Source organism: Microcaecilia unicolor, chromosome 5, assembly GCF_901765095.1.
Source record: "Microcaecilia unicolor chromosome 5, aMicUni1.1, whole genome shotgun sequence".
Lineage (NCBI taxonomy): Eukaryota > Metazoa > Chordata > Amphibia > Gymnophiona > Siphonopidae > Microcaecilia > Microcaecilia unicolor.
In genome coordinates this window covers 301606150-301893641 of record NC_044035.1, presented here as the reverse complement: position 1 = coordinate 301893641, position 287492 = coordinate 301606150, and the positions used below count along the sequence as shown (strand labels likewise).

Sequence of the window (287492 nt, the reverse complement as noted above, 5' to 3'; positions counted from 1 at the left end):
CCGCCGATGGGCTTCGGTAAATGAGATGGAGCCATTCCACAAACCTCCCTTTAATTCCCATCTTTTCCAGTACTGCGAATAAAAAAGGCCAACCACTCTATCGAAAGCCTTTTCTGCGTCTAAAGATAATATACAGAGTGGTGATTTAAGTATATGGGCCCCTTGTACTACCTGTAATATTCTCCTAATGTTGTCAAATGTCTGCCGTGAGTGGACAAAGCCCGACTGGTCTTCATGTATAAGTTGTGGAAGGTATTTCTGAAGCCGTGTAGCCATAATCTTCGTAAATATCTTATAGTCCACCCCCAACAGTGAGATCGGTCTATATGAGCTGCATAATTGGGGATCTTTGCCTGGTTTATGTATAACCGTTATTGTGGCCATGTTCCAGGTGTGTGGCAAGCTTGTGGTCTCCTCTAACGAGTTAAATACTCGCAATAGCATTGGGGCTAGCAATTTCACATATATTTTATAAAATTGAGGGGTGAACCCGTCTGGTCCTGGAGCTTTATTCGGGGACAACGCACAATCGTTTGTTCCACTTCTTCTAATGTGATAGGTTTTCCCAAAATCTGCATAGTGTGTTCTGGAAGCCTCGGGAGGTCTATATCTGTTAGTATGCCTTTATCTCCCTTCTCCCTCTTCCCCTTCTGCCCTATATAATTGCTGATAATCTTCTAATGCCATTTCTAAAAATTCAGGCTCCGAATGTACCTCTCCTCCACCTTCTCTAATTCCCCCTATCGTGTTCCTATTAGTTTGTTGTGCTAATTTATGAGCCAATAGCCGGCTGGCTTTATTACCAAATTCAAAATGCGCTTGACGCACACGTTGTAATTTTTCTGATATATCAGCTAGCTCAAGCTCATGTAATTGTGTGCGCAGCTCGTATGCCTGTCCCCTTAAGCGTAGCGGATTCTGAGCTGTCCCCTCCTGCAGCTGTTTTTCTACTTGCATTAATTGCTGGCGCAAATCATTATCTTCGCACATCTCTCTTTCCATCTCCTAGAGCGTAAGGCTATCAAATGGCCCCTAAGAACTGCCTTAATCCTTCCCATATCACTGTTGGGGACACTTCTTCATTTTCATTAAACTGTATATATTCTAGGATGTATTGTTCTATCTGGGTTATGTTCTCCGTATCTAACAGCATGCATTATCCAGGCGCCACTGCTTCCGTCCACCCTGTGGCCCCACGCCCCGAAGCCGCAAAAGCACCGGGGAATGGTCCGACCAGGTCCTCGGCAAGATTATATGTTCTCCAATTGCTCCCATTAATGAGGTGTCTCCCAGCCACATATCTATTCTAGATGCCGATTGATGGACCATAGAGAAATATGTGTAGGCCCTCTGAGTGGGGTTATCTCTACGCCAGTAATCTTGTAGCTGCCAACGAGTAATAAACTCATGAAGTTGTCTTCTGTCACTTTTTGCATAATTTATTCTACGTATGGTATTATCTATATGTGGATTCAATGTTAGATTAAATCACCCCCCAATAGTAGTGAACCTTCTATATGTCTGGTCAATAGTTGGTCTATTTCTTTAATGAAGTCCCCTTGCCTTGTATTTGGGCTGTATATATTTACTAATGTGTATGTTCTACCCATCAGCGTGAAAATGATCAATAGGTATCGCCCACCTTGTCTTTTACAATTTTCTTTATATCCCATGGTTTCCCCTTTACTGAAAGCTATAAGGACCCCTTACTTTTTGTGTCATCTAAACTAGAGGCAAAGTAATTTGGGGATATGCTTTATGTTTGCATAGACGTTCATACCTGGGTTTTAAATGAGTCTCCTGAATCAGCCCTATATCCACCCCTTGTCTTTGCAATTCCCGAAACATCAGTTGTCGTTTCCTAGGTACATTCAATCCCTGACATTTAACAACAAACATTTAATGTCTCCCATTTATCTCAACATTTAGTAACCATGCCATTAGTCCTTCAATCATATAACTTATTCTTCTATGTCCCATCTGTGTCCCCCACCACGCCACTCTTATTCTCCTTCCCCTTCCGTTTTTCTTAATCCTCCCTCCCTCCCCCCCCTCCCCCTCTGAATTTTAGGCATCACTTGGTATCTCGGTGAATGCCTAGTCTAGAAGGAAGGTACCCCTATCCCGTCTCAGTCACCCCGCAGCATCAACATTTCTCAACTTATCTCTTCCTGTCTAGAGCCCCAGAGGCTTATCATAACCAATCTTTTAACAACTTTTACTTAACATTCAAAGCTTTTACCAATTATATTGTCCAGGCTACTTCAGGTAATTCGTGTTGCCGATTGTTGGCGCTGTAATCTTCTCACCCTTTCCCACCCTCTGCCACTTCGGCGGGGGAAGGCGGGAAGCGGTCTCACTCCAGTGCTCGTTTCTGCTGTCTCTCCTGGGATTGCTGTCTCCGGAAACAGTTCTTGGCTTCCCCAATGATTTATTTGGTGTTGCTTCCCATCTTTATAGAGCACGAGGCGAAGGGATGTCTCCATCTATATTGAATCTTTAACTCACGAAGATGTCTTGTGAATGGTTTCAGCTCCCCTCTCCTCTCAGTGTTGCTGCCGCCAAATCCTGATATATTTCAATGGTATACGAATCCCATTTAAAGTCCTGCGTCTGGCGCGCCAGTTTCAGCACTTGTTCTTTTTGCTTATATCTAGTGAAGCAGGCAATGATGTCCTTTGGCCTATTATTACGCACAGCACCTAATGCCCGGTGTGCTCTTTCAATCTGTATTGTTTCAAGTTCTATCCTTTCGCCATTTACTTTGAACAAGTCTTGTACAATTTGCTGTATTATTTGCTCACAGTTCTGGTAGTTGGGGTTTCAGGGAGGCCCCGAAATCTAAGGTTGCTGCGACGGCCCCGATTTTCCAGGTCTTCTACTTTGTCTAATAATTGTTGGTGCTCGTTCTGCAGCCCTGTAAACTGTTGCTCTAATGTCCCAAGGCCTCCCCCTGTGTCTCCACCTGCACCTCAGTGTCTTCCAAGCGTGCTCCCAGTTCGCGGATTTCACCTTGTAAGTTTGCTCCCAGCGTAGCCACTTCCGTTCGCAGGGCTTTAAGATCGGAGCTAATATTTTGTAGCCACTGGTGCAGACTAAGTTGCTCCCCTTCCGTTAATTCCACGGAAATGTGCTGTTCCAGCAAAGTATCTTGTGTTAGAGCCTTTTCTGCCTCCGTTGTGTTTTTCGTTCTGCGCGCGTCCGCCATCTTGGATTTGGGCTTCGACTCAGCGCTCACGAAGGCAAATCGAGAAAGATCCGTTGCTGTGAAATTTAAATGCATAGGCAGGTGCCGTGCTACTTCCTGAACTCAGTAAAGCTTTTATCTTGTTTTTGAACCGCGTATTAGGTTGCGATTTTTGCTGCTTTTGCCGCGGGGCGACCGGAGCTCGTCTCTCAGACGTTCATCTAGGTCGGTGACGTCACTTCCTCCCCCCCAGCTTTTCATTTCTTTTGACCCCAGCAGGTTGGGGGTGGCCATCGGTGAATGCACACTTTCAAATTGGATAGTAGATTGCATCTCCTTTGCTTATACCCAGGCTAGGCTGACTCTTGAGGGTCATATCACTGCTCACAATGTCAGAGCTATGGCTGTGTCGGTTAGCCTACTTGAGATCAGCCTCCATAGAGGAGGATTTGCAAGGCTGCAACGTGGTCTTCAGTCCACACATTCACTTCCTACTACTGTCTAAATCAGGATACCCTTTGCAACAGTCTGTTCTGACAGGCAGTTCTGCAGTATTCAACTCCACCTCCTAGGCCCTGTTTTATTCTGTTCCAGGCTGCACCTACACAGCTAGTGTATATATATATATATGTATATAGTTTAATGTTGATTGAAGTTATAGTCTTAACGTTTTGAGACTCAGTTATCCTAGCTTTCTTGTTTTCAGTGAGCCTGGTAGCTAGGGATTCCCAAATTTGAGAATATGAAATCCTGCTTGTCCTTGGAGAAAGCAAAGATACTTACCTGTAGCCGGTGTTCTCCAAGGACAGTAGACCAATTATTGTTACCTACCCTCCCACCTCCCCTAGGAGTTGAAATTAGTTGTAGGCTTTTTGCTTTTTCACCTGACTGAAGGACCCATGTTCACGTGTCGGGCGGGAAGATACCAGCATGTGCAGTGGAATGCTGCTAAACTTTTCTAGTCAGTGTCCGCATCGGGCTCCATCGGATGACATCACCCAGATGTGAGAATAATCAGCCTGCTGTCTTTGGAGAACACCAGCTACAGATACGTATCTTTGCTTTATCCATAGTGGAAGACGTTGAAGAGCCTGCAGGTATCATCAGGGCAGATGTTGAGGATGTTGGGCCACCTGGCATTCATATTTTGTGGCAAAGTTGCTATGGCTTAACAGCTGGGAAACAATTTTCAGATAGTATAGTTCTAATATAGTATGGCATAGAATAGTATGTATAATTTATTTCTAATTGCCTTTTTGAGTTTCAGAATTTTACAACAGAACAAATATATCCTCAAATGTGTACAAAGACTCTTGAACAAATAAGGAATTACATTAAATAGAATTCCAAAGAATAGTCATGCACATGTAAAAATGTTTTTCCTTCATTCCTATAAAAGAATTAATACAAGGAAAAGAGAAAACAAAGCATCTGTTTGAAGAGGCAGTGCAAATTGCTGCAGAGCTAGTAGAAGTATAAGCAAGATCAGAATAAAAGATTAATGTAATCACAGTCTGGGGGGTTTAAAACAGGAGAGTAACTAGTTTTCAGAAATGATTTATGTACTTTAGTTGATTTATTTATAATATTTGGAAATTGTTCAATAAATGTTAAGGATATTTCTTTTCATAATCACCTGTAATCTTCATAACGTGTCAAATGATATGTACAAATCAATTCATATGCTACATTTTTCAACTGAAGGATTGAAATTGTAATAGAGATGTACATCCCAACTCCTCTTCTCTCTTCTTCCATGATCACTAGAGAATGCAGCTCCATGATGGGAGACCCAAACAAAAAAGACATCGTTGCAGAAATCCTAATAAACTGAATGTCGGTAGTCTTACTGGAGAAGAACGAGTTCAGTTGATAAATCGAAGAAATGCCAGAAAGGTAGTATTAGTGTTCAGTAGATTTCATTGTTTCGTTTGTCTGAGGTACAGAACATAGAACAGTCATACACTGCCTCTAAGCATTTGGGGACTAATTTTATAAGGCATTTTCCTTGTGTAAAGCACATTTTTACACTTGGAAAATTATTCATAATATTGTACAGGGATGTATTACATAAAAAGTAGGCACATAGAACAATAGAACCTATTTTTCTTTGATATACACATGGATGCCCTCTGGAGTATAGTTTTGGGCACAGCAGGAGTGGAGCTATGATGTATATGCATACTTTGACGTGTGTATGCACACAGGAGCAGACTGACCATACGGTGAACTGGACAGTGCTCAAGGGCCCAGAGGCTCTGGGGGGACCCAGTGCCACCCCCCCCCCCTTTGCACTCTACAGCCCCCTCCCCAGGCCTACCTTGAAAGGCCCTTGTGGTCTAGTGGCCTCTTTGGGGTAAGGAAAGAACCCTGCTCTTTCCTGCCTGCTGCCACTGCTGTTCCTGGTGCTACCCCATATTCAAAATGACTGCTGAGACCCGCAAGACTACCGCAGGAAATCTCAGCACCATTAAGAAGACGCCTCGGTGCCAGATAAGAGGCCACTAACAAAAGGGAGGGCTGTGGTGTGCAGGAAGGGTGGCTTGGAAAAGGTGGGAGTTGTAGTTGGAGGAGGGGGGCCTGGAAACAAAAGGTGGGGGCTTGTAGTGTATAGGAAGGGGGCCCTGGAAACAAAAGGTGGGGGCTGAACTGTGGAGGGAGAGGGGTCATGGAAACAGAAGGTAGGGCTGTAGTGTGAAGGAGGGAGGCTTGAAACAAAGGTGGGAGCTGTAGTGTGCAGGAGGGGGCTTGAAACAAAGATGGGAAATGTATTGTGCAGGAGGGGTGTGCTGGAAACAGAGGCAGGGGGCTCAATGACCTTTACTGCCTGGGGGCTCAGATCACTGTCTATCCACCCTTGTGTGCACGTATTTGCATCTTTCTTGGAGCAGGTGTAAATTTGTTCAAGACCACAGAAAGGCAATATATCAAATGCATTGTGGAACAAATGTATAAGGTGAAATTTTATTAACTTAATTTCCTTTCATTGAATCCTGCTAGACCAGTCCAGATAAATGGTCCCCCTACCAGAGATGGAAGTAGAGATTCTGAACTATTCCAGTGACATCACCTAGAATTCTCCTGTATGCTTCTGCCAAAGCAGAAATAGATTTAGTGTAGCACACACCATTGCTAGTCCCATCAGCACTGCTGCAACATATGCAAACTCTTAAATTCAAAATCTTGAATTATATATAAATTTTGAAAAAGGGCACATAAAGCCCAAAAGATATCACAAAAGCCGTGGTCTTCATGGCGAGTCCTGGACTGGTCAGTTAGGCATCCCAACTCTTTGACGCCTAAATATTTGCACAACCAGAAAGTCGTCCTCGAGCTCTGAGAGTGTTCAGTCAGTGGAAGTTCCTTGGACCCATCTTCAAAACCACAGGGATCCAGTGTTGGGAAGGAGACCAGAGGGAGCTCAAATTCTCCACCTGCATCTCATGGGAGGGGGTGCTATTGAAGGTAAAGCACTAGCCCCCTCCAGCACCTGCCAAACCTTTTCCACAATGGTATATAGTCATTCTTCCATTGGGTCCCACCCCCCTACATCAGGATGCTGTGCCCTCATTGGTGAAGAGGTCCTCTCCCACACCTATTCCAGGGCACTGGATGGCCACCATTTCCACCAAATTTGACAAGGCCATGGATGGCGAAGATAGTAGGGGGAGGAAAGATATCAGGGGGAAGGGGACAATGCATGAGATCCCCCTCCAGGAACTCCCCTGATGGCAGTAGTAAAGATGATTCAAGCCCATCACAAGCAGGACAAAGGAAGCCATTGGCAGTGCTAACCCACTGAATCCTGCAGGCCGCCAGCATATTACCACACGCAGCCCATCCCCGATCATCCTCTCAACACCCAGGACCTAGCTCTATTCTTTCCAGGATCCTCCCACCACCCCCCACCCCCAAGGCTCAGTGGCACTCTTGCCTGACTCCACTCCCTGTTTTGTGTGTGGCTTGCTGGTATTTTTCTTTCTTTTTCCTTTCAATAAACTTTACTCGCCTGACGGAACAGGGGAATAAAGAACCCAATTGCAAATTCCAGCCAATAGCAATAATTTGATAGGGTGTTGGGGAGATTTCAAAGTGGGGAGAACCACTTCTGGAACCTCACCAAGCTTAACACAATTGAGCCAAAGCTTGGGGCTGCGAAGTATCAAATATGTCTATGTTCCACTGGAGTGAGGACCATAGCCCAAACCCCAGGAGCTTGCAACTGACTCAACTGCAGGGTCCACAGACCGTGGACTGCATCCTGGAGAGGCAGAACAGACCTTCACCAGGTCTGTTCTGGTGAAGGTCTATACCCAGGACCTTCACCAGAACAGACCTACACTATTTGCTGGATGTAGAGAGAAACTGGAGAATTCCAGGTTGTACCAGACTTTATACTTATGAGGTCACTGGAATAGCTATCTAGGGGGACTCAATTCACTTATCTAGACTGGTCTAACAGGACGAAAAGGAAATCAGAATTGCAGTGCATACATGTATTATTAGCAGCTGTAAAGTTCTGAAATTGCCTACAACTCAGTCTCAGTGATGTGATAAGGCATGACTTACCAGAAATAGTTTGTTCATGGTCTTAGGTTTACAATTTTGAACTAATTACTTTTTTGACATGTTTTAGGTGGGTGGTGCTTTTGCTCCACCTTTGAAGGATTTGTGTAGATTCTTAAAAGAAAATCCTGAATATGGAGTAGCTCCTGAATGGGGAGATGTTGTGAAACAATCTGTAAGTATTTAATTAAACATGCATTATTTTACCTAGAGTGTTAATGCATCTTAATAGGCTTCTCCCTTCAATTGTTAAGTAATGCCAGTAACGGGTGGCCTAAATACTACTTTGAAAACGTTCACGGATACCCACTCCACCCCCAAGGAAAAAGTGTCCTCAGAAATGGACTACACGGAGAAGTCCTCACAGTATGTTACTCTAAGGAGGCATAGAATATAGCATGTGTTCATTTTATACAGTAATGAAGTGATGCAGATCCTTTGAGTGCTATACAGGTGTAACAAGTTATTACTTTACAGTTTCTGAATGCCAAAAAGTTGATATGAGAGAGATGGTTTTGGTATAATTCGGCTAATGACAGTTCATCTAATGGTCAGTTGGTCTAAGGATACAATTCGTCTAAAGACCAATTCATCCAAAGAGACAATTCATCTAAAAGTTAATTCTTCTAATGAACAATTGGTCTAAAATTTAAATAAGATAAAAACGTGAAGTCATACATTTGTCATGTGTCAGATCATTTTTTAAGTCACTAATGAGAATATTCACTTTAATATAATCAAAGCATTAACCCCACAATCAGTGCTTTTAGAACAACACTGACAAACTTTTGTGCTTTTTAATTTTCTCATTAACTTACTTCACTCCATGTATATGTTTATGAAATTAACTTTTTCCACAGTTTGTGTGCTAATCTTTAATTTGTGAAAGTCAAAAAGACAGACCTGTATCTTGCTGTAGATTTTCTTACAGAATTACATAGATTTTTGCATCAGTGCTTATCAATATTTTGATGGCCATGACCCCATGATCATGGTAAACAAAAGTGTGACCCCCAGGGAGATACAGAATAATGATGCACCTATGGAGAGCCCACCCAGGTCATGACCCCAAATGCAGATTTTGTGAGCCCATTTGGGGTACTGACCACTGTTTGAGAATCTCTGATATTGTGTGTGTGTATATATGTATGTGTATGTCTATATATATATATATATATATATATATTATATAATATATATATAATGTGTGTGTATTTATTGGGCGCACACAGAAGTATGACTGTACCGTATGTTGCCAGTCATTGGTTAAATACATCCAAGTATATTTCAGCTGATTTTTTTTGTTTGTTTTCATAGTTTTTCTGCCTTACCAACTCCATTTTGTGTTAGTTTCCCAAATACTCAGTGTTGTTATATTTATTATAGGGATTCCTCCCTGAAAGCATGTTTGACCGCATTCTCACTGGACCGGTTGTAAGAGAAGAAGTAAGCAGGAGAGGAAGGCGACCAAAGAGTGAGATTGCCAAAGCAACAGCTGCAGCAGCAGCTGTATCCACAGGCTCCATGACTATGAACCCCTTGCTAGCCAATGGATTGCTTCCAGGTATAGATCTTTCAACTCTTCAGACCTTACAGCAGAACTTGCAAAGCCTACAATCCCTCCAGTTGACTGCAGGATTAATGGGAATGCCAGCTGGCCTAAGTACCGGAGGAGAAGCTAAAAACATGGCTACTATGTTCCCTATGTTGCTCTCTGGAATGGCTGGATTACCCAGTCTAATGGGGATGGGAGGCCTTTTAACTAAGCCTTCGGAAACTAGTTCTGAGGACAAATTGGGAAACGGCACTAATGACTCCAAGGAGACAGACAGGAAAAAAGAAAGGATAGAAACCTCAAGTATAGATAGCACTGGAGAGAATTCAGTGTCAAGTTCTCCTTCCACATCCTCTGCTACTGCACTTAATGCTGCTGTTGCCAGCCCTTTAGCCCTTAACCCATTACTCCTGTCAAATATACTTTATCCAGGGATGCTCCTCACTCCAGGCCTTAATCTCCATCTCCCAACTTTGTCCCAATCCAACAATAAACAACAATAAACAAAAGTGGTGACATAAGCTCCTCCAAGCTCGCAGAGGAAAAAGGGCGAGATTCCTGGGTTACAAATCAGGAAGAGAACAAGAAAGGGGGAGCAGAACCAAACTTGTTCAATGAAAACAGCACAGATGAGGGTACAGAGAAAGCTGATGTTTCATCTGGATCCGATAGTACGTCATCGTCGTCGTCATCGTCTGAGGATTCTGATTCTTCTGATGAAGAGTGACTTGGCAGAGGCCCTGCACTTAAATTATAGAGAAACTAATTTTTGGATTCCTTTAATTATTTTTTTGTAAATATCCCCTTTTTCCTCAAAGTGTTGAGCGCATCAATGATTTTACTGACAGCATTTCAGTATTTGTTTAGAAGTGCAAACTGCTTTCAAAGACGTCTTGCATGTAAATTTTCTTCAAAGTTCATGAGTTACAGAACTTGTATGTACTACCAAATACACCATGGTGTAAAATTACAACAAAAGGCATTATAATTTTGTTGGGGATGGGAAAGGGGGTAATTTTATGAAAAAGAAAAAAACAATTCAAAAGGCAAATTTTGTTCCGTAAGAGCTGTATATAATAATATTTGCAGTGAACACAGAATACTTTATGCATAATATAGTGATTTAATTTTGAGTATATAGTTTTACAGCCTCCTTGACACTTATAATTTACAGATGAAAAATTCAGCAATAATTTGGGCAGCTAATGAATGTCATGAAAGCTGTAGATTTCCATCACCATCATTTTGTTTCAGTTACCTAAAAAAGCTCTTGTGGTGCACTGCTGATTTTTCAAATTAGCCGTGTGTGTGTTTAAAAAAAGAAATTAAAAATGGCACAAAAATAATCCCAATAAGCCAGTTAAACGTGGCTTACCTGTTACCTCAACAGAGTTGATCTAGAAAGTTTACAGTGGTTTCTAAATTATTTTCTTTGTTAAACACACATACATTCCCACATATCCTATATGAAATGATGCTTACCTATCCAAGATAGGAGAGCTTTTGTTCATTGTAAGCTCCACATGGGATCCCAGAAAGCAGCAGGTATCGACATTATAACATCAAAAATAGTAGGTTGTATCTGATCTGGACACCATCTTGAAGTCATTTTAATATAAAGCAAAGCCAACATACTGTTCATGGGACATCATTTTTTAATTCACTAGGGGAATGATGCAGACATCTTATTTGGCCAATATTGAGTTATATGTTCTGAAATTATTTCCCTAGTCAAGTTTCTGCAGTGAAAAGAAATCCCAGTGCAAGTGGCTGCATATGGGCTGTTTGAAATGTTTCGATCATGTTTTGCTATTCATGCCCCTATGCTATCTGAATTTTAAATTTCCTTTTCAAATTAGTTTTGAAATTCTTTAATACTTTACCAGTAGATGGGGGGGGGTGGGGGGAGGAATCAAATTATTTTTGGATGATAACTGTTTAAAACAAATCCCCATAAGTCAGTGCATCTTTAGAAAGCTGGGAGGAGCAGGGTTCCTTCAGCTTTTCACTGGTATGGTATATAATATTTATATGCTGACTAAGTTGTCCCTTTATCACTGTGTAAAAAATGTTACTTAAAAACTGTGTCCAAAGTAACCCGTTAACAGCTTATGCTGAGTTATGTACCAGTTGCTTCTTCCAGTATACATAATTATCACATCATAGCAATTTTTAGGCCCAAGGAAACAGCAGAAAAAGCTGCTTAAAAGTTACAAAAGTAGCACTGGAGTTACTAAGCCCCTAGCACGGCTAGCTTTGTGCTAGTGCTGACGCAGCCCATTCACTTTGAATGGGCTGTGTCGGCAATGCCGCGCGGAAGCCACTAGTGTGGCTTAGTAAACAGACCCCTAATAGTTTAATACAGTGAAAATTGTCATTTACTATTATTCCCTTTTGATTCCATTATTGCACAATAGGGTGAGTGAACTATTTTAAAACTGACTGCTAACCTATGATATTTTTTTTCTATATTGTGACAGATTGTGAAAGAAGTTTTTTTTTTTTAACCATTTTTGAACTTTTAATAGTCACTATGGATTGTGATGATACTAAGGGCCCTGTTTTCTAAGGTGTGCTAGGTTTCTTTTTTTTTTTTTTAGCACATTCTAAAAATTAGCACGTGCTAAAGCTAGATACACCAATATATATTCCTATGGGTGTCTTTAGTGTTAGCATGCGCTAAAAACGCTAGCGTTCATATAGCATGGCTTAGTAAACAGGGCCCTAATATACACAAAAAGACTCAATGCAAGTTTAATCTGCTCCCATTTAAACAATGGTTTTTTGTTAGGCATTAATGCCACCATTCTAAATGAAATCCATAGCCAGCAAATATAAAAAATTACATTTAAAAAGATATTACAGATTGAAGGTAATTGTTCATATATGAGATACTAGCTTCATAAGCAGTCATGAGATGAAAACAAATTGTCATAATGATTACCTTAAAAAGAAAAATGTTTGAATCACTTTCTGGAAATGAATTAAAGTACAAGTTAATAGTTATGTTCTCTGTGCCCAAAATAAGGCAGGCTTACCATAGGTTAAGAATCTAGAGAAACGTTGTCTTAGGATTCTTGTGTGTATTTTGTCATAAGACTTCCCTTGAAGTTAATGGACACCAGTAGTAAAAAGAGTCTACTAATGATCAAATTCAAGATTAGGTTGCAGTGTATGTACAAAGTTGTTACGTAACCTGTTCGCCCAACCAAAAAAAAAAAAAGTCAATGGTGGGCTATCAGTTCATATCATATATAATATACTGAGATGTCCATTTAAAAATTCACTTTGAATAATAACAAACACACAGTGTCCCCACTGAATAAGTCTGAGGTGTAAAGCAAAATCCTTTAGGTCTCTAAATATTTGGTGTGTGATATGATTTCTCCAGCTGAAGCTGCTATTATTGTGACATAGTAGAGGCCCAGATTTATTCTGCTTTATTAAAACTGATTATGATTGAGCTGAGATAGATCACTTATGTCCAAAAATTAGTCAAGTATTGGTGTAAGGATGTGGAAAAGCACTGGGCACGTTATCGAAGAAAAGATTTTCAGAGATGAATTTGAAAGTGTATATTTTAATTATTGCTCTGTTTGCTTGTACAGTAAGTTACTTTTTTAACCAAGAAACTTACTGATAAAATCTGTTTCTCTATGCAGAGTAATTGACTTCCTAATTAGATGCAGTATTACACATAATTTACAGAATCATTCAGATACGATTGAGATCATGTTGGTTACTGGCGTTTTCCATGTTGGTAAAATTTTCACCCTTTGTTCAGTGTCTTAGCAATAGTAGCCATAATAGTAGCCTCCCAGTAAGAGGAGCTAGAAGTTCATCATGAAAAGAAATATTGCATATGTAAAATTCTGTTCTTTGTAAGATAGTAATTTTTATTTGACTAGATTGCATCTTTGAAGCTGCCAAAGTTTTTCAAACGATCTATTAACTTGTCGATAGTATTTCAACCTCATTTCCAGTTATACACCCAAAAATGAAAAGCTCATAAGGATTTGAGCTTTAAAAAATTAATTTATATCAATTTCTGATAAAAGAAAAGTATTTTCCTAATTATGTTCTAGAGGGTTTGGTTGGCATAGTGATTCTCTTTCTATTAAAAAAAGGCAAATACAGTTTCACACCATACAGCTGATAAGAGTTTTGCTAACCATTTTGGTTTCACAACTTTTTCATATCAATAAAACACAAAACTCTTACAATGAAGTAACATGAGCACATTTTACATATCCCTCCAATAATAAGTCATTGTTTAAAAATTGGTCCCCCCCTAGAGCCTACATTCAGTTCTTGATTGATTTCCTGTTTAAATCATATTTGTTCCATATACAGGTGAAAACTTGGATTGCTTCTTTTCACACATTGAGCCACTGCATATTGAGAATGTAATTTGAATCTCAGGATGTGTTCTCTCTACAGCTGATTCTGTAGAGCAGTAGATAAGGCGTCATATATATGTCAGCTAATTGTGTTTGATAGTGTAAAATGAAAAAAAAAAAAGAAGAAACAAAAAACTTTTCTAGTAAAGTGAGCAGAAGCTATAAAGCTGCCAGATATGGGCATACTTGAAATTCTCATTTTCATCAAGTGACTTATCACTGGAGGATCCTTTTTAGGGTTATAAGAGAAATTAAATAGAATTACACTACACTGAAGTTGCAATTCCAGCTTGATAGAAAGTATGTGTGTTGGTAGTTACTAAAAGGACTTTAGCTGTTTTTGCCTTGTATTTATATCCCTTGTTTCAGGCTTCATGATACAAGTCTTAGTCCAGTTTCCTTTGGACATTTGCAATATTTGCCAGTTGTGTTCTGTGTAGTCTGAATTTGCTTTCTGTAGGTGAACAAGTGTCTTAAAGTCATTTGTAATTTATTGAATTACTTTCTATGATGTTCTATAGAGCAAATGGAAGTTTAATTATTTTTTATTAAACATATTCTTTGACTACCCATGATGTCAGCATTTATACATAGATACACTGAAGTGTTTCTTAATTTTAGACACTATGGAGGAGATTCTATATAATGGCACCTAAAAAATTGGCGCTGAATCAGTGCTGACTAAGCGTATTCTGTAATCGGGACCTAGATTTAGATGACGATTATAGAGTACGCTTAGTTGATATGTCAATTTCTATAGCGTAAAGTTCAGAACTCCCACGTAACGCCCATTTCCCAGCCTATAACCATGCCTCTTTTGCCTGCACGTCTTAGAAGTTTGCTACACTAAGTTACAGAATATGCTTAGCAAGTTTTGCGCATAAATTCTAATCAGTGCCAATAAGTGTTCATTATTGCTTGTTTAGAGCTGTTATCAATGCTGATTAACTTGTTAAGCCAATTAAGTTACGCTCATTGTTATAGAATCTCTAGGTGCACTATATAGAATCTGAAGGTATATATTAAGTAATATTTAAGTCTTCACTTCATTTCTAAGAAGTCACTACTTCTAATGGAATTATAATAGAATAGGCTGCCTCATAGACCAACTCAAAACTCCCCCATAGACGTTGCACCTACTCAAAACTCCCCCACCTGCTCAGCCTCTTAGACACAGACTTGATTACCCATTTGCTGACCACCCAGTCACATTTACTCCACTCGCAGAGATATAATCAGTTCATGCTCACCTTGCACACCACCTACCTGAGCCCCAGTGGAGCTTTATGAGAAGCTGGGAGGATTCATCATCGGGGGGGAGGAGTTACAGGAAAGGGAGAATTGTGAAATGGGAGACTGAATTCATTCACTACCACCATTAAAGTGGTTTCCTATCATTAGAATAGAAATCAACTTTTTTTTTAATTATTTTGAAATACGGTGGACTAGGAAAGCAATAAGACTTGAACTTGGCACATACCATAAGGGCTAGTCTCTAACTTGGATTGAAAACACTAATATATAATTTTTAGTAGGTGAGTTTAAAAGAAATAAAATCCATCCAACAGTTCACATAACTTAATGGTAGATGCTTTATTGAAAACTATGCTCTGTGAACTAGTAATACAATGTTCTCCGAGGACAAGCAGGCTGCTTGTTCTCACAACTGGGTGACGTCCGCGGCAGCCCCCACCAAACCGGAAAAGGCGTCGCGGACGGTCCGGCACGCAGGCCACGCCACCGCGCATGCGCGGCCGTCTTCCCGCCCCGTGCGCGACCGCTCCCGCCAGTTCCTTTTTTTTTCCGCGTCTGGAGAGAGTCGTGCTTTGCCGCTCTCTCTGTTTCAGCCGCCGGAAAGTCGATCGCGTTTACGCGGATCGTTGCTTTTTTATTTAGTTTTTTGTTACCGCCCGGTTTCTTTTTTCAAAAAAAAAAAAACCCTGAGCGTTTGGAGCACGTGCTCCCTTTTTCCCTCGTTTCCAGCGGGGACGCCGCGTTGCGGCCTAGTGGCCGCACGATCGTTGTCTTTTTTTCGAGGTGTGATTGCCGCCACCATTGACGACTTTGATTTCGCCGACGCGATTTTTCCGTCGATGTCCTCGAAAGGTCCCGAGTGGATTTAAAAAGTGTGGTCGCTGCGGCCGGCCGATCTCGCAGACCGACACCCACGCTTGGTGCCTCCAGTGCCTCGGGCCGGAGCACAATATCAAGTCGTGTTCCCTGTGTCTCGGTCCTCCGGAAACTGACTCAGGTTGCGAGGCAAGTTCTGCGGGACCGTCTTTTTGGAACTTGCGCCGGCCCCTCGACGTCGACCTCGACGGCATCGGTATCGACGCCCGGTCCTTCTGGTACCGGTATCGATGCCTTGAGACATCGGCACTGATGGCATCGACCCCAGGAGAACAGGTCCCGTCGGCCCGCCGGTCCGCCGGCGAGGGTAGAGGTGAGCGGCCGAGTGGGCGCAGTCGGCCCCGGTCACTCCCTCAGCCCGTGGTCCACGGGACCGAACCCTGTCTTGACCCGGCTCCTCGAGACCGAGGGGATCGTCCTCCTCCTCCTCCATACCTCCTGGCACCGGTGACGAGCATCGAAAGAAGAACAAGAAGCGTCGTCACCGGTCGCCCTCGGTGCATCCGGACATCGGAGAGGAGGCGACGCCGAAGCGTCATCGTCGTTGAGGAGAGGTCACCGTCAGTTGTGGAGGTACCGACGCGTCAGAGTTCCGGCGCCTCGGTGCCGTCTCCTGGCCCCCATCAGCTTCTGGCACCGACACCCCTACCGGCCCCACCGCCTTTCCCGGCCAGCGGGCCTGGACGAGTGCCTCAGAGCCATCCTTCCGGGGATCCTGGAAGGGCTGATGCGCCAGGCTGTGCCGGCGCCGGGGGTGCTTGCGCCCTCGGCGCGATGTCTGTGGCGCCGGCGAGCTCTAGGCCCGGCGCCGGGGCCGTCGACACCGCCGCCGCTTGCGGCGCCGGTCTCGACCGCCACGCAGGTGGAGTCCCCGTCGATGGAGGGAGCTCCGTCCCCGCCGGCGCGGGAGTCCACCGCTTGACGACACCGAGACCTCGGTGCCTCGACGTCGAGCCCGGGCCCGGTTTCAGGACTCAGCTACATGAGCTTATGTCCGATACCCGAGGATGAGGCCTCGTGGGGGGGAAGAGGAAGACCCTAGATATTTCTCCTCAGAGGAGTCTACGGGCCTTCCCTCGGACCCCACGCCTTCACCGGAGAGGAAGCTCTCGCCTCCTGAGAGTCTCTCCTTTGCCTCCTTTGTGCGGGATATGTCTATTAGCATCCCTTTCCCGTGGTCTCTGTGGAAGAGCCGAGGGCCGAGATGCTCGAGGTCCTCGACTATCCATCACCACCTAGAGAGTCCTCCACGGTACCGCTGCACAATGTCCTCAAGGAGACACTGCTTCGGAACTGGGTGCGACCGTTAACTAACCCCACCATTCCCAATAAAGCAGAGTCCCAGTACAGGATCCACTCTGACCCAGAGTTAATGCGGCCCCAACTGCCCCATGACTCGGCGGTCGTGGATTCTGCTCTCAAGAGGGCACGGAGTTCGAGGGATACCGCCTCGGCGCCCCCGGGGCGGGAGTCTCGCACTCTGGACTCGTTTGGGAGGAAGGCCTACCAATCCTCCATGCTCGTGACCCGCATCCAGTCATACCTGCTCTATATGAGCATCCACATGCGGACTAATGTGCAACAACTGGCGGACCTGGTCGATAAGATCCCGCCGGAGCAGTCCAGGCCTTATCAGGAGGTGGTCAGGCAGCTGAAGGCGTGCAGAAAGTTCCTGTCCAGGGGTATCTATGACACCTGCGACGTGGCATCTCGTGCTGCGGCCCAAGGTATAGTGATGCGCAGGCTCTCATGGCTGCGTGCCTCTGACCTGGACAACCGCACCCAGCAGAGACTGGCCGACGTCCCTTGCCGGGGGGATAACATTTTTGGTGAGAAGGTCGAGCAGTGGTGGACCAACTGCATCAGCGGGAAACCGCTCTCGACAAGCTCTCCCACCGGGCGCCTTCAGCATCCACCTCAGCAGGTGGACGTTTTTCCCGAGCCCGGCAGGCTGCACCCTATTCTTTTGCAAAGCGTAGGACAACCAGCCAGCCCGAAGGCCTCGTCAGGCACAGGGACAGCCCCAGCGCGCTCGTTCCCGTCAACAGCGTGCGCCTAAGCAGCCCCCTGCGCCTCCACAGCAAAAGCCGGGGACGGGCTTTTGACTGGATCCATGGGAACATAGCCGCCCTCAAAGTGTCCGTACCGGACGATCTGCCGGTCGGGGGAGGTTAAGTTTTTTTCACCAAAGGTGGCCTCTCATAACCTCCGACCAGTGGGTTCTCCAAATAGTGCGGTGCGGATACGCCCTGAATTTGGCCTCCCTGCCACCAAATTGTCCTCCGGGAGCTCATCCTTCAGCTCCCACCACAAGCAGGTACTTGCAGAGGAACTCTCCGCCCTTCTCAGCGCCAATGCGGTCGAGCCCCGTACCACCGGGCAGGAAGGGCAGGGATTCTATTCCAGGTACTTCCTTGTGGAAAAGAAAACTGGGGGGATGCGTCCCATCCTAGACCTGAGAGGCCTGAACAAATTCCTGGTCAAAGAAAAGTTCAGGATGCTTTCCTTGGGCACCCTTCTGCCAATGATTCATAAAAACGATTGGCTATGTTCCCTGGATTTAAAGGACGCATATACTCACATACCGATACTGCCAGCTCACAGACAGTATCTCAGATTCCGCCTGGGCGCACGGCACTTTCAGTATTGTGTGCTGCCCTTTGGGCTCGCCTCTGCCCCACGAGTGTTTACCAAGTGCCTCGTGGTGGTGGCGGCCTACCTACGCAAGCTGGGAGTGCACGTGTTCCCATATCTCGACGATTGGCTGGTCAAGAACACCTCGGAGGCGGGAGCCCTCCGGTCTATGCAGTGCACTACTCGACTTCTGGAGCTGCTGGGGTTTGTGATAAATTACCCAAAGTCCCATCTCCAGCCAACGTAGTCTCTGGAATTCATAGGAGCTCTGCTGAATACCCAGACGGCTCAGGCCTACCTTCCCGGAGCGAGGGCCACCAATCTCTTGGCCCTGGCCTCGCAGACCAGAGCGTCTCAGCAGGTCACAGCTCGGCAGATGTTGAGACTTCTGGGTCATATGGCCTCCACAGTTCATGTGACTCCCATGGCTCGTCTTCACATGAGATCTGCTCAGTGGACCCTAGCTTCCCAGTGGTTCCAAGCCACCGGGAATCTAGAAGATGTCATCCGCCTCTCCACCAGTTGCCGCACTTCACTGCTCTGGTGGACCATCCGGACCAATTTGACCCTGGGACGTCCATTCCAAATTCCACAGCCCTCGAAAGTGCTGACGACGGATGCATCTCGCCTGGGGTGGGGAGCTCATGTCGATGGGCTTCACACCCAGGGTCTGTGGTCCCTCCAGGAAAAGGATCTGCAGATCAACCTCCTGGAGCTCCGAGCGATCTGGAACGCACTGAAGGCTTTCAGAGATCGGCTGTCCTGCCAAATTATCCAAATTCGGACAGACAATCAGGTTGCAATGTATTACGTCAACAAGCAGGGGGGCACCGGATCTCGCCCCCTGTGTCAGGAAGCCGTCGGGATGTGGCGTTGGGCGTGCCGGTTCGGCATGCTCCTCCAGGCCACGTACCTGGCAGGCGTAAACAACAGTCTGGCCGACAGACTGAGCAGAGTCATGCAACCGCACGAGTGGTCGCTCCATGCCAGAGTGGTACGGAAGATCTTCCGAGAGTGGGGCACCCCCTCAGTGGACCTTTTCGCCTCTCAGACCAACCACAAGCTGCCTCTGTTCTGTTCCAGACTTCAGGCACACGGCAGGCTAGCGTCGGATGCCTTTCTCCTCCATTGGGGGACCGGCCTCCTGTATGCTTATCCTCCCATACCTTTGGTGGGGAAGACCTTACTGAAGCTCAAGCAAGACCGCGGCACCATGATTCTGGTAGCGCCCTTTTGGCCCCGTCAGATCTGGTTCCCTCTTCTTCTGGAGTTGTCCTCCGAAGAACCGTGGAGATTGGAGTGTTTTCCGACTCTCATCTCGCAGAACGACGGAGCGTTGCTGCACCCCAACCTTCAATCCCTGGCTCTCACGGCCTGGATGTTGAGGGCGTAGACTTCGCTGCGTTGGGTCTGTCTGAGGGTGTCTCCCGGGTCTTGCTTGCCTCTAGGAAGGATTCCACTAAAAAGAGTTACTTTTTCAAGTGGAGGAGGTTTGTCGTGTGGTGTGAGAGCAAGGCCTTAGAACCTCGTTCTTGCCCTGCACAGAACCTGCTTGAATACCTTCTGCACTTATCAGAGTCTGGCCTCAAGACCAACTCAGTAAGGAATCACCTTAGTGCGATTAGTGCTTACCATTATCGTGTGGAAGGTAAAGCCATCTCTGGAGAGCCTTTAGTCGTTCGATTCATGAGAGGCTTGCTTTTGTCAAAGCCCCCTATCAAGCCTCCTACAGTGTCATGGGATCTCAACGTCATCCTCACCCAGCTGATGAGACCTCCTTTTGAGCCACTGAATACCTGCCATCTGAAGTACTTGACCTGGAAGGTCATTTTCTTGGTGGCAGTTACTTCAGCTCGTAGGGTCAGTGAGCTTCAGGCCCTGGTAGCTCACGCCCCATATACCAAATTTCATCACAACAGAGTAGTGCTCCGCACCCACCCAAAGTTCCTGCCGAAGGTGGTGTCGGAGTTCCATCTTAACCAGTCAATTGTCTTGCCAACATTCTTTCCCAGGCCGCATACCCGCCCTGCTGAACGTCAGTTGCACACATTGGACTGCAAGAGAGCATTGGCCTTCTACTTGGAGCGGACACAGCCCCACAAACAGTCCGCCCAATTGTTTATTTCTTTCGACCCTAACAGGCTAGGGGTCGCTGTCGGGAAACGCACCATCTCCAATTGGCTAGCAGATTGCATTTCCTTCACTTATGCCCAGGCTGGGCTGGCTCTTGAGGGTCATGTCACGGCTCATAGTGTCAGAGCCATGGCAGCGTCGGTGGCCCACTTGAAGTCAGCCACTATTGAAGAGATCTGCAAGGCTGCGACGTGGTCATCTGTCCACACATTCACATCACATTACTGCCTCCAGCAGGATACCCGACGCGACAGTCGGTTCGGGCAGTCGGTGCTGCAGAATCTGTTTGGGGTGTAAATCAACTCCACCCTCCAGGACCCGAATTTATTCTGGTCAGGCTGCACTCTCAGTTAGTTGTTCTTCGTAGGTCAATTTTCTGTTGTACCCTCGCCGTTGCGAGGTTCAATTGACCTGGGTTCTTGTTTTGAGTGAGCCTGAGAGCTATGGATACCCCAGTTGTGAGAACAAGCAGCCTGCTTGTCCTCGGAGAAAGTGAATGATACATACCTGTAGCAGGTGTTCTCCGAGGACAGCAGGCTGATTGTTCTCACCTACCCTCCCTCCTCCCCTTTGGAGTTGTGTTTCATATTTTATTGCTTGTCATTCAACTGGCGGGAGCGGTCGCGCACGGGCGGGAAGACGGCCGCGCATGCGCGGTGGGCGTGCCCTGCGTGCCGACCATCCCGCGAAGCCTTTTCCGGTTGGTGGGGGCTGCCGCGGACGTTACCCAGTTGTGAGAACAATCAGCCTGCTGTCCTCGGAGAACACCTGCTACAGGTATGTATCATTCACTATATGTTATTCCCAGCAGTTTTCTTGCACTATGGGCTCCTTTTATTAAGATCACTAATGGATTTAGCATACACAAAATGCTAAGAAGCCCAAAGAAATAAAATGGGTTCCTGAGCATTTAGCATGTGCTAAATTTATTTTATTTATTTTAGTGCATTTCTACCCCACATTTACCCACAGGAGCAGGCGCAATGTGGCTTACAATAAATCAGGTGGTTACAATACATGACAAAGATGGCATAGTAACAGAAAGTGACGGGGTAGGGACAGGGGAAATCACAGAGGAAATGACAGGGGCGAGGCGACGTCAAGTGGGATATGCTAAATAGTGGAGCTGCCTGTGGAATAAGCCTTGCTAAATAAAAACGTCTTTAAGGACTTCTTGAACAGTTGGTGGTCAGCAAGCTCCTTAAGCTGTTTGGGCAGGACATTCCAATATTTCGGACTGACGTAAGGGAAGGATGATGCAAGAAGAGTCTTATATTTAACATTCCTGCAGGTTGGAAAATGGAAGACGAGGTAGGATCTTGCAGATATAGCATTTCTAGCTGGTAGATCAATGAGATCGAGCATGTATTCTGGTGCCTCGCCATACATAATCTTATGAGTAAGTGAGCAGATTTTGAATGTGATGCGGTCAGCTACGGGGAGCCAGTGTAGCTGAAACCGAAGAGGTTGAGCAGGTTCAAAGTGCGACTTCTCCAGAATGAGCCGAGCAGCCGTGTTTTGGACTGTCTGAAGCCTTTTCAGTATGTAATCCCGACATCCAGCATAGATCCCACTGCAGTAGTCCTTAGCACACCTTAGTAAAAGGAGCCTATGACTTTTTTTCAGTTTAATAAAACAAAAAAAACATAAGTTGATGATATCCCTTTTTTAATTGGAATAACAATACATTTTTGAGTAGTTTTTGAAGGCTAGAACCACCTTCCTCAGTTTAGAAAAGTGAAAAGTTTCTGGGCTTTGAAAGCTAGTAATACACACACACATATATACATATATATATATATATGTATGTATATATATATATATATGTATATGTGTGTGTGTATATATATATATATAAACTTATTTTATTTTTCACATTTATAGCACACTTTCAACCAAAATGGGTAACAAATCAAACAAACATAATAAAATGACATTATACAACATTATACTATCCTAGAAAACTTATCTCTTGGCATTACTCAGAGCTAAATCACTGAGGTACATATGCTCTCTTAGAAAACTACTTACCATTCTTCTAAACAAGCTTTGACAAAGAAATTAGTTTTCAGCAAATGCTTAAACTTCTGCACATTACAAACTAGGGCCAGCAGCGGAAAAAGCACGCAATCTGGTTTTCAGCATAGTGATGTGCTGTTGCAAAGGCAAACACAACTGTTTAGATTTTTTGGATCTCAAGGACTGAGTAGGCTGATACATTTTTTAAGCATCACAAATATACATTGGCACATTTACATAGACCTTTTGATGGATCAGAACCAGAACCTTAAACAAGATTCTGAATGTATCCAGCAGCCAGTGAAGGTGTTTTAACACTGGAGTAATATGCACTGACCTAGGCACTCCAGTGATTACACATGCTGTTCCATTCTGTAACACATGCAGAGCCTGGAATCTAACTGATGATAAACCTAAAGAGAGGTACAAAAGTTAAGTTTTTTGATAAAACCAGGCGTTGTACGGTCATGGAAGCAGGCACCATATTCTTCAGCTATGAAGAGTGGAGGAGTGGCCTAGTGGTTAGGGTAGTGGACTTTGGTCCTGGGGAACTGAGGAACTGAGTTTGATTCCCACTTCAGGCACAGGCAGCTCCTTGTGACTCTGGGCAAGTCACTTAACCCTCCATTGCCCCATGTAAGCCGCATTGAGCCTGCCATGAGTGGGAAAGCGCGGGGTACAAATGTAAAAAAAAAAAAAAAAGACTTGCATAGGGCCCTGTTTACTAAGCAGCGTTATAGGCACATTAACGTTTTTAACATGCATTAACCATGTACGTGCTTACAATATCATAAGAACATAAGCACCTCCATACTGGGAAAAGACCAATGGTCCATCAAGCCCAGCATCCTGTCTCCGACAGCAGCCAATCCAGGCTTCAAGAACCCGGCACCCCCCCCCCCCCCCCAAAAAAAAAATGTTTTAATTTTTAATAATCCCTATAGGTGCTTACATGGTTAGTGCATGCTAAAAACACTAATGCACCGTAGTAAACAGGGCCATAATAACATGGTCCACATGATTTTGCATAGTTAAACAAGCATCTAGCATCACTCCCAAATTTCGAATACAAGATTTAACATGAAATTTTACTCCGATAATCTATCACTGTTGGTAACAATGAGTCAATAGCCCTCCCTACATAAAAAAAAATTCTGAATTTTATCAAAGCAAACTGTTAACTTAGAACCAGGATCACATACAGTTTTATCAAGAGAAAAGAGCTGTATGTCATCTGCATACATTCTATAGGAGACATTTAACTCCTGAAAGACCAAATAGAAGACATAAACAAATACATATGTTAGTCCAGTAACTTTTTCTTTTTTCTTCTTTTTTTTTTTGTCAGTTTAGGTGTTTGATCTTTATTAATGACCAGCACTTATTAAGCTGAAATTTCTTCATGGTTATTAATCAGCAAGTTAAATTAAATATGGAAGAGGTTGAACTTATATAAGCTACTAGTAAAAAAAAAGCCCGTTTCTCATTGAAATGAAACGGACGCTAGCAAGGTAATGACCTTCTGCCATTAATGTTTTTAAGGGAAGTGTTAGGAGAAATGTGCTCTGATGGTAATCAATAATTTTCAGTGGTGTATTGTGCTGAACGGAGAGGGGACTGCTGAACTGGGTGGGGGTGGCAGGGGGCTTGGAGGGGGGGTCAGCGTTGCTAGGGGTGTTGTGGTATGTGCTGTGTGAGAGTGAGTATGTGTCAGAGAGTGAGTATGTGACAAGGAGTGTATGTCAGAGAGAGAGAGTGTGTGTGATTGAGAGGGAGACAGAATGTGTGCGTGTGTCTGTGTGAGTGAGAGAGTGTAGTGTGTGTTCCAGTAACAATTTGTGTGCTCATTAAAAAATGAAGAAAAAGCCCTCAGAAACCGTGGGTAAAATACCCAGGGTTTAGTGTGCGGTTATATAACCGCACACTAAACCCTGGGTATTTTACCCACGGTTTCTGAGGGCTTTTTCTTCATTTTTTAATGAGCACACAAATTGTTACTGGAACTCTAATTTTGTATTAGGTTACTTTTTTGCTCCAGTGTTACTGCTTATGTTCTACAGTGTAGTGTGTGTCCCGTGTGCACCAATTGTGCTTTGTCCCCTGCATGCATCCATATGAAGCAAACATCCTCTGTGCCCTGCCCCCTCCATCCATCCATGTGCAGCATCTCTCCCCTGCCCCCTCCATCGTGGTGCAGGAAAGTTTGGAGTGTGTGGCTTGGATGGGGTCAGCATTGCTGGGGGGGTGTGGTGAAAGTGTGAGAAGGTGGGGCAAACTCGGAGTGCGGGTGTGTGTGTTTGTGTGAATGTTAGAGGGGGTGCGGGACTGCCGAACTGGGAGGGCGTGGCGGGGGCTTGGAGGGGGCCAGCGTTGCTGGGGGTGGTGTGGCAGGCGCTGTGTGAGAGTGAGTATGTGTCAGAGAGAGAGTGAGTGAGTATGTGTCAGAGAGTATGTGTGAGAGAGAAAGTGTGTGTGTCTGAGTGAGAGAGTGTAGTGTGTGTCCCGTGTGCACCAATTATGCTCTCTCCCCTGCATTCATCCATATGCAGCAAACGTCCTCTGTGCCCTGCCCCCTCCATCCATCCATGTGCAGCATCTCTCCACTGCCCCCTCCATCCGTTGTGGTGCAGGAAAGTTCGGTGTGTGGCTTGGAGGGGGTTCAGCGTTGCTGGGGGTGTGTGTTGAAGTGTGAAAGGGTGGGGCAAAGTCGGAGCGTGGGTGTGTGGCGGTGCATGCGCGTTGGGGGCAGACCGTGGGCTACTGAACTGGGAGGGGGTGGTGGGGGGCTTAGAGGGGGTCAGCATTGCTGGGCTGCTGAACTGGGAGGGGGGTGGCGGGGGGCTTGGAGGGGGGGGTCAGTGTTGCTGGGGGTGTTGTGGTAGGCGCTGTGTGAGAGAGTGAATGAATATGTGTCAGAGAGTGAGTATGTGTGAGAGAGAAACAGTGTATGTCAGACAGAGAGAGAGAGTGTGTGATTGAGAGTACGTTGGTGCCTCGTTTTCCGTTGTCTGCACTTGCCTCCTCCTTTGATCTCCATACCTCGCAGTTCAAGTGTCTTGAAAATTGAGAGTCCTGTCAGGCAGTTTGTGTGGTTCGCACCGCCGTGGTCCTCTGTTCTCTGGTCGTCGCGTTACTATGCAGCCTTCCCTTCCCTCCGAGGGCGGGGCAGTGAGAGCGAGTGCGATTGCCTGTAGTTGGTCCCTTCTCCTTCTGATGTCGCATTTCTTTCCCTGGCAACTATACAGAGTTCCCTCGAGGGCGGGGCAGTGATCCAGAGTGCGATTACGAACCCCAGGAACACTACATGGCTTCACTGCCACGCTGCCACAGAGTCAGCTTCAGAACGTTGGAGGTGCGAATTATTAGATTTGTGCTGCCATTACCATTGGGTCACCTGCCCATTAAGATAGTGTGTTAGAAAATGGGTCATTTATTTAAAAAGTTTTAGCTTATCCAGAATACTACACAAGACTAATTTCAGAGAAGTCAGGAAGGGACAAGGCTTCCCTTTTTCTACAGGGAATGTACTGGATAAAGCTAGGATAAAGCTGAAACTGTTAACTTCTTCCCTCAGTGCCTTAAAATTAGTATTTATCAAGCTACATTAGGGCAGTAACCTGCATTATTTGCCCCTTAACGTGTGTAGCTACATGAATAAGTTCCACATTAGGAGTCACCACCGAGAAAAAGAATTTAGGGATCATCATGGACTATAAGTTAAAATTTGCTGAGTAAGAGGCGGTGGCCTAAAAAGCAACCAGAATGTTAGGAATTATTAGGAAAGGGATAGAAAATACATCAAAGAATATCATAATGCCTCTGTGTCAATCTATTTTTTTTTTTATTTTATTGCATTTGTGTCCCACATTTTCCCACCTATTTGCAGGCTCAATGTGGCTTACAATAAACATGAATAGTGGAAATATATTAGAAAATAGACATTTAGTGTTACAGAAGGATCTTGGGCAACATGATAATGATAAAACATGATAGTCGTATACAAGCAGAAATTATGGTGAGGCCCTTACCTTTTTTCTACTACTACTACTAATCATTTCTATAGTGCTACTAGATGTACGCAGGTGCTTACTCTGTCCATAGAGGGGTTACAATCTAAGTTTTATACCTGGGGCAATGGACGGTTAAGTGACTTGCTTAAGATAACAAGGAGCAGCAGTGGGAATCGAACACAGGTTACCAGAATCAAAGCCCATTGCACTAGCCATTAGGCCACTCCTCCAATTTTTAGTATTGTGTGCAATTCTGGTCGCAGTTCCTCAAAAAAGATACAGTGGAACTGGAGAAAGTACAGAGAAGGGCAACCAAAATGATTAAGAAGATGGAAGGACTCTCATATGGGGAAGACTAAAGAGGCTAGGGCTCTTCTGCTTTGAGAAGAAATGGCAGAGGGGAGATATGATAGAGGTCTATAAAATCCTGAATAGAGTGGAACAGTAAATGTGATTTGATCATTCTTTCAAAAACTACAAAGCCTAGGGGACACTCCATAAAGTTGCATAGTAACTCACTTAATACAAATAGGATAATTTTATTTTCACTCGGCATATAATTAAGCACTGAAACTCATTGCCAGAGCAAGATGTAAAAGCAGGTAATGTAGCTGGGTTTAAAAAAGGTTTGGACAAATTCCTAGAGAAAAGTCCATAAACCATTAAGGTAGACCTGGGGAAAACCACTGCTTATCCATGAGATTTTAAGTAGCTTGGAATCTCGCTACTTTGTGGGACTCTGCCAGGTACTTGTAACTTGGACTGGCCACTGTTGGAAACAGGATACCTGGTTAGATGGACCCTTGGTCTGACCCAGTACGGCAAGATCCTAACGAGTAAAACAGATTTAATGCTGATTATCCTAGAAATAAGCAGTGGTTCAAATAAAAAAAAAAAACATAAATTAACAAAGCAATATTATAAATAAAATATATATAAAACCAAATAAGCAGAAAATATATTTTAAAAAAATTAAAAAACTATAGACAATAAAATCAAGTAAAATCAAATACGGTTATACTGATGATTACTGAATCAGGGGTGTCTATAAATGATTCTCCCAATTTAACGATCTTCCCAGAGAAATAATTTGCTGAGACATGGGAACCCATTCCATCTATGTGACCTGATAATTCTCTTGCAAATTGAAAAAGTGTCCTAGTTGGACAATTACTTATCTGTATTTACTGTGAATAATAATTAATTTTAGCTAATAGTAATTCCTTTAAATAACACCTTGTCCTTTCTTTATTAAATTTTTTTTTTTCATCTGATTTAGTAGCCTGCAATTTTCTCTCAGCTCTATTAACATGCCTTTTTTTATCCTGCATGATAACTAAGGCCATTTAACTTCCTGTTTCTTCTGTAGTTTAATATGGCATACTGCTCCAACACCTGAGATAAGATCTTATTCCACTGAAAGGCCTTTTCATGTAAGGAGAGAGCAATAAAATCTGAAGGGAAAGAACAGCCTCATAAACAACTCAAGTGCTGCCTTTTAAATATGGGAAGGGAAATGAGACTTGATATACCGCCTTTCTGAGGTTTTTGCAACTACATTCAAAGCGGTTTACGTATATTCAGGTACTTATTTTGTACTAGGGGCAATGGAGAGTTAAGTGACTTGCCCAGAGTCACAAGGAGCTGCAGTGGGAATCAAACTCAGTTCCCCAGGATCAAAGTCCACTGCACTAATCACTAGGCCACTCCACTCTAATATCTTACTATATAAATGAAGAGTGACCGACGTGCCGCGCATGCGCAGAACAGCGCATGAGCAGCACGTCACAGATCACTCCCACGCCGTCTGTCATTTACAGGAGCTACCCCGACGAGCTGCGAGAGCGCTTCTTAACCCGGCTCCTGTTTCCCCTCCCCTCATCCGGAGGGCTGCCGAGGGGAAACCCATGTCCAAGCGGAAGCAGAGAAGTAACGAGGTGTGTGCAGACTGCAGCGTGCCCGGAGAGGCTGTAGGCAGCAGCAGTGGTTCTCTCTCCTTATACTTGCTCCTGTCAGCGCTCTGATTTCTGCCTGCAGCACTAAAGATGAAGTCGGAGGGCTGAGAGGGGCAGGTATAAGAAGAGAGAGAGAACGTGGACTGGGGGGGAGGAGTGAGGGTTCAGGAGTTAACAGAGAGAGAGAAAGGGGACCACGGGGAGGGGTAAGGGGTTCAGGAGAGCAGGAAAAATTACTGGTAGAAGGAGGGCACAGAGAGAGATGTTTGAAAGGGACAGATGCTGGGAATAGGAGATGAAAAAAACAAGGGAGACTGTGGTCATGGAGTGGAAGGGAGAAATGGTGATCATGGAGGGCAGGGGATAGCTGGTGCCAATGGAGGGGAAGTAAAGGGAAAAGAGGAGAAAACAGGAGGAGACTGTGATCGGGAAGGGGAGAAATGGTGACCATGGAGGGGAAGGGACCTGGATAGAAGAGAGCCAGGAGGAGATGGTCATACACATTCACACTCTCTCTCTCTCAACTCACTCTCACTGTCTCTCACACACACAGACAAAATATTACAACAATAAGGGAATTACATTTCACAAATAAAAAATGCTGCCTATTTTAATGGGCTAAATGGCTTGTATAGGAATAACCGACACTAGAATCTGACACTTCAGGCAAAGTCAGTGAAGTAAACACCAAAGTATGGTCTGTCCATAGTAATGATTTATTTCCTACTACAAAGACCAGAAATGAAAGATTAGATGTAGACAAAATGAAATCTAGGAGATGGCCCTTAATATTTATAAGACCTACCATCAGTTGGTGTAACGCCAAACCTTGTTAAAAAAAAATCCATATTCCAAATAGAAGCGAGTGGTATATTTAAATCATCCACTATACATAAATGTGAGCACTGAGGAACAAGTTCCAAAATAAGTTGTAGAGAAACCCAATGTTCTGGGAAAACAGATGGGGGAGGGCATAAACCATTAAAAAAAAAAATAAACAGGAATTGGAAAAGCCAATTGATGTAATACATTCATTGTTTGGATAACTGCATAACAAGTTCAAAAAGAATCACTAACATAGAAGACTAATTTAAATAGTCAAGGTCTGTTTGAATAAAGAGGTGCCCCAAGGAACACAACCTGCACCTTTTGTTCATTCAGGCCCATGCCACTGCAGCACAAATGCAACAAATAGTGGCAAACTATAGCTAGCTTGTGACGTCACTTCTAAGAGGATTAGGGACAAAATTTTAGGATCATGCTGGAACAACACTACACATATGGCAGACGGAGAAAACATTGCAAAGAATGACTAAAAAGGGAATTGTGAGACTAAAAGATACTGCAAACCGCTATGTAGATAATGATGAAGAAAAGGCAAATTTGCTAAATAGATACTTTTGTTCTGTTTTTACTGAAGAAAATCCGGGAGAAGGACCATGATGGACTGGCAAAAGTTCATTTGAGAATGGAGTGGATATAGCACCGTTCATGGAAGAGAGTGTGTATCAACAACTAGAAAAATTAAAGGTGGACAAAGCCATGGGACCAGACGGGATCCACCCCAGGATATTGAGGGAGCTCAGAGAGGTTCTGGTGGGTCCTTAAAGATTTGTTTAATAAATCCTTAGAAATGGGAGAGGTTCCGAGGGATTGGAGAACGGCGGAGGTGGTCCCTCTTCACAAAAGTGGTGATAGGGAAGAAGCTGGAAACTACAGGCCGGTAAGCCTCACTTCGATTATTGGAAAAGTAATGGAAGCGATGCTGAAGGAAAGGATAGTGAATTTCCTGGAAGAAAATGAGTTGCAAGATCCGAGACAACATGGTTTTACCAAAGGGAAATCGTGCCAAACGAATCTCATTGAATTCTTTGATTGGGTGACTGGAGAATTGAACCGTGGACGTGCTATAGACGTAATCTACTTAGATTTCAGCAAGGCTTTTGACACGGTTTCCCACAGGAGGCTCTTAAATAAACTGGATGGGCTGAAGATAGGACCCAAAGTGGTGAACTGGATTAGGAACTGGTTGACGGACAGGCGCCAGAGGGTGGTGGTGAATGGAGTTCACTCGGAGGAGGGAAAGGTGAGTAGTGGAGTGCCTCAGGGATCGGTGCTGGGGCCGATTCTGTTCAATATATTTGTGAGTGACATTGCCGAAGGGTTAGAAGGTAAAGTTTGCCTATTTGCTGATGATACTAAGATTTGTAACACAGTGGACACCCCGGAGGGAGTGGAAAACATGAAAAAGGATCTGAAAAAGCTAGAAGAATGGTCTAAGGTTTGGCAATTAAAATTCAATGCGAAGAAATGCAAAGTGATGCACTTAGGGAGTAGAAATCCAAGAGAGGCGTATGTGTTAGGCGGTGAGAGTCTGCTAGGTACGGATGGGGAGAGGGATCTTGGGGTGATAGTATCTGAGGATCTGAAGGCGATGAAACAGTGTGACAAGGCGGTGGCCGTAGCTAGAAGGTTACTAGGCTGTATAGAGAGAGGTGTGACCAGCAGAAGAAAAGAGGTGTTGATGCCCCTGTACAAGTCGTTGGTGAGGCCCCACCTGGAGTATTGTGTTCAGTTTTGGAGGCCGTATCTTGCTAAGGATGTAAAAAGAATTGAAGCGGTGCAAAGAAAAGCTACGAGGATGATATGGGATTTGCGTTACAAGACGTATGAGGAGAGACTTGCGGACCTGAACATGTATACCCTGGAGGAAAGGAGGAACAGGGGTGATATGATACAGACGTTCAAATATTTGAAAGGTATTAATCCGCAAACAAACCTTTTCCGGAGATGGGAAGGCGGTAGAACGAGAGGGCATGAAATGAGATTGAAGGGGGGCAGACTCAAGAAGAATGTCAGGAAGTATTTTTTCACGGAGAGGGTGGTGGATGCTTGGAATGCCCTCCCGCGGGAGGTGGTGGAGATGAAAACGGTAACGAAATTCAAACATGCGTGGGATAAACATAAAGGAATCCTGTGCAGAAGAAAGGGATCCTCAGGAGCTTAGCCTAGAATGGGTGGCAGAGCTGGTGGTTGGGAGGTGGGGCTAATGTGGGCAGACATATACGGTTTGTGCTGGGGCTGGTGGTTGGGAGGCGGGACTAGTGTTGGGCAGACTTATACGGTCTGTGCCGGGGCTGGTGGTGGGTGGCAGGGATAGTGCTGGGCAGACTTATACGGTCTGTGCCAGAGCTGGTGGTTGGGAGGCGGGGTTGGTGGTTAGGAGGCGGGGATAGGGCTGGCCAGACTTATACGGTCTGTGCACTGAAGAGGACAGTACAAATAAAAAAGTAGCACATATGAATTTATCTTCTTGGGCAGACTGGATGGACCGTGCAGGTCTTTTTCTGCCGTCATCTACTATGTTACTATACATAAAATACAAAATTTAAAAGTAGGCTAAGAATCTACATCAAATGAATAGCTGAACAACATAAACACTAGAGTTAGTGGCAACTTGTAGCTAGCTCTGGGAAGATTAGGGACGGGTCTTCAGGATGAGGGTGGATCAATGTTGATGGATTTTAGTTTACTCTTTGCAGAGCTGCTTTAATTTGGAGACATTTTGTAAGTTTTTGTGCATGAGCTGCTCATTTAAAATCCTGCCACACAGCATCTCCATTGGGTTCAAGTCAGGACTTTAGGTCAATCCAAAACTTTAATTTTGTTTCTCCTCAACCTTTCAGATGAAGATATGCTTTTGTATTTTGGATCATTGTGCTGCATAACCTAACTTCAGTTTCAGCTCACAGACAGATGACTGGACATTCTCCTTAAGATTTTTCTGGAACAGTGTAGAATTTATGGTTCCTTCACTAATGGCAAGTTTTCCTGGTTCTGAAGCAGCAAAGCATCCCCACACCATCACACTACCACCACTGTTTGTTGGTATTTTATTTATAGCATTTGTACCCCACATTATCCCACCTTTTTGCAGGCTCAATGTGGCTTATGATGTTCTTACTGAGGAATGCTGTATTTGCTTTACGCCAGATATAGAGGGGCATAATGGAACAGAAACGCCTATCTCCATGGGCGTTAATCTCCGAGAACGGGTCCGTGAAGGGGCGGACCAAACTGTATTTACGAAAAAAATAGACGCCCATGTTTTATTCGCCAATGTGTGAGCTGGGCGTTTTTGCTTTTCAGCGATAACGGAGAATGAAAGCGCCCAGCTCAAAAACGAATAACTCCAAGGCATTTGTTCGTGGGAGGGGCCAGGATTCGTAGTGCACTGGTCCCCCTCACATGCCAGGACACCAACCGGGCACCCTAGGGGGCACTTTTACAAAAACAAAAAAACAGGTAAAAGAGCTCCCAGGTGCATAGCACCCTTCCATTGTGTGTTGAGCCCCCCCAAATCCCCCTCAAAACCCACTGCCCACAAGTCTACACCATTACTATAGCCCTAAGGGGTGAAGGGGGGCACCTACATGTGGGTACAGTGGGTTTGGGGGGGTTGGACGACTAATAAGCATTAAGCAGCACAATTGTAACAGGTAGGGGGGATGGGCCTGGGTCCACCTGCCTGACGTCCACTGCACCCCCTAACAACTGCTCCAGGGACCTGCATACTGCTGCCTGGGAGGAGGGTATGACATTTGAGGGTGAAAATAAAAAGTTGTGAAACATCATTTTTTTGTGGTGGGAGGGGGTTAGTGACCACTGGGGGAGTCAGGGGAGGTCATCCCCAATTCCCTCTGGGGGTAATCTGGTCATTTAGGGCACTTTTTGGGGCCTTATTCGTGAAAAAACAGGGTCCAGGAAAAGTGCCCTAAATTCTAGCTACAAACGCATCCATTATCGGCGAAGGGCGCCCATCTCTGTTCGGGTGATAACCACGCCCCAGTTCCGCCTTCGACACGCCTTCGACACGCCCCCGTCCACTTTGTCCGCATCCGCGACGGAGTGCAGTTGAAAGCGACCCAAATTCGGCTTTTGATTATACCGCGTTATTCGTTTTTGTGATATAAACGCCCATCTCCCGATTTAGGTCGGAACTTGGGCGTTTTTCTCGTTCGATTATAAGCTGGATAATGTGTCTTGTACTGCCTAAAGAGTTACACTTTTGACTATCTGTCCACAGAACATTATTCCAAAAGGCTTTGGGCTCATCCAGGTGTATTTTTATAAATGCAAGATGTGTTTCCACCTTTCTACACTCCAGTGATTCCCATTTTTGCCTAGTCTCTTTCTTACTGTGGAGTCATGAACACTAACCATACCTGAGGCCAGAGAGGCCTGCAGTTCTTTTGGGATGTTATGTGACTTACTACTACTACTTAACATTTCTAAAGCGCTACCAGGGTCACGCAGCGCTGTACAATTTAACAAGGAAGGACAGTCCCTGCTCAAAGAAGCTTACAATCTTGTTGCCATACTGTGACAGACCGAAGATCCATCAAGCCTAATAATCTTGTTTCCAACAGTGGCCAATCCAGGTCACAAGTACCTTGCAAGATCCAAAACAGTACAATACATTTTATACTGCTTATCCCAGAAATAAGCAATGGATTTTCCCAAGTTCATTTTAATAATGGCTTATGGACTTTTCTTTTAGAAAGCTAGTCAAACCTTTTTAAAACCCCGGTAAGCTAACTGCTTTTACTACATTATCTGGCAACGAATTCCAAAGTTTAGTTACACTGTTCCCTTGGAGTATTTTTGGCAGGCTGGTTATTCCTGGGAAGATTCACCACAGTTCCAAGTCTTCTCTATTTGGAGATAATGGCTCTCACCATGGTTCGGTGGAGTCCCAGAGCTTTAGAAATGTTTTTTTGTTGTTGTTGTTACATTTGTACCCCGCGCTTTCCCACTCATGGCAGGCTCAATGCGGCTTACATGGGGCAATGGAGGGTTAAGTGACTTGCCCAGAGTCACAAGGAGCTGCCTGTGCCTGAAGTGGGAATCGAACTCAGTTCCTTAGTTCCCCAGGACCAAAGTCCACCACCCTAACCACTAGGCCACTCCTCCAAGTTTTGTAACCCTTTCCAGATTAATGCAACTTTTTTTTTCTCATCTCTTCTGGAATTTCCCTTGATCGTGACATAACTTCCTTCTAGAAACTTTATGGTGTCTGCTTCTCTCTCATGGTAAGTATATTGTGAGGTTCAGATTCAACAGGGTTGGCTGTAATCAAACCTGGCTGTTAAATCATCTGAATTTAATTATCAATTAAATTTGGTCAATTGATTAAGGGGGTAGTTACTTTTTCACATGGGTGTTGGATAATTTTGTTTTTTAAATTAAGTAATAATTTAAAAACTGTTGTCTAGTATTACATTTTGTTTAAAGACCAGAAACTATTCAGTGTGGCATCCTATATAATAAAAAGCACCTCCAACATTCTGAAGCTGACTCCGTGAAAGTGAAGCCTTGAAGCATCCGTGCTCCTGCTGTATCCATTTCCTGAAATGACGTCACATACTTCCGTGTTCGTAAAGACCAATCACTGGAGGGGAACGCTGCAGAGTTGCCAGGCAACAGAACGCGACGTCACACGCATGAGGGTGTCGTCATCCCTTCCTCCCTCCCTCCCTCCCTTCCAGTTCCAGGCCCCCTACCTCCAAATTTCAAAAGTCAACTTCACTTATGAAGTCGGGTTTACGGCGGCCGGCAGCAGCGGTAACAGGCATGCAGGCTCGACCCTTCTCTCTCAGCTCTAGTGTCGCCCTTGCGGAAACAGGAAAAGAGGGCGGGACCAGAGCTGAGAGAGAAGGGCCGAGCCTACGTGCCTTTTACCGCTGCTGCCGGCCGCCATAAACCCGACTTCGTAAGTGAAGATGGCTTTTAAAATTTGGAGGTAGGGGGCCTGGAACTGGAAGGGAGGGAGGAAGGGAGGGACGACGACACCCTCATGCGTGTGACATCATGTTCCGAGGGGGGGGATGATCCTGGAACTGGGAGGGAGGGAGACCCTGAAACTCAGACAGAGGCAGGGGGACACTGAAACTCGGACAGAGGGAGGGGGACCCTGAAACTCGGAGGGAAGGAGGAGGGAACCTAAAACTTGGTCCCCTGGAGCTCGGAGGGAGAGGACGACCCTGGAACTCGGAGGGAGGGATGACCCTGGAACTGGGAGGGGGGCGGGCCCATGGCGCACACACTCATTCTCACACACACACTCTGTCACTGACACACTCGCACCCAGTCTCACTCTCTGTCACACACACACACTCAAACACACACTCCGAGGAAAACCTTGCTAGCGCCCGTTTCATTTGTGTCAGAAACGGGCCTTTTTTACTAGTACATGTAATAAAAGTGTAAATCAAGAGGGGGTAAATACTTTATCATATCACTGTATGTCCATTAAAGATGAGAGCTGAGGTCCTAAGTATCTCGTACATTGATCAAGTTTTCCTATACTCTTTAGCATTTAAAAGTGGTTTAAAAACATGACTGTTGTTTTGTGGCAGGGAATCTGAGAATGGCTTCAGCTTCTGTATACTGGTGCTTGTGCACCACATAAAATTGGTGAATGCCAATCCTTGAGTTAGCATTGCTTCTTGGAACACCACCTACCCTATTAGATTTTTTTAATTTTTATTAAGTGGAGCTCTGAAGGTGCTGCCTTCAGTGCTCACTTCTGTAGAGTGTGGCAACTGTGTACCACACTAAATCTCACCAGGCAACTGGCGAGATTGCCAAACACACTTCATGGACTTTATCTCTAATACCTGTATCTCCTCCTCTAACCTCATCATAATAGGAGACATTAACCTACACCTGGAAGATCTCACCACAAGTACCCAAGACTGTAAAGATTTCCTACAATTATGGGATCTACAAGGACCAAATACGCAACCAACACACAAAAAAGGACACACATTAGACATCATAACTCACAAATTTGACCATGATGCAAACTTTATATTAACGAATACTAAATGGTCACCTATACTGTGGTCAGACCATTACAAAGCACATATAACCCTCCAATGGAGAATGAAAGACTCACCTAACAAGCAAACACGAAAAACTTATACCACAAGAGGAAAAATAGATACGGTTGAATTCTGGCAACAGATCTACATTGACGGATGGACAATAAAAACAGACACAATCCAATTCCTCTCAGAATGGGATAATAGATGTAAATCAATACTATTCACCATTGCCCCAATCCAAACCAGAACCTCGCACAGAAAAAACTCAACACCATGGTTCAACGAAGAACTGAAAAAACTCAAAACACAAAAAACTAGAACGTGCGTGGAACAAAAAGAGACGATACAACTCTCAACGCTTGGAAACAACTCCGAAGGAAATATAAATATACCATAAGACAAACCAAAAGACAATACTACAAAACTGAAATCGGACCAAACTACAAAGACACACACAAACTCTTCCAAATCGTGAATAAATTATTAGATACCACCCCAGTCACCAACAACAGCATAGACACACCAGGAGCTGACAACTTGGCGAAATACTTCAAGGAGAAAGTCATACAACTGCGACTCAAAATACCTGTCAGCCTAATTGAATACACTACACTCCTAGAGTGCCTAGACCCGGACCCTGGAGTCTACCCAGTAGACAGGATCTGGAATGAATTCACAATACTACCAGAAGATCTTATCTCACAAACAATTAAAAGATTCGCCAAATCTCACTGCAAACTAGATATATGTGTCGCGTTCTCGAGGACCTTGGCATACTGTCAGGCTTCTTCCCCAGGAGCGCTGGGTTCGTGAGTCCTTGGGCCACTAACGTGGAGCGGCAGTGGCAGGCAAGATCACCTTCACGGTAGAGACGAGACAAGACTGGACCGGAACCCCAGACTTGAGTTCTACACAGGAAAACACGGGACTGGAACGCACCGGACGGGTGCGCACTGGAGTGGAGCCTGCTGGACTGGAACACACTGGAGCGGAATCCACTGGACTGGAACCCACGGGACCGGAACCCGCTGGACAGGTACACACTGGACCTAGGCTTCACCTACGCTTAGCCACCTTTCCCCGAGGGTTGAGCCCTCAGGTTCGAGCAGCCGGCAGGGCTTACAGGAAAAACTGGAACTGGAACTTGCAAGCAGGAACAGCAGGAATCCAGATACAGAAGTGCCCCCCAGGCACCTAGGCGAAAGCAAGGCAGACAGACAGGGAATATCCGGGTTCCGGCAGAAGGCATTTTCAAAGCAATGGTCAGGTCAAGGAGCAAGACTATGGCTGGAGCTTCAGTATCAAGGAGTAAAGGCAGCAGACTGAACAAGGGCTGAAGCTCCAGAAGCAAAAGAAAACACACACGGGAAAACCAGCAGGCTAAACACAAGAAGACTAGGAAACTGAACACAAGCTAACAAGAAAGCTATGCCCAAGCTAACCAGTCATACACTAGAAACATACACTAAGCAAACCCAGGAGATCTGGTAAAGCTGTACACAGGCTAACAAGCAAAGCTGTGCCCAAGCTAACAAGTCATACACTAGAAACATACACTGAGCAAACACAGGAGATCAAACAAAGCTGTACGCAAGCTAACAAGCAAAGCTTGTGCCCAAGCTAACAAGTCATACACCAGGAACATACACTAAGCAAACACAGGAGATCTGGTAAAGCTGTACACAGGCTAACAAGCAAAGCTGTGCCCAAGCTAACAAGTCATACACTAGGAACATACACTCAGCAAACACAAGAGATCAAGTAAAGCTGTACACAGGCTAACAAGCAAAGCTGTGCCCAAGCTAACAAGTCATACACTAGAAACATACACTGAGCAAACAATGTAGCAGAGCAGAGAGCACTCTACATACCAGGGCCCTTAGACGATGCAAAGGCAAGGGCTGCAGTCTCTAAGTGATTAATAAAGCCCTTCAACACCAGAGGCACAGCTGCAGCAATCACCTTGCTTCCAAACAGAGGCTTAACACTCAGAGAAGTCAGCCCACAGGAAGGACAAGCGGGAGCCATCTTGGATACTGGCATAGAGGAGTCGGCAGCCATCTTAGAAGAGGCATAGCCCACACAGGTGAGGTCCAGTAAGGCAATCAGCACACAGAGCCAGAGAGAAACTAAGACAGAGACAGACACAGAGACAAGCAGAAACCAGCACAGCCACTGACTCCCAGAAACAGGGTAAGTATGAGGGTGGTCACGGCCACAGACGTGACAATATGCCCAAACAACCTCATGAAGTCTGCCCCTAAACAATTTATAAAAGACCTAACAAACCACGTGAACTTTATGCTACAAAATGGACTCTTCCCAAGGGAAAAAGTTAACATTTTACTCACCCCCATACCCAAGGATGCAAAGAAAAATGCTAATGAACTAACGAACTACAGACCAGTAGCATCCATTCCCTTAATTACCAAAATAACAGACGGTATGGTGACCAAACAACTCACAGAGTATCTAAACAAATTCTCAATATTACACGATTCCCAGTCAGGATTCCACTCTAATCACAGTACTGAAACCGTACTAGTTACGCTCATGACCAGAATCAAACAACTGATAGCAAACGGCAACAACATACTACTGTTACAATGCGACATGTCGAGTGCATTTGACATGGTTGACCATGGAATCTTATTACACATCCTCGAATACTTCGGAATCGGAGGCAACGTTCTCATTGGTTTAGTGGGTTCCTAACTACACGCTCATATCAAGTGACATCAAATTCAACTACATCAGCTACATGGACACCTGAATGCGGAGTTCCACAGGGATCCCCCCTCTCACTGATCATATTCAACCTAATGAAGACACCTTTGGCCAAACTACTATCGAATCAGAATCTAAACCCATACATATAAGCCGATGATGTAACGATCTTCATCCCAAGGGAAATCTCCAGTGAAATCAACCAAAGCCTACACATTATGAATTCCTGGTGTCAGGCCTATGCCCCGAAAAGTGAGCCCTTGTGCCAAACAACGTCTGGCAGCCAGACAGTCCTGATCTTACCTGGGGAGTCAGGGCAGAGACCTCCCACGAAGGGCAGAATGGAGCAGACAATTGCCCAAAAGACAAGGTCCCGATCCGATCAGCGGTTCCAGGCCGGTGGTAGACAAAGGCAAGTCCAAATCCACCCTGTGGCACAAAAGCAGGCAGCAGGCAAAAGCAAAGTCCAGGTCCAAACTGTGGTTCAAAGGCAGGCGGTAGGCAACAGCAAAGTCCAGGTCCAAACTGTGGTTCAAAGGCAGGCGGTAAGCAATAACAAAGTCCAGGTCCAAACTGTGGTTCAAAGGCAGGCGGCAGGCAATAGCAAAGTCCAGGTCCAAACTGTGGTTCAAAGGCAGGCGACAGGCAAAAGCAAAGTCCAGGTCCAAACTGTGGTTCAAAGGCAGGCGGCAGGCAATAGCAAAGTCCAGGTCCAAACTGTGGTTCAAAGGCAGGCGGTAAGCAATAGCAAAGTCCAGGTCCAAACTGTGGTTCAAAGGCAGGCGGCAGGCAATAGCAAAGTCCAGGTCCAAACTGTGGTTCAAAGGCAGGCGGTAAGCAATAGCAAAGTCCAGGTCCAAACTGTGGTTCAAAGGCAGGCGGCAGGCAATAGCAAAGTCCAGGTCCAAACTGTGGTTCAAAGGCAGGCGGTAAGCAATAGCAAAGTCCAGGTCCAAACTGTGGTTCAAAGGCAGGCGGCAGGCAATAGCAAAGTCCAGGTCCAAACTGTGGTTCAAAGGCAGGCGGCAGGCAATAGCAAAGTCCAGGTCCAAACTGTGGTTCAAAGGCAGGCGGTAAGCAATAGCAAAGTCCAGGTCCAAACTGTGGTTCAAAGGCAGGCGGCAGGCAATAGCAAAGTCCAGGTCCAAACTGTGGTTCAAAGCAGAGAAACAATCCAAAGACACAGAACTCAGGAATCCACACCAGCAGAAGCCGAAGCAAAGAGTTCTGTCAGAGTCTGGTTTAAGTAGCCCCCTCCATCAGGGAAACCACCATCAGCTGTCCGGAAGGCGTGGCCAACAACCAGCCCCAGGAGGCTCTGGATAGGCTGGTCACAAGGAGCGGGCGGAGCCTAGCCGCGACCAGCCAATCCGAGCCCAGAAGAGGCGTTCCCCATGCTCCTGGGCCCCGCACCCGGAAGAGACTTCCCAGCTAGAGTGCGCCGGCCATATTTGCAGCGTCGGCGCTCTCCAGACGCTACAGCAGCATAGCGGCGGGCCGGAGCCGTCCAGGAGGAAGCCCAGACTCCCCTACCATGCCGCCCGTAGCCAGCGATACCCCGCTCTCTCCTGCTCGTGGAGCGAGGTATCCCCGCAGGCAGAGCGGCACAGGTAAGGGACGTGACAGTACCCCCCCCGTAAGCCCCCCTCCTCCGTCTTGGCCCAGGTTTACTAGGGTAACGAGAGTGGAACTCGTGCAATAACTCAGGGGCATGAATATTACCAACAGGCTCCCAGGAGTTATCCTCAGGACCAAAGTTCTTCCATGAGATCAAGTAGAACAGTCGTCCTCTCTGGAGTCTAGAATCAAGAATCTCTTTTACCTCGAACTCCGGATCAGGGTCAGAGTCTGGAACCAGAATCTTCTTTGGAGCAGGATGCCAGTGGGAAGTCCTAAAAGGTTTAAGCAGAGACACATGAAAAGCATTGTGAATGCGAAGATTACCAGGTAAGTGAAGTCGATAGACCATCGTCCCCACTCTAGATCTCACAGAAAATGGCCCGATGAAGCGTGGAGCAAACTTAAGGGAGGGAAGACGAAGTTTGAGGTACTTGGTGCTGAGCCATACTCTCTGTCCCGGCTGGAATACAGGAGCGGCACAGCGACGCCGATCAGCAAATCGCTTGTACCGGGCAGCCGCCCTCCCCAATTGCTGACGAACTGTCCTCCAAGTTGCATGCATGGTGGTGAGAGTAGACTGGATCAGTGGAGGAGCCGCAGTCAAAGGAATCGGAGGCGGAAGACGTGGATGACGTCCAAAAACAGTGAAGAAAGGTGATGTCCGTGAAGCAGAATGGAAACTATTGTTGTAGGCAAATTCAGCCCAGGCCAGAAGATCAGTCCAATCATCCTGACGAGCATTGGTGAAGGCCCGAAGAAAAGCTTTAAGGGTCTGGTTAGTACGCTCTGCCATGCCGTTGGTCTGAGGATGGTAAGCTGAAGAAAAATGCGTGGTAACCCCAAAGGCTGAGCATAACGATCTCCAAAATTTAGAGGTGAATTGCGACCCTCTATCACTGATGATACGATGTGGCAGTCCATGCAGCCGAAAAATGTGCTGGATAAAATGGGACGCAAGAACCTTCGCGGATGGCAGGGACCGCATGGGTACGAAGTGAGCCATGCGAGAAAAACGATCCACCACCACCCAGATGATCGTGTTGCCCTTGGAACAGGGAAGATCAGTTATAAAGTCCATCGAGACCTCCTGCCACGGTAGATGGGGTACCGGTAATGGTTGAAGAAGCCCCCACGGCTTGCCTGGCAAGGACTTGGTACGGGCACAGGTAGGACAAGTAGAGACAAACTGCCGAATCTCCTGGGCCATGTGGGGCCACCAAAAATAACGGGAAATAAGATGATAGGTCTTACGGAACCCAAAATGTCCCGAGAACGCAGCAGAATGACCCCACTGAAGGACCTTGCGACGAGATCGGGCCGGAACAGAAGTCTTGAGACAGGCGGATGCCCCCACCATAGGAGAAAGGCAAGCAGGATTGAGCATAGGATAGAGTTCCTCAGGCTCCTCAGGTACGTCAAAAGCTCGGGAGAGGGCATCTGCCTGTATATTCTTCTCTGCGGGCCGAAACACCAAGTGAAAGGTAAAACGCGCAAAAAATAGTGACCAGCGAGCCTGCCGGGGATTCAAGCGTTTGGCATCTTGCAAATAAAGCAGATTTTTGTGATCAGTGATGACTGTAATAGGGTGAGCAGCCCCCTCCAGTAGGTATCGCCACTCCTGAAAGGCGAGTTTCAGGGCCAGCAGCTCCCTGTCCCCGATAGTATAATTGCGTTCAGCAGGCGAAAACTTCTTAGAAAAAAAAAAACAAGGATGTTTCTTACCAGAAGAAGTTGTCTGGGACAGCACCGCCCCTACACCCAAAGCAGAGGCATCGACCTCCACGATGAAAGGCTTCGTGACATCAGGGCTACGGAGTACAGATGCAGACAAGAAAGCCGCCTTCAAGGCCGAAAAAGCCTCCAGGGCAGCAGGAGACCAATGCCGAACATCCGCCCCCTTCCGAGTAAGGGCTGTCAAAGGAGCCGTGAGGAGCGAATAATGGGGAATGAATTGTCTGTAGTAGTTAGCAAAACCAAGAAAACGCTGTAAGGCTCGGAGACCCTGGGGGAGAGGCCAGTCCCGGATAGCCTGCAGTTTAGCAGGATCCATTTGTAATCCAACAGCAGAGATAATATGTCCCAAAAAAGGAATAGTGGATTGATGAAACGCACACTTTTCCAACTTGGCAAACAGTCGATGATCCCGGAGTCGTTGAAGCACTGTGCGGACATGCCCGGGATGATCCAGGGGAGAAGCAGAGAAGATCAGAATATCGTCCAAGTAAACAATGACTGAAGAACAAAGAAGATCCCTGAAAATGAAATTGATGAAATCTTGAAATACAGCCGGAGCATTACAAAGTCCAAAAGGCATGACCCGATACTCAAAATGACCGTCGTGAGTATTAAATGCAGTTTTCCACTCGTCTCCCTGGCGGATACGAATCAAGTTGTAGGCCCCTCGTAGATCCAACTTAGTAAAAATAACTGCCCCCTGGAGTCGATCAAAAAGCTCCGGGATAAGTGGGAGGGGATACCGGTTCTTGACTGTGATGTTGTTAAGTCCGCGATAGTCAATGCAGGGCCGCAAGGACCCATCTTTTTTGGAAACAAAAAAGAACCCTGCCCCGGCAGGAGAAGAAGATGGTCGGATGAATCCCTTACGAAGATTGTCCTGAATGTAGTCCCGCATGGCAGCAGATTCATCCCGGGACAAGGCATATAATCTTCCTCGAGGAGGCATCGTACCGGGTAACAAATCAATGGGACAATCAAACGGGCGATGGGGTGGGAGGGAATCTGCCTCCCGGGCATCAAAGACATCAGAAAACTCCTTGTATTCCTTCGGAAGAGAAGCTTCACAGGGGAGGAGGACTCCAGAGAGCGCTGGCACATTAATAGAGGGAGGGCGCACTGGTGTTAGACAAGTTTCAAAACAACGACCACTCCACCGGCTGATTTCTCCCGAAGGCCAGTCTATGCAAGGCGCGTGCAGCCGCAACCAGGGTATACCTAGAATTACAGGATGGATGGCTTGAGGTAAAATAAGAAATTGTATCTCCTCATGATGAAGAAGACCCACCTGCATTCGCAGCGGAAGAGTGAGATGGGTAATAGGCAGTGGCAGAGTAGAGCCATGAATAGACGTTACTTGAAGAGCTGGTTTACAGGGAGTAACCGGCCTGCCTAGGCCCTGAAGTAGTCTAGCATCAATAAAGTTGCCTCCTGCTCCTGAATCCAACAAGGCTAGGGTATTTATCCTGTATTCTTGCCACAGTAAGATAATAGGTACTGTCATTAAGTTATCCGGAAGGGTTCCTGAACGACCCACAACCACCCCCTTCACCAGGCTAGGGTCTAAGCATTTCCCGGCTTGTTGGGACACCTTTTCACAAAATGACCAGGTTTCCCACAGTACATACATAGTTTATTCTCCCTCCGATGGGTTCGTTCCACAGCTGTTAGTCGATGCCTGCCAATCACCATAGGCACTTCCGATCCCTCCGCAGTAGGAACCGCACCCTCCTGAGGAGAGACCGTTCGTGGTCTTTGAGGGGAAAACCTGCGCGACGGACGAGAGGCAACTTGTTCTCGTGCTCGTTCCTGGAAGCGGACATCAATCCGAGTGCTTAAGGCGATAAGGGCGTCCAGAGTACCAGGGATTTCTCGGCCGGCCAATTCGTCCTTAATGCGTCCACTCAAGCCTTGCCAGAAAATGGCCGTAAGAGCCTCTTGATTCCATTTAAGTTCTGCCGCCAGGGTACGGAATCGAATAGCATAGGTACCAACCGTACTGCTTCCTTGCTGAATCCGTAGTAGCTCTCCTGCGGCGGAAGAAGGGCGTCCTGGAACATCGAAGACCATGCGGAACTGACGCAGGAATTCTCCTAATTCCGAAAGGAGAGGATCCTGTTGCTCCCAGAGAGGTGACGCCCATGCCAGAGCCGCACCGGAGAGTAATGAGATAATGTAGGTAATCTTCTGTTTGTCCGTAGGAAAAGAAGCAGGTTGCATGTCAAAGAGCATCTGACATTGATTCAAGAATCCGCGGCATGCGGAGGGTGTGCCGTCAAACCGAGGAGGTTCAGGCAACCGAAAGGTAGGCAGAGGTGGAGATGTCCTACTAGCTCCAGAAGCCGGTGCTCGCTGCACGGACATCTGAGAACACACATCTTGCAGTACTCCAGATAATCTGTTGAGCTGGGCCTGTTGCTGTTGAAGAGCTTGAGCCAAGTCAGTCAGATCAGGTTTATCTGGCGAGCTCATGGCTTCGGCTTTCTGTCAGGCCTATGCCCCGAAAAGTGAGCCCTTGTGCCAAACAACGTCTGGCAGCCAGACAGTCCTGATCTTACCTGGGGAGTCAGGGCAGAGACCTCCCACGAAGGGCAGAATGGAGCAGACAATTGCCCAAAAGACAAGGTCCCGATCCGATCAGCGGTTCCAGGCCGGTGGTAGACAAAGGCAAGTCCAAATCCACCCTGTGGCACAAAAGCAGGCAGCAGGCAAAAGCAAAGTCCAGGTCCAAACTGTGGTTCAAAGGCAGGCGGTAGGCAACAGCAAAGTCCAGGTCCAAACTGTGGTTCAAAGGCAGGCGGTAAGCAATAACAAAGTCCAGGTCCAAACTGTGGTTCAAAGGCAGGCGGCAGGCAATAGCAAAGTCCAGGTCCAAACTGTGGTTCAAAGGCAGGCGACAGGCAAAAGCAAAGTCCAGGTCCAAACTGTGGTTCAAAGGCAGGCGGCAGGCAATAGCAAAGTCCAGGTCCAAACTGTGGTTCAAAGGCAGGCGGTAAGCAATAGCAAAGTCCAGGTCCAAACTGTGGTTCAAAGGCAGGCGGCAGGCAATAGCAAAGTCCAGGTCCAAACTGTGGTTCAAAGGCAGGCGGTAAGCAATAGCAAAGTCCAGGTCCAAACTGTGGTTCAAAGGCAGGCGGCAGGCAATAGCAAAGTCCAGGTCCAAACTGTGGTTCAAAGGCAGGCGGTAAGCAATAGCAAAGTCCAGGTCCAAACTGTGGTTCAAAGGCAGGCGGCAGGCAATAGCAAAGTCCAGGTCCAAACTGTGGTTCAAAGGCAGGCGGCAGGCAATAGCAAAGTCCAGGTCCAAACTGTGGTTCAAAGGCAGGCGGTAAGCAATAGCAAAGTCCAGGTCCAAACTGTGGTTCAAAGGCAGGCGGCAGGCAATAGCAAAGTCCAGGTCCAAACTGTGGTTCAAAGCAGAGAAACAATCCAAAGACACAGAACTCAGGAATCCACACCAGCAGAAGCCGAAGCAAAGAGTTCTGTCAGAGTCTGGTTTAAGTAGCCCCCTCCATCAGGGAAACCACCATCAGCTGTCCGGAAGGCGTGGCCAACAACCAGCCCCAGGAGGCTCTGGATAGGCTGGTCACAAGGAGCGGGCGGAGCCTAGCCGCGACCAGCCAATCCGAGCCCAGAAGAGGCGTTCCCCATGCTCCTGGGCCCCGCACCCGGAAGAGACTTCCCAGCTAGAGTGCGCCGGCCATATTTGCAGCGTCGGCGCTCTCCAGACGCTACAGCAGCATAGCGGCGGGCCGGAGCCGTCCAGGAGGAAGCCCAGACTCCCCTACCATGCCGCCCGTAGCCAGCGATACCCCGCTCTCTCCTGCTCGTGGAGCGAGGTATCCCCGCAGGCAGAGCGGCACAGGTAAGGGACGTGACACCTGGGCAGATGCATTTCAGCTGAAACTAAATGCAGAAAAAACTCAATGCCTAGTACTCACCACGCAATACAATAAGAATAAATTTACCACCATCAACACACCTAAACTAAGTCTACCAGTTTCGGATACCCTAAAAATTCTTGGAGTTACCATTGACCGACACCTAACACTTGAGAATCATGCGAAAAATATAACTAAAAAGATGTTCCATTCAATGTGGAAATTAAAAAGAATCAGACCATTTTTTCCAAGGAATGTCTTCCGTAACCTGGTACAATCATTGGTACTCAGTCATCTGGACTACTGTAACTCACTCTACGCCAGCTGCAAAGAGCAAATAATTAAAAAACTCCAGACAGCCCAGAACACGGCAGCCAGACTAATATTCAGCAAATCAAAATACGAAAGCGCAAAACCCCTACGAGAAAAACTACACTGGCTCCCACTCAAAGAACGCATCACGTTCAAACTCTGTACCTTAGTCCACAAAATAATCCATGGTGACGCCCCAGCCTACATGTCAGACTTAATAGAACTTCCACCCAGAAACGCAAAAAAATCTTCTTGCACTATCCTCAATCTTCATCCTCCCAAGTGTAAAGGCCTGAAATACAAATCAATGCACGCATCTACCTTTTCCTATATGAGCACGCAGCTCTGGAACGCGTTGCCACGCAATTTGAAAACTGTCTATGAACTGATCAATTTCCGCAAACTATAACTTCGACAAGATATATCACAAATATCAGCACATGTAACTGTACAATCAATAATTTATCCAGAAATGTTCTATACTATCTTTTGCTTTAACACTATCATGTAACCCAAAACCCTCTGTAAAACCAAATGTATATTCTCTTCTACTTCCAGTATCCATGATGAATTGTAAGCCACATTGAGCCTGCAAAGAGGTGGGATAATGTGGGATACAAATGCAATAAATAAATAAACAAACAAACACATGAGCTTGGTTGGGCCTTTTATTTGAGGCCCAAGTTCTTGTTATTAGGTCACAATATGCTGGGTTCTTCCACATTTGGATCTGGAGTTCCTATACCATTCTGCATACTGGAACTCTGGAGTATTCTTAAGAGCACTAATGTAGTACAAGAGACTACATCTGCTCTAGGCTCCTTATTATCTTGTATGGGAAAATGAACTTCCTCAGGTATTTCCTATTGAATTTCAATTGAGGTTCTCCAGCAGCAGGGTACTTTTGGTCAGCAAAGGTGAAGGATTTGAGGGAAGTTCAATGGATTCTTCTCTGTCTGACCATTCTAGTGAGCTCCCAACAAATGCTCAGATGTTTGGAAGGCCAATGGTGATTGAGTAGTTACCTGGTCAACAGGGTCATCTCCCTATATTAATCTAGTTAGTGCAGTCCTTTCCAGACTATTACAGACTAGTGCCTGGGAAGAGTAGCCCAACCTGGAGAAGCTTGCTTATTAGTGAAAGGGCTTTTAAGCTGCCAGGGGAACTGGCCCTAGAGAATCTCCAACACTGGTAACACTATTTGCTTAATTAGAGGATGGTTTGAGCATATCCTTAAAGAAATTAACAAATTCCTCAATCATTTGTGCACTGTCAAAACACTGGCTGTAGATCTCATAAGGAAGCTGGCTGTGAGGAATCCTCGACTACTTCAATAATTACTTGAGCTCTTGCTCAGAGATTTTTGATACTATTAGTGGGGAAAAATAGGATGTTAGGCATTCCCCCGAGTGGCAAGAGAGGAAAGATTGTGGTGTGCACCTCTGGAAACTGATGTGATTTGGCTGCGCTAAAATTTTGTTGTATGAACAGGTTATTGTGGGGTTTTTTCTTTGAGGTGGGGTGTTATTGAAAATGCTAAATGATTGTATTAGTATATCTGACTAATGTAGCTATGGTACTACTTCCATCTATAGAAACTGAATTCAATCATCCAGGCTCCTCAAAAAGAATAGAATCCTGATTCCTCCCTATTTCATTCTCTACACCATATCCCTACTAACCGGAAAAAAATCTTTAAGCACTGCATTCAGAAATAAGTTGAACTCAAAACACATAAATGTAAAGCGATTACCTTTTTTTATTGGGCCAACATTGTCATTCTTAACTGAATATATTGCTAAAGACTAGTGTTGGAGTATTTACTTCTATTGAAAAATCTGAAATCCAAAATCATAAAAACCCTTTCTCTGCTAAAATAAATAAATAACTTGCAAAACCCAAATTTGAAAATTATAAGTCTTCACTGCAGGAATTCAAGAACAAATATTGTAATAGAGTGCCTTATAAGAGTTTTCACAAACATGCTCATTTTTCTAGTCTTCTAAGACATACAATTCACAATCCATTCATGAAAGAATTTGTTTCACTGACCTACACAATATACGCTACACTTTCAACATGAAAGGACAATTATAAAAATATTGCAGAAGTAATTGATTAAGAAACCAAAAGCTGTTGCAGAATCTTCACACTCGTTGATTCAATACTTGGTAGAACTCCCTTTTTCAACAGTAGCAGTTATGAGCCTGTTGAATTTCCTCAGCAAAATGGTGCAGTTTATGCTCCTTTTTCTTGCCAGAATAGCTCAGGCTCTTTAATCTTGGCAGGGGATCTTCTGTAGATTGTAGTCTTTCAAGTCTTGCCACAGATTTTCTATTAGAGTCAGCTCTGGGATTTGACTGGATCACTCAAGGGCATCATTCACTTTCTTCTTGCTGAGTCAATCCATTGTTCCTTTTGCTAAGGATCACTGTCCTACTAAAAGATGAGTCATTTTCTCAGATCCAGGTTTGTGACTCACTGGAGCAAGTGTTCCTCTAGGATCTCTGTCTGTACTTTGCATCATGCATCTTTCCCTCATTCTTCACAAGCAGCCTTTTTTATAATTCTGCAAATCTTCCAAACAACATAATGCTGCCACCACCATGCTTTACTGTAGGTATGGTGTTAGCAGGTGACGTGCTGTGATTTTATGCATCATTTACTACTGAGACGAAAGTCTCCAGTTTGGTCTCATCAGATCACAAATCTCCTACATATGTGCAGTGCTCCTAAGTGTTTTCTGTGCAAATGATATGCAGCACATCCATATGGCTTTTCTTCAGTAGTGGCTTCCTTCTTGTCACCCTTCAATACAGGCCATGCTGTGGAATAATCTTAACATTTTTCTCCATTTGCAGCCTAAGACTTCCCCCCTGATGGTCAACAGTGGGTTGAGATCCTGGGGAACCAGGTTCAATTCCCTCTGCAGCTCCATGTGACCCAGGGTAGCTAACTTAGCCCTCCACTGCCCCAGGTACAATATATAACTTAGATTGTGAGCCCATTAGGGAGAGTGCACACTACCTGTAATAGAAACTGTAAACCACATACTTGCCTCAGGGGTCACGCGGTATATCAAGTGCTGAAAATAAATAAATATAGTGCAATCCGCTTAAGTGCAAGGGTCTGGGACCAAAGAAATGCATGCAGTTAACCACAGCGTGCACTTAACCGTTGTGACCCAAAGAAGTTTGACATCTGATAAACATATGTACAGTACTGTTTACAGAGCGTGCACTTAACCGTTGTGACCCAAAGAAGCTTGACATCTGATAAACATATGTACAGTACTATTATATGTACAGTATACCGTCTCAGTTAACTGACATAAGGCTGGCTTGAAGTAATCAGTTATAGTCCTCTGTACACTCTTGGGTCTGTGAGTTCCATTGACTACGTCTGCCAGACAGTAAAAACTGTCATAGCACTGACATCCAGTGGCTTCCAGATAGGCCTGCACGGTGTTGAGACTCTCCAGCGCTCTTGCAAAAGTGACAGGAGGAGGTTATTGAATTTCATCAGCATGTGCCTCGCTGCTCATTTCTTCATCTGTTCCATCATCAGCCGTTGTTGCCTGCATGTAGGAGCATATCTCAACATCAGTGTTGTCTTCAGCTGTTTGTAGATCATAATCAACAGCTATGTAGCGATGGAACTCCTCTTCAGTAAACCGGCTGGGATGTCAATAACCTCTTCATCTGACATGTTTGCAACAGCTGTACCTGCTTTGTCCCTCTCCACATCCTTAACAAAGCTTACCTGCTTGTAGCAGTTCACAATGGTTGCCTGTGTAACATGATTCCAGGCTTCTTTCTGCATATGTAGGGAATCCAACAGTGATAGATTACGAGCCAGTTCAACAGCACGTTTATCCTTGCCAGTCTGGTCATCCATAACGCTCATCAGATGACGTAGCACAAGAGCCCGATAATGTTGTTTGAAATTGGCTATTATGCCCTGATCCAGAGGTTGGATCAGAGAGGTAGTGTTTGGTGGCAGGAAGACCACCTTGATGTTAGACAGCCTGACATCATCCCTGTGTGCAGCACAGTTATCACAAAGGAGCAAAATCTGACGCCTTTGTGCCTGCATTCTAGTGTCTAACTTCTTTAGCCACTGTTTCCAAATTTTCCCAGTCATCCATGAATTTGTGTTAGCCTCGTATGACACAGGAAGTCGCTTAACTTTCTTGAAGCAACGGGGCTGTTTGCTCTTTCCAATGACAAGAGGTTCCAACTTCTCACTCCCATCCATATTGCAGCAAAGGAGGATTGTCAGTTGGTCCTTCGATGTTTTACCTCCAGTAGTTTCGGCATGTTTGAATGCAAGTGTTCCATCAGGAATTGCTAGTCAGTAGAGACCATTTTCGTCAGCATTGAAAATGTCACGAGGTGCAATCTCGTTCAAGATGGTAGGAAGAACTGAAACAACCCAATTTTCAGCACCAAAGTCATCAGTGTCTTGTTTCTCACCATGCTGTTTCTTGAATTTTCTGCTGTTCCTCTCCTTCCATCTTTCCAACTATTTATTTATTTGCATTTGTATCCCACATTTTTCCACCTATTTGCAGGCTCAATGAAGCTTACATAGTTTTGTTATGACATTGTTATTACAGGGTGTCAGATACAATTAATAATGTGCATAGATTAAGTAAGGGGAGAAGGAAAGGAAAGTATTAAGCAGGTAAATGTAGAGGTGGACTTTCATAACTGGGTGGGTTAGTGAAGTGGATTAGTAGGACTGTAGGTTCTCTTTGTAGGCTTTATTGAAGAAATATGTCTTCAGAGATTTGCGGAAGTTGGTTATTTCGTTGATTGTTTTCAAGTCTGTTGGTAGTGCGTTCCATAACTGAGTGCTCATGTAAGAGAAGGTAGTGGCATGCATCAGCTTGTATTTTAGTCCTTTACAGCTGGGGAAGTGCAGATTGAGAAATTTGCGGGATGACTTTGTGGCGTTTCTGGGAGGTAAGTCCACTAGGTTCAGCATGTAGATTGGGGCGTCTGTATGAATGATTTTGTGTACAATCGTGCAGATCTTTAATGCAATGCGTTCTTTAAGTGGGAGCCAGTGAAGTTTCTCTCTTAGGGGTTTTGCACTTTCGTACTTAGTTTTTCCAAATATGAGTCTGGCGGCAGTGTTCTGGGCTGTTTGGAGTTTTTTGATGGTCTGTTCTTTGCAGCCAGCGTACAGTGTGTTACAGTAGTCCAGATGACTTATTAGCATTGACTGTACCAGGGTACGGAAGATGTATTTCGGAAAGAAAGGTTTTACTCTTTTGAGCTTCAACAAGGAGTGGAACATCTTTTTCGTCGTATTCTTCACGTGGGTATCGAGAGTGAGGTTTCGATCAATGGTAACTCCAAGAATTTTCAAGTTTTGTGAGATGGGAAGAGAACAGTGTGGTGTGATTATGGTGGAGAAGTTTTTTGTGTTATGTTGTGAGGTGAGTACAAGACATTGTGTTTTTTCTGCGTTAAGTTTTAGTTGGAATGCATCCGCCCATGTGTGCATGATCTGGAGGCTTTGGTTGATTTCGTAGGTGATTTCATTTAGATCATGTTTGAACGGGATGTAAATTGTAACATCGTCTGCATATATGTAGGGGTAAAGGTTTTGATTGGCTAGAGGTTTGGCTAAAGGGTTTCATCATTAGGTTAAATAGGGTTGGTGAGAGGGGAGATCCTTGGGGGACTCCACATTCAGGTATCCATGGGGTGATCTTTCCGCGTTCGTTGTTACTTGGTATGATCTTGTGGTCAGGAATCCTTTGAACCATTGGAGAACTGTGCCTCCTACTCCGAAGTATTCTAGTATGTGTAATAGTATTCCATGATTGACCATGTCAAAGGCACTGGACATGTCGAATTGTAGGAGGAGTATGTTGTTACCAGTTGCAATTGCTTGTTTGAATTAATTCAACAGTGGCTTTGAATTCAGTCAGTCCAAGACTTTCTGCTACCTGGTTAGCTTTCTCCATAAGCAGTGGACCACTGACAGGAAACTGTCTACTCCTGACTCGAGAAAACCACCAAAGAGCATCTTCTACCTCCTCAGCTTTTCCCGCCCGTTTTAGATTCCGTTGTGGATTTGTATTGTTTTTGAAATTTTTGAAATCTCATTGGTTGTCACGCGCCAATCGGCTTCCATATTACATGTGCGCGCTTATGCGGAGTCTTTCCTGCAGAGGAGCAGTCTTGAACCATGCATAAAAGCGAACCTTGCACTTATCAGTGGTGCGCTAAAACGAAGGTTGTCCCCATAGAAATTGATGGTGCCAAAAACGGCACTGACGTACGGAATGTAGGTAAACAGAGCATGCTCTTATCCGACGTGCACTTAAATGGAGTGCACTGTATATGGTTCACCGAACACGCGTCTGAAGGAATAAAGGCAAAACAAGTGGCATTTATGAAGTACTGAAGAATGCAGAAAGAAGAACACAGAAAAGAATACTGCATAAAATTTGATTTCTATTGATAAACTTAAGAGTGGACTAACACGGCTACCACACTCCTCTACTTAAAGAAATGTAGAAAATTGGTGAGGCAAGATTTCCCTTCACTAAAGCCATGTTGGCTTTGTCTCATTAAGCCATGCTTTTGAATATGCTCTGTAATTTTGTTCTTTATAATAGTCTCTGCCATTTTGCCTAGCACCAACGTCAGGCTCACTGATCTATAATTTCCTGGATCACCTCTGGAACCTTTTCTGACTCTTCAGCTTTGAATACCATTTCTGGCACCAGTACCTCTCCTAAATCTTCCTCGGTGCAAGACCGAAGCAAAGAATTTGTTTAATCCCTCCACTATGGCTTTGTCTTCCCTGAGTGCCCCCTTTACCCCTCGGTCATCTAGCTCTCCAACTGATTCTTTTGCTGGCTTCTTCTAGTATACATAAAAATGTTTTTACTATTTTTTGCCTGCAATGCAATCTTTTTTAAAAAATCTGTGAGAGGCAGTGAGGGATAGTGCAGGCATTCTTAGTTTGGAATTTCACTTCAGGCCCCTGACAGCAGAGGGCACTAAATCTGCTGGTCAGAGGCTGAACTGCAGAGAGAGTGAGTTAGTGCATTGTGGGAAGGGTAGGCTGCCTGGACAGGAGGGGTACGGCTCCACCAGGGAGGTTTGATTGAGAACAGGAGATGGCATGATGTCAAAAAGTTTAAGCCACTTACGTTAGTCTATGTTTCCCCTTCCCCATGCAGCCGTCATTCTGCATTCACTCAAAGCAAAGGAAACAAACCTGTGAACTGCTGCATCCATGTTGTCATTCTTTATTGTTGGTAACATCCTATATAATAAAACGCACCTCCAACATTCTGAAGCTGACTGTATGGCTGAGGCATTCCTGCTCTCTGTAGCCATGTCCTGAATTGACATCACGTACTTCCGGGTTCGTCACAAGCAGAAGTGACCAACCACATGAGCAGGGCCGGTCTTAGCAAGTGCGGGGCCCTATGCAGATCAATTTGACGGGGCCTCACCCTAGCCCCGCCCCCACCCTAGCTCCGCCCCCACCCTAGCTCCAGAGCCGGCCACCCCTCCCTCCGAGCTCCAAGGCCCCCAGCTCCAGGGCTTGTCGATCCTGCACAGTCAATGCCAACTGAAAACCATGTCTTTTTGACAAACACAGATACACCCTAATCCACTATAGAATAAGTAGTAATATTTAAACTTTCTATTTAGACAAAAATTAAACTGAACCCCCAAGATGCCAGACTCTGCATACAATACAACACCACACCACAGAAACAGAAAATGTCCCCTAGTACTGTGCAAAATATAAAGACAACAGATGTAAATTTGAAAAAAAACTAACAAATACCAATCACCACTTTACAAATTAACAAATAGAAACAAAACAAATGTAGAAAATAAAATACTACCATTTTATTGGACTAATACATTTAGCTTTCAGAGGCCAAAACCTCCGTCCTCAGGTCAATACAGTATAGAGCTGTTACAGTATCCTATCCTGACCTGAGGAAGGGGGCTTTGTTCTCCGAAAGTTTGTCAAAATGTATTAAAATTAGTCCAATAAAAAGATTACCTTATTTACATGTTCTATTATAAACATTTATTAACACAGCTACAATACTATATCCTATTTCTATTTCTGTTGATGGCTCTCTCATTCTCCCTGTCTCCTCAGCTCGAAACCTTGGGGTCATCTTTGACTCTTCTCTCTCCTTCTCTGCTCATATCCAGCAGATTGCCAAGACCTGTCGTTTCTTTCTTTACAACATCCGTAAAATCCGCCCCTTTCTTTCCGAGCACTCTACCAAAACCCTCATCCACACCCTTGTCACCTCTCGTTTAGACTACTGCAATCTGCTTCTTGCTGGCCTCCCACTTAGTCACCTCTCCCCTCTCCAGTCGGTTCAAAACTCTGCTGCCCGTCTCATCTTCCGCCAGGGTCACTTTACTCATACTACCCCTCTCCTCAAGACCCTTCACTGGCTCCCTTTCCGTTTTCGCATCCTGTTCAAACTTATTCTACTAACCTATAAATGTACTCACTCTGCTGCTCCCCAGTATCTCTCCACACTCGTCCATCCCTACACCCCTTCCCGTGCACTCCGCTCCATGGATAAATCCTTCTTATCTGTTCCCTTCTCCACTACTGCCAACTCCAGACTTTGCGCCTTTTGTCTCGCTGCACCCTACGCGTGGAATAAACTTCCTGAGCCCCTACGTCTTGCCCCATCCTCGGCCACCTTTAAATCTAGACTGAAAGCCCACCTCTTTAACACTGCTTTTGACTCGTAACCACTTGTAACCACTCGCCTCCACCTACCCTCCTCTCTTCCTTCCCGTTCACATTGATTTGATTTGCTTACTTTATTTATTTTTTGTCTATTAGATTGTAAGCTCTTTGAGCAGGGACTGTCTTTCTTCTATGTTTGTGCAGCGCTGCGTATGCTTTGTAGCGCTATAGAAATGCTAAATAGTAGTAGTAGTAGTAGTAAAGCAAAAAAATAAAAATATATATTTTATTTACAGTTTGTCGTCTCTGGTTTCTGCTTTCCTCATCTCCTTTTCACTGTCTTCCTTCCATCCATCATCTGTCTTCGTTCTCTCTCTGCCATCCAGTGTCTGCCCTCTCTGCTGTCCCCTCCATCCAATGTCTGCCCTCTCTCCCTGCCCCTTCCGTGCACATCTGCCCTCTACCTCTGCCCCTTCCATTCACTGTCTGCCCTTTCTATCCCTTCCATCCACTGTCTGCCCTTTCTCTCTGCCCCTTCAATCTACCATTCCATATCATCATGCTGATCAATCCATAGACTGGTGGGTTGTGTCCATCTACCAGCAGGTAGAGATAGAGAGCAATCCTTTTGCCTCCCTATATGTGGTCATGTGCTGCCGGAAACTCCTCAGTATGTTCTCTATCTCAGCAGGTGGTGGTCACACACAGCAGCAGCTCTGGCTAGGTCTCCAAGCCTAATTTTTAGGTTTTGTTGAGTACCTGGGGTTGAGGGCTCTTCTTGAGCAAGTGCAAACCTGGTGGTGCCAGGTTCCTCCTTTTCTCCCCCCTCCGGCTGGCTCCGTTAAAAAAAAAAAAATTTTTGGACGTCCTTAAAGGCGTTTATTTCAACGTTTATTGCAGCTACTCACTGGGACACCAGTTCGTTACAGCTCGGAGCGAGAAGCAGGTAATTTTTACCTTTTTGTAGCGGGCAGGGGGCTCCCCGATCGGTCTCCATGTAGCCTATGGCGTCGGAGGGCGAGGGCACAAAGAATCACTCCCCGGACCGCGTGTGTGCTTCTAGCGGGGATACGGGGGTCTTAAAGTCTGATTCGCCCTTGTTGGGTGTCAGTTTGGAGGCCGGTCAGTGTCCCGGTTCTTCCTCCGGTGCGGCGGTTTTTCCCGCCATAAACACCCATCCCCCGCTGCTCGCCTCCGCCATCTTGGCCGGCCACTCTGCTCGGACGGCTTCTTCTTGGGCCGCCCTTGAGCTGGGAGACGTTAATGCTATGGCCGCCCTTGATTTGGGCGACGGCAAAAAAGCGGCCAAAGTTAAGCGCCGTTCTTCCCGCGCAGCTCCTTCGCGGAGTGTCGCGCCGGACGCCATTTTGGATGCGCAGCATGTTTCTCCCCCGCTCTTGCGAGCGCCGGTTGAGGGTGCATCTAGGGCTGTGGCCCAGGCTGCTGAAGTGCACAGTCTGGGGGGTTTCTCCCCTGAGTTCATTTTGCTGCTGCATCAGGCCTTCCTTATGCAAAACGCTGCCCCTGCTCCCTTGTCCGATAAAGGGGTTGAGGCCCCCGGAAGTAAACGCCCTCGGGTGGATTTCCAGGCCTTAGAGGACTCTGTCTCCTCTGATGTAGATGAGGGCAGCGTATCTGAGTTCTCCCAACGGTCCTTTGGGGATTCCTTGGAGGAGATGGATTCCCGCTCGGATGGAGCGGATGACCCCTCTGCAGCGTGGATCTTTCGCTCAGAGGACTTGCCCAACCTGTTAGTGCAGGCCATGAGCATTTTGAAGATTTCCTCCCTGGAGGACGTCTCTCCCTCAGCCCCTGTTGGCTCCGCCATTATGCTGGGGACGAAGCACCCGCCTAGAACCTTCCAAGTGCATGATGCCATGCACACTTTGATTTCAGCTCAATGGGATGTCCTGGAAGCGAGCCTCAAAGTGGCTAGGGTTATGTCCCGCCTCTATCCGCTGCCTGAAAGTGAACGGGTGGCCTTTCTTTGGCCTACCGTGGATTCTTTAATCACTGTGGTGACTAAGAAAACGGCGTTGCCGGTGGAAGGTGGCACGGCCCTAAAGGACGCCCAAGACAGAAGATTGGAGGCGGCCTTAAGATCGTCCTTCGAGGCGGCTGCTTTAAGTTTGCAGGCCTCAGTTTGCGGCTCCTATGTGGCCATGGCGTGCCTGACGATTGTGCAGCGGGCTTCCCCCTCGGATCCTTCCTTGAGGGCTGATTGGCCGGCCCTGGAATCGGGCTTGGCTTATTTGGCAGACTTGCTGTATGATGTCTTGAGAGCCTCGGCTAAAGGTATGGCTCAGACAGTCTCTGCGCGGCGGTGGCTTTGGCTGAAGCATTGGTCTGCTGACCACGCCTCTAAGTCCCGCCTGGCTAAGTTGCCTTTTAAAGGCAAGCTGCTCTTTGGGGTCGAGCTGGACAAAATTGTGACCGATCTCGGCACGTCTAAGGGCAAGAGGTTACCAGAGGTCAGGGCTTGGGCCAGTGCTCGCCCCCGGTAACTCCAGAGGACGGTTTCAGGAAGCCTGTCGGTACCGCCCGGGCAAGTCGGGCTCTTCTGCCCCCTCTTCCTTCAAAAGGAACTTCTCCCCCAAGCAGCATTCCTTTCGCAGAGACCGCCGTCCCGGAGGTGCGCCCTCCGATCCTCCCCCAGGGTCTCGTACCCAATGACGGGGCCCTGGTCCATGGCCCAGTGCAGATTGGAGGACGCCTGTCCTCGTTTCTGGGCGAGTGGACCAGGGTAACTTCAGAAGCTTGGGTGCTGGAAGTCATCAGAGACGGCTACAAGCTAGAGTTCTGCCGACCCTTAAGAGACGGATTTGTACTCTCTCCCTGCAAGTCTCCGGTCAAAGCTGTGGCAGTGCAGCAGACTTTGGACAATCTGATCCGCCTGGGTGCGGTCGTTCCGGTGCCAGAAAATCAGCTTGGCAAGGGACGTTACTCCATTTACTTTGTGGTACCAAAGAAAGGAGGTTCTGTACGGCCTATCCTCGACCTCAAAGGGGTCAATCGGGCCTTGAAAGTTCGGCACTTTCGCATGGAGACTATCCGCTCTGTTATAGCAGCAGTGAAGGCAGGGGAGTTCCTGGCATCCTTGGACATCAAGGAAGCGTACTTGCATATTCCCATCTGGCCTCCTCATCAACACTTTCTGCGTTTTGCAGTCCTGGGCCGACACTTTCAGTTCAGAGCCCTCCCGTTCGGGTTGGCTACTGCTCCGCGGACCTTCTCCAAAGTAATGGTGGTCATCGCGGCCTTCCTGCGAAAGGAAGGAGTACAAGTCCATCCTTATCTGGACGACTGGTTGATCCGAGCCCCCTCTTATGCAGAGTGCGGCAAAGCTGTGGACCGGGTGATTGCTCTTTTGAGCTCCCTGGGGTGGATCATCAACTGGGAGAAAAGCCAGCTGCGCCCGACTCAGTCCCTGGAGTATCTGGGAGTTCGATTCGACACCCAAGTGGGCAGAGTGTTCCTGCCAGACAATCGGATTGTCAAGCTTCAGGCTCAGGTGGACCAGTTCCTAGTAGCCTCTCCTCTTCGGGCTTGGGACTATGTGCAACTGTTGGGCTCTATGACGGCCACGATGGAAGTAGTGCCCTGGGCCAGGGCTCATATGAGACCACTACAACACTCTCTGCTGCAGCGCTGGACTCCAGTGTCGGAGGATTATGCTGTGCGCCTTCCCTTGGACCCAGCAGTGCGCAAGACGCTGAGCTGGTGGCTGAAGACAGACAAGTTGTCTGCAGAAATGCCTCTTGTGACCCCGGAGTGGATTGTCGTCACGACGGACGCCTCTTTGACGGGCTGGGGAGCCCACTGCTTGGGAAGGACAGCGCAGGGGCTCTGGTCTCCTGTAGAGGCAAAGTGGTCTATCAACCTCCTGGAACTCAGAGCCATTCGGTTGGCGCTTTTGGAGTTTCTCCCGGTACTGGCGTTGAAGCCAGTATGGGTCCTGTCGGACAATGCCAAGGCTGTGGCCTATGTCAACCACAAGGGAGGTACCAAGAGTGCCCCTCTAGCCAAGGAGGCCATGAATCTATGCCAGTGGGCGGAAGCGAACCTGGAACAGCTGTCGGCGGCCCACATTGCCGGACTCATGAATGTCAAGGCGGACTTTCTCAGTCGCCATACCTTGGATCCCGGAGAGTGGCAGTTATCGGCTCAGGCGTTCTTGGACATCACGAAGCGCTGGGGCCAGCCGAGCCTAGATCTGATGGCGTCATCGGCCAATTGCCAAGTGCCGCACTTTTTCAGCAGAGGACGGGACCCTCGATCTCTGGGAGTAGATGATCTTCTCCAACAGTGGCCGACACAGGAGCTTCTCTATGTGTTCCCGCCCTGGCCCATGTTGGGCAGGGTGCTAGACCGGGTGGCAAAGCATCCGGGCCGGGTAATCCTGGTGGGTCCGGACTGGCCCAGACGTCCCTGGTATGCGGACTTGATCAGGCTCTCAGTGGACGACCCTCTGCGGCTGCCAGTGGAGCAGGGCCTGTTGCATCAGGGCCCCGTGGTGATGGAGGATCCCTCCCCCTTTGGTCTTACGGCCTGGCTATTGAGCGGCAGCGCCTGAGGAAGAAGGGCTTCTCAGACAAGGTCATCGCCACTATGCTGAGAGCGAGGAAGCGCTCTACTTCTACTGCTTACGCCAGGGTTTGGCGTACCTTTGCATCGTGGTGTGAGGCAGGCTCACTTTCTCCCTTCACTGCTCCAATTTCTTCAGTGTTGGTGTTCCTGCAAGAAGGTCTGGAGAAAGGCCTGTCGCTCAGTTCCCTTAAAGTCCAGGTAGCGGCTCTGGCTTGCTTCAGGGGCCGCCTGAAGGGTGCTTCCCTGGCTTCGCAGCCAGATGTGGTGCGTTTTCTCAAGGGAGTTAATCACCTGCGCCCTCCTCTGCACTCAGTGGTGCCTGCGTGGAATCTCAACCTGGTGCTAAGAGCCTTGCAGAAGCCGCCTTTTGAACCCTTGTCGAGGGCATCTCTGAAAGACCTGACGTTGAAAGCAGTCTTTTTGGTGGCTATCACTTCAGCCAGAAGAGTTTCCGAGCTCCAGGCGCTATCATGTCGAGAGCCTTTTCTGCAGTTCACTGAGGCAGGAGTGTCTATTCGCACAGTGCCTTCCTTCCTGCCCAAGATTGTTTCTCGCTTCCATGTGAATCAGCAGCTCTGTCTCCCATCCTTTCGTAGGGAGGACTACCCAGAGGAGTACTCTGTTCTCAAATATCTAGATGTGAGACGAGTCATCATCAGATACTTGGAAGTGACCAATGATTTCCGGAAGTCGGATCATCTGTTTGTCCTGTTTGCGGGTCCTCGTAAGGGTCTGCAGGCTGCTAAGCCTACAGTGGCAAGATGGGTCAAGGAAGCCATTGCTGCGGCTTATGTGGCCGCGGGGAAGGTGCTGCCTATCCAGCTGAAGGCTCACTCCACTAGAGCTCAGGCGGCCTCGATGGCAGAGGCCGGGTCTGTCTCCTTGGAAGAGATTTGCAAGGCGGCAACTTGGGGCATCGGCCCATACCTTCTCCAGGCATTACCGCTTGACTGTGGCTGCTCAGGCGGAGGCCCGGTTTGGAGCTTCAGTGTTGCGGTCAGGGATTTCAATGTCCCGCCCTGGGTGAGTACTGCTTCGGTACATCCCACCAGTCTATGGATTGATCAGCATGATGATATGGAAGGTAAAATTATGTATCATACCTGATAATTTTCTTTCCATTAATCATAGCTGATCAATCCATAGCCCCTCCCAGATATCTGTACTGTTTATATTCTGGTTGCATTTCAGGTTCAAGTTTAGTCTTCAGTTCCTGTTCAGGAGGACTTCGTGTTCAAGTTTTTTCAATTGGATTCTTCAAGAGTTGAGACGAGTTTGTGTTACAGTGAGCTGCTGCATTCCTCTCCCCTCCGTTTTACGGGGCTGGATTGAGACCTAAATTCTGCCGGCGCTCCCTCCCGCTTCATGCGGCTGTAGGGCAGCTTTGTACCCCTCCCGCTTCGGCGGTGTTGGGGTCAGTCAGCTCCTCCCGCGGTTGCAGTTGCAGGATAAGCCAGATCCCGCATCGGCGGGGTGGTGTCCCTCCCCCGCTCCGCGGGGATGAGCTGGACGGATTCCCCTCCCCCACTTGTGTGGGGATGAGCTGGGTTAATTCCCCTCCCCCGTTTCGGCGGTGGTGAGCTGGGCAGAGTGTCCCTTTGTGGGTGTAATTCTCTAAGTGCTGAGTCCTGCGGATGGAGCTTGGATATCGACATACTGAGGAGTTTCCGGCAGCACATGACCACATATAGGGAGGCAAAAGGATTGCTCTCTATCTCCACCTGCTGGTAGATGGACACAACCCACCAGTCTTGATCAGCTATGATTAATGGAAAGAAAATTATCAGGTATGATACATAATTTTACCTTTGCCCTCCCTCTCCCATCCATCCGGGTCTGCCCTCCCTCTTGCTCCCCCTTCCATCCAGGATCTGCCCCTCTGCCCCTTTTTTTCAGCCCTTTTCTCCCACCAGTCCCAAGCTTCAGCCCCAGCCACTTCTCCCTATCTCCTTTTCAGCCCCCAGTACCCACAGTTTCAGCCCCTGCCCCTTTTCAGCCTCCAGTCCCAGTACTAGCCCCCTTATCCCACCTACCCTCCTTTTCAGCCCCCTTCATCCACATGCCTTGTATTAGAGCCCCGCTTTTCAGCCCCAGAACCATTCTCCCACCTGATCCACGCATGTCCCATTTTCCCACCAGCCCCATGCATGGCCCCCATTTCCCATATGGCCCCTTCTCAAACCCTAGTTCCAGCCCCCTTCTCCCATCTGAGAACCCCCATCCCACACCCTTCTCCCATCTGAGTCCCCCCCCGACCCGACCCACCTACCAACTCTGTTCTCTTCCTGCTGCACCCACTAACTTAAAAAAAAAAATTTGAGAAGCGCTGAGTAGCAGGCAGCGCCTCGCGTCTGCCCTGCTAGTAAAAATCTCCTGCACGTCGTCGGGCCGGCCTTCCCGCATTAAGTCCCGCCCTCCTCCGAGGTAATAGGCTCTTCCCGCATTAAGTCCCGCCCTCCTATGAGGTAATAGGCTATTACCTCAGAGGAGGGCGGGACTTAAAGCGGAAAGAGCCTATTACCTCGGAGGAGGGCGGGACTTAATGCGGGAAGGCCGGCCCGACGACGTGCAGGAGATTTTTACTAGCAGGGCAGACGCGAGGCGCTGCCTGCTACTCAGCGCTTCTCAATTTTTTTACAGAACAGCGATCAATCGTCAGGGGGGTGGGAACAGAGGGCGGGGCGACCCCAGGCGCGCCGCGCAGGGCCCCCTTGAGCGCGGGGCCCTATGCGGTCGCCTCGGTCGCCTCGCCCTAAGACCGGCCCTGCACACGAGGTTTCTCGGCTTCAGAATGTTGGAGGTGCATTCTATTAAATAGGATTGGTCAGTTCCTTGAAGCACAGCCAGAGCTCAGCATCCTGCACAGTAACACTCAGACACCAGAGAGAGGGAGGAGGGGTATCTCTGTCACACACACTCTCTCTCACAGTCAATGTCTTTCTCACTCTCACACATTGTCTCTCACACTGTATTACATTACTAAGAAGGTTACAAACACTACAGAACATTGCAGCACAACTTATCTGTCATGCATCAATGCTTTGCCACTCTTAGCAAAGGTTTCCCGTCCCTTGCCCCTTGGGAGAGGAAGACACATCAGCCTTAGAGAAAAATCTCTTTGGCTGGTAAAGAGAGACAATCAGACTTAGATAGACACTCCAAATAAAATCTTTATTGGTATTTCTCTTAGTCTATACAAAAAGGAATGTTCCCTCTGGAGCAGTTTTGTCACACAGCCAGCAAGACACTCAGGCTGAGTTACAAGGTTGCTCAGTTTGGCTTTCTCATTCTGCACATATACTGTTATAAGTTTAATTTCTTCTAAATCATGTGATTTTACTTATTGTACATAAAATATTTCCTGTTTTCTTCATTATACATACAAGGTTATATTCTTTACATAAAAGGTTATTTCCTGTATTATTACCAACCTCTCCTTCTCCAATTCACATGCACACTTTGTGCTCATTGGCCATTCCCTTATCCCTTACGTGTGTGTGATACCTTCATGCAGTGCATATTGCATGAATCACCTGGCTCCTCTTCCCCTAAACATATATTTGTTGAGAAACATCTCCTTCTTTGCAGGGTCCTCAGCCTCACTCACCATCAAGGTTAAATCAATTTTTATCTGCCATATATGGGTCGTAAGCTTCAGTTCCTCATGAGACTCCTTGTCATGTGATTTACTAGAAGTGCATAACATTTGCTGTTTACTGGAAAACAAAACATATGCACAAAAATCTGAGGGAACGGCACAGTATAGGGGATGTAGTAGTTCAGTGTGCGAAGGAAGAGCGGGACTTGGGGGTGATTGTGTCTCACGACCTTAAAGCTTTCAAACAGGTAGAAAAAGCGACGGCCAAAGCCAGAAGGATGCTTGGGTGCATAAAGAGAGGCATGACCAGCAGGAAAAAGGAGGTGATAGTGCCGTTGTATAAGTCTCTGGTGAGGCCTCATTTGGAGTACTGCGTGCAGTTCTGGAGACCGTACCTACAGAAAGATATAAACAGGATGGAGTCGGTCAAGAGGGCAGCTACGAAATTAGTAAGAGGTCTTGAATGCAAAAATTATAGGGACAGGCTTATGAACCTCAACATGTATATGCTGGGAGGGAGATAGGAGACATGATAGAAATGTTTAAATATCTCAAGGGCATTTATGAACAGGAAAAGAGCCTTTTTCAAATGAAGGAGAGCTCTGGAATATGGGGGCATAAGACAAAGTTAGGAGGGAATAGGCTTAGGAGTAACCTAAGGAACTATTATTTCACAGAAAGGGTGGTAGAGGCGTGGAATAGCCTCCCGGTGGAGGTGGTGGAGTCCAGGACTGTTCCAGAATTTAAAAAGGCATGGGATAAGCATGTGGGATCGCTTAGGAAAAGGAAGAATTAGGGGTTACAGAGGATGAGCAGATTGGATGGGTCATATGGCCTTTATCTGCCGTCATGTTTTTACTCTATGTACAAGCAACAGTAGGGAGAAACGAAACATACTCATAACAGATCTGATTGCTTGCAGACCAAGCAGAGGAAGGAATATACAGTATCTACCATCCTCTCCATGGAAAAGTACTTCCTGACATTATTCCTGAGTTGCCCCCCCCCCCCCTCAACCTCAATTCATGTCCTCTAGTTATACCACTTTCCCATCTCTGGAAAAGTGTTTTGTTTGTAAATTAATACCTTTCAAATATTTGAACAACCCACCCATAAAAAAGGACATACACTAGACATAATCACCCACAAATTCTCATCAGATCCAAATTTCACAATAACAGACACAAAATGGATAGCCAGACCATGGTCTGACCTCTACAGTGCTAACCTCTCCCTCCACTGGAGAACAAAAAAGATACAACAAAAGCAACAAACCTACACTACGAGAGGCAAAATAGACCCACTAATATTCTGGCAACAACTCTACACCGAGGAATGGACAACACCCACAGACTCACCCCAATTTCTTCAAGAATGGGATAACCGATGCAGAACAATACTAGACAATATAGCACCACTTCAAACCAGAACCTCACACAGGAAAAACTCAATACCATGGTTTAATAGAAGAATTGAAAGAACTAAAAACGCGGGTCAGAGGACTAGAAAGAGCATGGAACAAGAAAAAATGACGAGAACACATTCAAAGACTGGAAACAACTACAAAGAAAATACAAATACGCTATCAGACAAACTAAAAGAACATATTACAAAACCAAAATAGGACCAAACTACAAAGACACACACAAACTCTTCTCACTCGTAAACAATCTCATAAACACCACTACAGCCACCTCCAACAACACAGAAACCCCATCAGCAATCAATCTCGCAAACTACTTCAAGGAAAAAATCATAAAGCTCAGACTTATAATACCTACAAATACAACGGACTACACAAACGAACTTGAATGCCTAGACCCAAAACCCGGGGAATGCCCAGCAGACCGATCATGGACCAACTTTGACAAGCTCTCATCAAAGGAAATCTCACATTGGCTCGGAAAATACGCCAAATCACAATGCAAATTAGACATATGCCCTAATAGTCTAATAAGATCCGCTCCCAAACAATTCAAAATAGACCTCACGAACCACGTAAATCACAGGCTTCAAAACGGGATCTTTCCTACGGATAAAGGAAATATCCCACTAACTCCACTACCGAAGGATGCCAAGAAGAACACAATGGACTTAACCAACTACCGCCCAGTAGCATTCTATCCCACTCATAACCAAACTCATGGAAGGCATAGTGATGAAACAACTCACTGAATACCTAAATAAACACTCAATCCTGCACAAATCTCAATCAGGATTTCGGACAAACCACAGCACAGAAACTGTTCTAGTAGCCGCAATGAACTCATTCAAACAAGCAATCGCAACTGGTAACAACATACTCGTCTTACAATTCGACATGTCCAGTGCCTTCGACATGGTTAATCATGAAATACTATTACATACACTAGAATACTTCGGAGTAGGAGGCACAGTAATCAAATGGTTCAAAGGATTCCTAACCACAAGATCATACTAAGTAACAACGACCGCGGACAGATCACCCCCATGGACACCAGAATGTGGCGTACCCCAAAGATCCCCCCTATCACCAACCTTATTCAAACTAATGATGATACCGTTAGCCAAACTGCTAGCCAACCAAAACCTCAATCCTTACATATACAGTGGGGGAAATAAGTATTTGATCCCTTGCTGATTTTGTAAGTTTGCCCACTGACAAAGACATGAGCAGCCCATAATTGAAGGGTAGGTTATTGGTAACAGTGAGAGATAGCACATCACAAATTAAATCCGGAAAATCACATTGTGGAAAGTATATGAATTTATTTGCATTCTGCAGAGGGAAATAAGTATTTAATCCCTCTGGCAAACAAGACCTAATACTTGGTGGCAAAACCCTTGTTGGCAAGCACAGCAGTCAGACGTCTTCTGTAGTTGATGATGAGGTTTGCACACATGTCAGGAGGAATTTTGGTCCACTCCTCTTTGCAGATCATCTCTAAATCATTAAGAGTTCTGGGCTGTCGCTTGGCAACTCGCAGCTTCAGCTCCCTCCATAAGTTTTCAATGGGATTAAGGTCTGGTGACTGGCTAGGCCACTCCATGACCCTAATGTGCTTCTTCCTGAGCCACTCCTTTGTTGCCTTAGCTGTATGTTTTGGGTCATTGTCGTGCTGGAAGACCCAGCCACGACCCATTTTTAAGGCCCTGGCGGAGGGAAGGAGGTTGTCACTCAGAATTGTACGGTACATGGCCCCATCCATTCTCCCATTGATGCGGTGAAGTAGTCCTGTGCCCTTAGCAGAGAAACACCCCCAAAACATAACATTTCCACCTCCATGCTTGACAGTGGGGACGGTGTTCTTTGGGTCATAGGCAGCATTTCTCTTCCTCCAAACACGGCGAGTTGAGTTCATGCCAAAGAGCTCAATTTTTGTCTCATCTGACCACAGCACCTTCTCCCAATCACTCTCGGCATCATCCAGGTGTTCACTGGCAAACTTCAGACGGGCCGTCACATGTGCCTTCCGGAGCAGGGGGACCTTGCGGGCACTGCAGGATTGCAATCCGTTATGTCGTAATGTGTTACCAATGGTTTTCGTGGTGACAGTGGTCCCAGCTGCCTTGAGATCATTGACAAGTTCCCCCCTTGTAGTTGTAGGCTGATTTCTAACCTTCCTCATGATCAAGGATACCCCACGAGGTGAGATTTTGCGTGGAGCCCCAGATCTTTGTCGATTGACAGTCATTTTGTACTTCTTCCATTTTCTTACTATGGCACCAACAGTTGTCTCCTTCTCGCCCAGCGTCTTACTGATGGTTTTGTAGCCCATTCCAGCCTTGTGCAGGTGTATGATCTTGTCCCTGACATCCTTAGACAGCTCCTTGCTCTTGGCCATTTTGTAGAGGTTAGAGTCTGACTGATTCACTGAGTCTGTGGACAGGTGTCTTTCATACAGGTGACCATTGCCGACAGCTGTCTGTCATGCAGGTAACGAGTTGATTTGGAGCATCTACCTGGTCTGTAGGGGCCAGATCTCTTACTGGTTGGTGGGGGATCAAATACTTATTTCCCTCTGCAGAATGCAAATAAATTCATATACTTTCCACAATGTGATTTTCCGGATTTAATTTGTGATGTGCTATCTCTCACTGTTACCAATAACCTACCCTTCAATTATGGGCTGCTCATGTCTTTGTCAGTGGGCAAACTTACAAAATCAGCAAGGGATCAAATACTTATTTCCCCCACTGTATGCAGACGATGTCACAATCCACATCCCGTTCAAACATGATCTAAATGAAATCACCAACGAGATCAACCAAAGTCTCAAAATTATGCATACCTGGGCGGATGCATTCCAACTAAAACTTAACGCAGAAAAAACAAAATGTCTTGTACTCACCTCCCAACATAACACAAAAAACATCTCTACCATAATCACACCATACTGCTCTCTTCCAGTCTCACAAAACCTGAAAATTCTTGGAGTTACTATTGATCGAAACCTCACTCTTGATACCCACATGAAGAACACGACTAAAAAGATGTTCCACACCATGTGGAAACTCAAAAGAGTAAAACCATTCTTCCCGAGATACGTCTTCCGCACCCTTGTACAGTCAATGGTAATAAGCCATCTGGATTACTGCAATGCATTATATGCGGGCTGCAAAGAACAGACTATCAAAAAACTCCAAACAGCCCAAAATACTGCTGCCAGACTCATATTTGGAAAACCTAAATATGAAAGTGCAAAACCCCTTAGAGAGAAACTGCACTGGCTCCCACTTAAAGGACACTTATTCCGTTCAAGATACGTAAGATCGTACACAAAATTATCCATGCAGACGCCCCGATCTACATGCTGAACCTAGTGGACCTACCTCCCAGAAACGCCACAAGAACATCCCACAAATTTCTCAATATGAACTTCCCCAGCCGCAAAGGACTAAAATACAAGCTGATGCATGCCACTACCTTCTCCTACACGAGCACGCAAATATGGAATGCTCTACCCACAGACCTGAAATCAACTGTCGAATCAAATAACTTTCGCAAAACTCTGAAGACATACTTCTTCAACAAGGCCTACAACGAGAACCAACAGCTCCACTAATTCACTCTCCCAACCCAACCAGTTAGGAAAATCCACTTCTACTGTCACCTGCCCAATCACTTCCTATTTCTTCCCTACTTAATCTATTCACACTACTAACTGTATCTGATATTCTGGAATGACAATGTCATAACAAAACTATGTAAGCCACATTGAGCCTGCAAATAGGTGGGATAATGTGGGATACAAATGCAATAAAATAAATAAATAACTAAACATCTGTACCATATCACCTCTTTCTCTCCTTTCCTCCAGGGTATACATGTTTAGGTCCTCAAGTCTTTCCTTATACGTCCTGTGATGCAAACCCAGTACCATTTTGGTCACTTTTCTCTGAACCATTTCAAGTCTTTTTATGTCCTTAGCAAGATACGGCCTCCAAAACTGAACACAACACTCAAGTGGGGCCTCACCAATGACTTGTACAGGGGAATCAGCACCTCCATTTTTCTGCTAGTTATACCCCTCTCTACGCAGGCTAGCATCCTTCTGGCTGCAGCCACCAACTTGTCACATTGTTTCATCACCTTGCGATCCTCAAACACCATCAGCCCAAGGTCCCTCTCCTGAGCTGTGCTCATCAATCTCTCTCCTCCTATCTGGTACATCTCCTTTGGATTTCTGCACCCGAGGTGCATCACTCTGCAGTTCTTTGCATTAAATGTTAACTCCTATTCTACTATTATTGAAACTAGTTTTAATTTTTAAAATATAATATATTCCCAATGTTTGAAAGCATAGCAGGGAGGTGAGCGGGGAAGACGCCCCCTCCCCCGGAAAGTTGTAAAGATATTAGAATGCAAGATTGATTTAAGATTTCAAGCATTGTTGTTAGCACTGTTATCCTGAAGAGACCATTGAATGGCGAAACATGGCTTCAGCCAAGAACAGTAGAGGATAGAGGATTCTGCACTTTGCACAAAACACTATAGATCCACTGCAAGCTACGATCACCATTGAAAGTTCTCACTAAATGCTGGATTAAGCCCTCTCATAAGCTAAGTGGTTTATTTTATCAAGATTTCAGCTGTGTGGTTATCAATATAAGTTTTTCTACTGATAACAGATTCTGCTATGAACTATGTCTTGAATGCAGAAGAGTGAATCTACAAATTGACAGAGACCCGGGGTATATAATAGATGCATTCAGAGTATAATGAAACACATTTATTGTTTATGATGAGCTGGGTAACTAACATATTACCAGCAATCCCTACCAGTAAAAAGGCAGGAGGTGAGGGCTACTGGTGCAATGATGGAATTCAGTTGAGTGCATGTATAGGTGTTCACACCAGCAGTGGAATGCACTTTACTCACGCTGAGCACTATAAAAAAATTTGTTTTTAATTATGGTTCAAACATTGGGGATATTTTATATTCTTAAAATTACAACTGGTTTCAATAATAGAATTTAAATGTAAGTTACTAGGAATATTGCTGAGAGCACAGAACAGTATATATTGATTACATTTTAACTGCCGGACCTTTGACCATTCTTCTAAATTTTGGATATACCTTCTCATGGTTTCTAAAAGGCAAACTTTTTCCTCTAACCTTTCAGCAATGTCTTTCACAAATATATTAAACAGAATCAGCCCCAGTACCGACCCCTGAGGCACTCCACTACTCACCTTCCTTTCCTCTGAGCGAATTCCATTTATCACCACCCTCTGCCACCTGTTGGTCAACCAGCTTCCAATCCAGTTCACCACTTTAGGTCCTAAGTTCAGCCCTCTCAGCTTATTCAGCAGAGTCTTCTGTAACATATCAAAGGCTTTGCTGAAATCTATCTAGTAGTGCATGTACTTCACCCGGTCAAAGAAATCAGTCAGATTCGTTTGACAGGATTTTCCTTTGGTAAAGCCGTGTTGCCTCAGATCCTGCAACCCACTGCATTCTAGAAAGTTAACCATCTTTTCCTTCTGCGTGACTCCATTATTTTTTGCTATCACTGATGTGAGGCTTACCGGCCTGTAGTTTCTCACTTCTTCCTTGCCCTCGCTTTTGTGGAACACATTCGCTCGTTGCCAATCTCGCGGAACCTCTCCCTTCTCTAAAGATCTATTAAATAAATCCTTTAGATCCAGGAATTCTCGGGGTTCCCTTAATATCCTGGGATGTATCCCATCCAGCCCCATAGCTTCTTTGTCCACTTTTGGTTTTTCAGTTCTTTACAAATGCTTTCTTCCATGAATGGTACAATATCCACTCCATTCGTAAATATATCCTCGGCAGCTGACTGCGCACCTTCTTCGGGATTTTCTTCCATGAACACCGAAGAGAAGTATTTGTTTAGCATATTTGCTTTATCCTCATCACTCTCCACATAACTATTCTCAGCATCTTTCAGTCTACAGATTCCATTCCCAGCTTTTCTCCTTTCCCCAATATATCTGACAAAGGCTTTGTCACACCTCTCTTTACATCTTTAGCCATTTTTTCTTCTGTCTGTGCTTTCGCTAGCCATATTTCCCTCTTCACTGCTGTGAGTTTATTCTGATAATCTTTTCCATGATCCTCTTTTTGTGTTCCTCTGTATTTCTTGAACACAGCCCTTATTTTTTCAGACACTTTTTTGGAGAACCATATAGGCTTCTGTTTCTCTTGTTTTTGTTTACTTTTCTTGTATAAAGATCCATTAGCAGCTTTCAGCTTGGACCACTGCACTTCCATTTCTCCAATGTCTACCCCTGCCGCTCTCCTCCTTCAAGTATTCTTCCATTTTACCAAAATCAGCACGTCTGAAATCCAGTACTTTGAGTTTTGTGCGTCTACACTCAGCTTTTGCTCTAAAATGAAATCAAACCATGTCATGTGATGATCACTGTTGCCTAAGTGGGCACCCACCCAGGCATTGAAAATGCTACATCCATGCGTGAGCACTAGATCCAGCGTTGACCCTTCCTTCATGGGTTCGGTCACCATGTGTCTGAGCAACCACTTTGACAGGCATCCATTCTGATTCTGCCAATAGGACATTCCAATCCACATCAGGCAATTTGAAATCTCCCAGCAACAGCGCCTCCCCTTACATTCCAAGCGTATGGATATCTTCGAACAGATCTTTGTCCAGCGTCTCCATTTGTGGAGGTAAGGAAAGGCAGCCTGGGAGGATATAGTGGCAACAGAATGATAGTGTATGTATGGAAAACAGCATACATGTTGGGGGGGGGGGGGGGGGGGGTGAAGGCTAATCGATGCCCATTTGAGGGAAAGGGGAGAAAATTTCCCCCAGTCCACTAATTTGAGCTCCCTCCTCTTTCCCCCTCCACCCCCCCCCCAAAAAAAAAACAAAAAACAAAAACAAAGCAGGCAAACTGTGCCTATGGATTGAAGGTTTTTTTTTCTTTTGTGTGTGTATCTCGACGTTTGTGTTATTTCACAGTACCAAAAGCAGTTTGTCTTCATGAGGTAAAAAGATAAGTTGATTTTTTTAAAGTGGTACTGTAGCGTTTAAAGTCTGCCCGTTCACTTATCAGTCAGTTAAGAGAGAATTTTTCAGCTGCCACTGTATGTGTTTTTTCTTAATTTACAAATTGATAGTGTTTCAGATTTTGTTTTTTTTTATGTTGATTTGCCTACGGTCAGCCCCTGCCACAATTTCTGAAACAAACAGTAAAGCTTTGACGGTCAATTTTTACACGATCCGACTGCGGTGGGTTTATTAAAGTAATTGTCAAGTTCTGGGACGGGGGTCTATAAACGTTGCTCAGCTATATAACGTGCAAGGTGTAGACTAATAACCACAAAAGTGACTGCCTGTCACTTGATAACTGTCTTAGGGAGAAAAAAAAAAAAAAAAAGAGGATTGAAGCTAGAGCCGTGCAATAAAACCAAATTAGCATACATCACAGTGTGAAGCACAGGCCCCAACGGATGCCCCATTAACCGCGGTGAATCTGAAGGCAGGAACTAACCATATCACTTTTCGCTCTTCAGCGACGTACGTACTCAACTACCTCAGGCAGCACCCAGCAGGCAGAGCAGAACGGAAGTGTGGACAGGCCTTGTGACTGATAGCTCTACCCTCCAGTGGGCTTGGAAGGCGGGACTAAACGCATGAGCCGTGGGCGTGAGAGGGATTATTTGTATTTGTAAAACCACAGCGCGCTGGTTCCTTTGCTTAACTGCGTCACAAAGCGTGGCATTTACGCCAGAAGGCTACCGTAAGTGCGGCTGTGACTAGCGGCGCTCTTACCTGTCAGACGCAGGCAATTTAAAAATGGCTCCGGGAGCCTCGCCTGTCAGGTAACTCAGCCGGGCCTGAAAGCGAGTGGACTGTGCTGTCAGCTGGGAACAGATTGTGAACCCCCGGGAGTTGGGGGGGGTGAGGGATTTTTTTTTGTTTGTTTGTTTTTTTACGGCTGCAGTAGTGGTTACTAGCATGACAAGAGAGGAGGAAGAGGAGGAGGAGGAGGAAGGCACAGGTCGACAGAAGACTTGGGAGCGCTTTGAGGAGCTCTGCAGCAACCTGAATATGGACGAACGGGCCCAGGGCGAAGCGTGGGAAAGCTACGAGAACATGAGCAAGAATTACACTTTGGAGGTGAGGACGACGACCGAGACCTACCTTTCATACCTGTTCTGCTGCCTGATGTGACTTGTTTTCTCGTGTGTGTCGGAGGGGTTAGGGGATTGTCGCTGTTAATGTTTGTATACATCCTGTTGGTCGTAAAGTGATGTGTGCAGGAACAGGCTTTCTGGTCTGGGTACCCAGTTTTGCCTGGATTGGGGTGCAGGGTCGATGGAGTAAACAGAATGCTGTCAGGAATCGAAGAGCGGATAGAGAGGAAGAGGTGCTGCTATGGGGACCGCCAAACACATCAGAAGATCTGCACTCGGGAGTGACAGAAACACACTTTCCATAGGATACAGCTACTTATTCTCTGGCTTTGAACAGATGATTATACCTAACTGCACCCAGCGGTTGGTTTTAGGTGATTTTGTTTGTGCGAAAATGTGGTGATGTAGTAATAATGAAAGTGGGTTAACATATCTGTAGCGTTAGGGAGCGATTAACTGATCTTTCTCTGGGAAGCTTTCAGTATAAAAAAAAAATCCTTACTGATAAAATGTCTTATTAAATTGCAAGCTGATCCTTCTATTCCCTTTTAAAAAATACAGCATATATTTTTATTAAGTAGAGCAGTTACATTTCTGTAAGGAATCTGTCAACACGGATATCGTTAGTCTGTGGTAGTTGTCATGCTTTACAGTAGATTCATGCTGGTCTAAACATGACAGGTTTTGTACCATGCTATTGCCAACTTGCTAAAGGGATTCTCTCTTATATTGTAATCCCAATAGGGTGTGTGTGTGTGTATGTATGTATGTATGTATGTGTATATATATATATATATATATATATATATATATATATATATATATATATATACACACACACACACACAGGAGCCAACTTTTCAAAATTATTGGGGGTGCTAAGCCCAATGAAAATAACCCCTCCCTGGACACATACAAAGAATTTTCTCAATATTGGGAGTGCTCAAGCACCCACAGAGTTGGCTCCAATATATATATATATATATATATATATATATATATATATATAATAGGAGGTACCTAAAACATTAACAACAAACAGTACTTCTGTTCTATATAAATTACAAAATCTTTATTAGTGAAAACAAACCAGTGCATTAAAAGAATTACCAACTAGTATCCCTGCAACGCACTCACACTGCCATCCACACCAGACTTATACCCTGATCACATATGTAAATCCCACAAAGAACATTGAACATAAACCCTAAATTGCAGTTTCTTCAGTCTCTGTGTATCATTAGAGCACAATCTCAGTAAAGATCTGTCAGTGAGCCCTAAAAAAACACAAGGGCACACAAAACCCAGTTCTTAATAATTATAGCAGATATTGAACATTGCTGATCTTTGTATCAAACAAGTTCTCAAGTGAAGAAAGAAAAAACCTCCAGTGCAATATAAAGCCACTGTTCTTATCCCTGTGATAAAAAAAAACCACAGAGAAACACTGGGAATTGCAGAGTCACACAAATCTTCTGTGATCCTCCTGCACACAAACCTTTAAATTAAAGGCAGCCAAAGAATGCTTCAGGTAAGTGGGAGGCTTCCAGGGATAGGTAAATTAAACCCACATAGTTGGTATACTCCAAAGTTCTTTGTGGGAGTTACATATGTGATCAGGGTATAAGTCTGGTGTGGATGGCAGTGTGAGTGAGATCTTATATTGTAAAACATAATACAGTTTCTTTTATGTTTTGGGTCCAGAAAGCTTGGCTAACTTAGCACTGTTGCCTTGAGATATATTGTAGATATAAAGGGGTTGATATTCAGCAGGCTGCAGTGAGTATTTTTTTTTAGTCGCTGGCCGCCATTAATACCGGATATTCAGTGCTAGGCTATGTTTGGGCACCGGCATTGAATATCCAAGTTTATGTGGCCAACTATCTCTTAACATGGTTAAGTGCAATATTCAGCACTTAACTGCCTAAGCATCACCACTTAAAGACAGGACAGACTTTTATGCAGTCCAATATGGCCACTTAACTTAGGTGGTTAAGGACTGAATATCAGCACTTAACCACATAAGTGCCAGCTCTGCCCTCAGACTGTCCAGAAAATAGCTGGTGTTTACTTAATGGTCTGTGATGATATTAAGTGGCACTAACCGGTTATGTGCTGCTGAATATTAGCCCGTTCAAGCAATTTAACCAGCCAGGAACCATTTCTTGCTAGTTAAATCACTTTGAATATCAACCGCAAAGTTAATAAAAATACAAGTAAAATGTATTAAAATGGATGCATATTTGTTGCAGCTCAAAAATATGTACTGAATAAGAGCATTCATCTTTCTCAAAATTTTATATATTTATAATAACTTAGGGTAACAAAGCCCCAATATTCCTTTTCAAAGAGATATTTAAAAAAAATCTCTAATATCAAACAATATTCACAAACACACTTGTGCAAAAACTTCCCACAGTAAATTAGGACAGTATAAAAGATAGAGGAAAATTTGAGCTCAGAGACAGTACAAGTAGTCCTGCTGCATGAGGGACATGGCTGTTCAACCAAATAAAGGACTTTTAATCCAAATGTTAGAAATGTAGTTGTCTATGGTCTTTCTGGCATTTTGATACTATTTTTTTATGCATGTGACAAAAACAAGATTGCACTTTCCACTGAGAGTGATATAGGCTAGTCTTGCTTCACAACCCAGTTCTCGGGTCACACTCAAGACAGAATTAGAAAAGGGCGACGAAAATGAGGTTATATGTAAGCCACATTGAACCTGCCAAAGGTGGGAAAATGTGGGATACAAATGTAACAAATAATAATATAATAATAATAAAGGGGATGGAATGACTTCCCTATGAGGAAAGGCTAAAGCGGCTAGGGCTCTTCATTTTGGAGAAGAGACTGCTGAGGGGGAGATATGATAAAGGTAAAATACTTAGTGGAATAGAATGAGTAGAGGTGAATTGCTTGTTTACTCTTTCCAAAAGTACTAGGACTAGGGGGCACACAATGAAGCGACTAAGTAATAAATTGAGAACAAACCAGTAAAAAATATTTCTTATTTATTTATTTATTGCATTTGTATCCCACATTTTCCCACCTATTTGTGGGCTCAGTGTGGCTTACAATATATTGTGAATGATGGAAATACAATTTGTTGCATTACGATTGTGGGTTACATTGTGAAGAGTTATGGGAAGACAAAGTCAGAGTCAAAATATCATTTGGGGAATAGAACAATAGAATGTAACAATGGGGAATTGATAGGGCGATAAAACAATAGCAAGAGGGTAGAGTTTTAAGTGTGGTGAAAATACGGGGGAAGAGAACTCAGAAGAGAGTGTACTGATGCATTTCTATTAGTGTGTATGGACTTCATGTGTTTTGATCCTTGCAATAAATTTTCTCAAAAAGATGAATCTTCATTAGTTTGCGGAAGTCGGTTAGTTCGTAGATCGTTTTCAGGTTGCGTGGTAGTGTATTCCAGAATTGCGTGCTCATATAAGAGAAGGTTGATGCATGCAGTACTTTGTATTTTATGCCTTTGCACTTAGGGAAGTGGAGATTGAGGAGAGTTCGGGATGATCTTTTAGCGTTTCTGGGTGGCAGGTCTATTAAATCAGACATGTAAGCAGGGGCTTCACCGTGGATGATTTTGAGGCATATTTTCAAAGCACTTAGCCTCCCAAAGTTCCATAGAAACCTATGGAACTTAGCCTCCCAAAGTGCTTTGAAAATATGCCTCTTTGTGGACTAAGGTGCATACTTTAAAAGTGATATGTTCCTTCAGTCAAGGTATAACTACATTCTGGAATTTGTTGCCAGAGAATGTGGTAAAAGTAGTTAGGGTTTTAAAAAAAGTTTGGATAATTTCCTAAAAGAAAAGCCCATAAGCCATTATTAAGGTGGACTTGTGAAAATCCAATGCTTATTTCTAGGATAACTGATCTTGCTAGGTACTTGTGACCTGGATTGGCCACTGTTGGAAACAGGATATTGAGTTTGATGGGCCTTCAGTCTGTCCTAGTATGGCAATTCTTATGTTCTTATGAGTTAGGGTGGGAACATTGAGGGGGGGGGGAGAGAATGGCAGAGAGGATATTGTGCCCACTTATTTTGGCAGTAGGCCCACCCAAAATTTGGGGGTTGGCTATGCCATTGACCTCTGAAGAATGTATTTTCTACTGAAAAGTTTTCTTCTGATGCTCTTGTGTATTATGTATATCTTTAACACACTAAGCATCTGTTAACCTTTTATCCCTTTTTGTTTTCTTTAGGATATACACATTTTACAAATCATATGTATATGGTTCTTTGGCAACCTCATCTTGCTCTAGCCTTGTAAGAGTGAAGAATAATATCTGGTTATTCTGTCGTAAATTTTCATTGCATTTAATTTTAACTGCTGCTGGATCTAAGTGACAGAGTTCTTAGTTAAAATTGGTAAATTTACCAGTAATTACAAAATTAAGATGGATTCACATATGAGTATTGTTTTTTTTCTATTAGTATAATGCTTTGCAAAATAAAAAATTTGGCAAAGCATGATGAAAACTCAAGTAGGAAGAAATTTGTTTTATGTACAAAGGAAGACCATTCCAAAGCTTACCCCCCCCCCCTCCCTTTTACAAAGCTGCATGGCAATGCCAACACAACCCATTCACCTTGAATGGGCTGTGTTGGCATTGCCGCAGCCGCTAGCATGGCTTTGTAAAAGGGGAGGGGCGGTTAATAACTTGAATCATAGAAGGATGAATAAAAAATTTGTCTAAATCAAATTCCTCCCTTCCTGGTGCTCTAAATGCTGTGTCACTAACCTTTACCAGACTGACAAATTGGTTCAGGAATTTAAACCAAGATCAACTCTATAGCTGGATTGTATATTTATTTTTACAGTTCAAATATAATGTATCTAGTGGCCATTGAGAGAAAACTTTACTGGATTGGAACCAAGAGCTCTTTCTGGTATGCCGAAAGGTAGTTTTCTCGACCTTCTATAATTCAGATTTTCTTGGCACGTATTTCATTCAGCCAATGTGTAAACTCATTGTTACTGAACCTCAAGCTGGTCTATGAATTTTTATTTATTTTTTCTTGTACCATGGATATAAATTCTTCTACCTCTAGTGCTATGATTTTCAATTTAAAATCCAAGCTTGATGTGATTGGCTTGTCTGTTAATCCATTATTTGCTTAAATATCAACATTTTCATGTTCATGTGGTTCAATCTAGCCCTGGAAGTAAAACTTACAGAGTGACCCAGACACCTTAGGGCTCCTTTTCAAAGCCCTTAGACTTAGAGTTCCATAGGTTACTATATAGGGGCTCATTTTCAAAGGACTTAGACTTATTTTTTCAAATTCTTTATTTATATTTCTTATTAACAATACCAAGAACAAATCTTGTACAGATAAGAATATTATACACATATCTTATATTAGAAGAAAAAAAATATTATCTTTTTTTTTTTTATTTCTCTTTATTAATTTTTAACAATCATAATAACTCTTATGAGTGTTTACACAAATAAGTAATACAATAAAGAATAAAAGATAAATTCAAATCTAAGGTTTCATTTCTATCGTCCACAATACTATTAAAGAAACGATCCAAGAAAAAGAAATCAAACAGAGGTAAAACTAATTAAAGAAAACATCTTGTCCCAAGTGGTCACTCTAATCTGTCATACAGTATTACATATGTGACTATATTACCACATTAACCTCCTCTCTACTTATCAGGAAATCCTCCAACTGACTGGGTTCAAAGAATTGGTAAGATTTAGACTGGTGCAATACTCTACATATACAAGGAAATATTAACAGGAAATTAGCACCTATTGCAAGCACCCTAGGGCGCAAGGTTAAAAATATCTTGCGTCTCTTTTGTGTATCCCTAGATAAATCCGGGTACACCCGTATCTTTGAACCCAAAAATAAAGAATCTAGATGTCTAAGAGAGAGTCTGAGCACTGCGTCTCTATCTAATTCCAGTGCAAAGGTAGTTAACAAGGTTGTTCTTTGAGTTATCACCTCAAGTGACGATTCAAGAAAAGTAGTGAGATTCATTGCCTCCTCCTTCTGGGCTTGCGAATTTTCCTTTACATCTTTAGTGTTTGTTTGCAAATAAAAAGCCCGAGTTATTGGAGGCAATGAGTTCTCAGACATACCTAATATCTCAATCAAGTATTTCCTAACCATTTGCAATGGAGTAACAAGCGGTGATTTGGGAAAATTTATGAAACGTAAGTTCAATCTTTTAGAGTGGTTTTCTAAATACTCCAATCGCCTTGAAGTAAAGTTCTTATCCTTTAGAAAAGCTTGTCCCATAAGCTCAACTTTCTCAGTTCTTTCAGTCAGAGCTTTAACTTCAATGGTATGGAGATCATTAGTTTGCAATTGTGCCAACGCAGTCTCAGCCAAAATCTTAATTGTCTCAGTATTGTTTTTAACCAAAGTTTGTAGTGAGGAGTGCATGTTGGAAGTTAAGTCCCACAGTGACTCTAAAGTCACTACAGCTGTTTTTTCCGTTTGTCCCATTAGAAAATCCGGGAGGGGAGCTTTAACAACCTGGTCCAAGGTACTCACTGTTTTAGATCTTACTACAGGGCTGGAATTAAAAGCTGGTTCACCCAGGTTGTTAGCATCCAGTTTTCCTTCTGTCTCCAGCAAGTTCCCTCTCCGTTCACTCCGTTCTCCTCCTGGGAGTAGTGTGGCAGGACTTGATGGAGTACTTCCTCGTCCGGGTTGCGGGGGAGCCGCACGTTCGACGGGGCTCAAGGAAGCCCCGTCTATACTGTTGGCTAGCGTCAACGCGCCAGCTCCGGCAGCAGGAGTTGACACCATCTCGGGACCCGACGCGATTCCATACCAGCGTTGCTTGCTGAAGTTGGGGGGTTTCGCTAGGGGTAGAGGGAACCTCCCTGACTCTGCCTCTTCGTTTGCCCATCGCAGTCGACCGGCAAAACACCTTCCTCAGCGTCTAACGGAGGTAGGTTGTAGCGCATCTGGTGACTGAATTCACGACGTCGCCATCTTGGATAAAAAAAAAATATTATCTTATAATGAAAACTATTTATAATCATCTTATATTAGTCCACAAGTTGGAGAGAGAAACCAAATACAATACACAAAGAAAAAATTATATTCTTATTTTCAATTCTCTATCGGAGACTAAGAAGGGAGATTTACAGGATTATATTATTTCAATTGAGGTGTAGTTGTAATTCCCGTTTCTGAGCTCAAAGATGGAGTGACTACTTTCTTAGAATCTAAGAAAGTTTTCAGGTGTAATGGGTCGAAGAAAATATATTTCACTGAGTTCAGTTTCACCACACATTTACAAGGATAATTCAACCAAAATAATCCAATTGCAACACAATAGGATGCAATTTAAGAAAAGTTTGATGCCTCTTTTGTGTTACTTTGGTTACATCTGAATATATTCTTATTTGAGAATTAAGAAACATTTATTTTCTATGCCTGAAAAATATCCAGTCCCTGTCTGGCTGTAATACAAATGTGACAATTAAAGTTGCTAGTTCTAGTCCCTCATCTTCTCCTTCTATCACTTGTGAAAGATTCAAAGTCTCAAATATCAATTTATTCCCTTTAGAATCAGGTTGTCCATCTTTGCTTAATTTTTTATATGGTTGTAGGTAATAGATATTCAAAATTGGAGGGCAAGCTTGTTCTGAAACTTTTAAAATTTCAAACATGTACTTTTTAAATGTCAGTAACGGTGCAACCATTTCTTGTTTTGGAAAATGTATAACCCGCAAAGTTTTTGATCTCTGCTGATTTTCCAAGTTCTCAATTTTTCTTTGTAGCCAGATATTTTCCTTTATGATATTTGCTTGAACCATTTGCAGTGACTCTATATCTTTAGTTTCCTTGTCATCAAGCAGATGCAGCCATTACAGATGGGTTGTGTCCATCAACCAGCAGAGGGAGATAGAGAGCACACTTTTTTCAGTGTCTCATACCAGCTTGCTCCACTGCCTCTCCTTCAGTAATCTCTATCTCCCCTAGCAGAGTGGTTGTAGCATCTACGAGCTCCATCAAAAATCTGCCTGGAGGTGGCTCCTGGCTTGCCAGTTGTTAGCCGGGGTGTTGGAGGCTATAGCAGCTTCACTTTAAAGGCACATAGGTTCACCCTTTCCCTGCCTTACCCATACCTCCGTGGATGTGGACACATTGCTTAGCTTTCCCTGTCCTTCCCCACCAACAGTGGATGCAGGCACATAGGTTCGCCCTTTCCCTGCCTTTCCCACTCACCTGAGCCTCCGGAGTTCCATTTACCTCTGCTTTCCTCACAGCGTTAAAAAAAAAAAAAAAAAAAAAAAAGGAACAGAGGTTTTTCCTTGCCTTTTTCTGTGGGACCGGAGCTGTGATACTCGGTCCAGTGAGGTAAGAATGTTTTCTGACTCCTCCGGGGTGGGCCCGCGATCGGGGCATTTTGGCGCGAACCGCCATTTTGAATTTTACCGTCGTTTTCGGCGATGGCTGCAGAGAATGTAAAGCGCTGTTCCAAGTGTGGCAAGCATAGATCAGCAGTGGGGCTCTGTAAATCGTGCTGTACAGACGTTAGAGCCGGCCCGAGCATAGCGAGCGACGATTCTTCGCGCTTTGAGCTGGCAGCAGACGCCATTTTGAATTTAACACATGGCACGACCTCCGCTGAGACGGAGAGTCCTGAGCCTGGGGGGAGGCCTCGGAGTGAGGCTGATATGAGAGCTACTAGCCTCGGCAGAGATCCGGGTGCCCAGGGTAAGTTTTTCTCCCCTGATTTTGTCTTATTAATGCATAAAGCATACATGCTTAAAAGAGCTCTCCCACAAAGCCCTGCAGGGGCCTCTTCTAATGCCCCCCCGGTGGATTCTAGCCTGGGTATGCCCTCTGAGGCGTTATTCCCTGATAATTGGCAGAATATACTACTACTACTACTACTATTTAACATTTCTAGAGCGCTACAAAGTGTACGCAGCGCTGTACAAACACAGAAGAAAGACAGTCCCTGCTCAAAGAGCTTACAATCTAATAGACAAAAAGTAAAGAATATGAAGCGCAGAAGGGCTCATTCCCCTTCAGAGAGTGCTGCACCTCCATTCCCCCCCTCCCCCCCCCCCCCCCCCCCCCCCCCCCCCCCATGGTCGGGCTGTGAGGATTCGGAGGACTCTGGCAGGCCTTCATGGTCTGAGGAGCCAGAGTCTGGTGCAGAAGTGACTCAGGATCTAGACGATCCCTCCGCGGTGAGGATTTTCCACCGTGATGAGCTGCCAGCGCTTATTTCTGATACCCTGCAGGCTCTCTCTATTGAGGACCCTGACAGTGGCTCAGCCTCCTCTGTGAATCCTAGGATGGCTAGTACCAAAAAGTCTGCTCGAGCCTTTCCTTTGCATGACTCCATACAAGAGCTTATTTCGGCTCAATGGGCTGACCCCGAGGGACCGTTGAAAGTTTCCAGGGCTATGGGGCAATTATACCCTCTGAGTGAGGAGCATATGGCTCGCTTTGCTATGCCTAAAGTGGATGCCCTAGTCACAGCTGTGACAAAGAGAACTACCCTCCCTGTTGAAGGAGGTGTTGCCCTGAAGGATATTCAAGACCGTAGACTGGAATCAGCACTTAAACGGTCATTTGAACTTGCAGGTCTCACTATTCGGGCGTCTGCATGCAGTTGTTATGCTGCTAGAGCCTGCCTGGCTTGGTTGCAACAGGCAGTGGAACAGCCCAGTGATGGAGCGGAGCCCTTTTCAGATGTGGCTCCGCGGATGGAGTTGGCCTTGTCCTTTCTTGCTGACGCCCTTTATGATATTGTCAGAGCTTCGGCTAAACACATGGCAGTAGCAGTGGTGGCTCGCCGTCTTCTTTGGCTATGGCATTGGGCGGCGGACATGGCCTCTAAGCAAAGGTTGGTGAAGTTGCCCTTTCAAGGCCTTCTCCTGTTTGGTGAGGAGTTGGAGAAAATTGTGAAGGGCCTGGGTGAGGCTAAACACCAGCGTTTGCCCGAAGATAGGCCTCGGCCTTCCTCTAAGGGTGCGGCGGTCCACTCCTCTTACAGACCTCGCTTCCGTGAAGCTCGAAGGTACTGCCCGGGGCGTTCTGCTGGGTTCACTTCTCGTGCCCGTTTTCAGCAGAGGAACTCCTTTCGCTCGGACAAACGTTCCGCAGCTGCTGGCTCAAAGCCTGGAGTTCAGGGGCGACCCTCTCAATGATGGTGCGCCGGCCCTCTCCTTGAGTCCTGTCATCGGAGGATGTCTTTCCCTCTTTGCCGAGGAGTGGGCCAACATTTCCTCAGATCAGTGGGTCTTGGACCTGATCAGAGACGGTTACAGAATAGAATTCCACGCCCCTGTAAGAGACGTGTTTGTGGAGTCCCGATGTGGTTCTGCCGCCAAACGGGCGGCGGTAGAGGAGACTTCACAAGGTCTGATTCAGATAGGGACCGAGTCCCCGGTACCTCCCGCCAAACACGGCTGCGGCCACTACTCCATCTACTTTGTGGTGCCGCGAAAAGGAGGGTCTTTTCGCCCTATTCTGTACTTAAAAGAATTAAACAAGTCCCTAAGAGTGCGGCATTTTCACATGGAAACCCTGCGCTCCGTCATTGAGGCGGTACAGCCAGGGGAGTTTCTCACGTCTCTGGACCTGAAAGAAGCTTACTTGCACATTCCAATTTGGCCCCCGCACCAGACGTTTCTGAGGTTTGCGGTGATGGGAAAGCATTTCCAGTACAGGGCCTTGCCTTTTGGCCTCGCCACAGCTCCCCGCACCTTTTCGAAGGTTGTGGTGGTAGTAGCTGCCTTTCTAAGGCGAGAGGGTATTCGGGTTCACCCGTACCTGGACGACTGGCTCATTCGAGCAAACTCTGCTGCAGAGAGTCAGCATGTCACAGCCAGAGTGGTTTCAGTACTTCAATCTCTGGGCTGGGTCATCAATTTGGCCAAAAGTCACCTGACCCCCTCGCAGTCTCTAGAATATTTGGGGGCCAGGTTCGACACAGCCTCGGGGTATGTGTACCTACCCGAGCAAAGGCGGTGCAAGCTTCAGAACCAGGTCCGTCTGCTCCTGAGGATGCCCCGCCCACGAGCTTGGGACATTGTCCAGCTGCTTGGATCGATGACGGCCACCATGGAACTGGTGCCCTGGGCGAGAGCGCACCTGAGACCTCTACAGTATGCTCTACTCCAAGGATGGTCTCCATTATCTCAGGATTATCAATGCAAACTCTCTTGGCTCCCTGCGGCCCGACTCAGCATGGAGTGGTGGCTCTCAGACAGCATGCTGCGGCGAGGAATGCCACTGGCGCTCCCTGATTGGTGCCTAGTGGTGACAGATGCCAGCCTGAAAGGCTGGGGCGTACATTGCAAGGGGAAGCATGCCCAGGGTCTATGGACACCCGAGGAGTCGGAGTGGCCCATCAACCGCCTAGAGTTGAAAGCGGTGTTTCAGGCGCTTCTGGCCTTTCAAGTGACCCTGGAAGGATTGGCTGTCAGAGTGATGTCGGACAACACGACAGCAGTGGCCTACATAAATCGACAAGGCGGCACTCAGTGCAGAGCTCTAGCCATGCAGGCCGAACAAATTTGCCACTGGGCCAAGCTGCATCTACAGTTTCTGTCGGCAGCTCACATTGCAGGTCAGAGCAACGTGCAAGCCGATTATCTAAGCAGGCATCAGATCGATCCAGCGGAGTGGGAACTTGCAGACGAAGTATTCCTGCAGATATGTGCCAAGTGGGGCAAGCCTGTGATGGATCTAATGGCGACAAGCACCAATGCCAAAGTCCCGTGCTTCTTCAGCAGACGGAGAAATCCTCGCTCGGCGGGGTTGGATGCCTTGGCTCAACCCTGGCCTCCGGGCCTACTGTATGTGTTCCCTCCGTGGCCCTTGATAGGGCGAGTGCTCCTGCAGATTCGGCTGCATCCAAGAGAAGTGGTTCTCGTCGCCCCGGATATGGCCCAGGAGACCTTGGTATGCGGACCTCCTACAGATGCACGTAGAAGATCCCCTTCAGTTACCTCTGGTTCCCAACCTGTTGTCACAGGGTCCGGTGACCATGGAGGACGCCGGCCGATTTGGTCTTATGGCCTGGTGATTGAGAGGGCGCAATTGAGAGACAAAGGCTATTCCAATAAAGTAATTACCACTCTCTCCTGCAAGCCCGCAAGCGTTCCACTTCCGTGGCTTATGCCAGGATTTGGCGCCAGTTTGAAGTCTGGTGTGCTTCTAAGGAGATCACACTCCTGCGGGCTCCTGTCTCGCCGATGCTGGACTTTTTGCAGGATGGTGTACAAAAAGGCTTGGCCTATAATTCCCTGCGGGTGCAAGTGGCAGCGTTGGCCTCCCTGCGTGGCAAGGTTGAAGGCGTGTCTTTAGCTGCTCATCCAGATGTGGCACGGTTTCTTAGAGGGGTGCTTCGGCTCCGTCCTCCCGTGCGTGCACCTTGTCCAGTGTGGAACCTGGGGCTAGTGCTGAAAGCCCTTCAGGGTGCGCCCTTTGAACCGCTTCGGCGTGCTTCAGAGAAAGATTTGACACTGAAGGCCGTCTTTTTAGTGGCCATTACTTCGGCGAGACAAGTGTCAGAGCTCCAGGCACTGTCCTGTAGAGACCCTTTTCTGCAGTTTTCGGAGTCCGGGGTCACGGTTCGGACCGTGCCTTCCTTCTTGCCTAAGGTGGTTTCAGCGTTTCACCTAAACCAACCTATTTTCTTGCCCTCCTTTGTCAAGGAGGAGTTTCCAGAATCTTTTGGGCAATTGCACCTGTTGGACGTGCGCAGGACTCTGCTGCAGTATCTGCGAGTTACTAACTCTTTCAGGACCTCTGATCATCTGTTTGTTTTGCTATCAGGGCCTCGCAGAGGGTCTCCAGCGTCTAAAGCCACTATTGCCCGCTGGCTTAAAGAATCTATCTTTTCAGCTTATTTGCTTGCCGGCCGGCCTCCGCCTGATGCCTTTAAGGCGCATTCCACTAGAGGAATTTCCTCTTCTTGGGCTGAAACTGAAGCACTCTCTCAGGATTCTTGTTCAATTAAAGGAGGATGACTTAATTCCCTCCAGTTTCATGTTTTGGAGGATGAGTTTATTCCCTCCAGTTATGTCTCAGTGGAGGATGAGTTTATGCCCTCCGGGAGGATGTTTCATTCTGAGTTAATGCCCTTTGTTGTAGGGCCATTGTTCGCTGTGAGGAAAGCTCATGTTATTCCCATTGCGGTTTGCTATACTGCTTTGGAAGCTTCAATTACTGAAGGAGAGGCAGTGGAGCAAGCTGGTATGAGGCACTGAAAAAAGTGTGCTCTCTATCTCCCTCTGCTGGTTGATGGACACAACCCATCTGTAATGGCTGCATCTGCTATGACTAAAGGAAAGAAAATTATCATAGTAAGAACCTGATTTTCCTTCAACGCTTTTAATTTGCTTCTCCATGTTTAACGTGGTTTCTTTAGGAATTTGTGAGGTCTGAGATAACAACACCATTTTCTGTGACAAGGATGTTTCCAAAGTCAAAAGGGCATCCCAAATTGTTTCCAATGTGATAGTTGAAGGTTTAGGAAATAAAGACGACTTACTCAGTGATAAGGAAATAGCCTCAGGTTCCACAGAAGCAGCTTCCTCCTTCTCAGCAGTTTTCTCTTCCAAAATGCCGTCGCCATGCTGGCTACTACTCTTCCCCATCAGGGCACTCTGCAATCGATCGCAGGGGTCTGGTCCTGTTGCAGGGATCACTACCCCCACTTAGGAGGGTGTGAAACCCTGTACAAAGACTTCCTGCATGACTGCAAGCATAGGCGGCGGTTCTCTCAACCAAAGTTGCCAGGTGGGCAGTTTTACCGCCCAATTAGGCGGGTTTTCACCAGCGGCGGCAGGAAAATTTTGCCGGCCACGGGATGCGTTTTTTTGGCCGGTTTTCCCGTTGCCGCTGTGCGAGTTTGGCGTTTTTTTCCGGGGCTTCTATTGGTCCAATTTGGTCCAATAGAAGCTTTTCTGGGGCTTCTATTGGTCCAAATTGGACCAATAGAAGCCTTTCAGGGGCGGGGTTGATGTCAGGGATGATGTAGGGGGCGGGTCTAGTGCCATAAGAGGCGGGGTTAGTGATGCGGGGGCGGGGTTGGTGACGTGGGGGCGGGGTTCGGTGACACGGGAGACGGGGATTGGCTACGGGCGGTTTTTGGGCGGGTTTACGGCTCGTTTGGGGCTGGGAAAATTTTTCCCAGCTGGCAACCCTGCTCTCAACTCTGGGCTGAAGGAGATGTTAGTTTCAGGCAGGGGAGACGTTTCTCCTTTCTCCGTCTCCTCCGGCAGCGACATTTGACATCCCATCTGCTGTCCCGTTACAACGAAGCGGTCCATCGTCCCAGTTATGGGGGAGGCGGCTGCCACAGGACCTGGTCTTTTCCTGCCTCTCCGTTTGGGCATTTTAAGGTAAAAGTTGTTTAAGGAAATTTAAAGTACTTATATTTGGGTTCAGGAGTTGCTTCAGTGCACTCCCTTCAAGTCGCCATCTTGGATCCCGCCAAAGGACATAGACTTATAAAATTTCATAAGTTATTATATCAGGCTTATTTTCGAAAGAGAAGGCCGCCCAACTTTCGACACAAATCGGAAGATGGCCGTCCTTCTCATGAGGTCGTCCAGTCGAAAGCCGATTTTGGACGTCAACTGCTTTCCGTCGCAGGGACAGCCGAAGTTCACGGGGGCGTGTTGGAGGCATAGAGAAGGCAGGACTTGGGCGTGCCTAACACATGGATGTCCTCGACCCATAATGGGGGGGAAAAAAAAGGGCGTCCCTGACGAGCACTTGGACAACTTTACCTGGTCGTGTTTTTCTTATGACCAAGGCACAAAAAGGTGCCCAAACTGACCAGATGACCACCAGAGAGAATCGGGGATGACCTCCCCTTACTCCTCCAGTGGTCACTAACCCCTTCCCACCCTCAAAACAAATCTTTAAAAATATTTTGTGCCAGCCTCTATGCCAGCCTCAAATGTCATACTCAGGTCCATCACAGCAGTATGCAGGTCCCTGGCACAGTTTTAGTGGGTGTAGTGCACTAAAGACAGGCGGACCCAGGCCCCTTCCCCCCTACCTGTTACACTTGTGGTAGTAAATGTGAGCCCTCCAAAGCCCACCACAAACCCACTGTACCCACTTCTAGGTGCCCCCTTTCACCCGTAAGGGCTATGGTAGTGGTGTACAGTTGTGGGTAGTGGGTTTTGGAGGGCTCAGCACCCAAGGTAAGGGAGCTATGTACCTGGGAGCAATTTCTGAAGTCCACTGCAGTTGGTGTCCTGGCATGTCAGGGGGACCAGTGCACTACGAATGCTGGCTCCTCCCACGACCAAAGGGCTTGCATTTGGTCATTTCTGAGATGGGCGTCCTTGGTTTCCATTATCGCTGAAAATCAGAAACGACCAAGTCTAGGGACAACCATTTCTAAGGACGACCTAAATGTCAAGATTTGGGCGTCCCCAACCGTATTATTGAAATGAAAGATGGACGTCCATCTTGTTTCGATAATATGGGTTTCCCCACCTCTCCATCGGGACGTTTTGCAAGGACGTCCTCAGCAAAACTTGGGCATCCCTTTCGATTATGCCCTTCTATGTAACTTTGTAAGTCTTCTAAGTGCTTTGAAAATATGCCCATCTCATAATACTTCTGATGTGTCTACAGATGATTGTATTGTGTGTGCCACCTTCTGTAATAGTCATTTTGCTCTTAATAAAATACTTCAGCATTTTTCATTGATGTTTCTAATTACACAGGGGAATGATATGCACTGGTTAGCGTGTGCTTTATATGTGGCTTGCAGAAAGGCAGTACCAACTGTGAGTAGAGGAACAACTGAAGGAAATTATGTGTCCTTAACCAGAATTTTGAGGTGCTCAGAACAGAGGTAATCTATTTTGCTTTACAAATATCTTCATATTATAATGCAAAAATGTATCTTGCAGCAAGAAAAAAGGTTCTTAGTAGCTTTGGGAATTATTTTAAGAAAAGTGGTGGTGTCTAATAGCAGAAAGTTATGATTATTATTTAACTTATGAAGTAAAACAGTAATGACATTGCAAAAGGACAGTCCTTTGTAGATGTTGTCTTTTTCAATATATCATCATTTTATTATGCTAATAATCAGTTGGAAGACGTTTAATAGTTGAATTTGCCAGCCACCCATTGAGGATAGCTACAGGTAAAGTACAAAGCATAAAATAAAAATAAATATATATGGCATAATTAAAATGACATGACCGACAAAAATATAGGGCAGAATTACAACATGTCAATACTATTAGCAAAAAGCTTAGCACTTTGATAATGATTGAAGTTCCTTGTCATCAAGCAGATGAAGCCATTACTTATGGGTTGTGTCCATCAACCAGCAGGGGGAGATAGAGAGCACTCAACTTTTCACAGTGCCTCATGGTCAGCCAGCTCCACTGCCTCTTCAGTATTCTCTATCTCCCCAAGCAGGGTGGCTGCAGCTTCTTCGAGCTCCATCAAAAATCTGCCTGGGGGTGGCTCCTGGCTTGCCATTTGTTAGCCGGGGTGTTAGAGGCTATAGCAGCTTCACTTTGAAGGCACATAGGTTAGCCCTTTCCCTGCTTTACCCATACCCCCGTGGATGTGGACATATTAGTTTGCTTTTCCCTGTCCTTTCCCACTCAGTGGATACAGGCACATTGGTTTGCTTTTCCCTGTCCTTTCCCACTCATCTGAGCCTCCGGAGTTCTTATTACCTCTGCTTTCCTCACAGCGTTAAAAAAAAAAAAATGGAACAGAGCTTTTCCTTTGATTCTTCTATGGGACCGGAGCTGTGATACTTATGGTCCTCCCGCCGAAGCCATTCTACGGCCGATCTAGACCACTCCACAAAATAATTAAGCACCCCAACCCACCATCCCGTTTGCACTTGTACAAAAAAGCTCATGGCAAATGCAGACGCCTCTGATTCCAAATAAAACGAATCAAATTATCTTGCAAGCGAGATAGAAATGCCCTCGACAGATGCAAAGGGAGCACTTGGAGCAAATATACCAAGCAGGGGAGAACATTCATTTTAAGCGCAGCAATCCGCCCGAACCAAGAAAGACCAGCCGACTGCCAGCGATCCAAATCCCTCTGAATAACCTTCTGAAGAGCCGGGTAATTTAGCAGCAAATAACTCAGACACATTCCAAGGGATCTGAACCCCTAAACAGCTTATGTCCTTAGTAGACCACTTAAATGCAAAAGAGTTCTGTAACGTCTCCCTCAACCCAGGTGACACCTGAACCGCTATCCTTACGGACTTACTCGCATTCAACTTGTAGCCAGACACTTCCAAATAATCCACAATCTCCTTCATTAAGTTAGGAAGAGAAACCAGGGGCCGGGTCAAGGACAGGAGGACATCATCTGCAAATAGTGCGATCTTAAATTCCTTTCCACCCACCAACACACCCAAAATATCCACATTAGCTCGAATGGCTGCTGCCAAAGGTTCCATTGCCAAGGCAAAAAGAAGAGGAGACAGCGGACATCCCTGTCTAGTACCACGCTCCAAATTAAAAGCCCTCGAGAGACCCCCCATTGATTCTCACACTAGCCATAGGAGATTTATAAAACGCCTGAATCCAAGACCTATAAAATTGACCCACCCCAAATTTATTCAGAACCCTATCAAGATACCCCCAATGGACCCTGTCAAAGCCCTTTTCCGCATCCAGACCCAAGAAAACCATCGGCACCTCCTTCACTTGAGATGCATGAAGTAAATCCAAAGTTCTTCTAACGTTGTCTGTAGCCTGCTTCCCTGCCACAAACCCAACCTGGTCCGGATGGATCAAACTAGGGAGCACTATTGCCAGGCGATTAGCAAGCACCTTCGCCAATATTTTAACATCCGTGTTCAATATAGAAATGGGACGATGTGATGCACATTCTACACAATTTATTTTTTGATGCATCTTTGTTTTTCCCTCCCTGGCCTGAGTTTGTGTTACTGTGGACGCCTTACCTTACCCACCTCTCCCATACACAGTAAGACACATCACCATTAGTTCTCTTTAAAGATAGGCCCTTTCTGTGGTGTATTTTCACTTGTGCTTGTACCATGTTAATCTCTGCTACCCAAGCTGTGGTATGTGCTATTTGCTATCCCTCTGCTCCAGATCCCCCGATTGCACTGAAAGTAATGTCATTGTTACTACTCTTAACAAATAAACTGTTTATGTAGCACATGCCTAGGGAGTGTGCACCCTAAGTGCACAGTGTATCAGAGACTATACTCGGTATCCAGTTCCCCCTTGCTTTACTCCTCTCCCTCTTATGGTTTTATTTGTCCATGGCTTATTATCAACCCATCCCTATTTACTGGGGACAAGATCACTTTCTTCTCATGTCATTGCAGAAACCCAGAAAGCAAGACAACTTATTCCCATCCAGTTGTGTACACCTTGTGTATCGACATATCATAGCCCTGCCTCTAAAGTTCACTTTTGAACACAAGATCATTATGGGGTGAACACTACCTGATTAGGAATTTGATTTTCATGTGTAAGTTAGATTGCCTTGGTTTGACAGAAACCTTGCTTAATGGACGCTGAACTTTCTTACCTAATCCAGGGTTCACTTTAGGATTATCCCTATCTATTTGAACATTGTCCAGCTAGGAAAGGAGGCAGTCTAGCATTTTTGTACTCCTCAAAAGTTAATGTAGAATACATTACTACAATCACATAACTGGTCCAAAATAAAATTTGTTTGTGAAAAAGTGCTCAGAAATAACTTGGTGCCCAAAAGTGCATATTAAAAACATGCATATTTGCATCCTTATCTCAATCATTGCATCTTCCAAAATAATACACTACAATCTCAAGAATCTTGCAATATGACACAGTTCAGCAGGATAAATAGTACTTAGCTTGATATATAGTACTTAGCTTACTATATAGCAGATTATAATGAAGAAGGCGCTGTCAAAGGGTGTCCCAGTGTGAAGCATATGGGAACTTAAATATAGTCAGTCATAGTCATTTATGGTATGATTATTACTAGTGTCACTTCTGGATACATTCCTGCAAAATGGAAAAGGCCTATGTATGTCCTTGTATTAAAGACAATACTTTGTGATCCACTTGAGAACCGTGGTTTGGCTTCTTCCACTCTTGTAGTTTGCTTATATTAAAGACCCCAGATTTCATCTCTCTGTTCTAACTATTGTCCAGTTGCAAATCTTCCTTTAATGTCTAAAATCTTGGAAAACGTTGTATATAACCAACTGCCAGACTATCTTGAAAAACCAAATGTGCTCCACCCGCACCAGATGTGATTCCAGTTAGAGTTGTTTCAGTATTACTGTCTGAGTCTCAACTTTTATCCAGTATCATCTTGACCATGATAAATCTGTTCTGTTAGACTTGTCCACTATTTTTGATTTGGTAGACCATGTCCTATTACTGCAGAGACTTGAAGATATAGGGCTCTCAGGAACAGTGTTAGTATAGTTATACTTATCAGTACAGGCAATTTTTAATTCAATGGCACAATATATTATAATCTGCCTGTTATTTCACATGTGGAGTACCACATGGCTGCATTCTGGCCCCTGTGCTTTCTTTACTCGGTCTGATCCAATCTCTTGACCTCGTGTGTAACATAGTAACATACATAGTAACATAGTGCAGATGACGGCAGAAAAAGACCTGCATGGTCCATCCAGTCTGCCCAAGACAAACTCGTATGTACGTTGATGATGTATAAATTTTGGTCTATGTTGACTCTATTTTGCACTCAGAATTTCCAAGATCTTCTAAATAAACTATTTCTGAATGGTTGACATTCAATAAACTGAAACTCAGCCCTAATAAATCCAAGACAGTGTTTTCTCAAGAATGGGTCCATTCCTTTTTCAGTTCCCACAGCAGGTACTCCAGTACCATTTGTTTGGAGATAATTGCTCTTTCTGTTATGTCCCAAGGATCACTCCAGACACATGGGTTGCAACTATCCGCCAGCAGGTGGCGATAGACAGCTCTAATGAGATTTTCGCCTCATAGGCTCCTGCGCTTATCAACTAAGCCAATATTTTCTATCTCCAGCAGGCAGGATAGCAGCTTCTGTGTGCTGTAGTGACTACTGTGTGGCCTCCTGTCCTGGTTGCAGTTGAGTTTGGGGTTGAGAATATCCTGTGCCTCAGGTGTAAACCTAGTGGTCTAGGCCCCTCCCTGCTCCCCCGTTTCTACTTTCTACCTCTTTATCTCGGTTTTTCCCTTCTCTTTTTCTCCTGCCTCTATCTAAAAAAAAAGAAAAACCAAACCAGTGTGTTTCTTTTTGAGAGCGCTTGTGCTGTGGGAAGATTGTGAGGCTTCAGTGCCTTGGATGTCAAGAGACTGGCTGTTTTCTGTGAGTATATTTATTTGTCTGAGCCTATTAAGTCTTGTGCTCGCTGCTGGGTAAGCTCTCGGCTACCGGTTCCTGCACACTTTGCTTTACTTCTGTGGATATGCCACTTTGGTCGTCAGTATTCTGTCTCTGGGAGTTCAATCAGGCCCCATTCCGATGGAGATTTTGGCGGGCTCAGTACCATCAGCTCCTGCGCTCTGCAAGGCTTCGGCAGCTATTTTGTCAGCGGGTTCTTCGCGTGCTATGTCCTGAGATGTTGGTTTTGCGGGAGTAGAAGTTTCTGCCCTGCTGTTTTCGCCTGAATTTGTTCTTTTATTATATCAGGCCTTTCTATTAAAGTCAGCTCAAGTTGCCTCTCCTTCTTCCCCTCATGTTGCTTTTGAGGGGCAGCTTCCTAAGAAATGAAAACTTTCCGTTTTGCAGGATTTGGAGAATGTTCCTCCTTGGGACACAGAGGAGATTTTATCAGTGTATTCTGACTGTCCTAGTTCTGCAGATGGCCCTGACTTGGACATTTCAGAGACAGATGGGGTGATGATCCTACTGTAGCTAGGCTGGTTTTGAGAGCAGAGTTGCCTGTGGGCTTTAAACATTTCTTCTCACTCTTCTCAGCCCACTTGCCCTGTTCTATCTATTATGTAAGGTACTAAAAGACCTCCTCTATCTTTCCATATTCATGAGGCTATGCAGGGAGCTTATTGCAGCTCAGTGGGAGATCCCTGATTCTAACCTCTGGGTTGCTTGCGCTTTGTCCAAATTATATCCCCTTCCGTCTGATTTAGAGCAGTTTTCTCTGCCTAAGGTGGATGCCCTTATTATGGCAGTTACTAAATGTACCACTATCCCTGTTGAAAGTGGCACTGCATTAAAGGATATGCATGACCTCAGGCTTGAGGCTTTCTTGAAATTTGCCTTTCAACTAGCTGCATTAAATTATCAGGCAGCAATTTTTTCTTTTGTAGCCAGTGCTTCTTTGTCGTGGATTCAACAATTGTCCTTGTAGGACTCGCCTCCTGACGTTCTCCCTAACCTAGAGGTGAGTTGGTTCTATTTGCCAGACACACTTTGTGATATTCTCTGAGTGTCAGCTAACGGTATGACCTTGGCTTTTGGCAAGACGCTGGCCATGGTTGAGGCATTGGGCTGCTGATGCGGCATTCTACCAGGTCTTTGGCGACTTCTTTGGCAGAGTTTATGCCAATTTATGGCAGATATCTGTCTTGTCAGCGATGTGGTCATCTTCTCATACCTTTGTTAAGCATGTGTCTTCTTGAGCAGATGCTTCCTTCTGGGCCACGGATCTCACTGCAGGGATATCACAGTCCCTCCCCCTACGGATTGTTTTTGTACATTCCATTTGTCTGGACCAATCCTTGGGACGTAATGGAATGAAAAATTTAGTTAATTACCTGATAATTTTCTTTCCTTTAGTCCCAAAAGATCAGTCCAGAGCCCGAACTTCTGTGGTGGTTTCGGTTTTTCATGGTTCTGTGTGATTTTGGGTGTTTGTGTTGTTCTGGTTCTGTTATTTGTAAGGCACGAGTTTTGCCCTTTATTTCATAGTTATTTTTCTATTTAGAGACTGAAGTTTTTTTTCTCTGGAAGTCATTCTTTCACTGCTTTGTTATACTGGCTTGGTTGCTAAGTGCAGGAGTTTGAGGCACAACTCGGTTCTCTGTCTCCACCTGCTGGCGGATGGTCACAACCCATTTGTCTGGACTGATCCTTTGGGACTAAAGGAAAAAAAATTATCAGGTAATTAACTAATTTTTCCTTCTCTCAACTTCCAACTTCATATTTCACGTTTGATCAAACATTTTTTTTAAACTTCAGTTGATTTGATCAGCAAGACTTCTGTTCCACCAGTCAGTATTGTGTATTTTGGTACACTCCCAGATACTTTGAAGCATTGACTATTGTAATGCTTTGCTTTATGGTGTTTGAGCAACAGATCTCAAATGGTTGCAGCTGGTTCATAACACAGCAGTTAAACATTACCGGCTATAAGAAATTTGATCATGACACGCCTTTGTTTAAAACAAACTCATTGGCTCCCCCTATTACAAAATCACTTTTAAAGTTCTGATCTTTGTGCACAAGTTCACTACACTGGCTTACCTTTATTTTTGTCCCATTTATTGATTCCATATCAGTCTACTAGATCTTTGAGATCTTCCCAACAAGCTGCTATTGCCCAGCTATCATCAGATAATTCTGAATTGATTAGACGTACCATTTCAAGTGTCAAAGGACTGACACTTTGGATTGCTCTCTCCCTGCTCTTACAGCTTGAGTGCTCATTGCAGAAATCTAAATTGAGTTTGAAAACCTGCCTGTTCCTAGATATCCTCTGTCAGCCTTTCCCTAAGAAGGCTCAGGCATGGGAGATGGTGTTAGGGTTTCCTTTGGAGATATTTTGTTTCCCTTATTCCTACCTTTTTCTTTTCTTCTGTGTTTTTTTTTTTTTTTTTTTTTACTCTTACATTGTAAGCTGCTTAGAAGGCTAACTAATTAAACATGCTGTATTTTCATTAAAAAAATAAGAAGGGATTTTTGATTCATTTCCAGCACATCACTGAACTTATACCTGCAGGCTTCTCTGAGGTTATAAGATTTCCTGATAATGTCAGCTATGTTTTACAATAAAAGAGAGAAGCAGCTAAAGTGAGTTGTAACTTTTGCATAGGTTATGAATAGCTAGTCTCCGTCATATTTATATATTTGAAAATTAAACATTAATGTTATGGAAAATACAGTGACCCTGCTTTTCTACATTTTTTCCAGTTTAATTGAGTTTTTTAACAAGATGAAAAAATGGGAAGACATGGCAAACCTACCTCCAGAGTTTAGAGAACGTACAGAGAAACTAGAAAGAAATTTCACAGTTTCTGCTGTTATTTTTAAAAAGTATGGACCAATTTTCCGGGAAATTTTCAAGTACCCTCAAGATGACCCACCCCGTCAACAGAGAGGAAGAAAACAGAGGTATGTTCTTTACGCAGGTGATTTTTGTATTTGTTTACCCTGTTATCTATTGTACATGAATCTAGAGGTTTGTTATAGGTTCCACCAGAAGTAAATAGAAAACAGTAGATGTATTTATCTCTTACTTTAGGTCTTCTGCTATCCTCAAGGGGGGGAGGGGGCTTCTCCCCGTCTCCCCCCAGGTAGTCATGCCTCAGCTGTCAGATTTTCCTGTCCTAGTGAAAAACACACACAAGGGGTAATGATAATGAACAAGAGAGGAAAATAATACTTAGAATGCTTGGAATGCTCTCCCGTGGGAGGTGGTGGAAATGAAAACGGTAACGGAATTCAAACATGCGTGGGATAAGCATAAAGGAATCCTGTGCAGAAGGAATGGATCCTCAGGAGCTTAGTCAAGATCTGGAGGCGGGGCTGGTGGTTGGGAGGCGGGGATAGTGCTGGGCAGACTTATACGGTCTGTGCCCTGAAGAACACAGGTACAAATCAAAGTAGGGTATACACAAAATTAGCACATGAGTTATCTTGTTGGGCAGACTGGATGGACCGTGCAGGTCTTTTTCTGCCGTCATCTACTATGTTACTATAACCTCCTTCTAAAAAAAATATTTCCATTATCTCAAACATAACATTTTGTAATTGCGTTCATAACAAGCGATGGCAGCCAAGGAGTCATAAGCCACTTTCCATGTCTCCCTTTGGTTGTTATTGCTTATAGAGGAAGTTGTCTTGATCCTTTTTTTTATGCTAGTTGTACAGTTCAAGGGGGGAGGGGTGGGGGTTATTTTTGTTGTACACCAAATACAAAAATGCCATTTGCTTTGATTACATTCTATGTACTATGCTATGACAATAAAAATTATTTGAAACTAAACTGTGTTTTTCTCTTAAAGGCGTCAACCTTGTACAGTTGCTGAAGTTTTTCAGTTTTGCTGGGTGCTGTTTGTTCATGCAAAAGGTAAGCATGAATACCTTATTACATATTTCTTCTCTTCATGCCTTTTCCAGAAATGTATCTAAATAAGAAAATTGGCCTTGCTTACCAGTATGTTAATCTACTGTTACATTTCAGAAATTTATTTGTGACAGTTACCTGAGTTGTCGTACATATTTCCCTAATGACTAATAATTCACTCAAGTTACAATATTCAATTTGAAAATCTAAACACAGCCTCACACTTAACTGTGTATCTCTAGTGTAGAACACTCACTCTGCTAAGAAACCTGTAACTACTGTTTTCAATTAACGATGGAGAAAAAAGCCTGAATTGCCACCCAGCCAGCCCAACTCAGCAGGCTATAAGGCATAGGCTCAGCGTGCCATCATGTAGCTTAAAAAAAACTCCATCAAATTCTACTCATTTTAGTATCAAATAGAAAGTTTCTATCTCAATATTTAATCTTTTGGTTTCCAGTCATTTGTGTCTACCCTCCTATAGATCAATGATAGTTTATATAATGTACAATCCAAACATTCAATGCGGAGAACACCCCAGAAATCGCTTAGCTCAATCCTTATGTTTCAGTGATCCGGACTCAACGATGTCACCCGCTTCTTAACCCGACAGGTAATCCCCGTTTCGCTGTTGCTGCGTCAGGGGTTTTACTCTGTTGTCCACAATATCTCTCCAAATTTTATAACATCGAATCTATATGCTGCTGCTGCATCCTAAGAAATGACCGCAGATCATATATTTCCCTGTCAACAAGTGGGATGAATTGGCCACACAAGTGGGGTGCTGTCATCTGACTGCATCAATACAGATTCTCACAGAGCTCAGTAAAAGGATTTTTGTGAGCATGCATTGACTTCTGATACAGAAGGAGATGGAAATCTGATAGGTATCTGAAAAGTGAAAGAAAGAAAGAAAGAAAGGGGTTAGAAAGAGGATGAAATTCGAGTGGACAGAGAGCAGGAAAGAAAATAAGAGAGGAAAGAGCTAAAATGGAAAGATCAATATGTCAGAGTCAAGTGCAGTGAAGGAATGGAACGAGAGAGGAGAAAAGAAAAGAACAGCAGCTGCTTGAAGGAGAATTAACAGAAAGAGAGCCGGCGTCAGTCCGACTCAGATCCTTCCCTCTACCATCCGTGTCCTGCTCCTCTCAGACACTTCCTGTGCGCGAGGGAGGGACTCGTGAGTCGTGATGCAAGCAGTGCAAGGAATCTGAGCCCGGTCCAGCGTCAATCAGGCAGCTAGTTATTGTTGCAGGGCTTGCTCAAAATAGGCATGACAGTTTGGGGAGGGGGGAGAGGGAGAACTGAAAGTGGCATTGGGCTGGAGGGAGGCGTGCCATGGAACGGTGGGGTGGGAAGGGAGAGGACAGGAAGAGAGAGGACAGGAAGAGAGTGCAAATTAAAAAAAAATGTCGTCCCCGCCGGTTCAAGACTGTATAGGCGCCATGTCTAACATTAGTCCTGACCCTTGTTGTAGCTGATGAAGATCCCCAAGCTCCATCAGCTGAGGATCTATTCTGAAGGCAGCCAAAACTCCTTTCTACTAAGCTTGGCAGATGGCGGCAGCAGCATCCTTTTAGCCACTGACAACTAAGCATGCATGGGGTGCCGGCATCAGCCTGCTAAGCTTGGTAAAAGGGAATTCTGGCCATCTTCAGAGGAAGTCTTCAGCTGACAGAGCTTGGGGATCCTCATGAGCCAAAGTATATTTTGAGTTGGGAGGTGCCAGGAGAGGAAGGGGAGGGGGCAGAGAGAAAAGTTTTGTGTGCTACCCACTTTGGGCTCAGGCCCACCCAAAATTGGCTGTCTGGCTACGCCACTGCCTCAGCTGTGGAGTTCCTCACTTCTGTGACTGCTTGTAAACAGAGAAAGTGATTGATTACTTGTATGGAGTTCTCTATAGAAAATTAGAATAAATCAGGCGTGCTTGGACTCCCACTTTTTAGGGGAGAATTGACTCATAGTTTGTATATTAGACTGCTATCCTTCTGTTTTTTGTGTTGTGTTTTGCTTTTGTTTTTGTTTTGTTTTTTTAGTTCAGAGAACCAGCAGTATTGGATGATGTTACTCCATTTATATGTCTAATTTTTCGTGTTGTCTGTAAAGAACTCCCATTACAGATAAGTTGTATTATTTTTTTTCTTCCTCTCCTTTTGAATACTTCATTCTACCAAACTGTTTTCCCCTGATGGTTGTGTTGGGTTCTGCAAATAATACCTCGGTTATGCAGTCCCTTCTGACAGCAAATGTTACCCCTGCTTTGTGCAAACATTTTTTCTTTTCATACCCACTCCATCACAGTAACAAACACGACTCTCTTTACGGCATCTAAACAGTGCTGTTATGATGGTTAGGAGACAAGAGCCACAATGCATAATCGAATTAGCTGTCATGTATCACTGTTTACTGTACTAAATAATGATGAGTATGTAATAATTAATAGAGCATTATCCCCATGAAGTGAGTTGATCAACTCTAAGGTGGATAAGTTCCTCCAAATTCAAAGGTGATTAAAATATCACCACTAAATATTTAATGTTACTTATGTTTAATCTGTGGTTAAAGTATTTATTTATTTATTTATTTATTTATATATAGCATTTGTATCCCACATTTTCCCACCGATTTGCAGGCTCAATGTGGCTTACATTTGCCATAATGGCGGTTGCCATTTCCGGGTAACAGAATTACAAAAGGCATTGCATTAAGGTGCATACATACATGGTAAAGAAGAATGCGTTATAGTATTGCATATTAGTTCCTGAGTGATAGATTGGATTGTAACATACATTAGGTCATCGACTATAGAGAGACCATAATTGACATAAGGATTAAAGTGGTAGTGCTTGATCATTATTAACAAAGAGGTTATTCATTCAGTTGATAAAGAGTTCGGTTTTCTAGTTCATGTGCAGTCTTATTAGTTAGTATTGAGGATGGATGTTATTGGTATGCCTTCTTGAACAGTTCAGTTTTCAGTAGCCTTCGGAAGATAGTTAGGTCTTGCGTTGTTTTTATGGCCTTCAGTAGTGCGTTCCATAGTTGTGTGCAGATGTAGGAGAAACTGGTTGCGTATGTGGATTTATATTTTAGCCCTTTACAGTTTGTGTGGTGGAGATTGATGAATGAGCATGCTGATCTTTTTGCGTTCCTAGTAGGCAAGTCTGTAAGGTCTGACATATAGGCCGGGGCTTCCCCGTGAATGATTTTGTGGACCAGGGTGCAAACTTTAAACGCAATTCATTCTTTTAATGGAAGCCAGCGCAGTTTTTCTTTTAGGGGCTTGGTGCTTTCGTATTTTGCTTTCCCAAATATGAGTCTGGCTGCTGTGTTTTGGGTGGTTTGAAGCTTCTTAATGATTTGTTCTTTGCATCCGGCATAAATGGCATTGCAGTAATCTAGATGGCTTAGTACCATTGATTGTACTAGGCTGCGGAATACTTCCCTTGGGAAGAAAGGTTTGATCCTTTTAAGTTTCCACATTGAGTAGAACATTTTCTTTGCGGTATTTTTCGCATGGTCTTCGAGTGTGAGATTTCGGTCAATTGTGACTCCCAGAATTTTCAGACTGCCTGAGACCAGAAGGGTATAGTCCAGTGGTGTGCTGGAGCCGGCTCGCACCGGCTCACAAGAGCCGGTTGTTAAATTTTCTTCCGGCTTGCGAGCCGGTTGTTGAAAATAGCGAGCCGGCTCTGGCTCTCCTCCCTTCCTCTGGATCCGCCTCACCGCCCGCTTATTTTTTGAATTCTTCGGGGCAGGCAGTCTTGCCTGCCCGCTTCCAGCACTGACTGTCCTCCCTTGCCGATTCGCCCTTTAAAAATGGCCGCCGAAACTTCGGTGGCCATTTTGAAGCGCGAGTCGGCAAGGGAGGACAGTCGGCGCTGGAAGCGGGCAGGCAAGACTGCCTGCCCCGAAGAATTCAAAAAAACAAGCGGGCGGTGAGGGACCGGATCGGGAGGGTGGGAGGGAGGAGAAGAATTCACGAAACAACTCGGGAGGGGGTGGTAGTGGGGAAAAGGGAGTCGCTGCTGGGCATGGGTGGATGGAGGTAGTCCCTGGGTATGGGTGCATGCAGGGGAGAGGAGGATACACTGCTGGACATCTGGGTGCATGCAGGGCAGGGCAGAGGAGGGTCACTGGGTATGGGTGCATGCAGGGCAGGGGAGAGGAGGGTCACTGCTGGACATCTGGGTGCATGCAGGGCAGAGGAGGGTCACTGCTGGACATCTGGGTGCATGCAGGGCAGAGGAGGGTCGCTGGGTATGGGTGCATGCAGGGCAGGGGAGAGGAGGGGAGAGAGAAGAAATGCTGGACATGGATGGAGGGGAGAGAAGAGTGAGGAAGGAGATGAGATGAGGGAAAAGGAAGAGAGGAGAAAAAACTGCACATGGATGAAGAAAATAGGCAGAAGCTGAGGACCAGAAATGAAGAAGAAAGGAGGAAAGAAATAAATGGAAAGGAAGCCCTGGAAACGGAGTTAAGAGGACAGATAGCAGCAGAATCGGATACTGGGCCAGCATGATCAGAAAAACAGTCACCAGACGACAAAAGTAGAAAAAAAATCATTTTATTTTCATTATAGTGTTTGGAATATGTTCACTTTGAGAATCAGGTGCTCAACATTAAAAGTTTATATTTATTTACTTATTTATGGAATTTTATCCCACATTAAACATGAATTAGATTGGAACCTGGGATCATTTAAATTTTTTTCCTGGAGAGAGTAATGCATTGCCCCCCCCCCCCCCCCCCCGGCTATAGCCAGCTCTGCAATTTTGGGGGGGCGTCGAGGTGGACGGGGGGCGCAGTGGTGGACGGGGAGGGGGCGCCGAGGTGGACTGGGGAGAGAGCCTGTTGTTAAAAATTTACCAGCACACCACTGGTGTAGTCTAGGGTGTTTATAGTATTGGGTTTGTTTGTGTTATATTGTGAGGATAGGATGAGGCATTTTGTCTTTTCTGTGTTTAGCTTTAGTTGGAATGCGTCCGCCTGTGAGTTCATTATTTGGAGGCTGTGTTTGATTTCATTTGTGATTTCGGTTATATCGTGTTTGAATGGGATGTATATCGTGACATCGTCTGCATAGATGTTCGGGTTGAATCCTTGGTTGGATAGCGATTTGGCTAAAGGTGTCATCATTAAGTTAAAAAGGGTTGGTGAGAGCAGTGATCCTTGTGGTACTCCGCATTCAGGTTTCCATGGTGTCGATGTTTTTGATTTTGAAATCACTTGGTATGTTCTTGTTGTTAAGAAGCCTTGAAACCAACTTAGTACGTTTCCTCCAATCCCGAAGTAGTCTAGGATGTTGGAGAGTATTTGGTGGCTAACCATGTCAAACGCGCTGGACATGTCAAATTGTAGGAGCAGTACATTGTTCCCGGTTGCAATCAATTGTTTGAATTTGGTTATGAGGGTGGTTAGCACTGTTTCAATGCTATGGTTGGATCGAAATCCTAACTGTGATTCGTGCAGTATTGTGAATTTGTTTAGGTAGTTAATAAGTTGTTTGGTTACCATACTTTCCATTAGTTTGACTATCAGGGGGATGGATGCTACTGGTCGATAGTTGGATTGTTACAGTAAAGTGAGATCTGTAGATTATTGCTAGGCCGCCTCCTCTTTTTTTCTTTCCTTGTCCAATGGGTAATTTTGTAGCCTGGGGGGCAGAGTTCCAGAATTATGGGGTCCTTGTGGTCATGGATCCAGGTTTCGCTGATAAATAGTAGGTCGAGATTGTCTGCTGTGATCCAGTCTGTTATAGTTATTGTTTTATTCACTATTGATCTGGCATTTGTGTATCCCGCTAGAAGTTTTTGGTATGGATCCGTGTTTGATGATGTGTGGATTTTTATTAGTCGTAGGACCTTTATTTTTCTTCTGTTGTGGTTGTCTGCATGTTGGTGTTTTTTCGTTGTTGGAATTCTTGTCAATTTGGTAAGGTGTTTTGTGTTCTATCAATCTTTAGTGTGTTTGTAATATGGGTATCATGTTGTTTTCAGTGAGTGGAGTAGTTGGAATTATGAGAGTCAGTATTAAGGAATAGTTTAGTAGGATCAGTTTAAAGGTAGTCATTTAGATTTAAGTTCTTGTGGCATCCTGTGATAGTGCACATTAGGTTTTTGTGACTGCACGAAAAGATACAAGTTAAGATTTGCCAGGATACAAATTCTTGGGGATTAAGTTTTTTAATTCCCACTTCTACAATTAATTTACAAATAAGCTTTCTGAAATTGTAAACATTGTAAACAAAAGATGTTCGCTTATTGAGGAGAGAGAGCCAAACAAAATCATCTGCTTGTAAATGACTGTCGTGAGGCTAGCAAATTCTGAGAGTTGGTATCTAGGGAAAGTTGAATGGGTGGGAGTGTGTTACATTGATAATATAAACCAGTATCTGTTGAAATCGTGATTGATTTATAAATATCCATACTGAATATCTATCTTGGCAGCACAAACTAAAATGTTTATTTTAGATTTGTAGAAGAGTTTTGTGGCACCAGATGATTTTATTTATTTATTTTTTTTAGATGTGTGTGTTATAGAAACAAAGGGCTCAATGGCCCAGCCACTCTGCCCTTTTCACAGTAACCACTAACTCCTCCTTTTCCTAAGGGATCCAACGTGTCTGTCCCATGCTTTCTTTAATTCCGACACAGTCTTTGTCTCCATGACCTCCACCGGGAGGCCATTCCACGCATCCACCACCCTTTCCATGAAAGAGTAATTTCTTAGATTCTTCCTAAGTCTGTTTCCTCTTAACTTCATCCTATTCTCTCTCCTTCCAGAGTTTTTTTATTTGAAAAAGGTTCACCTCCTGTACATTAACGCCACTGAGGTATTTAAATGTTTCTCTCATATTTCCTCTCTCCCGCCTTTCTTCCAGCATATACATGTTGAGGTTCATGAGCCTATTACATATGTTTTATGACCGAGACCACTTACCGACTCCATCCTATTTATATCTTTCCGTGGCTGCGGTCTCCAGAATTACACACAGTACTCTTAAGTGGGGCCTCACCAGAGACTTAATTCAAGGGCATTATCACCTCTTTTTTTTTTTCCTGCTAGTCATCCCTCTCCTTAAGTACCAAGGCATCCTTCTGGCTTTGACCATCGCCTTTTCTACCTGTTTGGCCACCTTAAGGTCATCAGACACAATCACCCCCAAGTCCTGCTCTTCTTTTGTACACAAGAGCACTTCACCCCCTATATTGTATTGTACCCTTGGATTCTTGTAACCGAAGTGCATGACCCTGCATTTCTTAGCTTTAAATCTTAGTTGCCAATTTTCAGCCCATTCTTCAAACTTCGCTAGATCCTTCTTTATGCCATCCACTCCCTCTGGGGTGTTCACCCTATTACAGAGTTTGGTATCATCCACAAAGAGACAAACCTTACCAGACAGCCCTTCAGCAATATCTCTCACAAAGATGTTAAAAGATTTGGCCCTAGGACCGATCTCTGCGGTACACCACTGGTAACATCCTTTTCCTTGGAGCAAGCTCCATTTACCACTACCCTCTGTCTCCATCCATTTATCAGTTTTTAACCCAGTCAGTTACTTTAGATTCCATACTGAGGGCACTTGGTTTATTAATCAGTCGCCTGAGCGGAACTGTGTCAAAGTCTTTGTTAAAATTTAAGTACACCACATCTAGCGCCCCTCTCACATCCAATTGTTTTGTCACCCAGTCAAAGAAGCCAATCAGATTTGTCTGACACGACCTGCCTCTAGTGAAGCCATGCTGCCTCTCTGGTCCTGCAGGCCATTCGAATCAAGAAGCCTCACGATCCTCCGCTTTAGAAGTGTTTCCATTAGTTTACTCACCACCAAGGTCAGACTGACAGGTCTTTAAGTCTCAATCTCCTCCTTCCGCTCTTGTGCAAAGGGATCACATCCACCCTTCTCCAGTCTTCTAAACTAGGTCTAAACAATTTAACTAGTTGCACATGAAACTCATAAACTAGCAAGCAACCGTAAGATGCATATCAAAACACTTCAATCTTTATTAAATGTTTAACATATCAAAAAGTATTCTAATAATAATATTATCCTATCACTTGCACTCAATCTCATTCACACCTCATATACACTATATAAAATGACATCATATAGCAGGGTGGACATATATCAAATACATCAGCCACTACATAAAGAAATGCAGCAGTCCCAAGCTTCTTATCATCAACAGATTAAAGCTCACCATATCACCTGTAGGTGGAATTTGTCATAACTTGTAGATGGCACTGTGCACTTCAAGATAGTTCAACAAGCACAGTGTGCCAAAATGAAGACAATTCAGAGATATCCACAACCATAGGAACTGGAGCGAAGCTTGATAACAGTCACACAAATAGCTGCAATATCAATAGTAGTGCTTAACCACTTGGGACACAATCTTCTTTACTGTGTCCTCCACACTGCTGTGCAATTTAAGTCCACTAAAAGTGAATTCGGGAAGAACCCGACAAGATCATGTTTCGCTATCCATAGCGTCTTCAAGGGTCTTTCACTAGCTACCGACGGTAGTCAGGACCTCATCTCAGCGAGCAGCCGATGGAAACGTCAAACAAGACACCCACACTTGCGTACTCATTAATCATTAATATCTTGAAGTGCACAGTGCCATCTATAAGGTATGACAAATTCCACCTACAGGTGATATGGCGGGCTTTAATCTGTTGATGATAAGGTGTGAATGAGATTGAGTGCAAGTGATAGGATAATATTATTATTAGAATACTTTTTTATATGTTAAACATTTAATAAAGATTGAAGTGTTTTGATATGCATCTTACGGTTGCTTGCTAGTTTGAGTTTCATGTGCAACTAGTTATCAATAGAAATCAAACAAAATAAAACATGGAAAAGAAAATAAGATGATACCTTTTTATTGGACATAACTTAATACATTTCTTGATTAGCTTTCGAAGGTCGCCCTTCTTCCTCAGATCGGAAATAAGCAAATGTGCTAGCTGACAGTGTATATAAGTGAAAACATTCAAGCATTACTATGACAGTCTGACAGGGTGGGAGGATGGGGGTGGGTAGGAGGTATGCATATCATTGATATTCTAACAGGATGGGTGTGGATAGGTGAGGGGAGGGTGATCAACAGAGACATACAGCTTTATGGTTTATAATGGGCTAGGAACCCCAGATCCTTGTTAAGTCCTTTCTGTTGGGTGTTAAAATATTCAATCATTCTGACTTCAAAGGTCTTACGTTCTTGTATGGTTTTAAAGTTACCTTTCAGGATATGTGCAACTAGTTAAATTGTTTAGACCTGGTTTAGAACTATATATATATATATATATATATATATATATATATGTCTTTTTTTTTCTGGTATGTGGTGATCATGGTGTGCAGTGAACCAGCTGTGTGCTAAGCATATCACGTTAGTTCACGTCTTTGATAATCAGTTCATAATTCATTTCACTCTGCATTTTTAGCTGACAATGGTTATGGGCCCAAGATATGAGAAAGTGAGATGCTGTGTGATCAAGATATTGGGATGTGTACTTGAATTAAACTACAGCCCATCAACAGATTGTCCTTGCAAACAGTCTTGCCGTTCAGCCACAGGGTTACCAGATAGCTCCAGATTAGGGATGACAGACTGAGCCAGAAAAATGGTTGATAGTGGGATCAGGCAACCCTCAGGGGGAGGAATGCTGGCTTCGGCCTAACCCCTGGTAAGCCTTTCCTCAGCTGAGAGGTGCCCAGGTCTACCACCAGCTGCCTTTCAAGGTGCTGTGGAGGACTTGCAGCTCATCTGCATATCCTTACAGCCTTTTCCGGGGTGACACCCAGGTCCACTCCGATCCACTCAAGGCCTCCGCTCTAGGTGCCGCGCGCCAGGCATTTTTCTCTTTACATCTAATCTTCTTCCCAGTTGCTAAAGTACCTCAGTCGTTTATGGCCCCTATTCACATTCTCTTCCTAGCCCTGTCCCTTCCTAATCTTTTCCCTCACCCCCTACCTCTCTCCGCTACAAGAACTCACTGCCCATCTATCGACTTCATCACCTCACCTCTCCTACCCTCTTCCTCCCTCTTGGCTTTTAATCTCCGTCTCTTTCTTCCCTCCATTTTGCTTTCCCCATTCCACCTAAATACCTCTCACCTTCGTGGCCACACCTCTCCTACTCTCCTCCGCTCTCTTTTACTCCTTCTCTTACACTCAGCCGATGACATCAATCCCAATCCTGGCCCCCCTCACCAACTATTATCCCAACTCTACAGATCTCACCGCGACCTCTCTAACCTCATCTCTCTTTCTGTACTCCCTTCCTCTTCTCTGCCCTTCTCTTGCGCCCTATGGAATGCCCGCTCTATCTGTAACAAACTCCCGTATATCCAGGACTTCTTTATCTCGCGTCACCTCCATCTGCTCGCCATAACAGAAACCTGGCTCTGCCCTGATGACTCTCCTTCAGTCGCAGCCCTGTGCCATGGCGGTTATCTATTTTCACATACTCCTCGCCCTGCTGGTCGTGGGGGCGGTGTTGGACTACTTCTCTCTCCCTCCTCCAGATTTCAACACCAATCTCACTGTTTTTCCTCCTTTGAAGTCCACTCTCTCTGCCTTTTCTCTCCTCTGCCTCTTCGAATAGCGGTCATTTATCGTCCCCCTGATAAGTCCCTTTCATCCTTTCTCAGTGACTTTGATGCCTGGCTTGCCTTCTTCCATGATCCTTCCTCCCCCTCTCTCATCCTTGGTGACTTTAATATTCCTGCTAATGATCCTTCCAACTCTTATATTTCCAAGTTACTCGCTTTAACGTCCTCCTTTAATCTCCAGCTATGCTCCACCTCCCCCACTCATCAAAATGGTCACTGTCTTGATCTCATCTTCTCCTCCAACTGTTCACCCTCTAGTTTCCTTGCCTCTGATCTTCCCCTCTCTGATCACCATCTTATAACTTTCATACTCAAATCTCCTCCCTCCCAGTCCCGTCCTATCTTATCTAATTTATCTAGGAATCTTCACGATATTGACCCTTCATCTCTATCCTCCCATGTTTCAAACCTCCTCTCTACTGTGGCACCATCCACGTCTGTCAACGAGGCTGTTTCTTCTTACAACAATACTCTATCCTCTGCCTTAGACACTCTTGCATCTTTGATGACCCGCCCTATAAGGCGTACAAAACCCCAACCTTGGCTGACTTCTAATATCCGCTACCTAAGTTCCTGTACCCGCTCCGCCAAACACCTCTGGCGGAAATCTCGGGCCCTTGCTGATTTCTTACACTTTAAGTTCATGCTGACCTCCTTCCAATCTGCTCTTTTACGTGCCAAACAGGATTATTATATCCAACTGACCAACTCTCTTGGCTCTAACCCTCGACTTCTCTTCACCACATTGAACTCTCTCCTCAAGGTGCCCCTCCCCCAACTCCCCCTTCATTATCTCCTCAGACCCTTGCTGAATTCTTTCATGACAAGGTTCAAAAGATAAACCTTGCATTCTCTACCTCACCACCTCTCCCTCCACTAGTCCATTCTCCTCTCTCTCCTTCCCTTCATTCCCTTTCCTCCTTTCCTGAAGTTACTATTGAGGAAACTACACTTCTCCTTTCTTCCTCAAAATGTAGCACCTGTTCCTCTGATCCCATTACCACCCACCTTCTTAATGCCATCTCTCCTGCTCTTATTCCTTTTATCTGTCACATTCTCAACCTCTCACTTTCCACTGCGACTGTCCCTGCTGCCTTTAAACATGCTGTGGTCACACCTCTCCTTAAGAAGCCTTCACTCGACCCTACTTGTCCCTCTAATTACCGACCCATCTCCCTCCTTCCTTTTCTCTCCAAATTACTTGAGCGTGCTGTTCACCGCCGCTGCCTTGATTTTCTCTCCTCACATGCTATTCTTGACCCACTACAATCTGGTTTTTGCCCTCTCCACTCAACCGAATCTGTGCTTACTAAAGTCTCCAATGACCTTTTACTTGCTAAATCCAGAGGTCAATATTCCATCCTCATTCTTCTTGATCTTTCCGCTGTTTTGACACTGTCGATCACAGCATACTTCTCGATACCCTGTCCTCACTTGGATTCCAGGGCTCTGTCCTTTTCTGGTTCTCTTCCTACCTCTCCGTCCGCACCTTTAGTGTTCACTCTGGTGGATCCTCCTCTATTTCTATCCCTCTACCTGTCAGCGTACCTCAGGGTTCTGTTCTTGGTCCCCTCCTCTTTTCTATCTACACTTCTTCCCTTGGTTCATTAATCTCATCCCATGGCTTTTCCTACCATCTCTATGCTGATGACTCCCAAATCTACCTTTCTACCCCTGATATCTCACCTTGCATCCAAACCAAAGTTTCAGCGTGCTTGTCTGACATTGCTGTCTGGATGTCTCAACGCCACCTGAAATTAAATATGACCAAAACCGAGCTTATTTCCCCCCCCCCCCCCCAAACCCACCTCCCCGCTCCCCCCGTTTTCTATTTCTGTTGATGGCTCTCTCATTCTCCCTGTCTCCTCAGCTCGAAACCTTGGGGTCATCTTTGACTCTTCTCTCTCCTTCTCTGCTCATATCCAGCAGATTGCCAAGACCTGTCGTTTCTTTCTTTACAACATCCGTAAAATCCGCCCCTTTCTTTCCGAGCACTCTACCAAAACCCTCATCCACACCCTTGTCACCTCTCGTTTAGACTACGGCAATCTGCTTCTTGCTGGCCTCCCACTTAGTCACCTCTCCCCTCTCCAGTCGGTTCAAAACTCTGCTGCCCGTCTCATCTTCCGTCAGGGTCGCTTTACTCATACTACCCCTCTCCTCAAGTCGCTTCACTGGCTCCCTATCCTGTTCAAACTTCTTCTACTAACCTATAAATGTACTCACTCTGCTGCTCCCCAGTATCTCTCCACACTTGTTCTTCCCTACACCCCTTCCCGTGCACTCCGCTCCATGGATAAATCCTTCTTATCTGTTCCCTTCTCCACTACTGCCAACTCCAGACTTCGCGCCTTCTGTCTCGCTGCACCCTACGCCTGGAATAAACTTCCTGAGCCCCTACATCTTGCCCCATCCTTGGCCACCTTTAAATCTAGACTGAAAGCCCACCTCTTTAACATTGCTTTTGACTCGTAACCACTTGTAACCACGCACCTCCACCTACCCTCCTCTCTTCCTTCCCGTACACATTAATTGATTTGATTTGCTTACTTTATTTTTTTGTCTATTAGATTGTAAGCTCTTTGAGCAGGGACTGTCTTTCTTCTATGTTTGTGCAGCGCTGCGTACGCCTTGTAGCGCTATAGAAATGCTAAATAGTAGTAGTAGTAATCCCTGCAAAGGTGTGTGTGGGTGGGTGAATTGTGGAGAAAGTTTGTTAACACAGTAGCATTCTTTTTCTTGTTCTGTTTTCAGTTTGCCCATCCATTCCATCTACTCTCCCTTAGAACCCTTAGATATCTTATTTACTTGTTACAAGTAATATAAATATTATTTATTTGTTGCATTTATGCCCTGCTCTTTCCCGTTCGGTAACAGGCTCAGTGTGGCTTACATAGTATGGAATTGCATAGTATCACAGAAAGAACACAGCTGTAGCAATAGTAGAGGTATGATGTGGTTGTTAGGAAATAGGTTGAGATAGGTGAAATGGGCAGGGGATGTAGGGGTAGGAGTGGCGTAGAGTGGGTTTATAGTTAAGTCATAGTTAATATCTGCCAGTTTATGCATATCTAAAACTCGAAACATGCTTTTAAAATAAGCACCATATTTTATAACTACATGGCTGCATGCATACTGTATACGTATGTTCCCAAGATGATCGCAAATATTTTCAATCCAAAACACAGACCAGTTCCTGAAATAGAGTAACACCATTTGGTCTTATTTTAAATGTGAAATTGAATTATCTGAATTGTCTCTCATTGTTGGAGGAAGAGTTATTTATATAGTAGGCAATTAATTAATTTATTTATTGCATTTGTATCCCACATTATCCCACCTATTTGCAGGCTCAATGTGGCTTACATAGTTTTGTTATGACATTGTCATTCGAGAATATCAGATACAGTTAGTAGTGTGCATAGATTAAGTAAGGGAAGGAAGGAAGAGGAAGTGATTAGGCAGGTAATTGTAAAAGTGGATTTTCATAACTGGTTGGGTTGGTAAAGTGGATCAGTGAAGCTGTTGGTTCTCGTTGTAGGCCTTGTTGAAGAAGTGTGTCTTCAGAGATTTGCGAAAGTTATTTGTTTCACCAATTGATTTCAGATTTGTGGGTAGAGCATTCCATATCTGCATGCTCATGTAGGAGAAGGTGGTGGCATGCATCAGCTTGTATTTTAGTCCTTTACAACTGGGAAAGTGCAAATTGAGAAATTTGTGGGATGTTCTTGTGGCGTTTCTGGGAGGTAGGTCCACTAGGTTCAGCATGTAGATAGGGGCGTCTGCGTGAATGATTTTGTGTACAATCGTACATATCTTGAACGCAATGCGTTCCTTAAGTGGGAGCCAGTGCAGTTTCTCTCTTAGGGGTTTTGCACTTTCATATTTAGTTTTTCCAAATATGAGTCTGGCGGCAGTATTCTAGGCTGTCTGGAGTTTTTTGATAGTCTGTTCTTTGCAGCCCGCATATAGTGCGTTGCAGTAATCCAGATGGCTTATTACCATTGACTGTACCACGGTGCGGAAGATGTATCTCAGGAAGAATGGTTTTACTCTTTTGAGTTTCCACATGGTGTGGAACATCTTTTTCATCATGTTCTTCACGTGGGTATACAGAGTGAGGTTTCGATCAATAGTAACTCCGAGAATTTTCAGGTTTTCTGAGACAGGAAGAGAACAGTATGTAACATACATAGTAACATAGTAGATGACGGCAGAAAAAGTATGGTGTGATTATGGTAGAGAAGGTTTTTGTGTTAAGTTGGGAGGTGAGTACAAGACATTGTGTTTTTTTCTGCGTTAAGTTTTAGTTGGAATGCATCCGCCCAGGTGTGCATAATTTGGAGGCTTTGGTTGATTTCATTGGTGATTTCATTTAGATCATGTTTGAACGGGATGTAGATTGTGACATCGTCTGCATATATGTAGGGATTGAGGTTTTGAATGGCTAGAAGTTTGGCTAACAGTATCATCATTAGGTTGAATAAGGTTGGTGAGAGGGGGGATCCTTGGGGTACTTCACATTCGGGTGTCCATGGGGGTGATCTGTCTGCGTGCGTTGTTACTTAGTATGATCTTGTGGTCAGGAATCCTTTGAACCATTTGAGAACTGTGCCTCCTACTCAGTAGTATTCTAGTATATGTAGAAGTATTTCATGATTAACCGTGTCAAAGGCACTGGACATGTCGAATTGTAGGAGGAGTATGTTGTCACTTCTTGAAATTGCTTGTCTGAATGTGTTCATTGCAGACACTAGTACGGTTTCAGTACTGTGATTTGACCGAAATCCTGATTGAGAATTATGCAGAATTGAGTATTTGTTTAGGTATTCGGTAAGTTGTTTCGTCACTACGCCTTCCATGAGTTTGGTTATGAGCGGAATGGATGCTACTGGGCGATAATTGGTTAGGTCCAGTGTGCTTTTCTTGGGATATTTTGGCAGCAGTGTAAGTAGGATGTTTCCTTTATCTGTGGTAAAGAGCCCATTTTGAAGCTTGTGGTTTGTGAGGTCTATTTTGAATTGTTTAGGTGCAGATCTTATCAGACTAGTAGGACAAGTGTCTAGTTTGCATTGCGATTTGGCGTATTTTCCGAGCCAGTGAGAGATTTCGTCTGATGAGTGTTTTAAAGTTGGTCCAAGATCGATCTGCTGGGTATTCCCCTGGTTTTGGGTCTAAACATTCGAGGATGTCTGTGTACTGCATTGTGTTGGTAGTTATCATGAGTTGGAGCTTTATTTTTTCATTGAAGTATTTCGCAAGATTGGTTGCTGAAGGGGTGTCTGTGTTGTATTTAGGAGGTTGTTTACGAGTGAGAAGAATTTGTGTGTATCCTTGTAGTTTGGTCCTATTTTGGTTTTATAATGTGTCCTTTTAGTTTGTCTGATAGTGTATTTGTATTTTCTTTGTAGTTTGTTTCCAATCTTTGAATGTGTGTTCGTCTTTTTTCTTGCTCCATGCTCTTTCAAACCTTCTGACCTGTGTTTTTAGTAGTTTCAATTCTTCGTTGAACCATGGTATTGAGTTTTTTCTATGTGAGGTTCTGGTTTGCAGTGGTGCTATATTGTCTAGTACTATTTTGCATCGGTTATCCCATTCTTGGAGAAACTGGGGTGAGTCTGTAGGTGCTGCCCATTCATCAGTGTAGAATTGTTGCCAGAATATTAGTGGGTCTATTTTACCTCTCGTTGTATAGGTTTGTTGTTCTTGTTTTTGTTGTATCTTTTTTGTTCTCCAATGGAGGGAAAGGTTTGCACTGTAGTGATCAGACCATGGCATGGGTGTCTATTTTGTGTCTGTTAGTGTGAGATTTGGTTCTCATGAGAATTTATGGGTGAGGATATCTAGCAGTTTGGCTTTTTTGTTTTCTCCCTATAGACACAAGATGAAAGAAAAACCGTAGTGAATATCCCCTTTGGTCCATAGAAACACAAGATAGCTAGTGCATACTTATTGAAAATTAGGGATGTTTATGTGAATTTAATATGCCATCCCTTCTGGAGTACAAATTTTTTCAGTAGTTTAACAAAAGACATTGATTTTTATTTTAAATGAGCAAATGCTTGTTTTCCATGTATTTTTAATGTTATGAGAGGTCTTACTTTTGGAATTATTTATATAAGGCTTTTTCTGTATTGGGGAATTTTGCCTTTTTAAATAATATAAAACCAAAATAACTATTTTCACCAATTTTTAGCATTATCTGAAAATAGGTTTTGGGCCAGCTGAGTGGTATAGTGGCAAAACAGAGGTGCAATGCATGGATATCTAATTTTGATTTCTCAGTGTGGTGGCTCCTTGGAATAGTTGGGTTTAGGGATTCTGCAGAGACAATATTTACACTGCCAGGACAGGGCATCCCAGTTAATGTGCAACAGTGACACCAATTGAGTCAGTGGTTGCATTCAGTATAGTGTAGGGTTCAAGATGGAAATGTAATCCATATCTCTCATATGTAGTAAAACTGGGGAGAGGGAAGAACCTTGGAGCTAGGTGAGGAAAAATCTGCAGAATATGCTGTCATTTCTGACTCTCCAGAATTTGTTCTATAACTCTTCTTTTTAAATTTTGCTATAAATATAGTTAATTAAAAACAATAAGGGAAACATACCAGTGGGACACTGTCATACCAGGGCACAAATTATATTGTTGTGATAGGGTGGATCGAATTGGTGGAGGGGTTGCATTGTATATTAACGAGAGCCTTGAATCAAATAGATTGAAAATTCTGCAGGAAACAAAACACTTCTTGGAATCACTGTGGATTGAAATTCCAAGTGTAAAGGGGAAAAGGATAGTGATAGGAGTGTAGTACCGTCTGCCTGGCCAGGATGAACAGACGGATGCAGAAATGTTAAAGGAAATTAGGGACGCAAACAAACTGGGCAACACAATAATAATGGGTGATTTCAATTACCCCAATACTGACTGGGTAAATGTAACATTGGGGCAAGCTAGGGAGGTAAAATTCCTTGATGAAATCAAGGACAGCTTTATGGAGCAGCTGGTACAGGAGCTGACGAGAGAAGGAAAAATTCTAGACCTAGTCCTTAGTGGAGCGCATGATCTGGTACGGGAGATAATGGTTCTGGGGCCGCTTGATAACAGTGATTTATAATATGATTGGATTTGATATTAGCCTTGAAGTAAGTATACATAGGAAATCAAATACGTTAGCGTTTAACTTTTAAAAAGGAGACTATGATAAAATGAGAAGAACGGTGAAAAAAAAACTTAGAGGAGCGACTACGAGGGTCAAATATTTACATCAGGCGTGGATGCTGTTCAAAAACACCATCCTGGAAGCCCAGGCCAAATATATTCCATATATTAAAAAAGGAGGATGGAAGACCAAACGACAGCCGGCGTGGTTAAAAATTGAGGTGAAGGAAGCTAGAGCTAAAAGAAAATCCTTCAGAAAATGGAAGAAGGAACCGACTGAAAATAATAAGAAACAGCATAAGGCATGTCAAGTCAAATGCAAAGTGCTGATAAAGAAGGCTAAGAGGGACTTCGAAAAAAAGATTGCGTTGGAGGCAAAAACACATAGTAAACATTTTTTTAGGTATATTAAAAGCAGGAAGCCGGCAAAAGAATCAGTTGGACCGCTAGATGACCGAGGAGTAAAAGAGGCGATCAGGGAAGACAAGGCCGTAGCGGAGAGATTAAATTCATTCTTTGCTTCGGTCTTCACTGAGGAAGATTTGGGTGGGATACTGGTGCCAGAAATGGTATTCGAAGCTGACGAGTTGGAGAAACTTAATGAATTCTATGTAAACCTGGAGGATGTAATGGGGCAGTTCAACAAACTGAAGAGTAGCAAATCTGGACCGGATGGTATTCATCCCAGAGTACTGATAGAACTGAAAAATGAGCTTGCGGAGCTATTGTTAGTAATATGTAATTAATATTTAAAATTGAGCGTGGTACCGGAAGATTGGAGGGTGGCCAATGTAACACCGTTTTTTAAAAAAGGTTCCAGAGGAGATTTGGGAAATTATAGACCGGCGAGTCTGACGTCACTGCCATGCAAAATGGTAGAGACTATTATTAAGAACAAAATTACAGAGCATATTCAAAAGCATGGATTAATGAGATAAAGTCAGCATGGATTTAGTGAAGGGAAATCTTGCCTCACCAATCTACTATGTTTCTTTGAAGGGGTGAACAAATGTGGATAAAGGGGAGCCGGTTGATATTGTGTATCTGGATTTTCAGAAGGCGTTTGACAAAGTACCTCATGAAAGACTCCAGAGGAAATTGGAGAATCATGGGATAGGAGGTAGTGTTCTATTGTGGATTAAAAACTGGTTAAAAGATAGAAAACAGAGAGTAGGGTTAATTGGTCAGTATTCTCAATGGAGAAGGGTAGTTAGTGGGGTTCCCCAGGGGTCTGTGCTGGGACTGCTGGCTTTTTAATATATTTTATAAATGACCTAGAGATGGGAGTAACTAGTGAGGTAATTAAATTTGCTGATGAGACAAAGTTATTCAAAGTCGTTAAATCGCGGGAGGGTTGTGAAAAATTACCAGATGACCTTACGAGACTTGGAGACTGGGCGTCTAAATGGCAGATGAGGTTTAATGTGAGCAAGTGCAAAGTGATGCATGTGGGAAAGAGGAACCCGAATTATAGCTATGTCATGCAAGGTTCTACATTAGGAGTCACAGACCAAGAAAGGGAACTAGGTGTCGTCGTTGATGATACGTTGAAACCTTCTGCTCAGTGTGCTGCTGCGGCTAAGAAAGCAAATAGAATGTTAGGTATTATTAGGAAAGGAATGGAAAACAAAAATGAGGATGTTATAATGCCTTTGTATTGCTCCATGGTGCGACCACACATCAATTATTGTGTTCAATTCTTGTCGCCACATCTCAGATATAGTGGAATTAGAAAAGGTGCAGAGAAGGGCGACGAAAATGATAAAGGGGATGGGATGACTTCCCTATGAGGAAAGGCTAAAGCGGCTAGGGCTCTTCAGCTTGGAGAAAAGGCGGCAGAGGGGAGATATGATAGAGGTCTATAAAATAATGAGTGGAGTTCAACGGGTAGATGTGAAGTGTCTGTTTACGCTTTTCAAAATACTAGGGGCATGCGATGAAGCTACAATGTAGTAAATTTAAAACTAATCTGAGAAAATGTTTCTTCACTCAACGTGTAATTAAACTCTGGAATTCGTTGCCAGAGAATGTGGTAAAGGCGGTTAGCTTAGTTTTTAAAGGGTTTGGATGGCTTCCTAAAGGAAAAGTCCATAGACCATTATTAAATGGGGAAAATCCACTATTTCTGGGATAAGCAGTATTTATTTGCTGCATTTGTATCCCACATTTTCCCACCTATTTGCAGACTCAATGTGGCAGGCTCAATGTAACATCCGACGCTAGTGTGTCGTGGGCCTGAAGTTTGGAACAGAACTGAGAGACCTTGTGATTGGTCTGAGTGGCAAAAAGATCCACCGAGGGGGTGCCCCATGCTCGGAAGATCTTGCGTACCACACCCGAGTTGAGCGACCACTCGTGAGGTTGCATTATCCTGCTCAACCTGTCGGCCAGACCGTTGTTTACGCCTGCCAGATACGTGGCTTGGAGAAGCATGCCGTGAGCACGAGCCCATAACCACATCTGGACAGCTTCCTGACATGGGGTGAGATCCAGTGCCCCCCTGCTTGTTGACGTAATACATGGCAACCTGATTGTGTCTGAATTTGAATAATTTGATTGGACAGCCGATCTCTGAAAGCCCTTAGAGCGTTCCAGATCGCTCGCAACTCCAGGAGATTGATCTGAAGACCTGATTCCTGGAGGGACCAAGCTTCTTGAGTGTGAAGCCCGTCTACATGGGCTCCCCACCCCAGGAGAGTTGCATCAGTAGTCAGCACTTTTTGCGGATCAGGAATTTGAAAGGGACGTCCCAAAGTCAAATTGGACCGAATTGTCCACCACTGAAGGGAATTGCAGAATGCGGTGGGTAGCTGGATTGCATCCTCTAGATCCCCTGCAGCCTGAAACCACTAGGAAGCTAGGGTCCATTGAGCTGATCTCATGTGAAGACGGGCCATGGGAGTCACATGGACTGTGGAGGCCATATGGCCTAGCAGTCTCAACATCTGCCGAGCTGTGACCTGCTGAGACGCTCTGGCCAATGAAACAAGAGCCAGAAGGTTGTCCGCCCTCACCTCTGGAAGATAGTCATGAGCCGTCTGTGAATCCAGCAGGGCTCCTATGAATTGTAGTTTCTGAAGTGGAAGAAGATGGGACTTTGGGTAATTTATGACAATCCCCAAAGCTCCAGGATTTGAATAGTCATCTGCATGACTCCTGCCTCTGAGATTTCTTCACCAGCCAATCATCGAGATAAGGGAACACATGCACTCCCAGTCTGTGTAGCGACGCTGCAACTACCGCCAGGCATTTGGTTAAACACCCTCAGCGCAGATGCGAGCCCAAAGGGCAGCACACAATACTGAAAGTTCTGCGTTCCTAGACGGAATCGTAGATACTGCCTATGAGCTGGCAGTATCGGGATGTGCGTATAAGCGTCCTTTAAGGTCCAGAGAGCATAGTCAGTCATTTTTCTGAATCATGGGAAGAAGGGTGCCCAGGGAAAGCATCCTGAACTTTTCTTGGGCCAGATATTTGTTCCAGCCCCTTAGATCTAGGATGGGACGCATCCCCCCTGTTTTCTTTTGCACAAGGAAGTACCTGGAATAGAATCCCAGCCCTTCTTGCCCTAGTGGAACGGGCTCAACTGCACTGGCGCTGAGAAGGGCGGAGAGTTCCTCTGCAAGTACCTGCCTGTGCTGGAAGCTGAAGGACTGAGCTCCCAGTGGGCAATTTGGAGGTTTGGAGATCAAATTGACGGAGTATCCGAACCGGACTATTTGAAGAACCCACCGATCGGAGGTTATGAGAGGCCACCTTTGGTGAAAAAATTTTAACCCCCCCCCCCCCCCCCGACCGGCAGATCGTCCGGCACAGACACTTTGATAGCTGCCATGCTCAACTGGAGCCAGTCAAAAGCCCATCCCTTGCTTTTGCTGGGGAGCTGCAGGGGCCTGTTGAGGTGCACGCTGTTGACGAGAACAAGCGCACTGGGGTTGAGCCCGAGAAGGCTGTTGAGAAGGTGGAGTGTACCTACGCTTATTGTAAGCATAGGGAGCATTCCGCCTTCCCCGGAAAAACCGTCTACCTAATGAGGTAGATGCTGAAGGCGCCCGGAGGGAGATATTGTCGAGGGCAGTTTCCCGCTGGTTGAGCTGTTCGACCACTTGCTCGACTTTCTCTCCAAAAATATTATCCCCCTACCAAGGAACATCCGCTAGCCGCTGCTGGACTCTATTGTCCAGGTCAGAGGCATGCAGCCATGAGAGTCTGCGCATCACTATACCTTTAGCTGATCGACCAAGTCTGCCAGTTGCTTCACATCGTTCCGCAAGTGGATGCTCGTGTAGAGCTGGTAGGACTGAATTTTGGACACGAGCATAGAGGACTGATAGCAAAGGGGCAGACGGTCTGCAAACTCCAAGACGGAAAATCAGCAAAGCAGATCGTGATGAAAAAATGTAATTTATTAATGGTTATATTAAAAATTGTATACAGTACTGGGCTGTACTGTATATAATTTTTAATATATATCTTAATAAATTACATTTTTTCATCACGATCTGCTTTGCTGATTTTCCGTAGAGGACTGATAGGCCTTCCTCCCAAGAGTCCAGAGTTCTAGATTCTCGTCCCGGGAGCACCGAGGCAAAATCTCTAGAACCTTTGGCTCTCTTGAGAGCAGAATCCAGAACCATAGAGTCGTGAGGTAACTGCGACTTCATCAACTCAGGTTCCCCATGGATTCGATACTGAGACTCAGCTTTTGGGGGGATGGTGGGATCAGATAGTGGTTTTGTCCAGTTCTTCAGCAATGTCTGCTCGAGGACATTATGCAGAGGAACAGTGGACGACTCCTTAGGTGGTGAAGGATAGTCAGGGACCTCGAACATCTCGGCCCTGGGCTCATCCTCAGATACCACCGGGAAGGGAATAGCCACAGACATTTCCCGCACAAAGGAGGAGAAAGAAAGACTCTCCGGGGGAGAAAGCTTCCTTTTAGGCGAAGAAGTGGGATCAGAAGGAAGACCACAAGACTCCTCAGAAGAGAAATATCTGGGATCCTCTTCTTCTCCCCACAAGGCCTCCTCCTCGGTGTCGGACAAGAGTTCACGAACTGCAGTCCGAAACCGGGCCCATCTCGGCTCGGAGGAACCACGTCTTCGATGACGTCGAGAAGTCAACTCCCGTGCCGGCGGCAATGAAGCTCCCTCCAGCGATGTCGACGGGGAGTCGACCTGGGTGGCAGCCAAGGCTGAAGCCACATCGGCGTCTGGGACCTCACCACAGACACAGAGCCAGCTGCCGCTTCCATTAACGGTACCGAAGGCGCAAGCACCCCCGGTACCGGAACAGACCGATGCAGCAGCCCCTCAAGGAGACCTGGAAGAATGGCTCGGAGGCGCTCGTCTAGAGTATCTGCCAGGAAAGGCTGTGGGGCCGGTGCAGGAACTGGAGGCAGAACCTGTGCAGAGCAAGGAGGCGGTACTAGACAGTCCGAAGACCGACACACCGACACTTCTTGGATGGAGGGTGAGCGGTCCTCCCGGCGTCAACAAAATATGAAAGTGCTAAACCCCTAAGGGAAAAATTACACTGGCTTCCACTCAAAGAACGTATCGCGTTCAAGATATGTTCTCTAATTCATAAAATCATTCACGGATGTGCCCCAGCCTACATGTCAGACCTGGTAGACTTGCCACCCAGAAACGCTAAAAGATCATCCCGCACATTCCTTAATCTTCACTTCCCCAGCTGTAAAGGTCTCAAATACAAACTAACGCATACGTCAAACTTTTCTTACCTTGGTACTCAGTTATGGAATGCCTTACCGAGCAAATTAAAAACTATTTGGAAACTAGCTAAGTTTCGTAAATCCTTGAAGACCCACCTCTTCAACAAGGCATACCACAAAGATCAGCAGTTGTAAATGTGACACTTCTCCACCTTGCCTATATCAGAACTGTCTTCTTTATTATAAATGCTTGTTTAAATTCTTTATTATGCTACTCACGCTTTTTATGCAACACTGTTAGCTTCCAATCTTTATCTACCAATAACGATACATTGTAAGCCACATTGAGCCTGCAAATAGGTGGGAAAATGTGGATTACAAATGCAATAAATAAATAAAATAAACGCTTCTCGGGTGCCGAGTCTTTCGACGCCCTGGAGTTCCCGGTACCGTGGGTGGAAGGAGATCAACACCGATGCTTCTTAGCCTTCGCTCGATGCACGGCATCAGTACTCCTCGGTACTGACGAGGAGGACGTGGAATCCACATGTTTCCTCGGGGTCGGGTCTGACATCGGTCGGTCCTGGTGGGCCTTCCCAGCAGGAGCCTTCGAGACAGGTGGAGACCCACTCGACGGCTCACTGCTCCCAGCATGCGGTGATCTCCAGACAGGTATTACCTGCTCTCCTGATGTCGATGCCTCCGCCGCCAACCTCGGTACCGCTGTTGACTTCGAAGGGCCAGGCAAGGCTCCAAACAGACGTTCCCGCTGAGCCTGTCTCGACGCCTGTGTCCGCTTTTTAAGGCTAAGACACAACTTACATGCGTCTGGGCTATGGTTGGACCCAAGTCACTGGATACACCATGAATGGGGATCGGTACCTGAGATTGCCCGGCTGCACCAACCACACTTCTTGAAGCCGCTGGGAATCCTCAATGTCATGGATGGAAAAATAGCGGCGGCAAAGTCAAAATTCGCGATGGGGAAAGGGTCTCCTGTATGCATATTCTCCCATACCTTTGGTAGGGAAGACTTTGTTGAAACTCAAACAAGACTGCGGAACCATGATTCTGATATCTCCTTTTTGGCCTTGTCAGATCTGGTTCCCTCTTCTTCTGGAGTTGTCCTCCGAAGAATTGTGGAAATTGGAGTGTTTTCCAACCCTCATTACTCAGAACGAGGGGGCACTTCTGCATCCCAACCTCCAGTCTCTGGCTCTCACAGCCTGGATGTTGAGAGCGTAGACTTCGCCTCCTTGGGCCTTTCAGAGGGTGTCTCCCGGGTTTTGCTTGCTTCCAGGAATGATTCCGCTAAAAAGAGTTACTCTTTCAAATGGAGGAGGTTTGCCATCTGGTGTGACAGCAAGGCCCTAGATCCTCACTCTTGTCCTACACAGACTCTGCTTGAATACCTTCTACACTTATCAGAGTCTGGTCTCAAGACCAACTCCGTAAGGGTTCACCTTAGTGCAATTAGTGCTTATCAATGTGTAGAGGGTAAGCCTATCTCTGGACAGCCTTTAGTTGTTCGCTTCATGAGAGGTTTGCTTTTGTCAAAGCCCCCTGTCAAACCTCCACCAGTGTCATGGGATCTCAACGTCGTTCTCACCCAACTGATGAAGCCTCCTTTTGAGCCACTGAATTTCTGCCATCTGAAGTATTTGACCTGGAAGGTCATTTTCTTGGTGGCTGTTACTTCAGCTCGTAGGGTCAGTGAGCTTCAAGCCTTGGTAGCCCATGCTCCCTATACTAAATTTCATCATAACAGAGTAGTCCTCCGCACTCACCCTAAGTTCTTGCCGAAGGTGGTGTCTGGGTTCCATCTGAACCAGTCAATTGTCTTCCCAACATTTTTTCCCCGTCCTCATACCCGCCCTTCTGAACGTCAGTTGCATACACTGGACTGCAAGAGAGCATTGGCCTTCTATGTGGAGCGGACAAGCCCCTTCAGACAGTCCGCCCAAATGTTTGTTTCTTTCGGTCCCAACAGAAGGGGAGTTGCTGTCGGGAAACGCACCATTTCCAATTGTCTAGCAGATTGCATTTCCTTCACTTCTATGCTTAAGCTGGGCTGACTCTTGAGGGTCATGTCACGGCTCATAGTGTTCATGTTGGTGGCCCACTTGAAGTCAGCCACTATAGAAGAGATCTGCAAGGCTGCGACTTGGTCTTCAGTCCACACATTCACATCTCATTACTGCCTTCAGCAGAATACCCGACGCAACAGTCAGTTCGTGCAGTCGGTGCTGCAGAATCTGTTTGGGGTTTAGAATACAACTCCTCCCCCCTAGGCCAATATTTGTTCTGTTCCAGGCTGCACTCTGTTAGTTGTTTTCTTCATAGGTCAATCCTTGTTATGTCCTCACCATTCCGAGGCCAAATTGACCTTTCTTTGTTGTTTTGAGTGAGCCTGGGGCCTAGGGACACCCCACATGTGAGAACAAGCAGCCTGCTTGTCCTCGCAGAAAATGAAGATACATACCTGTAGCAGGTATTCTCTGAGGACAGCAGGCTGATTGTTCTCACATACCTGCCCGCCTCCCCATTGGAGTTGTCTTTCCTTCTTTGCTTTGTTGTCAAACTGACGGGACTGTCGCGGGACGGACGGGAAGTTGATGGCGGCGCCCGCGCGCGATCGAAGGCTCTAACAAACTTTTGTTGCTAGGAAGATGTCCGATCTCAGGGGCTGTCGTGGATGTCACCCCATCAGTGAGAACAATCAGCCTGCTGTCCTCGGAGAATACCTGCTACAGGTATGTGTCAGCAATTGTTGTCTAGGGTTGGTCCCGGGGTCCAGTTCACAGAGGCAGTGGGTTCCCAAAGAATACGCAATCCACACGAATTTGGATATATAAAGTATATTATATTTGCATACATGTATTGGCTCACAGCCCTTAGTACAGGAAAAAGGGTACAAGCTGTCTTGGGGTGTGTGTTTAGAGGGAGGGAGAAAGAAAGGATAGGGTGTTTGTTCAGAGGAAGAAAGAAACCTTGGAATAGGGCTGTCTGAGAATGGGGGGAGCAGAGCCAGGTGTCCTGTTGGCTAAAGATGGAGGTGTGCAGAGAAAGAAAAAGAAGAAACAAAGGCCTGTGCTCTTCTGCCAAGAGACAGAGCAAGAAGTGCCCCCCTCCCCGGGCAGAGAGCAGTGCCCAGGACAGAGAGACAGTAGACCCCCAGCAGAGCTATGTGCTCTGCTGCACAGAGAAAGAAAGAGGGACACAGAGAAGTGCCCGGGACAGAGAGGTGCCCGGACAGCGAGAGCCGTGCCCTGAGCATGTGCTCTGCATTTATACCTCAAGATCAGAAAAAGATCAAAACTTATCTTTCTTCCCAGTTATTTCCTTTACAGAACTCCAGATACTTTCTGAAGTCAGGAAAGGTGACAACTTTCACAGGTTGTCCTGTTTGAAATCCCTAGTGATGGAGCCTCTATGTCTGGCTTTGGTTGCTCTGCTGCTTCCAGATGGAACAAAAGGTATGTTAATGAGGAGTAATTGAGAAACCAAAGGGCTATCAGGCCTCTCTGAGCACCATTTGGTCCATTTCATCCTCAATGGTTCCTGAAGAGGAGTGGGGAAAGTTTATCAGAGGTCAGAAGCTGGTTTAATATGTCAAACTGATTTCATATTAATATAAGTATGTCCAGCAATAATTTTGACCTCCTGCAGTCCTGACAGTACGTATCTTCATTTTTTTCACGGCAAGTGGTAATGCTTTCCATAACTGCGTGCTTATGTAGAAAAAGCTGGATGCATATGTTAATTTGTATTTTAGTCCATTGCAGCTGGGGAAATGGAGATTCAGGAATGTGCGTGCTGATCTTTTAATGTTCCTGGGTGGTAAGTCTATGAGGTCTGACATGTAGATCAGGGCCTCTCCGTAAATGATTTTATGAACCAGGGAGGCAGTGTAGTTTTTCTCTTAGGGGTTTGGCGCTTTCGTATTTTGTTTTACCAAATATGAGTCTGACAGCAGTGTTTTGGGCTGTTTGAAGCTTCTTGATGATTTGTTCTTTACATCCGGCATAGAGTGCATTGCAGTAGTCTAGGTGACTTAGCACCATTGATTGTACCAGGCTGCGAAATATTTCCCTTGGGAAGAAAAGTTTTACTTTTTTGAGTTTCCACATTGATTGGAACATTTTCTTTGTTGTATTTTTCACATGGCTTTCAAGTGTGAGATTTCGGTCAATTGTAACGCTGACAATTTTCAGGCTATCTGAAACAGGAAGGGTATAGTTTGGTGTGTTTATAGTGGTGGGTTTGCTCGTCTTATGTTGTGATGAGAGGATGAGACATTGTGTTTTTTCTGCGTTAAGTTCTAATTGAAATGTGAAATGTATAAAATGTTTTGTAGTTTTTTTTGGGATATTGCCAGGTGTTTGTGACCTGGATTGGCCACTGTTGGAAACAGGATGCTGGATTTGATGGACCTTTGGTCTTTCCCAGTATGGCAATACTTATATACTTATGTAGCTGTCAATGAGGCTCATGATGCCTTTGCAAATTAGGACAGGTTCCATTTGAAGGAGAAATCCAAAAGTAATATGAGGATTCAGTTAAAAAAACACCAAATAAACTTTAAATGAAAGTATGTTCTTCAATGCACACATTCTGTAAAAGAATTCCCTGTTGTGGTATGAAATATTAGTTGATGTACTTTTTAAAGTATAGATCACTAGTTTTTGCAAAAACTCTGACATGTCAGTTCACCTGTTTATATAAAATTTGAGTAAGATCTCACAATCTTTAAAGCCAGCTATATTTTAAGTGCTTTGAATCAGGCCAGTACTCACAATTAATTGTAAATCTGGTCAAAATATATTGCTTTCAATCAGCAAATGCATGATTTCTATTGCTTATTTTTGACAATTACAAAAAAATATATGTTTGCTTCAAATGGCAATCTATATAAATAAAATCCCCCCTCAGACGTTCTGAAGCTCACTCCATCTGTCCTGAACTCCTGTCCTCCTGGTAGGCTAGGCTATTCGGACTACTCACCCTCAGTCTCAGCCACGCCCATCTGGGCCGTAGGCCACGCCCCATCTGCACATAAAAAGCACCCTCAGTGTTCTAAAGCACACTCTGAGGCTTCAACAGTTCGTATGTTCAAAGCTCTGTAACCATTTTTAAGCACACTACATCTCTGCCCCGCCCTGACCTATCAGAGAAGGGGAGGAGTGTCACAGCTGCACCGCTCTGACCTATCAAAGGGAACTGAAACAGGAAAAGGGAGGAGCGTCACACCGAATGACGGACCTATCAGAGGGAAGTCAAATAGAAGAAGGGAGGAGCATCAGAGGCCAAGGCCGTATCTATGTCTCATAGGTTTCCTTGCTTTCTTTTCAGTGTATTGCAGCTGCAGCCACTTAGGTAAGTCTAGCAAGCCTGTCAGTACAGAAAGCAAAAGATAGCATGTGGGAACTTGCTCCATTTTGTTCTCTGGAATGCAGTGATTATTATACAAATGGTCTTGCTTTCATTATTTTGGTAGGGGCTGCCTTCATGACTGTCTACAGTCCCCCCAGTCCTGACACCTGACAGGGGGGACAGGGAAGGACACTCACTGTCTCACATACGCACTCGCATACACTCATTCTCACATACACACACGCTCTCTCACAGACACACTCACACCCACTCTCTGTCACACATACACACTTGCACATTCTCACTCTCACACAGTCACTCTCACAGACACTCTCTCAAACATACACACTCCGCGCAAAACCTTGCTAGCGCCCGTTTCATTTCAGCCAGAAACGGGCCTTTTTTACCAGTAATATAGAAATGGTATCTTTTTTCCTGCTGATATACTTTTCTTCACAATGGAATGATTCCAGTTTCCTATTCTAAGTGTTGGGAATTGCTTTCTGATCTGCAGCTGCTGTAGCAGATCGTGGGATCTGTTCTGTGATGCACTGTTTCATGTTGAGGCAGGCTTCCTTTCGCTAAATCTGTTCTGTAAATTGGGGCATTTTTCCCATAGGATTTTTTTTTTCTTTCAGTGCTCAAAGTGGCAAATGTTCTTACAAGAGAATGTAAAGCTGCATTTTTCTGAATATATGTATGTCCCATCTGAGCAGTTATTAGTCATCCCTAGGTGAGGAAAAATCTGCAGAATATGTTGCTGCTCTATTTGGTACCACCACTTCTTCTTAATGGCTGATAAGACTTCCTACGGTAGTCCTGCAGGTTTTGACGACCATTTTGAAGATGCGGCAGCGGCCAGGAAAGAATGTGGTTATTTGCTGCACCCAAAGAGGCCACTAGATGACCAGAGCCCTTCAAGTAGGCCCGGGGGGTACTGTAGAGTGCAGGGAGGGAGTGGCACTGGACCCCCCCCCCATAGCCTCTGGGTCCTTGGGTACTGTCCGGTGCCTGAATGATCAATACACTCCTGTACTGCTCGAAATAGGATACTGGGCTTGATGAATCTTAGTCTCGCACACTATGGCAGTTCTTATGATATTAGGGGGAACTATGTGTTGCTGGTTTTGAAGTAAATTAACTTTGTAATATTACTGCTTTATTAACCAACAAGGTTTAGGAGGTCATTTTAGAAGCCTTGCTGCTATTTACATGTAGCTTGCATAGACAAGAAAGGGCACATCCAGTCCTTCCTCTTGTAAATAGGCTGTGATAGAAATATTGTTTCAGCCTTGTTAACTTTAAGTACCTAGTTCTTGGATCATTTAATGTGGACTAATATAATTGACATTTTGCCTGATTGATTATTTCAAATAGAATGTATATTTCTTTAATTCCAATTTATGCTTTTTACATAAATGTAAGGAAAATTTAATAAAATAAAATTTAAAAAAAAAAAAGAAAGGGCACATCCATAAGGCTAATTTTATTCAGCTGGTAAGTTAACAGGGTACAAATTGTATTGCAAAGATATAGATGATTAAATTGGAGGGGGGTTGCGCTATATGTTAAAGAGGGAATTGAGACAAATAAAATAAACATTTCACATGACATAGATAGCAGCGTGGAATCATTATGGATAGAAATTCCATGTGTGAAGAGATGGAGTATTCTTGTAGGGCTGTACTACCGTCCACCTGGACAGAACAAACACATGGGTGAAGAAATATTTACAGAGATTAGGAAAGCTGGCAAATTGAGCAATGCTATAATAATGGGTGATTTCAATTACAAAAAAAAGGCAACAATTCTACTTGTATATGTATTGTTTGGGGGCAACCAAGGCAGGTAATGAAAAAAGTGGAGAAAAAAAGACTTCAGAACAATCGGAACTTCCTCATTTTTCAAAGGACACGCCTTTCGTTTAAAGAGGGAACCAGTTCAATCATATGTCTTCACAAAAAAAATTCCACTGTATCAAATTCACAAAAACACTGCCTTAGCACCTCCACAAACGCATAACATGGAGACTAAAATTTCAAACTGTCCAAAAGTATCAAAAAATATCGCTTGAAATAGGTACTTATCTTCACTGAGGATATCTTCACGATTCACTTCAAGTCAAGCCTCGTACCTAAAACAATCTTAAGATTCCAAACAGCCCCGACAGGGAAGCCCTGTTTCGCTAAACATAGCTGCTTCAGGGGAATTTCTGTTCATATCACATTTCTCCAAGCTCACGATACATCACACCGTCTTCAACTTTCTCAGGTGCAAAAGAGAATATGAAGAGAAACTTGCCGCAAAGGCTAAAACTCACAGTAACAACTTTTTGAGGTACATCAGAATTGGAAAGCCTGTGAGTAAATCCATGGGACCGTTAGATCACGAAGGAGCAAAAGGGAGGTGCTCAGGGAGGACAAGGCCATAGCATAGAAACTGAATGAATTCTTTGCTTCTGTCTTCACAGAAGAAGATGTAAGAGATCTGCCTGTACCGGAAATGGTTTCAAGGGTGATGATGTGGAGGAATTGAAAGAAATATTGGTGAACCTGGAAGATGTACTGAGCCAAATTGATAAATTAAAGAGTAGTAAATCACCTGGACCAGATGGAATACATCCAAGGGTACTCAAAGTACTCAAGCATGAAATTGCTGATTTGCTGTTAGTAATATGTAACCTGTCATTAAAATCGTCCGTAGTACCTGAAGATTGGAGGGTGGCCAATGTGACACTGATTTTTAAAAAGGGTTCTTGTGGGGTCACCAGAATTTTTTCTATTCCCTAAGAAACCCCCTGGCCTTGCTACATCGCAATCCCTTTTTTTTTTTAAGTTATATTTGTACCCCGCGCTTTCCCACTCATGGCAGGCTCAATGCGGCTTACATATACAGGTACTTATTTGTACCTGGGGCAATGGAGGGTTGAGTGACTTGCCCAGAGTCACAAGGAGCTGTGCCTGAAGTGGGAATCAAACTCAGTTCTTTTGGTTCGCCATGCTATGGCAGCTGCGAGGATCACCTTAACTGCTCACTGGAAGAATTCTCAGGTGCCTTCTGTGATTAAATGGTTAAATAAGATGTGGTACATCTGTGAAATGGAGAGGCTCTGGGCCTTGTGTAATAGAACTATGACTAAATGCGAGGCCATTTTGGAACCTTTTATTACCCATTGTAAGTGTTAAGAACCTGGTGGTGGTGGGAAGGAGGGAGATGGGACAGGTGTGATGGGGGTGTGTTTGGGGGGTATTTTTTTTTAAGTTCTTCATCTGGTGGGGGGGGGGGGGGGAAGTAAGGGAGCTTGGGGATGGAGGGGGAATAACCATAAAAACTCTTGTTAAAAAATCAAGAAGTTATATGTTAGTTAACCAAATGTAATTGAGAGTTCATGAGGTGAATTGTTTTATACAGGCGTGTTGTGAGATAATGTTTATGGCTTTGTACTGTCTGTCATATATTTCAATAAAGACTTCTATAAATTAAAAAAAAAGGGTTCTAGTGGTGATCCAGAGAATTATAGACTGGTAAGCCTGACATCAGTGTCGAGCAAAATAGTTGAAATCATTATAAAGAATAAAATTATAGAACACGTAGACAAACATGGTTTAATGGGACAGAGTCAGCATAGATTCATCCAAGGGAAATTTTGCCTCACCAACTTGCTTCATTTCTTGAAGGTGTGAATAAACATGTGGATAAAGGTGAGCTGGTTGCTGGTTGATGTAGTGTAGAGTTTCAGAAAGCTTTTAATAAAGTTCCTCATGAGAGACTCGTGAGAAAAATAGTCATGGGATAGGAGGCAAGGTTCTGGTGTAGACTAGGAATTTGTTATTGGACAGAAAACAGAGAGTAGGTTTAAATGGTCATTTGTCTCGGAGGAGAGTGAACAGTGGAGTGCCACAGGGATCTGTACTGGGACTGGTACTATATATTTTTTAAATTTTTAACAGGAAGCTTTATTGAATGAATCCACAGGACCTACAGTAGCAAACATTAACGGTGGAAAACCACATGATGTACAGATTCATTACAGCTGAGGAGCCCACCAAAAGTGGCTTCGTCTTATACATCAATAATATTCCTGTCTTTTTGTATTTAAGTGAGATGAAAACAACAAAATGAAAAGCAAGCAAAAACAATCTGGGACTGGTACTATTTAACATATTTATAAATGATATGGAAATCGGAACGACGAGTGATGTGATTAAATTTGCAGATGATATAAAACTTTTCAAGGTTGTTAAAATACGTGTGGACTGTGAAATATTGCAGGAAGACCTTAGGAAATTGGAAGACTGGGCATCCAAATAGCAGATGAAATTTAATGTGGACAAATGCAAGGTGATGCACATTGGAAAGAATAATCCAAATCACAGTTACCAGATTCTAGGGTCCACCTTGGGGGTCAATGCTCAAGAAAAAGATCTGTGTGTCATCCTGTATAATAATTCTCACCTCCAACGTTCTGAGGCTGCCTGGAACCGTGGATTCCGGCCAGAGCTGCACAGGAAAGTGGAGTAGATAAAAGTGACGTCATTCCTGAAGTGCCACTGATTGGCTGCGCCTCCAGCCCAACGCCCAGCAACAAAACGTGACCCAGCCAGCACAAAACAGCGATACAAGCAAACGGCAACCCAGGCAGGGGGAGGAGTACTCCTCCCCCTGCCTAGGAATCTCTGCAGACTGCCTGCCAACCTACAGAACTAACCGCCCTCAATCGTAGAGCACGAAGAGGGAGGGCGGCAACACGGCGAACGAGCATCAGAGAGGACGAAGAGGGAGGGCGGCGAGAGGAGGAGGCGGGTGAGGGCTCAGGGCAGGGGTCGGCCACCATCAGATGAAATTGGAATCAGCTGGCCAGGAGAGTCTACAATTGGCTGACCCACTGAAAGAGGGGGCGGAGCGTAGACCCGAGGCTTCAATCAGACAAGCCGGGGGCGGCACTACGATCTCGGTGTCCCCACGAGGATTGGAACAGGCAGAGAAGGCTCCCGGAGCGCCGGGCCCACCAAGATGGCCGGCGCTCCTTATCATAGTAGGCAGAGGAACAGGCGTACCACGGGAACGCCAAGATGGCCGCAGGAACGAGCACCCCAAATTGCCGGCGTCAGATGGAGCAGGAAGTGTCCCTCACAGAGGTGAGGAACGTAACAAAATAAGAAAAGGTGCATATTACTCAAAGAAGTGGGGGAACTATAAGTCTAAGGAGGCAGTGGAGCTATGAGTTTAGCAGCAAAGACAGACTGGGAGGAAACCTTGGGAAACCCTAATCCAGCAGCAGTTGCACTAATCAAGGGGGTTAGTGTTTGCTGTCAGCAATTTTCAAAACTGTACCAATTATCAATTAATGTACAGCTGTTTCCACTGGACAAAAGGAGGGGGGAGACACACAGACCCTGTAACTGGGAAAAAGAGAGGGGGGACCCTGCAACTGGGAAAAAGAGAGGGGGGTCCCTGCAACTGGGAGGAAGGGAGGGAGGGAGGGGCGACACCCCTGGAACTGGGAGAGAAGGGGGACCCTGGCACATACTCTCATTCTCACACACACACACTCGCACCCAGTCTCACTCTCTCTCTCTGTCACACACACACACACACTCGCACATTCACTCTCTCTCAAACATACACACTCCGAGGAAAACCTTGCTAGCGCCCGTTTCCTTTAAAACAGAAACGGGCCTTTATTACTAGTTGTAGATAATACGCTGAAATCTTCTGCTCAGTTTGCGGTGGTGGCCAAAAAAGCAAACGGGATGCTAGGAATTATTAGGAAAGGGATGGTGAATAAGACCGAAAATACTATAATGCCTTATATCGCTCCATGGTGTGTCCGCACCTTGAGTATTGTGTTCAGCTCTGGTCACTGTATCTCAAAAAAGATATTTCGGAATTAGAAAAGGTTCTAAGATGGCTGACTAAAATGATAAACAGGAAGGAACTCCTCTCGTATGAGGAAAGGCTAAAGAGCTCTTCAGGTTGGAAAAGAGACGGATGAGTGGAGATAGAAACATAGAAACATGACGGCAGATAAAGGCCATATGACCCATCCAGTCTGCCCATCCTCTGTAACCCCTAATTCTTCCTGTTCCTAAGAAATCCCACATGCTTATCCCATGCCTTTTAAAATTCTGGAACAGTCCTAGACTCCTCCACCGAGAGGCCATTCCATGCCTCCACCACCCTTTCTGTGAAGTAGTACTTCCTTAGGTTACTCCTAAGCCTATTCCCTCTTAACTTTGTCATATGCCCCCTTATTCCAGAGCTCTCATTCATTTGAAAAAGGCTCTCTTCCTGTATGTAAATGCCCTTGAGATATTTAATCGTTTCTATCTCTTCCAGCGTATACATGTTGAGGTTCATAAGCCTGTCACTATAATTTTTGCGTTCAAGACCGCTTACTAATTTTGTGGCCGCCCTCTGGACCGACTCCATCCTGTTTATGATTGAGATGTACAAAATTCTGAGTGGTGTAGAACGAGTAGAAGTAAAACGATTTTTTTTTTTTTTTTTTACTCGTTCCAAAAGTACAGAGACTAGGGGACACTCAAGGAAGTTACATGGAAATACTTTTAAAACAAATAGGAGGAAATATTCACTCAACGAGTAGTTAATCTCTGGAACTCTTTGCCGGAAGAGGTGGTAACAGCGGTTAGTGTATCTGGGTTTAAAAAAGGTTTGGACAAATTCTTGGAGTAAAAGTCTATAGTGTGCTATTGAGACAGAACATGGGGAGTATGTAATATGGGATTTTTAGTATGGAGTGTTGCCACGATTTGGGTTTCTGCCAGGTACTTGTGACCTGGCTTGGCCACTGTTTGGTTAACAGGATATTGGGCTAGATGGACCATTGGTCTGACTCTTATCTATATTAATAAATCCCACCTTGAACGTTCTGAAGCTCACTCCAAGGCAGAGAAGCACAAAAATCCTGTAGTCTTCATAGGCTAGGACCAGTCACCCTCACTCATAGACCCGCCCTCAGCCACACCCCATCTGTACATAAAACACTACCTCAACATTCTGAAGACAACCTGCAGAAGCCATCTGCAAAATCCCTAAACAGTTCGTAAGTTCATGGTGGTGAAGCCATCCAACTCACCATCATGCTCATTTTCAAAGCACTTAGCCTCCCAAAGTTCCATAGAAACCTATGGAACTTAGCCTCCCAAAGTGCTTTGAAAATATGCCTCCATGTCTCTCTGCCCCGCCCTCGAGGGCGGAACACAGAGAGTAAAGGGATCCATAAAGGCACCCCTACCAACTGGCAACCCCCTCCAACAAACAACGACCCAGGCAGGGGGAGTGTTTCCGTACTCCTCCCCCTGCTTAGGAATTGCTACAGACTGCTGGCAAACTCCCCAACCACACGACCACAAAACCCACCCGCAAACCCCACACACACACAAACACACACACACAAACACACACACACAAACACACACACACAAACACACACACACGCAAACATACATAAACAAACAAACACACACACAAACATACACACAAACACACACACACATATAAACACACACACACACATAAATATACACACACACATAAATACACACACACACATAAATACACACACACACACATAAATACACACACACATAAATACACACACACACAAATACACACACACACACATATATACACACACACACATATACACACACACACACACACACATATAAACACACACACACACACACATATAAACACACACACATATAAACACACACACACACACATATAAACACACACACACACACATATAAACACACACACATATAAACACACACAAACAGCCTCGACGGTGCACCTCTAAGTGCCCCCCCGCCGCATCGCCACAACAACCCGTGCAACGGGGCATCAGAATGCCCCTACCCCCCTTCCCTCCTCGCCGCATCACCCAACCCCTTCCCTGCCGCTTCACCAAGCCCCTCCCCCCCCCCCCCCCCCACATCGACCGCCTCGCCACCCGCGACTGCTAATACAAACTCTGTCCGGCGGCTGCTGCTGCTTCTATTCAGCAGCAGCAGCCCGTACATCAAGAAAACAAGCAAACAAAAAAACAACCTCCTAAAACGCACCTCCGTGGAGAACCATCTCACATTGGCTGACGTCTCTGCAGCCGCTCCTCCTCTCCCTTCAACGTCAGTGCCCCTGCCGGAAGACCCCAGAGAAACGCTGAGACGTCAGAGGGGAGAGGAGGAGCGCATGCTGAGACTTCAGCCAATGTGCGATGCTTCTCAACGGAGGTGCGTTTTAGGAGGATTTTTTGGGGGGGTTTTCTTTATGTACGGGCTGCTGCTGCTGAATAGCAGAAGCAGCAGCCGCCGGACGCAGTTTGTATTAGCGGTTGCGGGTGGCGAGAGGGTTGATGGGGGGAGGGGCTTGGTGATGTGCCATGGTGGGGGGGGTCGGGGATGCGCGAAGGGGGGGGACAAGGGGCTTTCTTTGGGTGCTGCGCCGGCTGGGGGGCGGGAAGGGGGGGTCTCGCTGGACATGGGTGGCTGGAAGGAAGCAGGGGGAGGGAAGGGGAGGGTCGCTGCACATGGGTGGCTGCAGGGGGGGCAGGGAACAGGGAGATAGGGATGGGGCTCCACACACCACATGGGTGCCTGCAAGGGGGACGGGATACAGGACGGACACTGCAGGGCGGGCAGGGGGACAGAAGGGTTGGTGGTCATCAGGGAGGACAGGTGGGTCGATGGACATGGCTGGCCACAGGGGAGGAACAGGAAAAAGGAGAGGAGTGTCCTCAGACATGGGTGGCTGCAGAGGAGAGGAGGGTCGCTGGACATGGGTAGCTGCAGGGGGGGCAGGGAGACAGAAGGGTCGCTGGACATGACTGGCTGCAGGGGGGACAGGGGAGAGAGGAGGGACGCTGCACATGCGTGCCTGCAGGGGGACAGGAGGGATGCTGAGGGGGGGCCTGAGACCACATGGGTGGCTGCAGGGGGAGCAGGGGAGTCAGGAAGGACGCAGCAGGGGGAGAGGAGGGTTGATGGGCATGGGTGGCTGCAGGGGGATGCTGGACATGGGTGGCTGCAGGGGGAACACGGGGAGAGGAGGGTCGCTGCACATGCCTGGCTGCAAGGGGCAGGGGAGAGGGAGGGGGTGAGGGGGTTCCTCACACCACACACGCAGTCACTCATTCTCTGTCTGCCACATACACTCTCACTCACACACTCACTGTCTTTGTCCCTCTCACACAGTGTCACACAGAAACACAAACACTGTCTCTCACACACTCTCTCTTTCTCTCGCACAAACACATACACTCTGTCTCTCTCTCTCTCTCTCACATTCTCTCTCTGACACACACGCTCCATCTCTCACACACGCTCTTTCTGAAACATACACTCCAAGGAAAACCTTGCTAGCACCCGTTTCATTTCTAACAGAAACGGGCCTTTTTTACTAGTGTTCTTATAAGTTTGGTAGGGTAACACTGCTATTGATCAAAGCACATTGGTTACCTAATCAAGCGCAAATACTTTTTACAGTCTGTATAATGGTGTTTAAAATTTTATATCATACTTTACACTCCTGAATATCTTTATTTGTATCCCTTCCACCTCTTAGTGTTACATCACAAGTAACAGATCTATGTTTTTGCATTTTCCAACAGTTAATGGTGTTAGATGCAAGTTGATTTTTGTCATCTTTTTTTTTTTATTGCAGCTAAATCAGTGATCTTCCTAGAGACCTTAGATACATTTGTAGTTATTTAGGGTTTTGGAAGCCTTAAGACCTGGCTGTTTCAGAAATATTAATCATAATGTAAGATACATTATATTGTAAGACTAAACATTTTAAGCGAATTGTATTTTATATAATTCTGTGGGTATTCCTGGATTCTTGTATTTTATCCACATTGAACTTTTCAAGGTATATGCAGACTATAAGTACTTAATTAGCATTAGTATACATATAAATTCTGATTTTAGAATGCTGATATTTACACGTACAATTGCCACAGTGGGTGACATATTCAAAGGTGGCATGTTTTTGAGCAGTTAAAAAAATATACATGTATATTTATTTGTAGAAAATTTCCCCATTAGCATTTATATCTGCTCTGAAAGGCATATCAGCTACCTGCTCATTTGGAGCTGGGGTTTCCATCGGTAATTGAGAGGACATTTGTACTTACCTCTACGGTTTCTATCATCACATAATTTTAAAAACTTTCACTCAGCTGACTTGTTTCCTCTTGTAGTTTTGTGTGTGTGCTCATGAGGGACAGTATATCTAATATAATAAAACACACCGTGAACGTTCTGAAGACAACGTTCTGAAGTCACTCAAACACTCCCTGAAGGGTTCGTGGATTCGTGGTGTGAAGCCAGCCAGGCTGCCAGCCGTCTCTGCCCCGCCCTCGCGTCAAACGTCATGACGTCGAGGGTGGAAAAACAAACAAAGCGCAGCGTCAGGGAAGGAGGCGGCGCTCCCGACGTCTCTAGCCTTCCCTTCGCTGTGTTCCGCCTTCTTCTAACGTCAAGGATGACGTCAGAAGAAGGCGGAACACAGCGAAGGGAAGGCTAGACGTCGGGAGCGCCGCCTCCTTCCCTGACGCTGCGCTGCCGGAACCGCTGCCACGGAGGTAAATTTAAAAAGAAAAAAAAAAAGGGATGTTGGGGGGAGAGAAGAGGGTGGGCAGTTGAACAATGGGAGCGGGAGGGCAGAGGAGAAACGACAGCAAGGATGCGAAGGGGGGGGAGAAGAGGGCGAGACAGAAGAGCATGGATGCGAGGAGGGGTCATGGAAGGGAGAGAGGGGAATTGCTGGAAAAGGATGAATGGAGGGGGCAGGGGTCAGAGGAGCATGGATTGGGAGGGCAGGGCTCAGGGAGAGAGGGGAATTGCTGGATAGGGATGAATGGAGGGGACAGATGGGCATGGATGGATATGGATTGCAGGACAGGACTCAGGGAGAGAGGGGAATTGCTGGATAGGGATGAATGGAGGGGGCAGGTGACAGGAGCATGGATGGGCATGGATTGGGAGGGCAGGGCTCAGGGAGAGAGGGGAATTGCTGGATAGGGATGAATGGAGGGGACAGATGGGCATGGATGGATATGGATTGCAGGGCAGGGCTCAGCGAGAGAGGGGAATTGCTGGATAGGGATGAATGGAGGGGGCAGGTGACAGAGGAGCATGGATGGGCATGGATTGGGAGGGCAGGGCTCAGGGAGAGAGGGAAATTGCTGGAAAAGGATGAATGGAGGGGGCAGGGGACAGATGGGCATGGATTGGGAGGGCAAGGCTCACACTCTCTCTCTCATATACAATGTCTTTCTGACTCTCACACACTCTGTCTCACAATGTATCACATTCACTCTCTATGTGCCACACAGTCACTCACACACTCGCTTGGTCTCATACACTCACTCTCACAGAGAATCTGTGTCTCACACACACTCTCTCTCTCGCACACACACACACACACTCTCTCTCTCGCACACACACACACACACTCTCTCTCTCGCACACACACACACACACTCTCTCTCTCGCACACACACACACTCTCTCACACTGTGTCTCACATACACACTTGCACACACTCTCATTCTCACACACACACTCTCACAAACACACTCACACCCAGACTCACTCTCTCTCTCTCACACACACACTCACACTTTCACTCTCTCACACAGTCACTCTCACATACACTCTCCCAAACATACACACTCCGAGGAAAACCTTGCTAGCGCCCGTTTCATTTGTGTCAGAAACGGGCCTTTTTTACTAGTCAAGTGTAATAAGCCATAAATTTGGCATATACATGTGATAGCAAATGCACATGTTGTAAGAACAGCAGACGTATTGTGAAAATGATAATGCTATTGTGAAGATGAAGCTCCCACCTCAGGATCCCAGGTCCCTCTTTCACTCAGGGTGAGCTGGTTCTCAGTATGCAGATTTTATGCAAATTAGTCTACTGCCCCTTTCTGCTCAGGGTGACCTGCTTCTCAAAACGCAAACACAGTCAGGTCTCATCAACAGGATTTTTCTCATACAAATCTTTATTCCAGCCCCTGGGGCACACTTCTTTTAGCTTAAAACACTTTCATAAGCTTAAACAGTTCTTCCAGCTTAACCAGTTCTTCCTACTCAGTGCAATCTTCCAGCTTAAACATTTCTTCTTGCACAGCTCAAACCCAACAGATTTCTTCCCCCTGAGCCCTCTCACACAGGCATTTGGGCTCAGTACTAACTCAGTCCTGGACACACAGTCCTTCCTTGTAGCACACAGCTCTAGACACACAGTCTTTTCATTTTGGACACACAGTCCCTCTTTGAACACACAGTTCTTATACTTAGAACTCTAGGGCCTTCTTACCCCAGCCATCTTCCTTCTTGGGAACACACAGTTCTAGACACACAGTCTTAAGGGCACAGCCAGTACTTCTCATGGGGATCCTCCTGCTTCAGCTACCAGCTCTCAGCTCTAGACACCCAGTCTTTTCATCTTGGACACACAGTCCCTCTTTGAACACACAGTTCTTATACCTAACACTTTAGGGTCTTCTTACCCCAGCCAGCTTCCTTGCTTTGCACCCAGTTCACCACCAGTCCAAAGGGCTCAGTCAGTACTTCTCATGGGGATCCTCCCTGCTTCAGCTACCAGCTCTCTTCTTCAGCTGCTAGCTCTCCTCTTCCCTCACCACTCAGGTGCAGTGTTGCCAGGTGGAAAATTTTTTTCCCACCCAATGCAGCACAAAACCCGCCCAAACTCAAACCCCGCCCCTGACACCCCCACCCCCGCGTCATCACCCCGCCCCCGCCGTCATTAACCCCGCCCCCGCCGTCACCGGCCCCGCCTCCCCCGTCACCGGCCCCGTCTCCTACGTCACTAACCCCGCCCAAAAACGTCACTAACCCCGCCCCCCGCGGCCGAAAAAGCCGCACAAAAACCGCCCGGAAGCCCAAAAAACAGCCCAAAAAACCGCAACCCGCCGCGGGCAAAAATTTCCCGCGGCGGGTCGCGGAAAACCGCCCAATTGGGCGGTAAAACCGCCCACCTGGCAACACTGCTCAGGTGGGGTATTAAGTGGTTAATGGCCAAACAGGACGCAGCCCATAACCTGCTGCACCTGTTTCTATCCCCAGGACTCCCCTCGGTCCTAGCGACCTCCTGCTATACACCCTTACTGGCTCCCTTTAGTGACTCACCCAGCCCTTCTCCCTGGACATTTTAGGGGAACAGCGCCCTCTAGGGGCCTAACCAGGGTAGGACAGCCTCTTCCTTCTCACAGTATGTTGCCAGGCTTTTGTTAAATCCAGTGATACCTGTTTTTGTTTTTGTTTTTTAGAATGTTCAGGTTTGTGAAATAGATGCTTCCACTGTATTTGTATTTACAAAAGGATCCATGTTCCGTATTTTTTCATGTCCAACATTTTTTTTTGTGTTGCGTATCAGCAAAGTTTTTTGTATGTAGGTTGTTTTCACTTTCTTCTTTTGGATGTCTAAGATTAAGATTATCACATACTTGGCTCCACCATTTTAGCCAAGGTACCAAGGAGATGAAGCTATAAAGAAAGTCTGGGAGTCTCTTGGAAAATCTAGGAAACTGTGGCTGGCTGTATACGATTCCACAGCCAGCTTTAATAGGTTCATTAGCTTTGCAAACCATAGAAGTCTTTTTCTTCAAAAGTGTTTACTTTAAAATCCACTCAGTAGCTTCTCTCTCTTATCATAGCAACCACACATAGACAAGCCCAAACTTGTCTTCTGTGTGACGTGCCCTGAAGCTCATAGACCAATTAAATAACTTCCTTTTTTCTAGAGCAAGCAATAGAGCAGGTTGCTTATGAATCATTTCCTTCCTTTAGGGTAAGATTATTTCTCTTACATTTGCTTTTATGTTAAACTTATTTCTAACATTTTACATTAATTTATTTCTTTCACAAAAAATGTTTTAAAGTTGCTATTTCTTTTATTTATTGGGGATCTGTTTCAAATGTTGTGCTGTAGGTAATTTTCTGCCCGTCTGTGCTGTAAAATATACAGGTGTTTAGAGGGAAAGGGAACAGGGATGGGATTTGATAAACTTCCTTTATGTAGTTACAATCAAAGTAGTTTACATTTTATATACTGGCACTTATTTTGTACCTGGGGCAATGGAGGATTAAGTGACTTGCCCAGAGTCGCAAAGAGCTGCAGTGGGAATTAACCCAGTTCCCCTGGTTCTAAGTCCACTGCAGTAACCATTGGGTTACTCTTTTCTATTCTATTACAACATATTTTGGTTTAAAATATTTGTAAATTGCAGATTTTCTAAGGATTGCAAATTTATCATTTGGTTTCTTGTGTGAGCTTTGGTTGTATAAGCTCACACAAGAAAGACCTATACTGGAAGTACAATTGATAAATTTGCAATCCTTAGAAAATTTTGAAAAATCTAGAAGTTTTTTTATTAGTGTTTCCCCATTGTAGTTTGAACGTAGATAACATGAAAGTTTTGATCTTCAAAATGCAAAGGTCAGTTATTTGGCAACAGTAAAACACAATGGAGGCCATTTACTTACTTGCCTAACACTGTTAATGTGTTATTTGTCACAGGGCTCTGCAACAAATAATGCAAGTTAACTGTTAGTAAATGACTACAGATACTAAGTAGCAGTGAATTTAGGCTTTAATTGCAGTAAGTGTAGAATGGAGGTGGCATTCGTTGAAAGCTGATTAATTAATTTATATACAGCAGACAGCCCAAGTTTAATTGTGGACTTCAGGGAGAAAAAGATAGGGAAGAAGCAAAAATGACTTGTACCAGAAACAATTACTAACACGTAAAATAAAAACAGCACATTCCAAACAAGGCAGAGCATAGTGGCATTGCTCTGTTGTTGCTAAGATAAAGGATATACAAATTCCAACAAGGGCTAGATTTACTAAAGTGCAATGCTGTGTTAGTGCAATTTAATAAACTAACTCTAAGAGTTTTGTCACCATGTTCAGTGGATCTGCTTAGAATTCTTGGATTTCATGAGTCGGTTCTACAAAGCCCTTATGTCCAATAAAAAAGGTATCATCTTATTTTCTTTTCCATGTTTTATTTTGTTTGATTTCTGTGTATATCTTTTACAATTTGAAATAACTTGGAACTTAAAAAAAATCCAAAGTAGATTTCACACATTCCTGTCATGTGTTGGTTATTCCAGCTAAGTTATGAAAACATATCTTAAAAAACAAAACAAAAAAAATGTAATAATCTCACATGTGGGTGGTGTCATCAACAGAATCTGGTGCAGACACTGCCAAGTGCACTGTCACTTTAAATCTTAGAGGCAGTGCCCCCACTGTGCATGTGCCGGGTGTATTCCTGCCGAATGCTCTAGCATGGGACCAGCTGTCTATCGTTTTCCATGAAGCAGAGAGGTTGACTTTTTAATCTCTCCTCAGCGTGTCAAACTTTTGCCTTTTTGGTGCCTTCCTTTTTTGGGACTTTTTTTTTTCACATTCTTCTTTTCAGTATAAAGTTATTCAGATTATCCATTTCTTACAGTTATTTTCATTTTTCGACCTTATGGGGCCTCTGAGCCCTTCTGTTGCCCGGGTAGCATTGGCTATTTTCGTATACACTACTACTCGAGCTCCCTGGACCATATAGCCTTATGACCTAGTGTCAATCTTTTTTCCCTCCATGTCAACAATTTATGCAATTGTCATTTTTATGCAAATTTTAGAAAGGTTTTATGTTTTTTTAATGCATGTTCTGTTTTTATCATAATTCTGTTTGTAGTATGGTATTTTTACTAATCAGGGACCATATTTGAGAGACATTTTTCTTTTTCATGAGTTTTTTAGTATGGTTCATATTTTCATATTTGGTTTCAATTGTTATTTTTGTATACTTTCTAAATATCATTTTAACTTTTATTATTTTAGTATTGGCATGTATCAATAATTTTGTTACTTTTACATTTGCACACTATTTTATGAGAGTCTATATCTCCATTGCTTTACACTGTTTCTTGCCTTATATGTTGCAGGTTGAGACAGTTTTACATTAATATTTATTTAAATACATAGGACTTTGTTTTTATTTTTGTTTTCATATCTATAATTTTTATTCATATATGGATAGTACTGCATGTCAACCAAGACAAATGAATTGCCTAGGAGAGGCAGGACTGATGGCAGCACATCCTCATCCATACAAATTTATGAGGTGTTTTGTCACTTCTTTCAATATGCGTTTGTTATGATGTCACTGTTTTACATATGCATTACACGTCACGTTTGTCATAATGTCTTCTAGACACTGTGGGAAAGGTTTTTTTTTTTTTTTTACATTTCTAATGGAATACTGTGTTTCAAGTGATGTGGAGTGCATTAGAATTGGAGTAACTATTCACTATTTTTGGAAGATACCATTTTTTATCCCATATGTTTTGGTCTAGGTGATCTATGCAAGATTTTAATGCGGCATATAGATATTCCTTGCAGGCACGATTTGCCTAATAGACATTATTTATGTCTATAGTTGTTTAAATACTTTTTTATATGGTCTCCTTTTAGTATTAATATACATACATATTTTTACACTACAGCACACATGCTTCATAACGGAAGCGTGTGCTCATAGATACAGATCTGTATATTGGTTCCATAAAGGTGTTTGTTTTTTATGCTTTTCAATGTGTGTGTTTATATGTGTGTATATGTGTGTGTGTGTGTGTGTGTGTGTATATATATATATACATATATACCGTGTTTCCCCGAAAATAAGACACTGTCTTATATTAATTTTTGCCTCCAAAAATGCGCTAGGTCTTATTTTCAGGGGCTGTCTTATTTTTCGGGGAAACATTAGGGTTGGATCGGGGTTGGCCCACCCGCCCTCCGTCACTCCCGGAACTAACCTTAAACGCCTCCTTTCACCTTCGCAGCAGCAGGGCAGGCCGCTCCTTCCTTCCGTGTCCCGCCCTCACCTGATGTAACGTACATGAGGGCGGGGCACGGAAGGAAGGAGAGGTCTGCCCTGCTGCTGCTTGCTGCAAAGATGAAAGGAGGCATTTAAGGTTAGTTCCGGGAGCGACGGAGGGTGGGTGGAGGGGGGCCCGGCGACCTCGGGTGGGGGGGGGGGGCGGCCCGGGGGCGGCCTTGTCCGGCTCTCGGCGGCCCTGCTTTCAAACAAAAATTTGCTAGGTCTTACTTTCGGGGGAGGCCTTATATCTACCAATTCAGGAAAACCTCTACTAGGTCTTATTTTCGGGAGATGTCTTACTTTCGGGGAAACAGGGTATATATATATATATATATATATATATATATATATATATGTCTTTTTTAATCTGTCTATATATTATATTTAATATTTAACTTCCTTTTTATACTGTGGTTCACATTTGTATTGGTTTTCATATTCACATTCACCGTATTTTAAGTATAAACTATGCTTAAATAGGATTTTTGTGAGCACTTATACATATTATCACTATTTTTACATATATACATATTTTCACATTTTGGTTCATATAATTCTTGTTGTGTATATTTTTGGTTTCCTTTATACATTTTTTTCATTTATGTCTGTCTATTTCTGTTGTTTTTTTCATGAGTACCCCTGACGAAGGCTACCATTCTGAAACACGTCCCGTGTTGGTTTTTGCTTGTATACACCATTGATAAACAATTTGGAACATTAAATTAAGTGTCCTCAGAATTTGTTGTCTTTGGACTTGTGGCTTTGGTGGCTTCAACCCTCATGGTTTGCTCTTGCAGTTTTTTTGTGGAAGATTTTTTGCTTTTCTTTTGTTTTTCTCCAAAACTGGAAAAAATACTCTGGCCTCAACAGCGACTTGTACAGGGGCATCAACATCTCCTTTCTTCCACTGGTTATGCCTCTCTCTATGTAGCCTAGCATTCTTCGGCCAACAGTCACCACCTTGTTTTGTCGCCTTGAGATTAGTGCATGTCAGTCTCTCAGTCCTAGCACATACTGTTCTTTTGGATTTCTACACCCCAAGTGCATCACTTTGCATTTCTTTACATTAAATTTTAACTGCCAAACATTTGACTAGTCTCATTTTTGTAGATATCCTCTTCTTGTATTGTCCATTCCCTCCAGGGAGTCCACTCTATTGCAAATCTCGGTGTCATCCACAAAAAAGGCAAACTTTTCCTTCTAACCCTTAGTACTTATAATAACAGTATGTTTATGCCATATACAGTAAGGGGCCTGGGACAGAGTAGTGTGTTTTTAGCCTATAAAATTGCCTTTATTAAATCTTGAAGTGTATTTCTCTAGTTTGGCCAGCAGGTGGTGCATGTTGTGTTTTAAGCAAATGTTTAGTTAGTGTTATAATTGATCCATATTTCAGTTACTTGTTATTGTTTGCTATTTGCACTATTTTATTCCATTGTTCAAGAATAAACATAATTGTTTGTCCTGTTTGTCTGGACTGATAAAGAATCCTGGTGGTTTGTGTGTTGTCTGAGTGCTTTCTGGGAACTGTGGGACCACTTGGAGTGTGGCCCCAGTAACCTAGAAATCATTAGGGATAATCTGAGAGCAAGAGACTCGCCCAGAGGTAGTTGTGACCCAGTTGATGGGAGGAGGGTGCTAATGTAGAGCACAAGCAGCAGGTGCAGGCAGACCTGAGCTTTGCTGGGAATAGACCGTCTAAGTGGCCACAGAGTAACCTCAGGTGGGTGACTAGGCGTTTTGTGACAGGGCCTATTGACTATGCTGTATTAGTTGTTTAATTCGGGACAGCGCAGATTGCATCATATTAACCATCTCTACTATAATAAAAGGCACCTTCAACGTTCTGAAGCTGACTCCGTGGCTTCAAGTGAAGGGTTCGTTAGGTTCGTAGCTCTGTCACCATCTCTCTCGGCCCCGCCCTCGCACCTCTGATAGGTCTGCCGCCCTCGACGTTATCACGTTTTGACGTTGAGGGTGGCGGACCTATCAGAGGCACGAGGGCGGGGCCAACAGAGATGGTTACAGAGCGACGAACATGAAGGAAAAAAAATCCTTCACTTCAGCCACGGAGTCAGCTTCACCATGTTGCAGGTGGGTGGCTGGAGGGGAGGGAAGGAGAGGGGGCAACTACCCTGGAACAGGGAGGGAGGGAGATGGGGGGGGGGCAACGACGCTGGAACTAACTTGGAGGGGGCCAGACGGACACAGAAACTGGGATGGAGGGAGGGAGGGGGGACCCAGATACTGGAAGGGAGGGGGAGAGGGGGGTGGGAAACGACCCTGGAACGGTGGGTGGGAATGAGGGAGGGACAGCGGACCCTGGAACTTGGAGGGGGGCCGGTCCCTGGAACTTGGAGGGGGGCTGACCCTGGAACTTGGAGGGGGGCCAGGCGGACCCAGAAACTGGGATGGAGGGAGGGGAGGGGGGACCCTGAAACTGGGGGAGGGGGGAAACGACCCTGGAACTGGGTGGGAGGGGGCCCCTGGCACACACTCTCATTCTCACACACACACACACACTCTCGCACACAGTCTCTCTCTGTCACACACACTCACACATTCACTCTCGCTCTGTCGCACACACACTCACTCTCACACACACTCTGTAAAACACACACACTCCGAGGAAAACCTTGCTAGTGCCCGTTTCATTTCTGTCAGAAACGGGCCTTTTTTTCCTAGTTAGTATAATAATTGCTGTGTTAAACAGCTAGAAAGTAAATGACATTTTGAGACGAGGAATGAGTGGGTACTGCACCTTTCAGTTAAAGTGGTTGTCATTAATCTGCATTAGCTTGATAAGGGCAGATAATGTGGTTCAGTCAGTTACACCTCGATATATAGGTAACTACATTCCCTATTATCTCCCCTGCCTTTGAAGGTTGCAAACTTGGCTAAGTGCATCTCAGTCCACCCAAAAGTGCAGGGAATGCCACCAACAGGTACAGCAGAGATTTTCACCTTACACATCTTAACGTTTGTAGTTAATGCATGTTATGTGCAAAGGTTTAGCGATTTGGCCCTTATATGTTTTCTGATTGTGAAAGAGGAGGGGATTTGCTGAAAATCATAACAGTACAAGAGAGCAAGCTCAATTTGAGCCATCACAACACAGCATTTTGACTAACCATAAAGTTAAAATGTTATATAAGACAACAAAATTGATAACTCACTTGGTTTGTGTATATACATTTCCAATTCTTATAGGTAATTTTCCCATGATCAGTGATGACTTGGTCAACTCTTACCATCTTTTGCTTTGTGCTCTGGATTTGGTGTATGGAAATGCCCTTCAGTGCATTAACCACAAAGAACTACTGAATCCTGATTTTAAAGGTATGTATGAACAAGTATCTTCTATTTCACTAGACCAGCGATTCTCAACCCAGTCCTTGTGATATACCATATAGGTTTTCAGGATATTCACAAGGATAATGCTTGAGAGAGGTTTGCATACACTGCCTTCCTTGTTTGTAAATCTATCACAAGCAAAGGTTGGGAAGTCTGTGTTGTATCTAAGGAAATTGTAATAAGCTGGAACTGTATGATGATATTCTGGTGATCCAAATATATTCCTTATAAAGAAAATAGCATGGGAGAAAGTTGTAGTCAGTATCTCAGTTGTGCAGCAGAGCATTGAAAATCTAGGGTTTGAGTTCCAATGCCTTGTGGAGGAATATATTTAATATTTCTAAAATTCTAGTTTCATTTATAGAAATGTTTAAAGGTTTTTGTCTAAGCAGGCTTTTAGCTGCAGTTTTTTAAGTGGCTGTTGGCTGATAAAGTAGCCACTGTTCTCTAGCTTACATTGAATAACACGAGCTGAAAAATGACCAGAGAAAGACATGTGCAAATAATTATAACAGGGAAAAGTTTCCATTGAGTCAGCAATGTACTTTGTTTAAATTAAAAAAAAAAAGTGCTTTTTTTTATTTTTAAGGGTTTTCAGATCTCAGCCTTTGTTTTTTAAACAATGCTTTTCCCACAGTGACTTGCTGTTTGGTAAGGAATATGAGGAAAAAGATTCATTAGGCGAGGTGAAGGGTAAAAGTCCAATTTAGTATTGTTTTATGATACTGTACTTACAAGACACAAACAGATCATGCAGTAAAGTACATTTTCCATTTCAGGTTGATTTTCCTTTCCTGTCAACAATTTCCTATGTACTTGATATTTCAAAAATAGCAAATTAAATATTGAATGTTTGGTATATTTTCTGCCAGATGAATCTCCTGATGGACACATTAAAGACATGCTGATATTGGCTGGACCTTAATTTTGATAGTAACTGGCGGTGGCAATTTTATAACGTTTTAAAATGTTTAATTGCAGGTCTTCCTGAAGACTTTAACATTAAAGATTCTAGGATACGCTCAGACCCACCCTGCATCATTGAAAAGCTCTGCAGTTTGCATGATGGCTTACTCCTAGAGGCCAAGGGCATTAAAGAACACTTCTGGAAGCCATATATTAGAAAACTTTTTGACAAAAAGGTTTGGCTTGTAGACTTGAAGACTGTTTATGCGTTTCTGCCAAATGTGACTTATTTTTAATAGGCTGCAAGCTAGTATGTTGCCGATCAGGTTTTTACTTCTCTTCTGTTACAGCTTCTGAAAGGGAAGGAGGAAAATCTCACTGGCTTTCTTGATCCAGGGAGCTTTGGAGACAGTTTGTAAGTTTTTCTATATATTTCTTCCTTCAGCTATTTTTAGACAGTGAAATAAAATAAGCCATGTTTTATAAGTTGCATTAAACAAACTGGCTTATTCTGCAGAGGACTGGCCAATTCAATAGAGGGGGATGTCTCTAGCTTTTCTTACTGTTGAAATGTTTTGGCTCACATTATTTTGATGAACTCTACAATGGCTGTTTAGTAATTGGCCCTAAGCAATATTTTAATAAAAGAAAAATATTCACTACAGGCCATTTATTATAGTTACTCTAACTTCTGGATACTTATAAAACTTCTATGGGCATGACGTAAATTCAGTTTGCATATGCATTTGTTTGTTGATTTTGGGTTCCTGATCATAGGCTAACATCATACGTTGTTTTTCCAAATGGTTTAGTTTTAGTTGTTTCTTGTGTCAAGATTTCAATTAAATTTTTATAATTGAGATCCATAAACATGCATTTTCACTGGTTGCTAATTTGAAATTGGATACGTTTGTTTATTTATTTATTTATTTATTTATTTATTTATTGCATTTGTATCCCACATTTTCCCACCTTTTTGCGGGCTCAGTGTGGCTTACAATATGATATGAATAATGGAAATACAATATGTTACAACTTGGTTATGGATTACATTGTGCAGAGTTAAGCGAGAGAATCTGTGTTAGGCACAGGACAAGTTATTGAAGTGTATGCTGTTGAAGGGTGGAGACGATTTGGCCTGGCTGCTTACTCTGACAACTTTTGGGCTTCCAGTTAAGTCAGAACTGGCCTCTATTGAGCTATGTTGCCATGTGGCTTCATTTGCAACTATGCAAAAATTTTGTTCCTCTAGGTTGACATTCCCTAACAATATACTTAGGGGCCTTTTTCTAAAGTGTGGTAAGTGCAAAAATAACTGCACAGTAAATAGTAAACCTGTGCAGTAACTATTGGAGACATTCTTGCCTTGTTCCCATACAGTCACTACACAGAAAAACATTTTATTATGCACTAAGGGGGCGATTCTATAAATGGTGCTCAAAATTCGGTGCCAGAAAAAATTAGTGCTAAGTACTGTTCTATAAAGGACACATGTCCTTTATAGAATAGCGCTTTCCCGCACCTAACTGTGGACGCCGGGCTTATGCATGCTGAAACCTGGTGTAAATCCTGGTACACAAGTTGGGCAAAGCTTCCCCCATATTCTGTAACACTGCATCCAATCTTTTGGAATGTGCCTGATCCACCTGTGCTCCTCCCATGGCCACTCCCCCTATGGCATTTGGGCACCCAGTGTTATTGAATAGCACACAGCCAGATGCATGTGCAAATTCTAATTGGTGCCAGTTAACGTCAGTAATTGGTTAGCCTCCAATTTTTGTTCATTATTGGCTATTTATCCAGTTAAGTTGTATATGCATCTTGGATTGGCACCCAAATTTGGACCCCATATATAAAATCCAGGGGTAAGTGTTGTTACAAATAGGTGGTGGTGAGTGTGCTCGCACTCTCCAAGGACAAGCAGGATGCTGTATTCACAGTGATGAGTGATGTCACTTATGGGGATTCCTGGCGCAGAGATGTTTCCCAGTGTTATCTTTCAAAAGTCTTTAGAAGCATGCCACCATACATACACACTTCTTCCCACCCATTGTCATTGCACAGGACAAAGCCAGTCTTTCCACAGAGCAGAGAGGTAGAGTCTTCACGGACTCCCCTCAGCTCGCATCAATTCCCCTTTACTTGCGATTTTTGCAGCTATTGATAGTATTCCTTGTCCAGTCATATAAGTGCTTGCACAGGGCCAGTGTCTTTTCCCTTCTTTGTGTCCCAGTTGGTTGGGGTTTTTTTTTTCGACATTTATAAGTTTCCTTTCTTTTGCCACAGCTCACTAAGCCTTGAGCTTCACAGTTGGGTAAGTTTTTTTGTTAAAATTGAGTTGCTTGATTTCACCTCAGTTGTTTTTCTCTATATGTCCCAAAAAACTCTAGGTGGTTTTAAAAAGCGGCCTTCCTGAACACCCTTAACTGGGACCTGACTGTAATTCTCCTTCTTGTAAACTCTGTCTGCGTACATCAAGGAGAAGTGTTAGAGGTCGTGGAAAACACAAATTTATGGCATGACTAGTAAAAAAGGCCCGTTTCTGTCAGAAATGAAATGGGCGCTAGCAAGGTTTTCCTCGGAGTGTATGTTTGAGAGAGAGAGAGAGAGTGTGTGTGTGAGAGATACAGAGTGTGTGTCAGAGAGAGTGTATGTGAGAGACAGTGAGTGAGTGTGTGCCCCCTCACCCCCTCTCTCCAGCCACCCATGTCCAGCGACCCTCCTCTCCCCTGCCCCCCCCCCTCCAGCCACCCAGGCTGACGTCACTCACAGCTGATTCCCAGGCAGGGGGAGGAGTAGGGAAACACGCGGAGCAAGTGGCAGGGAGCTGCGCATCAAACAACGACCCTCCTCTCCCCCCTGCCTCCCTGCAACCACCCATGTCCAGCGACCCTACTCTCCCCCTGCCCCCCCTGCAGCCACCCATGTCCAACGACCCTGCTCTCTCACCTGCCCCTCCTTCATCCACCCAGGTTGTGTAACCAATTCTTTGGGGCAGGCAGGAAAGATCCCTGGTCCTGCCTGCCCGCTGCTGGCGCTGACACTCCCCCACTGCCAGATCGCTGTTCAAAATGGCCGCCAAGACTTCCAGTGGCGGACTCGCAAGACTTCTGCTGAAGTCTTGGAGGCCGCCCTTGTAAGTATCGGCAGCCATTTTGAACAGTGATCTGGCAGCGGGGGAGCGTCAGCGCCAGCAGCGAATTATTGGACGTCCCAGAATTTGACCCCCCCCCCCCCCCCCACACACACACACACACACAAAAGGATGTTGTGCCTGTGCACAGAATCCTCAGGAGTGTACAGATAAAGCAGTGGCAATCCCTCACTCTGTACAACATATAAACAAGAACATCAACTCCATGTATAGAATCTAGAAGGCTCCTGGATTATGTAAGCTCCAGCTTCCTCACCATTAAGTCAAATCCACTCTCATAAAGTGCCAAGAGTTCCAAGTCTCACTTGTTGGTGACTCCAGGGAGGAAGGCTCTGACATTGGAGTCTTTTGGGAGAAAGGTTTTTTTAGAATTCTATGCTTGCTTCCCACAATGTGGCGGAGTTCACAGACTCTCTGTACCACCAGAGAAGGCTGCATAACTTACATAAGAATAGCCATATTGGGTCAGACCAATGATACATCCAAATTTTATTTTTTTTTTTCATTTATTACCCACCTAGTAAATAGACGAGAAACAAAAAAAAACCACACATGATAAAATACATCGCTCTTGAAAACCATTTCTGGTACAGTCTCTCCGCTATGGCCTTGTCTTCCCTGAATGCCCCTTTTTGTTCCATCAAAGAGTTGAATTGGGATTTGAACCCATGTCCCTTGGTTCATAGTCCACTGTACTGGCCATTGGGCTACTCTTCTGACCAACTAGCAGCTAAGCAGCAGGTGTGGTATCCAGGAGCTCTGCTATGAGAATTGTGATGCACAGACTCACCTGCCTGAATGTCTCAGAGCTGCAGCTAATGGTTTAGAAAAAGCTGGTTGATGTTCCATGCTGGGGAGACAACCTATTTGATGACAAATAGAGGTGGCTGCTGACCTTATCAAGAAGAATACCAATACCATTAAGTCACTGTCCTGGCCCACTCCTGGCTCATCCTCCTCTTCCAGGTGACACTGACTGAGTGCAAAGGAAGGCCGGCCCACCTAGAGCATCAAAGTTAAGCTTTCATTACCAGGAGTTACTTAAAAGGAACTCTCTTCCCTGTTGCAGCCAAAGAAGTTGAACCCGTTCCACTAGGGAAAAAGAGGAAGATTTTATTTACTTCTGGTCACAAAGAAAATGGGAATTCTGTCAGATCCTGGTCCTGGACCTAAGAGCCCTGAACAGATTTCTGGCAAAATAAAGTTTAGGATAGTTTCCCTGGGTAACCTAATTCCCATGATTCAGTAACAAGATCAACTATGTATCCTATTCACAGGAAGTATCTTAGATTTTAAGTAGGGAAACACCACTACTAGTACCATGTCATGCCATTTGGCCTCAAGTCTACTCACATGGTATTCACAAAATGCTTAGCAGTAGTCAGTGTTTCTATGCAGACTGGGAGTTCAGGTGTTTCCCTACCTAGACAATTGGCTGATAAAGAGTATATCAAAGGAAGGAGTACAAGAATTTGGCTGGGGGACTACCTTTCAGAATTTTTCTGCCCCACAAGACACTGATGACAGGTGCATCTAGGGTTACCATACGTCCGGATTTCCCCGGACATGTCCTCTTTTTGAGGGCATGTCCGGGGCGTCCGGCGGATTTTGCCCGCGCCCACGTTTGTCCGGATTTCTAGACAAACGTGGGTGCGGGCAGGCGCGTGCGTGCGGTGGGCGTGTGGGCGGGCGATCGGCGCCGTGGGTCTGGTCTCCCGTCCCCTCCCCTTCCTTACCATGTTCCCTGGTGGTCTAGTGACGTCTTCGGGGCAGGAAAGAGCCCCCTCTTTCCTGCCCGGAGCGCTGCCTCCCCTGTCTATCATCCTTCTCGGTCTGGCTGGGGATTCAAAATGGCCGCCGAGAGTTGAACTCTCGCGAGGCCGCTTCAACTCTCGGTGGCCATTTTGAATCCCCAGCCATACCGAGGAGGATGCAGCAGGCAAGGGCAGGCAGCGCTCCGGGCAGGAAAGAGGGGGCTCTTTCCTGCCCCGAAGAGAAGACGCTACTAGACCACCAGGGCTAGATAGTAAGTGAGGGGGGAGTATGTGATGGGGGGGAGGGGACTATGCGATGGGGGGGGGGGATAGGGGCGGAACCTGACCTGAAGGGGGCGTGGCAGGGGCAGGGCATGAGGCGTGGCGGGGGCAGGGTAGGGGGCGTGACATGTATCCTCTTTTTCAGAGGACACAAAATGGTAACCCTGGGTGCATCCAATCTAGGCCGGGGAACTCATGTAGATGGGCTCCACATCCAGGATTGGTGGTTTGCTCAGGATAGGGTTACCATATGGCTCCAGAAAAAGGAGGACGGATTGAGACAGCCGGGTTTTACTTCCATTGCTTTCCATTGAAAGCAATGGAAGTAAAACCCGGCTGGCTCAATTACTTCCATTGAAAGCAATGGAAGTAAAACCCGGCTTGCATAATCCGTCCTCCTTTTTCTGGAGCCATATGGTAGCCCTAGCTCAGGAGAGACAACACCAGATCAACCTCCTAGAGTTAAGGGCTATATGGAATGCTCTAAAGGCTTTCAGAGTTCGACTTCTACATCAAATTGTTCTCATCCAAACAATCAGGTTGCAGTGTATTATGTCAACAAGCAGGGAGGCACAGGCTCGTATCCTGTGTCAGGAAGCAGTCAGAATGTGACGGTGGGCTACCTCCCACGGGTTGGGTTCTCAGAACTACTTATCTGATAGGGAAGAACAATTGTTTGGCAGACAAGCTGAGTTGAGTCATGCAGCCTCATGAGTGGTCACTCAACATGGGTGCAGCCCATGAGAGTGGGACTTCCCCTTGATAGACCTTTTTGCCACTCATCTGAACAGCAACATCCCTCAATACTGTTCCAGACTAGGATCACATCAGGCTAGCCCTCAGATGCCGTTCTCCTCGATTGGAGGAGGGGCCTTCTGCATGTGTATCCAGGGCTGGTCTTAGCAATTGTGGGGCCCTCTGTAGACCAGTTTGGTGGGGCGCCCCGCCCCTTGTTGACGATGTGTTTTTAAAACATTTTAAAAATTTCAAATAAAGACAAATCAAGCAAAACTTGCACAATGCTATCATAGGAAACTTTGGGGTTTAAAAAGCAAAACGATGTGCATATAAGGACTGGATAAATGAATTAAAACAAATCCCCTTAATATGTAATACTTGATAGCAATAATGAAACAGTGATTGAATATTCACATAACAAGCAGCCAGAGCCAACAGATTTATTTTCCACTGAACATAATTAATTTTGTATGAACTTGGCTGCTAATAGTGTGCTGAACTGGACAATGTTGGCACATTTAGACTGACACTGGACAGTTCTGCACGAAGGAAACCCTGCCCTCATTAATCAATACTTTCTCTGTGACTTAGTAATAATAATAATAATAAAAAAGCAAGTGCATTTTTATAATATACCACTGCATTCCACAAAGCAGAAGGACAAGTTCCCACATGCCATCTTTTTTTCTTTTGATGTAGGTACAGGGGAAAAAAAAAAGATTTTAAATGCTCACAGGTTTCAATCTAATTCATGTTTAATGTGGGATAAAATGCCGTAAATAAGTAAATAAATAGGTAGATAGAAACTCTGAATGTTAAGCACCTAATTCTCATAACATGATATCTGTTTAGTGGCCCTTTACCAGGAGAAAAAAAGTCTCTGCACGAATATAATAGTAGGAGGGTGTCCCTTTAACCAACCCCTCCAAATGACACACACATTACTTTTTTTTTTTTTTTTACTGTATCCTCCCCTCCCGCCCACCTATTCACCTATTCCAGACCTCCCCACTCCCCGGCACATAGCTGAAGCCACCCTGGTGGTCTAGTGGAGTCTTCAGGGCAGGAAAGATCCCCAGTCTTTACTTTCTGCTGCCATTGCGGACCCTCTTGCTACCGCATCTTTGTGGAAAATTTAGAAAAATTGATTAAGGATTTAGGGGTCTCTAAATTCCAGCACCTACCTGTGGATAAGCTGAAGCCTGCCTTCGGTCTTCTCAACCTTGCTCTGGGCTTAAAGGAATCCAAGAGGTACAGGCCTGGACGATTGCAGGCCTTTTCAAGAAATAAAATTCCAGCCTAAACTATCCTTTTGGAATGATCAAAGAAGTTCCCAGCAAGCTTCTCGATCCACTATCTCTGCCTGCAATTTCCATTGATGGGGTTCCAATCTACTCCTCCCCTCTGACCATAGGAGGGCATCTTTCCGGCTTTTACGAGGAGTGGACCAAGATAACTTCAGAGCAGTGGATTTTAGAGGTCATCAGGGAAGGTTACAAGTTAGGCCTCTACTGTCATGTCGACAATTTTTTCTTGAAATCCCCATGCAAAGCCTTACACAAACAGCATGCAATTCTAGACACTCTGCGAAACGTATTCTCCCTGGGTGGGGGGGGGGGGGGGGGGGGGGGGCGATTTGTGCCAATTCCATCTCACAAGAGCAGTCAAGGTCTTTATTCCATTTATTTTGTGGCTCCCAAGAAAGGGGGCTCCTTTTGTCCAGTTTTTGATCTTAAGAAGGTGAACACATTTCTCAGAGTCTAGCATTTCTGAATTGGAGACGCTGTGATTGATCGTTGTAGCCATCTGTCCAGGAGAGTTTCAAACATCTCTGGATTTGAAGGAGGCATTATTTCACATTCTGATGTGGCTTCCTCATCAGCATTACTTGCGATTCACAGTCTTGGGCAGGCACTATCAGCTCAAAGCAATGCCTTTAACTCTGGTGATAGCACTAAGGACCTTCTTCAAGGTGATGGTGATAGTGGCAGCATTTTTGTGGAAAGAGAGGATCAGGGTACATCTGTACCCGGATGACTGGCTGATTAGGGCCTCTTCCTTTCAAGAGTATCTCTCGGTCACCTCTTGGATGGTCTGTCTACTCCAGTTTTTGGGGTGAGTGATCAACCTGTCATCAATTGCAACCTCCTCAGAACCTGGAGTACTTCGAAGTAAATTTTGATACTCTCCAGTGCAGGGTGTTCCTCCTGCATTATCGGATAATCAAGCTGCAAAATCAGATTTGTTCATCTCTGATCCTTCAGAGCCCTCAAGTTTTGGATTTTGTGCAAGTTCTGGAGTCAATGACAACTACTGTAGAGGTTGTTTCCTGGGCCAGGGCTCATCTACTACTTCTACAACAGTTTGTCTTGTCCCAGTGTCTTGGACCTTGCAGGTGAGAGCATGGATTCGTGGCTCCGGTTCAGCAATTTGCTCAAGTGCAATCCCCTCGGTTTAAAAGTTCTTACCTCAGAGTCTGGCGGCAGCAGTGAAAGGCGAGCAGGCACAGCGCTTCAGCCTGCCTTCCCTTCTGTCTCAGCTCTGCCTCTGGTCCTGCCCTTCTGGAAACAGGAAATGAGGGCGGGACCAAAGGCAGAGCTGAGACAGAAGGGAAGGCAGGCTGACGCGCCATGCCTGCTCGCCTTTCATTGCTGCCGGCGGACCCCGAGGTAAGAACTTTTAAATTCAGGCTGGCACACACGAAAGCAAGGGGCAGGCGGAAGATTGGGAGAAGAGGGCGGGCAATACAGGTTGGGCTGCCACTTGGAGGAGAGAGAGAGGGAGGGAGGCGCGGGGGTCTGGAACGCGGAGGAGAGGGGGGCATGGAATTCGGAGGGGAGGAGAGGCAGGGGGCCTGGAATTCGGAGGGGAGGGGGGCCTGGAACTCGGAGAAGAGGGAGGGAGGAGGGCATGGAGGGTGGGGGGCCTGGAACTCGGATGAGAGGGAGGGAGGGGGCCTGGAACTCGGACGAGAGGGAGGGGGGCCTGGAACTCGGATGGGGGGGGGGAGGGAGGGGGCCAAGCCGGAACTCTGAGGATAACCTTGCTAGCGCCCGTTTCATTTGTGTGAGAAATGAGCATGTTTTACTAGTTTCTAATAAACATCTTGATGAAGAACAAATTCAAGCCACAGGATAATGAAACTTTGTCACTGATGCCTAACAACTAACAGGTGCTAGAGGAGTTGCTTCTTATGAGTTAAAATTGAGTCATTTTTAATTTCACTTACAAATAAGTTATCTTTTTTGGGTAATTTAGCTCAGAAGAAAGCCCCCAGCATCTTTAAAATACATTTAAAAAAAAGCACAGACTTTGCAGCAAGACCATATCTGGTGCAGATATTTGCTTGGGGACAGGGCCGTGCCTAGGGTCTCTGGCGCCCCCCCGCAGACGATCAGTTGGCGCCCCCCCCCCCCCCCCCCCCCCCGTGAAAGTGATCGCTCACCACTTGCCACACTGAAAGGAATTGTCAGCAATATTCTTAGAAACAAATTGCTATACATTGCAAAATAAGATAGCAGATGTAAATTCTCAAAGTGGACATATTCCAAACGCTAAAATGAAAATAAAATAAATTTTTCTACCTTTGTTGTCTGGTGACTTTCTTTTTCAATCATGCTGGTCCAGTATCTGATTCTGCTGCTATCTGTCCTCTTAACTCCATTTCCAGGGCTTCCTTTCCATTTATTTCTTTACTTTTCTCCTTTCTTCTTCATTTCTTGCTCTATATCCATTTCCAGCAATTTCTCCTCTCTCCCTGGGTCCTGCCCTCCCATCCATGTCCATTCTTGTCCCTCTCTGCCCTTCCCTCCTCCATCCATAGCCAGCAATCCTCCTCTCTCCCCTCCCCTCCATTTCCAGCAATTTGTCCTCTCCCTGGGCCCCCATGTCCATCCTTGTCCCTCTCTGCCCTTCCCTCCTCCATCCATAGCCAGCAATCCTCTCTCCCCTCCCCTTCCAGCAATTTGTCCTCTCCCTGGGCCCTGCCCTCACATCCATGCCTCTCTGCCCTCCCATCCATTCAGGGTCTGCCCTCCCTCTCACTCCCCATTCCATCCAGGATCTATCCCCCCTCTCTCACTGCCCCCTCTTTTCGGCTCCCAGTTCCCACCTGCCCCTAGTTCCAGATCCATTGATTCTCCCATCCACCCCTGCCCCAGGCATGACCCCATTCTCCCTCCTGCTCACTTTTCAGACCCCAGTTCCAGCTCCATGCCCCTTCTCCCCCACCCAGTCCCTTCTGCCCATCCGAGTCCCCCTCACCCCATCTGTCTCCCACCCAGTCCCTTCTGCTATCCAAGTGCCCCCCACCCTCACCCCATCTGTCTCCCACCCAGTCCCTTCTGCCCATCCGAGTCCCCCTCACCCCATCTGGCTCCCACCCAGTCCCTTCTGCTATCCAAGTGCCCCCCACCCTCACCCCATCTGTCTCCCACCCAGTCCCTTCTGCCCATCCGAGTCCCCCTCACCCCATCTGTCTCCCACCCAGTCCCTTCTGCCCATCCGAGTCCCCCTCACCCCATCTGTCTCCCACCCAGTCCCTTCTGCTATCCGAGTCCTCCCCCACCTTCACGGTCACCCCATCTGTCCCCCACCCTCACCCTGCTTCGTCTTCTCCCTGCCACCCGTCTTTAAAAAGAAATTGCCGACGAGATAGCGAGCGCAGCACCTCGTGTGCAAGTAAAAGAAGCGAATCCGATCATCTCATTGGGCCTTCCTTCACTGTCCCGCCCTAGAGGAAATAGGAAGTTGCGTCAGAGGAGGGCGGGACAGTGAGGGAAGGCCCAATGAGATGATCGGATCCGCTTCTTTTACTTGCAAACGAGGTGCTGCGCTCGCTCGGCAAATAAATTTAAAGGGCTGGTGCGGGAGGGGGGGTGCCAGGATGAAGAGCAGCGGGAGCGGCGGCACCCCCCCTCTCTGGTGCCAAAAGATTTAAAGTCCTCGGCGGGGCGAGGGTAAGCACCGCGGCGGCGCCCCCCTGCGGCGCTTACCTCGCTTACGCATCGGCACGGCCCTGCTTGGGGACTATTCACGAATCCTCTAGTTGTAATCTGTGCCTTGAAACAACAGAGGGCTATGTAGCCATGAAAAGCAGAGGGAGACTTATCTTCAGTTCTTTCAAGTTTTGATCCAGTGTCATCAGCATTGCTGCATCAAAATCAAGGTGTGATCTGTCTTGATAATGATTCCACAATTTTTTTTTTGTTTTATTAGTAGTATTTTTAATAGTGGTTTTTACCCTCCTTTTTCAAAGTTGTGAATCGCCATGAGGATTGGACGTTAACTGGTAAGTCTCCCGAAGGAGGAGGTTATTACAAGTGTTTTTTCATTGACATCAAAGGCTACTGATGATGTGCATCAAGCAGAGGCTGAGAGGCGTTAACATTGGTCCCTGTTGGTGCACACTGTTGAGAGTTATGAGATACTGGCATTTGCCATATCTTTAAGTGCCCCTAGATGGAGGACCACTCGTCCTTAATGTCGATAAGGGTACAACAGCCTCCTAGTACTTGGGACCAGATCATATGTACTCTGCAAGTGATTCAGGAGAATGTAGCTTCGTATATTTGGACATTGGCATCAGCAGTCTTTGAGGAGGCACTAGACAGGAAGATCAAAAAGAGGTTCACTTGATACTTAGCTGAACACGATGCTTCAGCTTTGATGGCATTGACGCAAAGTGTCATACAGCAAATCTTCATGACCCATACTCTGCCGTTTGGAGTTTTGTTGGTGCCAGGGCTTTGAAGTGCCTCAGAGTCAATGTCAGCTACCTCGATGTCAACTGAGAATGAAGTGTCATCAAGGTGTTGCTTAGCATAAAGTCTGGATGCCATAAACAAAAGCTAACCTCACTGTGGTCTTGACCAAAGGATGGGGTAAAGAGGGAGAGATTTGGGACAGGAGGTGAATCTGCTTTGGATATGAAAATATTTGGTAATGTACTGGTGCTTCACTGGTTTTTGTTTAAATTTGATGTACAGACTGAATTATAAAGGCTCAATAAAAATGATTACTAAAATTGCAAGCTTATTTACATTAAATTATATACAAGTGTTTAGGAAAAAAACTCCAAGAGTATTGCTTAAGTAGTTTGAAACAAATCACTTTGTGAAACACTTTTTGTTTAAAAAAAAAAAAAGTCAGTTAAAGGGTTTTAAATAAAATCTCATTATATACAGGTTAAAGACAGTAATGTGGTCTGTGGAGTTTTCAGAGTATCAGCAACAAAGGTGCTCAGCCTTTGAGTGGTTTGAAACACAAAGGCGTGCAAGCTAGTGATTTTAAGCCATGATATCCATAGGGAACATTAAAACAATTAGTGGGAAGATATTAAGATAATTAGCATGAATTCATTTTTTTAAAACCAATGATAGTACAACTTTATATGTTTTTTTTTTATTTTTTTTTGGGGGGGGGGGGTTTCTCATGTTGTATCTTAAAGGTAGTGAATCTAAGATTTGGAGTTTAATAAGTTTCTTCCTTAAAAAATGAAACAAATACCAGATAGTCTGTAGCTAAAAAAAAAAAAGACATGGAAGCAATGACTTAATCTTTTGTAGAAGTTTATAATTTGTTCTACAGAGGGAGGTGTTTACTTAAAATTTTTGTTTCTGTTTTTATAGCAAAGCTATCAACAAGGCCTACGAGGAGTATATCTTATCGGTTGGAAATTTAGATGAAAGAATATTTCTTGGGGATGATGCAGATGAGGAGATTGGAACTCTTACAAAGTGCTTAAGCAATGTTTCAGCAATGGACACAGCTGAAAGAGTACAAGTGAGATACAGTCTGCAGCAGCACTATGACAGAGTGAGTACAAAAGTTGGGCTCTGGGCTTGCAAATCCTCTGCAGTGTATGTGAAGTATGTGGCACTTGTGAAAGAAGCCATATCGAAACAGAAGTCCTTCATCGACTCTGTACTGTAGAAAACCTAATGCAAACTTCTCTTGTATTGCCTCACCAGTGTCTACAGCAGGGCAGGTGGTGATTTAAGGGCTTTGTCCTTCGTGTCTCTTGTTAGAACATTTTTTTTTACCTCACATAAATTAAGAAGAGTAGCCTAATGGTTAATGCAGTGGCCTGAGAACCAGGGGAACTAGGTTTGAGTCCCACTGCAGCTCCTTGTGACTCTGGATAAGTCACTTCCATTACCGTAGGTACAAAAGTACCTGTGTATAAAATATAAACTGCTTTGATTGTAAGGACAGTGAGGCAGTATATAAAATCTCACCCTCTTTCCCTCTTCATAAAGGTGGATTTAATATGGGTAAAATAACTAAGATAATACAGGTAATAACTAAGGGGTCCTTTTACTAAGGTGTATTAATGATTAGCGTACGTTAAATAAGGCACCCATTATATTCCTAAGGATGTCTTATCATTTAGTGTGCACTAAATCTGTTAGAACACCTTAGTAAAAGGGCCCCTAAATAAATAAGGTATTACATAATAGCATGACAGCATGTAGCTTTCACATATGAAGGATAAAAAAAAAAGACAGAAATTAATAGGGCATGGGGGCCCTGTTTGCTGCCAAAGTGACTCCTGGAATAATAAAAATTGTATAGTACCCTGTTGGAGTGTTATTTCTGTTAAGGGTGTCCATGCTGATTAAACAGCTATACAAATGTCTGAAAGATCTCTCTGAATTGCTACGAGGCCTTCATTCATTTTAATAGCTTTAAATAGTGGCACATCCCACTAAAGTGTGTACTCTAGTTGTTTGCTCTGAAATGAAGGCAGCATACATTTGTGACATCCAGAATCTTTGTGCATTAAAGTAAGAAAACACAATTTGAATGAAATTTCAAGGATCTTTGAAGAGATGTATTGGGAAGAAAAAGGCATTTCAGAGCAAAGAGCATATGCCTTAGTAAAATAAAAATTTGTTCCTTTTTTTTTTCCCCCAAGTTCAAAACACTTCGAATTTCAACTCCACTTACTGGGCAAAAGTACATTAAAGAGGGTAATCCCTATGTGACCCCTGTTTCTACAGCAACACACAATGTGAGCCGGCTTCATACCATGTTGACAGGACTTAAGAATGTCCCTAGTGAAAAACTGGTGCAAGTACTGAGGTTAGTGATGACATTAGTAAGTATACCTACTCATTGCCACATGACAATGTGCATTGTTTAAAACTGAGGCAAGCATGGGCCATAGTTTCATGAAACATATGATCATTCCAATTATCCAGAACTGCACTGGTTGAGCATCAAACAACTGTATAAGAATAGCTCTTACTTGAAGCCATCTTTGGAAGCCATCACCTTCACTGCCACCATTCAGTTTTAACCAGCAAAAGTAGCCTTCTAATCTGGAAATGAACACCCAGCTTTTTACATAGTATAGCTCTCTCCTACACAACTTTTTTTTTAATGTCTTCTCTGATTCCAGGAACTGTGAGAACCTTTTGTTGTGGCCGTATTCTGCACTAAGGGAACAGGGAAGAAAACCTTCCTCATGTTCCGTGTGGACAACATACTTAGATTATCTGATTTGCATTGTATTATTTTGGGATTGGCATATTTGAAATAATTACTTGAAATATTGTGTTCTCAAGTTTGTGCAGCAGATAAAAAGTGTTAGAATTATTTTATCATTCATTTGGGACATGTAACATCCCTCACTCAATCATATTAGTCATATAACTGTGCTAGTGATATTTTCCTTCTTTGGGGCTCTTATGTTTTTATTAGGCAGGTCTGAATAGGCTTCCTGTGTGTACCAAGCATATTATGCCTGTTACTCTTTGGAAGCTACAAAGACAGGGTTGTGATGGCATGTTCCCGTCATTAATCTAAGTCAGTGTTCATTGTTGTAAGGCATTGGGGCCAATGATGATGCGACCCCCCTGATTCTCTTCTCCCAGTACACAGTCTCCCTGCATCTTCTCTGTAGACTTGCTGTTGTCTTACCTCTCAGTGAGCTACATGATGCCCAAAATTGCACACTATTGTGGGAGTTTGAATATTGTGCTGATCAAACTCACTGAGAACTATAGTGTGTCCCTAAAGAAAACATTTGCTATTTTAGAAGGGGTGCCACCAGCAAGCTTTCAGAATCAGTATTGGGGGAGTATTCAAAACTGAAAAAAGCTAATTTGAAGGGGGTTGGGGCTGGATGTTAACTGGTGTGAAAGGTGCGTGGCAATTTAGAATGACTGAAATATGGCTGGAGAAGTTGTGTATATTTTGGAAAGAGTGGGTTGAGGTTGGGATTAGCCAGGGAGACAGGGTTAGAGAATGTGTTAGGGGGGAAGGGCTTAGGGAAAAAAAGAACATGAGGGAGTAGACTTGTTTTAGTTATACAAGTCACTTAAATATACCTAAGCATCCAGCCCAAACACATCATTGAAGGGGGACTCCCCCCTTGCCCATTGGGTGTCAGCAGCAAGTCTTGTCACATTTGAAGTTTTCTTCCCAAAATAGCCTCCATTCAAAAAATAATGAACTGCATTATAATTTGGACAAAAGGACAGCTCGTAAGCACCCCTTACACGCATGACCTTTTATATAGCACCAGTGAGAGAGGGATTGCTAACCAGATAAAATTGCACTATGGGGGGTTATTCTATAAAGTAGGTGCTAACACTTGTAAATGTAAACATGTAAATGTTCAGAATGCTACCAGGACATAAGCGTTGCCATAGTGGGACAGACCGAAGGTCCATCAAGTTCAGTATCCTGTTTCCAGCAGTAGCCAGTCCAGGTCACAAGTACCTGGCAAGGTCCCGAAATAGACAGATTTTATACTGCTTATCCTAGAAATAAGCAATGAAATGTCCCATGTCCATCTTAAGAACATAAAAATAGCTTACTAGGTCAGACTAATGGTGCATCTAGCCCAGTATCCTGTTTCCAACAGTGGCCAGTGCAGGTCCGCGCAGAAACCCAAATAATAGCAATATCCTGTGCTACCAATCCCAGGGCAAGCTGTGGCTTCCCCATGTCCGTCTCAATAATAATGGTTTATGGAAATTTCTTTTAGGAAATTACCTAAACCTTTTTAAATTCCTACTAAGTTAACTGATTTGACCCAGGGGCGTAGCCAGACTTTAGTGGGGGGGGGGGTCCAGCGCCCGAGGTGAGGGGGCACATTTTAGCCACCCCCCCCCCCCCCCCCCGGCGCCACCGACCCCCCCCACCGTCATTGCCGACCCCCCCCCCCCCATTGCCGAGCTGCCGCCAGTTTTGACAACCTCCCGCCCTCTCGACCCCCCCCCCTCGACCCCCCCCCCCCCCCGCAAACCCTCCCCCGCTGTCACCTACCTTCGGTTTTGCTGTCGGGGGACCCCAATCACCGCCAGCCGACATCCTCTTCGTCATGCAGTGAAAAAAGTCTTCGTTTTTCTGTTGCATGCTGACGTCCTGCACGTTGTGCGTGCAGGACGTCAAACTCTGAGAACAGTTCTCTGAGTCTGACGTCCTGCACGTGCAACATGCAGGACGTCAGCATGCAACAGAAGAACGAAGACTTTTTTCACTGCAGGACGAAGACGTCGGCTGGCGGGGATTGGGGTCCCCCGCCAGCAAAACCGAAGGTAGGCGACGGCGGGGGAGTGTTCGCAGGGGGAGAGGGTCGTCGGGAGAGGGGTCCAGGAGGAAATCTACAGGGGTCCAGGCCCCACGTAGCTACGCCACTGATTTGACCACATTCTCTGACAATGAATTCCAGAGTTTAATTACACTTTGAGTGAAGAAATATTTTCTCCAGTTTGTTTTAAATTTACTGCTTAGTAGCTTTAAATTTGGTTGTGTGTATACAACTAATTTTTGGTTTGAAGAAATATGACACTGTTACATTACTATTGATTAAATTCACTGGCTACCAGTTCAAGCCAAAATTATTTTCAAACTGGGTTGTGTTATATTTAAGATTTTTGAAGGTACTAGTCGAGCTCCTTTCCTCTTAGAACTAGGGTGACTTTTTTTTTTACTTTATTACCCTTCAGTTAAAAGTTTTAAGAGGCCTCTTGAGAGTTCTTAAATTTCCAAGTGGTTGAATTTTAGAATTCATTATCATTTAAATTAAAATTCTTAAAGTCCTATTCTGTATTTTGCTGTTCTCTAAGACTTTTTATGTAAAAAAATATTTAGGTTAATCTAAGTTTGACTGTTGTAATGCCGTTTACTCAGATTTAAAGTACTCTTTAGTCAAGAAACTTCAAGAAACTAGGTTTGAGTCCCACTGCAGCTCCTTGTGACTCTGGATAAGTCACTTCTATTACCGTATAAAATATAAACTGCGGGGTCGAGTTACTAAAGGGGCCACTGTAGGTAATTGTGCTGCTACACTTGTCTGCTGTAATTGATTATCTATATTGCTCTGACTACTCTCCCCATGAGCTGTATTACCCATCTTTTCCCCGGATGAATCGCTCAATGAATTCTTGAAAGTTACTTTCTTACCTTTCCTATTTTTGCTAGATTTGGTGACTCTCTCCCACTGGAGCAGGCCGAGTCGCTTTGCCAGTTGGCCAAGCAGCAGAAAGCTTGTCATAAGAGCATAAGAGTAGCCATACTGGGTCAGACCAATGGTTCATGTAGCCCAGTATTCTGCTTTCCAAACAGTGGCCAAGGCTGGTCACAAGTACCCGACAGAAACCCAAATTGTCAACACTCCATACTACAAATCCTAGGGCAAGCAGTCGCTTCCCATGTCTGTCTCCATAGCACACTATAGACTTTTCCTCTAAGAATTTGTCCAAGCCTTTTTTTAAACCCAGACACGCTAACTGCTGTTACCACCTTCTCCGGCAAAGAGTTCCAGAGCTTTTCTTTCTCTATAAGTACATAAGTACATAAGTAGTGCCATACTGGGAAAGACCAAAGGTCCATCTAGCCCAGCATCCTGTCACCGACAGTGGCCAATCCAGGTCAAGGGCACCTGGCACGCTCCCCAAACGTAAAAACATTCCAGACAAGTTATACCTAAAAATGCGGAATTTTTCCAAGTCCATTTAATAGCGGTCTATGGACTTGTCCTTTAGGAATCTATCTAACCCCTTTTTAAACTCCGTCAAGCTAACCGCCCGTACCACGTTCTCCGGCAACGAATTCCAGAGTCTAATTACACGTTGGGTGAAGAAAAATTTTCTCCGATTCGTTTTAAATTTACCACACTGTAGCTTCAACTCATGCCCTCTAGTCCTAGTATTTTTGGATAGCGTGAACAGTCGCTTCACATCCACCCGATCCATTCCACTCATTATTTTATACACTTCTATCATATCTCCCCTCAGCCGTCTCTTCTCCAAGCTGAAATATCATCATCAAAATTCGCCCTTTCCTTTCTGAGCACACTACCAGAACCCTCATCCACACTCTTATCACCTCTTGCTTAGACTATTGCAGCTTGCTTCTCACAGGTCTCCCACTTAGCCATCTCTCTCCTCTTCAATCTGTTCAAAATTCTGCTGCACGACTAATATTCCGCCAGGGTCGTTATGCTCATATTAGCCCTCTCCTCAAGTCATTTCACTGGCTTAGGGAACATACAGTTCAAACTCCTCTTATTGACTTAAAAGTGCATTCAGTCTGCAGCTCCTCAATACCTCTCCACTCTTATCTCTCCCTACACTCCTCCCCGGGATCTCAGTTCACTGGGTAAATCTCTGTTATCTGCACTCTTCTCCACCGCTAACGCCAGACTCCGTTCCTTTTATCTTGCTGCACCATATGCCTGGAATAGACTTCCTGAACCAGTACGTCAAGCTCCATCTCTGGCCGTCTTCAAATCTAAGCTAAAAGCCCACCTTTTTGATTCTGCAATTAACTCCTAACCCTTATTCACTTGTTCAGAACCCTTATTTTATCATCCTCACTTTAATATTCCCTTATCTCTTGTTTGTCCTGTTTGTCCTAATTAGATTGTAAGCTCTGTCGAGCAGGGACTGTCTCTTCATGTTCAAGTGTACAGCGCTGCGTATGTCTAGTAGCACTATAGAAATAAGTAGTAGTAGTAGTAACTATTTGTTGAGTGAAAAAATATTTCCTTCTATTTGTTTTAAAAGTATTTCCATGTAACTTCCTCGAATGTCCCCTAGTCTTTGTACTTTTGGAATGAGTAAAAAAAATCGATTTAGTTCTACTCGTTCTACACCACTCAGGGTTTTGTAGACCTCAATCATATCTCCCCTCATCCGTCTCTTTTCCAAACTGAAGATCCCTAACCTCTTCAGCCTTTCCTTATATGAGAAGAATTCCATCCCCTTTATCATTTTGGTCGCTCTTCTTTGAAACTTTTCTAATTCCACTATATCTTTTTGAGATGCGGCGAGCAGAACTGAACGCAGTACTCAAGGTGCGGACGCAGCATGGAGTGATACAGAGGCATTATAGTATTTTCGGTCTTATTCACCATCCCTTTTCTAATAATTCCTAGCATCCTGTTTGCTTTTTTGGCCGAACACTGAACAGAAGATTTCAGTGTATTATCTACGACGACACCCAGTCTTTTTCTTGAGCGCTGACCCCCAAAGTGGACCCTAGCATCAGGTAACTGTGATTCGGATTATTTTTTCCAATGTGCATCACCTTGCATTTGTTCACATTAAATTTCATCTGCCTTTTGGATGCCCAGTCTTCCAATTTCCTAAGGTCCTCCTGCAATATTTCACAGTCCACACATGTTTTAACTACCTTGAATAGTTTTGTATCGTCTGCAAATTAGATCACCTCACTCATCGTTCTGATTTCCATATCATTTATAAATATGTTAAATAGTACCAGTCCCGGTACAGATCCCTGTGAACAGCAGGCCTTATATTCTCACAACCCTCCTGCCTCCCCTTGGAGTTGTCTCCTTTTTTTGTCTTTTTCTTTTTTATGTTGTAGTATTGTATTGTGGTAACCTCGCTCTGACAGCGGGCGGGAAGGCACTAGCGCATGTAATAACCTGTCATAAGCTCCGAACCAGGCAGTGTGGGAAAGAATTACCCATGTGTGAGAGTATAAGTCCTGCTGTCCTTGGAGAATACCTGCTACAGGTAATTTTCTTTGCTTTACATTGGTACATGCAAAACCTGATAGAACTGCCTTTACAAAATGCTTTTCCTACATCTAGGGACTATCTTATCCTTCATTCTCCGAGGACAAGCAGGCTGCTTGTTCTCACTGATGGGTGACGCCCACGGCAGCCCCTCCAATCGGAACACTTTCTAGCAAAGTCCTTTGCTAGTCCTCGCGCGCTGATGCGCACCGCGCATGCGCGGCCATCTTCCCGCCCGAACCGGCTTGTGCCAGCCAGTCTTCTTTTGTCCGCGCTCGGTACGGTCGTGTTTCGCCGTTTGCGCCCCAAAGTTGACCTCGCGCGTCGTTTATCGACTGTGTCTTTCAAAAAAAAAAAAAAAGGCAGAAGGAGACCTTTATGGTCTTCTCCCTTCCCATACTTCCAGTTTTTGCCCCGGTAAGTTTTCTTTCGTCGTCGGGGTAGGCCCTATTTAGGCCTCGGTCGAAGTTTTTCTTCCCCCTAATTTTTGCGGTGCCTTTTTCGCCATTTCGAGTTTTGATCTCGCCGGCGCGATTTTTCCGCCCATGACATCGAAGTCTTCCAACGGCTTCAACAAGTGCACCCAGTGCGCCCGGGTAATCTCGCTCACTGACAGGCACGCGTCGTGTCTTCAGTGTCTGGGGGCTGGGCACCGCCCGCAGGCCTGTAGTCTGTGTTCCCTTTTACAAAAGCAGACTCAGGTAGCGAGATTAGCCCAGTGGAACGTTTTGTTCTCGGGCTCTTCGTCGGCATCGGCACCGGGAGTATCGACTGCATCGACGTCGTCGGCGCCTGGACCTTCATCTTCGTCCCCGAGTGCATCGAGGCATCAGCCCTCTGCATCGGGGCGTCATCGGAAGGCTGCGTCGGCGTCGGTGGTATCGAGACCTCCTCGTCTGCTGATGTCGTCGGACGGTGGTGCTTCGTCTGGAGTGCAGGTGAGGGCTGTCCATTCCCCTGCTGGTGGCGGTGAGCCTTCGGGTGGGTCTCCCCCCACCCTGAGGGCTCCTGCGGTACAGCCCCCCCGAGACCGACCTCCTTCGGCCTCGGCCCTGAGGAAGAGACGGCTGGATTCCACGTCCTCCTCGTCGGTGCCGGGAAGCTCCGCTGACATGCTTCGTTCCAAGAAGTCGAAGAAGCATCGTCACCGGTCTCCTTCCCGTGTCGGCACCGAGAGCTCTGGGTCGCCGAGGGAGTCAGCACCCAGTAGGCATCGGCACCGAGAGGACCGCTCGCCCTCTGTTCAAGAGGTGTCGATGCGCTCCCCTTTGGACAGCCCGGAAGAGACTCTGACATCGACGCCTGCATTGACTTCCATGCCTTTTTCTGCAGCCGCTCTGAACGAGAGCCTCCGGGCCGTTGTCCCAGAGATCCTGGGAGAGCTGTTGCGCCCTACCCCTCCGGTACCGGGGGTGCTTGCGCCACCGGTACTGTTGAGTGAGGCGCCAGCTGGCCCTTTGCCCGGGGTGAGGTCTCCGGCATCGGTACCGCGTGCGGTATCGACTGCGGTCGCCTCCCAGGAAGGCTCCCCGACTACGTTGGCGGAGGGAGCTTCGCCGGTGCGGGCGAGGGAGTCTACCTCTCGACACTCCCACCGTGGCCGTGGTTCCACGGAGTCGAGCCGGGCACGGTTGCAGACACAGGTCCGTGAACTTGTGTCTGACACCGAGGGTGAGGCCTCGTGGGAAGAAGAGGAAGACATCGGATATTTCTCTGACGAGGAGTCTGAGGGTCTTCCTTCTGATCCCACTCCCTCTCCTGAAAGGCAGCTTTCTCCTCCCGAGAGTCTGTCTTTCGCTTCCTTTGTCCGGGAGATGTCTACGGCCATCCCCTTCCCGGTGGTTGTGGAGGACGAGCCCAGGGCTGAAATGTTTGAGCTCCTGGACTATCCTTCTCCACCTAAGGAAGCGTCCACAGTACCCATGCATCATGTCCTCAAAAAGACATTGCTGGCGAACTGGACCAAGCCATTAAGTAATCCCCACATTCCCAAGAAGATTGAGTTTCAGTACCGAATCCATGGGGACCCAGAGCTGATGCGCACTCAGTTGCCTCATGACTCTGGAGTTGTGGATTTGGCCCTAAAGAAGGCCAAGAGTTCTAGGGAGCATGCTTCGGCGCCCCCGGGCAAGGACCCTAGAACCTTGGACTCCTTTGAGAGGAAGGCCTACCATTCCTCTATGCTCGTGGCCAAAATTCAGTCGTACCAGCTCTACACGAGCATACACATGCGGAACAATGTGCGGCAGTTGGCGGGCTTGGTGGACAAGCTCCCCCCTGAGCAAGCCAAGCCATTTCAGGAGGTGGTCAGGCAGCTGAAGGCGTGCAGGAAATTCCTGGCCAGAGGGGTGTATGACACCTTTGATGTTGCGTCCAGGGCCGCTGCTCAAGGTGTGGTGATGCGCAGACTCTCATGGCTGCGTGCCTCCGACCTGGAGAATAGAATCCAGCAGCGGATTGCGGACTCGCCTTGCCTTGCGGACAAGTCGAACAGGTGGTAGAGCAACTCCACCAGCGGGACACCGCATTCGACAGGTTCTCCCGCCGGCAGCCTTCAGCCTCTACCTCTACAGGTAGAAGATTTTTTGGGGAGGAAGACTGTTCCCTACTCTTCTGGTAAGCGTAGGTACAATCCTCCTTCTCGACAGCCTGCGGCCCAGGCTAAGCCCCAGCGCGCTCGCTCTCGTCAGCAGAGTGCGCCTCAGCAAGGCCCCTCGTTCCCCAGCAAAAAGCAAGGGACGAGCTTTTGACTGGCTCCAGCAGAGCATAGCCGACATCCAAGTGTCAGTGCCGGGCGACCTGCCAGTCGGAGGGAGGTTGAAAGCTTTTCACCAAAGGTGGCCTCTCATAACCTCCGATCAGTGGGTTCTGCAAATAGTCCGGCAAGGATACACCCTCAATTTGGTCTCAAAACCTCCAAATTGTCCACCGGGAGCTCAATCCTACAGCTTCCAACACAAGCAGGTACTTGCAGAGGAACTCTCCGCCCTTCTCAGCACCAATGCGGTCGAGCCCGTGCCATCCGGGCAAGAAGGGCTGGGATTCTATTCCAGGTACTTCCTTGTGGAAAAGAAAACAGGGGGGATGCGTCCCATCCTAGACCTAAGGGCCCTGAACAAATATCTGGTCAAAGAAAAGTTCAGGATGCTTTCCCTGGGCACCCTTCTCCCCATGATTCAGCAAAACGATTGGCTATGCTCTCTGGACTTGAAGGACGCCTACACGCACATCCCGATACTGTCAGCTCACAGACAGTATCTGCGATTTCAGCTGGGCACACGTCACTTCCAGTACTGTGTGCTACCCTTTGGGCTCGTCTCTGCGCCCAGAGTGTTCACAAAGTGCTTGGCTGTAGTAGCAGCGGCACTTCGCAGACTGGGGGTACACGTGTTCCCATATCTCGACGATTGGCTGGTGAAGAACACATCCGAGGCAGGAGCCCTGCAGTCCATGCAGATGACTATTCGCCTCCTGGAGCTACTGGGGTTTGTGATAAATTATCCAAAGTCCCACCTTCTCCCAGTGCAGAAACTCGAATTCATAGGAGCTCTGCTGGATTCTCGGACGGCTCGTGCCTATCTCCCAGAGACGAGAGCCAACAACTTGTTGTCCCTCGTCTCGCGGGTGCGAGCGTCCCAGCAGATCACAGCTCGGCAGATGTTGAGATTGCTGGGCCACATGGCCTCCACAGTTCATGTGACTCCCATGGCCCCGTCTTCACATGAGATCTGCTCAGTGGACCCTAGCTTCCCAGTGGTTTCAGGCTGCTGGGGATCTAGAAGATGTGATCCACCTGTCCACGAGTTTTCTCAAATCCTTGTATTGGTGGACGATTTGGTCCAATTTGACTCTGGGACGTCCTTTCCAAATTCCTCAGCCACAAAAAGTGCTGACTACGGATGCGTCTCTCCTGGGGTGGGGAGCTCATGTCGATGGGCTTCACACCCAAGGAAGCTGGTCCCTCCAGGAACGCGATCTGCAGATCAATCTTCTGGAGTTACGAGCGATCTGGAACGCTCTGAAGGCTTTCAGAGATCGGCTGTCCCACCAAATTATCCAAATTCAGACAGACAACCAGGTTGCCATGGAGGAGTGGCCTAGTGGTTAGGGTGGTGGACTTTGGTCCTGGGGAACTGAGGAACTGAGTTCGATTCCCGGCACAGGCAGCTCCTTGTGACTCTGGGCAAGTCACTTAACCCTCCATTGCCTGCCGCATAGAGCCTGCCATGAGTGGGAAAGTGCGGGGTACAAATGTAACAAAAAATAAAATAAATGTATTACGTCAACAAGCAGGGGGGCACCGGATCTTGCCCCCTGTGTCAGGAAGCCGTCAGCATGTGGCTCTGGGCTCGCCGTCACGGCATGGTGCTCCAAGCCACATATCTGGCAGGCGTAAACAACAGTCTGGCCGACAGGTTGAGCAGGATTATGCAACCTCACGAGTGGTCGCTCAATTCCCGTGTAGTGCGGCAGATCTTCCAGGTGTGGGGCACCCCCTTGGTAGATCTCTTCGCATCTCGAGCCAACCACAAAGTCCCTCAGTTCTGTTCCAGGCTTCAGGCCCACGGCAGGCTGGCATCGGATGCCTTCCTCCTGGACTGGGGGGAGGGTCTGCTGTATGCTTATCCTCCCATACCTCTGGTGGGGAAGACTTTGTTGAAACTCAAGCAAGACCGAGGTACCATGATTCTGATTGCTCCTTTTTGGCCGTGTCAGATCTGGTTCCCTCTTCTTCTGGAGTTGTCCTCCGAAGAACCGTGGAGATTGGAGTGTTTTCCGACCCTCATCACACAGGACGAAGGGGCGCTTCTGCATCCCAACCTCCGGTCCCTGGCTCTCACGGCCTGGATGTTGAGAGCGTAGACTTTGCCTCTTTGGGTCTGTCAGAGGGTGTCTCCCGTATCTTGCTTGCTTCCAGGAAAGATTCCACTAAGAGGAGTTACTTCTTTCTGTGGAGGAGGTTTGCCGTCTGGTGTGACAGCAAGGCCCTAGATCCTCGCTCTTGTCCTACACAGACCCTGCTTGAATACCTTCTGCACCTGTCTGAGTCTGGTCTCAAGACCAACTCTGTAAGGGTTCACCTTAGTGCAATCAGTGCATACCATTACCGTGTGGAAGGTAAGCCGATCTCAGGACAGCCTTTAGTTGTTCGCTTCATGAGAGGTTTGCTTTTGTCAAAGCCCCCTGTCAAGCCTCCTACAGTGTCATGGGATCTCAATGTCGTTCTCACCCAGCTGATGAAACCTCCTTTTGAGCCACTGAATTCCTGCCATCTGAAGTACTTGACCTGGAAGGTCATTTTCTTGGTGGCAGTTACTTCAGCTCGTAGAGTCAGTGAGCTTCAGGCCCTGGTAGCCCAGGCCCCTTACACCAAATTTCATCATAACAGAGTAGTCCTCCGCACTCACCCTAAGTTCTTGCCAAAGGTTGTGTCGGAGTTCCATCTGAACCAATCAATTGTCTTGCCAACATTCTTTCCCCGTCCTCATTCCTGCCCTGCTGAACGTCAGCTGCACACATTGGACTGCAAGAGAGCATTGGCCTTCTACCTGGAGCGGACACAGCCCAACAGACAGTCCGCCCAATTGTTTGTTTCTTTTGATCCCAACAGGAGGGGAGTGGCTGTGGGAAAACGCACCATATCCAATTGGCTAGCAGATTGCATTTCCTTCACTTACGCCCAGGCTGGGCTGGCTCTTGAGGGTCATGTCACGGCTCATAATGTTAGAGCCATGGCAGCGTCAGTAGCCCACTTGAAGTCAGCCACTATTGAAGAGATTTGCAAAGCTGCGACGTGGTCATCTGTCCACACATTCACATCTCATTACTGCCTGCAGCAGGATACCCGACGCGACAGTCGGTTCGGGCAGTCAGTGCTTCAGAATCTGTTTGGGGTTTAGAATCCAACTCCACCCCCCTAGGCCCATGTTTGTTCTGTTCCAGGCTGCACTCTCAGTTAGTTGGTACATTTTTTAGGTCAATCTCAGTTATGTCCTCGCCGTTGCGAGGCCCAATTGACCATGGTTGTTGTTTTGAGTGAGCCTGGGGGCTAGGGATACCCCATCAGTGAGAACAAGCAGCCTGCTTGTCCTCGGAGAAAGCGAATGCTACATACCTGTAGAAGGTATTCTCCGAGGACAGCAGGCTGATTGTTCTCACAAACCCGCCCACCTCCCATTTGGAGTTGTGTCTTCCCTTCTCTTTGTCTTGCTACATATGAGACTGGCCGGCACGAGCCGGTTTGGGCGGGAAGACGGCCGCGCAAGCGCGGTGCGCGAGGACTAGCAAAGGACTTTGCTAGAAAGTGTTCCGATTGGAGGGGCTGCCGTAGACGTCACCCATCAGTGAGAACAATCAGCCTGCTGTCCTCGGAGAATACCTTCTACAGGTATGTAGCATTCGCTTTACCCAAGTTCTAAGAAGCTTCATTATAAATCTTTTCATAATGCTGGCTTTACCTATGAAGGTACGAAGATATGGAATTCTCTGCCCAGTGGCGTAGCTAGAGTAGTTGACACCCGGGGCCGGTCATTTTTTAACCCCCGCCCCCGAAATCCAGTACTAGGCATACCGAGAATACAAAACTCTCAGGACCTATAGAGCAATTCTACCATACCATAAGCAGTAATTTGTACGAGTCACACAAGGAAAAGGAAAGCATCTTAAACACTACAGTGAGCACTAGAACATCAATTCATCTATTGTAAAACGAAAACAGACAGATTAGTACAGATCGTCGATCCTGCACAGTCAATGCCAACCGAAAGCCATGTCTTTTTCACAAATACAGATACACCCTAATCCACTATAGAATAAGTAATCATAAACTTTCTATTTAGACAAAAATTAAACTGAACCCCCGATGCCAGACTCTGCATACAATGCAACACCACAGAAACAGAAAATGTCCTCTAGTACTGAGCAAAATATAAAGACAGCAGATGTTAATTTGAAAAAACTAACAAATAGCAATCACCACTTTACAAATTAACAAATAGAAATAAAACAAATAATATCATTTTATTGGCCTAATACATTTAGCTTTCAGAGGCCAAAACCTCCTTCCTCAGGTCAATTCAGTATAGTACTGTTACAGTGTCCTATCCTGACCTGAGGAAGGGGGGTTTGTTCTCCGAAAGTAAAATGTATTAAAATTAGTCCAATAAAAAGATTACCTTATTTACATGTTCTATTATAAACATTTATTAACACAGCTACAATACTACTTTATCCTAAAGCAAAAAAATATATATATATATTTACAGTTCGTTGTCTCTGGTTTCTGCTTTCCTCATCTTTTCACTGTCTTCCTTCTATCCAGCATCTGTCTTCGCTCTCTCCCTGCCATCCAGTGTCTGCCCTCTCTCTCTGCCCCTTCCATCCACTGTCTGCCCTCTCTCCCTTCCATCCACTTCTGCCCCTTCCATGCACCATCTGCCCCAGTCTGCCATTTCTCTCTCCCCTTCCATCAACATCTGCCCTTTCTCTCTGCCCCGTCCATCCACCATTTGCCCCAGTCTGCCCTCTTTCTCTCTTCCCTTCCACCCACCATCTGCCCTTTCTCTCTGCCCCTTCAATCCGTCTGCCCTCCCTCTGCCATCCATCCAGGGTCTGCCCTCCCTCACGCTCCCCCCTTCTATCCCCTCTCTCTCTCCCCCCTTTTTTCAGCTCCCTTATTCCACCTGCCCCCCTTTTCTCCCATCAGTCCCGAGCTTCAGCCCCCAGCCACTTCTCCCTGTCCTCTTTTCAGCCCCTAGTTTCAACCCCAGCCCTTTTCTCTCACCAGTCCCGAGCTTCAGCCCCAGCCAGTTCTCCCTGTCCCCTTTAAAGCCCCTAGTCCCCACAGTTTCAGCCCCCTTTATCCACCACATGCCTTGCATCCCCCCTTTTCAGCCCCAGACCCATTCTCCCACCTGCCCCAGGCATGGACCCATTTTCCCTCCTGCCCCCTTGTCAGACCCTAGTTCCAGCTTCAGACCCCTTCTCCCATCTGAGCACTCACCTCCCACCCTCCCTAATCCCCTTTAAGCACCCCTCTGAGCTCCCCCACCCCTCCCCAATCCCCTTCTCCCCTCCTTGATGCTCTCCCACCCTCCCTAATCCCCTTTAAGCACCCCCTCTGAGCTCCCCAACCCCTCCCTAATCCCCTTCTCCCCTCCTTGATGCTCTCCCACCCTCCCTAATCCCCTTTAAGCACCCCCTCTGAGCTCCCCAACCCCTCCCTAATCCCCTTCTCCCCTCTCTGAGCTCCCCCACCTCCCTAATCCCCTTCTCCCCTCTCTGAGCTCCCCCACCCTCCCTAATCCCCTTTAAGCACCCCTCTGAGCTCCCCCGCCCCTCCTCCCCTCCTTGATGCTCTCCCACCCTCCCTAATCCCCTTCAAGCACCCCTCTGAGCTCCCCCACCCCTCCTCCCCTCCTTGATGCTCTCCCACCCTCCCTAATCCTCTTCAAGCACCCCTCTGAGCTCCCCCACCCCTCCCCAATCCCCTTCTCCCCTCCTTGATGCTCTCCCACCCTCCCTAATCCCCTTTAAGCACCCCCTCTGAGCTCCCCAACCCCTCCCTAATCCCCTTCTCCCCTCCTTGATGCTCTCCCACCCTCCCTAATCCCCTTTAAGCACCCCCTCTGAGCTCCCCAACCCCTCCCTAATCCCCTTCTCCCCTCTCTGAGCTCCCCCACCTCCCTAATCCCCTTCTCCCCTCTCTGAGCTCCCCCACCCTCCCTAATCCCCTTTAAGCACCCCTCTGAGCTCCCCCGCCCCTCCTCCCCTCCTTGATGCTCTCCCACCCTCCCTAATCCCCTTCAAGCACCCCTCTGAGCTCCCCCACCCCTCCTCCCCTCCTTGATGCTCTCCCACCCTCCCTAATCCCCTTCAAGCACCCCTCTGAGCTCCCCCACCCCTCCTCCCCTCCTTGATGCTCTCCCACCCTCCCTAATCCCCTTTAAACACCCCTCTGAGCTCCCCCACCCCTCCCCAATCCCCTTCTCCCCTCCTTGATGCTCTCCCACCCTCCCTAATCCCCTTCAAGCACCCCTCTGAGCTCCCCCACCTTTCCCCAATCCCCTTCTCCCCTCTGAGTCCCCCCCCGACCTGACAGCTGAGATCCTTTCTCCTGCTGCTCCTACCCTGTCCTGCCTTAAAATATTTTTTTCGAAGCGCCGGAGAGTGGCAGGCAGCGCGCCTCGCGTCTGCCCTACTAGTAAGTCGTCGTCCCGCCCGCCCTCGCGGTAATAGGAAGTTGCCTCAGAGGCGGGGCGGGACTCAATGTGGGAAGGGCGACGACGTCAGCGAGATCTTCTTTACTAGCAGAGCAGACGCGAGGCGCGCTGCCTGCCACTCTCCGGCGCTTCAAAGAAAAAATTTTAAGGCGGAGCAGCGGGAGCGGAGCACCCCCCCCCCCCCCACACACACCCGATGACACCCGGGGCGGACCGCCCCCACCGCCCCGCCCTTGCTACGCCACTGTCTCTGCCTAATCCATTAAGATATGTTACCGATTACTTCTTATTTTGCAAGCCGTTGAAAGCATTTCTATTTAGTAAATTTCTTTCTCACACTTGTAATTGTTAGCTCTTGGGCATGCTTGGAACCCTGCTCTTGTTATTCAGTAGTAGTGAAGTTTGTGTATTGTATTATTACTACATCCGCTAATACTAATTGTATTGTACTTTTTGCAAATGTTTATTGTTAGCCACATTGAACCTGAATTTGTTTGGGATAATGCAGGATATAAATGTCATAAATAAAATGAAGACTAGCGGCCCTGTCTAATCTGTTCATTATAGTTTCATATTCAGAAATTATGCCATAAACAGGCAACGAAGGAAAATCAGAAAAGGAGGGAGGACCAAAGAAATACCAGAGATCTAGGGAAAAAGAAGAAGAAAATGTTCACAAAAGATTATCATAAACTAGTCAATCAAGCCTAATTGCTTAACCCTACTTCAACCCAGCCATTAATTCCCTGGTGGATCTGACACTGAGTCTTCCTAAATTCTAAAAAATATACAAATGAGAGGGGTAAAACATGTGAAACAGACAGCTTCACTATATATTAACAACAAAATCTGAGCAGAAAATTTTCACCAAGACGAAATCACTGCTTAATGCGTAACCAATATGTTTGTTTTATTTTTATATTGGCAGGATGTGTTCCAGGGATCCTTCTCAATCAATTTCTAACAGGTTGAAAGAAATGTATGAAACATTTTGTCAGCATACACACACTGATGGAGAATACAGTAGTCATTCCAAAGGTTAGGTTTATTAGTTTGTATAAAATATATGATGATGTTCAGGTCTTTGGTGTGCCTGTTTTAATAGTGTGCATTTTAAAATGCAGTATTTAATGATGTTGCTCACAGGTTTTTAAATGATACCTGAATGTTTGTGTGTAGAAGCTTTGTTTTCGTTTAACTTCAAAACCTGTAAAAATTTCCAAATTTACACAAACACAAGTTTTTGGGCTTATGAAAATTATATTGCTGAACCCCTTTTTATCACTGTAAATTTGATGTACATAAAGTATCTGTAAACTGTAATACTGGGGAAACAGCTGCAATCATTCTGACACATTTATTAATAAATCCCTTAGTATTAGCTTTTAGGACTTTTGTGTTCTCAATGTTTTATGTTTTTCATATATCGTTTCTTCAAACAGCTGCAAAATGATTTGCAATAAAACATAATGCTATACAAATAGGAGGAAACCATACAAACAAAATCATCATCATCCACATACTGACTGAAATAAGCAGGCCATAGTGTTTATGAAAATATCTTTCAACCTGTTAAGAAGTTTATTCCGCAAAGGAGAAGGCATGCTTCTATGTTTCACTCCGTTTTTACGCTATGATCTTTCCATCAAACCCTTTTGAGATGACTGTAATCCCTGACACAAGCAACTATTGTCTCTTGATCCAATCTTTGTAAAATCTTAGACTAACATTAAAATATAAAAATCTATCTTTTTCTATTTGTAGCTAATGAAGTTCCCTTAAAACGGGGCAAATGTTATTTTATACCTGTAATCACTCTTGCAGCAGTATTCTGAATTAACTGCAATTTCTGTGAGTGATATTTAGGTAATCCCACATACAAAGCATTGCATTAATCGAGCTAAGTAGTAATCCATGCATTGACTAAAGTTTGTATAATAAAACTGTATGTTTACTAATGTGTATTTATTTCTATAACACCCCTCAGATGTTGCAAGCAAATATTTTCGTCTTGCGGAGATTCTTTACTACAAGGTGTTAGATTCTATCATTGAGCAGGAGAGGAAACACTTAGGAGATATAGACTTATCTGTAAGTAATTTTTAAAATGCAACAAATACTATTTTTGCACTGAAGTGAATATACTTTAAAAACAAAACATGAAAGTGTCCTGCAAACAGAAAGATTTTCTTGTTTTATCACAGATGTTTTTATGTGTTTTTTAAATATTTGAATCAATAACTACGCTTTGACACTGGACTAATATCTACCCTGGAATAACAAAAATGACCAGTGTTGAAACCAAATGTTTGCTGAACCTGAATTAACAAAATTAGATAATTTTTTTTTTAATGTGATAAAGAGGCCCTCGGATATAGTCGTCATCCAAGATAAGCCTATTACAAACAGACTAATATGGTTGAAATCCTTCATTCTTCTCATTTATCGGGCTTTTAAAAACAATTTTTTAAAAATTTATCTAAGCTAATTTTGTCAATAATTCTGACGAGCAACCATTTGGATTCAACACTGGTCATTTTTGTTATTCCAGCATAAATATTTGAAAGCATTTCTTTACAGGTTTTACAAAGCAACTTGTAAAGAAATGCTTTCAAATATTTATGCTGGAATAACAAAAATGACCGGCAAAATAAGTTAAACACCAAGAGGACAATACACAGGCGCCTAAATGCTTGATGGCTGCCATTAAGTGCTCGCACCTAAATTAAAGGCACATATTTCACCTGTCATGCAAGTATTCTATATGGAAAGTAGCCTAAACAGTGCTTCACTATAACACTATAGCAGCACTGTTTATTTATTTATTACATTTGTACCCCGCACTTTCCCACACATGGCAGGCTCAATGCGGCTTACATAGTAACAATATAAAGAATTACAAAGTCGTAAGAAAAATATACAGTTTATAGTAAACGCAAAATTAATGGGGTTAACGGATAAGTAAATTGAGCATAGGAGGGATTGGGTGCAGAAGGAAATGAGCGTTGGGAAGTAGGCGTAGGAAGATGGAGAGGAATGGATATGTGGTAGCAAAAAGGATAATGAGAAACATGGTCAATGTATAACAATTGTCAATAAGAATCATGTGGGCAAGCTTTGGTTAGGTTGAATCGTTAGGATAGGCTATCTTGAAGAGATGGGTCTTCAGAGCTTTTCTGAAGGGCAAAAGGCTGTTAATGGTACGGATAGGTCATGGGAGAGCATTCCAAAGCTGGCTGCCTGAAAAGGACAAATTGGATGCGTAGAAGGATTTGTATTTAATACCTTTGCAGTTGGGGAGGTGCAGATTAAGGTAGGTACGGGAAGACGTCAAACTGTTCCTAGGTTACTTTCCTTATAGAATACTTGCATGACAGGTGAACTATGTGCCTTTATTTAAGGTGTGAGCACTTAATGGCAGCCATTGAGCATTTAGGCGCCTGTTTATAGAATAGCACTTAGGCAGAATTTTGGCATTTACATGTGTATGTGCCATTATTCTAATCATTCATGTTTTCAGCGCATAAATGTTAGCCCCCAGTTTATAGAATTCCCTCCCCCCTCCCAGTTTTTATGGAAAGAATATATAAGAAATAAGTCTGGTTCATGAGAGAACATGAGCATCACAATTACAAATTACAGATATTGGGACCTTTTACAAAATGGCGCTACTGATTAGTGTATTCTGAGTGCAAAGAAGCCCATGGGAATTGAATGGGCTGCTGCTTATTTAGTGCCACCTCATAAAAAGAGTCCATAATTTGGGGCAATGAGGAGGAATTAAGAGTACACAGATACCTTTTTCACTAGCCCGTTGAGAGGATTGGGCATGACGAAAATAGTATGGTTAGAAGGCCACTGTTTATAATCTGTTGATGGAAGAAATGGACAAATGAATAGTAATTGACATTTCAGCTAAATTTCACCTCTTGCTACTTAGTGTCACAGACACTTCCAGTCAGACATCTGAGGAGGTCAAAAGACCTCTATGAATGAGCATGCTATTAGTAGATGTGGAGGGGCATAATCGAACGCGAACGCCTATCTCCATGGGCGTCTGTGTCCGAAAACGGGTACATGAAGAGGTAGGACAGACCGTATTATCGAAAAAATGGACGTTTTTCAGCTGGGCGTTTGTTTTTTTTAGCGATAATGGAAACTAAAAACGCACAGCTCAAAAACGTCCTATTCCATATCATCAAGCTGATCAATCCATAGACTGGTGGGTTGTGTCCATCTACCAGCAGGTGGAGATAGAGAGCAAACTTTTGCCTCCCTATATGTGGTCATGTGCTGCCGGAAACTCCTCAGTATGTTCTCTATCTCAGCAGGTGGTGGTCACACACAGCAGCAGCTCTGGCTAGGCCTCCAAGCCTAATTTTTAGGTTTTGTTGAGTGCCTGGGGTTGAGGGCTCTTTTGAGCAAGTGCAAACCTGGTGGTGCCAGGTCCCTCCTTTTCTCCCCCCTCCCGCTGGCTCCGTTAAAAAAAAAAAAAAAAAAAAAATTTTGAACGTCCTTAAAGGCGTTTATTTCGACGTTTATTTAAGCGTCTATTGCAGCTACTCACTGGGACACCAGGTCGTTACAACTCGGAGCGGACAGCAGGTAATTTTTACCTTTTTATAGCGAGCAGGGGGTTCCCCGATTCTTCTCCTCGTGGCATATGGCGTCGGAGGGCGAGGGCGCAAAGGGTCGCTCCCCAGGTCGCTTGAGCGCTTCTAGAGGGGATGCGGGGGTCTTAAAGCCTGATTCGCCCTTGTTGGGTGACAGTTTCGTGACCGATGAATGTCCCGGTCCTTCCTCCGGCGTGGCGGTTTTTCCCGCCATAAACGCCCATCCCCCGCTCCTCGCCTCCGCCATCTTGGCCGGCCACGCGGCTCGGACGGCTTCTTCTTGGGCCGCCCTTGAGGTTGGAGACATTAATGCCATGAACGCCCTTAATTTGGGCGACGGCACAGAAGCGGCTAAAGTTAAGAGCCGTTCTTCCCGCGCGGCTCCTTCGCGGAGTTTCGCGCCGGACGCCATTTTGGATGCGCAGCATGTCTCTCCCCCCGCTATTGCGAGCGCCGGTTGAGGGTGCGTCTAGGGCTGTTGCCCAGGCTGCGGAAGTGCACAGTCTGGGGGGTTTCTCCCCCGAGTTTGTTTTGCTGCTGCATCAGGCCTTCCTCATGCACAACGCTGCCCCTGCTCCCTCGTCTGGTAAAGAGGTTGAGGTTCCCAGAGGTAAACGCCCTCGGGTTGATTCCCAGGCCTTGGAGCAATTTGTCTCCTCCGATGTAGATGAGGGCAGCGTGTCTGAGGTCTCCCAACGGTCCTTTGCGGATTCCTTGGAGGAGACGGATCCCCGCTCGGATGGAGCGGATGACCCCTCTGCAGCGCGGCTTTTTAGCCCAGAGGATTTGCCCAACCTGTTGTTACAGGCCATGGACACTTTGAAGATTTCCTCTCCGGAGGACGTCTCTCCCTCAGCCCCTGTTGGCTCTGCCATTATGCTGGGGACGAAGCGCCCGCCTAGAACCTTCCACGTGCATGATGCCATGCACACCTTAATTTCGGCTCAATGGGATGTCCAAGAAGCGAGCCTTAAAGTGGCTAGGGCTATGTCCCGCCTCTATCCTTTGGCTGTGAGTGAACGTGAGGCCTATCTGTGGCCTACCATGGATTCTTTAATCACTGCGGTGACTAAGAAAACGGCGTTGCCGGTGGAAGGTGGCACGGCCCTAAAGGACGCCCAAGACAGAAGATTGGAGGCGGCCTTAAGGTCGTCCTTTGAGGCGGCTGCTTTAAGTTTGCAGGCCTCAGTTTGCGGCTCCTATGTGGCCAGGGCGTGCCTGACTATGGTGCAGCGGGCTTCCCCCTCGGATCATTCCTTGAGGGCTGATTGGCCGGCCCTGGAATCGGGCTTAGCCTATTTGGCAGACTTGCTGTATGATGTCTTGAGGGCCTCAGCGAAAGGCATGGCTCAGACAATCTCTGCGCGGCGGTGGCTTTGGCTGAAACATTGGTCTGCTGACCACGCCTCTAAATCCCGCCTGGCTAGGTTGCCTTTTAAAGGCAAGCTGCTCTTTGGGGTCGAGCTGGACAAAATCGTGACCGATCTCGGCACGTCTAAGGGCAAGAAATTACCAGAGGTCAGGGCTCGGACTAGTACTCGTCCCGGTACCTCCAGAGGACGGTTGCAGGAAGCCCGTCGGTACCGCCCGGGCAAGTCGGGTTCCTCTGCCCCCTCTTCCTTCAAGAGGAATTTCTCCCCCAAGCAGCATTCCTTTCGCAGAGACCGCCGTCCCGGAGGTGCTCCCTCCGGTCCTCCCCCAGGGTCTCGTATCCAATGACGGGGTCTTGGTCCACGCCCCAGTGCAGATTGGAGGACGGCTGTCCTCGTTTCTGGGCGAGTGGACCACAATAACTTCAGACGCGTGGGTGCTGGAAGTCATCAGAAACGGCTACAAACTAGAGTTCTGCCGACCCTTAAAAGACGGGTTTGTACTCTCTCCCTGCAAGTCTCCGGTCAAAGCTGTGGCAGTGCAGCAGACCTTGGACAATCTGATCCGCCTGGGCGCGGTCGTTCCGGTGCCAGAAAGTCAGCTTGGCAAGGGACGTTACTCCATTTACTTTGTGGTACCAAAGAAAGGAGGTTCTGTCCGGCCTATCCTCGACCTCAAAGGGGTCAATCGGGCCTTGAAAGTGCGGCACTTTCGCATGGAGACTCTCCGCTCTGTTATAGCGGCAGTGAAGGCAGGAGAGTTCCTGGCATCCTTGGACATCAAGGAAGCGTACCTGCATATTCCCATCTGGCCGCCTCATCAACGCTTTCTGCGTTTTGCAGTCCTGGGACGACACTTCCAGTTCAGAGCCCTCCCTTTCGGGTTGGCTACTGCTCCGCGGACCTTTTCCAAAGTAATGGTGGTCATCGCGGCCTTCCTACGAAAGGAAGGGGTACAAGTCCATCCTTATCTGGACGACTGGTTGATCCGAGCCCCCTCTTATGCAGAGTGCGGCAAAGCTGTGGACCGGGGTAGTTGCTCTTTTGAGCTCCCTGGGATGGATCATCAACTGGGAGAAGAGCCAGCTGCGCCCGACTCAGTCCCTGGAGTACCTGGGAGTTCGATTCGACACCCAAGTGGGCAGAGTGTTTCTGCCAGACAATCGGATTGTCAAACTTCAGGCTCAGGTGGACCAGTTCCTAGTAGCCTCTCCCCTTCGGGCTTGGGACTATGTGCAGCTGTTGGGCTCTATGACGGCCACGATGGAAGTTGTGCCCTGGGCCAGGGCTCATATGAGACCACTTCAACACTCTTTGCTGCAGCGCTGGACTCCGATGTCGGAGGATTATGCTGTGCGCCTTCCCTTGGACCCAGCAGTGCGCAAGGCGCTGAGCTGGTGGATGCAGACAGACAAGTTGTCTGCGGGAATGCCTCTGGTGACCCCAGAGTGGATTGTCGTCACGACGGACGCCTCGTTGTCGGGCTGGGGAGCCCACTGCTTGGGAAGGACAGCGCAGGGGCTCTGGTCTCCTGCAGAGGCAAAGTGGTCTATCAACCTCCTGGAACTCAGAGCCATTCGGTTGGCGCTTTTGGAGTTCATCCCGGTACTGGTGTTGAAGCCTGTACGGGTCCTGTCGGACAATGCCACGGCTGTAGCCTATGTCATCCGCCAGGGAGGTACCAAGAGCGCCCCTCTAGCCAAGGAGGCTATGAATCTTTGCCAGTGGGCGGAAGCGAACCTGGAGCAGCTTTCAGCGGCCCACATTGCCGGAGTCATGAATGTCAAGGCGGACTTTCTCAGTCGCCATACCTTGGAGCCCGGAGAGTGGCAGCTATCTGCTCAGGCGTTCTTGGACATCACGAAGCGCTGGGGCCAGCCGAGCCTAGATCTGATGGCGTCATCGGCCAATTGCCAAGTGCCGCGCTTTTTCAGCAGAGGACGGGACCCTCGATCCCTGGGAGTAGATGCTCTTCTCCAACAGTGGCCGACACGAGAGCTTCTCTATGTGTTCCCGCCCTGGCCCATGTTGGGCAGGGTGCTAGACCGGGTGGCAAAGCATCCCGGCAGGGTAATCCTGGTGGGTCCGGATTGGCCCAGGCGTCCCTGGTATGCGGACTTGATCAGGCTCTCAGTCGACGATCCTCTGCGGCTGCCAGTGGAGCAGGGCCTGTTACATCAGGGTCCCGTGGTGATGGAGGATCCCTCCCCCTTTGGTCTTACGGCCTGGCTATTGAGCGGCAGCGTCTGAGGAAGAAGGGCTTCTCAGACAAGGTCATCGCCACTATGCTGAGAGCGAGGAAGCGCTCTACTTCTACTGCTTACGCCAGGGTTTGGCGTATCTTTGCAGCGTGGTGTGAAGCAGGCTCACTTTCTCCCTTCACTGCTCCAATTTCTTCAGTGTTGGCGTTCCTGCAAGAAGGTCTGGAGAAAGGCCTGTCGCTCAGTTCCCTTAAAGTCCAGGTAGCAGCTCTGGCTTGCTTCAGGGGCCGCCTGAAGGGTGCTTCCCTGGCTTCGCAGCCAGATGTGGTGCGCTTTCTCAAGGGAGTTAATCACCTGCGCCCTCCTCTGCACTCAGTGGTGCCTGCGTGGAATCTCAACCTGGTACTAAGAGCATTGCAGAAGCCGCCTTTTGAACCCTTGTCGAGGGCATCTCTGAAAGACCTGACGTTGAAAGCAGGCTTTTTGGTGGCTATCACTTCAGCCAGAAGAGTTTCCGAGCTCCAGGCGCTCTCATGTCGAGAGCCTTTTCTGCAGTTCACTGAGGCAGGAGTGACTATTCGCACAGTGCCTTCCTTCCTGCCCAAGATTGTTTCTCGCTTCCATGTGAATCAGCAGCTCTGTCTCCCTTCCTTTCGTAGGGAGGACTACCCAGAGGAGTACTCTGCTCTTAAATATCTGGATGTGAGACGAGTCATCATCAGATACTTGGAAGTGACCAATGATTTCCGGAAATCGGATCATCTGTTTGTCCTGTTTGCAGGTCCTCGTAAGGGTCTGCAGGCTGCTAAGCCTACAGTAGCAAGATGGGTCAAGGAAGCCATTGCAGCGGCTTATGTGGCCGCGGGGAAGGTGCCGCCTATCCAGCTGAAGGCTCACTCCACGAGAGCTCAGGCGGCCTCGATGGCAGAGGCCGGATCCGTCTCCTTGGAAGAGATATGCAAGGCGGCAACTTGGGCTTCGGCTCATACATTCTCCAAGCATTACCGTTTGACTGTGGCTGCACGGGCGGAGGCCCGGTTTGGAGCTTCAGTGTTGAGGTCAGGGATTTCAATGTCCCGCCCTGGGTGAGTACTGCTTCGGTACATCCCACCAGTCTATGGATTGATCAGCTTGATGATATGGAAGGTAAAATTATGTATAATTATACCTGATAATTTTCTTTCCATTAATCATAGCTGATCAATCCATAGCCCCTCCCAGATATCTGTACTGTTTTTATTCTGGTTGCATTTCAGGTTCAAGTTTAGTCTTCAGTTACTTCAGAAAGACTTCGTGTTCAAGTTTTTTCACTTGGATTCTTCAAGAGTTAAGACGAGTTTGTGTTACAGTGAGCTGCTGCATTCCTCTCCCCTCCGTTTTACGGGGCTGGATTGAGAGTTAAAATTCTGCCGGCACTCCCTCCCGCTTCGTGCGGCTGTAGGGCAGCTTTGTACCCCTCCCGCTTCGGCGGTGTTAGGGTCAGTCAGCTCCTCCCGCGGTTGCGGTTGCAGGATAAGCCAGATCCCCCCGCATCGGCGGGTGTGGTGTCCCTCCCCCGCTCCGCGGGGATGAGCTGGACGGATTCCCCTCCCCCACTTGTGTGGGGATGAGCTGGGTTAATTCCCCTCCCCCGTTTCGGCGGTGGTGAGCTGGGCAGAGTTTCCCTTCGTGGGTGTAATTCTCTAAGTGCTGAGTCCTGCGGATGGAGCTTTGATATCGACATACTGAGGAGTTTCCGGCAGCACATGACCACATATAGGGAGGCAAAAGTTTGCTCTCTATCTCCACCTGCTGGTAGATGGACACAACCCACCAGTCTATGGATTGATCAGCTATGATTAATGGAAAGAAAATTATCAGGTATGATTATACATAATTTTACCATCCGAGCCATTTGGTCATGGGAGGTGCCAGGATTCGTAGTACACTGGCCCCCCTGATATGCCAGGACACCAACTGGGCACCCTAGAGGTCAGTGCGGTGGACTTCAGAAAAAGCTCCCACATGCATAGCTCCCTTATCACGGGTGCTGAGGCCCCAACCCCCCTCCCCCAAAACCCACTACCCACAAATGTACAACACTACCATAGCTCTTAGGGGTGAAGGGGGCACCTACATGTGGATACAGTGGGTTTTGAAGACCTCCCATTTACCAGCACAAGTGTTACAGGTGGGGGGGATGGGCCTTGGTCCACCTGGCTGAAGTGCACTGCTGTACCCACTAAAAGTGCTCCAGGGACCTGCATACACGCAGGCCTCTAGGACTTGTTGCTGCTATATAACATTGGCACACCAGTTGACACCTGAAGACTAATCTCTCTGAAAACGTCCTTTATTGGAATAAGCACGCTTACTCACAGTTAACTACAGATCAGAGGTTTTATCCCACTGGCAATGAGTCTCCCTGGTACTGAGATGAGCAGTAGGTCAGAGCTGGCAGAATGCTGTACAATGCCCTCTTTCAGCCACATTCAAGGTAAGAACTAAGTTCTGTAACGTGGCTAACACGTGAAAGGGATCTAAAACTGGCTTACAAAAATGGCCACTACCTCATGGACTACCGGAAACAAAACAGGGCACACTCTGACTCAGTAAGCAGAGGGAAAAGCACCATGGGAGTAGAGCCTACCAACTACCAACATCGTGAGCATGTAACACAAGCTAGTGGAATCACGGAGCCCAATACCCTACACCCACCACAATGCATTGCTGATGTGACTCTGTGGTGCCCTTAACAGAAAAGGTGTCACACTCACCCGAGAGCCACATCAGAACCAGGGAAAGGCTGTCAGAGGATAGAACACATTCTGCTATCATGGAGGTGGGTATGGCATTTGAGGCTGGCATAAAGGCTGGAAAAAAAGTTTTTAAAGTGGGTTTTTTTTGGTGGGAGAGGGTTAGTGACCACTGTGGGAGTCCGGGGAGGTCATCCCCGATTCCCTCCGGTGGTCATCTGGGCAGTTGGAGCACTTTTTTGGGACTTGTTAATGAAAAAAAAGGGTCCAAAAAAAGTGACCCAAAATCACGGTCAAAACGCCTTTTTTTTTTTTTTCGATTATCAGCTAAAGACGCCCATCTCTCCTCGGCCGATAACCACGCCCCAATTCCACCTTCACCACGCCTCCGACATGCCCCCGTCAACTTTACCCGTTTCCGCGACGGATTGCAGTTGGAAACACCCAAAACCGGCTTTTGATTATACCGATTTGGGCGCCCACGGGAGAAAGACGCCCATCTCCCGATTTGGGTCGCAATATAGGCGTTTTTCTCTTTCGATTATAAGCAGGATAGTGCAGCACTGTCCATAACTACATAAGTATTGCCATACTGGGAAAGACCAAAGGTCCGTCAAGCCCAGCATCCTGTTTCCAACAGTGGCCAATCCAGGTCACAAATACCTGGCAAGATCCCAAAAAAGTACAAAACATGCCGGTTCCAGTAAAGGCATTTTTTAAATACTTTTGGTGAAACCTTAGTTCATGTTTTACATATATGCTGCTAAGTTTTCAGTGTACACAGCCAGCTCCACAGTGTAATAAGCACACAGACACATATATTTATTTTTATTTTTATTTATTGCATTTGTATCCCACATTATCCCACCTCTTTGCAGGCTCAATGTGGCTTACAATATATTGTGGATGGTGGAAATGAGAGGAGAGTTGACATTTAGTGTTACAGAAGTATTTTGGGTTGCATGGTAATGGAAGATGTAATATGAGGCGCTTTTAATTATGCTTGTTAGATATATGTGGGGATTTCATATGTTTTAATCATTGTGGTATGTCTTGTTGAAAAGATGGGTCTTCAGCAGTTTTCGGAAGTTGGTCGGTTCATAGGTCGCTTTTAAGTTACGTGGCAATGCGTTCCATATAAGAAAAGGTTGATGCGTGCATTAGTTTATATTTTAAGCCTTTGCAATTTGGGAAGTGTAGATTAAGGAATGTTCGAGATGATCTCTTGGCATTCCTGGGTGGTAGGTCAATCAGGTCAGAAATGTAAGCTGGGGCTTCGCTGTGAATGATTTTATGTACTAGGGTACATACTTTAAACGTGATGCGTTCTTTGAGTGGTAACCAGTGTAGTTTCTCTCATAGGGGTTTTGCACTTTCGTATTTTGGTTTTCCAAATATGGCTGCTGTGTTCTGGGCTGTTTGGAGTTTTTTGAGTATTTGCTCTTTGCAGCCAGCGTAAAGTGAGTTGCAGTAGTCTAGGTGACTGAGTACTAATGATTGTACCAGATTCCAGAAAACGGTTCTTGGGAAGAATGATTTTACTCTTTTTAACTTCCACATTGAATGGAACATCTTTTTGGTCGTAATTTTCGCGTTATTCTCAAGTATTAGGTGCCGGTCAATGGTGAATCCAAGAATTTTCAGGGTTTCCGAAATTGGTAGAGTTAGTTTTGGGGTATCGATGGTGGTGAATTTGCTCGTGTTGTGTTGGGAGGTGAGTATTAGGCATTGGGTTTTTTCTGCATTGAGTTTTAACTGAAAGGCATCTGCCCAGGAGTGCATGATATGTAGACTTTGGTTGATTTCATTGGAGATTTCTTTTAGGTCTTGTTTGAATGGGATATAGATCGTTACATCATCAGCGTAAATGTATGGGTTGAGGTTTTGCTTAGATATTAGTTTGGCCAAGGGTGTCATCATTAGGTTAAATATGGTCGGTGAGAGGGGAGATCCCTGTGGAACTCCACATTCGGGTGTCCATGTGGCTGATGTAGTCGAATTTGATGTCACTTGATACGAGCGAGTAGTTAGGAATCCTTTAAACCAATTAAGAACGTTGCCTCCGATACCGAAGTATTCAAGTATGTGTAGTAGGATTCCATGATCAACCATGTCGAAGGCACTTGACATGTCAAATTGTAAAAGTAATATATTCTTGCCGGTTGCAATCGTTTGTTTGAATTTATTCATGAGCATAACTAGTACTGTTTCGGTACTGTGATTGGAACGAAAACCTGATTGGGACTCTTGTAGTATTGAGAATTTGTTTAGATATTCTGTGAGTTGTTTGGTGACCATCCCTTCTGTTATTTTGGTTATTAGGGGAATGGATGCTACTGGTCTATAGTTGGTTAATTCACTCGCATTTTTCTTTGCATCCTTGGTTATATATGTGTGTGTGTAGATGTAGATATAGAATGCAAATGTTAATTGAAACATTTACTCAAAAAGAGAAAACTTGTTTTAAAATAGAATGAAAAGATTCAGAACCAGTGCCATGGTTTTCGTATTTGCTACATGTGAAGTATGAGTTTGACTACAACCAGTTGTGTGTTTGTGTGTTTTTGTATTTCAGGGAATATTGGAACAGGATTTGTTTCACAGATCACTCTTATCATGTTGCCTTGAGATAATTATCTTTTCGTATAAGCCTCCAGGGAACTTTCCATTCATCATTGAGATTTTTGATGTGCCGCCATTTCACTTTTACAAGGTAAAGCCTTCAAGCACCACAGTCCTTAGTACACTGAATGGTGAGAACACATGTTGCACTTAATTTGGTTTAATTGGAGGTCACCTAACTCTCTCTTTAATATGTATTTCAAATGAACCTGGTAGAGCTTTTGTTTTTCGCTTAATAGTATGAGTTTTTTAATGCACTTTAATCCAAGGAGGGAAGTTGAAAAGCTATTGTAGATGTTCAAGAACTCTAGGATTTCCACACATCTTGTTTGTAAGTTTTCCGATTTTATAAACAACATTTAAGCAACAGCTGAGAGGTTAAAGCTTATTTAGTAGGTAATTTCTGCCGCTCTTCCTGTGGAACAAATTGGAACATCCTGCACTTCTTTCTCTCCTACATCTCTCAATCATGAAAGATGGTCCAGTAAATTTCTGGATTAAAAGGCAATAGCATTTTACTATGTTGTGGGTGAGAAAAGAACTACATTACATATAAAAATAATTCATACATTTGATAGTGTATCAAATGTATGAATTACCTAATAGTAAGTGGAAAAAAACCAGGTAAACTGTGTTCATAAAATGAGAGAGAACCAGGTGTCATAGCTATTCATTCTCACATTTTTTTCATTATAGCATGTCTCTCAAAGTGTTCAAAAAAGTAAATAGTAATTTTAATTGTGCCTTCAATCAAAAATATAAATAGCTCCAAAATGCAAACAATTCCAAAATGCATAGTGATGGCAGACTATAGTCAATACTATAGTTAGTAAAGTGTCTGCACAGGATGGGCACTTTTACCCATATCCAAAAAGAGGCAAGAAAGGGACAGACAGATTAGGAGAGACAAATTCCATATGGTTCTTGCTTTCTACCCCTCAGATGGCTGGACTTTCAAAGTTCCGTGGTGGCTTACAAATATGCTTGTAGATCCAGAGGACTCTTGAAGAAAAGACAACTGAAAACGGGATATGATAGAAAAGTATAAAACCATGAATGGTGTAGAACAATTGTGAAACAATGATTTACTGTTTCAGATATTAGGGCTAGGAGAAACTCCATTAAACTAACTGGTAGTAAAGGCAAAAAAACAATGTTTTGTTTAAACTGGAATCTCTTGCCCTTGAGGATATGTTGAAGGCTGGTAATATAGCTGGGCATAAATGTATGAAAGGGTTTCCGAAGAACATGACCATTAACAACTATTAGACAGGTAAGCTTTAGGAATGCTGCTGCTTACTGCTGAGAGTGAACAATATCTAGGGAATATATTTTCATCTTAATGTTTGTTGGATGCATCTTCTAAGAGACCTATGTTGGCAACTGTTAGAAATAGGATGTTGTGTTTGATGGACCATTGATCTGACCTAATATGGCATTTCTTATATGTGTTAAATCTGAAACTCAACTTGTGAGTTTCCAAAAAGAACTGAAAGACCTGTCTTTTTTAGAAATTCTTTTATTAGTTTTTGTTGTTGTTTCTATGATTTTAACCATTATGTTTTATCTTAATTCCTAGATTTGTCTAGCATCTTCTGCTGTAATCGGCACTGAACCATTTTTTTGGGAACATAGCAGAATATGTGTAATACTTATACTTGAAGTCATGGCGTTAACCATCTCTTTATCCCCATGCTACAGATGATTTGCTAGATAAAAATTTTAACCTAGTAACCAGTGCTTTTGTCATTGCCTAGGTGATAGAGGTGTTCATCAGAGCAGAAACTGGTCTCTGCAGAGAGGCAGTGAAACACCTGAATCATACTGAAGAGCTGATCTTAGAATCTATGGCCTGGAAACAAAACTCTCCTCTCTGGGACAGGATTAGAGATAATGGAAAGAAGGTTCCAACCTGTGAGGAGGTGACTGTATGAAAGCTTACTTCTGTTTTTCATTATTTTATGTGAACTATTTGCATGGAGGTTCTTCATTTGTATAGAATTATAGAAAGGAATATTGACAAAATAATAGGAATATCTTGGTCTGCTGTGAATTAGCCATCAAAATTAAGAAGCTACCACTGAGAAAATATTGTTAATTTTCTAACTTCCTCTTTCTGACTTAACACTGCCTGAATTTGTCCAGCTAAATTTAATTAACCAGCACTGGTGAATTTTCAATATTTGAACTAGCTAAATTAGGGGCATAGCTGACGTAATCTACTGTGACTTGTTGTTTTACCACAGGTCCCATTTTATGCAATGAGACCTAGTTACATAAAATTAGGGTTGAGTAAATTAACACATCTTAACAGTAACCCAAATTGATAACCCCCCCCCCCCCCCCCACCCAAGTCTTGAATTAGATAACTTGATCCCTCTGAAAAAGCTCCTTAAGTGTTTTTCGTATCCAAGGTTTATTTATAACCCTAGGTATGTTTCTAGCACCTTTCATCCTAACAGGATCTCAATATTTGATACAGTGCAGTCTGCTTAAGTGCAAGGGTCTGGGACCAAAGAAATACATACAGTTAACCGGAGCATGTACTTAACCGTTGTGACCCAAAGAAGCTTGACATCTGATAAACACATGTACAGTACTGTTTATTATACGTACAGTATACAGTCTCCGTTAAGTGACGTTATACAGTCTCAGTTAACTGACATTAGGCTGGCTTGAAGTAATCAGTTATAGTCCTCTGTACACTCTTGGGTCTGTGAGTTCCATAGACTACGTCTGCCAGACGGTAAAAACTGTCATAGCACTGACATCCAGTGGCCTCCAGATAGGCCTGCATGGTGTTGAGACTCTCCAGCGCTCTTGCAAAAGTGACAGGAGGTTGTTGAATTTCATCAGCATGTGCCTCGCTGCTCATTTCATCATCTGTTTCATCAGCCGTTGTTGCCTGCGTGTAGGCGCATATCTCGACATCAGTGCTGTCGTCAGCTGTTTGTAGATCGTAATCAACAGCTACGTAGTGATGAAACTCCTCTTCAGGAACACTGGCTGGAATGTCAATAACCTGTTCATCTGACACGTTTGCAACAGCTGCATCTGTTTCGTCCCTCTCCACATCCCTAACAAAGTCGTCGTCATCATCGTGCAACTGTAAGACTAACACTGGCTGAACGATTAGAAGTTCTTAAAAAATTAGAAAACAAGTCAAGCATCTATTGCTAAAGAATATGGTGTCAATCCCAGTCAAATTTCACGTATCTTGAAGCAGAAAGACCAGCTTCTGGAAGACTGGCAAAACAACACAAATCCACAACGGAAAAGAAAACGGGTGGGAAAAGCTGAGGATGTAGAAGATGCTCTTTGGTGGGTTTCTCAAGTCAGGAGCAGACAGTTTCCAGTCAGTGGTCCACTGCTTATGGAGAAAGCTCATCAGCTAGCTGAAAGTCTTGGACTAACTGAATTCAAAGCCACTGTTAGATGGTTGGAAAAATGGAAGGAGAGGAACAACAGAAAATTCAAGAAACAGCATGGTGAAAAACAAGACGCTGATGACTTTGGTGCTGAAAATTGGGTTGTTTCAGTTCTTCCTACCATCTTGAACGAGTTTGCACCTCGTGACATTTTCAGTGCTGACGAAAACGGTCTCTACTGGCAAGCGATTCCTGATGGAACACTTCATTCAAACAAGCCGAAACTACAGGAAGTAAAACGTCGAAGGACCGACTGACGATCCTCCTTTGCTGCAATATGGATGGGAGTGAGAAGTTGGAACCACTCGTCATTGGAAAGAGTAAACAGCCCCGTTGCTTCAAGAAAGTTAAGCGACTTCCTATATCATACGAGGCTAACGCAAATTCATGGATGACTGGGGAAATTTGGAAGCAGTGGCTAAAGAAGTTAGACGCTAGAATGCGGGCACAAAAGCATCAGATTTTGTTGCTTTGTGATAACTGTGCTGCACACAGTGACGATGTCAGGCTGTCTAACATCAAGGTGGTCTTCCTGCCACCAAACACTACCTCTCTGATCCAACCTATGGATCAGGGCATAATAGCCAATTTCAAACAACATTATCGGGCTCTTATGCTACGTTGTCTGATGAGCGTTATGGATGACCAGACTGGCAAGGATAAATGTGCTGTTGAACTGGCTCATAATCTATCACTGTTGGATTCCCTACATATGCAGAAAGAAGCCTGGAATCATGTTACACAGGCAACCATTGTGAACTGCTACAAGTGGACAAGCTTTGTTAAGGATGTGGAGAGGGACGAAACAGATGCAGCTGTTACGAACGCGTCAGATGAAGAGGCTATTGACATCCCAGTCGGTGTTACTGAAGAGGAGTTCCATCGCTACATACCTGTTGATTACAATCTACAAACAGCTGGAGACAGCACTGATGTTGAGCTATGCGCCTACACGCAGGCAACAATGGCTGATGATGGAACAGATGAAGAAATGAGCAGCGAGACACATGCTGACGAAATTCAACAACCTCCTCCTGTCACTTTTGTAAGAGCGCTGGAGAGTCTCAACACTGTGCGGGCCTATGTGGAGGCCACTGGATGTCAGTGCTATGACGGTTTTTACCGTCTGGTAGACATAGTCTATGGAACTCACAGACCCAAGAGTGTACAGAGGACTATAACTGATTACTTCAAGCCAGCCTAATGTCAGTTAACTGAGACTGTATACTGTACGTATAATAATAAACAGTACTGTATGTATGTTTATCAGATGTCAAGCTTCTTTGGATCACAACAGTTAAGTGCACGCTCTGGTTAACTGCATGCATTTCTTTGGTCCCAGACCCTTGCACTTAAGCGGATTGCATTGTGTGTGTATATATATTTATTTTTATTTATTTTGTTACATTTGTACCCCGCGCTTTCCCACTCATGGCAGGCTCAATGCGGCTTACATGGGGCAGTGGAGGGTTAAGTGACTTGCCCAGAGTCACAAGGAGCTGCCTGTGCCTGAAGCGGGAATCAACTCAGTTCCTCAGTTCCCCAGGACCAAAGTCCACCACCCTAACCACTAGGCCACTCCTCCACACTATATATATAATATAGTCTGCATATGAATAACCAATCTCAGATTGTATTACCCTGATTCATACTCTGGCAAATCAGCTTTTATTAAAACTTAATGCGGCGAAGACTAAACTTTTGTATTTCAGTAATGATGTGTCTAGGGTCCCATCTAATATTATCTTTCACTCAGGATAACAGCTTTTCTTTGAAAAATCTTATAAGTTGCTGTGGGTTATCCTAGACACCCAGTTATCAATAGAACCTCAAGTAAACTGCCTGAGTAAGAAGAAATTTTTAAAATTGTGCCAGTTAGACTTCCGGTTGGGGAATGGAGTAGAGAGGCGGAAGGTGAAGCTACTCCGGGACACGAAGTGATCCGCACTCGTAAACAGCGTCCTAAACGAGAATAAAACGCTTATTTGGAAGCGGGAAAGAACCCTGCACGGGCGAGAGCCAAAAGTTGGAAATCGCGAGCCATGGCGGCGAAATTAGGGCGGAAAGAGCCCAAAGATCGAGCGCGCCCCGGCGAAAATAAAATGGCGGACAAAGGAGCGCCTGATTCGCCCTCGCCTAGTTCGCTATGGGCCGCGGAGATCACTGAGGAAGTGAAGGCGGCAGTGGAGCAGACGATCGATCAAAAGCTGCAACTGATCTTAGATAAGCTGGACGGCATGGAGGAGAGGCAAACCACACTGATGACTGAGCTGCACGAGGTACAACAGCGAGTGGGGCAGGCAGAGGAGGAGATCCGGAAAGTTGCAGAAGAGCACCCGAAAATGACCCGTAGGTTGGGAGAGCTAGAAGCGAAACTGGAGGATCTTGAGAATCGCTCCAGGAGGAACAACCTGAGACTAGTGGGTCTACCAGAGAGCTTGGGGGACAAAAATCTGAGTGCTTTCCTTGAAAAATGGTTGCCGGGAGTGTTGGAACAGCCAGATCTTGAAGGCAAGCTGAGAATAGAACGGGCACACCGGCTGGGACCCAGACGTGACAACGCAGAGAGACCACGGGTGACCATATTAAAGATCCTGAACTATGCTCACAAAATGGAGATTCTGCAGAGCCTGAGAGCAGGGAAGAAACTGGAATACCAGGGGAAAAAAATTTTATGTTTCCAAGACTATTCACAGAAAGTATCAACAGCCAGAAGGGACTTTGCCCCCATCTGCTCAGCTTTGTTTGATCTCAAATATAAGTTTAGTCTCCTATATCCAGCAAGACTGAAGGTGATTCACAATGGCCAAGCAGTCTTTTTTGAAACAGTGAGGGAGGCTAAAGATTTTGTGAATAAACTGACAGGAGCAAGCGGAGGAACACCTGGAGAGAACAATGGTTGAAGTGAACGCCAAATAGTGGATCGTGATGGAAGGCTGACAGAAAGATGGGGGTTAAAGACAGCAGAAACATGGAGGAGACTTTGCTTTGATTAATACACATGTTGATGGTGACTCGCCGTTGCGAGTCAAAAGGACTTCTGTTGTGGTTATGAGTAGACTGCTTACTGGTCAAGGACACCAGAGGGCGGCAGCCCTCAGAACAATAAGAGTGTGTCCTAATCCTGGGGACACGGAAGCTCACGTGCCATTGGGCATGATGGGGGTAAAGTATTCGAGGGGGGGAGAGGGGGGGGAAGGGCTCAAGGGACAGAGGGGAGGGAGGAATAGGAAGCGAGGGGCAGGTCAAAGGAAGGCTAAGAAGAATGAGCGAATGTGGGCAAGTGAGATGTATGTAAGGAAGATGTGGCTGTTTGATAATAAGGGTGGGCGAAATGTAGACAAAGAACTGAACCCGGGAGGTGGAGGCTGGGACACCTCCGGGGTGTATAAAAAATGGAAAGCAGAATTGGAGTCACACACTAATATACAGGGATGACAACTTTAAAGATTGTGACTTGGAATGTGGGGGGCATTCACTCACCAATAAAGAGACAAAAAATATTGAAGGTCCTTAATGACCAGAAAGCGACAATAGCCCTCCTACAAGAAACGCATCTGACACACATAGAACATGAGAAACTAAAGAGATGGTGGGTGGGAGAGATCATAGATTCCCCGGCAGTAGGAGGGAAAGGAGGAGTGATAATTTTGATTCGTAAGGGACTGCATGTAAAAATACGGAAAACGGTAAAGGACACCAGAGGGCGGTATGTTCTGGTGGCCTTGGAAATAGAGAGGCAACCAATGTTGATATGCAACATATATGCACCTAATACCTTTGAGAAGGTGTTTTATAAGACGCTCTTGAGCAGAATGCAGGATATGGGAGAAAACCTCATAGTGATGGCTGGCGACTTCAACGAAGTCAGAGACCCGCTACTAGACAGATCAAGGCCGACGGGGAGGGAGCTGTCCAGGGGCCAGAGGGGATTGGAGGTACTAGAGGAGGCGCTGGATGTGATAGATGTCTGGAGAACCTTGCATCCATTGGAAAAAGATTACACGCATCTGTCTAGGGCCCACTCCACACTGTCCCGCATTGATTACATATTGATTGCAAGGGAATTGCTAACACAAGTGCACAGAGCTGAGATAGGACCAATAGCTGTCTCTGACCATGCCTGGGTGTCGATGGAGATGAGACTGGATAATAGTGCGCAGAGGACTTTCTCTTGGCGCTTCCCGACATATCTTTATCGAGATAGACAGTTTCAGCTGCAATTAAAGGCGAGATGGGAACAGTATCAAGGGGAAAATGAGGCCCATAGGAGTGATCCGGTCCTTTTTTGGGAAACCGCAAAAGCGGTTCTCCGAGGTGAGACAATAGCCTATAATAGTTTTCAAAAGAAAGTACGGAAACGAGAAGTACTGAGATGGGAGAAGAGGGTAACAACCTTAAGGAGAGAATATGGCCACACTCAGACACCAGAAGCGCGGGCCCGGTTGTTAGAGGCGCAGCAAGCCTTAAATGAACTGCTGCAGCAGACAGCGCAAAAATCCGCAATGTACTACAAATATCAATTATATAAATTTGCTAACAAAGGTGGGAGATTCTTGGCTAGGCTACTGAAAAGACAGGCGGGGTCTAGAAAAGTGTTATCCCTAGCTAATAGCCAAAAAGAGTTGAAACACACGGATAGTGCGATAGCGGAGATCTTTAGGCATTTTTATGAACAGCTGTATAAGCGGCAAGCAGAGGTGGTGACCCCGAGTACAACATATCTGGATAGTGTGGAGATACCAAAGTTGGAAAATGCAGACCTAGAGATTTTAAATGCAGAAATATCAGAAGACGAAGTAGATTGGGTAGTGCAGCAGAGTTCCCTGGGGAAGACACCTGGGCCGGATGGCCTCAGTAATGAATTCTATAAATTACTTAGACCAGGAATTGGACGACAGCTAACAGAAGTATTCAATGAAGTGGTTAGAAGGGGGCAGATGCCTGAACATATGAATAAGGCTAATATTACGGTAATACTGAAGCCACATAAGCAGGCACACTTACCGGAATCTTACCGGCCTATCTCTTTGTTGAATTCGGAGACGAAATTTTTAGCTAAGATTCTGGCGAATAGACTGGCCCGGTTTCTGCCGACAATGCTGGAAGAATCGCAGGTGGGATTCGTGAAAGGTCGAAAAGTGGTTAGGAATCTGAGACGAATACTTGGGGCACTGGAAAGAGTAAGAGACGAAGGTTTGCCAGCCATGTTAATAAGCTTTGATGCCGAGAAGGCCTTTGACAGAGTGGACTGGGGCTTTTTGTTTGAGACCTTATCGGCCTATGGCATAAAAGGATTTTTCGAAAAAGCGGTAAAAACGTTATACACGGAACCTAAGGCGAGAATTAGTGTCAATGGGCTATTCTCCGACTGGTTTGATATAAAGCGGGGCACTAGGCAGGGATGTCCGCTTTCGCCGCTGCTGTTTGTATTGACCCTGGACCCGTTACTGAGGGAAATTAACAACAATGTAGAGATCAAAGGAGTTCGGATCCTGGGTCAGGAATTTAAAACTGCAGCATTTGCAGATGATTTGCTGGCGCTGATAACCGAGCCGAAGAACTCATTGACCCGGTTGTTGGAAAGCATGGAGGAATACGGGGATTTTGCGGGTTTTAAATTGAACCTAGAGAAATCAGAAGCCCTAATAAGTGCTGGGGTAGATCTAGAGATTTGGACTAGGACAAAGATTCGACAGGCGCACATGGAATTTAAGTATTTGGGAGTGCAACTGTCGATGGATCCGGCAAATTTATATAAAAGTAATGTCCCTCGATTAATTGGGGAAACTAAAACACAACTAACAACCTGGGTTTCATTACCGCTATCTTTTCTTGGTAGGATTCATCTATATCGTATGGTCATATTCCCGAAATGGCTGTACATGTTGCAGATTTTACCTCTTAAACTGCTGGCTAGAGATCTGAAAATTCTGCAGAGGCACATAGCATGGTTTTGCTGGGCGGGGAAAAAATCGAAAATGAAATGGAAATATGTGTATGGGACTCAACGTGAAGGTGGATTAGGCATGCCTGATTTAAAAGATTATAACTGGGCATGCATGGCTAGACATTTAAGAGATTGGGTTTTGCACTCGACAACATACACTGACATAGGTTGGGAACAAGCTTTGTTTAGACCATGGTCTTTGAATTGCTTATTACACACTAGAAGAGTGAAGATACCAGCTCCTTTCCAAAATACTGTGCTTTTACAACCTCTGCGATACGCCTGGAGGATGCTGTTGGGTCTCTGGGGGCAGGACCCAGAGGCCAGTGTGCTGTTACCGATAGTGGGGAATGTAGATTTCCCGGCGGGCAGGGAAAACCGAATCTTTAAGGACATGGAGAGACAGGGAGTGATGTTACTGGAGAGTTTTCTTCAAGTAGATGGGTCGCTGCTGACCTATGGGGAGTTTGAAAGGAGGTGCGCAGGCGGCTCACTGGCGAGATTGGCCTATTTACAACTGGAACACTACTTTAGAAGCTTGCCTAGATCTGCGATCACATTGGAGTTTGGGAAGAAGATTAGGGATTTTCTGCAAGGGGATGCATTAGGGCAAACATCAATCTCCTGGTTTCACAAGGCGCTGAAGGATCTAAAACCCCCCAAAGATGTCAAGGAGGTAGTGGGGAGATGGGAACAGGAGCTGGGAAGTTCATTTGCTATAGAGAAAGTAATCATAGCACTAAAAGGGATGACAGGAGTAGTGCATAGTGCTGAACTGCAAGAATGTCATTTTAGAACAATACATAGAGCATACTTCTCTGGCAAGCAAGCATGGCATGCAGGGATAGTGGAGGCCGATAGATGCCGGAAGTGTGGAGCGGCAATGCCTTCTTTGGCACATGGGTTATGGCAGTGTCAGCGAATTCGGGGTTTCTGGACAGCTCTTGCCCGGTTTGTGTCGAGGGTTCTGAAGTGTAGAATACAGTTCACTTTTGAACGAATCATGTTTAGCTCGCCAAGAGTATGGGCACGGGGTACAAAAGAAGAGAAGCTATTTCTGAGTAAGTCTTGCATTCTGGGGAAGAAATGCATATTGAATCATTGGATAAAGGACATACCGCCCTCCTATTGGTATTGGAGGAATAAATTGCACGAGCTTATGCTGTGGGAAGCCAGAGGTGCGCGATTTACCCCCAAAAGAAGGAAGCATTTCATAAACATTTGGACTGCATACCTGAATGTTGTAGCGCCCAGAGTTAGAAGTCAGGTATTGAATGAGTTGGAATGAATGGGAATGAATGTGGAGCAAGAGAGAATGATGAGTAGGGAGAAGTACGGGGGGGGGGGGGGGGGGGAGAGGGAGGGGGGGGGGGGAGGGAAGAGGAGGGGGGACGATGCTGAGACATGCACCGCCGACATTTGACCATATGGGAATGGCTTTAGTCTGCTAAGGATATTGATATGAACAATAAAGCTGTATGATTCGTGGTAAAGATGGAGATGGTAGATGAAGGGCTATGAGAAACAAAGCCCTGGGCAGTAGGTCGTGCATATAAGCTACTGCCTCAGGAGGAAGAATGTTCTTAATCCCAATGTCTTGAACGAATGCCCTATGGATGGTAGCACTGTTTGAAACTGGCTTGAACATAGCGGGAAGGGAAGGGGGGGGGACGAGTGGATGGGAGGGGGACGGGGGGAGGGAGGGGGGGGGAAAATAAAGAAAATGTTCACAAGCTGATTTGAACTAGCATATTGTTACTTGGTTGAATATCTCTCAGTGTATAACATGTTTAACTGTTGTTGTTCTTAATAAAAAAGATTTAAATATAAAATTGTGCCAGTTAAGGACAATTAGATCAGTTTTCTTTCCAGATCACTTTTGGATGATAATACAGGCTATTTATATTGTCACATCTTGATTACTGCAATGCTCTGTATGCTGGTATAAGAGCAGGCTTAGTCAGCAGGATGCAGCTTTTACAGAGTACTGCAACAAAAATGATCTATGTATGTTCTCGATTTGACCGTGTAACACCATTGTTTAGAAAGTTACATGGGCTACCATTGAGTGAATGGGTGAAATTTAAATCACTTGTGTTATCTTTAGAATTTTGCCAGGGACCCCCTCCCCCCTTTTTTTTTTCTTACTGAAAGAAGAAGTGGGATGCTGAGCATGGGGGATGAAGGAAGAAGCGGGTGAGGGTGCTGGACTCTGGGAGGGGAGCTGAAGGAAGAAGAGTAGAGCGGTGGTGGACTCGGGGGAAGCTGAAGGTAGAAGAGGGGGAACAGTGCTGGATTGGGGGGGGGAGGTTGATGGTAGAAGAGGAGAGCTGTGCTGGATTTGGGGCACTGAAGGAAGAAATAGGATGGTGGACTAGGGGGCTGAAAGAAGAAGGGTGTTGCTGGGTGGGGGGCTGAAAGAAGAAGAGTGTTGCCGGGTGGGGGGCTGAAGAAAAAAGAGGGGAGGGTGCTGGACTCCAGGGGGCTGAAGGAAGATGAGGGGAGGGTGCTGGACTCTGGGGGGCTGAAGGAAGATGAGGGGAGTGTGCTGGACTCCCGGGGGGGGGGGGCTGAAGGAAGATGAGGGGAGGGTGCTGGACTCCCGGGGGGGGGGGGGGGGGGCTGAAGGAAGAAGAGGGGAGGGTGCTGGATTGGGTAGCTGAAAGAAGAACAGGGATGCTGGGCAAGGGGGCTGAAGGAAGATGAGGGAAGCAGTGCTGGACTGGAGAAGGCCTGAAAGAAGAAGAGTGTAGTGGTGCTGGATTCGTCGGGGGGAGGGATAAAGGGTGAAGAGGGTAGCAGTGCTGGATTCATGGGGGGAGAGCTGAGGGAAGGATGCTGGACAGGGGTAAGAAGAGGGGAGGGTACTGGACTTGAGGGGGGCAGAAGTTAGAGGAGGGTTTGTGGGTCTTGGCGGGAGAGGGCTGAAGGGGGCAGAGTGGAACTTGGGGAGGCTGAAGGAAGAAGAGGGGAGTGGTGCTTTACTGGGGAGGAAGGGCTGAAGAAACAGTGCTGGACGGGGGGGGGTTGAAGAAAGAAGAGGAATGCTGGGCAGGAGGGGTGGAAGGAAGAAAAGGAAGTTCTAGATGGGGGTCTGAATTTAGATGAGGGGTTGCGGGACTTGGGGGAGGACTGAAGGACGAAGAGGGGAGCAGTGCTGGACTTGGGAGTGGGGGGCTGAAGGAAGAAGGGGGAGTGGTGCTGGACTAGGGGGCTAAAGATAGAGGAGGGATGTGGTGCTGGACTGGGGGGGGCTGAAGGAAGAAGAGGTGAGCGGTGTTGGATGGGCAGCTGAAGGAACGAGAGGGGGCAGTGCTGGACTGGCAGGACAGAAAGAAGAAGGAGGATGCTAGGTAGGGGGGCTGAAGGAAGAAGAAAGTGAGGGGGTTGGACTCGTAAGGAGGAGGCTGAAGGTGGAAGAGGGGAGCTGCGCTGAACTTGGGGGAAGGGGAGCTGAAGAAAGAAGTAGGGAGTGATGGTGGACTGGGGAGCTGAAAGAAGAAGTTGCTGGGGGGAGGGGCTGAAGGAGGAAAAGGGGAGTGGTGCTGGACTGGGGAAAGGCTGAAGGAAGAAGAAGGGAATGGTGTTGGACTCAGGAGGAGCTGAAGAAAGATGAAGGGAGTGGTGCTGAACTTGGGAGGGGGGATTGGCCCACGGAAGGGCTCAAGAAAGAAGAGGTGAGCGGTACTGGACTCCAGGGGGGGGCTGAAGGAAGAAGATGGGGTGGTCCTGGACTGGGGGGGGGGGGGGCTGAAGGAAGAAGAAGGGGATAGGTGCTGGATGGGGGAGCTGAAGGAAGAAGAGGGAGGATGCTGAACTGAGGGCCAGAATGAAGACGAGGGGAGTGGTGCTGGACACTGGGGTGGGGGGGGAACTGGACTGGGAAAGAGCTGAAGGAAAAGAGGGGAGCGGTGCTGGACTGGGAGGCTGAAAATAGAAGAGGGATGCGGGGAAAGGGGCTTAAGAAAGAAGAGGGTTCGCTGCTGGACTTGGGGGAGATAAAGGAAGAAGAGGGGAGCAGTGTGGACTCGGGGGGGGGGGGCTTTAAAGCAGAAGAGAGATGCTGGGTGGGAAGGGCTGAAGGAAGAAGAAGGGAGTGGTGCTGGACTTGGAGGGGGGAGGGATGAAGGAAGAAGAAGGCAGTAGTGCATGATTTGGGGGGAGGGATGAAGGAAGGGAAGAGGGTGCTGGACAGAGGGGCAGAAGTTAGAGTAGGGGGTGTGGGTCTTGGTGGGTGTAGGCTGAAGGAAGAAGGGGGCAGAGTGGGACTCAGGGGGCTGAAGGAAGAAGAGAGGAGTGGTGCTGGACTCACGGGGGTAGGGGAAAGGACTGAAATAGAAGAGGAGAGTAGTGCAGTACTGGGCGTAAGGCCTGAAGGAAGGAACAGTGCTGGATGGGGTTGGCCGAAGGAAGAAGAGGAATGCTGGGCAGAGGGGTGGAAGGAAGAATAGAGGAGGGGGCTGGACTTGGGGGGGGGCTGAGGTTAGAGGAGGGGGCGGGACTTGGGTGAAGGACTGAAGGAAGGTAAGGGGAGTAGTGCTGGGCTTGGTGGGGGGGTCTGAAGGAAAACAAGGGAGCGTTGCTGGACTGGGGTGCTGAAAGAAGAAGAGGTATGCTGGGTGGGAGGCTGAAGGAAGAAGAGGGGTGCAATTCTGGTCTTGGGGGGGGCTGAAGGAGGAAGAGGGGGCTATGCTGGATTCTGGGGGGGGGGGGGGCTGAAGGAAGAAGAGGTATGCAGGACAAGGGGGCTGAAGGAAGAAGGGGGAGCCTGAATGAAGAAGAGGGGAGCGGAGCTGGAGGGGGGGGGGTGGGGGAGCTGAAAAAAGAAGGTTTGCTGGGCGGGGAAGGACTGAAGAAAGAAGATAGGGCAGTGCTGGACTTGAGATGTGGCTGAAGGACGAAGAGAGGTGCAGTGCTGGACGGGTGGGGCTGAAGGAAGAAGAGGGGTGAAGTGCTGAACTTGGAGGGGCAGAAGGAAAGCTGGGCAGGAAGGGCTGAAGGAAGAAGAGGGGTAAGGTGCTGGACTCGGGGAGGGGGCTGATGTAAGAAGAGGGAGCTGTGCAGGAAAGCAAGTGGGAGGGCTGAAGGAAGAAGAGGGGAGTGATACTGGACCTGTAAGGAGGAAGGGAAAAGGAGAGATGTCAGACTACAAGTGAGTGAACCGGAGAGAGAAGAGGAAGATGGTAGACCTTGGGGGCTGCTGGAGAGAAGAGGAGATGGAAGACCATGGAGGTAGGGCGAGACTGAGCGAAGGGTAGATACGCTGGACCCAGATTAGATGCAGCTACACAAACCCCCCAAACCGTGCTCATTCTCTGGTTCTGTAGGCAGTAAACCACACTTAGTAGGCTTTTACTTTTGGTGTGCAGTTTGCTGCCTGCACAACCCAGAAAGGAGCATGACATCGGAATTTGTGTAGTCACTCCTGGCACCAGGCTGGGTTTCCTGAGTCAGCTTTCCTCTCCAAGCTACTGATATTCTGAACATTGAAGCTGTGCTTTCGGAAAGAGGGATGGGAGGGAGAGAGGGACAGTGAGCTGCTGGACAAGGAGGAGGAACGGAGCGAGTGGGACAGGGAATTTGTGGACCATAAGTGGGAGGAGGGGGAGAGACTGAGCTACAAGTGTAAGACGGAAGAGGGAGGGGAGATGCTTGGTCTAATGGAACCATGTGAGAGACCATGGGGTTTCTCAAGTTCATGAGTTGAAAGGAAGATGGTAAGTACAGAGAGTAGAAGCATGGTAATGGAGAGTGAATGAAAGAGAAGGGAATAGGCGGCCAGGGAAGGAACGAGGTAGGAGGTGAGAGGAAGAGATGGAAAGTTGATAGGTACCAGTAAATGAAATGTAAGTGGCAGGCTGAAGAGTGAGAAGGTGACATTTGGGCAGACAGATAATGAGAGAGAGGAAATGAAAGAGATGGAAGTAGTAAGTGACTAGAAGAAGACAGGAAAGTGGAGAGAGGACAAATGGACTGTATCCACTGGAAAGAGAACAGAAGACAGAAAAGCAGAAAAGAAACTGGGCCCAACTTGCTTGGCAAAATGAAGTACCCAGGGTTTTTTTTCCCCAAACTTTTTATTATGTAACAGAGACATAATCAGAAATATGCTAAAGAAAAAGAATAATATCAAATAAGAACACACAAATTGTCAACGTGCTTGCCTCATTGCGGAAAACCAAGGGTTAAAGTTTTCTCAGTTACAAACTCCTTTATACTTTAGCAGACCTGAGAAGAAAAAAAAAAAGAACCTATAACCCTTATTAACCTGAAAGACTATATTTCTGTTTTTATTTCTCTTCTCTTGTAGTACATGCCTAGTATGACTTCTTGGGGTTCGCAGTTCATTTTTTCTCTTATTTATTATTCTAATTTTTTAGTCCTTTATTTGGTATGGGTTTGTTTGTGTTGTGTGTAACCGAGGTGTGGTATTCTGTTTCCATATAGAACTCTATAGTAGTTTCACTTGTTCTGTTTTATCAGTAGTAGGTGTATTTGGTCTTCTAAGGCCCTGTGTAATATTTGTAGTGCTATCTGACTTTAAGTAAGGTTCTTGTTTGAATCATAGAAATCAATGCTACTGTTCTATGGTAGGTGTGCTACATGTATGTTAAGATTTTTTCAGGTTTTGTGTTATTTCTAGGGCTGTACCATATATTTGTATTCGATTTGATTTGGCCCTGAATAGTGCCCTGAATACATTTTTTATATTCGGCCGAATAGTGATTTCATGTTGCTTTTTGTTGTTTGTTATGTTAAAACTCAGTGCCAATTATTTGTATTCAGCCGAATAATAATTTTCACTATTCGTATTCTGCTGAATAGTTAATATGCTATTCGGTACAGCTCTAGTTATTTCACAGTGTGCCTGGTAGTGGAGAGATTTATGTTGTTATTACTGAGATGACTTGAGAATCTGATTTTTTTTTTTTTTTAATTTTTGTATGGTAACCTCCATGGAGAAAGTGTGCTAGTTATGATATGCACCTGTTGATAGAGGGTATTGTGAATGCAGAACATATTTGTGAATGCAGAACACATTTATAACTAATACATAAGAACTGACATACTGAATCAGACCAAAGGTCATGTATGCAGTGTGTCTTAGATGCGAGCATCGTCCATCAGGTGTTTCTTGAAAAAAGATTGAGAACCATTAATCTGTAGTGACCAGTTTTTTAAATAATTATTTTATATAAATTATTTTAACGTGAGTTCTTTACTTCTATACAATCTAGAGAGCAGTAACGAAAACTCAGTAGAAAAATGTATAACTACTTTGTGATAATTGGGAGTTATGTTTTCTCAGAGTGCTACATGGTACATGTCTGGAGTTTATGGGAGGGTGCCAAGAGACAACTGCTATAAAATATTTTCTGAAATGGCACAAAGCAGTGGAAGCATTTTTCAGCCTTGAGGTGGTATATCATGCACACAGGGGATTAATGCTTTTATAGCACAGACAATGTGTTCGTCTTTATGCTCTTAAACATGAAAATAACTCTAGATGTAAACATTTCAGGTCATACCACCTCAGTATTTGAAAGACCTAATGGAAGCAGTTTAGCAAGTTCTCCCCTGACTCCAAGAAGGGTAAATGAAGTCCGTTCTGAGACTGCAGGGCTTGGAAAAAGTAAGTAAAATTATTTAAAATATATATTTTTTAAACCCCAAAGAAAGTATGCATGTAAATCACCCATATCTCCCTTTCCTTTGACATGGGCAATCAGCGCGAGACAAAATGGCTTCACCCATCCCCCACCTCCTCCAGTCAAATAGATGGCACCCTTGATAAATAGCTTTCTTGTTGGTATAAGGTCTCAGAACTGATATCCCGATGGCTTAATAAATATGGGAGATCGTGAACTGGTTTACACACATGAATAAAATAAATAAGAATAGTACTTAGTAGAAACTGAAGTTCTGTAATGGTGTTGTAGTTTTTGTTTTGAGATCATTAGGCCACCAGAATCTTTGTGTGGATTGTTTTCTTCTAGATTTTGTGTGCCACTTGCTGTTAATCATTTTACTACAACATCAAAATCTGTAGCAGGGAGATAAGATTATGAAGAAGTGCATTATTTATTGAAAGTGTAAAAAGATAAATTGTATCTTTATTGATCTTGTATAGTAGGGAGGAATTGAAATTGCAGGTCTCTCTTAAGGGAAGTAGAATCACCAAACATGCAGGTGGGTGATATTATCATTCCTTTCTCTTGTCACACTCCTAGAGTTTACTGGGAAATATGTAGAACCATCTCCCAGCATACATGGCAGTTCTATACTTCTATATTCCTGCAGAACAACACAATTCATTTTTTTTTCTTCAGTGTAGCACAGATAATGTTTTTGGCAGGGCAATGAACTCCTAACTTCCGGTTCTTTGCATTTAATTGTGTTATTGTTCTTCACACTGTGTCCCTGTCAGTTCCCTAGCCAAGTGTTTGTTATAAGCAATTTAGATTTAAAGGCATTGATTCTGGAGTAAAGTCCATATAAAAGTATTAACCTGGTAGCATTGGTAGAGCTATTGCTAGTTCATGGAATTGAGCTACAAGAAATAGGTCTACTACATTGAATCAGTCAGGTACTTGTGACCAAACTGTATGCTGGACTTGATGGACCTTGGTCTGACTCAGCATGACTCTTCGTATCTTCCTATTAGGTTTTCAACTCATAACTTGTCTTCTCAGGTTCGGATTTTAGATTTAATTAGTTTTGTGGATCTGAGCTCAAGACGAACTACAACCATGCATACAAATCGTTTTCCTTTCCCCAGAGGGTTTAGTCTAAGTTGTACCGAGATAATGAAGGGTGAAGTGATTTGCTCAAAGTCACAGTGCATATCAGTGGGAGAAGTGGAAGTTGAACCCTGGCTACATTAGACCACTTTTCTTAGTAAAGATTCTCTCTCAATTTTGCTTCAGTGGTTATTTAGAAGTATGTCTCGGAAGTATGCTAAGTGCAGGCAAAAGATATACTGTATATATCATAGGTTATCATCAGTTCTGTTGGATGGAAATTCTCATGATGGGATCATTTGACACCAGGTGCAGGTAAGATTCATAAAATAGCTACATTCTTGTATTAAGGGAATGAAGAAGACAAGATCCATGTAGGAGAAAGCATGAATTCGTTCTATTCTTAAGCTAAAAGAGAGGTTCCAGTGATGAGCATTAATGGAGTCTGAGCATTTAAGCATGAACTTTTATATTCCACCCAACTAGCCAGTTCAAAGCGGATTACAGAAAGAAGAAAATCAGCACACAGGATTAATCCATATTTATAAAAAAAAAAAAACCCAACAACAATACAAAAGCTAATTATAAATCATGGTATTCTCAAAACTGAAGTATTATCATTTAAGTAGGCCTAATATTCAATTTTTATTTTATTTTTTAATTTTTTTTAAATTTTTGTTACATTTGTATCCCGCGCTTTCCCACTCATGGCAGGCTCAATATATGTATATCTATATATGGGAAGCTTTCAAATAAATTAAAAAGTTGTCAAATAAGTTTTAAAAAAATCTTTTGTTCTCCACCATTTAAGGCACTGCCTATCCAACTGGATCAACTTTTGACTTTTTACAGATGACCAAACATAGGCAGATCGTTATTTCTAATATTTTGCTATTGTTTTCAGTAGTGTTTGCTATTGTTTCAGGTGAGCGAAATGGTGACAATCTCCGCCTTCTGCCAGCAATTTCTGCCTACTGGCTTCTGTCCATATATATGTAATGGGCTAAATAGGCTCATACCATCTCCTGTTCTCAATATAACCTCCTTAGTCTCTGCACTGGAAGGGAGAAGATTGGAGAGCTAAACTGTGAAAAATTGCCAGAGAGTTTATTCTTCTAGCTTTGCTTTATAAATCTGTAGAAGCCTGAATAATTCCAGTCTCTTGGCAATTCTGACTTCCTGAGTAGGTGTTTAGTTTGTCTATGCCTTAATCTGACTCTGCTCACATTGCTATCCAGGTAAAATCAGGGAAAGGTTGCATTCCAAAAGTGGTAGCACTCCAATCCTCATTCAGGAGGAGCTTGCTACTGGTGGGGAGGCTGAGGTTTTACTCTGATCTTTGGCCCATCATAGACTCAGCTGAACTCTTCAGTTAATAATACCTTCAAAATCATTCTCCCATTAAAGCATTAATACCAAATACCAAAACCTCTTGCAGGCCAAATAATTCAACACTTTTCTTGTAGTCGATAGAATGGTTTAACTTCAGATGCTTTCTAATCCCTAAGAAAACTGGATGATGGAAGAAGTGATGTCACCGAAGTAGGAGCTCCATGGCCCTCTGTAGAGCCTAAAGAAATGTAGAAAGTGGGCAGAGACTTTCCATGGTCAGTAGTTCATGATCTGGTATGGCATGGTATGTATTAGCTCACCAGATATATTCACTAAAGTACAAAAAAAGCCATGGTTGAAAACATCTTAGAACTCTTTCTCCACTTCCAAACAACGAAAGAAAATATGGTAGGTTTGATAGGGTACAGTTACTTCACAGGCATTAAAAAAAAAAACCCAGAGTAAAATTTGTTCTCCGAGGACAAGCAGGCTGCTTGTTCTCACGACTGGGTTGACGTCCACGGCAGCCCCTCAAACCGGAAAAAAATCTCACGGGAGGTCCAGCACGCGGGGCACGCCCACCGCGCATGCGCGGCCATCTTCCCGCCCGTGCGCTCCTGCTCCCGCTCAGTTTTTTCGATTTCCGCTCTGGAGAGAGACCCAATTTTGTCCCTCTCCGTGTCAGCCCCGGAAAACCGTTTTTGCGGCCTAGTCCGCGATTTCTTTCTTCTTTTAAAAAAAAACAAATTCCCTTTCATCGGGGTTTTTTCTTTGTTTCGCTTCGTTGCGGCCTTGTGGCCGTGCGTACGATTTCTGATTTTTGTGGTGTGCCTTTTACCGCCACCATCGACGGGCTTTGACTTCACCGACGCGATTTTTCCGTCGATGTCCTTGAAGGTCCTGAGCAGATTCAAGAAGTGTGGCCGGCAGATTTCGCAGACCGATCCTGACGCTTGGTGTCTCCAGAGCCTCGGTCCAGAGCATAATTCCAAGACGTTCACCTTGTGTTTCGACTTGAAAAAGCAGACGCAGGTGGCGAGGCAAGTTCTTCGGGACCGTCTTTTTGGAACTTGCGCCGGCCCTTCGACGTCAACGGCATCGGTGTCGACGACTGGGACTTCGGTATCGGTACCGATGTCGACATCTTCGACGCCGACCATGGCACCGACCCCAGGAGTACAGGTTCCCTTGGCCCGACAACCTGCCAGCGACGGCATCGGGCCCAGGGCCATCGGGACCGAACCCTGTCGGATCCGACCCCCAGAGGGCGCAGAGACTCCACCTCCTCCTCGTCCATGTCGTGGAGCGCCGATGACGGGCACTGAAAGAAAGCTGCGAAGAAGCACCGTCATCGGTCGCCCACGGCGCATGGCACGGGCAGCTCAGGGATGTCGAGGGACGACTCGATCCCTAGGAAGCGCCCACGCCAAGAGGAGCGCTCCCCCTCTATTGAAGAGGTGTCGATGCGTAGGTCGTCGGGTACCCCGATACTGTCTCCTGGACCCGGGCAACTTCGAGCACCGACGCCCGCACCGGCCCCCAGCCTCTCCCGACAGCGGGCCTGGATGAGTGCCTCCGAGCCATCCTCCCAGGTATCTTGGAGGGGCTGATGCGCCAGGCCTTGACGGCACCGGGGGTGCTTGCGCCCGCGGTGCTGTTGATGGAAGCGCCGGCTGGCTCTAGCCCCGTGTTGCGGTTCATCGACACCAGTACCGCTTGCGGCACCGGTCTCAACCGCCACTCGGGTGGAATCGACGTCGATGGAAGGAGCTTCGTCCCCGCCGGCGAGGGAGTCACCTCTCGGCACCACCATCGAGGCGTGGTTCCTCGGGGTCGAGACGGGCCCGGTTGCGTTCTGAGCTCAGAGGAGCTCATGTCTAACACGAGGAGGCGGCCCTCGTGGGGGGGAGGAGGAGGACCCCAGATATTTCTCCTCCGAGGAGTCTGCGGGTCTTCCCTCGACCCACGCTTTCACCGGAGAGGAAGCTCTCACCTCCAAGAGCCTCTCCTTGCCTCTTTGTCCGGGATATGTCTATTAGCATTCCCTTCCCAGTGGTTACTGTGGATGAGCCGAGGGCTGAGATGCTCGAAGTTCTCGACTATCCATCACCACCTAGAGAGTCTTCCACGTTACCGTGGCAAAGTGTCCTTAAGGAGGACACTGATTCGGAACTGGCTGAGCCCTTATCTAATCCCACCATCCCTAAGAAAGCGGAAGTCCCAATACAGAGTCCACACAGACCGGAGTTGATTGGGCCTCAGCTGCACATGACTCAGCGGTCGTGGACTCTGCTCTCAAAAGGGCAAGGAGTTCGAGGGATACGCCTCAGTGCCCCCGGGGCAGGAGTCTCGCACCCTGGACTCCTTTGGGAGGAAGGCCTACCATTCTTCCATGCTCATGACCAGAATCCAGTCATTCCAGCTCTACACGAGCATCCACATGCGGAACAATGTGCGGCAACTGGCGGACCTGGTTGACAAGCTCCCGCCAGAGCAGTCCAGGCCCTTTCAAGAGGTGGTCAGGCAGCTGAAGGCGTGCAGAAAATCCTGTCCAGGGGTATTTGTGGACACCTGTGATGTGGCATCCCGAGCCGCGGCCCAGGGTATAGTGATGCACAGACTCTCATGGCTGTGTGCCTCTGACCTGGATAGCCGGACCCAGCAACGGCTAGCGGATGTCCCTGCCGGTGGGGATAACATTTTCTGCAAGAAGGTCGAGCAGTTGGTGGAAAAACTGCACCAGCGGGAAACCGCTCTCGACAAGCTCTCCCACCGGGCGCCTTCAGCATCTACCTCCACAGGTGGACGTTTTTTCCTGGGCCCCTGGCAGGCTGCACCCTACGCTTACAGCAAGCATAGGTACAACCAGCCGGCCCCGAAGGCCTCCTCAGGCACAGGACAGTCCCAGCGCGCTTATTGCCCAGTCAACAGCGGTGCGCCTAAGCAGCCCCCTGCAGCTTCCACAGCAAAAGCAAGGGACAGGCTTTTGTACTGCTCCATGGGAACATAGCCGCATAAAAGTAGCCGTGCCGATTGGCCTGCCGGTCGGGGGGAGGTTGACAGTTTTTCACCAAAGGTGGCCTCTCATAACCTCCGACCAGTGGGTTCTCCAAATAGTGCGGTGCGGATACACCCCTGAATTTGATCTCCACCCCACCAAATTGCCCACCAGGAGTTCAATCTTTCAGCGCCCACCACACAGGCAGGTACTTGCAGAGGAACTCTCCGCCCTTCTCAGTGCCAATGCGGTCGAGCCCGTGCCACCCCGGACAGGAAGGGCAGGGATTCTATTCCAGATACTTCCTTGTGGAAAAGGAAAACAGGGGATGTGCCCCATCCTAGACCTGAGAGGCCTCCTGAACAAGTATCTGGTGCGAGAAAAGTTTAGAATGCTTTCCTTGGGCACCCTTCTCCCCATGATTCAGAAAGACGATTGGCTATGTTCCCTGGATTTGAAGGATGCATATACTCGCATCCTGATACTGCCAGCTCACAGACAGTATCTACGATTCCGTCTGGGGACACGTCACTTCCAGTATTGTGTGCTGCCCTTTGGGCTCGCCTCTGCGCCACGGGTATTCACAAAGTGCCTCGTAGTGGTTGCGGCGTACCTTCGCAAGCTGGGGGTGCACGTGTTCCGTATCTTGACGATTGGGCTGATGAAGAGCACCTCAGAGGCAGGAGCTCTTCGGTCCATGCAGTGCACTATTCAACTCCTGGAGCTGCTGGGGTTGTAATAAATTACCCGAAGTCCCATCTCCAGCCAGTCCAATCTCTGGAATTCATAGGAGCTCTGCTGAACTCTCAGATGGCTCAGGCCTACCTCAGCGAGGCGAGGGCCCAGAATCTTCTGTCCCTCGCCTCCCAGGCCAGAATATCCAGCAGATCACAGCTCGGCAGATGTGAGACTCCTGGGCCATATGGCTCTACAGTCCATGTGACTCCCATGGCCCTGTCTTCACATGAGACCGGCTCAGTGGACCCCTAGCTTCCCAGTGGTGTCGCGCCACTGGGATCTAGAAGATAACATCCGTCTGTCCATGAGTTGCCGCCAATTCGCTGTCCTGGTGGACGATTCGGACCAATTTGACCCTGGGACGCCCATTTCAAATTCCTCAGCCCACAAAAGTGCTGACGACGGATGCATCTCTCCTGGGGTGGGAGGGCCCATGTCGATGGGCTCCACACCCAAGGGGCGTTGGTCCCTCCAGGAAGCAGGTCTCCAGATCAATCTCCTGGAGCTCCAAGCGGTCTGGAACGCTCTGAAGGCTTTCAAGAGATCGGCTGTCCTACCAAATTATCCAAATCCAGACAGACAACCAGTGTGCGATGTATTACATCAACAAGCAGGGGGTCACCGGATCTCGCCCCCCTATGTCAGGAAGCCGTCGGGATGTGGCACTGGGCACGCCAGCACGGCATGCTTCTCCAGGCCACGTACCTGGCAGGCAATAAACAACAGTCTGGCCGCCAGGCTGAGCAGACTCATACAACCGCATGAGTGGTCGCTCCATTCCAGAGTGGTACGCAAGATCTTCCGAGAGTGGGGCACTCCCTCAGTGGACCTTTTTGCTCCCAGACCAATCACAGCGCCTCAGTTCTGTTCCAGAACTTCGGCACACGGCAGACTAGTGTCGGATGCCTTTTCCTCCATTGGGGAGGGGCCTCCTTTATGCATATCCTCCCATACCTCTGGTGGGGAAGACTTTACTGAGCTCAAGCAAGACTGCGGCACCAGATTCTGATCGCGCCCTTTTGGCCCCGTCAGATCTGGTTCCCTCTTCTTCTGGGTTGTCCTCCGAAGAACCGTGGAGATTGGAGTGTTTTCCAATCTCTCATCTCGCAGAACGATGGAGCGCTTCTGCACCCAACTTCAGTCTCTGGCTCTCACGGCCGGGATATTGAGGGCGTAGGATTTTGCTTCCTTGGGTCTGTCTGAAGGTGTCTCCCGCGTCTTGCTTGCTTCTAGGCAGGATTCCACTAAGAAGAGTTACTTTTTCAAGCGGAGGAGTGTTTGCCGTTTGGTTGTGAGAGCAAGGCCCTAGAACCCTCGCTCTTGTCCTGCACAGACCCTGCTTGAATACCTTATACACTTATCAGATTCGGATCTCAAGACCAACTCAGTAAGGAATCACCTTAGTGCAATTAGTGCTTACCATCATCGTGTAGAGGGAAAAGCCATCTCTGGACAGCCTTTAGTCGTTCGATTCATGAGAGGTTTGCTTTTATCAAAGCCCCCCTGTCAAGCCTCCAGCAGTGTCAAGGGATCTCAACGTCGTCCTCACCCAGCTGATGAAACTCCTGCCATCTGAAGTACTTGACCTGGAAGGTCGCTTTCTTGGTGGCAGTCACTTCAGCTCATAGAGTCAGTGAGCTTCAAGCCCTAGTAGCTCATGCTCCTTATACAAAATTTCATCATCATAGAGTAGTCCTCCGCACTCACCCTAAGTTCCTGCCAAAGGTGCTGTCGGAGTTCCATCTTAACCAGTCAATCGTCTTGCCAACATTCTTTCCCAGACCGCATACCCGCCCTGCTGAACGTCAGTTGCATACATTGGACTGCAAGAGAGTGTGGCCTTCTATCTGGAGCGGACACAGCGCCACAGACAGTCGCCCAATTGTTTGTTTCTTTCTACCCCAATAGGAAGGGGGTCGCTGTTGAGAAACGCATCATCTCAAATTGGCTAGCAGATTGCATTTCCTTCACTTACGCCGAGGCTGGGCTGACTCTTGAGGGTCATGTCACAGCTCATAGTGTTAGAGCCATGGTGGCGTCAGTGGCCCACTGAAGTCAGCCACTATTGAAGAGATTTGCAAGGCTGCGACGTGGTCATCTGTCCACACATTCACATCACATTACTGCCTCCAGCAGGATACCCGACGTGACAGTCGGTTCGGGCCAGGTCGGTGCTGCAGAATCTGTTTGGGGTTTGAATCCAACTCCACCCTCCTGGACCCGGTTTTATTCTGTTCAGGCTGCACTCCCAGTTAGTTGTTCTTCGTAGGTCAATTTCTGTTATGTCCTCGCCGTTGCAGGCCCAATTGACCCTGTTTGTTGTGGTGAGTGGCCTGGGAGCTAGGGATACCCCAGTCGTGAGAACAAGCAGGCTGATTGTTCTCACCTACCCTCCCTCCTCCCCTTAGGAGTTGCGTTTTTTCTCATTCCTTGTTATTTAACCTGAGCGGGAGCGCACAGGCGGGAAGACGGCCGTGCATGCCCGGTGGGCCGTGCCCGCGTGCGGGACCTCCTGCGAGATTTTCTTCCGGTTTGAGGGCTGCTGGGACGTCAACCCAGTCGTGAGAACAGTCGTGAGAACAATCAGCCTGCTGTCCTCGGAGAAACACCTGCTACAGGTATGTATCATTCGCTTTAAAACTTCATTAAAAATCATTACACTTTCATGGATCCAAAATATCAAGTGACGCAATAAAATTTTCACAATGCAAAACTTAAGCAATCATATGGCTCCCTTATTCCTCTTGCACGGACTGTGGCCAAAAGTGTCCCCTTTGTTTTTTGATTTGGTGGTAGAAACCATAGCTGCAAGGATCAGGTGACCAACAAATCCAAGGAGTTTAACTGGGGGAGAGAGAACATAAAATTTCATTATTGCAGACAATATTATGCTTGTGGTCTGCAAACCCTAGTCATTGGAGTATATAATAGAGAATATGGAGAAGTAGATCTGTTTTTCAGGGTTCAAAGCAAATCTTTCCAAAACAGAGCTTTTGAATATTAATTTAGAGCCAGACAGAATGGAAGTTATTCAGGCTTCCTTCTGCTTCCAAGAGGCAAAAGGTTTCTTAAAGTATTTTGAAGGGTCCAGGTGGCGGTTAATCCGGTGAGAATATGAGCTCAACCATAAACCATCTACCACTCTTCAAGACCTATCTGAGGATCTGGACAAATGGACCAGCTTAACTCATTCCTGGGTGGGATGAATTGCTTGCATTGAAAATTATGTTTCTTGCCTAAGTTTTGTATCTATGTCAGATGCTTCTCTGGCAGTGCTGGATAAGGAGTTTAGGAGATTAAAAAGATGTTTCATTGTATGTGGAGGAAAAGACCATCTAGGGTGGTGTGACATATACTTACCTTAACAAAGTACAGGGAAAGCATGAGGATGCTCGACTTAGCTCTCATCTGGGCGGCCTAATAGTATCTATATTGGAATGGAGGAGAGAGATTCCTAAGCAGTGGGTATAAATAAAGCAGGATATGTTGGGGTCTTGCCCTTTGGAAGCCCTTATTGGCTTGCAGAAGAGTTGCAGCATAAAATATAGCTGAGGATGCCTTGTGTAAAACTAACCAGCACTGTATGGGAATATAAGAGGGGAACTACAAAGGACATCTCTCTCCCGCCTTTCTTCCCAAGTATACATATTGAGATCTTTGTCCGTCTCCATATGCTTATGATGAAGACCACTGACCATTTTAGTAGCCACCCTCTGGACCAATTCCATCCATCTTTTTGAAGGTGTGGTTTCCAGAATGTGTACACAATATTCTAAATGAGGTCTCGCTAGTCTTATACAGGGGCATCATCACCTCTTTTTTGCCTACTGGCCATGTCCTCTCCCTATGCACCCCAAGCATCCTCCTAGCTTTTGCTGTTACCTTTTCTACCTTTTTGGCCATCTTAAGATCATCACATATGATCACATCCAAGTCCTTTTTTCCTCTTTTGTGCGCAAAAGTTCTTTACCCCCTAAACTGCACCGTCCCCTCAGGTTTTTTGCAGCACAATGCATGGCCCTGCATTGTTTTTTTTTTTTGGTTACATTTGTACCCCACACTTTCCCACTCATGGCAGGTTCAATGCGGCTTACATGGGCAATAGAGGGTTAAGTGACTTGCCCAGAGTCACAAGGAGCTGCCTGTGCCTGAAGTGGGAATCGAACTCAGTTCCTCAGTTCCCCAGGGACCAATAATCTAATCTGCCAAATTCCATGGCCATTCCTGTTGCTTCTCTAAGTCCTTCCTCATGTTATCCACACCATCAGGGATGTCTACCCTGTTGCAGATTTTGGTATCATCTGTAAAGAGGCAAACCTTAGCAGACAGCTGTTCAGCAATATCGTTTACAAAAATGTTTAAAGGACCCTGCCCAAGAACCGAACCTTGGGACACATCACTGATAACACCCTTTCTTCAGAATGAGCTCTATTTACTACTGCCCTCTTTCGCCTTCCACTCAACCAGTTCCTAACCCAGTCAGTCACTTTAGGCCCATATTGAGGGCACTCAGTTTATTATTAGTCATCTATGTGGAACCATTTCAAAGGCTTTGCTAAATCTAAATACACCACATCTAGCACTCTCTCTGGTCACCCAGTCATCAAAGAAATAATTTGTCAACATTGATGTCACCATCTGTGTGGCTGATGATTTCCCTGTCTTCAAAGAGCAGCTCCTACAGGTAAGCATATTTGCTTTCTTTGCTATTTTGGAGCCTAGGTCCAAAAGGCAATCAGAGAGGGAAAAGAGGACACTAGCTACAGTGAGTAAGGCAGTAGGTTTCCATTGCAGAAGGTGGTTTCTGTAACAGATAGTGACCTCTCTAGACATAAATATTTGGGGTGGCATTAAGGGGTCAAGCTAGGTATGTGAAGGGGCAAGTCAAAGTGACATTCCCATACATAACCCCCTTCCCCCCTCCACTTTTTTAAAAATGTTTAAATCATTTTTATTGAGTTACTTTACATCGATAACATAACATGGTTCATTTTCTATATAATCTTACTCAACTCTATCAACTACATTCTCCCTCTTTCCTCCCCTCTATCCCCCCCGCCCCACCCCCATCTTCTCTCCCTCCCCCCCACCCCACCCGTCCTGAGCACGCATTCTTTCATAGTTTAGACCATGAGTCCCAGGGTCTAAACGTCCAGGGGGTCAATTAAGGCGTCTGCTCCTTGCTGCTGGTTGTAGGGTATTCCAAAACCTTTCCCAAGTCCTCTTAGAGATCTCCCCTCTTCAGAGTCAAATTCTCTGATCTGCATCGTTCCAGCTTCAGCAGTTCTATCATATGATTCGCCACTACTGTCGGTGCCACCGGATCCCTCCAGCAAAGTAGTATTGTTTTTTTTGCCCATTAGCACTGCCTTCTGCAAAAAGGGTTTAAAGCCTTGCAGTGGTGGGTTCACATGTGCAAATTTCCAAATAGTAGTAATGGATGCTGTTGTACTGTACGGCCCCAATATTTTTGACCTCTGCCAGAATCCGGGACCATAGCTTCCACTACCAAATAGAGATGGCAGACCTAGCAAATAAACAATACCCATAAATCCTCGGGCATGTCCAGATTCATATTTTTGTTTACATTTTGGGCATTCGTCTGTCTCCCCGAAGCCTGCTTTAATGCTCTCTCTGGGGAAATGTACATGCGCATCGCCAGTTTATATTGTAGATCCCAGTTCCCAGTTCCCAATGGATTTCAAAAAGTCTTGAAACTTTTGCTCTTTCAGCTCTTTTCCTAGTTCTTGTGACCAGACCCCGTGACCGGTACTTATAGTCTATGTCCTCTGTCGAATCCTGTAAAAACCTATGATGATATCGTTAAAGGGACTGGATGTTGAGATCCCAGTGTTAGCACATCATTCAATGTATCTTGTATATCCTCGCTCAGTTTCTCCCACCCCAGGGCTGTCAGGTAAAGTTGCAGCTGCGTGTAAGCAAAAGTGTCTTTCTTGCCAGTTTATATTCTGCTTGTAATGCCTCGTACGATCTAAGTCACCTTCGTCATTAACCAGTTGGTACACATATTTTATTCCTTGATTTTTCCACCATCAGAACTCTGAGGAGGTTGTTACCACCTGAAAATCCGGGGTGTTGTGCAACGGCAGGTAGGGGGTTGCTGCTGCTGAGAAGTGGTGCCTTCTGCACAACCATCGCCATGTCTCGCTGGCTGAAATACCAACGGGTTTCTCCTCAGTCCCAGGTCTAGTTTCCTCTTGGAGGTATGTATCTGCCAGGCTAGGTGTGCTGCTGGGGAGATCTCCACTTCCATAGGCGTCGCTGTGAAGTGCTGCTGCCCCCCCCCAGCCAGTCTCTAATGTGTCTCAGAGCGCAAGATATCGTCAAGTACCTAATATTCAGAAGTCCCATTCCCCATGTCCCCTCGGTTTCTGCATCACCTCTATGGAAAGTCTGGGGCGCCTCCCTCTCCAGAGAAATCTCTGCATAATTTGCTTAAGTAGTTTCTCCTCTTTTCTGCCTCAAAAATAATGGCTGCATCTGAAAAGCGGTACAGCCATCGAGGAGCCACCACCATATTAAGCAATGCTATGCGCCCCGTTAGGGAAGAGGGCAGGCCTCCCAGAGTTGTAAAGTGCGCCTGGTCTCAGCAAGCAGTGGAACCACATTAGCTCTATAGAGCCTGTGACACATCTAATGGAATCTCCACTCCTAAGTAATGTAATTTGTCTGTTGCCCATTGTAGGGGAAAGTGGCCACGCCGCCATTCTCTTTTACACTTTTGGTCAGTGGTAGCGCTATAGATTTTGTCAGATTCAGTTTAAAACCCAATAACTTTCGTACCTGTTCAGCTCTCGTAGAAGACAATCCAGGGAGGCCTGTGGCTCATCTAGCACTAATAGCAGATCATCTGCATATGCTAAACTTTGATATAATTCTCACCTATCTGAGCTCCCTGGATACCTTCCGCTGCCCGAATCACGCACAATACTGGCTCTAGGGAGAGCAAAAACAGCAGCGGCGATAATGGGCATCCTTGCCTGGTCCCTCTATTTATGGAAAACTCTCGCGTTCTTACCCCATTGACCAGCAATCTAGCCCTTGGGTTAGTATAGAGTGTCTGGATTGCTTGAAAGTGCCATCCCCGTATTCCCACCCACTTTAATGTTTCATACATGAACGGCCAAAGCACTCTATCAAATGCTCATTCTGCGTCCAGGCTCACCACTAGCCTCTTTGACCATTCCTGCCGCATTCGTATGATTGCTACCAGCAGTTTCCGGGTATTGAGCACAGACTATCTCCCCCTCATAAACCCCACCTAATCTTCTTTCACCAGCCAGGGCAGCAGGGGGCCAGCCTGTCTGATAAGGTTCGTGAAAACAATTAACGTCTACGTTGATCAGTGAGATTGGCCTGTATGAGCCCGGACACAGTGGGTCATTTACCCGGTTGGGGATCAGGCTTATTAACGCCTCGTTTCCTTACGGGGGAAACCCTCCTTCCTGTACTGCACTATTATATAATCTAGTAGTGGTCCCAGTATTATGCCCCTGCAACATTTGTAAAATTCGCCCGAGTAGTCTTTAGGGCTTTGATGGCCTGTTGTAGCTCTTTTGCTGTCAGTGGGCTATTCAAGTGCTCTATCTGCTCTATTTCCAGCCTCATTATTCCTGACTTTCTCAGGTACTCTTGTTTTGTAGTCTTTTCCTCTGTCGCCCCTGCCCCCCCCCCCCCCCCCCCCCCCCCCCACCCACCCCCCCCATATAGCTTTGTAAAATGCTGCCTGAAGGCCTCTGCAATGCTTTCCATCTTAGTCATTATTGCTCCCGTATTAGATCTCAACGCCGGTATAAAATTCGGTCTTCGTGCCCCTTTCACAAGCCATGCTAACATCCCCCCACCTTGTCTCCCCACTTATAGAGCCTATATTTTCTATAAAGGAGCGAGCACCTCTGTCTTTCATGAAGAAGGCTGTTCAGTGCCACTCTGGCAGCCGTCATCTGTTCATATCCTTCTTGCGTGCGCGCCTGTATATACTTCCGCTTTGCCACCCGAAACTGGCGCTCCAGTACTACAATTCCCTGCACTATTTGGTGATTTCGTTTGGCAACAAATGCGATTATATCCCCCCACAGCACCGCTTTTGCCGTGGGCCAGAACAAACCCGGCTCTCCCAGATGCTGCCGATTATTTTCGAAGAACTCCGCCCACTTCTGTTGTAAGTACGTATTAAATTCTATGGAGGTGAACAGGTATGCTGGGAAGCGCCAGCTCCTCGACTGCGTGAAATACTTTGCATTCTCTATTTCCACCCATATTATTGCATGGTCCGAGATTTCCTCTGGACCTATAGTAGCTTCTAACACCCTGGAAAACTCGCTTTGTGCTATAAGTATGTGGTCTAACCTCGCGAGTGATGGGCTCTTGACGTGTGTTTATAATCTCTTTCCTCGGTGTGCAGCAGCCTCCATGGGTCTAGCAGCCCCAATGCTCTTCCAAAGGATTCTAAAATTGACTAGCTACCGGGTCTTACCCCTGGCACACCCCCAGATCTATCTAATTCTGGGTCCCATACCTGGTTCATGTCTCCTGCTAGTATGATCGGGAGTGGTGCATGTTTCTGACAGACTGCAATAGCTTTGAGTAAAACTCTCTTTCTTTTGTGACAGGTGCATATGCGGCTACTACCAACATTTCTGTCCCCTGCAGATTTATCTTTATTCCTACAAATCTTCCCTCCTCATCTTTAAACATGAGTTTTGCCTGGCATGCTAATATTTTGTGCAACAAAATTGCCACTCCCCCCCTCCTCCCTGTCGCCGGCAAACAAAACATCTCTCCCATCCACTGGCGCTTTAACTTCTCGTGCTCTTCCTGTGAAAGTCTCGTTTCTTGTAAACAGGCTATGTCTGTTTTGTGTCGTTTTAGCGCTGCTAAAATCTTTGCCCTCTTAACTGGAGAGGTGATGCCACATACATTCCATGAGGCCAAGCGCACTCCTTGTCCTACCATTTTATCCTGGATTCCATTCTGAATTGTACAGTTGCGTTCCTTTTCCCCTTTCCCCTGGGACGCCCAGCCTCCCCCCAGGGTACAGCATTCTATATCTCTGCCTTGTTCCTTTCCCCCTTGCCCTCCACCCTTCTCCAAAGCTTTTTATTCCCTTAGTCTCCTGAACAGCCTGAACTCCTCATGCCCTTCCTATCTGTTGATGCTTGCAGGGCTTCAAAATTTGCCAGTTGAGTGGACAGCCGCTCGAGTTTCGGCTCCATTGCCTTCTCTACAGCCAGCGTGATCTGCGAAAGCTGCTCCGCCCTGCATTGGCTGTTTCCCAGCAGTTTCCTCCTCCGCCCGGGCCTTTTCTTTCTCTCTTGTTATTTTTCGCCGCCATTGCTCTCGTTGACATCTCCAGATACCTTACCATGCGCTATTGGTCTTCTGTAAGTTTCAATATTATTTCCATCTTTGTGCAGGATTTTAATTGTAAAAGGGGGCTCTGGGGCCTCAGAGAGATTGTGAGCACATCTCACTTCCTCTAGCACATCACGTGACTCCGCCCCCCTCCACTTTTAAATTAGCAATCTTCTGTACATAAAAGAAACCTTCCCTTCTCCAGCCTGTTTAACTACTCAGTAAAGCCATCCTATATAATAATTCTCACCCACCAACGTTCTAAAGTAGCTACCTGTGTCCGTGGCTCTTGGAGTTGCTGAGCTAGGCTCTGTAGCCAGGCTGACATCACTCACAGCTGATTCCCAGGCAGGGGGGAGGAGTGTTTCCCTACTCTTCCCCCTGCCTGGGAATCAGCTGTGAGTGCGCCGCTCAAACACCCCTCGGCGCATCACCTAAGCCCCCCCCCCCTCCCCGGCACATCAAACACCCCCCTTCCCCCCCCCCCCCCGAAGCACATCAACGACCTTGCCACCCACAGCTGCCACTGGTAACGCTGTCCGGGCCGCTGCTGCTTCTCTGTTCAGCAGCGGCCGCTACAAAAGAAAAAAGCCATAATGTTTTTAAACCTGAAACGCGGCACCGTAGACAGCCACCAGGCATTGGCTGTCGGCTCTGCAGCTGCTCTCCTCTCGCCTCCATGTCACTGCCCCTGGAGTAAGACCCTGGAGGAGCGCAGCGACGTGAGAGGCGAGAGGAGGAGCGGCTTGCAGAGGCCAACAGCCAATGCCTGATGGCTGTCTACGGTGCCGGTTTCAGGTTTAAAAACATTTATTGCTTTTTTTCTTTTTGTAGTGGCCGCTGCTGCTCAACAGGAGAAGCAGCAGCGGCCAGACAGCGTTACCAGTGGCAGCTGCAGGTGGCAGAGGGGGTTGATGCGTGGGGGGAAGGGGAGGGTCACTAGACATGGGTGGCTAGAGGGGGGCGGGAAGGAGGAGGGGAGGGTCACTGGACATGGGTGGCTGGAGGAGTGGGAGGGGAGGGTCGCTGGACATGGGTGGCTGTAGGGGGAGAGGAGGGTTGCTGGACATGGATGGCTGGGGGGGGGCAGGGGAGAGGGAGGTGGGAATGGGGTCTTGAGACCAGAAAGGTGGGAGTGGGGAGGGGGGCCCTGCGAGAGGGGGGTGGGGGACGTGCGAGAGGGGGGGGAACACACTCATTGTCTCACATACACTCTTTCTGACACACTCTCTGTCTATCACACTCTATCTCTGTCTCACACACACAGACACTCTGTCTCTCACACACGCTCTCTCTCACACAAATACACACACACTCTGTCTCTCTCTCTCTCATTCTCTCTCTGACAAACACACTCCATCTCTCACACACACTCTCTCTCAAACATACACACTCCGAGGAAAACCTTGCTAGCGCCCGTTTCATTTCTGTCAGAAACGGGCCTTTTTTACTAGTCCTTGTATAATAGCATCTGTGAAGGAACAGTGTGTTTTAGCCTGTAAAAGGTATGGTTATTTTCCTGTTTTAATTATGTCTTTTGTTTATTTCTCCTATTTGGCCATCAGATGGTGCATGTTTATTCTTAAAGCTGTTACAGAGGACTGACTTCTGTTTCTTTTATTGGTACACAGATAATAGGAAGTGCCTGTAGTGATGTAACCAGTTTTTATTTGAAACTTGACTGTTGTGGGCTCTGGCCAGGAGTTTTGAAATACCAGCAGTTGTTGCTGGCTTTTGCTTTAGTCCTTAGCCTGGAAGAAGAGGTAGATGTATCACTTTGCTAAGGCTCTGTGAACAATTATATGTCCTGTTTAGACAGTATATAGATGTTAGCTCATTTTCTAATTGATTCATTTTTCTGTTACTTATTACTGTTTGCTGTCTGTACATTTTTGTCCACTGTTCAATATTTATACGAGAATAAACACAATTGTTTGTTCGTTCTGCCTGTCTGGACTGATAAAAGAACCTTGGTGGTTTGTGTGTTTGGTCTGTGAGTGCTTTCTGGGAAGTGGGAGCACTGGGAGTGTGGCCTCCAGTAACTTAGAAATCACTGGGGATAATTTGGGAGCAGGAGACTTGCCCAGAGGCGGTTGTGACCCAGTCGGTAGGAGGAGGGTGCTAGTTTAGAGCACAAGCTGCGGGTGGAGGCGGACCTGAGCTGTGCTAGAGATAGACCCTCTGAGTGGCCACAGGGTAACCCCAGGCAGCATCATTCAACAAATGATGTGTTTTTGTGACAGCATCATTCAACAAATTCTTCCATGTGGGCGTGAATTTTGAATTCTCTACAGGATTGGTTAGAATTTCAGTATAAACCTTCTCCAGTTCTGCATCTGCTATCTAGCCTGGCGGGATATTGGCATTTTGGGCTCCATATTCAACTGGTTTCGAGAGTTTCCTGCAGCTATTATGTAAGACAGAATAAAGAGCTCTCCAACTATTGATCTCCAGGCTGCTCTTATTGTATGCTGATTATATCTTGCTTCTTTTGCCGTTATCTGACACATTGAGTTCAGGGATTAATAGGGTTCAAGATTGGACAACCATAAATAAGTGAAATTAAATCTAAGTAAAACAAAGATATTATTTATTATTACATTTGTATCCCGCACTTTCCCACTAAAAGCAGGTTCAATGCGGCTTACACAGTAATAGGTAATACAGAATTTTGTTAGATAAGGTAAGAAATTAAGTATAACATAGTAATAGAATAGATGGGTAGGTAATAATAGGCGATAGAGAGGGGGTAAGGTGGGAGATATAGTCTGGGTCAATTTCATTGTCTCTTCGGTATATGTTAGGTAGATGGGTTCATAAGATAATCTGGGTCCTTTGTAGGCTTGCTTGAATAAATGGGTTTTAGTGCTTTCCTGAATGGTAAATGGTCATAGATTGATCGGATAGGTCTAGGGAGGGCGTTCCAGAGTTGGCTGCCCAGGAAGGAGAAATTGGTTAAAAAAACCTGGTGTAGATGTGCTTTCTTCTCTCGTACTAGCTGACAATAAGATACTCACTATTGAAACTGAATCATGTGTTAGGGGTCATATTGGATTCATCACTTTCTTATGGCCCTGAGGTTAATAATTTATTGAAGAAAACATTATTTAAATTGAGTCAGCTGAGACTGATTTTGCCTCATCTGGACTATTGCAATGTGCCTTATTTAGGGTTAAGATATCTTTAAAAAACTTCAGCTTATACAGAAAACTGCTTTGAGATTGATTTTTAAAGTAAACAAGTTCACTAGCATTTCTGTATTTATGGCAAGGCTGTACTGGGGTCCAGTAGCTGAGCGTATTTTGTTCAAGGCACTTTGCTTATTTCATCATATCATCTATGGGCGTTCCTCTAGGTTGCAAGTTAAGTTTATTCTTTGTCCACCTTTTTAGTAAAATTATTTTCTGAGAATAATAAACACTTTGATTTTTCTCCCATTCGCTATTCGAATAGTCAGAACTATTTGAACTTTAGTATGATGCTGAAAGCACAACTTTTTGAACAAAGGTCTATTTCCTCTTGACTAATTATGCTGTGAAATTCTTATTGGCTGTTATTTGTGTATGCCTTGTAGAGTTACTGTTTACAGCCTACATGTACAATCTGATTGACCTTCCATCCAGGAATCACTCTAGATCTTCTCGAACTTATCTAAACTTACATCTTCCCAACTGTAAAGGAATCAAATACAAAACATGCATCTAATTTCTCTGTTATAGGCAGCAACCTCTGGAACGCCTGACCAAAATCGATTCGAATAGTCAATAATCATTTACCCTTCCGGAAGCTGCTAAAAACTTACCTCTTCAAGCAATCCTACACAAATGACTTGACTTATATTAGGAATCCTTCTGCGCTACCCGGATCTGACTATTGACAGAACCTGAATTATGCTTCCTCATTTATCCTTTTGAAATTCATCCCTCTTCCAACCATCATTATGCATTTTCCTAAATAACACACGATCCCAATTTCACCCTTTTTCCCACTCCCTACCTCTTCCACCTTCCTCCCTACCCATCTTACTTACCCACTTTTTATTGTCCACCTTTTTATATACTATATTCAGCTGTTTTCCATTTTGTATTATCTTGAAAACATGTTATATTATGTATGCTGCATTGAACCTGCTAATAAGTGGGAAAGTGCAGGGTATAAATGTTACAATACAATACACTGCATTGAACCCTATTCAGGAGAAACAGTGGTTTAGAATTGTTGATTGACTTTGACATATTCCCTAACAATGAAACTACCCCTTTACAACTGGCCACACAAAAATATTCAGAGGAGTGGCCTAGTGGTTAGAGTGGTGGACTTTGGTCCTGGAGAACTGGGTTCGATTCCCACTGCAGGCACAGACAGCTCCTTGTGACTCTGGGCAAGTCACTTAACCCTCCATTGCCCCAGGTACAAATAAGTACCTGTTTATAATATGTAAGCCGCATTGAACCTGCTATGAGTGGGAAAGCGCGGGGTACAAATGTAAGAAAAATAAAAATACACTCCTTCCATTGCCAGATACTTTGTGTAAAGTACATGGATTTTTGTTTGTGTGGTGACTTTGCCACAGTGCTTCTCAACCCAGTCCTTGGGGGCAAACCCCCCAACCAGTCAGGTTTTCGGAATATCTACAATGAAGATGCATGAGATAGGTCTGTATACCAAGGAGGCATTGTATGGAAATCTCACTCATGCATAGTCATTGTGGATATCCCAAAATCCTGATTGGCTGGATGTGCCCAGCAGTGCTCTACCAGAAGTGGAGACCCCACTAGTACTAAGCATTTTTATTTTCAAACAGGCCAGAAACGTTGATAAATAACACAGAACCCTGCAAAAAGGCACTCAAAACCTATATAGGAAACTTACCAAACCATGATAGCCCTAACTCGTCTATGAAGAGAGGCCTTAGAGCACCAAAATAACCTGCTACTGGGAAACTGGAACAAGATGGACTGTACAGATTCCTACATGGACACCACATGCTGTCAGAATCCTGCACCTCAGTTGCAGATGCAGACATATTCTCACCTGATATAAAATAAGAACCGTAAAAAACATGCAGACAAAAACTAAAATGGAGACAAAACTGAAAACAGAGATACCAGATTCTGCATGTCGTGTAACACCAGAGAAATAGAAATAAATGCATGTCCTCCTATACGGTGCAAAATAAAGCTGACATATATATATACTTTTAACACTAAATTGAAAATAAAATAATTTTTCCTGTCTTTGTTTGGTGATTTTATTATTCTAATCATCTTCTCCGAGTGTTCCTAGTCTCTGGTTCTGTTTTACTCTGTCTGTGCGCTTAACTCTATTTCTAGGGCCTCCTTTCCATTTGTTATTTCTTTTCTCGCCTTCTTTCGTCTTCACTTCCTGCCTTATGTTTGTTTGGCACTGATCTTTCATATTCAGCTTTCTTCAATTTTTCTATCTCCTTCTCAAATCTATCTAGGTTTCCCTCTTCCCTTCCCTTCATGTGCAGCATGTCTCCCCTCTTCCCTATATGTGCAGCATATTTCCCCTCTCCCTTCCATTTCATCCATGTGCATTTTCTCCTCTCCTTTCCCTGCCCTTCTATCAAAGTGCAGCATTTCCCCCCTCCCTTCCCTTCTATTCCATCCATGTGCATTTCACCCTCTCCCTTCACTGCCCTCCTATCCCGTGCAGCCTTTCCCTCTGTCCCTTCCCTTCCATTCCATCCACGTGCATTTCCCTCATTTCCCTTCCATTCATATGCAGCCTTTCCCCCTCCCTTCCCTGCCCTCCTATTATCTAAGTGCAGAATCCCCCCCTTCCGTTCCATTCATGTGCATTCCCCCCCCCCCCCCCCCATTCATACACAGTCTTTCCCGGTCCAGCACCTCTCTCCCTTCCAGGAGCCCCCCTCCCATGGGTCCAGCATCTCTTTTCATTCCCTCCAGCACCCCAGAAAGTTGCATCAGAAGGCGGGACCCGGCAAAGGGAAGGCCAAGCAGTAGGCCTGTTAGTGGGGATCCTGCTGCTGGCTGTATAAGTAAGATACTGCGATGGCGGGTGGTTGGGGGGGGGGGGGGGAGGGAGGAAGACACCAGTGGTAATTGTAGTTTTGTTTTGTGGTTTTTTTTTTTTTTTTTTTTTTACCACACGGCGAGAGACTTTTTACCATCCCTTGAAAGTCTTGCTCCCCCACGGGCTCTAACAATCAGATCCAGCACACCACTGCACTGGAATCAACTAAGATTTTTGGGGGTGAATTTGCCCGCACCCCCATAGTGACACCTTTGGTAACGGAGGCTTTAGAACTGTGGTAACGAGGGGCATGTTTGGGTTACTATATTGTATATGAGACCTGCTTAATAAGGACTATTTTGATGTAACAAACTGATGTTTTATTCTCTTATAAATTAGATAGTCTGTTTCTAATTTAAACTAGTGTTCTCCAGCATGTTGTGTCAACTGCAACACTTCCTAGTTTCTTCCCAGGTTGTCGTCTGTGGATCTATGAAATCGGAGCAGACCTCTGTATTTACATTTGACTGGAGATTTCACCAGGACTGTGGTAACATTCACTCTGGCTGTCTTATTACTCCAAACACACTGGTGTAAGGACAGCATGCTTCATAGGACAGGGTTGATCCAGTCCTATGTTTACCCCAGTGCATACTGGGACTTGTAGTCTTGCTTTTCTTAGGGAATGCAGTGGGGAAATCAGAACTACAAGTCCCCCAGGAGGAGTAGCCTAGTGGTTAGTGCAGTGGATTTTGATCCTGGGGAACTGGGTTCAATTCCTACTGCAGCTCCTTGTGACTCTGGGCAAGTCACTTAACCCTCCATTGCCCAGGTACAATAAGTACCTGTATATACTATGTAAACCAGTTTGAATGTAGTTGCAAGAAAAAAAAACCCCACAGAAATTCTGTATATCAAGTCCCATTTCCCTCCCTATCCCCTCCGTCTATGCAATGGGGTAAACACAAGACTGGATCAATCCTGTCCTGCGAATCTGGATCCAGTTGGTAGATTCTATAGATATCACACAGAATATGTTAGAATTTCATTCACAGTGTTCTCTCACAATTTTTTTTAGCAATAATGTCTGACTTCTAGATCATCAGCTGAACATACTTGGCCAGTATATACCAGCATTTACATTTTGCACTTGACTTTAGAACTACAGTTTAACTTTTGCTTTTCCTTTTCATGTATTTCAGCTTCTCCAACCACACTATGTGACCGATACAGTTCTCCTGCAGCCGGCACTGCCAGGAGAAGACTGTTTGTTGATAGTGAAAAAAACACAGACACTGGAACTTCTGTGCGGGCTTCCCAGCAATCTGTGGTCAACACCGTTTCAGCTGAATCCATGGGAGTGACTCCTGTACCAGGACAGACATTGGTAACCATGGCAACTGTCACAGCCAATAACGGGCAAACTGTTACCATACCTGTACAAGGTAAGAGAACATATCTTGCATAGTATCAGGGTTCCACAGATGATGTATAAAAACTGTCAGCCATGGAAAATGCATAATCTGAGTTTACAAACCACTGGTACTTACCTGAAGCATGCAGTTTGTAGCTGAGCTAGTATGAGGTTACTACTACTACTACTATTTAGCATTTCTATAGCGCTACAAGGCGTACGCAGCGCTGCACAAACAATCTAATAGACAAGAAATAAAGTAATCAAATCAATTAATGTGTACAGGAAGGAGGAGAGGAGGGTAGGTGGAGGCGAGTGATTACAAGTGGTTACGAGTCAAAAGCAATGTTAAAGAGGTGGGCTTTCAGTCTAGATTTAAAGGTGGCCAAGGATGGGGCAAGATGTAGGGGCTCAGGAAGTTTATTCCAGGCGTAGGGTGCAGCGAGACAGAAGGCGCGAAGTCTAGAGTTGGCAGGTTGCTTAGTTTGCTTCATTTTCTAATACATTGAAAAATCAGTTATGAAAAGGCTGAACTTCTTTAGGTCTACATCATAAGCACACATCTCATATTTGTGTTTTCCATGCATTAAAATCTGTCCCAGGGTTCTAAGAGATGGACCTGACATTTTCAAATATAAATTGGCATAGATAATTGTTTTTACAGGAGTATTTTCTTACTAGTTTGGCTCACTGAAATACTGATTCTGCCTTCATGTTTGCTTTTAAGCTCTTAGCAATAGGAAAGAGTAGCATATAAGTCACTCTGTATATTCAGTGCCGGGCCATATCCGGGCATTGGCATTGAATATCTAGGTTTATGATGCTGGCTTTCTCTTATCTAGTTAAGTGTGATATTCAGCACTTAACCACCTAAGCAAAACTAGATAAAGACAGGACTGTGTTTTATGCGGTCCAGTTTGTCTAGTTAACTTAGGTGGTTAAGTGTTGACTTCGCCCCAGGATAGCTGGTTTTTAGTTGCAGTTAGTACTGATATTCAGTGGCACTAACCGGTTAATTGCTGCTGAATTTCAGCAGATAGCCCTGCACAAGAGATTTAACTGGCTAGGAGTCTTCCCTACTGGTTAAATGGCTTTGAATATCAAACTCTCTTTCCACTGTTAAAAAAAAAAATTAATCACTGCTCAGTAAGGATCTTTGCCACAGATATAATGAGAACATAGAAAATGTACACAGTCTGTGGCACAATGGCATGTTTCCCTATTCAAGCAATAACATAACAAGCAATGAACTCCATAACAAGCAATGAACTCCAACTCCTGTACAGTACCCTTCCCCATGGAAATATTCTTACTAAAGTTGGAGTTGGTCCAGGGCAAGGTGGAAGTGGCAATAGCAGGGGTTGTAAAGACGCTGAGGGTCATCAAGTAGCGCTCTAGAAATGTTAAGTAGTAGTAGTAGTCTCTTTCCAGGCCCTGGTTTTTTGTATAGAAGAGAATGGGATGGGACTTGGGAAAGGAATATGCACTAATACAGGTAAAAGTGGGATGTTTTGACCACGGAAATACAAATCCTGGAGACAATATCTTAAAAACTTCTTTATTGATGAAAAGACTCGACACAACAGTTGTGTCGAGTCTTTTCATCAATAAAGAAGTTTTTAAGATATTGTCTCCAGGATTTGTATTTCCGTGGTCAAAACATCCCACTTTTACCTGTATTTGTGTTTTCCCGTGGGGCGTTCGAGTTCTCCGCTTGATTGCAGATTTTTCTGAACAAAGGAATATGCACTGACAGCCCTGTACATCTTAATGACATGCCACTGCTACCACCACCATCGGGCCGTGAGCCAGTTCCAGATTTAGTAAGTATTAATCTGCAGACAGGCAAATTGGGGGTGACCACTGCTGTTCTTCCTTTTATTCATGTAATGGGGCTTGAGATTTTCACTTTCCTGCAGCTCCTAGTTCCTGTTCACCTGCTGTGTGTGGTTGTCCAACCCCACGTGTGCAAACATGTGCATGCAGATAGACAAACCTTTGACAAATGTTCCTGCCTGTTGCAAACACACCTACAAATAGAACGTGTTCTTTTACACTTTTCTTTTTGTTAAGTTACAGGTATTGCCAATGAAAAGGGAGGAATAACTTTCTTCCCAGTGCAGGTGAATGTAGGCAACCAGGCTCAAGGAGTGACTGGATCAGGTCAGCCTCTTACTGCTCAGAGTCTTGCTAGTCCTCTGTGTGCTCAGCAGATGCAGGTAGCTGGACAGGTTGATGCCCAACAGGTTTCTTCTTCTTCTGGACAAAGGCAAGGACAGCAGTTATTGAGCCCCAGGAAGCTTAAGAAGTTCGACTCACTATCTCTCTTCTTCAGAAAGGTACTGCTGCTAATGTGTACAAGGCCACAGCCCCTGCTGTGGAAACAGCATTAGAAGCATAAAGTATTGACAAGGCAGCATGAGCAGCTATAAAAATGTATTGACAGTAATTTTCTCAATAATGTGTCTTTACCTCAGTATTCAATGGATCTGAAAATTAAACTTTATTGGAGAGCATAGGAGAAAAAGAGGGTGGTGTTCATAAGAAGCTGAATGCGATATAAAGACTATATTCTCTCTGTTCATCTTTTTTAATTTATAGTGAAGTAAATATATATATATATTTGGATTAGCTATATGTTTAAAGGCACATTTCACAAAAAGTGACAATACCTGTTAAAGCTTCATCCATCAGTTCATGTGGTTGTTCATGTTGGTTCTGGTGCATATATATGACCATACAGCCTTGGTCTAGTGGCCTGGCATACTGCATGTAAAATAGGGAAAGAGCATGGGAGTCTATGGTGTTACCAGCATTCTTTTATCATTGCCATGCCTTTTCCATCCTGTTGCTATGCCAGAAGCTAATTTTAACCAGGAGATAGTCGTGGTACAGACCCTGTTCCATGTTGCTGCTAGAGGCCATCATGGGCCATATATACTATATGCTGTATACTGTGTTACGCTACTAGTGCCATATAGAAAATAAAAGTATAGTGAAGGCAACTTCCAAACTGTGTGAACTACTATATATATATATATATATATATATATATATATATATATATATATATATATATATTTTTTTTTTTTTTTTTTTTTTTTTTTTACCCACAGACTTCATAACAATTTCCATATACATTGGAAAATGTGAAAAATGTATCTTTGAAAATTGACAAGGATAAAGTATGTGCCCAAATTGGCACCTGCTATTAGTTTGAGTACTTCTCCCAGATAAAATTACCTGCATGCTTGGAAATACAGAATTATGAAAAGTATGCACTTAAGTGCAATCATCACCCCAACCCTACCCACAGGAAAACCTCTTCTTTATTTAAAAGTTTGCACATTCTGGCGCTATGTGCATCATTTTAGTCCCAGGTATGGTAGCCGGTTTAAAAAAAAAAAAGACTACACATCAACCCTTGCTTTATGTGTGGAAATATCTTTGAAAATTGCCCTCAGCATGAGTGATTAATTGAAGTATAAAACTGAGACAAAAAGCAAAAAGACCTGGAGACATGAGCAGAAAGGATGGAAATAAAATATATATATCTATCTATATGTGTGGGTGTATATATAGATATAAAAATTGCTATTCTAAATGTTCTGCTGTGGTTTGAATGAGCATTCAACAGTTCATGAGATGTTAAGGAAGAACATGAAAAGGGGATATGATGGATGGGGGTAGAACCATAGGAATTGCTAAGGGGTGACAAGTGCCACCCCAAAAAATTGGTTTCCTACTCCTTTACTATTCCAGTTCCAATGGATATGGCTCCTCTGTCACTTATGTTTCAAGCAGTATATATCAGTGGCAATAAAGCAGAGCGAAGCCACAGGGCCTTTTATCATCATGCCTTCTTAAAGCCTCTAGTTGTCCTAGTCCCACTCCTCAAAAGCAGGAAGTGACTTCAGAGGGGAGTAGGACTGCTAGAGCCTTCAGAGTAGTGCACACTGAAATGGAAGGCCATGCATCATCCCTCATTTTATTACTGCAGCTACACATTGCAGGAAGCAACCGTGACAGAGGAGGCAGTGGATATAAGAGAGGTGTGATACTGAATTGGGGCTAGGGGAGGAAAGTTGATAATGATGGACCTTGGTGGGGGGAAAAGAAAGCAGATATGCTTGCTCATGGAGGTAGGGGGAGAGTGGGTTGCTGGAGACAAACCAGACAATATGATGACAGAAAGGAGATAATGAGAAACAAGATGCTGGTGAAGATAAAGGAGATGTTGGATAGGGTGGGTTGAGGGAGGGAATTGTAGACATGGTGGAAGGGAGAGAATAGGGATACAAAGGAGGGGGGATACTGGACCCTGTTGGGGGAAAAACTGAGGGAAGATGATGGGGTGTTTTAGGGAGACAGAGGCAAGATGATGAAATAGGAAGTGGGGAATAAGGAGACAAGGGGAAGGTGCTGGGTGGGTACAAGTGGAGAGAGGAGATGCCGGATTAGGGAAAGATGGAAAGAAAGGGAATATGCTTGTTCAGGGGGAGATGGGGGAGTAGCATGACGGAAGATGCTGGATTTGGATGGGGGAAATTGGGGAAAGATGCTTAGAGGAGGGAGAAGAGATGCTAGACTGAGTAGAGAGGAAGAAGGGACATGGAGGTATAGGGACACAGGAAAGGGATGCTGGATGTAGAGGTTTTAAGGTGACAGAAAATACTGGAAATGAGGTGAGTAGGAAGCCAGGGAGATGCTGGGCATGGGGAGTAGTCGGAAGACAAAGGGGAATAGGGACAGAGGAAGGATACTGGACTTGGGGGGATAGGGAAATGCTGACCGAGGGAGAGGAGGTGCTTGACACCAGGATGGGGGGGGGGGGGGAGTAGTGACAGACATTCAAATATTTGAAAGGTATTAATCTATAAACAAACCTTTTCCAAGTCAGGAAGGTGGTAGAACTAGTGGACATGAATTGAGGTTGCAGGGGGGTCAAATCAAGAATAATGTCAGGAGGTACTTTTTCACAGAGAGGGTTTTAGATACCTGGAATGCCCTACCACAGGAGGTGGTGGAGATGAAAGCGGTAACATTATTAAAAAATGTGTGGGATAATCACAAAGGAATTTTGTATAGAAGATATGGAACCAAACAAGCTTAGTGTTGATTAGATGGCAACACCAGCAACTGGGAAGCAAAGCCAGTAATGGGCAGACTTCTACGGTCTTTGCCCTGATCATGGCTGAATAGATTCAGCTTCAATAACTGGAGTGCAAGGCCAGTGCTGGGCAGACTTCTATAGTCTGTGCCTTGATCATGGCTGGACAGATGTGGATGGGCTGTGTGGGGCTTTGATGACAACTTCAGAAATTGGAGAACAAGGCCAGTTTCGGACAGACTTCTATGGTCTGTGCCCTGAAAATGGCAAGGACAAATCAAGATCAAGTATACATATGTAGTATCACATCATACCTTATGATTTGGAAAGAGAGAGAGTTGAGATATTCAACAGAAGGGGGAAAGAGGAGATGTAGAGCAGAGGAGGGGAAGAGAGAGAGGAAGGGACAGAGATGTCACTTTGGCCCCCCTCCCCTCCCCTCCCACACACACACATATATAAATGGTGAACAACTAACTGGGGATTGTTCTAGTGAAGAGAGCAAATGGGGAGTATAGCTTCAGCTCAGGGGAGGAAAAAACTGCAGTAGTTGGAAGCATGACAGTGAAGAAATAATGGTGGAAGTGAGAAAGGGAAAGGATTTTTTGGCTGCCAAATCTTTTTACTTAGCTTGACCACTATCTCCCTCACTTTTTCCCATCATGAGTACACAGTGCTAATTGCTCCATCATTTCCTGTTGTGAGAGGACAGGAAGATATACACACACACACACTGTCTGCTCTTTCTGGCAGGCCACAGCTCACCTGGTTTTTCAACTTGTGGAAAAGACCAGTGGTGGCTTCAGTGCCATAAGCTCTTGCTGCTCCTCCCTGGTTCTATGTAGCCTTACATATGGTGTGGGAGGCTGCTTGACAAAGGCTGCATGTGCACACTTCTAAATAGAGTGCCTATTCCATACATATGGATGGATGAACACTCTGTACAGCAGGCAGTCTAGTGAAATGTGCCTATTATCATTTGAACTATATTGTTTTAGTGTTTAATTTATTTTTATATGTCTGTTGTAATCTGCTAAGAATTTTGAGATTGTCATAATATAAATATGTGGGTTGGACTCTTTCTTTTAGAACATGTGGTCATATTAACTTGTTTTACTACTTTATGCAAAGCAAGCAACCAGTACAATCTGGGCAATAATGGTTGCTTCTCTCTAGAGCACATACCCTTAATCTCTCATCTCCCTCCAACAGGTGTATTACTTAGCAAGTGTTCGGTTGAGGGATCTCTGTGTCAAGCTGGAGATCGCTGATGACCTGAGAAATAAAATTTGGACTTGTTTTGAATTTTCCATGGTGCATTGCACAGAGCTGATGATGGACAGACATTTAGACCAGCTGCTGATGTGTGCCATCTATGTAATGGCCAAGTTAAGTATAAATAAAAGGTTTCTTCAGCATTACTGATATTTTGTTGAATTGGTCCTGATAAGTTACATTTTGCACAAGTGGCCTGCAGAAAAATTACAGTAAGAAAAATAAACCATAGAGTTGTATAAGACATAACGATGAGGAATTGCTCCCATACTTTAGAAGATGTTATATATACTGCAGCTATGTAACATTCGCCTTCAACTTAAACTTGTCCAAAGGAGCACCCCTTTTAAATATGGGGTATGTATGCTGTGAACCCCTGCCAATACTTGTAACTGCATGGGAGAGGGCACTTTGTAATCAGGCAAGTTTACCCAGGTAAATCTTTTATTACCTGTATAGAGGACTTTGAGCATTTCTCTCTACGGAGGGTCACAGTGCATTTATTGGTCTAAGGAGGTCATTTTAAAAGGTCTGTCTGGCTCTTACACATATGAACAGGGCATTGTGATTTTGTAAAGCTGTTTACATATATAAAAGCTGTGGGATGTGTACTTTGGACAAGGGGTATTCTAGTTGAGTTCTAGGGGTAGTTTGAGTGAGAGCTAAAAGCTACAATCTGGTTTTCGCCCTCTCCACTCAACCGAAACGGCGCTTACTAAAGTCTCCAATGACCTATTACTGGCTAAATCCAGAGGTCAATATTCCATCCTCATTCTTCTTGATCTTTCCGCTGCTTTTGACACTGTCGATCACAGCATACTTCTCGATACCCTGTCCTCACTTGGATTCCAGGGCTCTGTCCTTTCCTGGTTCTCTTCCTACCTCTCCCTCCGCACCTTTAGTGTTCACTCTGGTGGATCCTCTTCTACTTCTATCCCTCTGCCTGTTGGCGTACCTCAGGGTTCTGCTCTTGGTCCCCTCCGCTTTTCTATCTACACTTCTTCCCTTGGTTCATTAATCTCATCCCATGGCTTTTCCTACCATCTCTATGCTGAAGACTCCCAAATCTACCTTTCTACCCCTGATATCTCACCTTGCATCCAAACCAAAGTTTCAGCGTGCTTGTCTGACATTGCTGTCTGGATGTCTCAACGCCACCTGAAATTAAATATGACTAAAACCAAGCTTCTCATTTTCCCCCCCAAACCCACCTCCCCGCTCCCCCCGTTTTCTATTTCTGTTGATGGCTCTCTCATTCTCCCTGTCTCCTCAGCTCGAAACCTTGGGGTCATCTTTGACTCTTCTCTCTCCTTCTCTGCTCATATTCAGCAGATTGCCAAGACCTGTCGTTTCTTTCTTTACAACATCCGTAAAATCCGCCCCTTTCTTTCCGAGACTCTACCAAAACCCTCATCCACACCCTTGTCATCTCTTGTTTAGACTACTGCAATCTGCTTCTTGCTGGCCTCCCACTTAGTCACCTCTCCCCTCTCCAGTCAGTTCAAAACTCTGCTGCCCGTCTCATCTTCCGCCAGGGTCGCTTTACTCATACTACCCCTCTCCTCAAGACCCTTCACTGGCTCCCTATCCGTTTTCGCATCCTGTTCAAACTTCTTCTACTAACCTATAAATGTACTCACTCTGCTGCTCCCCAGTATCTCTCCACACTCATCCTTCCCTACACCCCTTCCCGTGCACTCCGCTCCATGGATAAATCCTTCTTATCTGTTCCCTTCTCCACTACTGCCAACTCCAGACTTCGCGCCTTCTGTCTCGCTGCACCCTAAGCCTGGAATAAACTTCCTGAGCCCCTACGTCTTGCCCCATCCTTGGCCACCTTTAAATCTAGACTGAAAGCCCACCTCTTTAACATTGCTTTTGACTTGTAACCACTCGCCTCCACCTACCCTCCTCTCTTCCTTCACGTTCACATTAATTGATTTGATTTGCTTACTTTATTTATTTTTTTGTCTATTAGATTGTAAGCTCTTTGAGCAGGGACTGTCCTTCTATGTTTGTGCAGCGCTGCGTACGCCTTGTAGCGCTATAGAAATGCTAAATAGTAGTAGTAGTAAAAGCATGGGTGTTTACAGTTTTATAATAGGAATACATGTACACGTTAAAAAGAAATTTGTACATCTGCATTTACATCTTCTCCTAGGCAGACTAAGAGTTGATTGATTGCTTGTTTGGACTCGTGGCTCACACAGTTTGAGATATCAATTGCATTTAGCTCTCTGGTGTGTAAAATCACATCCAAAATTCAAAATTTTTTTAATTGGTTTGGCTTCTTTTGGTTGGGTTGTCTTGGGTGTATAATTTTCTAAAATCTGCCACTTACACATTTAAATGCCAACATTTACACATGTAGTTTGTAAAATCGGCACCTGCATCTACAAAACTATGAGTGATACTGCTCTTCTTTGGACTTATTTGTTGGTAAAATGGCTGTCACTGCTGGTCATGCTGCATAAACACATACTTCTGTGTGCCCATACAGTATTTTACAAAAAGCACCAATTCAGAGGGTCATGTATTTCTCCTTACAGTTTATCATATTGGACTCAGCCCAGATGCTCTAATATTTAGTATATGCAAATATAAGCAAACTGAATACATATTTTGTCTACTTTTGCCATATGTTTTGTATAAAAGGTATTTCTGTGTTCACATTTTCATAAAGAATGTGTGCATTTCATTTGGAGCTTTTTATTACCTTTTAGGTTACACAGGAGGATCAATCTTTTCAGAACATCATGCGGTGCTACAGAACTCAACCTCAAGCACAAAGTTATGTAAGTGACTTTTATTGCAGAACCACACTCTTTTATCTGAAAGTGTTGATACATCTTATTTAACTTTTTCTTTTCAGAGCTTCTGCCTCCTCAGACAAGATCTACATAACCTATACTTCTTCTGGTCTCTTTTTGACATTACTGCATTGTGAAACTGTGTGACTTTATTTAGCCATCCTGCCTGGGGCAAATTTGAAATCCATGAATCTAGACACCTAACTCCATGGATAGATGCTTAGATCTCTTTTTAAAACAGTCCTATGTATGTTTAAACCCGAGTTAATGTAAATGCAGTAGGGTCTTTGCTCTACCACTGGGTATAGTGGCTTCTAGAGGGTAAGTGTCAATCAGAAGCATGCAGGACCATATAATAAGGGGAATATTAGAAATGACAGTCTTGATAACCTACATCAGTGGTATTGTTAAATGACAAATTTTTTCTGTCCTTTCCCTGGGCATACTTTACAGCCTTTTTATTTTTTTGTTTTTTTTTACATAAAGAAATGCATACTTACAGCTATAAGTGAAAGCTAAATAATAAACCCCACCCCCTCTTCCCTCCCACCCCACTCCAAAACATAGCAAGATCAATAGGACTGCTCACCAAGGAAGCCAAAGAGTCCCTTAGCAAAGGCGTGGGCCTAGATAGGAGGAACATTCAACTACAGAGCATCCAGGTCCACTTCCGACTGGAGCCTCCAGGAAGCATACCAATCCCAATGTTTGTGAAAGCATAAAAGCTGGCCAGAGTGCAAAGCCCTTACTTTGGACATTTGATATAGAAAGTCCATTTATGAATAACCTTTATCACTGGGGTGATGCAGGACTTTTCTAACAATTTTTCCCACTACCAAAAAGTGGGAAGCTAGCTTATGTACATCTGGTTTAACCCCCAGCGGCCTAAAAGACAATGCTCCGCTATAGCTGGATAATCCACCTCAGTAAACTGACTAAAAGTGCAGAGTAAGTTCACCCAGTATCCCTTAATTTTGGAGCAAGATCACCACATATGAATCATATTCCCCCCACAGCCATATAACCCCTCCAACAGTGGTCTGGCCCTTGACCATACATCCTCAACAGTCTGGGTGGGGGTATAATACCATCGATATAATATCTTATAACCATTCTCCACAGTAGATCTAGAAACAGGCACTTTTAATAAATAACCAAAGGCCTTCTCCCAACTCTTCAAATCATGGCTGACTCCCAGATCTCGTTCCCAGCACTGTATATAATGTAACACAGGAGTCTTAAACAGCAATAACGCCAGATATGAACGGGAATCCAACAAAATAACCAAAAATAGGGAATACAAAACTGAGTAAAACAAAAAATCCCCTATTTGAAAGAATGGTAAGGGAGTTACACTTTGGAAACAAAATGTTCCTCATGGAATATTTGTAAAAAGATAATGGTTGCTCTCAGTTATCTAAGCCCATGGTGCCCTCCGCACTTCAAGCTTCTAAGGCAAACAAGAACTATGAGCTTTTTGTATAGGGCTCTCATTTGCTGCCTCAATTCATGTACTTATCTAATATAATAAAACGCACCGTGAACGTTCTAATGAGGACAACGTTCTGAAGTCACTAAAACACTCCCTGAAGGCTGAAGGGTTCATGGCGTTCGTGGTGTGAAGCCAGCCAGGCTGCCAGCCGTCTCTGCCCCGCCCTCGCGTCAAACGTCATGACGTCCAGGGCAAACGTCATGACGTCGACGGCGCAAAAAAAAACGCAGCGTCAGGGAAGGAGGCGGCGCTCCCGACGTCTCTAGCCTTCCCTTCGCTGTGTTCCGCCTTCTTCTGACGTCAAGGATGACGTCAGAAGAAGGCGGAACACAACGAAGGGAAGGCTAGACGTCGGGAGCGCCGCCTCCTTCCCTGACGCTGCGCTGCCGGAACCGCCGCCACGGAGGTAAATTTAAAAAAAAAAAAAAAAGGGATGTAGGGGGAAGAGAAGAGGGTGGGCAGTTGAACAATGGGAGCGGGAGGACAGAGGAGAAACGACAGCAAGGATGCGAAGGGGGGGGGAAGAAGGGGGCGGGACATGCTGGGACATGGGAGACAGAAGAGCATGGATGCGAGGGGGGGTCATGGAAGGGAGAGAGGGGAATTGCTGGAAAAGGATGAATGGAGGGGTCAGGGGACAGAGAAGCATGGATGGGCATGGATTGAGATGGCAGGGCTCAGGGTGAGAGGGGAATTGATGGAAAAGGATGAATGGAGGGGGCAGGGGACAGAGAAGCATGGATGGGCATGGATTGAGATGGCAGGGCTCAGGGTGAGAGGGGAATTGATGGAAAAGGATGAATGGAGGGGGCAGGGGACAGAAGCATGGATGGGCATGGATTGAGATGGCAGGGCTCAGGGTGAGAGGGGAATTGATGGAAAAGGATGAATGGAGGGGCAGGGGACAGAGAAGCATGGATGGGCATGGATTGAGATGGCAGGGCTCAGGGTGAGAGGGGAATTGCTGTAAAAAGGATGAATGGAGGGGGCAGGGGACAGAGAAGCATGGATGGGCATGGATTGAGATGGCAGGGCTCAGGGAGAGAGGGGAATTGCTGGAAAATGATGAATGGAGGGGGCAGGGGACAGAGAAGCATGGATGGGCATGGATTGAGATGGCAGGGCTCAGGGTGAGAGGGGAATTGATGGAAAAGGATGAATGGAGGGGGCAGGGGACAGAGAAGCATGGATGGGCATGGATTGAGATGGCAGGGCTCAGGGTGAGAGGGGAATTGCTGTAAAAAGGATGAATGGAGGGGGCAGGGGACAGAGAAGCATGGATGGGCATGGATTGAGATGGCAGGGCTCAGGGTGAGAGGGGAATTGCTGTAAAAAGGATGAATGGAGGGGGCAGGGGACAGAGAAGCATGGATGGGCATGGATTGAGATGGCAGGGCTCAGGGTGAGAGGGGAATTGATGGAAAAGGATGAATGGAGGGGGCAGGGGACAGATGGGCATGGATTGGGAGGGCAAGGCTCACACTCTCTCTCTCATATACAATGTCTTTCTGACTCTCACTCTCACACACTCTGTCTCACAATGTATCACATTCACTATCTATGTGCCACACAGTCACTCACACACTCGCTTGGTCTCATACACTCACTCTCACAGAGAATCTGTGTCTCACACACACTCTCTCTCTCGCACACACACACACACTCTCACACTGTGTCTCACATACACACTTGCACACACTCTCACAAACACACTCACACCCAGACTCACTCTCTCTCTCACACACACACACTCACACTTTCACTCTGACTCTCACACAGTCACTCTCACATACACTCTCCCAAACATACACACTCCGAGGAAAACCTTGCTAGCGCCCGTTTCATTTGTGTCAGAAACTGGCCTTTTTTACTAGTGAATAATAATGTATAAGCTCATGCAGTAGGATTTAACATGCGCCACAAGTCGTGCAATTGCCACTTGCCCAGAAAGCCATGCAACCGATCACGATCTTGGTGAGAGTAGGTCACCCCTACCGTGGTGTTATCTAAAGCAGGGTGTAAAGTAAGATTAAAGTCACTCTCAACCAATAGGGTGCCTTCTATGGTGTGGGAGAGGGTCACTGTGAACTCATCAAATAAATCTACTTGATGTTCGTTCGGGGGGATATACACGTAATAAAGTAAATATTTCAACACCAATCACCAAAAGCAAATATCTCCCCCTCCTTATCTCGAGAGAGGTGCTTCAGCTGCCAAGGATGTCTCATAGACAAAACTATCAAAACACCTCATTTCTTTCTGGCAGTTTGACTAGATGCAAAATATAGAGAAGGGAACCTCTTGTGTGGCTGCAGCAGCTCCTTAAACATCAATTGCTGCTTCACAGGTGAATTCAACCCCTTCACATTAAGTGTAAGAAGTGTGAAAGTATTCATAACAGTCAAATAACATCACCATAGCAAAGGTGACAAGAAGGTCCCAACCCCTCCCGAGAGACCTGAAAGTCAGCCAAGCCCCCCCACACAGTAGCCGACTAAACACCATCCCAATAAACCTTCCCACAACCCCCTCCAATCCCTCCCCCAAAACAGCATGAAATTCCCACGAAACTGAACCACAGGGGTGCGCCCCCCAACCCCACCCCCCCCCCCACACCAATGTTTATAACAGAACAGAAGATTGCAGACCACACATGTCTATGGCTATATAAAGAACAGGAAAAAAAACCCAGATGTACCAGTCAAGAGACAACACCGTCAATGGGCTAGCTGAACTTTTTCCTCTGCTGGCACTGTAACCCACATGTGCCACAAAGAGATATTCAAAGAGCATAACCAAAGCTCAAACTCAAAGCACAGCAGTTGGATCCTGACTCTGCAATGCCGCATCTGGAGTCGCTGTAAGTGTCCCTTGCCCTGTGTTACTGTCTGCCAGTGAGGTACTGCAGGCAATGCCACAGACTTCAAAGCACGAGTCTCCTTAATATCGAGTGGCTCCTCTGGGAAGAGATCCTTGACTACTGAGAGCTTGTGTACCAAATGAAGACTGCCATCTTTATAAAACTGAAGAGCAAAGGGATAGGGCCATTTATAGCGAATACCCTGGGCACAGAGGTGTTGTATAAGTGATTTGAGTTCTGCACGCCTCTTTAATGTAGCTGTTATCCTGGTAAAGTTCAATGAGATAAGTATCCCCCTTAAAATTATCAGTCGTACGGGCAGCATGTAAAACCTTCTACTCTAGCTTAAAGTCGGTGAAACATGCAATCAGATCTCGAGGTCTGTTGGATTTGAGAGCGCCCAATGTACTCGCTCAGTCCATACCTCAGAGGGCTCCAAGGTCACCTGGGTCTCTGCAAGTAACACACAAACAATCTTCTGCACAACTTCCTCACTGTCTGCATAGAGCGGGTGTAGCCGGAAGACCACAGAACTGGAGGTTACTACGATGGCTCCGGTCTAAATCTTCCAATTTGTCCCATATCTGCTGCATGTCTGATTGCAAGACTTTAACTTGTTCTGCTAATGTGCTTATTGCCTATGCCTGCTCCTCCAGGCGGGACTCAATCTTTTCCACGTGGTGACCACTTATTTCTCCTCTGAAGTCAGAGCTCAGGGCAGCAATCTCAGGATGAGTGGCTTTTAGATCCGCTTTTTTCTCCTGCATCCACTCTCAGATTTCTCGCAGTGGTGCACTATCGGGTTCCAAAGGTTCACCCATTGTGAACAACTCAGGGGAAAGCTGTGTCACACATGACTTCCAGCAGGGACATATGCTGGTTATCCAGGCCCTCCATGCGACCGAGTGCAGCAGGTCCTGTATATGTGAACTTGGTGAGATCTACCAAAGGCAGCTTGACACTCATCTCTGGCTACTGCTAGATATTCCCCAAGGGAACACTAGCTAAAACTTGTTGACTGGAACTGAAAAAGATGTAGCGTGACTGTTTATCGCTTGGGGCTGGTCAGAGCTCTCGGCTCAGGCAGCCATCTCTCAGGGTGATGTCACTTCCTCCCTACTTTCCAGCCTCTTTATGGTAGCTCCCCACTGCTGAAATCAGAGTTAAAGCACTTGGTTGAGCAGTATGTGTCTGGTCCTACTTACTGCCATGGTAATGCACACTTGATTTCTAAATAGGCAGGTGGAGGTACAGACAGCAATATGAGCCCTCATTTGGAATCCTTGGTTTGGAGATGGGGATGGAGGAGAGCACAGTACATACCTTATAAGTGATCATATCTTCAACAAAACACATACAAGTTCAAATTTATGAAGAATAGAAGCAAATCAAATAACTGAATTATTTGAGCAGCCTCACAAATGGGAATGGTTCCATAGTAATAAGAAATCACCAGAAAACTTATCTATAGCATATAACAGCTCACAAATCATTGAAGAAGAATTCATAAGTCAGACATCCCAAGCAATAATCCTAGACCCTTCTTTAAAAAGAGGAGCACAAGAAAACTGTACAATAGAACGCAGTTCCCCCTCTAGTGAGCTTCATATCCCAAAACCTCTTGGGCTACCAATATATATCTCAATCAAAGCCCATATTAAACACCTAACAACCCCAACAACAATTTGTAGTATAACAAAGGGGTTCTCAACCAAATACTCCGACACACCCAACCAGTTAGGTTCTCAGAATACCCACGATGAATATGCATATGAGAGATGAGTATAAAATGGAGTAGTGCATGCAATTTTCTCATGCATATTCTTCATTGTGGATATCCTGAAAACCTGACTGGCTGAGTGTGTTCTGAGGATGGATTCAGAACCCTGGTACAGTATAACAGCATACTGGATAGTAGACCTGCTGGATCTCTGTTGTAATGTTTGAATCTTCTTGTAAATATGTTTTCTGTTCTTCATCTCACTGTGAGTGTCTTACTCAGAGTGCCATCTAAGAGAAGTTAGAAATATTTATGCAAATCCACCCCTTAGCCCAGTTTTGTAACAGAAGTCTGCTCACCCATTAGTACTCTCTCTCTCTCTCTCTCTCTCTCTCTCTCTCTCTCTCTCTCTCTCTCTCTCTCTCTCTCTCTCTCTCTCACCTGAAGGTGTACAGAAGTGTTTTGATAAAAGGTCGAAGGAGAAGAAGAAATTCGGGCAGCAGTGACAGCAGCATTCAACAAGATTCTCCAACAGAGACCAACAGAGATCGAAGTAAGCAAAATCATTCAACATTTTCAAAATAACATTTTCTTTAGTAATCATTTGCTAGTGGCATTTGGTCCAACACAAGTTATCCCATTAAACTGCCAAGATATTTACAACTTCTATGGCTGCAAGGATTTTTTTTTTTTGAGCATCAACAAAGAAAATGACACAGATAAAGACCATATGGTCTATCATGTCTGCCCATCCACAGAACTTCTCAGCTTTTACAATCCCGTTCTCTTCTTCTGTCTGTGCTTGTCCCATGATTTCCTGAATTCATAAGCTGTTATCGCCATCACCTCCACTGGGAGGCTGTTCCATTTATCCATCATCCTTTCTATAAAGAAATATTTCCTTAGATTACTCCTGAGACTGCTGTCTTTCACCTGATACTGTAAGCCTTGTGCTAGAGTTGCCTTTTCTCCGAGGACAAGCAGGCTGCTTGTTCTCACTGATGGGTTGACGTCCTCGGCAGCCCCCTCCATCGGAAAGTTTACTAGCAAAGGCCTTTGCTAGTCCTCGCGCGCCCATGCGCGGCCGTCTTCCCGCCCGAAACTGGCTCGAGCCGGCCAGTCTTCTTTCGTCCGTGCTCGGTACGGTCGTGTTACGCCGTTCGTGCCCCAGAGAGTCGACCTCGCGCGTCCTTTTCGACGTGTTTTTTCCTTGTTTTTCTTCTTAAAAGTTCGGGAAGCGCTCCGGAAGTGTTCCGGAAGACCCTTTCGGGTTTTCTGCCCTTCCCGTAAATTTTCTCAACTTTTGCCCCGTAAGTTTTCTTTCGTTGTCGGGGTAGGCCTAGTTTGGCCTCGGTCGAGATTTTTCTCCCTTTAAATTTTGGTGCTTCAATTTTCGCCATTTCGGCCTTTGATTTCGCCGGCGTGATTTTTCCACCCATGACATCGAAGCCTTCCAGCGGCTTCAAGAAGTGCACCCAGTGCGCCCGGGTAATCTCGCTCACTGATAGGCACTCTGCGTGTCTTCAGTGTCTAAGGGCCCAGCACCGCCCTCAGAACTGCAGTCTGTGTTCCCTGTTACAAAGGCGGACTCAGGTAGCGAGATTAGCCCAGTGGAACGTTTTGTTCTCGGGCTCTTCGTCGACATCTGCACCGGAGGCATCGAGTGCATCGACGTCAGCGTCCGGACCATCTTCCTTGGCTGCCGCTGCATCGAGGCATCGGACCTCTGCATCGGCGCTGAGGCATCGGGCGACTGCATCGACGTCGGTGGTACCGAGACTTCGTCTGCTGATGTCGTCGGACGGAGGTGCATCGTCAGGAGTGCAGGTGAGGGCTGTCCATTCCCCTGCTGGTGGCGGTGAGCCTTCGGGTGGGTCTCCTCCTACCCTGAGGGCTCCTGCGGTACAGCCCCCCCTGGATCGACCCTCTTCGGTCTCGGCCCCGAGGAAGCGACGGATGGATTCTACGTCCTCCTCGTCGGTGCCGGGGAGCTCCGGTGACATGCTTCGGAAGAAGTCGAAGAAGCATCGACACCGGTCTCCTCCCCGTATCGGCACCGAGAGCTCTGGGTCGCCGAGGGATTCGGCACCCAGCAGGCATCGGCACCGAGAGGACCGCTCACCCTCTGTTCAGGATGCGCTCCACTCTGGACAGCCCGGAACAGCCTCCTCGCCCGGAACAGGTTCTGACGTCGACGCCTGCATCGACCTCTCAGCCTTTTTCTGCAGCCACTCTGAACGAGAGCCTCCGGGCCGTTCTCCCAGAGATTCTGGGAGAGCTGTTGCGCCCTACCCCTCCGGTACCGGCGGTGCTTGCGCCTCCGGTACCGTCGAGCGTGGCGCCGGCTGGTCCATCGCCCAGGTTGAGGTCCCCGACGTCGGTACCGCGTGCGGTGCCGACCGCGGCCACCTCCCAGGAAGGCTCCCCGACTACGTCGGCGGAGGGAGCTTCGCCGATGCGGGCGAGGGAGTCTACCTCTCGACGCCCCCATCGTGGACGTGGCCGGGCGAGGTTGCAGACACAGGTCCGTGAACTTGTGTCTGACACCGAGGGTGAGGCCTCGTGGGAGGACGAAGAAGACCCCAGATATTTCTCTGACGAGGAGTCTGAGGGTCTTCCTTCTGATCCCACTCCCTCTCCTGAAAGGCAGCTTTCTCCTCCTGAGAGTCTGTCTTTCGCTTCCTTTGTCCGGGAGATGTCTACGGCCATCCCCTTCCCGGTGGTTGTGGAGGACGAGCCCAGGGCTGAAATGTTTGAGCTCCTGGACTATCCTTCTCCACCTAAGGAAGCGTCCACTGTTCCCTTGCACCATGTCCTGAAAAAGACATTGCTTGCGAACTGGACCAAGCCATTAAGTAATCCCCACATTCCCAAGAAGATCGAGTCCCAGTACCGGATCCATGGGGACCCAGAGCTGATGCGCACTCAGTTGCCTCATGACTCTGGAGTTGTGGATTTGGCCCTAAAGAAAGCTAAGAGTTCTAGGGAGCATGCTTCGGCGCCCCCGGGCAAAGACCCTAGAACCTTAGACTCCTTTGGGAGGAAGGCCTACCATTCTTCTATGCTCGTGGCCAAGATCCAGTCTTACCAGCTCTACACGAGCATACACATGCGGAACAATGTGCGGCAGTTGGCGGGCTTGGTTGATGCTCTTCCCCATGAGCAAGCCAAGCCTTTTCAGGAGGTGGTCAGGCAGCTGAAGGCGTGCAGAAAATTCCTGGCCAGAGGAGTTTGACACTTTTGATGTTGCGTCCAGGGCCGCTGCTCAAGGTGTGGTGATGCGCAGGCTCTCATGGCTGCGTGCCGCCGACCTGGAGAATAGACTCCAGCAGCGGATTGCGGACTCGCCTTGCCGTGCGGACAACATTTTTGGGGAAAAAGTCGAGCAGGTGGTAGAGTCTCTCCACCAGCGGGACACCGCATTCGACAAGTTCTCCCGCCGGCAGCCTTCAGCATCTACCTCTACAGGTAGAAGATTTTTCGGGGGAAGGAAGACTGGTCCCTATGCTTCTGGTAAGCGTGGGTACAATCCTCCTTCCCGACAGCCTGCGGCCCAGGCTAAGCCCCAGCGAGCTCGCTCTCGTCAGCAGCGTGCGCCTCAGCAAGGCCCCGCGGCTCCCCAGCAGAAGCAAGGGGCGAGCTTTTGACTGGCTCCAGCAGAGCATAGCCGACATCCCAGTGTCAGTGCCGGGCGACCTGCCGGTCGGGGGGAGGTTGATAGCTTTTCACCAAAGGTGGCCTCTCATAACCTCCGATCAGTGGGTTCTGCAAATAGTCCGGCAAGGATACACCCTCAATTTGGCCTCAAAACCTCCAAATTGTCCACCGGGAGCTCAGTCTTACAGCTTCCAGCACAAGCAGGTACTTGCAGAGGAACTCTCCGCCCTTCTCAGCGCCAATGCGGTCGAGCCCGTGCCATCCGGGCAGGAAGGGCTGGGATTCTATTCCAGGTACTTCCTTGTGGAAAAGAAAACAGGGGGGATGCGTCCCATCCTAGACCTAAGGGCCCTGAACAAATATCTCGTAAAAGAAAAGTTCAGGATGCTTTCCCTGGGCACCCTCCTCCCCATGATTCAGCAAAACGATTGGCTATGCTCTCTGGACTTGAAGGATGCCTACACTCACATCCCGATACTGCCAGCTCACAGACAGTATCTGCGATTTCAGCTGGGCACACGCCACTTCCAGTACTGTGTGCTACAGCTTTGGGCTCGCCTCTGCGCCCAGGGTGTTCACAAAGTGCCTAGCTGTGGTAGCAGCGGCACTTCGCAGGCTGGGGGTGCATGTGTTCCCATATCTCGACGATTGGCTGGTGAAGAACACATCCGAGGCAGGAGCCCTGCAGTCCATGCAGATGACTATTCGCCTACTGGAGCTACTGGGGTTTGTGATAAATTATCCAAAGTCCCATCTTCTCCCAATGCAGAGACTCGAATTCATAGGAGCTCTGCTGGATTCTCGGACGGCTCGCGCCTATCTCCCAGAGACGAGGGCCAACAACTTGTTGTCCCTCGTCTCGCGGGTGCGAGCGTCCCAGCAGATCACAGCTCGGCAGATGTTGAGATTGCTGGGCCACATGGCCTCCACAGTTCATGTGACTCCCATGGCCCGCCTTCACATGAGATCTGCTCAATGGACCCTAGCCTCCAGTGGTATCAGGGCCGCTGGGGGTCTAGAGGACGTGATCCACCTGTCCACGAGCTTTCTCAAATCCCTATATTGGTGGACGATTTGCTCCAATTTGACTCTGGGACATCCCTTCCAAATTCCTCAGCCACAAAGGTGCTGACCACGGATGCGTCCCTCCTGGGATGGGGAGCTCATGTCGATGGGCTTCACACCCAAGGAAGCTGGTCCCTCCAGGAACGCGATCTGCAGATCAATCTTCTGGAGTTACGAGCGATCTGGAACGCTCTGAAGGCTTTCAGAGATCGGCTGTCCCACCAAATTATCCAAATTCAGACAGACAACCAGGTTGCCATGTACTATGTCAACAAGCAGGGGGGCACCGGATCTCGCCCCCTGTGTCAGGAAGCCGTCAGCATGTGGCTCTGGGCTCGCCGTCACGACATGGTGCTCCAAGCCACATATCTGGCAGGCGTAAACAACAGTCTGGCCGACAGGTTGCGCAGGATTATGCAACCTCACGAGTGGTCGCTCAATTCCCGTGTGGTACGACAGATCTTCCAGGTGTGGGGCACCCCCTTGGTAGATCTCTTTGCATCTCGAGCCAACCACAAAGTCCCTCAGTTCTGTTCCAGGCTTCAGGCCCACGGCAGACTGGCATCGGATGCCTTCCTCCTGGACTGGGGGGAGGGTCTGCTGTATGCTTATCCTCCCATACCTCTGGTGGGGAAGACTTTGTTGAAACTCAAGCAAGACCAAGGCACCATGATTCTGATTGCTCCTTTTTGGCCGCGTCAGATCTGGTTCCCTCTTCTTCTGGAGTTGTCCTCCGAAGAACCGTGGAGATTGGAGTGTTTTCCGACCCTCATCACACAGGACGAAGGGGCACTTCTGCATCCCAGCCTCCAGTCGCTGGCTCTTACGGCCTGGATGTTGAGGGCGTAGACTTTGCCTCTTTGGGTCTGTCAGAGGGTGTCTCCCGCATCTTGCTTGCTTCCAGGAAAGATTCCACTAAGAGAAGTTACTTCTTCCATTGGAGGAGGTTTGCCGTCTGGTGTGACAGCAAGGCCCTAGATCCTCGCTCTTGTCCTACACAGACCCTGCTTGAATACCTTCTGCACTTGTCTGAGTCTGGCCTCAAGACCAACTCTGTAAGGGTTCACCTTAGTGCAATCAGTGCTTACCATTATCATGTGGAAGGTAAGCCGATCTCAGGACAGCCTTTAGTTGTTCGCTTCATGAGAGGCTTGCTTTTGTCAAAGCCCCCTGTCAAGCCTCCTACAGTGTCATGGGATCTCAATGTCGTTCTCACCCAGCTGATGAAACCTCCTTTCGAGCCACTGAATTCCTGCCATCTGAAGTACTTGACTTGGAAGGTCATTTTCTTGGTGGCAGTTACTTCAGCTCGTAGAGTCAGTGAGCTTCAGGCCCTGGTAGCCCAGGCTCCTTACACCAAATTTCATCATAACAGAGTAGTCCTCCGCACTCACCCTAAGTTCCTGCCAAAGGTCGTGTCGGAGTTCCATCTGAACCAGTCAATTGTCTTGCCAACATTCTTTCCCCGTCCTCATTCCTGCCCTGCTGAGCGTCAGCTGCACACATTGGACTGCAAGAGAGCATTGGCCTTCTACCTGGAGCGGACACAGCCCCACAGACAGTCCGCCCAATTGTTTGTTTCTTTTGATCCCAATAGGAGGGGAGTGGCTGTAGGGAAACGCACCATATCCAATTGGCTAGCAGATTGCATTTCCTTCACTTACGCCCAGGCGGGGCTGGCTCTTGAGGGTCATGTCACGGCTCATAATGTTAGAGCCATGGCTGCGTCGGTAGCCCACTTGAAGTCAGCCTCTATTGAAGAAATTTGCAAAGCTGCGACGTGGTCATCTGTCCACACATTCACATCTCATTACTGCCTGCAGCAGGATACCCGACGCGACAGTCGGTTCGGGCAGTCAGTTCTTCAGAACCTGTTTGGGCTTTAGGATCCAACTCCACCCCCCGAGGGCCCTGTTTGTTCTGTTCCAGGCTGCACTCTCAGTTAGTTGGTAAATTTTTTAGGTCAATCTCAGTTTGTCCTCGCCGTTGCGAGGCCCAATTGACCATGGTTGTTGTTTTGAGTGAGCCTGGGGGCTAGGGATACCCCATCAGTGAGAACAAGCAGCCTGCTTGTCCTCGGAGAAAGCGAATGCTACATACCTGTAGAAGGTATTCTCCGAGGACAGCAGGCTGATTGTTCTCACAAATCCGCCCGCCTCCCCTTTGGAGTTGTGTCTTCCCTTGAAGTGTATTGTCTTGCTACATACTGGACTGGCCGGCTCGAGCCGGTTTCGGGCGGGAAGACGGCCGCGCATGCGCGGTGCGCATGGGCGCGCGAGGGACTAGCAAAGGCCTTTGCTAGTAAACTTTCCGATGGAGGGGGCTGCCGAGGACGTCAACCCATCAGTGAGAACAATCAGCCTGCTGTCCTCGGAGAATACCTTCTACAGGTATGTAGCATTCGCTTTCATTGAAAAAGGCCTATCTGCTGTGCATTTATGCCTTAGAGGTATGTAAATGTCTCTTATATCTGCCCTATCCCAACTTTCCTGCAGGGTATACGTATTTAAACTTGTAAGTCTGTCTTATATGTTTTATGGCAAAGACCACTGACCATTCTTTTGGAATGACTCCTTCCTGTTCTATGTCCCTTTAAATATGTAGTTTTCAGAACTACACCAAGGTAACAAAAGGAAACTCATTCAATAAATGTCAAAAACTCAGTTCACAGTGTAGAGTGAGAAATAACTTCTGTATAATCTAACACCATAAGGGACTGGTGGGGGGGGGGGGGGGGGGGGAAAGACCTCAGAGGACTGTGTTACCCTTGTAGATGCCAAATAATGTAACACCACAGTTCAGAGCTTCTATCATCGGTCATAAAAAACCCCAACCAAACCAATAGACAATTTTTTTGAAAAAAGTTACTAATGGTGCAAACAAATTTCATAAAAAAATATATGGTGACATTTCTATAACCCAATCAAAAGGGAACTAAAAGTTGAACTTAGCGTGTGTGGCAGTCTAAGGCACTAGAATCCTGATCCCAACAGGGACCAGTTTCACCATGCGGCTTCCTCAGGGGACTGAATACTGCAGTATAGTCTTTTATATTACTGCCTGTTCAACTACTCAACTGTGGCAACCAGGATTAGTCGCCACCACAGTTGAGTAGTTGAACGGGCAGTAATATTGGGTTATACAAATGTCACTCAATTCAAAAACCGGAATAGGTAGAATATATAATCAATAAATACCTCTGTCTACCAAAATTACAAATAGTTGACAAGTCAAACAGATCAGAATTTGGCAATACAACAAAAGTGGAGAAAAAAAGACATCAGGTATAACAGACCATCTCGTTGTTAAAGGACAAGCCTTTTGTGTAATGAGAGGACCGTATCAATCATGTGTCTTAAAAAAACTCCACACTATATGTCATAAATTAATTTGCCAATTGTTTAGCTGAATACTTTGGCAACATTTGTAAAGGAGATACTCTCAGCCAATTCTAAATTCAACAAAACTTTTTCAAAAAAGAAAAAAAGAAAAAAACTTGGAAAGAGTACTTATCTGAACCGGAGAGTTATAACTTCGGCTAATCGTTCACTGTACTCCACAAATCAATGTTCAAATCCCGACAGGGAAGCCCTGTTTCGCTAAATGCAAGCTGCTTCAGGGGAATTCTTCAAAAACCATCCAAGTTTTTAGTTGTCACGCCGTCTCCTCTGGTCAATGGTTCAAAAACATGGCGGACGGTTTCTTCACTCGCACAATCCGTTTTATGCTGAGCGTCTGACGTCACTATGCTGAACTCCAATCAGAGAAACGCTCTCCATTCTAGCGCTATATTCAAACCCCCAGGCATGACTGTCTTAAGTTCGAAAATCCATCGTTGTTCTCTTTGTCGCAGGAGGCGTCTAATATCGCCTCTTCTTTCAGAAACCCTCATCTGTTCCAATACAATACATCTTAACTCTGAGAATCGATGATGAAACTGAACACAATGTGAAACCATAGGTTCATGTGTTTTCTCTGATTGAATACAATGTCTATGTTCAATTAGTCGAGTCTTTAAGGACCGAGATGTCTGTCCCACATAACATAATCCGCAAGGACATATGATAATATAGATCACATTGATTGAAGTGCAATCCGTTATGGAGTATAACTTGTATCGCTTGTTGGAGATGGGGTGTAAAAATTGATTCGAACTTAACATGATATGACAAACTGAACAATGCCCACAGACTTCTTTTTTTTCTTTTTTGAAAAAGTTTTGTTGAATTTAGAATTGGCTGAGAGTATCTCCTTTACAAATGTTGCCAAAGTATTCAGCTAAACAATTGGCAAATTAATTTATGACATATAGTGTGGAGTTTTTTTAAGACACATGATTGATACGGTCCTCTCATTACACAAAAGGCTTGTCCTTTAACAACGAGATGGTCTGTTATACCTGATGTCTTTTTTTCTCCACTTTTGTTGTATTGCCAAATTCTGATTTGTTTGACTTGTCAACTATTTGTAATTTTGGTAGACAGAGGTATTTATTGGTTATACAAATGTCACCATAGTGTCCCACAGATTAGTCTAGAACTTGTAAGGACTGAATCTGTTGACCAGCGTATGGAGACAGAGAAAGAAAATAGTTCTTTGTGATTCATCCCTTATTAGTACCGTATATCCCTAAAACAATCAGTATTTCTCTGCTTCCAGTGAACAGTGACTATATACCGTGTTGCTCCTGGACTTAGAACATATGAATAGCCATACTGGGTCAGACCACGGAAATCTTTTGCCCAGTGTGCAGTGGCAGCCAAAAAAGCAAACAGGATTGTAGGACAAGCACAAACAGGAAAGGAATGGTAAATAAGACCAAGAATACTAAATTCCTCTATCGCAAGGTGTGACTTACCTTGAGTATTGCATTCCATTCTGGTTACCGTATCTCAAAAAAGATCACATTGTAGACTTAATTGGCTCCTGAAACAGTGCTTGTTTAAGTTGAGCTATGTGTCTTCTTGGTATACAGGATAAAGCTGGTTGAGAAGGAAACCATTTAGGGAGCACTTAGTTCTGTCCAAGTTCCCCTTTTTTCCTATCATTCCCCCTTTTCCCAAGAGGGGGTTCTTGGGGTTGAGGGGCCTCAGTTTGAATAAAATGTGGCCTGAGTCCAGCTTCTGGTCCAGTTGAGCAAGGGGAGCTTACCATTGAAGATGGATTGACTCTGAGGGCAATACTCAGAAGTGTCTAGTCCCTTTACTCCTTCCTCTACTGTCTTCCTTTCTCTCCAGTGAGTTCAGGTTTCTTTACATTTTCTGTTTGGATGTGAATGAGCTGTTTTTGTTTGTTTGTTACAATAATTGCTATAGACCTATTTAAGTGCCTCTCCTTTGTCATGGTTCAGGCAGCTTTTATGTTGCTAAGCATGGTATGCACCGTGAATGTCTGTCTCGGCTTGCTTACAAATTCAGCCTTTATGGAGCTTGCAAATTTCAGCTTACCAGAGCTCTTTTTTTGAAGAGCCCATGTTGGCAGTATTTCTCCAAACTCTACCAGGCATCTGAATTGCTGCTGCCATTCTGAGAGTTTAAGGCTGATGTATGGCAGAAACAGTGAGGTTGAAGCACAGGTTCCAGGCTGCAACCTAGCATGTGAGAGATCAGTAGCTGAAAAACCAAAGATACTGTGAGATGGAGATAGCTAATATGATCATATTGGATATCTGAAGTCCACCAGAGATTGTGACGCTGAAACATTGAAGATACTGTAAAACAAGACCCCACCTATAGTACAATAGATACTGAGAAGGAAAATCATAGTAGATACTGAGATGTGTATTCCAAAAAATATTTAACAAGACATCCCCACCACTTCTGGGGTGGGTGTGAATGGGGACTCGGGACAGCAGCATTTGGTAAAGAAACTAGCAACTCCAGAATGACTTGTCAAGGTTAAAACTCGTGTCATTAGTAAAAATGGGTTTTGAACTTGCATCTCTTGGTTTTCAGTCCATTATTCTAACCTACTAATTCTAATCTGTATCTTCAATTCAGAGTTGTTCTGAATGATTTACAAAGTTAGAGCAAAAAACAAAGATTGGCTGTAGCAGGCAGGTACATTGTCTAAAGTAGTATTTCCCAAGTCGGACCTGGAGTACCCCCTTGCCAGTCAGATTTTCAGGATGACCCCAATGAATATGCATGAAAAAAGATTTGTATATAATGGAGGCAGTGTATAGAAATCTTTTTTACTCATATTCATTGTGGATATCCTGAAAACCTGTCTGGCAAGGGGGTACTACAGATCCGACTTGGGGAAACACTGCTTTAGACAGTGTACCTGCCTGCTACTGCTAATCCTTGTCTTTTGCTCTAACTTTGTAAGTCATTCAGAACTACTCTGAACTGAAGATACAGATTATATAGCTGGCTCTACTTTTTAAACTGAAATTAGGCACCTTACTTTCATAAGTCTCGCCACTTTAGAATGTCTGTGTCTTGCTGCTTTCCTAATGATATATAAAATATGATCTTTCCAGCCAGCAGAGACTCCAGCCCAGTTATAAGATCTAATAGCACCTTGCCAGTACCACAGCCCAACAGTGCACCTCCAACTCCAACACGTCTTACAGGTGCAAACAGCGACATAGAGGAGGAGGAAAGAGGAGACCTTATCTACTTCTACAACCACATTTACACCAAGAAAATTAAAACATTTGCAATGAAATACTCTCAGACCAATTCAGTAAGTTTTTGTTTATGTAATCTGAAATCCTAAACAAAGAAATGGAGCTTGGTATTTATGCATAGGGGTAGTGTGCCTGCTTGCCATGAGTGGGCGCAAAGAGTAAAGAAGTCATACTGACATGATGAGGAAGGGGTGGGAGGGGGACAAATTCAGCATTAGTGCTTGCGGCATTTGAGGGTGTATGTGGTTCCTCATGCCTTCCCAAAATTGTGTTAATGAAGGATAACCTCAGGTTTTCAATCAAAAGTATATCATCCAGCAACTGATTATATTGTCGTAGCCTCAATGGTCAAAGAACAGACAGGCAAAGGCTGTGAACTGTAGCAACTTTAGTAAAAGGGTCCCTTTTAATAATGTTGTTGCAGTTCACCAACCTCTGCCTTGGCCTCCTGCCTGTCTTTGTTCCTTGGTGGATATTTGCCCTCTGTTCTTTGTATAGCATCAGTGGTCTACTGCCATCTCCTATCAGTCTATGGAAAACAGGTTCCACTACTATCCCTAGAACAAATATATGCCTGTGTCACCCATGCAGGTCACTCTGCCCTCGGTACTGCATGTATTTCTCAAGACTTGGCGTTGTGCACGTTTAAACTGATTAAAAATCTTTTTTTTATCAGACCAGTCAAATTATACAACATGCATGGGCTCATGGAGTTTTCACCAAACAAATATTCCATATCTACCATTAAAAAAAAAAAATGTCTGTCTCTATAGCCTTAAGTTGGTCACTATTATTAGTGCACATTGTACTTGAAATATTTATACTGTATGTCTTTATACAAATTATTAATACAGCCATAGTAGAAGGTAGGATGCTGACAGCATTGATGAAAGCTGTTTACCCCAACATTTTCAGGCTACTGTTTACCCTCTTTGTCTGGGAAAGTTAGGTGAATGTGCTATGGCTCTGCAATTGGAAGATCATATAAGTTAAATTATCTGGATCCCTTCCAGCTGGCTTTTTCAAAGCAAACAACAGTATGGAGACGGCTTTAGTGACTGTACAGTATATTAGTTTACTAGTAAAAAAGGCCTGTTTCTGACACAAATGAAACGGGCGCTAGCAAGGTTTTCCTCGGATTGTGTATGTTTGAGAGAGTGTATGTGAGAGTGACTGTGTGTGAGAGAGAGTGAATATGCGAGTGTGTCTGTGAGAGAGACAGTGTGTGTGTGTGAGAATGAGAGTGTGTGCGTGAGAATGAGAATGTGTGCAAGTGCGTATGTGAGACACAGTGTGAGAAAGAGTGTGTTTCACACAGATACAGTGTGTGCGAGAGAGAGAGTGTGTGTGAGACACAGACTCTGTGAGACTGAGTGTATGAGACCAAGAGAGTGTGTGAGTGACTGTGTGACACATAGAGAGTGAATGTGATACAGTGTGAGACGTAGAGTGTGTGAGAGTGAGAGAGAGAAAGACATTGACTGTGAGAGAGAGAGAGTGTGTGTGTGACAGAGATAACTCTCCCCCCCTCTCTGGTGTCAGGCCCCCCCTCCCTCCCTCCCTCTCTCCCTCTCTCTTGTTTCAGGCCCCCCTTCTCTGTCTCTGGTGTCTGAGTGTTACTGTGCAGGACACTGAGCTCTGGCTGTGCTTCAATGAACTGACCAATCCTATGTAATAGAATGCACCTCCAACATTCTGAAGCCGAGAAACCTCGTGTGGTTGGTCACTTCTGCTTGTGACGAACCCAGAAGTACATGATGTCAATTCAGGAAATGTGGGTTTCACCACCATGCATTTAGAACGTTGGGAGTTGTGGAGGCTTCATAGAATGTTGGAGGTGCGTTTTATATAGAGAGATTGGATTTATTAGTTGCCTTTGATCTAATGGAGAATGTTATTAAATGTTTCTAAATAGATTGATCAGAGAAGATCGTAACAGATGACTACTACTCTACTTTATATCCAGCACTTTTTAAAAATTTTATTTTTACCAATTTCAAGTTACAAATCAAGTAACAGTCTTGTACAGAAAATCCATCCAGGTTTGATGGCCTAAGGAAAAACAGCATTGGAAGAAGCAGTGGCAGAGAATGAGATTCCCTTGGTGGAATGTTGCAGCTGGACTGAAGCCCTGCACCCACCAGGAACCTTAAAAGAGCCACAGCTCCTAAAGAAAGGGGGAGGAGAAGGATCCCCATCCCCTCAGAGCAATGAAGGCAGCAGTAGGAGGAAGATATGCCCCCACAATCGTGTAGCCTTAGCAAAGGGCTAAGAGCACTAGAGACAGAGAGCAGAACTCCACCCCCCCCCCCCCCCCCCCCCCCCCCCCCCCCATAGCAGCACCAGTTGTGACAGGGCTGACATTCTGTATTCACCAAGGAAGCAGTTGAGCCCTGAACTACGGGTCCCAGAAGTCTTTGCAAGAGGAAGAGAGGAGAGGAGTCCAGAAAATAGGGAGTGGATCTCCCTTCCCAGCAAGGGGGGAGCCCGGGCTTGAGGCCGGGTGAGCTAAGTACTCCTTTCCCCACTAGGGGGAGATGGAAGGATGAAGCTCAGTTTCCCTGACTTCACCGTCAATATATAATTCTTTCCAGCTGTGAGAAGGGAGAAGCAGATTTCCTGGAGGCTTTGGGTCATCAGGAGAAAAGGGAGACGTATGAAGGGAGAGATGCCATGGAGTATGTGGAGGAAGGCAGGAGTCTGGCCCTAGAGCAGCCTAAGGAGGAAGAGCCAGCTTCCATGGAGTGGGAGACTGCAAAGGTTGCCCTACACAGTCCCAGAGAGGTGGGGGAGAAACTGCCTGCCCTACTCCTCCTAGGGTTATCCCAGAGTGGGTGAAAGGCAGGTGGCTGGCTATTGCTGACAAGGGCAAAGACTGTTAATGACGAGGTACTGCTTTCTGAGCCATGGAGCGGTAAGGGAGACCGGCTGGACTGTGGGGGATGGTGAACTGCCCTTCTGAAAAGGGAAAAGTTAAAACCTCATAAGGGGGCCTGGACTCCGGTGGAGCTGAATATTTGCTGAGGGATTTTGGGCCTGGTTAATACTGAGTGTTTGAGGAAGACTGCATTCCAAGGACTGTGTTTTTCTTTCATGGGAGCTTTATCCTGAAGATTGTTTTGTCCTATTCTTTTTTTTTTTTTTTTCTGAACAATGGGATAAGGCCTGGGGGTCTTATCCTGGTGGACACTATAACATGGTTTAGGGGTTTTTGAAATCCAGGAGCAGCGGTAGAAGTGTACCCCCTTTACACAGTGCAGCCAAAACCAGGCCTCAGAGGGGGAGGAGTAGGGAGAGGAGAAAGGCAAGGAAGTTTATGTGAGAGATGTTGAGTAGGGTGAGAGAAACTGTAAGGGGTCAGGACAGCATTAAGCTAAGCCAGTTGTATCCTGCACATGCACATACTCTTGAGTGCCCACTGTGTGCTGTCAGAGGTGGACCTTTGGTCCTGATCCATTATGGCAGAGGGGAAAAGATCCATTTCCACTGGCTTAGAAGTTTACAATGTAACTGACAACACTTTTGTGCTTATTTTACTACTAAAAAGGCATGAGCTAAATCAAGAAAAATAAGCTTGTAGTAATGATTTTGCTCATAAATATGTAATTCTGATAATATATGATGTGAACTGATAAAACTATGGATCTATTAAAAGAAATGATGCAATTCCTGATTGATAAAAATTTTATATTTGTCCTTACTCTAGTTTAAATTTTATAACAGGTCACTTTGGTTTGGAGGCTAAGTAGATGCCTATTTTTGAGCCTGTTTCTAAAGACATGTGGAGAGGCATAATCGAAAGGGACGCCCAAGTTTTGCTGAGGACGTCCTTGCAAAACGTCCCGATGGAGGGGCGGGGAAACCCATATTATCGAAACAAGATGGACGTCCATCTTTTGTTTTCGATAATATGGTCGGGGACGACCAAATCTTGAAATTTAGGTCGTCCTTAGAGATGGTCGTCCCTAGACTTGGACGTTTCTGATTTTCGGCGATAATGGAAACCAAGCACGCCCATCTCAGAAACAACAAAATGCAAGCCCTTTGGTCATGGGAGGAGCCAACATTCGTAGTGCACTGGTCCCCCTGACATGCCAGGACACCAACTGGGCACCCTATGGGGCACGGCAGTGGACTTCCTAAATTGCTCCCAGGTACATAGCTCCCTTACCTTGTGTGCTGAACCCCTCCCCCCCCAAATCCACTACCCACAACTGTACACCACTACCATAGCCCTTACGGGTGAAGGGGGGCTCCTAGATGTGGGTACAGTGGGTTTCTGGTGGGTTTTGGAGGACTCACATTTACCACCACAAGTGTAACAGGTGGGGCTGGGTCTGCCTGCCTTAAGTTCACTGCACCCACTAAAACTGCTCCAGGGACCTGCATACTGCTGTGATGGACCTGAGTATGACATTTGAGGCTGGCACAAAATATTTTTAAAGATTGTTTTTGAGGGTGGGAGGGGGTTAGTGACCACTGGGGGGGGGGGGAGTAAGGGGAGGTAATCCCCGATTCTCTCCGGTGGTCATCTGGTCAGTTTGGACACCTTTTTGTGCCTTGGCCATAAGAAAAACAGGACTAGGTATAGTCGTCCAAGTGCTCGTCAGGGACGCCCTTTTTTTTCCATTATGGGTCGAGGACGTCCATATGTTAGGCACACCCAAGTCCCTCCTTCGCTAACCTCCGACACGCCCCCGTGAACTTTGGTTGTCCCTGCGACGGAAAGCAGTTGGGGACGTCCAAAATTGTCTTTCGATTATTCTGATTTGGACGACCCTGTGAGAAGGACGTTCATCTTCGGATTTGTGTCAAAAGATGGGCGTCCTTCTCTTTCAAAAATGAGCCCGATAGATGCATGTGTATCTTGATTTAAAAAATTTAAAAAAAAAGCACAAAAACAAGCCTGCCAAATTCATGGCTTAAAAGCACTGCTCAGGAGGAAGTGTACATGTACAAGGCTGAAGCATATGAATGTGTGCATACTTTATAGCCTATGTGCATACTTTGCAGCTCCACCAAATTCCTCCCACAAACACAAACACACCTACACCTTGGTTGCTGAGAAGTGCATACCTAATTGTCATAGTGTGTACTTGAATGTGTAAGGTAATTTTATAAGAGGCCGTTTGTGTATGTATAAATGTATAAAAGCATATACATGTGAGAAAATACCTTAATAAAATGACCTCCTAAGTGTATTGTGTTGTTTTAAAAACTGCTGCAGTATTGTTTTGTGAGAGATACCTTGTTTGGGGCAACTCTTCCCCCAAAGGCCCACAGAGCATAAAATTTGTTTCCCAGATCTCTTCCTCCTTTCACTCAGAACATGTACAATCTTCTTCAAGGGGTCAGTCCTCTCCAGGGAGAAGTGATTTCCTTTCAAGACCCAGATAAGATTTCCCACTCGGCCATAAATACTCGGTGATATGTGGTGCTCCAACTAATTTTACTGGTGATGTGTACAAAACATTTGCAGGACAATTCTATAAAGTACATATGAACAGTTAACGCATGTATGTCATTAGAATAATAGCATTTGTGTTTGTTAAAATTCTGTCTAAGCATTATTAAATATGCATATGTTGTACAGATAGATCTATACATGGGTGGAGTCTGAGTGGGATATACACATGTATATCTTGCTAAAGAGGAGTGCTGACTTTAATAAAATGAGGGAGTACCTGAGGAAAGAGCTAGTAGGATGGGAGATTATAAGAGAAGTGGAAAGTCAGTGGTCCAAATTGAAAGGAGCAATAAAATTGGTAACAGATCTTTATGTAAGGAAAGTAAACAAAAGCAAGAGGAAAAGGAAACCTATATGATTCATCAAACAAGTGTTTGAAGGAATAAAGGCAAAACAAATGGCTTTTATGAAGAACACAGAAAACACCATAGAAAAGAATACTGCATAAAACTCAAATAATTGAAAACAGAAATCAGGCTGGCAAAAATGCAGGCAGAAGAAAAAATGACTAGACACAGAGGTGAAAAGACTTTTTTTTTTTTTTTTTTTTAAGTATACTAGGGAAAGGAGGAAGGCTAGAAATGGAATTGTAAGACTGAAAGCTGCTGTGAACTGATTTTATTGTTCCTTTCAACTTGGACCACTGACTTCCACTTCTTGCATCCTGCAATACTTATGTACTTATGTGCAATACTTATGTACTGATGTGACAAATTGCACATAGCTGGCAGAAAACTAGAAAACTCTGGAATTTGTTGCCAGAGAATATAGTAAGGGCAGTTAGCATAGCAGGGTTTAAAAAAAGGTTTGGATGGCTTCCCAAAGGAAAAGTCCATAGACCATTATTAAAATGGACTTGGGGAAAATCCACTGCTTATGTCTAGAATAAGTAGCTTTAAATGTATTGTACAGTTTTGGGATCTTGCCAGGTACTTGTGACCTGGATTGGTCACTATTGGAAACAGGATGCTGGGCTTGATGGACCTTTCATCTGACCCAGTATGGCAATATTTTTGTACTTATGTTGAGAGTGATGAGGAAAAGGCGGACAATACTTCTGTGTCCACAGAAGAAAATCCTGAAGAAGGACCTCAGTTGGCTGACAAAGACATATATGGGAGTAGATATCACAAATGGAAAGTGGACAAAGCTATGTGGCTAGATGAGATACATGTGAGGATGTTGAAGGAGCTATATACTAGATCCTTGGAGTCAGGGGAGGTTCCATGGGATTGGAGAAGGGCAGATGTGGTCCCTCTCCACAAAAATGGTGACAGAGAAGAAGTGGGGAAACTACAGGCTGGTAAGCCTTACGTCGGTGGTAGGAATAATTATGGAGGTGCTGCTAAAGGAAATACAAGTCCTAGAATCCAGTGGCTTACAAGATCCAAGGCAACATGGTTTTACCAAAGGAAAATAATGTCAAACAAATCTGATTGGTTTCTTTGAATTTCACAGAATTGGATCGAGGATACATGCTAGATGTGGTCTATTTGGACTTCAGCAAAGCCTTTGACATAATTCCTCATAGGAGGCTTGTGAACAAATTGAACAGGCTGCAGTTAGGATCCAAAGTGGTGAACTGGATTAGAAACTGGTTGACTGACATGTCAAATGGTGGTAGTGAATGGAATTCACTCAGAGGAAAGAAAGGCGAGTAGCAGGGTGCCCCAAAGATCGGTATTGGGGATGATTCTATTCAGCATATTTGTGAGTGACATTGCCAAAGGGTTAGAAGGGAAAATTTACCTTTTTACGGATGACACAAAGATTTGCAACACCCCTGAGGGAGAGAAGTGATCTAAAAAGATTAGAAGAATGGTCTAATGTTTTGGCAGTTAAAATTTAATGCAAAGAAATGTAGAGTGATGCATGGGGTGTAGAAAGCCAAAAGAGTTGTATTTGCTAGGAGGCAAGAGGCTGACAAGCACAGACTCGGAAAGGGACCTTGGTGTGATAGTGTCTGAGGATCTTAAGGCAGCAAAACAATGTGACAAGGCAGTGGCTGTAGCCAGAAGGATGCTAAGCTGCATATTCAATAGAAGAAAGGAGATATTAATGCTTTTGTAAAAGTCGTTGGTGAGGTCCCATTTGGAGTATTGTGCTCATTTTTGGAAGATGTATCTTGCTAAGGACATCGAAAGGCTTGAGGCAGTTTGGAGGAAGGCAACAAAAATGATATGAAGCTTGTGCTGAAAGACACGTGAGAAGAGAATTGAAGACCTCTATATCTATACCCCAGAGAGAAGGAGGAATAGGGGGGATATGATACAGACATTTAAATACTTAAAAGGTATTAATATGCAAAATAATGTAGTTCAGAGATGGGGATGTGGTAAAACCAGAGGTCGTATGTTGAGGTTGGATGGTGGGAGACTTAGAACAAAGGTCAGGATTTTCCTTTTCACAAAAAGCATGGTGGATGCTTGGAATGCCCTCCTATAGGAGGTTGTAAAGACAAAAATGATAATGGAATTGAAGAATGCATGGGATAAATACAGAGGAACACTATATAGAAAAAGGATGGAATTCAATTAAAGCAAAACTTAAATGACCTCATAACTGGAGTGAGCTTCGATGGCAGCTTCAGAGGTTGGAAAGTAAGACCAATGCTGAGCAGATTCTATGGTCCAGATCCTGTAAAACAGATCAGGATCAAGGCTAGAGTGGCTTCAATGGCAACTCCCAGGAGTTGGGAAGTAGGACTAGTGCTAAGCAGACTTCTACGGTCTGTACCCAAAATTGGTAAGGAGAGACAGAGATTAAGTATACCAGCGTTTAATCATAAAGAAATTGACCCTGTGCAGAGTGCCAGATTCAACTCTCGCAACCTTGTTGGGCAGGCTGGATGGACTGTACAGGTCCTTTATCTGCTTAATATATTTCTGGCACTTAGACACGCACACTTAACTATAAGCAAATATTTTTGCTGTTCTAATATTCTGTAAAGTAAACTAGGCACCTTCCTTTATGCAATAGGCTCCTATTAGGTGCCCAGTTATAAAGTCACCCCCATACCGCTTTGACAGAGACTGAGTCTCATTTTGTAAGTCTAACTGCTTTGAGGTTTTACAACATTAAGCAAATGCTATTCTGTATGATCGTACATCATTGTCTCTCCTTCAGTTGTGCCTGTAATCCCTTTCACTACTTGACTGGTTCTGTGTGTGTGTGTGTGTGTGGGGGGGGGGGGGTTAATGGTTTTCCCAAGTGCTGAGTGAGGAACCTGCCATATTTTCACATATATACCCCACACACTTGTATAAACTGTGAAAAGTCTTCATCTGTACAGAAAATAACATAGCACAGTAACATAGTAAATGTTAGCAGAAAAAGACCTGCACAGTCCAGTCTGCGCTTTGCATAGCCCACACCTTTGTATTCCCTTCAGGATACTGAAGTAAATGAACCTCCTGAATACAATAGACTTATCAGCCATTAATTGTATTCTCAATTGAAATAAAATTAATTTCTGGATTGCTTTGCTTATAACTATGCATTGCTGTTTTAATTATTTTCTTTAGATTTGAGGACTTTTGTAGAATTATAATTTCAGTGAAGCAATGTGACTGCATGGAAGAAATGTTCATTAGGCCCATACCAATAGTTTTCTTATATTTTAGTACTGATAACCAAGTTTTATCGAATAAGTATCTGGTGGTCAAACATTGTAAACTCGAAGGTAGTGACCTTTATTGTTTCTTCTGAAGACTTTTGATCTGTAATTTTGATTACAATTTGGCTACCATTAAGTATCTGCCTTGATGCTGCAGTGTTAGGCTAGGGTTCATCCCATAATCAAAACATCGTAAACTTAGCTACCTCCATTGTTTGAGCTCCTGACTTCTGTTTTCTAAAAACTTTTTATTGGTAGTATGATTCAACTACCATTAATTATCATATTAGCTTTGATGTGACATTAGGATAGGTTGTGTGTTTGATTAAATAATAACTGAATAATTCAAGTTAAAAAATGGAAAAAGAAAACCTAAACTTCAGCCCAGAACAGCCACCCAGTTCATTCACCAAATATCTTCTGTGCCCAGGCTTTCTTGTAGCTCTTTCTGAACTCTTTCTTAGCTTCTTGGCTCCAAGGGGCATGTCCCTTAGGTCATGTTTCCCTTTGGGCACACTCCAATGGCTGTGCACTGTAGCAGCCCTTTTATACTAGCACTGATTTTTTGCTGATGACATCAGATAGTCCAGAATGCCACAGGGAAGCAGCCACATACACAACACTACTGTGTGCTCCCTCTCCAGGTAGTGAAGTGTTTGAATCTCTCCATCTGGTGTCCTCCCAACACCCAGTCTGGGATGTCACAGGGAAACAGCTGTGTACTTCCCTTCCAGATAGTGAGGAGTTCAAATCGCTCTCACAGTCATCTTTAACTTACCCTAAAATTGTTTTCATCACCTATGTGCTGTGAGGGCAAGAAGATGAAATTCAGATTCCACAGGGGAGAGCGTTGATAGAAATTTACCATTGATCATTCTTGTGTCTCCTGTGTATTTTAGAGTCCAAAAAGAATCCACCTGCGTGGAGAACTCAAAAGATCCCACAAATAAACTCAGGAAAAGAAGAAGAGTGGGAATAGAGACCAAGGTATCCAGAGACAGGAACACGAACAGTCTTTAGTAAAACAGTGTTTATTGAACATCAAAGCTTTGATTTTCAATCAACACTGTTTTACTAAAAACTGGATACCTTGGTCTCTATTCCCACTCTTTCCCCTTTCCTGTGTATTTTAAAAATCCATCTTTGCTTCATTTACCATAAATGGAGAACGCTTCTAGTCATTAAAGCAGTGACTTCAGACACTTGAATTGCTCCTTGCTCTGAGTTGGAGGGTAGTGTTTGTAAGATTTAAGTTGTTCACTTGCTCTGTGCTAGTAATATTGGTAACACAAAGATATTTGCTCACATTTTTCCTCAGACGGATGTTCCTCCTCTATCACCTTATCCCTTCATAAGAACTAGTTCTCCTGGCAGAGTACAGTTGTCCCAGAATTACTCCATCTACATATCTCCACACAAGAATGATGCTGCACTCTCTCCTTGCGAAAAGATCCTCTACTATTTCAACAGCAGTCCATCCAAGGTCAGATCATACAATGAATAAACAGCCAATTGTATACCTTGGAAATAAGACAAGTTTGGTATGAGACTAGTGTCTTTATGTGCAAGAAAATGATTCCACAATTATAGAATATAACAATACATGTTTTCAAACCTTTACTTGGCCATTTTGTGTGTTTTTTTCTATTTCATGATTATATCTCAATATCCATGTTTATAATTCCTGATCCCAAAAATGTACCCTTGCCTCTGAGCCAGAACTGACCATTTTTGTTCCTTACTCCTATCAGTGTTGTCAGTCTAGCTATAAATGTATAAAATAACTTAAGTAAAATATTTTCTTTTTTTTAATTGGGATCAAAATGCAACTTATTTAAACAAAACAATTCTGTTCGTAATCTTACTGCACGTACATGCAGTACATGTACAGGTTAAGAGACTGATTCCTAAAGTGTGATAAAATGTCTTACTGTTATGAGTTGGTGCAAGTTTTTTAGTAACTCGCCACATTGAAAAGAAGTTGCTGGCAATTAACATGCATGCTAACCTGCAGTGATGGTAGCATAGGTTACCACGCTTCACAGGATCAATACACTAATCGATTTTCAAAAGCACTTGGTTTTGTCTTCAACTGCCCAAGTTTTTTTTTAATCAAAAAGCAAGAGAGAGGTTTATATAAATGGGTCATTTCTAAGTTGCAAAGCAGCCAGAGAGATATTTGTAAAAAAGGAGCCTGATTTTTTTTTTTGGGGGGGGGGGGGGGGGATTGTAATTCTAGGCAAAAAAGTTATACTTTAAAAATTTAGCTAATGAAAGTATAACATATACAAGTGGCAATGAATAAATATCAGAAATAATTTGCTTACAGTGGTGGAAATAAGTATTTGATCCCTTGCTGATTTTGTAAGTTTGCCCACTGACAAAGACATGAGCAGCCCATAATTGAAGGGTAGGTTATTGGTAACAGTGAGAGATAGCACATCACAAATTAAATCCGGAAAATCACATTGTGGAAAGTATATGAATTTATTTGCATTCTGCAGAGGGAAATAAGTATTTGATCCCCCACCAACCAGTAAGAGATCTGGCCCCTACAGACCAGGTAGATGCTCCAAATCAACTCGTTACCTGCATGACAGACAGCTGTCGGCAATGGTCACCTGTATGAGAGACACCTGTCCACAGACTCAGTGAATCAGTCAGACTCTAACCTCTACAAAATGGCCAAGAGCAAGGAGCTGTCTAAGGATGTCAGGGACAAGATCATACACCTGCACAAGGCTGGAATGGGCTACAAAACCATCAGTAAGACGCTGGGCGAGAAGGAGACAACTGTTGGTGCCATAGTAAGAAAATGGAAGAAGTACAAAATGACTGTCAATCGACAAAGATCTGGGGCTCCACGCAAAATCTCACCTCGTGGGGTATCCTTGATCATGAGGAAGGTTAGAAATCAGCCTACAACTACAAGGGGGGAACTTGTCAATGATCTCAAGGCAGCTGGGACCACTGTCACCACGAAAACCATTTGTAACACATTACGACATAACGGATTGCAATCCTGCAGTGCCCGCAAGGTCCCCCTGCTCCGGAAGGCACATGTGACGGCCCGTCTGAAGTTTGCCAGTGAACACCTGGATGATGCCGAGAGTGATTGGGAGAAGGTGCTGTGGTCAGATGAGACAAAAATTGAGCTCTTTGGCATGAACTCAACTCGCCGTGTTTGGAGGAAGAGAAATGCTGCCTATGACCCAAAGAACACCGTCCCCACTGTCAAGCATGGAGGTGGAAATGTTATGTTTTGGGGGTGTTTCTCTGCTAAGGGCACAGGACTACTTCACCGCATCAATGGGAGAATGGATGGGGCCATGTACCGTACAATTCTGAGTGACAACCTCCTTCCCTCCGCCAGGGCCTTAAAAATGGGTCGTGGCTGGGTCTTCCAGCACGACAATGACCCAAAACATACAGCCAAGGCAACAAAGGAGTGGCTCAGGAAGAAGCACATTAGGGTCATGGAGTGGCCTAGCCAGTCACCAGACCTTAATCCCATTGAAAACTTATGGAGGGAGCTGAAGCTGCGAGTTGCCAAGCGACAGCCCAGAACTCTTAATGATTTAGAGATGATCTGCAAAGAGGAGTGGACCAAAATTCCTCCTGACATGTGTGCAAACCTCATCATCAACTACAGAAGACGTCTGACCGCTGTGCTTGCCAACAAGGGTTTTGCCACCAAGTATTAGGTCTTGTTTGCCAGAGGGATTAAATACTTATTTCCCTCTGCAGAATGCAAATAAATTCATATACTTTCCACAATGTGATTTTCCGGATTTAATTTGTGATGTGCTATCTCTCACTGTTACCAATAACCTACCCTTCAATTATGGGCTGCTCATGTCTTTGTCAGTGGGCAAACTTACAAAATCAGCAAGGGATCAAATACTTATTTCCACCACTGTATATGTGGATTTTCAGTACCACTACTTACACGTTTTCTGTTCCTGAAAAATCTGCATAACATTTAACGTATCTTATTTGATTAAAGTTAGGCTGTTGTTCCAATTTCATATTTGGATACCTGCTGCTCTTTGGTTGTATCAAAAATACAGGTTTTATTATAAGCTGCTAGAGCATGTCAGTTCTCCTCTTACCATCAAAGAAAGTAGCAGGAGTTTAATATGGACATGAAGGATATGAATTAAGTTTGGCTCACTGATGCTTGAGATTTTCATCTAGCTTAGAGCACCAGATGAATTTGAAATGTCTTAGGGCCCGAGGCTCAAAACTCCGGCACTAGAGGCAAAAGTGTACATCCCATAGTGCAAGATCAGTGCTGAAAACTAGCCCCCTAAAATCCCAAAGCAAATGGATACAAATTTTATGCACACTAATAAAGCGAAAGCAAGAGTGAGGAACATGACTGATGCATGTGCACAAGAGCTGCACTAGGCAAAACAGGACCTGCAAGAGCACATTGGCACCCTTCCCCCATGCCATGAAATATAAGCTCCCCCCCTCCTAATTTTTGCAGTGTAAATTCCCTCAGAGGCTCGCATCAAAGCGCAGGAAAACAGGCACCAGTACTCGCCCTCAACCCCGGCTTTGCTCGGACTCGGACATTTTTTCTCACTATTGGCACTACAGGCGGCACGGGCTTCTTTATCTTTTAAAAAAAAAGCCAAAACCCGGCAATTTAATATGAAAAATGCAGATGAAATCCTCTCCTCAAAACCTGAATGCCATCCCTGACCTGGCAGTGTGTTTTCGGCATTAAGGCCAGTGTTAGTTTCTGCGTTGCCTTCTGAGCATTGGCGTGAATATATAATCACCTGTTTTAAATCAATTTCAATTCATTTAAATACAATTTGCGCTGATCTTCAGCGCACAGGTTAGCACGTGTGCTGGAAGGTTTTTTGCATGCTGCACACATCAACATGCACGCAGTTGCAGTACTAATCGTCCTCGCTCCGGCATTCGGTTTTGAGCGACTGGCCCTTAGGGCTGCTGGGCAGAAAAGTAATTGCATTTGAGAAGTTGAATTCTGACTCCTAACATCTTTACTCTTTTACCACAGAGGCTAAGAGAGATTAACAGCATGATCAGAACTGGGGAAACCCCAACAAAGAAACGAGGCATTCTGCTAGAAGATGGAAGTGAATCTCCTGCCAAGAGAATTCGCCAGGAAAATTGCCCAGCATTAGTACGAAGATTACAGGATGTAGCTAATGACAGAAGTTCCCACTGAGCTCCATCAGAGATTTAATGGTTCAGTGCTACATACAAAAACCAAGATAGCCATACATCTTGGACTAATAATAATGCATTGGCGTGCCTGGCTTTCTTTTTTCCCCCCATATGGTTTTGGGGCCATGTCACCTGATTTAGATCAATGCCCCTGATGTGTCATCTATTGTACTGGGATTTTCCTTCTTGAATTTACTGATGCATCTCTGTTGTTGGTGCTACATATACCATCTGTAACATGAAAAGCGTATGTTCTGTGATTTGTGTTTCTTCTAAACTGTGCCAATTTTAGAGATACATTCTAGTCCATGAAACAGTCTGTTGTCCTGAGAGTATTGCTGAAAACAGATCTATTTTTTCTGCGAATACCATCCTACATCTTTTGTAATAGGGCATGGCTTAAGGTAGCTGGTCTCTCCCTTCTTCCCGTGATAATTCTCACTTCTTAAAAAGGAACTGTCAGCTGCTGTTTGAAATTTACGATTTCAAATAAATTGATAGAAAATTAACATGTTTATACATTAGAAATAAATTGTAAAACTCTGTTTTAAGAAAAAAGTCATTTTACGATTGGAGTATATTAGCAAGTTACATCCATACAAAGCCTTCAGACCAACTGCAGTGATTTCTTTGCCATTTACAGATGTGCAGGTTTTAAGTGATATGATATTACTATAACTAAATACTGATATTTCTTATGATATTCTTTATATACTGCCTTTCTGTTGGTTCTTAGTTTCTTTTAGCCTGACTTTCTCTGTCCTAAGAACAGGTAAACACCTCCCCCAATAGATGAAGCCATTATGTTTGTTTTGATATTTCAGTTGGATGTGTGTTATCACACCAAACTAAGATAGACAACATTATGATATGGGAGCAGTTTTGGTTCATCTGAGTTCAAGGTAAAACATAAATTGTATTGATGCCCTCTACTGGCAAAATCAGGCAACAGCACCATTGTTTTTTTGTAGGGGAGAAGAAAATTTCAGATTTATGTAAGTACGGTATGAAATGGAGGGTAAGGCTCCATCAGCGGTCTGGAAATACACAACTCTGACAGTATTCTAACTCATACAACTTCTAATATGGCTTTGGCATGGGAGGCAGACATAATCCTCTTTACTGACCGTCATGTTCTCTGTTTTTAAGAAAAGCTGGGACGCACCTAAGTAAACCTTCTAAAGGAGAAGTTTTCAGACATTGGAGCTCTATATGCATAATACTTGTTCCCATATTCTGAGAGCTGAGGGCATATATTGTGGCCCTACGCACTGGATTGTTAAGGGCATTTATTGCTCATCCAGATGAGCTTCTCATACCCTCCCTCAGAGCACTACCAGCCTTTTTATAATATTTCAGTATGCTGAAATAGCAGATAGGGCAATGACCATTTAGCCATTTAGCATACACAACTTTAGCAATGAAAAGTTAACTGGGGAAATGTGGTATTTCAATACTGTTTATTTTTCAATATTCTTGATAAAACTTTTAAATATTTTTTACAAATGCAGTACTTTGGTGTGATAGAGTAAGAATAGAGTAGAATAACCCATGATATTGTTTCTTTTATATTTTGGTACTGCTTGGGAAATTTTAAGAAAACCTAATAGACATTTCAAGACTGGGGCCTCCTTTCCTGCATTCTAGTGCAGGACAAAAATGGTGATTTCTTAATTTAGTGCTGTGTATGTGCAGGTTTTGGTTATTTTCTGTGAAGACATGCTGTGAGAGTACCTCAAAGGTACACAATCATTCTGCTCATTTTCCTTTAGAGTGTGTATATGTGTGAGAAATGGGAAGGAGGCAACAGAGTGCAGCTTTCATAAGAATACATGATTTTGTGTACATGTGTATTGCTGGGGTTGAAAGTTAATGGGGGGGGGGGGGGGGGGCTAAAATACCTCTAATGGGGAATTTGGATGTATGTGTGTGCTGCTTTCTCTCTGATACATCTATCACCCTGCCAACATGAAAGCTTATCTGCCAAGCTTATCTGCCAGTAGACATTATGCACTCTGCTGGCTGAATATAACCACAGCAGCCAGCATGGCAGAGATGGCTTTAAATAGTCAAAATGTAAAACTTGCAAATGTTACTAATTTGCTGCTTGCTGTTCTGCTTCTTCCCCTTTGGCTTCTAATTTAGAAGAGAGCTTCTAGAAACCTTGTTTGCTGAAACATTACCAAGCAGCTGTGATGATGTAACATAGTAGGTGATGACAAATGAAGATTGAAACAGTTTAATCTGCTCAATAAGCTAGTTGGGATTGTAACTGCTGCTTGGTTTACCTTAAATTTGCCTTCCGAGACACTCATGTAGCCAAGCTAAAGTCATCCTATAAGAGTTCCTAACCAGCTTTTTCCAGTCATTCTTATTGTTCTTGCAAGGTCTCCTGTGTAATTATCTGCAACAATAAACATTTTCCATTTTAATATTTATTCCTTTCTTAGGTGATGTATATTCCCTCTATTCTTCAGGACTATCATTTTTCTTTTGCTTATTTAAAGCACGTCTTTATGTCCTCTCCTCAAGAGTAGCATTATTAATGTACTGTAGCATACAGTATTTAACAGTACCTCAAGCATCATGTCACTGATCTATCTTGCACCTGAGAACCCTTTGCCAGATGAGCAATGTACACATGGGGAGAAAGCCAACTAAGCTGATGCCCAGGTTATGTTTTACAGCTCTGTACAATTTTGTCCTCTCTGAGCTGTTAATTCTTTGTTTTTCTTTTTTTGTATTGTTTCATAGTTTCTATGAGTGTGTAAGATATACCTAAATGAGTCATTCACAAGGAAATAAAGTGCATCAGGATGCCTTTGATGTACATAGTATAGGTCCAGCAATTTCAAAGTGCATAAATGTATGTATACACACTTTAGACCTGAGTGTGGAAACAATCAAATTCTGGATATTTTATAGCTCCTCAAAAGCATAAATCTGTTCTGAAGATAAAATTACACAATTAGATGTAGCATTGAGGGCTTTTTAAAAATGTAAAACAGATCAATGTTTTCACTTTTCAAACTGCTAGAGCAAAGGAGATTCCATTTTAGCAGATAATGTAAATCAAATCAGAAGGAAAATAATGGCAAACCACAGAAGGTTTAAATTCTGTTGTACATTTACATTGTCAAATAGAAAAGCAAGTTACTGAGTAACTTTCATAATTGTAATAAGTAACAATGAAATACTGATTCTAAGACAACACAAAAAGTGTTCTATTTCTGCAAAGGTGAAAAAACGTATTTATAATTAAAAAATGTAAAAGATGCTTATTTGTTGCTATACTGTAATCTTTCTATGAAGATATATTACAAATTGCCAGTTTTGCAATAAAGATCATTTATAAATTGAACAAGGGAAGCATTCTTTTGTTTTTCTTATTTGCTTGCTGCTAAAGAGTTTTCCCGCAAACCATGTAGAGTGTTCTTGTCACCATTTGATCACACATTTTCTAAAGAATTGACAGAACCAGCTAGATTTTCCAAACATTTATTTAATCTTTATGAAAGCTATTATTCTTTTTCTATTATCTTTTTATGGATTATTGTTTTGAAGTTCAAAACAATAATCATGGCATGTTATATGCAAGATCTAAATAGTGCTGAACTATGGAAATCCATATAAAGGAATGCTATAGTCTTAAAAGAGCATTCTTTCCTACTGCTCATAGTATGCTTTTCTCAGCAACTAAACATTGTGGCATTTATTTTAAAATGAGGACAAAAGTAGGCTACCTATCTTAAATCAGTGATGTTACTTTCAGCTTTCAAAAATAACAATAGAATGAGTCTGATGTCACAGTGGGTGGTTCATCTAGAATCCAATGATCACCCAAATAGTATGGTTCAGTATTAGGGCACTGGAGATGATGGGTCTTTCAAAACTGAAGGTACTAGACCAGGAAAAAAAGCTTTTGTCAAGAAGGGAGAGTAATGGGGAATGACAGGAGGAAGTACAAAAGTGACTAGAAGGGCAAGGGGAGGAATATGTAGAGGCGGCTGAGAATAAACTGGAATTGCTTAAATCTGTTTACTGAGAAAGGCCTGGGAATACGACCACAGTAGATTGACACCAATGGAATTGAAGTAAACATCAAACAATTTTCAGAAGATTTCTTAGTGAGGAATTGTGTAAAGTTAAACAAAGCAATAGGGCTAGATGGGATACATCCAAGGATATCAAAGGAAAGTTCTGGCAGCTCTGCTGTCTGATGTTTTCAGCACTTCTTTAGAGTTGGAAGTGGATCTTGAGAATTAGAGAGATGCAGATGGAAGGAGGAATTTGGAAACTACAGACTGGTTGGTCTGACCTAAGTGGTGAGTAAATTAATGAAATATTACTTGACATTCCCTCTGTAAAAATGAATTTGAAATCTGTATGGGAATGTTCATTAGCATTTCAGGGAGCTATAATATGGAACAGTATATGTGCTGCAATTCGTTTAATTACGAATATTTCCTTTCATAATGACAAATGCATTAATTTTCATCCTGGTATCCTGATGCCATGGTTTAGGATACATTATGATAGTGATTGTATAATGGATTGTTTTTTTAATGTGAATTCTTTCTGGTTGGGAATTTCTCTTACTACTTTTTTAAAGTATCTTTATTAATGCAGAGAGACAAGTACAACAACACTTATGAAAGAAAAAAACATAACAAACCCCTGCAGTACAATATTGCAAAGCACACTGTACAATTGCATGGTACATATGCGCATTGTCTCCTTGCCTTTTCTATTCCCCCCCTCCCCAAACCAATAAAATTAAAATAAAATCATAACCCACCCTAAAGCAACCTGCCCCCTAACCCCCCCCCCCCCCTTCTTACTGTCTGCCCATCAAGGTATCATCAACCTCTTCTATAGTGCCAACTGGTGTTAGCAGAGATAACGCCCTTCCCCATAAATCACACTGGCACAGCCCTAGAGAAGTAGAGAACTTAAGTGAGTTAAGGACCCAGTTTGCCATTTCCCTCATAGCCCCTTTCCAAATAACCAGAGAAGGTGCCATGGAATCTACCCAGGCCCACAGAACACATTTCTTTGCCAATAAAGTTGCCAGCAAAATGAACTTGCACTGGGCTTCTCCCAATCCCCTACTCACGGAGAGAGGCTGCACACCCCGTCAACACAGCTGAGTACTGCCACTCTACTGTACACTGCAGAACGTCTTCTATGGCGTCCAGTGCACCTATCCATAGTGGTTGTAGAGACAAGCAGTCCATAAAGGAATGCAAGAAAGTTCCCACACAGCTTACACTTATTACAGACATCATCATCCCATAAACCCATGACCTCCCCGATCTCTTTGGTGATGTGCACTCTATGTAAAATTCTATACTGAATATCTTGCAATGCAGCATTTGGAGTCACTAATTCGAGGCCTTGAAACACCGCACCCAGCCGCCCAACCGTATCCCCACTCCATACTTCCGCTAACTTTAACATATAAAGGGCTTTCTTATTGTCTCGGATCAGTTGGTACCACTGCAACAACCTATTTAGGCTAGGGGGCAACTGCAAAAAAAACTTAGTCCAATGTTGTGAAGCCCACTGGCATCTGACATCTGCGTTCCACACACAGCACATAATCCCTCGCTTGAAGATAAGCAAAAAATTGTGAAGTAGGGATCATCCATGCACGCCTAACTTGCTCGAAGGATGGAAATGTCCCCCCATAGATGCCGAAAATGCCCTAAGTACAGATATCCCCCCCTCCACTTATTAAACACTGAAACACCTAAACCTGCAGGAAAAGCAGCATTACCCAGCAAAGTCAGGAATGGGCTAGGTCCTCCAGCCGCCCCACCGTGCCCCCTCCACCACAACCAAGCACACTGCAAGGCCATCAAATATGGGTTCCCCACCGCCTTAACTACCCGCTTCATCCCCCTAGATTCCAAAACAACAAAAGAATCGTCTCGACCACACCAACTCCCCCAAAAATCAACAGGAGAAAAAGAAAACCCACTTCCCGTATGTAATTCATGAATTCAGCGCATTAAAGCCGCAACATTATAGGCCCTCAGGTCCGGCACACGAAGACCTCCCTGCCCCCTATTATGCGTCAGCTTTGCAAAGGAAATCCGTGGGCACTTTGCATGCCAAATAAAAGAGCTAGTCAAGCGCCAAAACAAGTCATCCTCTGATTTACGGATCCACATTGGGAGCATCTGTAGGGGATAAAGCAACTTGGGCAGCAAAACCATCTTGACCAGAGTGACCCAGCCCATAAAGCTCAATGGGAGATCTCTCCATTGATGACATAGGCTGGATGTGATTAGGAAGCTATCTAGCACATTTCTTCCATAGACCCACAATGGCTCCGTGCTAAGATAAACTCCAAGATATTTAATGCCCACTTGGGCCCAAGTTAAAGGAAAAACTTGCAATGCAGCGCTAGCGCACGGACAGCTTACAGGGAGTGCCTCTGACTTCCCAAAGTTGATACTAAGGCCTGAAAATGCCCCAAACTCCTGGATGATGGCCATTACCAGTGGCAACGTAAAGGTTGCGTTATCCAGCAACAGTAGCATATCATTTGCAAACACATTTATACGATACTCCTCACCCCCCACGGCGACCCCTTTCAGAGCTGGGTCCTGCCGAATTCTAGCTCCCAACGGCTCCAACGTCAATATAAAGAGCAGGGGAGACAAAGGACACCCCTGCCTGGTGCCTCCTTTAAGTGACAATGGCTCTGTAAGAGAATCATTGATAATGATTTGGGCCGTTGGATTGCTGTAAAGGGCTCGGATCCAGTTCAAGAAATCGCCATGAATACCAAAACGCTACAGCACCCAGAACAGATAATCCCACACCACTTTATTGAAAGCTTTTTCTGCATCCAGGCTTGCCAGAATTGCATCTCCTGCCCTTTTCCTCCCTTCAAACAAAATACGACTCGCTTTTAGAATGTTAGCAGAGGCAAATCGTCCCTGAACAAATCCCACCTGATCCGAATGAACCAATTGAGGAACCAGTGCGCCTAACCGGGCCGCCAGCACTGTCACCAGGATCTTAATATCCTGATTAAGCAAAGAAATAGGCCTGTAAGAGCCCACTAATTCCGAATCCTTTCCTGGTTTTGGAAGAACTGTGATGTGGACATGATTTAACGTTGGCACCATTACTCCACAAGACCCAACCGCCTTACACATAGAAATAAAGGAGGGAATTATCAAATCTTACAGTAGTCCGTGCCTAAGCCATCTGGGCCTGGGGCTTTTTGATGACTTGCTGGATTTCTTTCCCTTGCAGCGGCGCATTAAGCCACACTCATTCAATAGTTAGGGAGGGGAGCTTCAACTTATCAAAACAATTTATACATTTGTCCTCAAAAAACGATCCCTCACCATAAAGAGATGAGTAAAAACTAACAAACTCCCTTTGTATGTCCTCCAACCCCGTGCGCACAATTCCCCCCACATCCCTGAGCTTACTAATGTGAATTTTGCAGACCTCTGCTTCACCAGAGAAGCAAGAAGCTTACCCGTCTTGTTTCCCCACTGATGCAGTTTATATTTATACAACTTTATGTTGTAGATTGCCTTAGAATTCAAAACCTCCTGTAATTGTTTCCTACAATCTGTATAAGTCTTCCTCGCAGCCTCTGAGGGGGAAAGAATGAAGAGTCTGCGGGTATCTCTCAGTCTAGCTGGGAGATCTGTAATCTGAGATTCTCTGTGCTTATTTAAAGACGCTATAATTTTTCTGCGAAGCACCGCCTTTGCAGCCTCCCAATATACTCAAGGTCCAACTGACTGCATATCATTATCAGCCACATAATCTAACCAACTCTGCCTAAGATAACTGCGAAATTCCCTATCCTGATATAAGGCCGGATTCATGCGCCAGCAAGCTGAGCCTTTCCCCTTCTCCCCACTGCAAATTGACCCACACCAGAGCGTGATTTGACACATCCAGCTCCCCAATTCCCGCCTGGACTGCTATTCGGGTTAAGGAGTGGGACACAAGCAGATAGTCATGGCATGCATGAACTCTGTGCGGGTGTGAAAAAAAAGTATAATCGTGTTCATCTAAAAGATGAAGGCGCCAGATATCCACCAGCTCTAGTTCTTTGAGTACAAAGTTCACTCCATGCTCCTCATGATCTTTGCTTGCCTTCTTAGGAGGTCTACAATCTATCAAAGGATCACTAGTTATGTTGAAATTGCCTCCCAGGATAAGCGGGTAATCATCAAAAGTGGCCAGCTTAGCTGTCAGCAGTGTGAAAATTTTTTGAGAGTAAACATTAGGTGCATAAATACTGCATATCGTCACTTTCACACCCTGAAGTGACTCCGCCACAATGATGAAGTGACCTTCTGGGTCCTGATACATCCTGTGCATGCTGAACGCAACAGACCTCCATGTCAGTATGGCTACCCCCCTCTTTACCATTATAGGCTGCAAAAAATACATCACCCACCCAGTCCTTTTTCAGTTTAAGATGCTCTGATTTCCCCAAATGTGTCTCCTGCAGCAGAGCTACGTCTGCCCTCTGCCTCTTAAGTGCCTGCAAAATGTTGGTGTGCTTTATGGAGGACTGCATGCCATCAACATTGAGATATTATCTTAAGATCAACCATGGGTCAATACCACCAAAAAAAGTGCCTGCCAAACATCCAATCAACACACTAAGGTTCAGAGAACCCCCCAGCTGGGTTTCCAAACAATCGCACACTCATGCGCCCAGGACATCTCACAAAACCATATCACTGTGGAGCAGAAGCTTGCATGCTTGCCATTCTAAATACTGATACACCGGACAGTACTTTCCCGCCTTCCCAACCATCCCATACCCAAACTCACAACCCCTCCCCCCCCCCACCCCAAACAAAAACCAGCTGCCACTAACACGACACATAAAACCCTCATACTGCACCCGTTCACACCAATCACTCCCCTCTCCTCACCACCAACCCCTCCCGCACTCCCTACTCCCTCAACCCTCCCCCTACTCTCATAACTAGCCCCCCCCCCACATTCAACTACAGATCTTAACAAAACAATACTTGCTGACATCTTGAAACTTCTGTATGTTGGCATCATGCAGCAGGGTCTCAGCCCTCCAGCAAAGTCTGTTTTTGAGGTGCCCAGAAAAAGTAGTCAGCCTCTCCACCACTAGGTCTGAACGCCACGACTCAGATGATTTTTACTGATTGAAGTCCTGATCTGGATTCCCCTGTTGAAGGGCCTCTCTCAGAAACCACAGCTCCTTACAGCAAAACAACACTACAATCTTTCAAAGAAAGTTTCTAGCTCCGTGGGCTCTGTAAAATACAACATTTTGTTGTCATGCAGGACCCGGACTTTAGCAGGGTATAACATCGCAAAGCAAATACTCCTTATCAAAGAGACGCCTGCATTGACGACCCATAAGTTTCCTTTGATTTGACACATTCACAGAATAGTCCTGAAACAGAAGTATTTTCTGCCCTTCATATTCGGTGCTTCTTTTCTCCCTGTACGCCTGCAGCACTCTCTCCTTATCTGAGTAATTGAAGGTCCTAGCCAGCACCTGCCGTGTCCTTCGATCATCCTCTCGTGCCGTACCCACTCTATGGACTCTCTCCGTATGTAGTTCACCTCCTTCAAACTGCAAGCCCAACTGCACGGGTAACCACTGTTCCACTAGCTTCCGTAGCTCTTTATCCTTTACCGACTCAGGAATGCCAATAAGTCTAAGATTATGTTTCAATCATTTTTATTAAGTTGACATAATCAGCTGTAACATTTCACACAACACAAGTAAGTTCCAGAACAGCAGTTGGCATATCTTCATATTTTGTATTTTTATTAATATTAGTAGTTTCCCCCCCCCCTAAACTACTCCCCCTCCCCTTCCCCCCCCCCAAAGCCTCCCCCCTTTTCCCTTCTATGTCCAATAACAAGCAGAGGTTACAGGAGCAGCAGCAATGGGGATTATAGGTTCAATACCTGTCTCTGGACCATTGGGGTCAAGGTTTCCCAAAAGGGTGCCCATCTGCATTCAAATTGTTGTCTTATCTGTGGCTGGTTCCGCATTGCCAGATGTTCTGTACATAAAAGTATAAGCATTTGAGTTTGCCAATATTGCAGTGATGGTGGTTTGTTCCCCAGCCACTCCTGCAGGATTGCTTTTTTTGCTACTACTGTAGCTCTTTTTTTACAAAGTCTGTGTATCCCTTCGGCGTTGGCTTGCTTAGCCTTGGGTGTCTAAAAAGCAAGTCTAAGATTATTTTGCCGACTCCTGTTTTCATGGTCATCCACTTTCCGAGCCAGCTGTTCACACCTTTGCTCTAACACTGCAATTCTCCCGCTTGCGCTTTCTGCACGGTCCTCCTGGCTTGATACCTGCTCCTCCACTTGCTGCAGGCGCACACCCTGCCTTTCAAGGGAGTCTCTTATTTGGTCCAAGGAGGACTGAATTTTAGACAACTTATTTTTATTACATTTACATTTGTACCCCACGCTTTCCCACTCATGGCAGACTCAATGCGGCTTACATGGGGCAATGGAGGGTTAAGTGACTTGCCCAGAGTTGCAAGGAGCTGCCTGTGCCTGAAGTGGGAATCGAACTCAGTTCCCCAGGACCAAAGTCCACCACCCTAACCACTAGGCCACTCCTCCACTCCAACTTAGCCTCCAGAACATCCGAAATCTGTTGAATCAGCTCTCGAACAAGATCCGCAGGTAAGCCGGCTGCAGATGAACCATCGTGCGTCGTCGCCATCTTGAGCTGTGTGCCTTGAGTGCTCTGCTTCTTCCCCCGCAGGGTCTTAACCTGATAAACGACAGCTATGCCAGCTATCAGTATCCCGCAATCCGCCTCAATGAATGAGCTTACTTGGTTAAACTCAGTCAGCAAGTCTAGAACCCAGGTCAGGGGCTTTAATGCAGGTAAATTAGCAGTTTTCAGGGCATTGGGAGCAGAGCCGGGCTTAGAAGCGTCCGCTCAGCTCTGCCGCATCACATGACCCCCCCTCTTACTACTTTGTAATCCACTTTGCACTGTTAGGTTAAAAGCGGAATAGAAATCATAGAAATAGCGGCCAAAACAGAGCATAGTGCAGCTTCTGGGATCCAGTACAGTATTACCAGAAGTAGAACTTGTCAGACACATCTGACAAGCATTACTGGTGATTTCTAGTTCTTTTCAACATTTTTGTAAGTGATATTGAGGAAGGACTCGTTTGGCATACTTTATGCAATTCTAAAGACTGAATCTTCAAAAGGAAATAAACTGGATAGATTTGGTCCAGAGGGTGGTTACTAAAATGGTCAATGGTTTTTGTCATAAAGAATGTGGGGCAGTGACTTTGGGATTTAAATATGTATACTTGGAAACAGGTGTGCAATAGGGAGATATGATAGAGACATTTAAAGTATCTCCAAGTATAAATGGATAGTGTCTTTCAATTTAAAAGGGAGCTCTGGAATGTAATGAGAGTTAAAAATGTGTTAGATTCAAAAACAATCTAAGGAAATATTTATTTACAAAAAGTAAACTATAAGATCACAAAGAAAGGACATATGACTTATTTGGAAATGTTACTTATGGTGGAACAGCCTTCCAATGGAGGTGGTGGAGACAAGGTTGTTATCTGAATTCAAGAAAGCATGGGAGAAGCATGGAGGATCTCTGAAGTAGAGGAAGGGATTGTAGAGTTTAGTAGTCAAGGTGGACTGGATAGGCTGTGTATTGTCTTTATATACCATTCGTTTTTGGTTCCATTCTCTTTTGAAATAAATTTGGAATTAAATAAAAAAGATCTTAAGAAGACATTCAATTGGAAGCTAAAATCAACTAATAGGAATTTGTACGATTACATATACACTCCCAATCAGGCCCATCACTGGACTAAATGACATCCTTCAAAAGTTGGTAGTATCTCTCTTTGAAGGTCCAGCAGCTACAAGGGATAAGAGTCCTTTCAGATGTGACACCAACAATATACAGACACAAGTATTTAGAACAGCAGCAACAGCATGATGCCCCAGGTGCTTGCCTATCTATTCAATTGGCCCTGCTCCCATTCTTCAACAGATACGGACTTTGTAAGAACTTTAAAGTTTCAGATCAATAGAATCTAAAAGCAACATGTTGTCAGCTTTGGTTCATTTAAGACTCAGGCTCCTATGGGAAACTGCCCCTGACACAATTTTGGATTCTACTGAAGTCAAGCATGTCGCCCATCATAGCTGCTGGGTCAGACCAAGGAGCCTAGCATCCTGGCTGTGACAATGGCAAGTCAAAATCAGAAACACCCTCTAGATTCCAAAAACTAGATTTTCATTTCCAATGGTTAGTTTCCAGGAATGGCTCTCCCCCGTTTACCTGCCTAACAATTTTTCCTGAACTTTTCTTCCAGGAACTTATCCAATCCTCTTTGAAACCCCACTATGTTGGTTGCCTTGAACACATCCTCTAGCAACAGATTCCACAACTTGGGGGGGAAAAAAACTTCTTACAACTGAAAATAAATCTGCTGGGCATTAGTTTCATAGAGAAATCATCCTGTTTTTTTAATTGTTTGACAAGTTACACAACTGTCCCCTACTTAACCATTTCATTTATTCCACTCATAATTATCATATCACCTTTGTTGTTGTTTCTCCAAGCTGAAAAGCTCTTAACCGGTTTAACCTCTGTTCATAAGGGAGGTGTTCCATCCTAATTCTTGTCGTCTTTCCCTGAACCTTGTTTAGTTGCACTATATGCTTTTTGAGATGGGGTGACCAGAACAAATACACAATGGAAAGGATGGAGTGGGGGGGGGGGGGGGGGAGAGAAATTAAAAAAAGATACTTTCATTAACAGGAGAAAAAAATTTGAAACAGATGTAGACGATCTCCACACTGCAAATGTGCTTGGAAAAAAGTTAATATGGCAAGGAAAAGCAGCAGTAGCACGAATGCTGGAAGCTTCACCTACCCAATTATGCACAGCCATTTGAAAAGCAGAGGCTGAGATTTAGGACACAGCATAGTGTATTCTCCAATGGCAGAAATCAGGAAGAGCAGGCACATTGTTTCCTGCCCCCCCCCCCCCCCCCCATCATGTAGTTGTTAGGAGGGGGTATAAGAAGGTGAAAAGATATGGGAGTACAGAGGATGGTAGAGGAAAGAAACATGGAAGCAGATGCTGGAAAGTGGAGAGAAGAAAGCATGAGGCAAATGCTGGGAGAAGGCAGTTGATAAGATGCGGGGGGGGGGGGGGGGTAGATCAAGGCGGTTAGATTGAGACAGAAGGCATAAGCCTGTCTAGCCCATTATTTATTTATTAAGATTACCACCTTTTTGAAGAGATTTCTGTGCACTGAATCCAGTAGGTACAGCTTGCCGGCATTTTAGTTCACCCAAAACAATAGCAAAAGGTTATTATAAATAACAGACTGCCTATGCATGGTCCATCTGTAAAAAGTCTAAAGCTGTTCCAGTTGGATAGGCAATGCCTTAAAAGGTGAAGGGTAAAAGATTTTTTTTGAGAGCTCCAGATATATCATGAAATAAAATTGACTATCACTAAAAAGCTTAAAAAATTATTGTAGCTAGTTGAAACAGCAGCAATACACTCTGTATTTTGTGCTAATTTTTTACACTGTTCTACATAATACAGCAAATGTGAGACTATCCTGTTTCCTGATAGGTTTCCTCTTAACTGTTGTAATCTACCTTGGAAGTCTGGTAAGGATGGAATATATTGTAATTAAATGAAAGTAAAATTAAACTCCCCTTTCATTGGAGCACATGGAATTACATCTTCACCTTAAACGTTTTGTAGTTTACATTTTAGATACACAAATAGTTTATTCTGTTTTGAGCACGTTTCAGGGACAAGTGGTTTTATAAATCAAAATCAAAATATTTTGTTTTATGCAGATCTCTCATTTGTTTAAACATAACTAAAAGGGCTTTGAATATCATTTCTGGCACTGGTATCGCTCCCAAATGTTCCTCGGTGAAGACTGAAGCAAAGAATTCATTTAATCTCTCTGCTATTGCTTTGTCTTCCATGATTGCTCCTTTTACCCCTCAGTCATCTAGCGGTCCAACTGATTTTTTTTGCCAGCTTCTTGCTTTTAATATACCTAAAAAAAATTTTTTACTATGTGTTTTTGCCACTAATTAAATCTTGCCTTCCTTATCACCGCTTTGCATTTGACTTGACATTCCTTATGTTGTTTCTTATTATTTTCAGTCTGCTTCTTCTTCCATTTTCTGAAGGATTTTCTTTTAGCTCTAATAGCTTCCTTCACCTCACTTTTTAACTACTCTGACTGTTTGGTCTTCCTTCCTCCTTTTTTAATACGCTGAATATATTTGGCTTGGGCTTCCAGGATGGTATTTTTGAACAGCATCCACGCCTGATGTAAATTTTTGACCTTTGCAGCAGCTCCTCTAAGTTTTTTCACCGTTCTTCTCATTTTATCATAGTCTCCTTTTTGAAAGTTAAACACTAATGTGTTTTCCTGTGTTTTACTTACTCCAAAGCCAATATCAAATCTAATCATATTATGATCATCATTATCAAGCGGCCCCAGCACCATTACCCTCCCGTACCAGATCATGCGCTCCACTAAGGACTAGGTCTAAAATGTTCCTTCTGGTTGGCTCCTGGACCAGTTGCTCCATAAAGCGGTCCTCAATTTCATCAAGGAATTTTACCTCCCTAGCATGCCCTAATGTTACATTTACCCAGTCAATATCAGGGTAATTGAAATCACCCATTATTATTGTGTTGCCCACTTAGCCTCCCTAATTTCTGATAACATTTCTACATCTGTTTGTTCATGCTGGCCAGGCGACCGGTAGTACACTCCTATCAATATCCGTTCCCCCCTTAACACATGGAATTTCAATTTTCAATCTCTCATAACCTTCATCTGCTTGCCCTAACTGAAACCTGGCTTCACCCTGAAGACTCTGCTTCAATTGCGGCCCTATGTCATGGAGGTTATCTCTTCTCCCATACTCCCCGCTCGGTTGGCCGTGGAGGCGGTGTTGGACTACTACTCTTACCCTCCTGTAAATTTCAACCCATTCTTCCACCTCAATCTCACTGCTTTTCCTCCTTTGAAGTCCATGCGATCCATCTATTCGCTCCTCTACCTCTCCGGGTTGCAGTCATTTATTGACCCCCCTGCTAAATTCCCCTCTTCCTTTCTCACTGCCTTTGATGCCTGGCTCTCCTCCTTTCTTGAACCTTCATCTCCTTCCCTCCTTCTTGGGGATTTTAACTTTCATGCTAATGACTCCTCTGACTCATATGCTTCTAAATTCCTTGTCTTAACATCTTTCTTCAATCTTCAACTGTGCTCCACTGACCCTACTCACCAGAATGGCCACTGTCTTGATCTTGTACTCTTCTCCAACTGCTCACCCTCCAATTTCCTTGCCTCAACTCTCCCCCTATCTGACCATCATCTTATAACCTTCACACTTCAACACCCTCCTCCCCAGTCCCGTCCTATTCTAACCATCACATTTAGGAATCTACAGGCTATTAACCCTTCTACCCTGTCCTCCAGTATCTCAAATCTCTTCTCTACTGCTATGTCAACCAAGTCCATCAATGAGGGTGTCTCTTCCTATAATACTATTGTCATCTGCTCTGGACACTCTCGTTCCTCCTGTGACTCATCCCGTTAAATGTACCAAACTCCAACCTTGGCTGACCCCTACTATCCGCTACCTACGCTCTTGTGCCCGCTCTGCTGAACGCCTTTGGCTTAAATCTTGTGCCCTTGCTGACTTCATTCACTTCAAATTCTTGCTGATCTCCTTCCAATCTGCTCTCCAACTTGCCAAACAGGACTATTACATCCATTTGACTAACTCTATTGGTTCAAACCCTAGACGTCTCTTTGCCACACTAAACTCTCTCCTGAAAGTGCCTTCTCCTCCTACTCCCCCCTTCACTTTCTCCCCAGACTCTGGCTGATTACGTTTATGATAAGGTTCACAAGATTAAACTTGAATTCACAACCAGCTCTCCTCCACCCCTCCTTCCCTTAGTCCACTCTCTCAACCCTCTTACCCCTGCCTCCTTTTCCGAAATCACTGAAGAAGAAACTTTACTTCTTCTGTCATCCTCAAAACTAACCACCTGCTCCATTGACCCTATTCCCACTCATCTACTCAACACTCTCTCTCCTGCTGTCACCCCTTTCATCCGTCATATCCTCAATCTGTCACTTTCCACTGAGACTGTCCCTTATGCCTTCAAACATGCCATGGTCACCCCACTCCTCAAAAAAACCTTCTCTGGATCCTACCTCTCCTTCCAAACTATCACCCCATCTCCCTCCTCCCTTTCTTATCCAAGATACTAGAATGTGCTG

At 45.3% G+C, this 287492-nt stretch overlaps 2 protein-coding genes across 2 annotated transcripts; both read left to right on the top strand.

Moving 5' to 3' along the window:
- The first annotated feature begins 4952 nt into the window (after window positions 1–4952).
- LOC115471354 (chromodomain-helicase-DNA-binding protein 9-like) lies at window positions 4953–9811 on the top strand. Its single transcript, XM_030205053.1, has 3 exons — window positions 4953–5083; window positions 7824–7928; window positions 9140–9811. Exons 1-3 carry the CDS (start codon window positions 4958–4960, stop codon window positions 9809–9811), a joined length of 903 nt encoding a protein of 300 aa, XP_030060913.1. The 5' UTR covers window positions 4953–4957.
- A 62983-nt stretch (window positions 9812–72794) lies between these two features.
- On the top strand, window positions 72795–274144 carry RBL2 (RB transcriptional corepressor like 2). The gene is given in 23 exon segments (XM_030204318.1): window positions 72795–73237; window positions 88977–89107; window positions 96379–96579; window positions 97473–97537; window positions 146527–146655; window positions 147652–147812; window positions 147927–147991; window positions 160134–160320; window positions 161423–161589; window positions 177653–177762; window positions 178712–178815; window positions 190219–190356; window positions 192023–192187; window positions 207166–207178; window positions 207181–207276; window positions 230030–230272; window positions 232321–232580; window positions 236564–236740; window positions 239350–239421; window positions 245956–246061; window positions 256715–256920; window positions 267266–267430; window positions 270983–274144. Coding segments are annotated over 23 exon segments (3294 nt in total). The 5' UTR covers window positions 72795–73075; the 3' UTR covers window positions 271154–274144.
- Window positions 274145–287492: the final 13348 nt, after the last annotated feature.

Bases quoted from the DNA above. Each gene is read 5' to 3' on its own strand.
- LOC115471354 (XM_030205053.1), top strand. From the start codon at position 4,958: ATGCAGCTCCATGATGGGAGACCCAAACAAAAAAGACATCGTTGCAGA. The intron at 5,084-7,823 runs GTAGTATTAGTG...GACATGTTTTAG, and splicing joins ATCGAAGAAATGCCAGAAAG to GTGGGTGGTGCTTTTGCTCC. The intron at 7,929-9,139 runs GTAAGTATTTAA...TATTTATTATAG, and splicing joins GAGATGTTGTGAAACAATCT to GGATTCCTCCCTGAAAGCAT.